The sequence below is a fragment of the Phalacrocorax aristotelis genome, unplaced genomic scaffold (genome assembly GCF_949628215.1).
Source record: "Phalacrocorax aristotelis unplaced genomic scaffold, bGulAri2.1 scaffold_60, whole genome shotgun sequence".
In the NCBI taxonomy this organism is placed as follows: domain Eukaryota; kingdom Metazoa; phylum Chordata; class Aves; order Suliformes; family Phalacrocoracidae; genus Phalacrocorax; species Phalacrocorax aristotelis.
Window position 1 is genome coordinate 16,856 of NW_027441340.1, and position 286,509 is coordinate 303,364.

Here is a 286,509-nt window from a genome sequence, read left to right on the forward strand (position 1 = left end):
CGATCCACGCCCGAAGCTTGCGACGCCAAAAGAGAAGCGCCCGACGGGCGCCGAGCCCACGACTAGGGCCTCGCCGGGCCCTACTAACGCTGCCGAGGCACCTGCCTGGCTCCTAAAGAACAAAGACAGCAACCGAGACCCGAGGAAGGTCGGAGACACCCAACACGAAACACACACACTGCACAATAACGCACACAGCCTGGAACCGCCCTGCCCGGCACACGTTCCCGTCACATTGAAGAGGAACCCGCTCCTTTTCCCTGCTCTCAAAGGGGACCGCTTCCCGGACAGCCCGCTCCGCTGCACCATCCTTAAAACCCCTGCCTCCCCCAACCCCTTCCCCAGCACCGTTGCCTCAACTTAGCTTTCAAGGGGCCGAGAGTCTCAGTCCAACCACCCTTCAGAAGAACAAGCGCACGGTCAGCCCACTGCATCGGTCCTCCACGGGCCAGGTGCCTTTTCATCACCTAAACAAAAACAACAACAATACACACACAGCAGCCCTGTCAGCCGGCATCCCATCACTCCACAAGGACCCACCCCCGCAACGCCCCCCACCTCACGCGCGCCCGGCTGCTCCGTGCCCGTTCCGGACGAGGACGAACGCCATCCCCTGCGGCCCCTAGAGATACCACAGGGCACACAAAGTTACCGTCGCTCCGCCAAAAAAGGAAGAACGAACCACACCAGCCCCGCGCCCCTCCCCTCTGCGACCCAGCTCACCTCAAACGCGCGTCCAGGCCCAAAGGCAGCCGGCGCACAACCTGCAAAACCAGAGACAAACGCTTCAACTGAGTGGCCGTACGACACCTTGCTCTCAAACAGCCGCCTGGCCTTCAAGCCCCTCACCTCTCGGACCTCTCGTCGGCACGCGGCGTCTCCCCTCCGAAGCCTGCGTGCGGCACCTGCAAGAACCCAAGCAAAAAAGGACCCGCTCGGGTGCTGCGGGAGTCTCAGGATACCCGCACAAACACCCCCCCGCCACCCCCCATCTCAGACATCTCAGACACGCACCTTTTCCTCGACAGCTCACCTGCCCGGCCTCCATCAGATCCGGTTGCCGTCTTGAGGCTCGCCCGCCACCTGCAAGAGCCAAACGCACGTTGCTCGCAACCACCTGCAACGCGACCCCTCAGGACGAATCGCTACGCTTCAGCCCACCCGTCACCGCTCACCCTGTGCCTGGGCACCCCTCCGGTGCCCAGATCCCGCTCGGCTCCTCGCATGCGTCCACAAAGAAAAATTACCACAACGGGCTCATAGAGCCAACAGCCACATCGTCCCTCCAGATCCACCGCACACCAACTCACCTGCTTACAGCGCCGTCCTCCATCGCCCTGCACGACTCCTCCCTCGGCACCTGCCAAACCGATGCCAAACACGTCACCTGCATGCACAGCGACAGCTGAACCACGACGCAGGTCTCGATCGCACGTAGGAACACCCCTCGAGAGCCCAACTAGGGCGGCTCTTCAACATGAGCACAATACATCAAACAGTAAGCCCAGCACACAGACAAGCCAGAACACCCTTGACACGCTACCCGCTCAGCTAAGGCTCTAGCTCCCTCCCCCAGACACCTACGGTTGTTCCCTGGGGGCCCACAAAACCCAACAGGAATTACTTCCCTCACCCACCGACAACAGCCAGTCGATCCAAGACGGCTGCAAAATTCCTTCCCCCCCACCCCCGCCACAGCCTGGGCGCATCCCTAGATGCCAGCACCACCCGCCTTGCCCTGACTCTACATCCCCGGGCAGGGCGGCTCCAAGACAAACACAGAACAACGCTACACAGAACGCTACAGGCCACGCGCCCCGAAGGATGAGAGGCAGCTCTCGGAGAGAACGACGACACCCAGACGGAAACCCCCCGTCCGGCAAGACCGCCTGCGGGACCCCGACGGTGACGTCGGCAGGCCCTACGGCAACGCCAGAGCACGCCGACAGCTTCGCGGCCCGTGACAAGAGCTTCCTCTCACAACCGAGACGACGGACGTGCAAGCAGCCCAGCCTCAAGACCTAACCGCCTAAGGATGCAAGGAAGAAACGCCAGTCCCAAAAAACTCACAGCGACAGAGCGGCGCTGCTCACGCAGCCGGGAACGACGCCGCCCAAGACGACCGTCCGAGACGCCAAAACGATCCACGCCCGAAGCTTGCGACGCCAAAAGAGAAGCGCCCGACGGGCGCCGAGCCCACGACTAGGGCCTCGCCGGGCCCTACTAACGCTGCCGAGGCACCTGCCTGGCTCCTAAAGAACAAAGACAGCAACCGAGACCCGAGGAAGGTCGGAGACACCCAACACGAAACACACACACTGCACAATAACGCACACAGCCTGGAACCGCCCTGCCCGGCACACGTTCCCGTCACATTGAAGAGGAACCCGCTCCTTTTCCCTGCTCTCAAAGGGGACCGCTTCCCGGACAGCCCGCTCCGCTGCACCATCCTTAAAACCCCTGCCTCCCCCAACCCCTTCCCCAGCACCGTTGCCTCAACTTAGCTTTCAAGGGGCCGAGAGTCTCAGTCCACCCATCCTTCAGAAGAACAAGCGCACGGTCAGCCCACTGCATCGGTCCTCCACGGGCCAGGTGCCTTTTCATCACCTAAACAAAAACAACAACAATACACACACAGCAGCCCTGTCAGCCGGCATCCCATCACTCCACAAGGACCCACCCCCGCAACGCCCCCCACCTCACGCGCGCCCGGCTGCTCCGTGCCCGTTCCGGACGAGGACGAACGCCATCCCCTGCGGCCCCTAGAGATACCACAGGGCACACAAAGTTACCGTCGCTCCGCCAAAAAAGGAAGAACGAACCACACCAGCCCCGCGCCCCTCCCCTCTGCGACCCAGCTCACCTCAAACGCGCGTCCAGGCCCAAAGGCAGCCGGCGCACAACCTGCAAAACCAGAGACAAACGCTTCAACTGAGTGGCCGTACGACACCTTGCTCTCAAACAGCCGCCTGGCCTTCAAGCCCCTCACCTCTCGGACCTCTCGTCGGCACGCGGCGTCTCCCCTCCGAAGCCTGCGTGCGGCACCTGCAAGAACCCAAGCAAAAAAGGACCCGCTCGGGTGCTGCGGGAGTCTCAGGATACCCGCACAAACACCCCCCCGCCACCCCCCATCTCAGACATCTCAGACACGCACCTTTTCCTCGACAGCTCACCTGCCCGGCCTCCATCAGATCCGGTTGCCGTCTTGAGGCTCGCCCGCCACCTGCAAGAGCCAAACGCACGTTGCTCGCAACCACCTGCAACGCGACCCCTCAGGACGAATCGCTACGCTTCAGCCCACCCGTCACCGCTCACCCTGTGCCTGGGCACCCCTCCGGTGCCCAGATCCCGCTCGGCTCCTCGCATGCGTCCACAAAGAAAAATTACCACAACGGGCTCATAGAGCCAACAGCCACATCTTCCCTCCAGATCCACCGCACACCAACTCACCTGCTTACAGCGCCGTCCTCCATCGCCCTGCACGACTCCTCCCTCGGCACCTGCCAAACCGATGCCAAACACGTCACCTGCATGCACAGCGACAGCTGAACCACGACGCAGGTCTCGATCGCACGTAGGAACACCCCTCGAGAGCCCAACTAGGGCGGCTCTTCAACATGAGCACAATACATCAAACAGTAAGCCCAGCACACAGACAAGCCAGAACACCCTTGACACGCTACCCGCTCAGCTAAGGCTCTAGCTCCCTCCCCCAGACACCTACGGTTGTTCCCTGGGGGCCCACAAAACCCAACAGGAATTACTTCCCTCACCCACCGACAACAGCCAGTCGATCCAAGACGGCTGCAAAATTCCTTCCCCCCCACCCCCGCCACAGCCTGGGCGCATCCCTAGATGCCAGCACCACCCGCCTTGCCCTGACTCTACATCCCCGGGCAGGGCGGCTCCAAGACAAACACAGAACAACGCTACACAGAACGCTACAGGCCACGCGCCCCGAAGGATGAGAGGCAGCTCTCGGAGAGAACGACGACACCCAGACGGAAACCCCCCGTCCGGCAAGACCGCCTGCGGGACCCCGACGGTGACGTCGGCAGGCCCTACGGCAACGCCAGAGCACGCCGACAGCTTCGCGGCCCGTGACAAGAGCTTCCTCTCACAACCGAGACGACGGACGTGCAAGCAGCCCAGCTTCAAGACCTAACCGCCTAAGGATGCAAGGAAGAAACGCCAGTCCCAAAAAACTCACAGCGACAGAGCGGCGCTGCTCACGCAGCCGGGAACGACGCCGCCCAAGACGACCGTCCGAGACGCCAAAACGATCCACGCCCGAAGCTTGCGACGCCAAAAGAGAAGCGCCCGACGGGCGCCGAGCCCACGACTAGGGCCTCGCCGGGCCCTGCTAACGCTGCCGAGGCACCTGCCTGGCTCCTAAAGAACAAAGACAGCAACCGAGACCCGAGGAAGGTCGGAGACACCCAACACGAAACACACACACTGCACAATAACGCACACAGCCTGGAACCGCCCTGCCCGGCACACGTTCCCGTCACATTGAAGAGGAACCCGCTCCTTTTCCCTGCTCTCAAAGGGGACCGCTTCCCGGACAGCCCGCTCCGCTGCACCATCCTTAAAACCCCTGCCTCCCCCAACCCCTTCCCCAGCACCGTTGCCTCAACTTAGCTTTCAAGGGGCCGAGAGTCTCAGTCCACCCATCCTTCAGAAGAACAAGCGCACGGTCAGCCCACTGCACCGGTCCTCCACGGGCCAGGTGCCTTTTCATCACCTAAACAAAAACAACAACAATACACACACAGCAGCCCTGTCAGCCGGCATCCCATCACTCCACAAGGACCCACCCCCGCAACGCCCCCCACCTCACGCGCGCCCGGCTGCTCCGCTCACCCGGCTGCTCCGTGCCCGTTCCGGACGAGGACGAACGCCATCCCCTGCGGCCCCTAGAGATACCACAGGGCACACAAAGTTACCGTCGCTCCGCCAAAAAAGGAAGAACGAACCACACCAGCCCCGCGCCCCTCCCCTCTGCGACCCAGCTCACCTCAAACGCGCATCCAGGCCCAAAGGCAGCCGGCGCACAACCTGCAAAACCAGAGACAAACGCTTCAACTGAGTGGCCGTACGACACCTTGCTCTCAAACAGCCGCCTGGCCTTCAAGCCCCTCACCTCTCGGACCTCTCGTCGGCACGCGGCGTCTCCCCTCCGAAGCCTGCGTGCGGCACCTGCAAGAACCCAAGCAAAAAAGGACCCGCTCGGGTGCTGCGGGAGTCTCAGGATACCCGCACAAACACCCCCCCCCCACCCCAGACATCTCAGACACGCACCTTTTCCTCGACAGCTCACCTGCCCGGCCTCCATCAGATCCGGTTGCCGTCTTGAGGCTCGCCCGCCACCTGCAAGAGCCAAACGCACGTTGCTCGCAACCACCTGCAACGCGACCCCTCAGGACGAATCGCTACGCTTCAGCCCACCCGTCACCGCTCACCCTGTGCCTGGGCACCCCTCCGGTGCCCAGATCCCGCTCGGCTCCTCGCATGCGTCCACAAAGAAAAATTACCACAACGGGCTCATAGAGCCAACAGCCACATCTTCCCTCCAGATCCACCGCACACCAACTCACCTGCTTACAGCGCCGTCCTCCATCGCCCTGCACGACTCCTCCCTCGGCACCTGCCAAACCGATGCCAAACACGTCACCTGCATGCACAGCGACAGCTGAACCACGACGCAGGTCTCGATCGCACGTAGGAACACCCCTCGAGAGCCCAACTAGGGCGGCTCTTCAACATGAGCACAATACATCAAACAGTAAGCCCAGCACACAGACAAGCCAGAACACCCTTGACACGCTACCCGCTCAGCTAAGGCTCTAGCTCCCTCCCCCAGACACCTACGGTTGTTCCCTGGGGGCCCACAAAACCCAACAGGAATTACTTCCCTCACCCACCGACAACAGCCAGTCGATCCAAGACGGCTGCAAAATTCCTTCCCCCCCACCCCCGCCACAGCCTGGGCGCATCCCTAGATGCCAGCACCACCCGCCTTGCCCTGACTCTACATCCCCGGGCAGGGCGGCTCCAAGACAAACACAGAACAACGCTACACAGAACGCTACAGGCCACGCGCCCCGAAGGATGAGAGGCAGCTCTCGGAGAGAACGACGACACCCAGACGGAAACCCCCCGTCCGGTAAGACCGCCTGCGGGACCCCGACGGTGACGTCGGCAGGCCCTACGGCAACGCCAGAGCACGCCGACAGCTTCGCGGCCCGTGACAAGAGCTTCCTCTCACAACCGAGACGACGGACGTGCAAGCAGCCCAGCTTCAAGACCTAACCGCCTAAGGATGCAAGGAAGAAACGCCAGTCCCAAAAAACTCACAGCGACAGAGCGGCGCTGCTCACGCAGCCGGGAACGACGCCGCCCAAGACGACCGTCCGAGACGCCAAAACGATCCACGCCCGAAGCTTGCGACGCCAAAAGAGAAGCGCCCGACGGGCGCCGAGCCCACGACTAGGGCCTCGCCGGGCCCTGCTAACGCTGCCGAGGCACCTGCCTGGCTCCTAAAGAACAAAGACAGCAACCGAGACCCGAGGAAGGTCGGAGACACCCAACACGAAACACACACACTGCACAATAACGCACACAGCCTGGAACCGCCCTGCCCGGCACACGTTCCCGTCACATTGAAGAGGAACCCGCTCCTTTTCCCTGCTCTCAAAGGGGACCGCTTCCCGGACAGCCCGCTCCGCTGCACCATCCTTAAAACCCCTGCCTCCCCCAACCCCTTCCCCAGCACCGTTGCCTCAACTTAGCTTTCAAGGGGCCGAGAGTCTCAGTCCACCCATCCTTCAGAAGAACAAGCGCACCGTCAGCCCACTGCATCGGTCCTCCACGGGCCAGGTGCCTTTTCATCACCTAAACAAAAACAACAACAATACACACACAGCAGCCCTGTCAGCCGGCATCCCATCACTCCACAAGGACCCACCCCCGCAACGCCCCCCACCTCACGCGCGCCCGGCTGCTCCGCTCACCCGGCTGCTCCGTGCCCGTTCCGGACGAGGACGAACGCCATCCCCTGCGGCCCCTAGAGATACCACAGGGCACACAAAGTTACCGTCGCTCCGCCAAAAAAGGAAGAACGAACCACACCAGCCCCGCGCCCCTCCCCTCTGCGACCCAGCTCACCTCAAACGCGCATCCAGGCCCAAAGGCAGCCGGCGCACAACCTGCAAAACCAGAGACAAACGCTTCAACTGAGTGGCCGTACGACACCTTGCTCTCTAACAGCCGCCTGGCCTTCAAGCCCCTCACCTCTCGGACCTCTCGTCGGCACGCGGCGTCTCCCCTCCGAAGCCTGCGTGCGGCACCTGCAAGAACCCAAGCAAAAAAGGACCCGCTCGGGTGCTGCGGGAGTCTCAGGATACCCGCACAAACACCCCCCCCCCACCCCCCATCTCAGACATCTCAGACACGCACCTTTTCCTCGACAGCTCACCTGCCCGGCCTCCATCAGATCCGGTTGCCGTCTTGAGGCTCGCCCGCCACCTGCAAGAGCCAAACGCACGTTGCTCGCAACCACCTGCAACGCGACCCCTCAGGACGAATCGCTACGCTTCAGCCCACCCGTCACCGCTCACCCTGTGCCTGGGCACCCCTCCGGTGCCCAGATCCCGCTCGGCTCCTCGCATGCGTCCACAAAGAAAAATTACCACAACGGGCTCATAGAGCCAACAGCCACATCTTCCCTCCAGATCCACCGCACACCAACTCACCTGCTTACAGCGCCGTCCTCCATCACCCTGCACGACTCCTCCCTCGGCACCTGCCAAACCGATGCCAAACACGTCACCTGCATGCACAGCGACAGCTGAACCACGACGCAGGTCTCGATCGCACGTAGGAACACCCCTCGAGAGCCCAACTAGGGCGGCTCTTCAACATGAGCACAATACATCAAACAGTAAGCCCAGCACACAGACAAGCCAGAACACCCTTGACACGCTACCCGCTCAGCTAAGGCTCTAGCTCCCTCCCCCAGACACCTACGGTTGTTCCCTGGGGGCCCACAAAACCCAACAGGAATTACTTCCCTCACCCACCGACAACAGCCAGTCGATCCAAGACGGCTGCAAAATTCCTTCCCCCCCACCCCCGCCACAGCCTGGGCGCATCCCTAGATGCCAGCACCACCCGCCTTGCCCTGACTCTACATCCCCGGGCAGGGCGGCTCCAAGACAAACACAGAACAACGCTACACAGAACGCTACAGGCCACGCGCCCCGAAGGATGAGAGGCAGCTCTCGGAGAGAACGACGACACCCAGACGGAAACCCCCCGTCCGGCAAGACCGCCTGCGGGACCCCGACGGTGACGTCGGCAGGCCCTACGGCAACGCCAGAGCACGCCGACAGCTTCGCGGCCCGTGACAAGAGCTTCCTCTCACAACCGAGACGACGGACGTGCAAGCAGCCCAGCTTCAAGACCTAACCGCCTAAGGATGCAAGGAAGAAACGCCAGTCCCAAAAAACTCACAGCGACAGAGCGGCGCTGCTCACGCAGCCGGGAACGACGCCGCCCAAGACGACCGTCCGAGACGCCAAAACGATCCACGCCCGAAGCTTGCGACGCCAAAAGAGAAGCGCCCGACGGGCGCCGAGCCCACGACTAGGGCCTCGCCGGGCCCTACTAACGCTGCCGAGGCACCTGCCTGGCTCCTAAAGAACAAAGACAGCAACCGAGACCCGAGGAAGGTCGGAGACACCCAACACGAAACACACACACTGCACAATAACGCACACAGCCTGGAACCGCCCTGCCCGGCACACGTTCCCGTCACATTGAAGAGGAACCCGCTCCTTTTCCCTGCTCTCACAGGGGACCGCTTCCCGGACAGCCCGCTCCGCTGCACCATCCTTAAAACCCCTGCCTCCCCCAACCCCTTCCCCAGCACCGTTGCCTCAACTTAGCTTTCAAGGGGCCGAGAGTCTCAGTCCACCCATCCTTCAGAAGAACAAGCGCACCGTCAGCCCACTGCATCGGTCCTCCACGGGCCAGGTGCCTTTTCATCACCTAAACAAAAACAACAACAATACACACACAGCAGCCCTGTCAGCCGGCATCCCATCACTCCACAAGGACCCACCCCCGCAACGCCCCCCACCTCACGCGCGCCCGGCTGCTCCGCTCACCCGGCTGCTCCGTGCCCGTTCCGGACGAGGACGAACGCCATCCCCTGCGGCCCCTAGAGATACCACAGGGCACACAAAGTTACCGTCGCTCCGCCAAAAAAGGAAGAACGAACCACACCAGCCCCGCGCCCCTCCCCTCTGCGACCCAGCTCACCTCAAACGCGCATCCAGGCCCAAAGGCAGCCGGCGCACAACCTGCAAAACCAGAGACAAACGCTTCAACTGAGTGGCCGTACGACACCTTGCTCTCAAACAGCCGCCTGGCCTTCAAGCCCCTCACCTCTCGGACCTCTCGTCGGCACGTGGCGTCTCCCCTCCGAAGCCTGCGTGCGGCACCTGCAAGAACCCAAGCAAAAAAGGACCCGCTCGGGTGCTGCGGGAGTCTCAGGATACCCGCACAAACACCCCCCCCCCACCCCCCATCTCAGACATCTCAGACACGCACCTTTTCCTCGACAGCTCACCTGCCCGGCCTCCATCAGATCCGGTTGCCGTCTTGAGGCTCGCCCGCCACCTGCAAGAGCCAAACGCACGTTGCTCGCAACCACCTGCAACGCGACCCCTCAGGACGAATCGCTACGCTTCAGCCCACCCGTCACCGCTCACCCTGTGCCTGGGCACCCCTCCGGTGCCCAGATCCCGCTCGGCTCCTCGCATGCGTCCACAAAGAAAAATTACCACAACGGGCTCATAGAGCCAACAGCCACATCTTCCCTCCAGATCCACCGCACACCAACTCACCTGCTTACAGCGCCGTCCTCCATCGCCCTGCACGACTCCTCCCTCGGCACCTGCCAAACCGATGCCAAACACGTCACCTGCATGCACAGCGACAGCTGAACCACGACGCAGGTCTCGATCGCACGTAGGAACACCCCTCGAGAGCCCAACTAGGGCGGCTCTTCAACATGAGCACAATACATCAAACAGTAAGCCCAGCACACAGACAAGCCAGAACACCCTTGACACGCTACCCGCTCAGCTAAGGCTCTAGCTCCCTCCCCCAGACACCTACGGTTGTTCCCTGGGGGCCCACAAAACCCAACAGGAATTACTTCCCTCACCCACCGACAACAGCCAGTCGATCCAAGACGGCTGCAAAATTCCTTCCCCCCCACCCCCGCCACAGCCTGGGCGCATCCCTAGATGCCAGCACCACCCGCCTTGCCCTGACTCTACATCCCCGGGCAGGGCGGCTCCAAGACAAACACAGAACAACGCTACACAGAACGCTACAGGCCACGCGCCCCGAAGGATGAGAGGCAGCTCTCGGAGAGAACGACGACACCCAGACGGAAACCCCCCGTCCGGCAAGACCGCCTGCGGGACCCCGACGGTGACGTCGGCAGGCCCTACGGCAACGCCAGAGCACGCCGACAGCTTCGCGGCCCGTGACAAGAGCTTCCTCTCACAACCGAGACGACGGACGTGCAAGCAGCCCAGCTTCAAGACCTAACCGCCTAAGGATGCAAGGAAGAAACGCCAGTCCCAAAAAACTCACAGCGACAGAGCGGCGCTGCTCACGCAGCCGGGAACGACGCCGCCCAAGACGACCGTCCGAGACGCCAAAACGATCCACGCCCGAAGCTTGCGACGCCAAAAGAGAAGCGCCCGACGGGCGCCGAGCCCACGACTAGGGCCTCGCCGGGCCCTACTAACGCTGCCGAGGCACCTGCCTGGCTCCTAAAGAACAAAGAGAGCAACCGAGACCCGAGGAAGGTCGGAGACACCCAACACGAAACACACACACTGCACAATAACGCACACAGCCTGGAACCGCCCTGCCCGGCACACGTTCCCGTCACATTGAAGAGGAACCCGCTCCTTTTCCCTGCTCTCACAGGGGACCGCTTCCCGGACAGCCCGCTCCGCTGCACCATCCTTAAAACCCCTGCCTCCCCCAACCCCTTCCCCAGCACCGTTGCCTCAACTTAGCTTTCAAGGGGCCGAGAGTCTCAGTCCACCCATCCTTCAGAAGAACAAGCGCACGGTCAGCCCACTGCATCGGTCCTCCACGGGCCAGGTGCCTTTTCATCACCTAAACAAAAACAACAACAATACACACACAGCAGCCCTGTCAGCCGGCATCCCATCACTCCACAAGGACCCACCCCCGCAACGCCCCCCACCTCACGCGCGCCCGGCTGCTCCGTGCCCGTTCCGGACGAGGACGAACGCCATCCCCTGCGGCCCCTAGAGATACCACAGGGCACACAAAGTTACCGTCGCTCCGCCAAAAAAGGAAGAACGAACCACACCAGCCCCGCGCCCCTCCCCTCTGCGACCCAGCTCACCTCAAACGCGCGTCCAGGCCCAAAGGCAGCCGGCGCACAACCTGCAAAACCAGAGACAAACGCTTCAACTGAGTGGCCGTACGACACCTTGCTCTCAAACAGCCGCCTGGCCTTCAAGCCCCTCACCTCTCGGACCTCTCGTCGGCACGCGGCGTCTCCCCTCCGAAGCCTGCGTGCGGCACCTGCAAGAACCCAAGCAAAAAAGGACCCGCTCGGGTGCTGCGGGAGTCTCAGGATACCCGCACAAACACCCCCCCCCCCATCTCAGACACGCACCTTTTCCTCGACAGCTCACCTGCCTGGCCTCCATCAGATCCGGTTGCGGTCTTGAGGCTCGCCCGCCACCTGCAAGAGCCAAACGCACGTTGCTCGCAACCACCTGCGACGCGACCCCTCAGGACGAATCGCTACGCTTCAGCCCACCCGTCACCGCTCACCCTGTGCCTGGGCACCCCTCCGGTGCCCAGATCCCGCTCGGCTCCTCGCATGCGTCCACAAAGAAAAATTACCACAACGGGCTCATAGAGCCAACAGCCACATCTTCCCTCCAGATCCACCGCACACCAACTCACCTGCTTACAGCGCCGTCCTCCATCACCCTGCACGACTCCTCCCTCGGCACCTGCCAAACCGATGCCAAACACGTCACCTGCATGCACAGCGACAGCTGAACCACGACGCAGGTCTCGATCGCACGTAGGAACACCCCTCGAGAGCCCAACTAGGGCGGCTCTTCAACATGAGCACAATACATCAAACAGTAAGCCCAGCACACAGACAAGCCAGAACACCCTTGACACGCTACCCGCTCAGCTAAGGCTCTAGCTCCCTCCCCCAGACACCTACGGTTGTTCCCTGGGGGCCCACAAAACCCAACAGGAATTACTTCCCTCACCCACCGACAACAGCCAGTCGATCCAAGACGGCTGCAAAATTCCTTCCCCCCCACCCCCGCCACAGCCTGGGCGCATCCCTAGATGCCAGCACCACCCGCCTTGCCCTGACTCTACATCCCCGGGCAGGGCGGCTCCAAGACAAACACAGAACAACGCTACACAGAACGCTACAGGCCACGCGCCCCGAAGGATGAGAGGCAGCTCTCGGAGAGAACGACGACACCCAGACGGAAACCCCCCGTCCGGCAAGACCGCCTGCGGGACCCCGACGGTGACGTCGGCAGGCCCTACGGCAACGCCAGAGCACGCCGACAGCTTCGCGGCCCGTGACAAGAGCTTCCTCTCACAACCGAGACGACGGACGTGCAAGCAGCCCAGCTTCAAGACCTAACCGCCTAAGGATGCAAGGAAGAAACGCCAGTCCCAAAAAACTCACAGCGACAGAGCGGCGCTGCTCACGCAGCCGGGAACGACGCCGCCCAAGACGACCGTCCGAGACGCCAAAACGATCCACGCCCGAAGCTTGCGACGCCAAAAGAGAAGCGCCCGACGGGCGCCGAGCCCACGACTAGGGCCTCGCCGGGCCCTACTAACGCTGCCGAGGCACCTGCCTGGCTCCTAAAGAACAAAGACAGCAACCGAGACCCGAGGAAGGTCGGAGACACCCAACACGAAACACACACACTGCACAATAACGCACACAGCCTGGAACCGCCCTGCCCGGCACACGTTCCCGTCACATTGAAGAGGAACCCGCTCCTTTTCCCTGCTCTCAAAGGGGACCGCTTCCCGGACAGCCCGCTCCGCTGCACCATCCTTAAAACCCCTGCCTCCCCCAACCCCTTCCCCAGCACCGTTGCCTCAACTTAGCTTTCAAGGGGCCGAGAGTCTCAGTCCACCCATCCTTCAGAAGAACAAGCGCACGGTCAGCCCACTGCATCGGTCCTCCACGGGCCAGGTGCCTTTTCATCACCTAAACAAAAACAACAACAATACACACACAGCAGCCCTGTCAGCCGGCATCCCATCACTCCACAAGGACCCACCCCCGCAACGCCCCCCACCTCACGCGCGCCCGGCTGCTCCGTGCCCCTTCCGGACGAGGACGAACGCCATCCCCTGCGGCCCCTAGAGATACCACAGGGCACACAAAGTTACCGTCGCTCCGCCAAAAAAGGAAGAACGAACCACACCAGCCCCGCGCCCCTCCCCTCTGCGACCCAGCTCACCTCAAACGCGCGTCCAGGCCCAAAGGCAGCCGGCGCACAACCTGCAAAACCAGAGACAAACGCTTCAACTGAGTGGCCGTACGACACCTTGCTCTCAAACAGCCGCCTGGCCTTCAAGCCCCTCACCTCTCGGACCTCTCGTCGGCACGTGGCGTCTCCCCTCCGAAGCCTGCGTGCGGCACCTGCAAGAACCCAAGCAAAAAAGGACCCGCTCGGGTGCTGCGGGAGTCTCAGGATACCCGCACAAACACCCCCCCGCCACCCCCCATCTCAGACATCTCAGACACGCACCTTTTCCTCGACAGCTCACCTGCCCGGCCTCCATCAGATCCGGTTGCCGTCTTGAGGCTCGCCCGCCACCTGCAAGAGCCAAACGCACGTTGCTCGCAACCACCTGCAATGCGACCCCTCAGGACGAATCGCTACGCTTCAGCCCACCCGTCACCGCTCACCCTGTGCCTGGGCACCCCTCCGGTGCCCAGATCCCGCTCGGCTCCTCGCATGCGTCCACAAAGAAAAATTACCACAACGGGCTCATAGAGCCAACAGCCACATCTTCCCTCCAGATCCACCGCACACCAACTCACCTGCTTACAGCGCCGTCCTCCATCGCCCTGCACGACTCCTCCCTCGGCACCTGCCAAACCGATGCCAAACACGTCACCTGCATGCACAGCGACAGCTGAACCACGACGCAGGTCTCGATCGCACGTAGGAACACCCCTCGAGAGCCCAACTAGGGCGGCTCTTCAACATGAGCACAATACATCAAACAGTAAGCCCAGCACACAGACAAGCCAGAACACCCTTGACACGCTACCCGCTCAGCTAAGGCTCTAGCTCCCTCCCCCAGACACCTACGGTTGTTCCCTGGGGGCCCACAAAACCCAACAGGAATTACTTCCCTCACCCACCGACAACAGCCAGTCGATCCAAGACGGCTGCAAAATTCCTTCCCCCCCACCCCCGCCACAGCCTGGGCGCATCCCTAGATGCCAGCACCACCCGCCTTGCCCTGACTCTACATCCCCGGGCAGGGCGGCTCCAAGACAAACACAGAACAACGCTACACAGAACGCTACAGGCCACGCGCCCCGAAGGATGAGAGGCAGCTCTCGGAGAGAACGACGACACCCAGACGGAAACCCCCCGTCCGGCAAGACCGCCTGCGGGACCCCGACGGTGACGTCGGCAGGCCCTACGGCAACGCCAGAGCACGCCGACAGCTTCGCGGCCCGTGACAAGAGCTTCCTCTCACAACCGAGACGACGGACGTGCAAGCAGCCCAGCTTCAAGACCTAACCGCCTAAGGATGCAAGGAAGAAACGCCAGTCCCAAAAAACTCACAGCGACAGAGCGGCGCTGCTCACGCAGCCGGGAACGACGCCGCCCAAGACGACCGTCCGAGACGCCAAAACGATCCACGCCCGAAGCTTGCGACGCCAAAAGAGAAGCGCCCGACGGGCGCCGAGCCCACGACTAGGGCCTCGCCGGGCCCTGCTAACGCTGCCGAGGCACCTGCCTGGCTCCTAAAGAACAAAGACAGCAACCGAGACCCGAGGAAGGTCGGAGACACCCAACACGAAACACACACACTGCACAATAACGCACACAGCCTGGAACCGCCCTGCCCGGCACACGTTCCCGTCACATTGAAGAGGAACCCGCTCCTTTTCCCTGCTCTCAAAGGGGACCGCTTCCCGGACAGCCCGCTCCGCTGCACCATCCTTAAAACCCCTCCCTCCCCCAACCCCTTCCCCAGCACCGTTGCCTCAACTTAGCTTTCAAGGGGCCAAGAGTCTCAGTCCACCCATCCTTCAGAAGAACAAGCGCACGGTCAGCCCACTGCATCGGTCCTCCACGGGCCAGGTGCCTTTTCATCACCTAAACAAAAACAACAACAATACACACACAGCAGCCCTGTCAGCCGGCATCCCATCACTCCACAAGGACCCACCCCCGCAACGCCCCCCACCTCACGCGCGCCCGGCTGCTCCGTGCCCGTTCCGGACGAGGACGAACGCCATCCCCTGCGGCCCCTAGAGATACCACAGGGCACACAAAGTTACCGTCGCTCCGCCAAAAAAGGAAGAACGAACCACACCAGCCCCGCGCCCCTCCCCTCTGCGACCCAGCTCACCTCAAACGCGCGTCCAGGCCCAAAGGCAGCCGGCGCACAACCTGCAAAACCAGAGACAAACGCTTCAACTGAGTGGCCGTACGACACCTTGCTCTCAAACAGCCGCCTGGCCTTCAAGCCCCTCACCTCTCGGACCTCTCGTCGGCACGCGGCGTCTCCCCTCCGAAGCCTGCGTGCGGCACCTGCAAGAACCCAAGCAAAAAAGGACCCGCTCGGGTGCTGCGGGAGTCTCAGGATACCCGCACAAACACCCCCCCGCCACCCCCCATCTCAGACATCTCAGACACGCACCTTTTCCTCGACAGCTCACCTGCCCGGCCTCCATCAGATCCGGTTGCCGTCTTGAGGCTCGCCCGCCACCTGCAAGAGCCAAACGCACGTTGCTCGCAACCACCTGCAACGCGACCCCTCAGGACGAATCGCTACGCTTCAGCCCACCCGTCACCGCTCACCCTGTGCCTGGGCACCCCTCCGGTGCCCAGATCCCGCTCGGCTCCTCGCATGCGTCCACAAAGAAAAATTACCACAACGGGCTCATAGAGCCAACAGCCACATCTTCCCTCCAGATACACCGCACACCAACTCACCTGCTTACAGCGCCGTCCTCCATCACCCTGCACGACTCCTCCCTCGGCACCTGCCAAACCGATGCCAAACACGTCACCTGCATGCACAGCGACAGCTGAACCACGACGCAGGTCTCGATCGCACGTAGGAACACCCCTCGAGAGCCCAACTAGGGCGGCTCTTCAACATGAGCACAATACATCAAACAGTAAGCCCAGCACACAGACAAGCCAGAACACCCTTGACACGCTACCCGCTCAGCTAAGGCTCTAGCTCCCTCCCCCAGACACCTACGGTTGTTCCCTGGGGGCCCACAAAACCCAACAGGAATTACTTCCCTCACCCACCGACAACAGCCAGTCGATCCAAGACGGCTGCAAAATTCCTTCCCCCCCACCCCCGCCACAGCCTGGGCGCATCCCTAGATGCCAGCACCACCCGCCTTGCCCTGACTCTACATCCCCGGGCAGGGCGGCTCCAAGACAAACACAGAACAACGCTACACAGAACGCTACAGGCCACGCGCCCCGAAGGATGAGAGGCAGCTCTCGGAGAGAACGACGACACCCAGACGGAAACCCCCCGTCCGGCAAGACCGCCTGCGGGACCCCGACGGTGACGTCGGCAGGCCCTACGGCAACGCCAGAGCACGCCGACAGCTTCGCGGCCCGTGACAAGAGCTTCCTCTCACAACCGAGACGACGGACGTGCAAGCAGCCCAGCTTCAAGACCTAACCGCCTAAGGATGCAAGGAAGAAACGCCAGTCCCAAAAAACTCACAGCGACAGAGCGGCGCTGCTCACGCAGCCGGGAACGACGCCGCCCAAGACGACCGTCCGAGACGCCAAAACGATCCACGCCCAAAGCTTGCGACGCCAAAAGAGAAGCGCCCGACGGGCGCCGAGCCCACGACTAGGGCCTCGCCGGGCCCTACTAACGCTGCCGAGGCACCTGCCTGGCTCCTAAAGAACAAAGAGAGCAACCGAGACCCGAGGAAGGTCGGAGACACCCAACACGAAACACACACACTGCACAATAACGCACACAGCCTGGAACCGCCCTGCCCGGCACACGTTCCCGTCACATTGAAGAGGAACCCGCTCCTTTTCCCTGCTCTCACAGGGGACCGCTTCCCGGACAGCCCGCTCCGCTGCACCATCCTTAAAACCCCTGCCTCCCCCAACCCCTTCCCCAGCACCGTTGCCTCAACTTAGCTTTCAAGGGGCCGAGAGTCTCAGTCCACCCATCCTTCAGAAGAACAAGCGCACGGTCAGCCCACTGCATCGGTCCTCCACGGGCCAGGTGCCTTTTCATCACCTAAACAAAAACAACAACAATACACACACAGCAGCCCTGTCAGCCGGCATCCCATCACTCCACAAGGACCCACCCCCGCAACGCCCCCCACCTCACGCGCGCCCGGCTGCTCCGCTCACCCGGCTGCTCCGTGCCCGTTCCGGACGAGGACGAACGCCATCCCCTGCGGCCCCTAGAGATACCACAGGGCACACAAAGTTACCGTCGCTCCGCCAAAAAAGGAAGAACGAACCACACCAGCCCCGCGCCCCTCCCCTCTGCGACCCAGCTCACCTCAAACGCGCATCCAGGCCCAAAGGCAGCCGGCGCACAACCTGCAAAACCAGAGACAAACGCTTCAACTGAGTGGCCGTACGACACCTTGCTCTCAAACAGCCGCCTGGCCTTCAAGCCCCTCACCTCTCGGACCTCTCGTCGGCACGCGGCGTCTCCCCTCCGAAGCCTGCGTGCGGCACCTGCAAGAACCCAAGCAAAAAAGGACCCGCTCGGGTGCTGCGGGAGTCTCAGGATACCCGCACAAACACCCCCCCCCCACCCCAGACATCTCAGACACGCACCTTTTCCTCGACAGCTCACCTGCCCGGCCTCCATCAGATCCGGTTGCCGTCTTGAGGCTCGCCCGCCACCTGCAAGAGCCAAACGCACGTTGCTCGCAACCACCTGCAACGCGACCCCTCAGGACGAATCGCTACGCTTCAGCCCACCCGTCACCGCTCACCCTGTGCCTGGGCACCCCTCCGGTGCCCAGATCCCGCTCGGCTCCTCGCATGCGTCCACAAAGAAAAATTACCACAACGGGCTCATAGAGCCAACAGCCACATCTTCCCTCCAGATACACCGCACACCAACTCACCTGCTTACAGCGCCGTCCTCCATCACCCTGCACGACTCCTCCCTCGGCACCTGCCAAACCGATGCCAAACACGTCACCTGCATGCACAGCGACAGCTGAACCACGACGCAGGTCTCGACCGCACGTAGGAACACCCCTCGAGAGCCCAACTAGGGCGGCTCTTCAACATGAGCACAATACATCAAACAGTAAGCCCAGCACACAGACAAGCCAGAACACCCTTGACACGCTACCCGCTCAGCTAAGGCTCTAGCTCCCTCCCCCAGACACCTACGGTTGTTCCCTGGGGGCCCACAAAACCCAACAGGAATTACTTCCCTCACCCACCGACAACAGCCAGTCGATCCAAGACGGCTGCAAAATTCCTTCCCCCCCACCCCCGCCACAGCCTGGGCGCATCCCTAGATGCCAGCACCACCCGCCTTGCCCTGACTCTACATCCCCGGGCAGGGCGGCTCCAAGACAAACACAGAACAACGCTACACAGAACGCTACAGGCCACGCGCCCCGAAGGATGAGAGGCAGCTCTCGGAGAGAACGACGACACCCAGACGGAAACCCCCCGTCCGGCAAGACCGCCTGCGGGACCCCGACGGTGACGTCGGCAGGCCCTACGGCAACGCCAGAGCACGCCGACAGCTTCGCGGCCCGTGACAAGAGCTTCCTCTCACAACCGAGACGACGGACGTGCAAGCAGCCCAGCTTCAAGACCTAACCGCCTAAGGATGCAAGGAAGAAACGCCAGTCCCAAAAAACTCACAGCGACAGAGCGGCGCTGCTCACGCAGCCGGGAACGACGCCGCCCAAGACGACCGTCCGAGACGCCAAAACGATCCACGCCCGAAGCTTGCGACGCCAAAAGAGAAGCGCCCGACGGGCGCCGAGCCCACGACTAGGGCCTCGCCGGGCCCTACTAACGCTGCCGAGGCACCTGCCTGGCTCCTAAAGAACAAAGACAGCAACCGAGACCCGAGGAAGGTCGGAGACACCCAACACGAAACACACACACTGCACAATAACGCACACAGCCTGGAACCGCCCTGCCCGGCACACGTTCCCGTCACATTGAAGAGGAACCCGCTCCTTTTCCCTGCTCTCAAAGGGGACCGCTTCCCGGACAGCCCGCTCCGCTGCACCATCCTTAAAACCCCTGCCTCCCCCAACCCCTTCCCCAGCACCGTTGCCTCAACTTAGCTTTCAAGGGGCCGAGAGTCTCAGTCCACCCATCCTTCAGAAGAACAAGCGCACGGTCAGCCCACTGCATCGGTCCTCCACGGGCCAGGTGCCTTTTCATCACCTAAACAAAAACAACAACAATACACACACAGCAGCCCTGTCAGCCGGCATCCCATCACTCCACAAGGACCCACCCCCGCAACGCCCCCCACCTCACGCGCGCCCGGCTGCTCCGTGCCCGTTCCGGATGAGGACGAACGCCATCCCCTGCGGCCCCTAGAGATACCACAGGGCACACAAAGTTACCGTCGCTCCGCCAAAAAAGGAAGAACGAACCACACCAGCCCCGCGCCCCTCCCCTCTGCGACCCAGCTCACCTCAAACGCGCGTCCAGGCCCAAAGGCAGCCGGCGCACAACCTGCAAAACCAGAGACAAACGCTTCAACTGAGTGGCCGTACGACACCTTGCTCTCAAACAGCCGCCTGGCCTTCAAGCCCCTCACCTCTCGGACCTCTCGTCGGCACGCGGCGTCTCCCCTCCGAAGCCTGCGTGCGGCACCTGCAAGAACCCAAGCAAAAAAGGACCCGCTCGGGTGCTGCGGGAGTCTCAGGATACCCGCACAAACACCCCCCCGCCACCCCCCATCTCAGACATCTCAGACACGCACCTTTTCCTCGACAGCTCACCTGCCCGGCCTCCATCAGATCCGGTTGCCGTCTTGAGGCTCGCCCGCCACCTGCAAGAGCCAAACGCACGTTGCTCGCAACCACCTGCAACGCGACCCCTCAGGACGAATCGCTACGCTTCAGCCCACCCGTCACCGCTCACCCTGTGCCTGGGCACCCCTCCGGTGCCCAGATCCCGCTCGGCTCCTCGCATGCGTCCACAAAGAAAAATTACCACAACGGGCTCATAGAGCCAACAGCCACATCTTCCCTCCAGATACACCGCACACCAACTCACCTGCTTACAGCGCCGTCCTCCATCGCCCTGCACGACTCCTCCCTCGGCACCTGCCAAACCGATGCCAAACACGTCACCTGCATGCACAGCGACAGCTGAACCACGACGCAGGTCTCGATCGCACGTAGGAACACCCCTCGAGAGCCCAACTAGGGCGGCTCTTCAACATGAGCACAATACATCAAACAGTAAGCCCAGCACACAGACAAGCCAGAACACCCTTGACACGCTACCCGCTCAGCTAAGGCTCTAGCTCCCTCCCCCAGACACCTACGGTTGTTCCCTGGGGGCCCACAAAACCCAACAGGAATTACTTCCCTCACCCACCGACAACAGCCAGTCGATCCAAGACGGCTGCAAAATTCCTTCCCCCCCACCCCCGCCACAGCCTGGGCGCATCCCTAGATGCCAGCACCACCCGCCTTGCCCTGACTCTACATCCCCGGGCAGGGCGGCTCCAAGACAAACACAGAACAACGCTACACAGAACGCTACAGGCCACGCGCCCCGAAGGATGAGAGGCAGCTCTCGGAGAGAACGACGACACCCAGACGGAAACCCCCCGTCCGGCAAGACCGCCTGCGGGACCCCGACGGTGACGTCGGCAGGCCCTACGGCAACGCCAGAGCACGCCGACAGCTTCGCGGCCCGTGACAAGAGCTTCCTCTCACAACCGAGACGACGGACGTGCAAGCAGCCCAGCTTCAAGACCTAACCGCCTAAGGATGCAAGGAAGAAACGCCAGTCCCAAAAAACTCACAGCGACAGAGCGGCGCTGCTCACGCAGCCGGGAACGACGCCGCCCAAGACGACCGTCCGAGACGCCAAAACGATCCACGCCCGAAGCTTGCGACGCCAAAAGAGAAGCGCCCGACGGGCGCCGAGCCCACGACTAGGGCCTCGCCGGGCCCTGCTAACGCTGCCGAGGCACCTGCCTGGCTCCTAAAGAACAAAGACAGCAACCGAGACCCGAGGAAGGTCGGAGACACCCAACACGAAACACACACACTGCACAATAACGCACACAGCCTGGAACCGCCCTGCCCGGCACACGTTCCCGTCACATTGAAGAGGAACCCGCTCCTTTTCCCTGCTCTCAAAGGGGACCGCTTCCCGGACAGCCCGCTCCGCTGCACCATCCTTAAAACCCCTGCCTCCCCCAACCCCTTCCCCAGCACCGTTGCCTCAACTTAGCTTTCAAGGGGCCGAGAGTCTCAGTCCACCCATCCTTCAGAAGAACAAGCGCACGGTCAGCCCACTGCATCGGTCCTCCACGGGCCAGGTGCCTTTTCATCACCTAAACAAAAACAACAACAATACACACACAGCAGCCCTGTCAGCCGGCATCCCATCACTCCACAAGGACCCACCCCCGCAACGCCCCCCACCTCACGCGCGCCCGGCTGCTCCGTGCCCGTTCCGGACGAGGACGAACGCCATCCCCTGCGGCCCCTAGAGATACCACAGGGCACACAAAGTTACCGTCGCTCCGCCAAAAAAGGAAGAACGAACCACACCAGCCCCGCGCCCCTCCCCTCTGCGACCCAGCTCACCTCAAACGCGCGTCCAGGCCCAAAGGCAGCCGGCGCACAACCTGCAAAACCAGAGACAAACGCTTCAACTGAGTGGCCGTACGACACCTTGCTCTCAAACAGCCGCCTGGCCTTCAAGCCCCTCACCTCTCGGACCTCTCGTCGGCACGCGGCGTCTCCCCTCCGAAGCCTGCGTGCGGCACCTGCAAGAACCCAAGCAAAAAAGGACCCGCTCGGGTGCTGCGGGAGTCTCAGGATACCCGCACAAACACCCCCCCGCCACCCCCCATCTCAGACATCTCAGACACGCACCTTTTCCTCGACAGCTCACCTGCCCGGCCTCCATCAGATCCGGTTGCCGTCTTGAGGCTCGCCCGCCACCTGCAAGAGCCAAACGCACGTTGCTCGCAACCACCTGCAACGCGACCCCTCAGGACGAATCGCTACGCTTCAGCCCACCCGTCACCGCTCACCCTGTGCCTGGGCACCCCTCCGGTGCCCAGATCCCGCTCGGCTCCTCGCATGCGTCCACAAAGAAAAATTACCACAACGGGCTCATAGAGCCAACAGCCACATCTTCCCTCCAGATCCACCGCACACCAACTCACCTGCTTACAGCGCCGTCCTCCATCGCCCTGCACGACTCCTCCCTCGGCACCTGCCAAACCGATGCCAAACACGTCACCTGCATGCACAGCGACAGCTGAACCACGACGCAGGTCTCGATCGCACGTAGGAACACCCCTCGAGAGCCCAACTAGGGCGGCTCTTCAACATGAGCACAATACATCAAACAGTAAGCCCAGCACACAGACAAGCCAGAACACCCTTGACACGCTACCCGCTCAGCTAAGGCTCTAGCTCCCTCCCCCAGACACCTACGGTTGTTCCCTGGGGGCCCACAAAACCCAACAGGAATTACTTCCCTCACCCACCGACAACAGCCAGTCGATCCAAGACGGCTGCAAAATTCCTTCCCCCCCACCCCCGCCACAGCCTGGGCGCATCCCTAGATGCCAGCACCACCCGCCTTGCCCTGACTCTACATCCCCGGGCAGGGCGGCTCCAAGACAAACACAGAACAACGCTACACAGAACGCTACAGGCCACGCGCCCCGAAGGATGAGAGGCAGCTCTCGGAGAGAACGACGACACCCAGACGGAAACCCCCCGTCCGGCAAGACCGCCTGCGGGACCCCGACGGTGACGTCGGCAGGCCCTACGGCAACGCCAGAGCACGCCGACAGCTTCGCGGCCCGTGACAAGAGCTTCCTCTCACAACCGAGACGACGGACGTGCAAGCAGCCCAGCCTCAAGACCTAACCGCCTAAGGATGCAAGGAAGAAACGCCAGTCCCAAAAAACTCACAGCGACAGAGCGGCGCTGCTCACGCAGCCGGGAACGACGCCGCCCAAGACGACCGTCCGAGACGCCAAAACGATCCACGCCCGAAGCTTGCGACGCCAAAAGAGAAGCGCCCGACGGGCGCCGAGCCCACGACTAGGGCCTCGCCGGGCCCTACTAACGCTGCCGAGGCACCTGCCTGGCTCCTAAAGAACAAAGACAGCAACCGAGACCCGGGGAAGGTCGGAGACACCCAACACGAAACACACACACTGCACAATAACGCACACAGCCTGGAACCGCCCTGCCCGGCACACGTTCCCGTCACATTGAAGAGGAACCCGCTCCTTTTCCCTGCTCTCAAAGGGGACCGCTTCCCGGACAGCCCGCTCCGCTGCACCATCCTTAAAACCCCTGCCTCCCCCAACCCCTTCCCCAGCACCGTTGCCTCAACTTAGCTTTCAAGGGGCCGAGAGTCTCAGTCCACCCATCCTTCAGAAGAACAAGCGCACGGTCAGCCCACTGCATCGGTCCTCCACGGGCCAGGTGCCTTTTCATCACCTAAACAAAAACAACAACAATACACACACAGCAGCCCTGTCAGCCGGCATCCCATCACTCCACAAGGACCCACCCCCGCAACGCCCCCCACCTCACGCGCGCCCGGCTGCTCCGCTCACCCGGCTGCTCTGTGCCCGTTCCGGACGAGGACGAACGCCATCCCCTGCGGCCCCTAGAGATACCACAGGGCACACAAAGTTACCGTCGCTCCGCCAAAAAAGGAAGAACGAACCACACCAGCCCCGCGCCCCTCCCCTCTGCGACCCAGCTCACCTCAAACGCGCGTCCAGGCCCAAAGGCAGCCGGCGCACAACCTGCAAAACCAGAGACAAACGCTTCAACTGAGTGGCCGTACGACACCTTGCTCTCAAACAGCCGCCTGGCCTTCAAGCCCCTCACCTCTCGGACCTCTCGTCGGCACGCGGCGTCTCCCCTCCGAAGCCTGCGTGCGGCACCTGCAAGAACCCAAGCAAAAAAGGACCCGCTCGGGTGCTGCGGGAGTCTCAGGATACCCGCACAAACACCCCCCCCCCACCCCAGACATCTCAGACACGCACCTTTTCCTCGACAGCTCACCTGCCCGGCCTCCATCAGATCCGGTTGCCGTCTTGAGGCTCGCCCGCCACCTGCAAGAGCCAAACGCACGTTGCTCGCAACCACCTGCGACGCGACCCCTCAGGACGAATCGCTACGCTTCAGCCCACCCGTCACCGCTCACCATAGCCTTCTCTGAAGTCTCATCACCACATTGTGTCTCTCCCGCAAAGCCTACATGGAACGTGCAAAAACTTAAGAAAGAAGATACATGCTACGATATTACCCAGAACAGCAACCTACCCACGCCGAATCCCATTCTCACACATCTTTTCTTTGACAGGTTGCCTGCCCAGCCTCTGTCAGTTCCAGCTGCCACTTTGAGGCTCACCCATTATCTGTAACACACAAGTAACAGAGGTCACTTTTACCTTCGCTATCAACACAACACCTCAGAAAGAACTGCTACTTCAGCACACCAATCACCTAGCTCAACTCCCCTCCTGTGTCCAGCTCACACTTGGCTCATTCCTTACTGCCTTCTAACTCCCCAAAACACACTGCAGAGTCATTCAGCCATCAGTCACATGTTCCTTCTATATACCACACACCGTCCTACCTTCTTACAGGATTTCCTCGGCTTTCCTATGTCACCCTGAACAACTCCTCCTCTGCCTCTGGAAAAAAAGGACATGGTAGAAGTCACCTGGATGCACAGAAATAGCTTAAATGATCCATAGGTCTTGCTCTCATGTAGGAATACCATGTAGAGCCCAACTACCACCTGCCATTAAAGGACATACGTTAACTCAAGCATTACACCCTATACACGTACAAACCTGAAGACCGTTAGCATGTACTCTCAGCTAGCACTCTAGCTGCCAGCTACAGTCATCTTCTTAACATCTACAAAATACTACTAAAGTTACTGACCTTTCCCATTGCTTTTGGCTATTGGCTCTGCACAAGCCTACACAGGGTTTTACAGAAGTCTATTGATATTAACTATACACTTGTATTGCTCTTCTTTTCTTAAAGAAACTGCATATATAAATTCCCATACATAAATGCATACAGAACACTCACCCTAACCCCAACCACATCTTATCAATACCCTTAACAGTTAATGTCAACACCTTCTAGATTACGCAAGAGAGTTTATGAAAATAATTTTGATTCAATAGAGAATTCCAATAATAAAAAGAAACATACTCAAAACTAAAAAGAAAAAAATAACAGAACAACATACTATCAAGCCATCTTACCACACCTGAACCTCCAATGCAGTATTAAATAAGGAAAAACATATAAGTTTAGACACAAATGATCTTTCAAATTTAAATGCCACCAACCCTTATTGAGTTCTAAAAGCCTTACCTCTCACAAGCATCTGCATGTCTTTAAATATCAAAACATACCTATCCAAAAATATTTAAACAGCTCAAAACTTACAATTAAGTACAGGAACACCAAAGCACCCACACTGGAGAAAGCCAGGAGGGAAGGGAGCTCCCTCACCAGAGGCTGTGGCTCATATACCCCGGGCCCTGCCCACCAACCTTCCCACAATCACCTGGGAAAGGGGAGGGGTGAACCACCACAGGGTATAAAGGCAGCTGAAGGAACAGCAGGGAGTTTTCTCAAGTGCTTTATGTTAACAGCATGGAAAAAGACAAAAAGAGTGGTTCTTACTGTAATTGTACTACTATTTGTTTTTCTTCACCTACATGTATTGCATCAGCAATGTGGCCAGGTAAGAAATTAAACTTCATTTTCCTAGGATGTATACAGGGAAAAACCATGTCTTACTAATTTATATAGAAGAGCACCTCCTGGATTATAATAGCACTATTATGACCATTAGTTGTATGTTTTACTTTTCTGTAAAACAGAAGAGTTATACAATTATGGTTCATTTCTAGCAAAACCACACATACTATCTACATACTAGCAGAGCTATAGTCTAGATATGACTGAATGGCAAAGTGAATTAAATCTCTGGTTCAAATGAAATTATTTTCTATAAATCACTGATAATTCAGAGTAATTTTGACACTCTGATTTCCTTAAGAGACTGATAGCAGTCTCAAAAGACAAAAATTTAAAAAGGGAAATACAGGAACGGTATCAAAAGTTATATGAAGTGTCCTAATGAGCATATAAGCAGCTAAATAAAGAATAAAAGGGGAAGTGTAATAAAAACTCATTGAGACATGTGTTGCTAAAAATAGATCCAGGCTATTGATTCTCCAAGAATCTCAAGAGAAGATCAGAGCCACCCGTAGATATTTTTGGGGTACCAGATAGCAAAGAGAAACATACTATAAGACAGAAAACAAATTAATTACTGCGGAGTACAAAGATGGCTTTAGGAAAGGTTCTGGCAGAACAAGAGGCGTTGTCACAGGGATAGGAATAGTTTGTAATGGACCAGAGAAACTAAAGCAGTGGTGAGAATGCAGGAAGCTCAAAAGGGAATTGACCAAACTAACAGATATTCTCGGGGGAGCTGGAACGGGGGGCGGCAAAGAATTGAGGAAAGAAAAAAGTGATCGGGGTAACAGATACCGACTCAGGAATAGAGCTGGAGGGTAAAGAGGAGTGAAAAGTGCCCTTCTGAGCTAGAACAGGGCCCTGGGCTATCTCTATGAGGGGATGTCTCGTGGGAACTCAGCAAATGGAGCAGAGGAGTCCCGAGGGAGCCCAAGACACCAAAGCAGCCTTGGAGCTGGAGCCTGAGGAGAGTCTAGGAAAGGACTGTGACTAGGATAGAAGATGTCCTGAGGAAGGCAGAGAGACAGAAAAGTATTTGGGGATGTGACAATTACATCCAGAGGGCATCTGAGCTCAGTAAACGCAACATGAGAAAGCCAGGGAACAAATAGAGGCACAAACAGAAGGAAGAAAGGACAGAATGACTGCTGTGCGCAGCATATACAGACTCAGAAAATCTTCAGATGGTGAGAGAGGGGTGTGAGTGCCACGGCAAAGCTAAAAGTGCGCAGAATGTGACCTCAAAGGGGCCGGTAGGTGTTGCGGCGCCCTGAGGGGTCCTGGGTGAGGCGCAGAGACAAAAGAATGCTCTGGGAAAGGAGGATACAGTCTGGAGGGGTGTGACCAGATTACAGATCTCCTCAGGAGCTGGGGACCGGCTGGAGGTACCGTAGTCAGCAGACGGTATGCTAAGAGCGCTCCGAGGCACAAGCAAACCCGAAGACTGGGTTCAGAGATAACAAGGGAAGACCAAAGCCTGCTACTGAGCTAAAACAGGGTTGTGGGACGAAAAGGGGCTCTCTGGACACACGGTGACTGGGAGCGGAGGGGTCACAAAAGGCTCGCGGGATAAGAGATTGAAAAGGAGAGTAAATGCTACCAAAATGCTGTGGAGCACAGGGAAGGTCTCGGGAGGCATCCTAGATGGCATAGAAAAGAAAAAGATTGCTCTTTTTTGGGAACAGATGTCTTGGAGAGGTGCGATTGTGACAACAATGTGCTGCTGGGGAACGTCTAAGGCGGTGAGGTAAAAGGCCTATGAGGTAAAAGATGACATTTTAAAAGCTGCGACACTAACAAAAGACAAGAAATTATTCAAGTGTTAATACAGCCAATGGATAACATTAGGCAGAGGAGTTAAAAACTGATAGTAAAGAAATAGGGAAAAACATAGAACACCAAAGGCCAAGTGACTTGGAGATGTAGGGGAAAAAAAAAATCAAGTGCGGGATGTTAGAAAAACAAAGAGAAAAATGAAAAGACGGACAGGAAACTGAAACGGGAGCGGAAAGAAAGTTAAAATGCAGCAGTACTAATGAAAGACAAGAAATAATTCTGAGAAACAGCAAAGGGAATAAAAGTAGACAGAACATTTAGGAAGCAAGAGATTAGGAAAAGGAAGGGCAAAAATAGATAGGGACAGCCATCTAAAAGAGACAGCAAATTTTAAAAGCTGTGACGCTAAGGGAAGAGAAGAAATAATTTTAAAGAGACAGCAAAGGGAGAAAAATTGGCATAGAAAAGGTTTAAAAAGCAAGGGGGATTATGGAACTAAAGATAAAATTTAAAACATAGGGACAGCAAACGGATGAAGAAAACTGGTGAAGTGATGGTGTTAAGGGAAGACATATACTTGAAAGAAAACAGAGCAAAATAAGCACAGGAAACGGGCTAAAGGAAGAAATCTAAAAAGTGTCAGGGATTAGGGAAACCTAGAGCAAACTATTAATAATAGGGATGGAAAATAGAAAAATATTATAACAGCAAAGGTACTGCTACTAAGGACAAGAAATAACTAAAACAAAGACACCAGATAAAATTGTACAAAATTTTAGAGGAAAATACGATTCAAGAAATGAGGGAAAAAATTAAAAATAGCAACGGTCAAGTAAAATGGAAATGTAGAAATTAAGTGGAAAAAGCAAGGTCATTAGTGAAATAGAAGAAATAACTTTTTGAACTTCCAAAGGAATGAGAGTTAACTTATAAATAACATTTAAAAAGGAAGGGCTTGTAGGGAAATAAAAGAAAAAATTAAAACAGAGACTGTAACCTAGAAGGGAGGTAGAAAGGAAATGGAAAAAGCAAGGGCGCTAAAGAGAGATGAGAAATAATTTTGCAAAGACAGCAAAGAGAACTGAGGTTGCTGTAGAAAGAAAGCCTAGCCAGCAGTGCGTATTAGGAAATAAAGACAATCTTATGCAATAAGGACAGTGACCCAAAACAGACGTGAAAAGGAAATGTAAAAAGCGAGAGCGCTATGAAAAATAATTGAGAAGTAACACCGGCGAACGAGACAAAAGTAGGAAAGTTTAAAAGCCGAGGGATTAAGAGACAATAACAACTAAAAAATAGTAATAGAAATAAAACACAGACATAAAATTTTAAAAGCGATGGTGCTAAGGAAAGAGCTGAAAATGAACAAATGACCACAGTAAAGGTGATAATAGTACACAAAAAGAACACGATAAACGCAAGGGTGGTTAGGGTACCACTGGAAAAAAATTAAAAGGGATTGAATAAGGAGTTCATCTATCTCAAAGGGGGAAAAGCATTCTTCCTTGGGAATTTGCAGGGCTCGGGGAGGCGGCTTTAAGGGAGACTTGGAGGGGAAGGGATATAGCCAGGCTCGCTAAAGAAGAGCCTAGGGGCGGCGTGCCGAGCTCGAGGGTGAAATCAATATCCCACCTTGAGCAGGTCTACCCCAATGCACACAGCATAGATGCCGTAAGGCAGGAGATAGAAGCTGTTGTGCAGCGGGATAGCTTTGATTTTCTTGCCATCGCAGACATCGCAGAATCATAGAACATTCTGGGTCGGAAGGGACCCACGAGGATTAGAGTCCAACTCCTTTCCCTGCACAGGACAGCCCCAAATTCACCCCATGCCTCTGATGGTGTTGCCCTAGTGCTACTTGATTATTGTCAGGCTTGGCGCTGTGCCTGCTTCCCTGGGGAGCCTGTTCCGTGGCCCTCTGAGTGAAAAAACTTTTCCTAATACCCACCCTAAACCTCCCCTGGACCATCCTCCTGCTGTTCCCTCAGGTCCTATTGTTGGTCACCGGAGAAAAATGATCGGCGCCTGTGCCTCCTCCACCCCTTGTGAGGAAGCTGCAGACTGAGATGAGGTCTCCCTGTCTCTAGGCTTAATAAACCAAGTGACTTTAGCTGCTCCTAGTACGGTTTCTCACCAGATGCGGTGGGATGCCTCGTACAATTCGAGTGCTGCGATGGATGGCTCTAATCTCTTACGAAGGGTTAGGCAAGGAAGGAGATGTGGTGGGGTGGCTCTGTACGTTAGGTAGTGTTTTGGTTGTAGAGAGCTCAATGATTGGGAGGATGAGGTTGACGGCTTATGGTTAAGGATGAGGGGAAAGGCCAACGAGGCAGCTATCCAGCTGGGGGTCTGCTGTAGACCACCTGACTGCAATGAAGAAGTAGCTGAAGAATTCTACAGGCAGCTGGCAGAACTCTCCCAGTTGCTACCCCTTATTCTCATGGGGCACTTGAACTTACCAGATGTCTGCTGGAAAGAAAACGCAGCAGAGGAAACTGTCTAGGAGGTTCATGGAGCACGTGGAAGGTAACTTCCTGATGCAGCTGGTAAATGAGCCTACTGGGGAGGTGCCTCGACTGACCTGCTCTTTAGAAACAGAAGGACCGGTGGGAGATGTGGGGGTTGGAAGCCATTTTGCACCTAGCAACTGCACCCTGATAGAATTCCTGATGCCTGGCAAAATAAGGAAGGGGGGGCTGGCAAAATATATACTGTGGACTTGCGGAGGGCAGGCTTTGGACTCTTTGGGACACTGGTTGAAAGGGTTCCTTGGGATGAAGTCCTGAAGGGCTAAGGGGTCCTGGAAGGCTGGACGTTGAAGAAGGAAATCTGGAAGGTGCAGAACCAGGTTGTCCCTGTGTGCAGTAAGACAAACGGGCAGGAAGATGACAGGCCTGGCTGAACAGAGAGCTTTTGTGGTGGCTCGGGGGGGCAGGGAAAGGAGAGTTTACTGCTTTTGAAGAATGGGTAGGCAAGTCAGGAACAGAACACAGAGCTTGTTATGCAAACCAGGAAGGCAAAAGCCCAGCTAGAACTCAACTGGCCACTGTTATTAGAGATGACAAAACATGCTTTTACATATATGCTAACAGAAAGAGAGCCAAAGAGACTCTCCAGCCTCTACTGGGGGCCGGGGTGGGGAATGCTGCCACTGAGGACTAGACTGAGGTACTTGAGGCCTTCTTGGCCTCAGTCTCTAGTAGACTGGCTGTTTATCACCAGGGTAGTAATGGTTCACCTTCAGTGCGCTCACCAGGCATGTACAGGATGACCAGGGGATCAGGCCCAGACACCGCAGGTTCTGCCTGACCAACCCAGTCTTCTTCTATGACCAGGTGACCCACCTAGTGGATGAGGGAAGGGCCGTGGATGTTATCTACCTGTACTTCAGTAAAGCCTTTGACACTGTCTCCCACAGCATTCTCCTGGAGAAGCTGGTGGTTCCTAGCTTGGACAGGTGTACTCCTTGAGTACAAAACTAGCTGGATGGCTGAGCCCAAAGAGTAGTGGTGACAGAGGTTAAACCAAATTTGTGGCTGGTCATGAGCGCTGTTCCCCAGGGGTCAACTTTAGGACTAGTCTTGTTCCATGTCTATATCAATGCTCTGAATGAGGGGACAGTGTGCCTTCAGTAAGTTTGCAGATGATACCAAGTTGGGCGGGAGTGTTCATCTGCTCGAGGGTAGGAAGGCTCTGCAGAGGGATCTGGACAGGCTGGACCCATGGCCTGACGTCAACTCTATGAGAATTAACAAGGCTGAGTGCCGGGTCCTGTGCTCGGGTCACAACGACCCCATGCAATGCTACAGGCTTGGGGAAGAGCGACTGGAAAACTGTGCGGCAGAGAAGGACCCGGGGGTGCCGGTTGACAGCCGGCTGAACGTGAGGCGGCGGTCTGCCTGGGTTGGCAAGGAGGCCAATGGGGTCCTGCCTTGTATCAGAAATAGCGTGGCCAGCAGGAGTAGGGAAGTGATCGTACCCCTGACTTGGCACTGGTGAGGCCGCACCTTGAGTATTGTGTTCCCTTTCTGGCCCTTCAGGACAAAAAGGACATTGAGTAGTTGGAGTATGTCCAGAGAAGGGCAACAAAGCTTGGGGAAGGGTCTGGAAAACAAGTCTTATGAAGAGCGGCTGAGGGAACTGGGGTTGTTTAAGTCTGCAGAAGAGGAGGCTCAGAGGAGGTTGTAGTAAACTGGGTGTAGGTTCCTTTTCCCAACGAGCTAGCGATTGGACAAGAGGAAATGGTGTCGAGTTCCATCAGGGAATGATCAGAGAGGGTATTAGGAAAAATTTCTTTACCCAAAGAGTCGTCAGGTATTGGAACAGGCTGTCCAGAGAGGTGGGGCAGTTGCCCTCCGTGGAGGCGTTCAAAAGATGCGTATACGTGGCGCTGTAGGAGGCACCGTAGTGTTGGGTTGATGATTGGACTCAATGATACCACAGGCCTTTTCCAACCTTATTAACTCTATTAAAAAAAAAGTCACCTTGATAAAATATTTTAAAAGCAATGGGGTGCATGAGCAACAAATAACCCTTAAAATTAGGGATTGGCAGCTTCGTAAAACTAAACCTAGAAAGAGAATTTTAAAAGCAATGGAGTAAGGGTCAGACAGGAAAAAGTAAGAAATAGGGACCGCAAACTAAATCAATGAAGACAAACAAAATTGGAAAAGTGATTTAGTTGAGGACAGGCAGGAAGAAACAAACGTGGACGCGGAACTGAACGTAGACAGACAGCGCAAATGTAAAAATCAACGGGGTTCTGGCCATGTGGGTAGAAGTTAAATATCAAGAGAGGGAGACAGATAGATGGCCACAGAGAAAGGATGTAGGAAGAGCAAGCCGGGGCAGAGCAGAGTCAGTCACTGAAATGGAGATAGGTCGCTGGGTAGAGGCAGACCTAGAAATGCAATTTTTACAAGTAATAGGGAAGAAAAAAATAGCAGGAGTGGAGCCAGAAAAGGAGAGGTATAGAAAGGACACATAGAAGGCGATGGGGTGCAGGGCAGTGTTGGCAGAAGACCAAAAAGCTTTGGTGAGCTGTGCAGCCTGAGAAGGAGACAGAGGCAGGGACAGGCAAGGAGGCAGACAGACACTGGGAAAAGCATAGCAGGGATAGGCCCAGATGCATGGGAGGAGCTGTGCGACTCACTGCAGCTCCTGTTGTGGGCAGGACACCTTCACAGCCCTGAGGTTTCTCTCTCTCCCTCTGCCCCTTCCCCCTCCACAGTGCTGGCTGCCCAAACCATGCCCCTCCCGGAGCAGGAGGCGGGTGCCCCGAGACTCCTCTCCGACCGTGTTTCCTGGACACACGGGGGCCAACGCACATAGCCAACAGAGCTGCTGATATCCTGTTACCTTGTGCTGGCGGCGTGCTCTGGCCGGGATGGATCCTTCCTTGCTCAACGACACGCTGTTCCTTGCTGGAGGCACCTGCCTGTGGAACACCCTTCCTTTCACTCCTCAGCCAGCTCCTGCAGGCAGGAGTGTCCAGGCAGCCCTCTCCCCAGCTAGAGCCCCTTGGCACAGCAGGGCCAGCCCTGTCCTCAGACTCACCGGCTGCATCCAACAGCACATCATCTTCTCCCTTGGACCCAGCTGCAGCCACTCACCCCGAAGCCCAGGGGCTGCAAACGCATCTGGGAATGCGCAGGAAGCAGCGAAGCCTTGTCCCTTCACACGCGTCAGATATGGTTGCAGTGAGCTGGCTACCAGGGTCAGCACCCAAAAGCAGTGTGACAGAGGAAAAAGAATAAATAGGGAGGAAGGACAGAGGAAAGAGCTGGAACAAGGCACATGGGAACCAGAAACAAAGAGGTGAAGCGTACAGGGCAGAACTGGCAAAAGAGCAACAACTTTTGGGGCACCAGAGAGGTAGGTGGACCAGAATCGGGGATTTGGGGGTGTATTAGTGCTGTGGCAGCAGCTCTCGCTCTGCAAGCGCAGCCCTGCAGGAGCAAGTCACCAACTGGGAGGATGGGCCCTGACTTGGAGCGGAAAAGGGATAAGGGGCAGCTTTAGAAAGCGCTTTTATAACTTCAGTACGTATGAAGGGGGGGGTTGAGCTTCTGAAACCGTTCTATAAATAGTGTTTTTCTTAGTGTTGTAAAAACCCTATATAGCAGATATTTTAACACTGAAGTATCTACCTAAATATATGTATATTCAGGGAATACATAGATGTTTTATAACTTAGTGTAAACAGATATTATCTATTGTGACTATATCTATATACATCTATAGAATATTTATGCATCTATTTAGACATACCGATCAACACTTTTATCAGAACTTCTATTTAGCTATCTGTTTAAACTTACATATATCATCACTAATTTTACACTTCTCTATTTAGACTGAGATATCTACTTATCTCTATACCTGTTTACACTTATTTTATTATCTTTATTTAGATTACATAGAATATCTAACAGAAGGGTTGGACTAGATGATCCCTGAGAACCTTCCAACCTGTGACCCTGCGGTAGGCTTATTATAGAACACACACTAAATTCAGATAGCTTTATCCAGGCAGACGACTTCTTATATATTTTGAAAACCAATATTAACTTATAAATAAAGAAAAAACTTTATATTTTTTATATTCCAAGTTCTTTGTACTATACAGTAGGTAAAAAGTTTATTTTAAAGTAGAAACATGTACAGGCTCTTAAAATATAAAAAACTTGTATAGACATAATTTTTTTGTGCATTTTAAACTCTATATAGAGGAAGGAATTCAAAATAGAAAAAAAACCCTTTTCCTTTATTGCAATGTCACACACCCATACTTATAGTTTATAATATGTAATAATCCCCCCACGACTCTTTGGGGAGGGACCCCCCATTACACCCCCATCTGTAACAGGTTAGCAGGATTCCTATGCACAAAATTCACCCAACATATGATATTTCAAAAGCACAACAGTATTTATTGCTCTGTTAGAGCCTTGCAGAAGCAGTTACTAGCATATTGTTTTCCCCTCATCGGAGTCTGACCAACCTGACCATGCCCGAGACACCGCCGAGCAGGAGGGTGACCATGAGCAAGGTCATCATGGAGAAGGGAGGTAGGCGTGGCACCTTCAGGGTGTCCCCTGTGGTTCCCAGAGCGTGCTCTGTCTCCCCCCCGCTCTGCTTTGAGACGCCCCTTTTTATACCCTCAGCAGATTCAAGGCAAAAGTACTGCCTAGACGTTGCTGCACGCGTGGCCGGCACATGCAACAAGGCCTGCCGGGTACATGCTCTGCCAGCTAACGGCGGTTCTGGGTTGCAACAACATATTGTGCAATGACATTCCTCCCGCTTCCCCCCTTGGAGGTTGCGTTCTCACAGCTGTGTTCAGCTTGTGATTCTTCCACTGTGGCCCTACACTGACCACCATCTAAAATCCCTCACGCACCATCCCCCCTCACCTGCTGCTCTGCTGCATCATTTCCCCACCCATAGTGACATTAGTGTGCCCCGAGTAACAGGAAGCAAGCATGGGTGGGGACGTATTTACTGAGCATACCGAGATGCTTTCATCAAGATGTTGGAAAAACAAAAATCTAACTATATGTCACCATATTAAAAAAATGGGAGCAGATGAAAATACAAACTGTTGTCAGCCTAAGGCATAGTCTATCAGTTCAGTCAAAGGAGGTTTCTAAGTAAATGAATCAGCTTGAAACACAACATATCCTTTACAGCTTAAGTGAGTAGAACACTTAAAAAACTATTAACAGCTATTTATACTAAAAATCTGACCAAAATGGTACCACACTAAACATTCTTGCTGGTGTTAGAAAAAGCCTCATCCCTTCCTTACGGCACTGCCGCAGGGAGATAACCCTATGAGACTGCAGGGCAATGCTATAGCGTACCAAGAACCTATGCTTACCGATTCACCACCACAGCTACAGCTCTTTCACTGCTGCTGCTGCACATCATGCTTACTCAATGAAGCCCAAAGTGTCAAACCTAAAGGAGTAAAATCAGGGGAACACAGCTGCCCTTCTGAAGGCAGGCTGCTTGGGGTGATGGGGGCAGCTGTGCGTCAGGGCACAGGGCAGCCAGGCAGACCAGATGCCAGTGGCTGACCTGCAAAGGAGTTGTGCACTGCTGAGCCTTGGCCTTCATTGGCTTGTCAGCACCTCGCCTCGCCTCTGCACTGCCAGGACCCTGCTCTGCTCATCCTGCATAAGCACAAGGCTTCAGCGAGCACAGAACAGGAGGCCAGGGTAAGTGAGGGCATGTCACCAAGAAAAAACCCACACAGGAGAAAACCTCATGCAGGAGGCCCATTTCAGTGGAAGGGAGGGCACAGACACATGGAGAGGAAGGGTGGGGGAGGAGACAGACACTGCTGGATGGGGGAATGTCTGGGCAGACACTCCATGGGGAACATGCATGGGGATGACTGACACCAGGGGGCCCCCCAGGATAATCCACAACGGGCAACTCACCTGGGATAACCTGCAGATGATGATCCGCTCCAGATAACTGACCCACTGCGGAGAATCCATTCCAGACAAGCCCCAGAAATGCCCTTCCAAATGCAGGTGTTTCACACCTAGTAATCCCCAAAACAGGATTTTCATAGTTTTTTTTTTTATAGGGTTGGGTTGGTCAATTATTGCTTTGGAGGGTTTTTTTTTTATCTTTGGGTTGTGTTGTTTTCCATTTTGCTGGGTTTCTTGGGGATTTGTGTTTTGAGTCCTTTTTTTTTTAATAATATAAAAATTGGGGGTTTTTTTTCAAAAACATTGTATAAAGTGGGGGGGTTTGTGTTTTTGAACCACAAGAATTGCTGATTTTCAGTTTATGTTTTGTGGATGAGAGTGGCTGGTCCATGGGTTTTCTTCATTTGGAGTTTTTTGTAGGTTTTTTTTTTTGTGGTGTGTGTTTGTTTTGTCACTCCCCAGCCCACCTACCTGATGTGCGGAAAGCGGACTCCACAATCTGTAAGATTGTGAAGTAGGTATGTTTATTCAGTGCTGGGCAGCACGGGGGGTAGTCCCACCAAAGTCATGCGCACCTGTGTGATAGTTTGTCTTCCATTTATATAGTAAAGCATTACAGATACATACAATTTCCCAATACGCCTATAGATATGCATGACCTTTCCCCACGTCGTATTAAAATTAGCCAAAAAAGTAGTTTCCATAAATCTTTCCCAACTGAGCTTGCGCAGTGCCTCCTCGTGGTGGTGATCGGGGGTAGTAAAGATGAAGGCTGCTGGCTCCTCTTCATCACCGCTAGTAACCTTTTGGTTTTGCGCAGACTCAGTTATCTCTTGACACTTGTCCAAACTACTGTTTTACCTGGTTCTTTAGACAATTTTCCATCCTTCTCAGGAATTTGTCCTTCGCAAGTGGATTCCAGGCCTCCTTGCTAATTATTTTACACAGCGGCTAGACAAGCGTTCCGCAACAATTAACTTTCAGCTGGATAAGCATTCAGAGATAGAACAGTTAACTTCTGGTTTTGCATCTTAAGAGCCCCTTCCCCCTTTCATAGCCCCCAGCCATTTTCTTGCTTTCCAGCTGCACAAATCCACCTGGAGTTGACTCTTCCAGTTTGCTTTGGTTCCACCACCCCCCACCACTGCAGACCCAGACTCAAAAGGTTTGGGGTTCTTTTGTACCCTGGCAGCAGCTCCCACTCCGCATATGCGGCCCCATAGGGGAAAATCCCCATTTGGGGGAATCAGGCCCACACTGGGATAGGAAAAGGAGAAGGCGAGAGGGGCAGCATTTGAAAGCACATTTGTGTCTTCAGTTGATGGGGGGAGTTGAGGGGCGTTGTCCAATTTATAAATCCTATGTATAAATAGGGTTTCTTTGCATTTTAAAAACCTTATATAGCATAGACATTTACACTTATGTGTGTACTTACACATCCATATGCTTATGGAATACATATATTTTACACATATCTATTTAGACTATTTACACTTACACAGAATAGCTATTTCCACATACCTGTTTAGACTTACATATCAATACATACATAGAACACCTATTTAGACTAGCTATCTGCTTACTTATACTTTTCTGACACTTGAATCTTTTTCAACTTCTCTATTTAGACATCTACTTAGACTATGTAATACACAGTAAGTGTAGATGCTCGCTCTAGTCAGACTTCCTTCTATTTTGAATTCCTTCATAAATCCTTTTTCTTCATTTTAAACGCCTTTATTTTTTATTTTAAATATATGTAGACAGGCGAGTTACTTTTGTATTTTAAAATCCCGTATCTCAATGTAGAATTCTTTCTATCCTAAAATCCCTTTATACATCTATAAAGTAATAATACTTTTCAATATATATAAAATAAGAGGTTTTCTCTAATTCAGTGCCTCACACCCACGTTTGCTTCTTAAAATATTTTTCTTAATAGCCCCCTGAATTTTCTGGCATTTTTGGGCTGCAACCCCCCTTTTTGAGGGGGGGGAACCCCTAGATGACCCACACACACTGACCTGCTCCTCTGATGCATTATCAGCTCCCCCATTGACACTGGGGTGCCCTGCATGACATCATCACCCGCCCAGGACTCCCCCTATTTTATTATAGTAAGGTTGGACTAGGTGATCCCTGAGGTCCCTTCCAACCTAAGAATCTGTGATTCAACCCCAAGAAGGGCACTAAACAAGGGAATCTGCTCCAACCTGCAGCTCATTAATAGTGTCATTTACAAAGGTACACACACCCACCCCACCCACCCCCCCAAAAAAGGGGAGCTCTGCTAATATCTAAAAGGTGGGGCAGCCCCCCCAGCCCCTGTCCGCAGGCTGGCGGCCACCCCAGAGCGGAGCGGGAGCGTGCCAGAGGACAGTGTCACATCTCTCTCAGGCTCTGCTCGGCCATGCTCCCACTCTGTTACCGCTCTGGGACGGGCTCCCTGGGGCAACAAACAGCCCCGGTCCCTGGGGGCCCCGACTCTCCCCTCCAGGCAGCCCTTGCGGCCGCACCTGCGGGGCACCTGCTGGAGACAGAGCCGGGAGCCTCCAGGCAGAGGGATGGCCCCTTACCTTCACCACGCTTAACGACCAGCAGGCAAACCCGGGCCGGGGGGCATCTCTTGAGCATCACGAGACACTTAGAAGACATCTGAAAAACAGAAATCCCAAACTATATTTCAGCACGTTAATAAAATAGCACAGAAGAAAATGGAGGAGCTCAGTCAGCCTAAGGGATAGGAAGGAAATTGAGCCGCAGCAAGATCCTAGGCAAACAGGTCATCTCAAAACACAACACATCCTTTAAAAGCTAGAGTGATTGAAACACTTGAAAACAGTATTAAGACTAACCGATACCATTTTGAACAGATTCTTCGCGTAACACTGAACGCTCTGGCTGGTGCTGGAAAACGTCTCATCCCTTCCTTACGGCACCGCTGCGGGGAGATAACCCCGTGAGGCTGCGGGGCAAAGTTGTACCGGAACCTCCGCTTACAGATCCACCGCAGCAGCTACAGCCCTCGCCCTGCCGCCGCACGTCTTGCTGCCTGGCTCCACGAAGCCTGAAGTGAAGCGTCAAACTTGAAAGAGTAACGTAAAAAATTAAGAATAAGTCTCAGTAATTCACTTTGTGCTGAGAAGGCGGGCGCGTGTTTACGCACATCCAATATGAGCGTCTAGGCTCTAAAAGCTTTCCATTTTCCTTCTGCGTTCATTTAACTCGCACAGCCGTTCACGCCCGCCATAAGATTATCTATCTCCAAAATACACAGCAGCAACGTGACTGGGGGGTTTTGGCGTGTTACGGAGTCGGGAGGGACGTCCGCCCGGCTGCCCCGCCCAAGAGGTGCTGCTGAACTGCCAGGGAAACGCGCGTTGAAAGCGAGACTGAAATAAAATACTTAAGAGCGCTCCCTCAAAATACCGGCAGGAAACCCCCCCGCCCCCCAACATTCAGTCGCCCCTCATTAAATATTCACAACAAATACCTACCTGCGCTTAAGTACACCTAACAAATCGTACCCTACATCTGCTTGGCAGTTACAGCTGAAACAGCGCAAGTCACGTCGTAAATCAGACACTGTTAGCTTTTTTTAAACTTTCATTTATGACAGAAGAATCGGTGCGTGAAGAGATCCCCGATACGGTTTTACTTTTTTGGGGGAAAAAAATACCACAACAAAAAAAACACGCAAATCAAATCCCCAGTGTTGCAATACACGGGGCTACCAAGAAGGACCGGCAGACCTGCTAATGCGTTCGGCTGTACCGAAGCATACAGGGGAACCGTATTTTTATGGTATCTCGACTGTTACAACTGGGAACCCAAGCACTACCAATGCCATCAACATCTGGAGTATGTGCTGTGCTTGGATCTCCGCAAGGACCATTGATTTTTTTATCTTAAAAAAAAAAAGCAATACTTTGCAAGTCTTGTGCTGATGAGTTCTACTGACAAAGACATTGTCTCTGAGATGCACTCTGATGGCAAGTTCATAGAATGCAACCTCACTGAATAAGAAATATCTCAATTTTATAAAATCTCTTCCTAACAAAAGTCACACTGCGGGGCTTTCAGATGGGCCAGATTATGAATCCTTTCACAACAAGAAACACACCAGCTAACCAGGATATTCTCGCAGTGGCCAGGTGCCTCTTCATCACGTGGAAAAAAAATAAAAAAAAAAAACAAAAAACCCAAAAAACACCAGGGCCAGCAATAAGTATCACACAGGTCAACACAGATCTCTACCAGAGCACCCCCCTCATCAAAACGAACATGCCCATCGGCTCACCTGCTCTGCACAGATTCCAGCATCACACCCCGCTTCCGTCATCGCTTGTGGCACCAAATGTATGAACACACAGTAAACTACCGTTACGCTCGTGAGAAATCACCGCCCCGTGACTTCCTCATTACTACCCAGCTCACTTCTAATGCTCATACGCCGTTCCAAAGACGGCCCACGTGTTACCTACAAAACTGAAGAGCTCGACGACGGACCACAGCATTCTCTGGTCTTAGATGCTGGCCACTGCCCCACCTTCTCAGACCTCTCATAGGCATGCGGCAGCACCGCTCCGAGCCTGCCAGCGGCACCTGCAAAAAGCCAAGCGAAAAGGCACCTCCTGAGATGCTGCCCGATGCCACAGCCTGCCCGCACCAATCCCCGTCTTGCACCCCTTTCCCTCGACAGCCTCCCACCCAGCCTACGTCACTTCCAGGTGCCGTGTTCAGCTCGCCCGCCGTCCGTAACACCCGAACAACGCGCGTTGCTTATAACTTCCCCAGCAACACAACACCTCAGAAGAGCTGCTACTTCAGCCCACCAATCACCTCTCGCCTTGCTCGACTTGCCTCCTTTGCTCATTGCTACGCTACTTCAAACCCGAAACAAAAGACAAACGCAAGGAGCAACGGAGTCATAGAGCCATCGGTCACATCTTCCCTCTATATACACCACGCACCGACTCACCCGCTTACATCGGTCCCCTCAGTTCCCCTCCGTCGCCCTGCACGACTCGTCCCTCGGCATCTCCAAAACCAATACCAAACAAGTCGCCTGGTTGCACAGCAGTACCTTAACGGTTCCTGAAGACCGACTATAACCTGCCATTAAAACAAACATATGACATCAAACATGAAGCCCTACGCACGTACAAGCTTGAACACCCTGCAGAGGTAATCTGCTCAGCTGAACTCTAGCTGCCTCTCCCAGATAGCCACGGTCACGGCCTCCGAGCCCACAAAACGGTCCTCGCCCGCTGAGGAGGGCCACTCAATCTGAGATGACGGTACGACCTTTTCCCCCAACAGCCTTGGCACAGCAACAGATGAACCCTAACCTCTCATCGCTGTGCCACCTACCCGACTCTACACGGCCAACAAGGCGGTCCGAGACAAACTCAAACGCACACACCAATGCTATGAGAAACACTACAAACTGCGCACCTCCGAGACGAGAGAACGCTCTCGGCAAACACAGAGACAACTGGACGGAAGAGCTCGTCCAGCAACAAGACCTGCAGAACCCTGACAGTGACGCAAGGAGGCCCTAACGCGATCCAAAAAGATTAGAAGAGCGTCAGGGCCCGTGACAAGAAGTTCCTCTCAAAACTGAGAGGGAGGAGGCACAAGAAGCCCAGCTACAAGACCTAAGAATGTAAGGATGCAGGAAAGAAATCACGCTCCCTGAAAACAGACAGCGACAGAGCAGAGCTGTTCACGCATCTGGGAACGACGCCGCAGACAACAACTGCCCAGAAACTCCTCAAACATCAGAGCGATCCACGCTTTAAACTGTAACGCAAAAAGAAGCACCCGATGGGCGCCGGCCCCACAATTAGAACCTTGCCAGCCCCTAGGGATAGCGCTGTGCTCCTGAGAGCAAAGAGAACAAAGTCACCAGCCCCATGCGCCCCCTCACTGCGACCCAGCTCGCCTGAAATGCTCCTCAAATAGCCTTCAGTCGCATCTTCCCTTTAATCCTGCACACGGACCCGCCGCCTTAGTGTGCTCTACTCAGCTCTGCTCTGTCACCCTGCACAGCTCCATCTTCATCCTCTGCAAGAACAGCATGATAGAACAAGTCACCTGGACGCACAGCAACAGCTTAACCATTCCACAGGTCTTGCTTCCACGTAGGAATACCATCTAGAGCCCAACTACTGCATGCCATTAAAGGAAATACCTTCAATCAAATGCTAAGCCCCACGCACGTACAAGCTTGAACAGCTGAGAGGTGCCCTCTGCTCAGCTAGCACTCTAGCTGCCTCTCCCAGACAGCTACGGTCATCCCCTCGGCACCCACAAAACGCCCCGGAAATTACCGTCCTCGCCCGCTGCCAACGGCCACTCGCTCCGACGAGGGTTGTACGGGCGTTGCCAAAACAGTCTATGCATATTAACATTAACCATATACTCTTATTGCTATTCTTTCCCCCGCTCTACCATTGCTACACCCCCAGGCGGAGCAGCTCTGACACAGGCATCGACGTGCACGGACCGACACCGCTCACAAATACTACAAGCGAAGCGATCGAGGCACCTAAGAAAACTCTCACCGAGACGACGGACTTCCGGCCCAGAGATGCCACCGGGCGAGAAGATCTATACGGCAGCGAGGAAGAAGCTATAGCATCCGCAGAGAAGTCACGTACCATCATCACCTGCGATGAAACCATATACCCACAACTAGGACGATGCACGAGCGACAAGCCACTCTTAAAGACCTCAGAACGTACAGGTGCAGGGAACAGGTCCCAGAAAAGGGCCCTGCGTATTCAGACTGCTCTTCAGCAGCAGTACTGAGGCCGCCTTAATCACCGCCGCAAAAAGATGACCTTCTATAAAGGTCTAATATTTCAGACACAAGACAAATCTATGCAGTAGACTTAAAATGCGAGAAAGGAAGCTCTCGGTTACCATTATGCCGATGAGCCAGGGCTTGCAAAACCCTCAATATTGCTACCTAGGTGCCTGCTCAGCACGGAGAACAACAGACACATCGAGACCCAAGTACAGTAAGGAACAGACTACAAAATCCACACAACAGCACAAGCACAGGCAGGAACTCCCCTGCCTGGCAGATGCTTCTGTTTTGCAGAAAGGACACCACAACCTCCCTCGGCCCAAACGTGTCCGGTCTCTGAACGGTACCCTCCACTGATTTTACAACCCTTGCCTGCCCCACCTGCGCTTCCCCCAACCGACCGGCCACCTGCACAAAGACAGCATCGGCCCCTCAGCTTCCCTTCCAAATCCGGGGGCTCAAAAGCCATCCTTTAAGAAGGCCACACAGGCTATGTAGGATGGGGCTGTGGTCACACGGATACTCTTCATCTCCAAATGTGCGGTGCCATCACTCAGTGTCACACCACTCAACGCCGGCCACTTCCGCAACAACAGCCTCCTCGGAAGCGCCGTGAACTTCCGCTCCCCCACGCTCTAATGAGGCTGGATGTCGTGGCCGCCGCCACCTACGGTGCCTAGAGAACCAGAGAGACAAGGCGACCCCTGCGCCTGGAAGCGGCCGCCCGCTCACAAACAATTCCACACCTCAAAAATAACAGCTGCTACGGCTCCCTGTTCATTGCTCACCTTGCCCAACGAGCTCGGGGCAGACATCCCGCTTTGCATATAGTTTTGTGAGTCCCTTCATTAACTAGTCACATAGGTGCTCGCACTGCACGACCCCTCCGTTGTCACGTGCTGACCTACCTTCTCACGATGCTCTGTTCGCCCCCTCCCTCCCGTGTCCGGCTCCCTGCCATGCATCTCCACCAACAGCCACATTCCAGACTCATCCTTTCCCCTGCCATGCCAACACGGTTCCCTCACCTCCCGATCCGTGCCTCCCGGGTCAGTGGCCGCGTCAGGCGCCTGCTCACGTACTCGGTCCGTCCCCGATGGCTGGGGAACCGTCACCTTCAATGCTGGGCCCACTTCTGGGGAAATACGGAGAGGCACACAGATATTAGACACTGCTTTCCAAAAGCAAGAGCTCACCACGCAAAACAAACAAATCCTTTTGACTGACTTGTTCGGCAACACAGAGACCCCAAAGGCAGAAATCCCAGACGAGTGACCTCACAGCCTGCCCCGTCACAGCACACGACGCCATCTGCTCGCCTTTGCTGTCACGCCTCACTCAATTGTCCTGCTTAACCCTAGACCTATTACTTGAGCTGCAAGAAAAAGTCAAACCACGCAACACACAAAAATTACAGTTCGTGTCAGATGACTCAAGCACAGGCGGACACCGATAGGGCAAATGCCAAAAGCAATACGGGAAGCAAACGGGCATGGCTGGTGTAGTGACACACACTCCCTTTGTAGGTAACTCACTCCTGAGCGACTCCATGAACAGCTGGGTGGAGAACCTCTCGGCAGACAGCACGCTCGAGTGGCCGCGCTGACACATACGGGGAAGGAGACTGGGCTACCGGAGGCTGCTTGCACACAGAACGCGGCCATTAGCTAACACTTAAACACCCCTTTCCCAACCATCCCCCGGTACCAAGACTTCAAAAACCCCTCCTCTCCTCCTGAACTGTTAGGGAAGGAACCTCACTCCTTCCCGACAGCTCCTGCCCTGTATTTGCACCCCTAAAGCCCCTCTGTCAGCCGCTCCTCGGGAGCCGCCCTTCCCACCTCTGCCCCGCGTTCTGCGAGCACCTCCCACCTTCCGGCTTCCCGCAGACTCTGTGCTCTCTACAGGCCCACAAAATAACGGAAGCCCTGATGCTTATAATCTACGAGGGACCTGCCGCAAGCTGCAGAGGTTCTCGGGACAACGTGGTACTCTGCGGGCGATCGGGAAAGGCGACGAGCAGTTCCGTAACCCGACACACACTATGCATTACGCCCCTGCTGCTTTCTGAAGGAAGGCTAGAGCTCCATATACAGACACGTACAACACGCTCACCCTAACCCCTACCGCAGCATCTCACCATCAGTCCTATTGAGAGATAACGTCAACAACTTGCACAACACACAGGCAAAACCGGTGGAAAAAATATAAGCTTCTACCTTCAGTCAAGTCAAAATTCCTGGAAAACAAGACAAAACAAACAAAAAACCTACCACACACAAAAAAACCCAACAAACCACAAACAAAAAAACCCAGACAAAACCATAACACCCCCACAAAACCAAATAATCCAAAACACACTATTAGACCATCTTGCTACCCCTGAACACCCAACAAAAACTTACTGACCCAAGGGAAAACAAAAGCTCGTACAAGTGTACTTCCTAATATATATCTGCTGCTCAACTTTGACTGCTCCTTAATCTCTTACCTCAACCAGAAACCTCCCCATCTCTGAATGTCAAAACACACCTACCCAAAGAGCTTAGACAGCTCAAAACCTGCAACCAACTCAAGGAACAGTACCAGAGAAGCCCAGGAGCAGAATGAGCCTCCTGAAAAAAGGCTGGGGCTCATCTACCCCAGCGGAATGGCAAAGCAGAACGAAATCTTTTAAGAACCCCTTCTCAAAAAATATCTCTGGTTATAAAGTCAATCATTTATTGTAAAGCCATCAACCATTCGGAGTCACCTCAACGCTCTCTCTCGCTCAGTCCCTTAACAGAACTAGATCAGTCTCAAAGGACAAAAAACACGAAAAGAAACGTGGAAATACACAAGCGTATCGGGAACCGTATGAAGCAGCTAAATTAACACCTCAGTAGCTGGGGCAAAACTAAATTGTAAAGGACAACAAAAAAACACCCCAGGAGACACATGGATAAAAACAGATGAAGGCTCTCTCTTCTCGCAGAAGCTCAAGAAGAGACCTGAGCCAACGGTACACAGCTCTGGGGTATCGGATACCGAAAAGAAACATACTCGAGACAGAAAACAGACTGCTGCGGAGCACAAAGGTGGCTTTGGCAAAGGTTCTGCCGGGACAAGAGTCACAGTTACAGGGAACGGACAGCGGCCGGCAGGGGAAACGCCGTCGGCGTGGAGGGGCCAGCGGGGGAAATGCCGCCCTCAGCTAACGCTGCGCTATCAAGCCTTAAGCGAAAACTGCAGAGTAGTTACAGGAGACGGGCATAAGATGGATGCTGAATATCACTTGATGGTCACAAAATCTCATGGGGATGGGCACCACGTAGCCTCACGGACACCCCTTAGACCCAAACGCTTAACGAAAGACGCTTCTTGCCAAAACACAAGCTCGACGAGGAAAAGCCAAAGCTGATGCGGGGGCAACTACTAAAATCTCAGTACGTGAGCAGGCATTACTTAAGATGGTGCGGTGGTTCTGCCGGGTCCGTCCAACCTGAGCAACGGGTTCTAACGCCTGTCCAGCAGCGTCCATGATCTCTCTCACGGCCTCCCACATCATAGACACCTCCCCTGCCCGGGACCGCGTTTTCCATGTCCCACCCCTCCCCATCCCCGCAATGAAAATCAAACACAACAAATACGCACTCTACTTCATCTTCTTGGCCTCCAAAAGAAGCTTCCTTCCACTGCTGAGCGTCGACACCGACATCCTCATGCTGTTCCTCAAAAGCAGGCTGGCCCTCGGGTGCCCGTACTGCCAAAGGAAGAGAAAATGATTATGCTCTTATAATGAGCTCCATCATCCTCTCCTTCTTCAGGAAATCGAATCCCGATCACTACATACCAGAAGTTTGTGCAGGAGATGTCCGAGGCCAGCCCCGTAAATGAAGCACTCTGTGACCCTGCTTTCTCTTTTGGCCACAGCACCCGCCACCGGGGAGCCCCAAACCCCTTTGTGACTCCCTAGGAAAACCAGATACAACTAGTTCAAAACATCTGGCAGGAGAGAGATGACCGACAAACACGTATAGCCCACCTCAAACCAGCTAGAGAGCTGACTTCCTCCCCCACTAAACTCTCGTCTTCGACAAATACACCAAACAGAACAATGTTTACGCTGAACAGAACAAAACCCTTACCCCTCTGACACTCTGAAAAGGATTTGTGCACCCACAAAATATATATATTCATGCTATCGACCCACGTGCCACGCTTCCTCAGGGTCAGCCCCGCAAAGACAGGAGAACACCCGATGCTCTCTCCACAGATACCCCGATACTCCGCTCCCTTCTTCGCCGCTCCTGTCACGGGAAAATGCTGGGAATAAAAAAAAGGTTCAGAGAAGCAAAACAATAAACAATAGGGAGAGGGACCAGTGCAAAGGAATAGAGAGAGGAAGAGACGAACAGGAAGGACAGACAACCCCATCCTGAGCACAGCCTCTGGGAGAGGGAAAGAGGAAACAGCAACCGTTATTACCGCAGATCGACCCAGACCAAAGCCTCTCCTTCCGCAGGGGCTTCTGGACACACCGCTCCTTCCCCGCGCTACTGCCAAGGGCCCCTGCACTGAGGGGGAATCCACTGCAGGCAGAGAGAGGCGGAGAAAGGAAAAGTAGCCACAGGCTACAGGACAGAGAGAGGGAGGACTGAAAAGACGGGGAGGCAGGGAGCCACTCAGAGCGAGACGGAGAAAGAAGGTGCGGGGGGGGTGCAAAAAAAAATAATTTTGCAGCAGGTAAGGAAAGAGAGGGGGCCGGGGGAGAGACAGGGAGGGCCCAGGACGTACAAGAGAGGCAACGGGGCCCCACTGGCCCAGGACTCACCGCGACTCTCGCTCTCAGCGCTGCTGGCACAATTTAGCCGTTCACATGCTTCTTTCCCCTCCTCTCCTCCCTGCCTCTTCTGCAGCTCCAGACTCTAGGCCGACCTCCACCTGAAGAGAACACGGGGGTGTCTTACAGCTCTTACGAGATGAGGCTTCCTAGGCACGTAGCCTAGCTCGCTCGTGCACTACACGCCCGTACCGAACTGCGGGTTCCAACTGTGGGAAGAAGGGGGAGTCCTTGGGGGCTACGGCATTTCTCTTCCTAAGTAACCGTTACACATGACAGAGCCCTGCTTTCCCAGAAACAGCTCAACACCTGCCCGCCGAAAAGGAGGAGCGAATTAATTCCTTGCTTTGCTTCCACGCACAGCTTTTGCTTTACCTATTAAACCGTCTTGATCTCAACCCATGATTTTTCTCACTTTTACCCTTCCAGCTCTCTCCCCCAGCCCACTGAGGGTGGAGCGAGCAAGCAGCTCCCTGGTGCAGAGTTGCCAGCTGAGGCTAAGCCACGGCACGCGCTTGTCCCGGTTTGGCAGGGAACGGACCGTCCGTCGCCTGGCTCCTGGGGCGACGGGCTGCTGGGCAGAGGGGGAGGCCACCAAAGGTGAGGAGCAGGGCACAGGACAGTAGGAGGAGAGAAGAGCAGCATCCGGCTGGACGGGGGCGGGGGAGGCGTGTGTGCGTGTAGTGAGAAGGCACGAGGCAGGGAACAGGACGGCCAGAGGAGGACAGGGAGCCTGACGGAGGTGGAGATAAAAGCAGCAGAGAGAGGGGAAGAGCAGGGCACAGACCAACAAAGAAGGATGAGGAGCAGGCTGGAGACGCACAAAGAACCTGGGGCAGGCAGCACGACAGCGAGGGAGGAAAGAAGAACAGGGGCAGGAAGCTGGACCGAGCGAGATGGAGACAGACAAGATAAGCGACAAGAACAGGGCAGAAAGGGAAGAATGAAGCCACGGGGACAGGGAGCCGAGACGGCCAACGACGGAGGGAAGGGGCCGGGGAGGGAACACCACAAAACAAACCATGGGGCTACGTGGTACAGAGCATGAGAAGGCAGAGAATTAACAATTAGGGACAGGGAGCCAGAAAAACAACAAAAAAAAACCAAAACAAAGGGAGATGGAGAGCAAAAGGAATCGCAATGCGTACAGAGAGAAGAGAGAAACAATTCTAAAAGAGGGTCACGGGGAAGCCAGAGACAGCAAGATGGAGAAAGGACAGAAGCTACAGGCTACAGGGCAGAGAGGGAAGAATTAATGAATAGACGCAGAGAGCTGGGCAGAAAGAGGTGGAGAAAGGCTGAAGATCACACGGCCAACAGGGAAGAGAGAAGAGAGGGAGGAATTTTAAAAACAGGGGCAAGAAGCCAGAGAGAGGGAGAGAGAGGCAACAATAAATGGGGACAAGCCACAGGGCAGCGAGGAGGGAATCGATGAATAAGAACAGCAGACCAAAGAGAACACAATGTAGAATGGAAAAAAGGAACAGCGGCCTACAGGGAAGGAGGAATTAAAGATCAGGCACTGGGAGGCAGACAGAGACACATGAAGAAACAAGTGGGAAAAAAAAAAAAAAAACAACAACGGCAACGGGCTACAAAGACAGACAGAGAGGGAAGAAATAAAACATCGCAGCAAGGAGCTGGACAGAGAGAGATGAGGACAAACAAATAGCACGGGTCTACGTGACAGAGAACGTGGAATTAGAACACAGAGAGAGGGAGCCGGACAGAGAGAGAGGCCGAGAGAAAAACCTAGACGGGCTACAGCGGGCAGAGGCAGGGATTAAAACCTAGGGACAGGGAGCTGGACAGAGAGAGACGGAGGTCACAGGGAACAGCGGTGGCTGCAGGAAGAACAGGAATTCACAAATAGGGAAAGGGAGCTCGACAGAGAAGAACTCAGAAAGGCAAGAACAGTAGCAGGGTGCAGAGCAGAGCAGACGAATGAAAAAGCGCGGGGGGAGCGTTGAGGCAGACAGAGAGAGATTAAGAAAAAAGTCACGGGCTACGTGGCAAAGCAGGAGGAATTCAGAAACGGGGATGGCAACCAAGGGAGAGTGAGCTGGTGAAGGACAACGGGCATTCCAAGTGAGGGACGGGGAGCTGGGAAAAGCGAGGCAGAGAAAAACAGAATCACAGAGAGAATCACACAAAGCCAAAAAAGAAGAAACTGAACAACAGGAACAGGTGTAACCAAAGCGATGAAATCAGCCAACCAGAGACGGTGTTCCATTACGGGAACATGGAGCGTACGAATCAGCGCACCTGTTGATCTGCATTTTAGTCCCTAGGCGATCGTTAACGTCAGCAGAACAACAGACAACGTGCTTCTGTCAGAAAAGGACGACAAAACGCGGTTTCGTGGAGCGGACTGAGAGAACTAGCCAAGACTGCCAAGATTAACAGCCAAGAAGGTAAAAGGCAATTCTGGCAGGGGGAGATCGCGACCACCGACTCATGGACCACCACCGAGCCTGCGCAGCGATTTACATACGGAACGAGCAAGTTTGTACCGATCAGCAGACAGGACAATAATGAATACGTATGAATACGTAAAATTTTGATCTACAAATTGAACGGGAAAGGTGCGTGAGGTACGCACGCCAGGAGGAGCGATCCCCCGTGCATCCGGCGCCGTGAATAAAGAATGCCTGCTCTTTAATACTAAATTGGTCTTGAGGAGTTGTTTCCGATTTTACCGCGTTTTTCGGTAACACAGGGAGTCAGACCGAGAGAGCCAGAGAAAGACAAAAATACCGACAGGCTACAGGACAGAGCAGGAGGAGTAAAAAAATAAAAACGGAGCCAGAGCCAGGCAGAGAGAGGCAGAGAAAGAACAAGTAGCCACAGGCTACAGGACAGAGAGAGGGAGGACTGAAAAGACGGGGAGGCAGGGAGCCACTCAGAGCGAGACGGAGAAAGAAGGTGCGGGGGGGGCGCAAAAAAAAAATAATTTTGCAGCAGGTAAGGAAAGAGAGGGGGCCGGGGGAGAGACAGGGAGGGCCCAGGACGTACAAGAGAGGCAACGGGGCCCCACTGGCCCAGGACTCACCGCGACTCTCGCTCTCAGCGCTGCTGGCACAATTTAGCCGTTCACATGCTTCTTTCCCCTCCTCTCCTCCCTGCCTCTTCTGCAGCTCCAGACTCTAGGCCGACCTCCACCTGAAGAGAACACGGGGGTGTCTTACAGCTCTTACGAGATGAGGCTTCCTAGGCACGTAGCCTAGCTCGCTCGTGCACTACACGCCCGTACCGAACTGCGGGTTCCAACTGTGGGAAGAAGGGGGAGTCCTTGGGGGCTACGGCATTTCTCTTCCTAAGTAACCGTTACACATGACAGAGCCCTGCTTTCCCAGAAACAGCTCAACACCTGCCCGCCGAAAAGGAGGAGCGAATTAATTCCTTGCTTTGCTTCCACGCACAGCTTTTGCTTTACCTATTAAACCGTCTTGATCTCAACCCATGATTTTTCTCACTTTTACCCTTCCAGCTCTCTCCCCCAGCCCACTGAGGGTGGAGCGAGCAAGCAGCTCCCTGGTGCAGAGTTGCCAGCTGAGGCTAAGCCACGGCACGCGCTTGTCCCGGTTTGGCAGGGAACGGACCGTCCGTCGCCTGGCTCCTGGGGCGACGGGCTGCTGGGCAGAGGGGGAGGCCACCAAAGGTGAGGAGCAGGGCACAGGACAGTAGGAGGAGAGAAGAGCAGCATCCGGCTGGACGGGGGCGGGGAGGGGCGTGTGTGCGTGTAGTGAGAAGGCACGAGGCAGGGAACAGGACGGCCAGAGGAGGACAGGGAGCCTGACGGAGGTGGAGATAAAAGCAGCAGAGAGAGGGGAAGAGCAGGACACAGACCAACAAAGAAGGATGAGGAGCAGGCTGGAGACGCACAAAGAACCTGGGGCAGGCAGCACGACAGCGAGGGAGGAAAGAAGAACAGGGGCAGGAAGCTGGACCGAGCGAGATGGAGACAGACAAGATAAGCGACAAGAACAGGGCAGAAAGGGAAGAATGAAGCCACGGGGACAGGGAGCCGAGACGGCCAACGACGGAGGGAAGGGGCCGGGGAGGGAACACCACAAAACAAACCATGGGGCTACGTAGTACAGAGCATGAGAAGGCAGAGAATTAACAATTAGGGACAGGGAGCCAGAAAAACAACAAAAAAAAAACCAAAACAAAGGGAGATGGAGAGCAAAAGGAATCGCAATGCGCACAGAGAGAAGAGAGAAACAATTCTAAAAGAGGGTCACGGGGAAGCCAGAGACAGCAAGATGGAGAAAGGACAGAAGCTACAGGCTACAGGGCAGAGAGGGAAGAATTAATGAATAGACGCAGAGAGCTGGGCAGAAAGAGGTGGAGAAAGGCTGAAGATCACACGGCCAACAGGGAAGAGAGAAGAGAGGGAGGAATTTTAAAAACAGTGGCAAGAAGCCAGAGAGAGGGAGAGAGAGGCAACAATAAATGGGGACAAGCCACAGGGCAGCGAGGAGGGAATCGATGAATAAGAACAGCAGACCAAAGAGAACACAATGTAGAATGGAAAAAAGGAACAGCGGCCTACAGGGAAGGAGGAATTAAAGATCAGGCACTGGGAGGCAGACAGAGACACATGAAGAAACAAGTGGGGAAAAAAAAAAAAAAACAACAACGGCAACGGGCTACAAAGACAGACAGAGAGGGAAGAAATAAAACATCGCAGCAAGGAGCTGGACAGAGAGAGATGAGGACAAACAAATAGCACGGGTCTACGTGACAGAGAACGTGGAATTAGAACACAGAGAGAGGGAGCCGGACAGAGAGAGAGGCCGAGAGAAAAACCTAGACGGGCTACAGCGGGCAGAGGCAGGGATTAAAACCTAGGGACAGGGAGCTGGACAGAGAGAGACGGAGGTCACAGGGAACAGCGGTGGCTGCAGGAAGAACAGGAATTCACAAATAGGGAAAGGGAGCTCGACAGAGAAGAACTCAGAAAGGCAAGAACAGTAGCAGGGTGCAGAGCAGAGCAGACGAATGAAAAAGCGCGGGGGGAGCGTTGAGGCAGACAGAGAGAGATTAAGAAAAAAGTCACGGGCTACGTGGCAAAGCAGGAGGAATTCAGAAACGGGGATGGCAACCAAGGGAGAGTGAGCTGGTGAAGGACAACGGGCATTCCAAGTGAGGGACGGGGAGCTGGGAAAAGCGAGGCAGAGAAAAACAGAATCACAGAGAGAATCACACAAAGCCAAAAAAGAAGAAACTGAACAACAGGAACAGGTGTAACCAAAGCGATGAAATCAGCCAACCAGAGACGGTGTTCCATTACGGGAACATGGAGCGTACGAATCAGCGCACCTGTTGATCTGCATTTTAGTCCCTAGGCGATCGTTAACATCAGCAGAACAACAGACAACGTGCTTCTGTCAGAAAAGGACGACAAAACGCGGTTTCGTGGAGCGGACTGAGAGAACTAGCCAAGACTGCCAAGATTAACAGCCAAGAAGGTAAAAGGCAATTCTGGCAGGGGGAGATCGCGACCACCGACTCACGGACCACCACCGAGCCTGCGCAGCGATTTACATACGGAACGAGCAAGTTTGTACCGATCAGCAGACAGGACAATAATGAATACGTATGAATACGTAAAATTTTGATCTACAAATTGAACGGGAAAGGTGCGTGAGGTACGCACGCCAGGAGGAGCGATCCCCCGTGCATCCGGCGCCGTGAATAAAGAATGCCTGCTCTTTAATACTAAATTGGTCTTGAGGAGTTGTTTCCCATTTTACCGCGTTTTTCGGTAACACAGGGAGTCAGACCAAGAGGGCCAGAGAAAGACAAAAATACCGACAGGCTACAGGACAGAGCAGGAGGAATAAAAAAACGGAGCCAGAGCCAGGCAGAGAGAGGCGGAGATAGAAAAAGGAGCCACAGGCTACAGGACAGAGAGAGGGAGGACTGAAAAAGACGGGGAGGCAGGGAGCCACTCAGAGCGAGATGGAGAAAGAAGGTGCGGGGGGGGCGCAAAAAAAAAAATAAAATTTTGCAGCAGGTAAGGAAAGAGAGGGGGCCGGGGGAGAGACAGGGAGGGCCCAGGACGCACAAGAGAGGCAACGGGGCCCCACTGGCCCAGGACTCACCGCGACTCTCGCTCTCAGCGCTGCTGGCACAATTTAGCCGTTCACATGCTTCTTTCCCCTCCTCTCCTCCCTGCCTCTTCTGCAGCTCCAGACTCTAGGCCGACCTCCACCTAAAGAGGATACGTGGGTGTCTCACCGCTCTTACGAGATGAGGCTTCCTCGGCACGTAGCCTAGCTCGCTCGTGCCCTACACGCCCGTACCCAACTCCGGGTTACGCGTACGGACCCTGCGGTGCACGTTGGTGGCCTGGCCCGCTGCGGACTATGAAGGGGGATCCTTCCTCCCTCACCTGCAGGGACAGGCTCTCTCTTGCCTGCAGCAGGAAGGCAGCTGGCAGCCAGAGCGCCTTCAGTTTCTTCTGCTTTACCTTTCGTTGGTGTCTCCAGCTTCAGCCGAGGCAGCTCCTGTCCACAGCCGGGAAGGGCTCTGTGTGTCCCTTTTCGCCCCGGCGCCGCGAGGATGGCAAAGCCGGGCAGAGAGAAGCCACGCAAGCCTGAGACGGCCGCAGTCGACGGCATCCCCGGGGGAAAGACAGACAACCACGTCCTCAGCACGGTCTCTGGGAGAGGGAAAGAAGAAACAGCGACCGTCATTACCGTCGATCGACCCTGACCAAAGCCCCTCCTTGCGCAGGGGCTTCCGGACACACCGCCCCTTGCCCGCACTACTGCTACGGGCCCCTGCGCCGAGGGGGAATCCAGTGCGCTTGAGGGTCGGCTCGCTGCCTTCACGACAGGGCCTGGGGGCGGCCAAGGGCTACGCGGCACGCTTCAGGGGAGGTGCCGGGGCTGGGGGCAGGCGCACGGGGCAAGGGGGGGCCAGGGGAGGCTGAGCAGGAGCTCCGGCGAGCCGGGGAGGCGGCCATCATCTGCGCCCTGGGCAGGGGGAAAAGGTCCTCCTCCTTTCCCTCTTCCCTTCTGTCAGCTCCCGGGGAACTCACCGCTTCTCGGGGAGCGGCCGCACCCGGAAGCCCCCAGAAATCAACACGAATCCAACCCCAAAAATACACCGCGCCTACCGTACGCGGCACGGCCGCCCGGCACCCGAGCGCCGGAAGACCGCGCCTCCCGCCACGCCCCGGCGAACCACGTGACAGCGCCGGCAGCCACTGCGCCTGGACTACACCTCCCGGCATGCTCTGCGCCACAACACGGCCGCCCGGCAGCCGCGCGCCGCAAGGACTACACCTCCCGGCATGCTCTGCGCCACAACACTGCCGCCCGGCAGCCGCGCGCCGCAAGGACTACACCTCCCGGCACGCTCTGCGCCACAACACGGCCGCACGGCCAGCCGGCAGGCGCACCACCACAGCTCCCGGCACGCCGCCAGCCCGCCCTCCCCGCTCTCGGACCCTGCGGGCCACCGTCCCGGCCGCCGATGCACCCGGAAGCCCCACCGAGCCCTCAGCACAGCCTCGCTCTCCCCACCGCCCGCTCCGACCCGGCGCTGCCCCGCCGCAGCCCTCCTCGGGGCTTGACCCGGGACGCAGCGCTCCACCACCCAGCCCCCGCTCACCTCCTCCCTCGCTACAGTCGCAGCCCGCTGACGCTCGGCCACAGCTCCGCTCCGCCCTCGGCTCACACTGGCCCCCCGGAGCCGGGCACCACCCCTTTTCCAGGGAGGAGCCGGCACCGTCAGCCCCACCGCCCGCACCTGGGGCTCCTCCATCCAGACCCCGCCATCAGCTGAGGCGCAGCAGCAACGGGGGGCCCCCTCCCCTCACCCCCACAGTGCACCACCTCCTCCCCTGGGCTCCATCACAGCCCCTTGCCCCACGCAAAGGCAGCGCAAACGCAGCCCTGAGGGCAAAGGAGAGGGCAGGTGTTTGTGCAGGCGCGCACGTAACAAGTCCCAGGAGCCATTCGTGGGTCAGGGTCCCCAACGCTCCCCCTGCCCCAAGGCCACCTCGGCCGCCGTTGCCGCAGCCGCACGGAGCTGGTGTTGGCTGGGATAGTGCTCATTTTCTCCACAGTAGCTAGGAATGGATACGTTTTGGATTTATGCTCAAAACACCGTTAATAATGTAGAGATGTTTTGGTTCTTGCTGAGCACTGCTTCCACAGTCAGGGCCTCTTCTGGTTCTCTCAGTGCCCCACCAGCAAGTAGGCTGGGAGAGGACACAGCTGGGAAAGCTTTCCCAGCTAACTGACCAAAGGGATATTCCATACCATTTGACATCATGCTCAGCACACGCAGCTGGGGGAAGAAGGGGGAGTCCTTGGGGGGGGGGCGGGGAGGGAGGGCGGGGGCTACGGCATTTCTCTCCCTAAGTAACCATTACACATGACAGAGCCCTGCTTTCCCAGAAACAGCTCAACACCTGCCCGCCGAAAAGGAGGAGCGAATTAATTCCTTGCTTTGCTTCCACGCACAGCTTTTGCTTTACCTATTAAACAGCCTTGATCTCAACCCATGATTTTTCTCACTCTTACCCTTCCAGCTCTCTCCCCCAGCCCACTGAGGGTGGAGTGAGCAAGCAGCTCCCTGGTGCAGAATAGCCAGCTGGGGCTAAGCCACGGCACGCGCTTGTCCCGGTTTGGCAGGGAACGGACCGTCCGTCGCCTGGCTCCTGGGGCGACGGGCTGCTGGGCAGAGGGGGAGGCCACCAAAGGTGAGGAGCAGGGCACGGGACAGTAGGAAGAGAGAAGAGAAGAGCGGCATCCGGCTGGACGGGGCGGGGGGGACGTGTGTGCGTGTAGTGAGAAGGCACGAGGCAGGGAACAGGACGGCCAGAGAAGGACAGGGAGCCTGACGGAGGTGGAGATAAAAGCAGCAGAGAGAGGGGAAGAGAGGCAGCAGAAAGAGGGAAGAGCAGGACACAGACCAACAAAGAAGGAAGAGGAGCAGGCTGGAGACGCACAAAGAACCTGGGGCAGGCAGCACGACAGCGAGGGAGGAAAGAAGAATAGGGGCAGGAAGCTGGACCGAGCGCGATGGAGAAAGACAAGATAAGCGACAAGAACAGGGCAGAAAGGGAAGAATGAAGCCACGGGGACAGGGAGCCGAGACAGCCAACGACAGAGGGAAGGGGCCGGGGAGGGAACACCACAAAACAAACCACGGGGCTACGTGGTACAGAGCATGAGAAGGCAGAGAATTAACAATTAGGGACAGGGAGCCAGAAAAACAACAACAAAACAACACCCAAAACAAAGGGAGATGGGGAGCAAAAGGAATCGCAATGCGTACAGAAAGAAGAGAGAAACAATTCTAAAAGAGGGTCACGGGGAAGCCAGAGACAGCAAGATGGAGAAAGGACAAAAGCTACAGGCTACAGGGCAGAGAGGGAAGAATTAATGGATAGACACAGAGAGCTGGGCAGAAAGAGGTGGAGAAAGGCTGACGATCACACGGCCAACAGGGAAGAGAGAAGAGAGGGAGGAATTTTAAAAACAGGGGCAAGAAGCCAGAGAGAGGGAAAGAGAGGCAACACTAAAATGGGGACAAGCCACAGGGCGGCGAGGAGGGAACTGATGAATAAGAACAGGAGACCAAAGAGAACACAACGTAGAATGGAAAAAAGGAACAGCGGCCCAACAGGGAAGGAGGAATTAAAGATCAGGCACTGGGAGGCAGACAGAGACAAACGAAGAAACAAGTGGGAAAAAAAAAAACAAAAACCAAAAACACAACAACAGCAACGGGCTACAAAGACAGAGAGAGAGGGAAGAAAGAAAACATAGCAGCAAGGAGCTGGACAGAGAGAGATGAGGACAAACAAATAGCACGGGTCTACGTGACAGAGAACGTGGAATTAGAACACAGAGAGAGGGAGCCGGACAGAGAGAGAGGCCGAGAGAAACATCTAGACGGGCTACAGCGGGCAGAGGCAGGAATTAAAACCTAGGGACAGGGAGCTGGACAGAGAGAGACGGAGATCACAGGGAACAGCGGCGGGTGCAGGAAGAACAGGAATTCATGAACAGGGAAAGGGAGCTGGACAGAGAAGAACTCAGAAAGGCAAGAACAGTAGCAGGGTACAGAGCAGACGAATGAAAAAGCGCGGGGGGAGCGTTGAGGCAGACAGAGAGATTAAGAAAAAAGCCACGGGCTACGTGGCAAAGCAGGAGGAATTCAGAAACGGGGATGGCAACCAAGGGAGAGTGAGCTGCTGAAGGATAACGGGCATTCAAAGTGAGGGACGGGGAGCTGGGAAAAGCGAGGCAGAGAAAAACAGAATCACAGAGAGAATCACACAAAGCCAAAAAAGAAGAAACTGAACAACAGGAACAGGTGTAACCAAAGCGATGAAATCAACCAACCAGAGACGGTGTTCCATTACGGGAACATGGAGCGTACGAATCGGTGTGTCTGTCGATCTGCATTTTAGTCCCTAGGCGATCGTTAACGTCAGCAGAACAACAGACAACGTGCTTCTGTCAGAAAAGGACGACAAAACGCGGTTTCGTGGAGCGGACTGAGAAAACTAGCCAAGAAGGTAAAAAGGTAATTCCGGCAGGGGGAGATCACGACCACCGACTCACAGACCACCACCGACCCAAGTAATACCACCTACTCAGAAGAGAACAACGGAAGAGGACAACCGAGCCTGCGCAGCGATTTACATACGGAACGAGCAAGTTTGTACCGATCAGCAGACAGGGCAATAATGAATATATATGAATACGTAAAATTTTGATCTACAAATTGTACGGGAAAGGTGTGTGAGGTACGCACGCCAGGAGGAGCGATCCCCCGTGCATCTGGCGCCGTGAATAAAGAATGCCTGCTCTTTAATACTAAATTGGTCTTGAGGAGTCGTTTGCGATTTTACCGCGTTTTTCGGTAACACAGGGAGTCAGACCAAGAGGGCCAGAGAAAGACAAAATACCGACAGGCTACAGGACAGAGCAGGAGGAATAAAAAAACGGAGCCAGAGCCAGGCAGAGAGAGGCGGAGATAGAAAAAGGAGCCACAGGCTACAGGACAGAGAGAGGGAGGACTGAAAAAGACGGGGAGGCAGGGAGCCACTCAGAGCGAGACGGAGAAAGAAGGTGCGGGGGGGGCCCAAAAGAAAAAATAAAATTTTGCAGCAGGTAAGGAAAGAGAGGGGGCCGGGGGAGAGACAGGGAGGGCCCAGGACGCACAAGAGAGGCAACGGGGCCCCACTGGCCCAGGACTCACCGCGACTCTCGCTCTCAGCGCTGCTGGCACAATTTAGCCGTTCACATGCTTCTTTCCCCTTCTCTCCTCCCTGCCTCTTCTGCAGCTCCAGACTCTAGGCCGTCCTCCACCTGAAGAGAACACATGGGTGTCTTACAGCTCTTACGAGATGAGGCTTCCTCGGCACGTAGCCTAGCTCGCTCGTGCTGGAGCTGGGAGCAGGCGCACTGGGCAAGGGGGGCCAGGGGAGGCTGAGGGGGAGCTCTGGTGAGCTGGAGAGTCGGCCATCTTCTGCACCCTGGGCAGGGGGAAAAGGTCATCATCCTCCTCCTCCTTTCCCTCTTCCCTTCTATCAGCTCCCGAGTAACTCCTAGGGCTGCCCTCTCCCACTCGCCTTTAGCATACCAGAAGCCTGCCTCGGCGGGTCGTTTGAAGCTTCCCATCCCACCAGCCCCAGTAGTGCAGGCACACAAGGAGACACCCCTGCACCCACCAAAGGCGCTCGCTCACCTCGCCGGCAGCCCTAGGCCTCACCCGACACAGGGAATCGTGTCCGACACACCACCACGCTGCAGCAGGAGCGGAGGAGGCCTTTCCTTACCAGGAAGCAGCAACGAGCACGGCGGCATTACCTCGCAGGCACCGCAGCATCGCAGGGCTGTTACCTGCGGAGAGAGCAATGGGGATCACAGGGACGCCACCGCGCGTGCGCGGCTCCCGGGCTCAGTACCCAATTCTGGTCGCTGGGCAGCAGCATTATCTGAATTACTCTTCTCGATTAATACCATCCAGAAACCATAACTTGGCTGCATCCACAGAGCTTCTATTCCTCTGCACCTTTCCCCCTCGCAGCCCCAGCAGCACCATTCATTGCCTCTGCACCAAACAGCAAAGCGTCTCGAGCATTTGTCCTTTCCTCTCGACCGCTTAAAAACGTCTGGTGCTTGCTACTGTCCATGCCACTGCCCCCCGCATGCCCGAGGGAGGAGAAGCAGCACAGCAAACCTGGGGAACAAGGTTGGGTTCCCCACCCCCGCAGAATAAGCCCCAGGAACTGCTGGTAGGCATGTGGCATCAGGGTTGTGATAGGGTTTTGTTTTGGTTTTCTTTTTTTCCCCGCCTTCTTTACATAATGTAATAATTGGGGTTGCTTTTCCAAACTACTGAGTTCTGTGGGGACTTTTTGTGCTTTTACCCTACAAAAAATGGTCATTTTCACTTTCGGTTTTGTGCATGAGAGTGGTTGGTGGGTGCTTTTAGGTGGTTGTTCCTTCCCCACCACCACCCTTTTTTTCCTTTCCAGCTGCACAAATCCAGCTGGAGTTGGCTTTCCCAGAAGCCCCAAGTTGTTTTCTTTCCACCAGAATTCTTTCTGTTTTTTCACCCCCCATTGCAGACCCAGAGTAAGGGGTTTGAGGTATTTTTGTGCCCAGGCAGCAGCTCCCAGGCTGCATAAGCAGCCCCACAGGGGGAAGTCCCCGTTTGAGGGAATCGGCCCCAAATTGGGATGGGAAAGTGAAGAGAAGGAGAAAAAACCCTGAATAACCTGAAAAAGAACACCTACTCCAGCCCACCAAGCACCGGTCACCTTGCCTGACTCACCTCCAGGGCCCAGATCACGCTCGGCTCATCGCTTAGCACCCTCGGATCACAAAAAAAAAAAAGAGTAAAACCCATAATGGAGCCCTATAGCCATCAGTCACATCTTCCCTCCAGTACTACACAGACTCACCTTCTTACAGCGCTCCCCTGGGCCCTCCTCCGTTGCCCTGCACGACTCATCCATCTGCACCTGGAAAAACAGCGTTACTGAACAAGTCACCTGGAGGCACAGCAACAGCTTAACCATTCCACAGCTCTTGTGCCCACGTAGGAATACCGTCTAGAGCCCAACTACAGCCTGCCGTTAAAGGAAATGCATTAAATCAAACGTTAAGCCCTCGCACGTGCAAGCCGGAACAGCAAAAACACCGCACGCTCGCGCACCCAGGGCGCAGCCCGACGGAGGTCCACGCGCACCTCGCCGGTTTGATGCAGAGCCACCCAGCATCCCTGCGAGCACAGCTGCAGGCGCAACAGCAGTTTCACCTACACCCTTCTCGGCGCGCAGCGCTTCTGAAGCTTTAAACTGAAAGCCCTACCTTGACGCTTGGCCACACTAGAAGCGAGCCGTAGCTAGAACTCCACAGAAACACAGCAACACAAATTGCGCACCCACAGCGGCGACAGCTTCGCAGCTATTTAGACCTGGAACAACAGAGAAAAGTAAAACAGCTTCATCACCCGCACAGGAAAAGCGGCAGACGGAGACAAAGGGTCAGCATTCATAGCCCTTACAGAACACAGGCGTTCTCTCTCCTTCCATTCCTAAACCCATCTCTTAGGTCTAAATATCGCAGCCCTGCTGTGGCAATAGCGAGAGCAGGGAACAAGAGCCCTGCCGCCGGCCGTTTGTGCGGCAGGACACAAAAACAGAGGGACATGTTTTGCCACGCACAACCCTGAATCTCCTGAAAATTTATGTTTACTAAAAATAGCCATTGGGAACATATTCCCAAAAACATTCGGCAATGAAACTTTTATGTGTTTGACACCCGCACATTTTTTGGGAACTTGCTATTTGCTTCCTGGTTTTGCTGGTCTTCCCTCAGAAGTTCTACCTGCAGCCAAGTTATTCATTCCTACCCGCCCGACCGGTTCAAGCATTCACCTTCCTGGTATTACCAGCACATTGACACAGGCGAGCAACTTAACTGCTCTTCTAAAACTATCCAAATGACAATTACAGCCCTGAAAGAGGAGTGGAAGAGAAGAAAAGGAGAGATCAGGCAGCAAAAGTGCTCTGCAGGCTGCTGCCGGCCAACACTGCACTCTTTTGTTAAAGCCACCCCGCCCCCCCAAACGCAAACAAAAACACCCCATGACTGTGGAATGCGTTTTTTTTCTTTTCAGTAGTCCTTTTGGAGCTCATCCCTGTCTCAGCATCTTGTCTTGTCAGAGCATGAAGTGCAGATGATCTGTATCCCGATGACATTTGCATGGGATGAATACATTTTCAGAAATAGACCCGATCCGTGAGACTCCTGTCACCTTTGTGGTTTTAACAATCGTAACTCAATTTTATTGACTGACACACTTATGAGAAAACTAATTAACTTTGAAACTTAGCCTCTCCTCGGGGAAAAAACATGTTAGACACCAAGTGAAACCGATTCAGAGCTCCGAACCACGATGGAGCCGACAGAGCTGTTGTGACTTAGTTTGTATGATTAATTAATTGGTTAATAACTATTCTAAGCAGCGCAGAAAGAGCAGCTGGACCCAAAGAGGGTGCGCTGCGCTGGATCCAAAAAGCACCCTTCCTCCAGAGACCCGCCTCAGGTGGCGAGTTCGCTCTGGTGCATGCCGGCCTCCCGAACTTCGGGGTCCGATGTGACCGGACCCCCACCTCCGGGGAGGGTCCTCGTACCCTGCCCAACCCCTGCTTTCCCCTGCAGCCCCCAATGCCCCCACCCCCCAGCCTGCACAAGCAGCCAAACCGGCTGCTGCTTTTGGCCCCCAAACCAGCTCACTTTGGGACCGGTTCTGAGCCAAAAAGCCCAGCTGCTGAGCCTGTTCTCAAGTCCCAAAAATGCAGCACTTGACCTCTGCTCCTCAGCCCAAAACCACACGACTTAGTCCCCTCGCTCAGGCCCTCAAAACGCACGACTCGATCTGTTTCAGGGCCCCGGCATCAGCCACAGGAGCCTGCTCTCAAGGCCCAGGAACAGAAGAGCTGTGCTCTCCCCGTTCAGGGACCAAACCAGCTGAGCCTGGCTGCGTCCCGGCCCCCTCCGCAGTCCCCACGGGCAACGCTCAGGGGCGCGGAGAGCGCAGCCACCCCACAGCCCTGCACCCCCACGACCCACGCGCGCACTGTCGGGGAGGCCTTGGGAACTGAACTGCGCGGGCCCGGCCCCGCACCCCGGCGGGGCAGCCCAGCGCCGGCCCGGCAGCGCTTTCTTCCTGCTCTCGCAGGCCGCGTTTCCCCGGCAGCGCCGGGCCCGCACCCCAACCCCACAGGGGGCCGGGCCCAGCCCGCCTCCAGCAAACCGCGGCGGCAGCAGCCAGGGTCCTTGCCTGCCTCGCGGGCAAGGGGGGACCCGCCCGGCACCACAGGAGCCCCCGCCGGGGTCGCCGCCGCCGCCCGACCCCGACGAGGAGCAGCCGAGAGCCGGGTGGGGCTGCCCCTACTTCCCCACGGCCGGGCACGGGCTCGGCCCCAAAACACAACCACCGACCCACGAAAGCGCTCGGCCCGGGGCCACTGCTGCCCGCAACCCCCCCCCGGGGACTCCGCGGACCGGGAGACCCCACAGCCGAAACCCGCCGACCCACAGCGCGCCCGGCCACGCGGCTCCTCACCTGCCCCCCGGCGCGGCTCCGGCTGCCCCACGGCCCGGCACGGAGCCGAACCCGGCCACCGGACCATCCGCCGCCCCCCCAACGCTCCGGGACGGTTCTCGTCCCTTTTCGCTCTGACGCCTCGAGCCGAGCCGGCCCCGCTCCTCCGAGCTACCGGCGGTGCCCGCTCGGCTGCTCGGGGCCAGGCCCTGTTCTCGCCCAGCCGCGAGAAGCCGCTCCGGGGTCTCCTCGGTGCGTCCAGCCCCGTGCCGTGCCGGAGCGGGGAGAGCCGGGTACGAGCGCGGAGCCCTGGGGCAGGGGTTGCCCCAGTGCCGCCGACTGTGTGGGGGGGTGTCGTCCCCCCCCGCCCCACGCGGGGGGCGCACACACGGTACACCCGCGGGGCAGGGGCATCCCCGGGGAGCCGTGCAGCCGGGCTGCGCCGTAGGAGGGAAGGGTGATGTCGGTTTCCCATTTTCCCCGCAGCCTGATCCTCCCCCTCCCCCGTACTGAGTCGCCCCCCCCCCCGCCCACCCCTTCCCGCGCGTTACAGCCCGCGAAAAAGCTTTTAACAACCCGATCAACAACACTCCCTTTATCCCTCTTCCAGCAGCAGCAGCGAGAGATTAAGCCAACTGCAGCACAGAGGAAGAAGGCAAGGAGAGCCTTTTCAAGCAAGGGCAGGACAAAAATGCACGGCGTGGACAGGCACAGGAGAGGCTGCATTATCTGGAAAGCACAACACCTCCCCAACGGCAGAAAATAAGGAACGAATCGTTTCCAAGGAGCTGCAGCAGACGAATCACCTTTTTCTTTATTGCTCTCCTGCCCTTTGTTATCCAAAGCGATAGGCTTCACCACCGGGCAGAAAATATCTGCCTAGATTTACACGGACAACCAGAAACAATCAAGCCACCCAGGAAAAAGTTCACAGCAGAGGTATAACACATCAGCAGCTAAAACATTTGTTACGCAGGCACAACTAGGCACTAAACAAAGGCTTTCCAACACTGGAGGTCTAGAACAGGTAGACATTAGCACAGAAGCACAAGGGGCTCTGTCACCCTGCACAAATCTCCCCGTGCCTACACACGCACACGTTCAGAAGTTATTTATCAGAAAACGCCCAACTGAGCCATTTGCCACAGTCACCAGACTCACGACGTGATAACACGACATGACACACGAGGTGGGCTCAGAGCTTTAAGGCAAAAATACCTCCCCCGCCCCCCACCCGAGATCTTTCAGGCTCCAGACCTGCCATCTCCCCGCACCAAACCTACCCGGCCAAAGGGTTTCAGGTGGCCCAAAACACAGTACACAGAAAATAGACGGGGAAAGCCCTACATTGTGCAAAAGCGAACGATGCCCGACCAGGGCTTCTCTGCGGGGCCCGGGCCCGGCACGGAGCCGCCCCCCCCCCACCGCGGGGTCGGGCCCGGGCCCGGGCCCGGCACGGAGCCGCCCCCCCCCACCGCGGGGTCGGGCCCGGGCCCGGGCCCGGCACGGAGCCGCCCCCCCCCACCGCGGGGTCGGGCCCGGGCCCGGGCCCGGCACGGAGCCGCCCCCCCCCACCGCGGGGTCGGGCCCGGGCCCGGGCCCGGCACGGAGCCGCCCCCCCCCACCGCGGGGTCGGGCCCGGGCCCGGGCCCGGCACGGAGCCGCCCCACCCCCGGCCCGGGCCCGGGCCCGGCACGGAGCCGCCCCACCCCCGGCCCGGGCCCGGGCCCGGCACGGAGCCGCCCCACCCCCGGCCCGGGCCCGGGCCCGGCACGGAGCCGCCCCACCCCCGGCCCGGGCCCGGGCCCGGCACGGAGCCGCCCCACCCCCGGCCCGGGCCCGGGCCCGGCACGGAGCCGCCCCACCCCCGGCCCGGGCCCGGGCCCGGCACGGAGCCGCCCCACCCCCGGCCCGGGCCCGGGCCCGGCACGGAGCCGCCCCACCCCCCACCCCGGCCCGGGCCCGGGCCCGGCACGGAGCCTCCCCACCCCCCACCCCGGCCCGGGCCCGGCACGGAGCCGCCCCCCCCCCCCCCACCCCGGAGCGGCCCGGGCCCGGCACGGAGCCGCCCCCCCCCCCCCCACCCCGGCCCGGAGCGGCCCGGGCCCGGCACGGAGCCGCCCCCCCCCCCCCACCCCGGCCCGGAGCGGCCCGGGCCCGGCACGGAGCCGCCCCCCCCCCCCCACCCCGGCCCGGAGCGGCCCGGGCCCGGCACGGAGCCGCCCCCCCCCCCACCCCGGCCCGGGGTCGGGCCCGGCACGGAGCCGCCCCACCCCCCACCCCGGCCCGGGGTCGGGCCCGGCACGGAGCCGCCCCACCCGCCACCCCCGGCCCGGGGTCGGGCCCGGGGTCGGGCCCGGCACGGAGCCGCCCCACCCCCCGGCCCGGGGTCGGGCCCGGGGTCGGGCCCGGCACGGAGCCGCCCCACCCCCCGGCCCGGGGTCGGGCCCGGGGTCGGGCCCGGCACGGAGCCGCCCCACCCCCCGGCCCGGGGTCGGGCCCGGGGTCGGGCCCGGCACGGAGCCGCCCCACCCCCCGGCCCGGGGTCGGGCCCGGGGTCGGGCCCGGCACGGAGCCGCCCCACCCCCCGGCCCGGGGTCGGGCCCGGGGTCGGGCCCGGCACGGAGCCGCCCCACCCCCCGGCCCGGGGTCGGGCCCGGGGTCGGGCCCGGCACGGAGCCGCCCCACCCCCCGGCCCGGGGTCGGGCCCGGGGTCGGGCCCGGCACGGAGCCGCCCCCCCCCCCCGGCCCGGGGTCGGGCCCGGGGTCGGGCCCGGCACGGAGCCGCCCCCCCCCCCCGGCCCGGGGTCGGGCCCGGGGTCGGGCCCGGCACGGAGCCGCCCCCCCCCCCGGCCCGGGGTCGGGCCCGGGGTCGGGCCCGGCACGGAGCCGCCCCCCCCCCCCGGCCCGGCCCGGCCCCGGGGTCGGGGGGGCCCGGCCCGGCCCCGGGGTCGGGGGGGCCCGGCCCGGCCCCGGGGTCGGGGGGGCCCGGCACGGAGCCGCCCCCCCCCCGGCCCGGCCCGGGCCCGGGGTCGGGGGGGCCCGGCACGGAGCCGCCCCACCCCCGGCCCGGGCCCGGGCCCGGCACGGAGCCGCCCCACCCCCGGCCCGGGCCCGGGCCCGGCACGGAGCCGCCCCACCCCCGGCCCGGGCCCGGGCCCGGCACGGAGCCGCCCCACCCCCGGCCCGGGCCCGGGCCCGGCACGGAGCCGCCCCACCCCCGGCCCGGGCCCGGGGTCGGGCCCGGCACGGAGCCGCCCCACCCCCGGCCCGGGCCCGGGGTCGGGCCCGGCACGGAGCCGCCCCACCCCCGGCCCGGGCCCGGGGTCGGGCCCGGCACGGAGCCGCCCCACCCCCGGCCCGGGCCCGGGGTCGGGCCCGGCACGGAGCCGCCCCCCCCCACCCCGGCCCGGGGTCGGGCCCGGCACGGAGCCTCCACCGCTGCCCGAACTCACTCACCAGCGCTCTCCGGCCCCTGGCCACGGCCGCGCTGCTCTCCCAGGCGGCTGCCGCAGGCGAGGGTCGGGCGCTGCCAGGCCTCCAGGAGTCCTGAGGAGCTGGCGGCCACCGCAGGGGATGGCTGCCTGCGGTCGGACTGCCGCGGTGCTCCCCGCCCAGCTCCGAGCAGTCTCCGCCGGCCACGGGCTTCCCACGCCGGGCCGCAGAGGGGCCCCGGCACCGCAAAGAGACACCTCGCGGCGCAGCCGCCCCACGCACCGCTCCCACCTCCGCTCCGCCGCGCTGCGCCACCGGAAGCCGGAGCCCCGCGGGGCGGCCCTTAGAGGGCGGCCGGAAGGACCGGCCCCCACCGGCCCCGCCCCCGCGCCGGACCGCCCCCGCGCCCAGCCGTTGAGCGCCAGCGCCCCCTGCTGGCCGGGCCGCGCTCAGCTCGCGAGGGCGCCGTGGGCCGGGCGGGGGGGGACGCGCCGGCTCGGGGCCAGCTCCTTTCGGGGCGAGCGAGCGAGCGGGAAACCCCTGCGGGCCCCGGTCACGGCCGGGCAGAGCCGCGCGCCCTCCGAGAGCTGCTGAACGGGGCTGCCGCTCGTGACACATACCGAGCCGTCCGCGACGGGAGCGGGCAGAGGAGGAAGGGGCCGGCGGCCGCGGGGCCCTGGCCGCAGGCACGGCGGGGGGGGGGGGGGCTGGGGCCCGTGGGGCCGCCCTGCTGGGTCACTGCCCTGCGCCGCACCGCGCTGGGGGCTGGGGCCCGACCGGCGCCGGGGGACCGGGGGCAGCCACGAGCAGAGGGCCTGAGCTTAGCCACGGCCAGCAGAACACCCCGAAGCGTGAGACGCTGCAAGGCCAAGGTGGTCCTTGGCAATGGGGGCGCCTGGGCTCGGCCTCCGCCTTACCCGTCCTGGGTCTGCGTGGCGTTCCAGGGGAATGGTGTTTTCCTTGTGCGGAAGGTGGGCTGGCCGTTCGGCCGTGCCCCGGCCGTTACCGATCCTGCCAAAGGCGCTCGCACGCTCTGGCCCATTACTGCTGCGGTGCCGCGCTGTAGCAGAAAGAAGAGGTGTTGTGTTATCTCACAAAAAGCCTCCTATGGTCAGTTGAAGAAATAACCTCTTTCCGTGGCACTGACTCTTTTCGTACAGTCCATAGCCGGCTTTCGGCTTTTGTCTTTACAGCATTCAGTTTGCTTTCTGCCAAGCTTTCTACCTGCTGTGAAACATTTGGATGGTTTTTTCTTTTTGGTTTTTTTTCCCCCTACTTGCTCCACAACTCCCACACCAACCACCCAGCGCGGCTCGCCTTTCAGCCCCCAGACCGAGGAGCCTTGCCCTGGGACGGCCCTTACATGTCAGCAGAGTTGTTCCAGCTCTCACCCTGTCCCTACCCAGCTGAGGACGTCTGTGTCCGTGGGAGGCACCCAGAAACTCCCCCTGCTGCGTGGCAGTCCCCTGCCCCGTCAGAGAAAACTGCGGCAATATCGGCTAAGTTTAAAAGCGTCGGCAGGAGGTGCAGAATACGTAAATAAAGCGGCGGTTGGCTGCCGGGTATGGGTGCAATATAAATACATTTTGTTTATAGGCCTTCGTGCCTATTCAGCGTTGAACGGCACCGCAGCCCACCCAGCCCGGGGCTCGGAGAAGGGTCTCTCCAAGGGCACAACCTAAGGCAGCGCAGGAAGCCCAGCTGCCACGCTCCTAGTCGCTACGGGACGCTCGCTTACAGTTACACTAACGAGGGTACGGATGAGGCTGGAACTAGCAGAAATGCTGACTCTTCTGGCCTTTTATTTGTGGAAGGTACAGCGCGCGAGCCTCGGCGGCTCACAGGAGAAGCGTGCAGTGCTGCCTGACTCTCATTCTCAGCTCACGTACTACTGCCAAAGCTCCTGCCCTGTGCTGTGCCAGATGCCGGCTGGCGTGAGCGCCTGGGCTCCTGAGGGACCCCCTTGTCCTGAGAGCCAGAGGTACTCACTTCCCTTTGCATGAGGCCTGTAGGAGATATACCCTGCAATTTTAAAAATCTGTATCAAACGTGGCAGACTCAAAAGAGGGCATTTTTAAAAAGGCAGGTTTGTTTTCTTTGTTAACTTTACGATCTACAGCCTAGCAAAGAGCTCCCTTTCAGTGTCAGTCGCTTGGCTTTCTCCCCTACTGACGAGGTCCCAGCCTCCCGGTGAGATCTCGCTGGAGATATTCTGAGTTTCCCTCGAGTACGTGGCTGCCCTGGCCCGAGGCCAGCGAAGAAGCTGACTTTGCCCGTGCCTGAATCAGCAACACGTCCAGCAGGCGACTTGCAGCGCCCAGGGAACCCTCGTAAAGAGGTTTGGGGGTGGGGCGCGCCACATCTGCGGCATCGGCCGTGGGAAAGGACCGGCGCAGTAAAACAGGTGGGTGAAACCGCGGTCCGCGCCAATACGTGCTGCTGCCTGGGGCATCGCTTTGCTGCGGGTCAAGTCAGATGCTCTCTGTAAGAGCGAGTCAGGGTAAAGGCAGCAGCAGATTTCTTTTCTGCTCATTTTAACAAAGGCTGGACGGAGCCCATAGAGGAAGGCACTACGCGTCTTGCTGGGTTTGTTTCCCTGCCTTCTCGTAAGCTGTCGCGGAAACTTGCACGAGGAAAGCCTGTGCAAGCTGATGATGACAGCCACACACGGTTGAAGAGGGAGCAGATGGTGAGAGCAGAGGTACGCGCTCAGGCTGTGCGCTGGAAGCTAATGCTAATGCTGCAAAATAAAGAGTGGATTTTCTTTTTTGGGTTTAGGTGAGCGCTAAACATGACATGTGCGTATGCGCGTGTGTCTCTCGCAGGTTTTTGTCATACACCCCACCCTCCCACCCCAAAAAAACAACCCACACATGCCACGCGTTAAACAGTGGTTTTCCATTGTACTTAGACGTGCTTACATAGGTGTGTTGGTTTGTTACTTTTTTTAATGCAGAAACAGCAATACGATAGATTTAATACAGCTAGCAGTTAGACGGGTGTAGCTTTAGAGCGTCGGCTGTTTACAAAGCAACTGCACACCTTCTTTAACTCACAGTTTAAACAAATGAACTTGCAGTGCATCACACGTGCTTTGTACAGTCACGTTCCACACGGCAGGTCAGATGCTTCACCCTGCCTTGTCCTTGTTCCCCCGACTCCGACGGGACCGCCGAGGCCATCCTGGGGACAGCGCCGCTTTCTAGCAGCTGGGTTGCTTGCCTGGACGCCCCACAGACAAACAATCATTTCCCCACTGAACCTCTTCTCAAATATTTTCCTACCCCTGCAGGCCCCACGTCCTTTGGTTCATATTTCCTTTTTTCCGGGCTTTATGCACAGGACCGATGATTTCCAGAAATAGAAACAGAGGCTGATTCAGTCCAGGCTAAACATTCTCTGACCTAAACCAAACTGCCTTCGAAGAGATAGCTGTACTGTGGGCACCACCTCGGGAACAGAAGTTGCCCTGTCATAAAAAAAAAAAAAAAAAAAAGAAGGAAAACAAGGCATTTCAGGCTGAGGAGGCTGAACGGTGTGCTGGGGGCGGTGGGGAGTTGGAAAGAAACAGTTCAGACGATCAGAGCGAGCTTAGCGTTGCAAAGCGTGCCATTATTTTTAATTTGGCAGTCAGAAGAAAATAGATTCCGACACTGATTTCCTGTGTGCTGCGGGAGTTCTCGCCTCAGCATTCCTGTGCACCATTTTACTTTTGTGTCCCGTCTGCTTTGCTTTTGCGCTGTAGCTCTCCGGTTCTAGCTACGCTTCCCACCACCCCCGTTACTCTTTGACAAGCCCAGCTCTCACTGTGCTTCCCTTCCCGTATGCGCGTGCAGGGAAAAGCCCGCGCGTCTGCCACTACAGGACACGCTCTGGGAGGCAGGAGAGATGACGACGCTCCCTGACAGAGGACACAGCTGAGGGGCGGTCCGCCGGGGCTGGGGAGATGGCAGCACCTTCCCTCAGCTGCCCCATCCGAGCACGGGTGCAGGTGAGCACTGAGGAGAGACAAGCAGGCAGGAGCCGCAGAGCGAGAGAGAAAATAAAATTCACGGGTGGGTGCTACTTACGTCTCATTTTTAGCGCAAGGGATGAATTCTCAGCACATTCTTGGAGCTGCCCCTTTGGGACTCATGGAGAAGAGGGAGGTTGGCCACGCGGTGCAGCCCAGCTCTGCTTCCCCTAAATGGTTTTACTGTTCAGGTGTTGCCCTAATCTGGCCGGTACCCCTGCAAAGAGTTTGGGATTTCTGCTGCCTCTCCGGGCCAGCCGCAGACCCTGACTTCATCGCAGCGAATGACCCTGCACTCCTCAGAGCGGTTGCCGAGTCACATCCCGCTGCCTTCCCTGCAGAACTGGAGACCCTTTTTCAGCCCTTGCCCCCTCTTCTCTCAGCTCGTTGCCCATCCCTTTTTCAGGGCCAGCACCGATCCCGCCTCCAGCTCGCCCTGTCTCCACCTGCGAGCGCCCAACAGGAGCTAAATGTCTCCTCAAGGACGCACGGAAGAGACGCGCAGGCAACCCAGCACAGACCCCCTGCAAACATCTTCTTTCCATTTTCTTTCCTCTCCTGACACGAAGAGATGACTTAGGAAAAGCGTACTGCTCGCATTTCACCTGCACTGCTTCTACTTTCACTTTCGCTCTCCTTGGCAGTAATTAATAGCGGTGGTTGGGGAGGGCTGGGGCATTCCCCCAAAGCGGCTGCAGTTACATCCGGGCGGTTGTGGCACTCCATTAGCTTTGTCATTTTAAATCTAAATCTTCTGGAATTGTTAGTTCTCGTCAGGAATCACCCGCACCTGCAAATTTTCTTAATGCCTACGCTTGAACCCAGCCACTGTTTAACAGCTCACCTTTATTTCTGTTCATTTAAGAATCTAAAGCTTCGTTTACTGCTTGGGTTGGAAGCAGGAGCTGTCGCTGCCTCTGAACTTTCTAACAGCCCTGTTACAATTTCAGTATTACCCACTCCCAATTTAGCTTTCCAGTTCAATTTTCATTGTAGATTCTAAAACTGTCCTTATTTTGTTTCTGATCAGGAGTCATTAATGCCTGCAGTTGATGTAATAACGGCTGTATTTAGATTGAGCTATTAATGACTCGCAACTCTATTTATGGCATAAAAAAGGACTGCCTTTATTTTTTTTTTAATTACAGATTAGGAATAATGACTGCCTGGTTTGCTCAGTAATAGGTGCGATTAAATTTAGTCACGACTCCTCCCTAAATAAAATGTATTTATTTGCACTCTAACAATTTAACCTTCCCTTTACTGGTCAGGGGCACCGACAAGTGCCCGTGCGTACCTCCGCTCCCCCTGCGCCGGCTCCCCAGGGAACAGCCTCTTACCCTGACCAGAGCCTGCAGCGGCCCGTTGTCGTCCCAGCTCCTTGCCCTCGAGAAAGCGGCCGCCTGAAGCGGCAGCAGATCCGCTGCTGCCCAAAGGGGACGGAAATGGCGCGGGGTAAATGATAATATGAAATGATAAATGAATGAAATGATCTCACAAGGGGGAAGAAAACCAGCAAAGCAAAAAACAAACCCCAAACAGAACACCATACCACTAAACCGTCTCACCGCCCCCTCAGCGCCCGAAACAACATCCCGGGAGAAAAAAAGCAAAGCAGGCCACAAGGGACCTTTCTAGTACAGATGCTGCCAAAGAGTGCCAAGCTCTGGAATCCTTACCTCAGGCAACGCCTCCGCTTCTCTAAACGCCAGAGCACGCCTGCCCGGGGGGGCTGAGACAGCCCCAAAGCTGCGACCGCCCGAGGGAACACGGGAGCACCGACGGCAGAGAAGCCCAGGGGCAGCAAGAGCTGCCCGAGCCCCGGCTGGGGCTCTTCGACCCCCGGGCCCCGCCCCCGCCCTTCCCACAGCGCCCCGCAAAAGGGGCGGGCCGAGCCCCCCCGAGGGAGGAAGGCTCGCAGGGTGGCAGCAGAGAGCAAAGTGCACCGCACAGCACCAAAGTGGGTGGGTGGGGCCAGGTGGGTCGGACATCAGACGGCCCGCCTGCCCATCGCCGGGGGCAGGGCCCGTTGCTAAGAGCGTGGCGAGGGGTATCAGGACCGCCCTCAACGGGCTATCGCAAGGGGTCAACACCTGTCGCTAGGGGCTGTGCCTACACGGTTCCGGCCCCCACGGTGACGTCACCACGTAGCGTGCGGGGGGTCACTAAGTGGCGTGGAGAAGTGAGCGCGGCAAAATGTCGCTACAGCCCGTGCACGGCTGCTGGCTGCAGTACCGCAGTTTGGTCGCACGGTGGCAGCAGAGAGCTAAAAGGTCGCCACTGCGCATGCGCGGCTGCCCACCTGCGGTACGAGGGTTTGGGCGCTCGGTGGAAGTAGGGGGCAGAAAATAAAGCGCCACCGCGCATACGGAACTGCCTGGCTGCAGTACCGGCATCTGCTTGCACGGTGGGAGCAGCGACCAGAGGAAAACTTCAGCCTGGGGAACGGGCAGCTTCCCGTCTTCAGTACCCGGTTTTGATCGACCGGTGACTGCCGCGATCGGGTAAGGGGCGGGTGGAAATCTCTACCAGGGTAGCGCAGCTCCCGCCTGCAGTCCCGGGGTTCGGTCGCTTGGTGGAAGCAGCGAGCAGAATACAAAGGGTGGCCACTGCGCATGCGCGGCTGCCCACCTGCAGTACCGCGGTTTGGTCGCTCGGTGGCAGCAGAGAGCAAAAAGGCCCACTGCGCATGCGCGGCTGCCCATCTGCAGTACCGCGGTGTGATCGCACGGTGGCACCAGAGAGCAGAAAGAGACGCCACTGCGCATGCGCGCCTGTTCACCTGCAGTACTGCTGTTTGATCGCACGGTGGCAGCAGAGAGCATGAAGAGACGCCAGTGCGCATGCGCGGCTACCCACCTGCAGTACCGCGGTCTGGTCGCACGGTGGCAGCAGAGAGCAAAAGGGCGCCACTGCGCATGCGCAGCCGCCCACCTGCAGTACCGCGGTTTGGTCGCACGGTGGCACCAGAGAGCAAAAAGGCCCACTGCGCATGCGCGGCCGCCCACCTGCAGTACCCGGGTTTGATCGCACGGTGGCAGCAGAGCAAAAAGGCGCCACTGCGCATGCGCGGCTGCCCACCTGCAGTACCGCGGTCTGATCGCACGGTGGCAGCAGAGAGCAGAAAGAGGCGCCACTGCGCATGCGCGGCTGCCCACCTGCAGTACCCGGACTTGATCGCACGGTGGCAGCAGCGACCAGCAGAAAAGGCGCCACAGCGCATGCGCGGCTGCCCACCTGCAGTACCCGGGTTTGATCGCACGGTGGCAGCAGCGAGCAGGAAGAGACGCCATTGCGCATGCGCGGCTGCCCACCTGCACTACGAGGGCTTGGGCGGTCGGTGGAAGCAGGGGCAGAAAGTAAAGCGCCACAGTGCATACGGAACTGCCTGGCTGCAGTACCGGCATCTGCTTGCACGGTGGCAGCAGCGACCAGCGGAAAAACTTCACCGTCGGGAACGGGCGGCTGCCCGTCTGCAGTACCCGGTTTTGATCGCTCGGTGACTGCCGCGAGCAGGGTAGCGCAGCTGGCCCCCGTGCTGTTCCGCGGTTCGGTCGCTCGGTGGCAGCAGCGAGCACAAAAAGGCGCCAGTGCGCATGCGCGGCCGCCCACCTGCAGTACCGCTGTTTGGTCGCACGGTGGCAGCAGAGAGCACAAAAGGCGTCACTGCGCATGCGCGGCCGCCCACCTGCAGTACCGCGGTTTGATCGCTCGGTGGCAGCAGCGAGCACAAAAAGGCGCCACTGCGCATGCGCGGCTGCCCACCTGCACTGCGAGCGTTTGGGCGGTCGGTGGAAGCAGGGGCAGAAAGTAAAGCGCCACTGTGCATACGGAACTGCCTGGCTGCAGTACCGGAATCTGCTTGCACGGTGGCAGCAGCGACCAGCGAAAAAACTTCACCCTCGGGAACGGGCGGCTGCCCGTCTGCAGTACGCGGTTTTGAGCGCTCGGTGACTGCCGCGAGCAGGGTAGCGCAGCTGGCCCCCGCTGTTCCGCGGTTCGGTCGCTCGGTGGCAGCAGCGAGCAGTGACACATCGTCGCCACTGCGCATGCGTCTGTTCCGGGTGCGGTACCGCACTTTGGCCGCACGGTGTCAGCAGGGTCCACCATCGCCACTCCGCATGCGCGATTCCCGGCTGCCGTAGCACAGCACGGCGGCAGCGGCACGACGTCCGTGACTCTTCTCTGGGGCAAGACCCGCGCCGGCTCTGGGTCACGTTCGCCGGGATAACGGAACTGTTACTGCGTGCGCAGAGCTCATGTTTCTCTGCACCTTCCCCACTCCCGCAGCCCCAGCAGTGTCAGTCATTGCCTCCGCACCGCCCACCACCAAAGTGCCTCGAGCATTTTAGTCCTTCCGTCTCGACTGCTTTAAAAATCAGGTGGCCGTTACCGTCCTCCCTCCTGCCCCACTCACCCCCACCCCACGCCCTAGGGAGGAGAAGCAGCACAAACGACCTGGGGAGAAAGGTCCCCTTTCCCACCCCCCACCCCCCCGGAGTGAGCCCCATCAGTTGCTGTAGGCCTGCGGCATCAGGGCTGTGACAGGGAGAGCAGCAAGTCAACAGGTCCTAGAGGGTTAAAGAAGAAAATCAATCAGGGGAACACAGCTGCCCTTCCGAAGGCAGGCTGCCTGGGGTGAGGGGGGCAGCTGTGCGTCAGGGCACGGGGCAGCCAGGCAGACCAGGTGCCAGTGGCTGACCTGCAAAGGACTTGTGCGCTGCTGAGCCTTGGGCTTCGTTGGCTTGGCAGCGCCTCGCCTCGCCTCTGCACTGCCAGCACCCTGCTCTGCTCATCCTGCGTAAGCATAAGGCTTCAGCGAGCACAGAACAGGAGGCCAGGGAGAGGGAGGACGTCACCGGGGAAAAAAGAGTCATGCGGGGGGGCCATGTCAGGGGAAAGCGTTTGGGAGGGCACAGACACACGCAGAGGGAGGGCGGGGGAGGAGGCGGACACCGCTGGACAGGGGCATGTCTGGGCAGACACGCCACGGGGAACATGCATGGGGATGACTGACACCAGGGGGTCCCCCCAGGATAATCCACAACGGGCGACTCACCTGGGCTAACCTGCAGCAGATGATCCGCTCCAGATAACTGACCCGCTCCGGCGAATCCATTCCAGATAAGCCCCAGCAATGCCCCTCAAACTGCCGGTGTTTCACCCCAAATTTTCCCCAGTTTAGGGTTTTCGGTGGGTTTATTTAGTTTTGGTGATTTCCGGTTGGATGGTTTGGCTTTTTTTGTTGTTGTTCGGGTTACTTTGGTTTTGTCCGTTTGGGGTTTTTTTTTTTTTTGCTTTTCCATAAGGTAAAAGTTGGGATTGCTTTTCCAAACGGTTCACTTCCGGGTTTTTTTCACCCTTTCCACAACATTGAAATTGGCGATTTTTTGCTTTTGTGCATGAGAATGGTTAGCAGGGTTCCGCCCCCCCACCCCCGCTTTTTTTACCCCCCTCCTTTCCAACTGCACAAACCCAGCAGGAGTGGGCTTTCCCAAGAGCCCCGAATTGTTTTCTTTCCCCCAAACCTGTTTGGGGTTTTTCACCCCCCATTGCAGACCCAGACTCAGGGGCTTTGGAGTGTGTGTCTGCCCTGGCAGCAGCTCCCAGGCTGCCTACGCAGCCCCAGAGGGGAAAGTCCCCATTTGGGGGAATCGGCCCCAAATCGGGATGGGAGAAGGAGAACGGGGAAGGGGCAGCATTTGAAAGCGCTTTTGTGCCTTCAGTTGATTGGGGGGTGGGCTGTGTGTCTAATTTTTAAATCTTCTCTATAAACATCTCTATCAACGTGGTTTCTTTGCATTTTAAAACCTTACATAGCATAGACATTTGCACTATGTGTCTACTTACACATCCTTACGGAGTACATCTATATTTTATATATACTATCTGTTTTACATTTACATACAACATCTGTTTAGACTTAGCTATTATATTTACACTTACACCTATTTAGGCTATTTACACTTACACAGAATATCTCTTTACACATACCTGTTTAGACTTCCATATTAACACGTACATAAAACAGCTATTTAGGCTAGCTATCTGCTTACTTACCCTTTGACACTTCAATCTTTTTCGACTTCTCTATTTAGACATCTACTTACAGTTATACCTCGGCTTATTTCACTCTATATAACCTCTATTTAGATTACACATCTACTTAGACTATGTAACACACACTAAGCGTAGATGCTCGCTCTAGTCAGACTTTCTTCTGCTTTGAATTCCTTCATCTATCCTTTTCACTTTAAACTCCTTTATTTTTTGATCTAGATATATAGACGGTCGAGTTACTTTTGTGTTTTAAAACCCTGCATCTCGATGCAGAATTTTTGTATCCCGAAATCCGTTATATAATATAGGAGAGATAAGTTCTTATCTCAAAATCCCTTTATGCATCTATAAATTAATATTACACATGTCAATATATATAAGAGGTTTTTGTAATAGCCCCCCTGAATTTTCAGGCATTTTGGGGCTGTAACCCCCCTTTTTGGGGGGGAACCCCTACATGACGCCCCCACTCACCTGTTCCTCTGACGCATTATCAGCTCCCCCAGTGACACCGGGGCACCCCACATGACATCATCACACCCCCCCCACGACTCCCCCAATTTTATTCACCCCCAAGAAGGGCACTAAACAAGGGAACCTGCTCCAACCTGCAGCTCATTACTTTAATAGTGCCATTTACAAAGGTACACGCACACCCCTCCCACACCCCCCAGAAAAGGGGGAGCTCTGCTAAAATCTAAAAGGTGGGGCAGCCCCCCAAACAGCTGCAGCCCCCCCAGCCCCTGTCCGCAGGCTGGCGCCTGCCCCACGGCAGAGCAGGAGCGTGCCAGAGGACGGTGTCACGTCTCTCTCGGGCTCCGCTCGGACATGTTCCCGCACTGGGACGGGCTCCCCGGGGTGACAAACAGCCCCGGTCCCTGGGGGCCCCGACTCTCCCCACCGGGCAGCCCTCGCGGCCGCACCTGCGGGGCACCCGCTGGAGACAGAGCCAGGAGCCTCCAGGCCGAGGGATGGCCCCTTACCTTCACCACGCTTAACGACCGGCAGGCATCTCTTGAGCATCACGAGACACTTAGACGACATCTGAAAAACAGAAATCCCAAACTATATTTCAGCACGTTAATAAAATAGCACAGAAGAAAATGGAGGAGCTCAGTCAGCATAAGGGATAGGAAGGAAATTGAGCCGCAGCAAGATTCCAGGCAAACGGGTCACGTCAAAACACAACACATCCTTTAAAAGCTAGAGTGATTGGAACGCTTGAAAACGGTATTAAGACTAACCGATACCATTTTGAACAGATCCTTCGCGTAACACTGAACGCTCTGGCTGGTGCTGGAAAACGTCTCATCCCTTCCTTACGGCACCGCTGCGGGGAGATAACCCCGTGAGGCTGCGGGGCAAAGTTGTACCGGAACCGGAACCTCCGCTTACAGACCCACCGCAGCAGCTACAGCCCTCGCCCTGCCGCCGCACGTCTTGCTGCCTGGCTCCACGAAGCCTGAAGTGAAGCGTGTCAAACTTGAAAGAGTAACGTAAAAAATTAAGAATAAATCTCAGTAATTCACTTTGTGCTGAGAAGGCGGGCGCGTGTTTACGCACATCCAATATGAGCGTCTAGGCTCTAAAAGCTTTCCATTTTCCTTCTGCGTTCATTCAACTCGCACAGCCGTTCACGCCCGCCATAAGATTATCTATCTCCAAAATACACAGCAGCAACGTGACTGGGGGGTTTTGGCGTGTTACGGAGTCGGGAGGGACGTCCGCCCGGCTGCCCCGCCCAAGAGATGCTGCTGAACTGCCAGGGAAACGCGCGTCGAAAGCGAGACTGAAATAAAGTACTTAAGAGCGCTCCCTCAAAATACCGGCAGGAAACACCCCCCCACAACATTCAGTCGCCCCTCATTAAATATTTACAACAAATACCTACCTGCTTAAGTACACCTAACAAATCGTACCCTACATCTGCTTGGCAGTTACAGCTGAAAGAGCGCAAGTCACGTCGTAAATCAGACGATGTTAGCTTTTTTTTAAACTTTCATTTATGACAGAAGAATCGGTGAGTGAAGAGATCCCCGATACAGTTTTACTTTTTTGAGGGGGGAAAAAAATAATACCACAACAAAAAACCACACAAATCAAATCCCCAGTGTTGCAATACACGGGGCTACCAAGAAGGACCGGCAGACCTGCTAATGCGTTCGGCTGTACCGAAGCATGCAGGCGAACCGCATTTTATGGTATCTCGACTGTTACAACTGAGAACCCAAGCACTACCAATGCCATCAACCTTTGGAGTATGTGCTGTGCTTGGATCTCCGCAAGGACCATGGATTTTTTTGTCTTTAAAAAAAAGCAATACTTTGCAAGTCTTGTGCTGATGAGTTCTGCTGACAAAGACACTGTCTCTAAGATGCACTCTGATGGCAAGTTCATAGAATGCAACCTCACTGAATAAGAAATATCTCAATTCTTCAAAATCTCTTCCTAACAAAAGTCACACTGTGGGGCTTTCAGATGGGTCAGATTATGCATCCTTTCACAACAAGAAACACACCAGCTAACCAGGATATTCTTGCAGTGGCCAGGTGCCTCTTCATCATGTAAAAAAGGAAAAAACCCAGAGCCAGCAATAAGTATCACACAGGTCAACACAGATCTCTTCCAGAGCACCCCCCTCATCAAAACGAACATGCCCATCGGCTCACCTGCTCTGCACAGATTCCAGCATCACACCCCGCTTCCGTCATCGCTTGTGGCACCAAACGTATCAACACACAGTAAACTACCGTTACGCTCGTGAGAAATCACCGCCCCGTGACTTCCTCATTACTACCCAGCTCACTTCTAATGCTCATACGCCGTTCCAAAGACGGCCCACGTGTTACCTACAAAACTGAAGAGCTCGACGACGGACCACAGCATTCTCTGGTCTTAGATGCTGGCCGCTGCCCCACCTTCTCAGACCTCTCATAGGCGTGCGGCAGCAGCACTCCGAGCCTGCCAGCGGCACCTGCAAAAAGCCAAGCGAAAAGGCACCTCCTGAGATGCTGCCCGATGCCACAGCCTGCCCGCACCGATCCCCGTCTCGCACCCCTTTCCCTCGACAGCCTCCCACCCGGCCTACGTCACTTGCAGCTGAACACGGCACCTCGCCCGCCGTCCGTAACACCCAAACGACACGCGTTGCTTATAACTTCACCAGCAACACAACACCTCAGAAAAGAGCTGCTACTTCAGCCCACCAATCACCACTCGCCTTGCTCGACTTGCCTCCTTTGCTCATTGCTACGCTACTTCAAAACCAAAACAAAAGACAAACGCAAGGAGCAATGGAGTCATAGAGGCATCGGTCACATCTTCCCTCTATATACACCACGCACCGACTCACCCGCTTACATCGGTCCCCTCAGTTCCCCTCCGTCGCCCTGCACGACTCGTCCCTCGGCATCTCCAAAACCAATACGAAACAAGTCGCCTGGTTGCACAGCAGTACCTTAACTGTTCCTGAACACCGACTATAACCTGCCATTAAAAACAAACATATGACATCAAACATGAAGCCCTACGCACGTACAAGCTTGAACACCCTGCAGAGGTAATCTGCTCAGCTGAACTCTAGCTGCCTCTCCCAGATAGCCATGGTCACGGCCTCCGAGCCCACAAAACGTCACGGTGATTACGGTCCTTGCCTGCTGAGGAGGGCCACTCCATCCGAGATGACGGTACCACCTTTCCCCCAACAGCCTTAGCACAGCAACAGATGAACCCTAAGCTCTCATCGCTGTGCCACCTACCCGACTCTACACGGCCAGCAAGGCGGCTCCGAGCCAAACTCACAAAACGCACACACCAACGCTATGAGAAACACTACAAACTGCGCGCCTCCAAGACGAGAGAACGCTCTCGGCAAACACAGAGACAACTGGACGGAAGAGCTCGTCCAGCAACAAGACCTGCAGAACCCTGACAGGGATGCAAGGAGGCCCTAACGAGATCCAAAATGATTAGAAGAGCGTCAGGGCCCGTGACAAGAAGTTCCTCTCAAAACTGAGAGGGAGGAGGCACAAGAAGCCCAGCTACAAGACCTAAGAACGTAAGGATGCAGGGAAGAAATCACGCTCCCTGAAAACAGACAGCGACAGAGCAGAGCTGTTCACGCATCTGGGAACGACGCCGCAGACGACAACTGCCCAGAAACTCCTCAAACATCAGAGCGATCCACGCTTTAAACTGTAACGCAAAAAGAAGCACCCGATGGGCGCCGGCCCCACAATTAGAACCTTGCCAGCCCCTAGGGATAGCGCTGTGCTCCTGAGAGCAAAGAGAACAAAGTCACCAGCCCCATGCGCCCCCTCACTGCGACCCAGCTCGCCTGAAATGCTCCTCAAATAGCCTTCGGTCGCATCTTCCCTTTAATCCCGCACACGGACCCGCTGCCTTAGTGTGCTCTACTCAGCTCTGCTCCATCACCCTGCACAGCTCCATCTTCATCCTCTGCAAGAACAGCATGATAGAACAAGTCACCTGGACGCACAGCAACAGCTTAACCATTCCACAGGTCTTGCTTCCACGTAGGAATACCATCTAGAGCCCAACTACTGCATGCCATTAAAGGAAATACCTTCAATCAAATGTTAAGCCCCACGCACGTACAAGCTTGAACAGCTGAGAGGTGCCCTCTGCTCAGCTAGCACTCTAGCTGCCTCTCCCAGGCAGCTACGGTCATCCCCTCGGCACCCACAAAACACCCCAGAAATTACCATCCTCGCCCGCTGCCAACGGCCACTCGCTCCGACGAGGGTTGTACGGGCGTTGCCAAAACAGTCTATGCATATTAACATTAACCATATACTCTTATTGCTATTCTTTCCTCCGCTCTACCATTGCTACACCCCCAGGCGGAGCAGCTCTGACACAGGCATCGACATGCACGGACCGACACCGCTCACAAATACTACAAGCGACGCGATCGAGGCACCTAAGAAAACTCTCACCGAGACGACGGACTTCCGGCCCAGAGATGCCACCGGGCGAGAAGATCTATACGGCAGCGAGGAAGAAGCTATAGCATCCGCAGAGAAGTCACCTACCATCATCACCTGCAATAAAACCATATACCCACAACTAGGACGACGTACGAGCGACAAGCCACTCTTAAAGACCTCAGAACGTTCAGGTGCAGGGAACAGGTCCCAGAAAAGGGCTCTGCGTATTCAGACTGCTCCTCAGCAGCAGTATCGAGGCCGCCTTAATCACCGCTGCAAAAAGATGACCTTCTATAAAGGTCTAATATTTCAGACACAAGACAAATCTATGCAGTAGACTTAAAATGCGAGAAAGGAAGCTCTCGGTTACCATTATGCCGATGAGCCAGGGCTTGCAAAACCCTCAATATTGCTACCTAGGTGCCTGCTCAGCACGGAGAACAACAGACACATCGAGACCCGAGTACAGTAAGGAACAAAGACAGACTACAAAATCCACACAACAGCACAAGCACAGGCAGGAACTCCCCTGCCTGGCAGATGCTTCTGTTTTGCAGAAAGGACACCACAACCTCTCTCGGCCCAAACGTGTCCGGTCTCTGAACGGTACCCTCCGCTGATTTTACAACCCCTGCCTGCCCCACCTGCGCTTCCCCCAACCGACCGGCCACCCGCACAAAGACCGCATCGGCCCCTCAGCTTCCCTTCCAAATCTGGGGGCTCAAAAGCCATCCTTTAAAAAGGCCACACAGGCTACGTAGGATGGGGCTGCGGTCACACGGATACTCTTCATCTCCAAACGTGCGGTGCCATCACTCAGCATCGCACCACTCAACGCCGGCCACTTCCGCAACAACAGCCTCCTCGGAAGCGCCGTGAACTTCCGCTCCCCCACGCTCTAATGAGGCTGGATGTCGTGGCCGCCGCCACCTACGGTGCCTAGAGAACCAGAGAGACAAGGCGACCCCTGCGCCTGGAAGCGGCCGCCCGCTCACAAACAATTCCACACCTCAAAAATAACAGCTGCTACGGCTCCCTGTTCATCGCTCACCTTGCCCAACGAGCTCGGGGCAGACATCCCGCTTTGCATATAGTTTTGTGAGTCCCTTCATTAACTAGTCACATAGGTGCTCACACTGCACGACCCCTCCGTTGTCACGTGCTGACCTACCTTCTCACGATGCTCTGTTCGCCCCCTCCCTTCCGTGTCCGGCTCCCTACCACGCATCTGCACCAACAGCCACATTCCAGACTCATCCTTTCCCCTACCGTGCCAACACGGCTCCGCTCACCTCCCAATCCGTGCCTCCCGGGTCAGTGGCCACGTCAGGTGCCTGCTCGCATTCTCGGTCCGTCCCCGATGGCTGGGGAACCGTCACCTTCAATGCTGGGCCCACTTCTGGGGAAATACGGAGAGGCACACAGATATCAGACACTGCTTTCCAAAAGCAAGAGCTCACCACGCAAAACAAACAAATCCTTTTGACCGACTTGTTCGGCAACACAGAGACCCCAAAGGCAGAAATCCCAGACGAGTGACCTCACAGCCCGCCCCGTCACAGCACACGACGCCATCTGCTCGCCTTTGCCGTCACGCCTCGCTCGACTGTCCTGCTTAACCCTCGACCTGTTACTTAAACTGCAAGAAAAAGTCAAACCACGCAACACACAAAAATCACAGTTCGTGTCAGATGACTCAAGCACAGGCGGACACCGATAGGGCAAATGCCAAAAGCAATACGGGAAGCAAACGGGCGTGGCTGGTGTAGCGACACACTCTCCTTTTGTAGGTAACTCACTCCTGAGCGACTCCATGAACAGCCGCGTGGAGAACCTCTCGGCAGACAGCACGCTCGAGTGGCCGTGCTGACACATACGGGGAAGGAGACTGGGCTACCGGAGGCTGCTTGCACACAGAACACGACCATTAGCTAACACTTAAACACCCCTTTCCCAACCATTCCGCGGTACCAAGACTTCAAAAACCCCTCCTCTCCTCCTGAACTGTCAGGGAAGGAACCTCACTCCTTCCCGACAGCTCCTGCCCTGTATTTGCACCCCTAAAGCCCCTCTGTCAGCCGCTCCTCGGGAGCCGCCCTTCCCACCTCTGCCCCGCGTTCTGCGAGCACCTCCCACCTTCCGGCTTCCCGCAGACTCCGTGCTCTCTACAGGCCCACAAAATAACAGAAGCCCTGATGCTTATAATCTACGAGGGACCTGCCGCAAGCTGCAAAGGTTCTCGGGACAACGTGGTACTCTGCGGGCGATCGGGAAAGGCGACGAGCAGTCCCGTACACCGACACACACTATGCGTTACGTCCCTGCTGCTTTCTGAAGGAAGGCTAGAGCTCCATATACAGATGTGTACAACACACTCACCCTAACCCCTACCGCAGCATCTCACCATCAGTCCTATTGAGAGATAACGTCAACAACTTGCACAACACAGGCAAAACTGGTGGAAAAAATATAAGGTTCTACCTTCAGTCAAGTCAAAATTCCTGGAAAACAAGACAAAACAAACAAAAAACCTACCACACACAAAAAAACCCAGACAAAACCATAACACCCCCACAAAACCAAATAATCCAAAACACACTATTAGACCATCTTGCTACCCCTGAACACCCAACAAAAACTTACTGACCCAAGGGAAAACAAAAGCTCGTACAAGTGTACTTCCTAATATATATCTGCTGCTCAACTTTGACTGCTCCTTAATCTCTTACCTCAACCAGAAACCTCCCCATCTCTGAATGTCAAAACACACCTACCCAAAGAGCTTAGACAGCTCAAAACCTGCAACCAACTCAAGGAACAGTACCAGAGAAGCCCAGGAGCAGAATGAGCCTCCTGAAAAAAGGCTGGGGCTCATCTACCCCAGCGGAATGGCAAAGCAGAACGAAATCTTTTAAGAACCCCTTCTCAAAAAATATCTCTGGTTATAAAGTCAATCATTTATTGTAAAGCCATCAACCATTCGGAGTCACCTCAACGCTCTCTCTCGCTCAGTCCCTTAACAGAACTAGATCAGTCTCAAAGGACAAAAAACACGAAAAGAAACGTGGAAATACACAAGCGTATCGGGAACCGTATGAAGCAGCTAAATTAACACCTCAGTAGCTGGGGCAAAACTAAATTGTAAAGGACAACAAAAAAACACCCCAGGAGACACATGGATAAAAACAGATGAAGGCTCTCTCTTCTCGCAGAAGCTCAAGAAGAGACCTGAGCCAACGGTACACAGCTCTGGGGTATCGGATACCGAAAAGAAACATACTCGAGACAGAAAACAGACTGCTGCGGAGCACAAAGGTGGCTTTGGCAAAGGTTCTGCCGGGACAAGAGTCACAGTTACAGGGAACGGACAGCGGCCGGCAGGGGAAACGCCGTCGGCGTGGAGGGGCCAGCGGGGGAAATGCCGCCCTCAGCTAACGCTGCGCTATCAAGCCTTAAGCGAAAACTGCAGAGTAGTTACAGGAGACGGGCATAAGATGGATGCTGAATATCACTTGATGGTCACAAAATCTCATGGGGATGGGCACCACGTAGCCTCACGGACACCCCTTAGACCCAAACGCTTAACGAAAGACGCTTCTTGCCAAAACACAAGCTCGACGAGGAAAAGCCAAAGCTGATGCGGGGGCAACTACTAAAATCTCAGTACGTGAGCAGGCATTACTTAAGATGGTGCGGTGGTTCTGCCGGGTCCGTCCAACCTGAGCAACGGGTTCTAACGCCTGTCCAGCAGCGTCCATGATCTCTCTCACGGCCTCCCACATCATAGACACCTCCCCTGCCCGGGACCGCGTTTTCCATGTCCCACCCCTCCCCATCCCCGCAATGAAAATCAAACACAACAAATACGCACTCTACTTCATCTTCTTGGCCTCCAAAAGAAGCTTCCTTCCACTGCTGAGCGTCGACACCGACATCCTCATGCTGTTCCTCAAAAGCAGGCTGGCCCTCGGGTGCCCGTACTGCCAAAGGAAGAGAAAATGATTATGCTCTTATAATGAGCTCCATCATCCTCTCCTTCTTCAGGAAATCGAATCCCGATCACTACATACCAGAAGTTTGTGCAGGAGATGTCCGAGGCCAGCCCCGTAAATGAAGCACTCTGTGACCCTGCTTTCTCTTTTGGCCACAGCACCCGCCACCGGGGAGCCCCAAACCCCTTTGTGACTCCCTAGGAAAACCAGATACAACTAGTTCAAAACATCTGGCAGGAGAGAGATGACCGACAAACACGTATAGCCCACCTCAAACCAGCTAGAGAGCTGACTTCCTCCCCCACTAAACTCTCGTCTTCGACAAATACACCAAACAGAACAATGTTTACGCTGAACAGAACAAAACCCTTACCCCTCTGACACTCTGAAAAGGATTTGTGCACCCACAAAATATATATATCCATGCTATCGACCCACGTGCCACGCTTCCTCAGGGTCAGCCCCGCAAAGACAGGAGAACACCCGATGCTCTCTCCACAGATACCCCGATACTCCGCTCCCTTCTTCGCCGCTCCTGTCACGGGAAAATGCTGGGAATAAAAAAAAGGTTCAGAGAAGCAAAACAATAAACAATAGGGAGAGGGACCAGTGCAAAGGAATAGAGAGAGGAAGAGACGAACAGGAAGGACAGACAACCCCATCCTGAGCACAGCCTCTGGGAGAGGGAAAGAGGAAACAGCAACCGTTATTACCGCAGATCGACCCAGACCAAAGCCTCTCCTTCCGCAGGGGCTTCTGGACACAGCGCTCCTTCCCCGCGCTACTGCCAAGGGCCCCTGCACTGAGGGGGAATCCACTGCAGGCAGAGAGAGGCAGAGAAAGAACAAGTAGCCACAGGCTACAGGACAGAGAGAGGGAGGACTGAAAAGACGGGGAGGCAGGGAGCCACTCAGAGCGAGACGGAGAAAGAAGGTGCGGGGGGGGTGCAAAAAAAAAATAATTTTGCAGCAGGTAAGGAAAGAGAGGGGGCCGGGGGAGAGACAGGGAGGGCCCAGGACGTACAAGAGAGGCAACGGGGCCCCACTGGCCCAGGACTCACCGCGACTCTCGCTCTCAGCGCTGCTGGCACAATTTAGCCGTTCACATGCTTCTTTCCCCTCCTCTCCTCCCTGCCTCTTCTGCAGCTCCAGACTCTAGGCCGACCTCCACCTGAAGAGAACACGGGGGTGTCTTACAGCTCTTACGAGATGAGGCTTCCTAGGCACGTAGCCTAGCTCGCTCGTGCACTACACGCCCGTACCGAACTGCGGGTTCCAACTGTGGGAAGAAGGGGGAGTCCTTGGGGGCTACGGCATTTCTCTTCCTAAGTAACCGTTACACATGACAGAGCCCTGCTTTCCCAGAAACAGCTCAACACCTGCCCGCCGAAAAGGAGGAGCGAATTAATTCCTTGCTTTGCTTCCACGCACAGCTTTTGCTTTACCTATTAAACCGTCTTGATCTCAACCCATGATTTTTCTCACTTTTACCCTTCCAGCTCTCTCCCCCAGCCCACTGAGGGTGGAGCGAGCAAGCAGCTCCCTGGTGCAGAGTTGCCAGCTGAGGCTAAGCCACGGCACGCGCTTGTCCCGGTTTGGCAGGGAACGGACCGTCCGTCGCCTGGCTCCTGGGGCGACGGGCTGCTGGGCAGAGGGGGAGGCCACCAAAGGTGAGGAGCAGGGCACAGGACAGTAGGAGGAGAGAAGAGCAGCATCCGGCTGGACGGGGGCGGGGGGGGCGTGTGTGCGTGTAGTGAGAAGGCACGAGGCAGGGAACAGGACGGCCAGAGGAGGACAGGGAGCCTGACGGAGGTGGAGATAAAAGCAGCAGAGAGAGGGGAAGAGCAGGGCACAGACCAACAAAGAAGGATGAGGAGCAGGCTGGAGACGCACAAAGAACCTGGGGCAGGCAGCACGACAGCGAGGGAGGAAAGAAGAACAGGGGCAGGAAGCTGGACCGAGCGAGATGGAGACAGACAAGATAAGCGACAAGAACAGGGCAGAAAGGGAAGAATGAAGCCACGGGGACAGGGAGCCGAGACGGCCAACGACGGAGGGAAGGGGCCGGGGAGGGAACACCACAAAACAAACCATGGGGCTACGTGGTACAGAGCATGAGAAGGCAGAGAATTAACAATTAGGGACAGGGAGCCAGAAAAACAACAAAAAAAAAACCAAAACAAAGGGAGATGGAGAGCAAAAGGAATCGCAATGCGTACAGAGAGAAGAGAGAAACAATTCTAAAAGAGGGTCACGGGGAAGCCAGAGACAGCAAGATGGAGAAAGGACAGAAGCTACAGGCTACAGGGCAGAGAGGGAAGAATTAATGAATAGACGCAGAGAGCTGGGCAGAAAGAGGTGGAGAAAGGCTGAAGATCACACGGCCAACAGGGAAGAGAGAAGAGAGGGAGGAATTTTAAAAACAGGGGCAAGAAGCCAGAGAGAGGGAGAGAGAGGCAACAATAAATGGGGACAAGCCACAGGGCAGCGAGGAGGGAATCGATGAATAAGAACAGCAGACCAAAGAGAACACAACGTAGAATGGAAAAAAGGAACAGCGGCCTACAGGGAAGGAGGAATTAAAGATCAGGCACTGGGAGGCAGACAGAGACACATGAAGAAACAAGTGGGGAAAAAAAAAAAAAACCAACAACGGCAACGGGCTACAAAGACAGACAGAGAGGGAAGAAATAAAACATCGCAGCAAGGAGCTGGACAGAGAGAGATGAGGACAAACAAATAGCACGGGTCTACGTGACAGAGAACGTGGAATTAGAACACAGAGAGAGGGAGCCGGACAGAGAGAGAGGCCGAGAGAAAAACCTAGACGGGCTACAGCGGGCAGAGGCAGGGATTAAAACCTAGGGACAGGGAGCTGGACAGAGAGAGACGGAGGTCACAGGGAACAGCGGTGGCTGCAGGAAGAACAGGAATCCACAAATAGGGAAAGGGAGCTCGACAGAGAAGAACTCAGAAAGGCAAGAACAGTAGCAGGGTGCAGAGCAGAGCAGACGAATGAAAAAGCGCGGGGGGAGCGTTGAGGCAGACAGAGAGAGATTAAGAAAAAAGTCACGGGCTACGTGGCAAAGCAGGAGGAATTCAGAAACGGGGATGGCAACCAAGGGAGAGTGAGCTGGTGAAGGACAACGGGCATTCCAAGTGAGGGACGGGGAGCTGGGAAAAGCGAGGCAGAGAAAAACAGAATCACAGAGAGAATCACACAAAGCCAAAAAAGAAGAAACTGAACAACAGGAACAGGTGTAACCAAAGCGATGAAATCAGCCAACCAGAGACGGTGTTCCATTACGGGAACATGGAGCGTACGAATCAGCGCACCTGTTGATCTGCATTTTAGTCCCTAGGCGATCGTTAACGTCAGCAGAACAACAGACAACGTGCTTCTGTCAGAAAAGGACGACAAAACGCGGTTTCGTGGAGCGGACTGAGAGAACTAGCCAAGACTGCCAAGATTAACAGCCAAGAAGGTAAAAGGCAATTCTGGCAGGGGGAGATCGCGACCACCGACTCACGGACCACCACCGAGCCTGCGCAGCGATTTACATACGGAACGAGCAAGTTTGTACCGATCAGCAGACAGGACAATAATGAATACGTATGAATACGTAAAATTTTGATCTACAAATTGAACGGGAAAGGTGCGTGAGGTACGCACGCCAGGAGGAGCGATCCCCCGTGCATCCGGCGCCGTGAATAAAGAATGCCTGCTCTTTAATACTAAATTGGTCTTGAGGAGTTGTTTCCGATTTTACCGCGTTTTTCGGTAACACAGGGAGTCAGACCGAGAGAGCCAGAGAAAGACAAAAATACCGACAGGCTACAGGACAGAGCAGGAGGAGTAAAAAAATAAAAACGGAGCCAGAGCCAGGCAGAGAGAGGCAGAGAAAGAACAAGTAGCCACAGGCTACAGGACAGAGAGAGGGAGGACTGAAAAGACGGGGAGGCAGGGAGCCACTCAGAGCGAGACGGAGAAAGAAGGTGCGGGGGGGGCGCAAAAAAAAAATAATTTTGCAGCAGGTAAGGAAAGAGAGGGGGCCGGGGGAGAGACAGGGAGGGCCCAGGACGTACAAGAGAGGCAACGGGGCCCCACTGGCCCAGGACTCACCGCGACTCTCGCTCTCAGCGCTGCTGGCACAATTTAGCCGTTCACATGCTTCTTTCCCCTCCTCTCCTCCCTGCCTCTTCTGCAGCTCCAGACTCTAGGCCGACCTCCACCTGAAGAGAACACGGGGGTGTCTTACAGCTCTTACGAGATGAGGCTTCCTAGGCACGTAGCCTAGCTCGCTCGTGCACTACACGCCCGTACCGAACTGCGGGTTCCAACTGTGGGAAGAAGGGGGAGTCCTTGGGGGCTACGGCATTTCTCTTCCTAACTAACCGTTACACATGACAGAGCCCTGCTTTCCCAGAAACAGCTCAACACCTGCCCGCCGAAAAGGAGGAGCGAATTAATTCCTTGCTTTGCTTCCACGCACAGCTTTTGCTTTACCTATTAAACCGTCTTGATCTCAACCCATGATTTTTCTCACTTTTACCCTTCCAGCTCTCTCCCCCAGCCCACTGAGGGTGGAGCGAGCAAGCAGCTCCCTGGTGCAGAGTTGCCAGCTGAGGCTAAGCCACGGCACGCGCTTGTCCCGGTTTGGCAGGGAACGGACCGTCCGTCGCCTGGCTCCTGGAGCGACGGGCTGCTGGGCAGAGGGGGAGGCCACCAAAGGTGAGGAGCAGGGCACAGGACAGTAGGAGGAGAGAAGAGCAGCATCCGGCTGGACGGGGGCGGGGGGGGCGTGTGTGCGTGTAGTGAGAAGGCACGAGGCAGGGAACAGGACGGCCAGAGGAGGACAGGGAGCCTGACGGAGGTGGAGATAAAAGCAGCAGAGAGAGGGGAAGAGCAGGACACAGACCAACAAAGAAGGATGAGGAGCAGGCTGGAGACGCACAAAGAACCTGGGGCAGGCAGCACGACAGCGAGGGAGGAAAGAAGAACAAGTGCAGGAAGCTGGACCGAGCGAGATGGAGACAGACAAGATAAGCGACAAGAACAGGGCAGAAAGGGAAGAATGAAGCCACGGGGACAGGGAGCCGAGACGGCCAACGACGGAGGGAAGGGGCCGGGGAGGGAACACCACAAAACAAACCATGGGGCTACGTGGTACAGAGCATGAGAAGGCAGAGAATTAACAATTAGGGACAGGGAGCCAGAAAAACAACAAAAAAAAAACCAAAACAAAGGGAGATGGAGAGCAAAAGGAATCGCAATGCGTACAGAGAGAAGAGAGAAACAATTCTAAAAGAGGGTCACGGGGAAGCCAGAGACAGCAAGATGGAGAAAGGACAGAAGCTACAGGCTACAGGGCAGAGAGGGAAGAATTAATGAATAGACGCAGAGAGCTGGGCAGAAAGAGGTGGAGAAAGGCTGAAGATCACACGGCCAACAGGGAAGAGAGAAGAGAGGGAAGAATTTTAAAAACAGGGGCAAGAAGCCAGAGAGAGGGAGAGAGAGGCAACAATAAATGGGGACAAGCCACAGGGCAGCGAGGAGGGAATCGATGAATAAGAACAGCAGACCAAAGAGAACACAACGTAGAATGGAAAAAAGGAACAGCGGCCTACAGGGAAGGAGGAATTAAAGATCAGGCACTGGGAGGCAGACAGAGACACATGAAGAAACAAGTGGGGAAAAAAAAAAAAAACCAACAACGGCAACGGGCTACAAAGACAGACAGAGAGGGAAGAAATAAAACATCGCAGCAAGGAGCTGGACAGAGAGAGATGAGGACAAACAAATAGCACGGGTCTACGTGACAGAGAACGTGGAATTAGAACACAGAGAGAGGGAGCCGGACAGAGAGAGAGGCCGAGAGAAAAACCTAGACGGGCTACAGCGGGCAGAGGCAGGGATTAAAACCTAGGGACAGGGAGCTGGACAGAGAGAGACGGAGGTCACAGGGAACAGCGGTGGCTGCAGGAAGAACAGGAATTCACAAATAGGGAAAGGGAGCTCGACAGAGAAGAACTCAGAAAGGCAAGAACAGTAGCAGGGTGCAGAGCAGAGCAGACGAATGAAAAAGCGCGGGGGGAGCGTTGAGGCAGACAGAGAGAGATTAAGAAAAAAGTCACGGGCTACGTGGCAAAGCAGGAGGAATTCAGAAACGAGGATGGGAACCAAGGGAGAGTGAGCTGGTGAAGGACAACGGGCATTCCAAGTGAGGGACGGGGAGCTGGGAAAAGCGAGGCAGAGAAAAACAGAATCACAGAGAGAATCACACAAAGCCAAAAAAGAAGAAACTGAACAACAGGAACAGGTGTAACCAAAGCGATGAAATCAGCCAACCAGAGACGGTGTTCCATTACGGGAACATGGAGCGTACGAATCAGCGCACCTGTTGATCTGCATTTTAGTCCCTAGGCGATCGTTAACGTCAGCAGAACAACAGACAACGTGCTTCTGTCAGAAAAGGACGACAAAACGCGGTTTCGTGGAGCGGACTGAGAGAACTAGCCAAGACTGCCAAGATTAACAGCCAAGAAGGTAAAAGGCAATTCTGGCAGGGGGAGATCGCGACCACCGACTCACGGACCACCACCGAGCCTGCGCAGCGATTTACATACGGAACGAGCAAGTTTGTACCGATCAGCAGACAGGACAATAATGAATACGTATGAATACGTAAAATTTTGATCTACAAATTGAACGGGAAAGGTGCGTGAGGTACGCACGCCAGGAGGAGCGATCCCCCGTGCATCCGGCGCCGTGAATAAAGAATGCCTGCTCTTTAATACTAAATTGGCGTTGAGGAGTTGTTTCCGATTTTACCGCGTTTTTCGGTAACACAGGGAGTCAGACCGAGAGAGCCAGAGAAAGACAAAAATACCGACAGGCTACAGGACAGAGCAGGAGGAGTAAAAACATAAAAACGGAGCCGGAGCCAGGCAGAGAGAGGCGGAGAAAGAACAAGTAGCCACAGGCTACAGGACAGAGAGAGGGAGGACTGAAAAGACGGGGAGGCAGGGAGCCACTCAGAGCGAGACGGAGAAAGAAGGTGCGGGGGGGGCGCAAAAAAAAAATAATTTTGCAGCAGGTAAGGAAAGAGAGGGGGCCGGGGGAGAGACAGGGAGGGCCCAGGACGTACAAGAGAGGCAACGGGGCCCCACTGGCCCAGGACTCACCGCGACTCTCGCTCTCAGCGCTGCTGGCACAATTTAGCCGTTCACATGCTTCTTTCCCCTCCTCTCCTCCCTGCCTCTTCTGCAGCTCCAGACTCTAGGCCGACCTCCACCTGAAGAGAACACGGGGGTGTCTTACAGCTCTTACGAGATGAGGCTTCCTAGGCACGTAGCCTAGCTCGCTCGTGCACTACACGCCCGTACCGAACTGCGGGTTCCAACTGTGGGAAGAAGGGGGAGTCCTTGGGGGCTACGGCATTTCTCTTCCTAACTAACCGTTACACATGACAGAGCCCTGCTTTCCCAGAAACAGCTCAACACCTGCCCGCCGAAAAGGAGGAGCGAATTAATTCCTTGCTTTGCTTCCACGCACAGCTTTTGCTTTACCTATTAAACCGTCTTGATCTCAACCCATGATTTTTCTCACTTTTACCCTTCCAGCTCTCTCCCCCAGCCCACTGAGGGTGGAGCGAGCAAGCAGCTCCCTGGTGCAGAGTTGCCAGGTGAGGCTAAGCCACGGCACGCGCTTGTCCCGGTTTGGCAGGGAACGGACCGTCCGTCGCCTGGCTCCTGGAGCGACGGGCTGCTGGGCAGAGGGGGAGGCCACCAAAGGTGAGGAGCAGGGCACAGGACAGTAGGAGGAGAGAAGAGCAGCATCCGGCTGGACGGGGGCGGGGGGGGCGTGTGTGCGTGTAGTGAGAAGGCACGAGGCAGGGAACAGGATGGCCAGAGGAGGACAGGGAGCCTGACGGAGGTGGAGATAAAAGCAGCAGAGAGAGGGGAAGAGCAGGACACAGACCAACAAAGAAGGATGAGGAGCAGGCTGGAGACGCACAAAGAACCTGGGGCAGGCAGCACGACAGCGAGGGAGGAAAGAAGAACAGGGGCAGGAAGCTGGACCGAGCGAGATGGAGACAGACAAGATAAGCGACAAGAACAGGGCAGAAAGGGAAGAATGAAGCCACGGGGACAGGGAGCCGAGACAGCCAACGACGGAGGGAAGGGGCCGGGGAGGGAACACCACAAAACAAACCATGGGGCTACGTGGTACAGAGCATGAGAAGGCAGAGAATTAACAATTAGGGACAGGGAGCCAGAAAAACAACAAAAAAAACACCAAAACAAAGGGAGATGGAGAGCAAAAGGAATCGCAATGCGTACAGAGAGAAGAGAGAAACAATTCTAAAAGAGGGTCACGGGGAAGCCAGAGACAGCAAGATGGAGAAAGGACAGAAGCTACAGGCTACAGGGCAGAGAGGGAAGAATTAATGAATAGACGCAGAGAGCTGGGCAGAAAGAGGTGGAGAAAGGCTGAAGATCACACGGCCAACAGGGAAGAGAGAAGAGAGGGAGGAATTTTAAAAACAGGGGCAAGAAGCCAGAGAGAGGGAGAGAGAGGCAACAATAAATGGGGACAAGCCACAGGGCAGCGAGGAGGGAATCGATGAATAAGAACAGCAGACCAAAGAGAACACAACGTAGAATGGAAAAAAGGAACAGCGGCCTACAGGGAAGGAGGAATTAAAGATCAGGCACTGGGAGGCAGACAGAGACACATGAAGAAACAAGTGGGGAAAAAAAAAAAAAACCAACAACGGCAACGGGCTACAAAGACAGACAGAGAGGGAAGAAATAAAACATCGCAGCAAGGAGCTGGACAGAGAGAGATGAGGACAAACAAATAGCACGGGTCTACGTGACAGAGAACGTGGAATTAGAACACAGAGAGAGGGAGCCGGACAGAGAGAGAGGCCGAGAGAAAAACCTAGACGGGCTACAGCGGGCAGAGGCAGGGATTAAAACCTAGGGACAGGGAGCTGGACAGAGAGAGACGGAGGTCACAGGGAACAGCGGTGGCTGCAGGAAGAACAGGAATCCACAAATAGGGAAAGGGAGCTCGACAGAGAAGAACTCAGAAAGGCAAGAACAGTAGCAGGGTACAGAGCAGAGCAGACGAATGAAAAAGCGCGGGGGGAGCGTTGAGGCAGACAGAGAGAGATTAAGAAAAAAGTCACGGGCTACGTGGCAAAGCAGGAGGAATTCAGAAACGGGGATGGCAACCAAGGGAGAGTGAGCTGGTGAAGGACAACGGGCATTCCAAGTGAGGGACGGGGAGCTGGGAAAAGCGAGGCAGAGAAAAACAGAATCACAGAGAGAATCACACAAAGCCAAAAAAGAAGAAACTGAACAACAGGAACAGGTGTAACCAAAGCGATGAAATCAGCCAACCAGAGACGGTGTTCCATTACGGGAACATGGAGCGTACGAATCAGCGCACCTGTTGATCTGCATTTTAGTCCCTAGGCGATCGTTAACGTCAGCAGAACAACAGACAACGTGCTTCTGTCAGAAAAGGACGACAAAACGCGGTTTCGTGGAGCGGACTGAGAGAACTAGCCAAGACTGCCAAGATTAACAGCCAAGAAGGTAAAAGGCAATTCTGGCAGGGGGAGATCGCGACCACCGACTCACGGACCACCACCGAGCCTGCGCAGCGATTTACATACGGAACGAGCAAGTTTGTACCGATCAGCAGACAGGACAATAATGAATACGTATGAATACGTAAAATTTTGATCTACAAATTGAACGGGAAAGGTGCGTGAGGTACGCACGCCAGGAGGAGCGATCCCCCGTGCATCCGGCGCCGTGAATAAAGAATGCCTGCTCTTTAATACTAAATTGGTCTTGAGGAGTTGTTTCCGATTTTACCGCGTTTTTCGGTAACACAGGGAGTCAGACCGAGAGAGCCAGAGAAAGACAAAAATACCGACAGGCTACAGGACAGAGCAGGAGGAGTAAAAAAATAAAAACGGAGCCAGAGCCAGGCAGAGAGAGGCGGAGAAAGAACAAGTAGCCACAGGCTACAGGACAGAGAGAGGGAGGACTGAAAAGACGGGGAGGCAGGGAGCCACTCAGAGCGAGACGGAGAAAGAAGGTGCGGGGGGGGGCGCAAAAAAAAAATAATTTTGCAGCAGGTAAGGAAAGAGAGGGGGCCGGGGGAGAGACAGGGAGGGCCCAGGACGTACAAGAGAGGCAACGGGGCCCCACTGGCCCAGGACTCACCGCGACTCTCGCTCTCAGCGCTGCTGGCACAATTTAGCCGTTCACATGCTTCTTTCCCCTCCTCTCCTCCCTGCCTCTTCTGCAGCTCCAGACTCTAGGCCGACCTCCACCTGAAGAGAACACGGGGGTGTCTTACAGCTCTTACGAGATGAGGCTTCCTAGGCACGTAGCCTAGCTCGCTCGTGCACTACACGCCCGTACCGAACTGCGGGTTCCAACTGTGGGAAGAAGGGGGAGTCCTTGGGGGCTACGGCATTTCTCTTCCTAACTAACCGTTACACATGACAGAGCCCTGCTTTCCCAGAAACAGCTCAACACCTGCCCGCCGAAAAGGAGGAGCGAATTAATTCCTTGCTTTGCTTCCACGCACAGCTTTTGCTTTACCTATTAAACCGTCTTGATCTCAACCCATGATTTTTCTCACTTTTACCCTTCCAGCTCTCTCCCCCAGCCCACTGAGGGTGGAGCGAGCAAGCAGCTCCCTGGTGCAGAGTTGCCAGCTGAGGCTAAGCCACGGCACGCGCTTGTCCCGGTTTGGCAGGGAACGGACCGTCCGTCGCCTGGCTCCTGGGGCGACGGGCTGCTGGGCAGAGGGGGAGGCCACCAAAGGTGAGGAGCAGGGCACAGGACAGTAGGAGGAGAGAAGAGCAGCATCCGGCTGGACGGGGGCGGGGGGGGGCGTGTGTGCGTGTAGTGAGAAGGCACGAGGCAGGGAACAGGACGGCCAGAGGAGGACAGGGAGCCTGACGGAGGTGGAGATAAAAGCAGCAGAGAGAGGGGAAGAGCAGGACACAGACCAACAAAGAAGGATGAGGAGCAGGCTGGAGACGCACAAAGAACCTGGGGCAGGCAGCACGACAGCGAGGGAGGAAAGAAGAACAAGTGCAGGAAGCTGGACCGAGCGAGATGGAGACAGACAAGATAAGCGACAAGAACAGGGCAGAAAGGGAAGAATGAAGCCACGGGGACAGGGAGCCGAGACGGCCAACGACGGAGGGAAGGGGCCGGGGAGGGAACACCACAAAACAAACCATGGGGCTACGTGGTACAGAGCATGAGAAGGCAGAGAATTAACAATTAGGGACAGGGAGCCAGAAAAACAACAAAAAAAACACCAAAACAAAGGGAGATGGAGAGCAAAAGGAATCGCAATGCGTACAGAGAGAAGAGAGAAACAATTCTAAAAGAGGGTCACGGGGAAGCCAGAGACAGCAAGATGGAGAAAGGACAGAAGCTACAGGCTACAGGGCAGAGAGGGAAGAATTAATGAATAGACGCAGAGAGCTGGGCAGAAAGAGGTGGAGAAAGGCTGAAGATCACACGGCCAACAGGGAAGAGAGAAGAGAGGGAGGAATTTTAAAAACAGGGGCAAGAAGCCAGAGAGAGGGAGAGAGAGGCAACAATAAATGGGGACAAGCCACAGGGCAGCGAGGAGGGAATCGATGAATAAGAACAGCAGACCAAAGAGAACACAACGTAGAATGGAAAAAAGGAACAGCGGCCTACAGGGAAGGAGGAATTAAAGATCAGGCACTGGGAGGCAGACAGAGACACATGAAGAAACAAGTGGGGAAAAAAAAAAAAAACCAACAACGGCAACGGGCTACAAAGACAGACAGAGAGGGAAGAAATAAAACATCGCAGCAAGGAGCTGGACAGAGAGAGATGAGGACAAACAAATAGCACGGGTCTACGTGACAGAGAACGTGGAATTAGAACACAGAGAGAGGGAGCCGGACAGAGAGAGAGGCCGAGAGAAAAACCTAGACGGGCTACAGCGGGCAGAGGCAGGGATTAAAACCTAGGGACAGGGAGCTGGACAGAGAGAGACGGAGGTCACAGGGAACAGCGGTGGCTGCAGGAAGAACAGGAATCCACAAATAGGGAAAGGGAGCTCGACAGAGAAGAACTCAGAAAGGCAAGAACAGTAGCAGGGTACAGAGCAGAGCAGACGAATGAAAAAGCGCGGGGGGAGCGTTGAGGCAGACAGAGAGAGATTAAGAAAAAAGTCACGGGCTACGTGGCAAAGCAGGAGGAATTCAGAAACGGGGATGGCAACCAAGGGAGAGTGAGCTGGTGAAGGACAACGGGCATTCCAAGTGAGGGACGGGGAGCTGGGAAAAGCGAGGCAGAGAAAAACAGAATCACAGAGAGAATCACACAAAGCCAAAAAAGAAGAAACTGAACAACAGGAACAGGTGTAACCAAAGCGATGAAATCAGCCAACCAGAGACGGTGTTCCATTACGGGAACATGGAGCGTACGAATCAGCGCACCTGTTGATCTGCATTTTAGTCCCTAGGCGATCGTTAACGTCAGCAGAACAACAGACAACGTGCTTCTGTCAGAAAAGGACGACAAAACGCGGTTTCGTGGAGCGGACTGAGAGAACTAGCCAAGACTGCCAAGATTAACAGCCAAGAAGGTAAAAGGACAATCAGTAGACAGGACAATAATGAATGTGTATGAATACCTAAAATTTTGATCTACAAATTGAACGGGAAAGGTGCGTGAGGTACGCACGCCAGGAGGAGCGATCCCCCGTGCGTCTGGCGCCGTGAATAAACAACGCCTGCTCTTTAATACTAAATTGGCGTTGAGGAGTTGTTTCCGATTTTACCGCGTTTTTCGGTAACACAGGGAGTCAGACCAAGAGGGCCAGAGAAAGACAAAATACCGACAGGCTACAGGACAGAGCAGGAGGAATAAAAAAATAAAAACGGAGCCAGAGCCAGGCAGAGAGAGGCGGAGAAAGAACAAGTAGCCACAGGCTACAGGACAGAGAGAGGGAGGACTGAAAAGACGGGGAGGCAGGGAGCCACTCAGAGCGAGATGGAGAAAGAAGGTGCGGGGGGGGCCCAAAAGAAAAAAAAAATTTTTACAGCAGGTAAGGAAAGAGAGGGGGCCAGGGGAGAGACAGGGAGGGCCCAGGACGCACAAGAGAGGCAACGGGGCCCCACTGGCCCAGGACTCACCGCGACTCTCGCTCTCAGCGCTGCTGGCACAATTTAGCCGTTCACATGCTTCTTTCCCCTCCTCTCCTCCCTGCCTCTTCTGCAGCTCCAGACTCTAGGCCGACCTCCACCTAAAGAGAACACGTGGGTGTCTTACCGCTCTTACGAGATGAGGCTTCCTAGGCACGTAGCCTAGCTCGCTCGTGCCCTACACGCCCGTACCCAACTCCGGGTTACCACGTACGGACCCTGCGGTGCACGTTGGTGGCCTGGCCCGGCCCGCTGCGGGCTATGAAGGGGGATCCTTCCTCCCTCACCTGCAGGGACAGGCTCTCTCTTGCCTGCAGCAGGAAGGCAGCTGGCAGCCAGAGCGCCTTCAGTTTCTTCTGCTTTACCTTTCGTTGGCGTCTCCAGCTTCAGCCGAGGCAGCTCCTGTCCACAGCCGGGAAGGGCTCTGTGTGTCCCTTTTCGCCCCGGCGCCGCGAGGATGGCAAAGCCGGGCAGAGAGAAGCCACGCAAGCCTGAGACGGCCGCAGTCGACGGCGTCCCCGGGGGAAGGACAGACAACCACGTCCTCAGCACGGTCTCTGGGAGAGGGAAAGAAGAAACAGCGACCGTCATTACCGTCGATCGACCCTGACCAAAGCCTCTCCTTGCGCAGGGGCTTCCGGACACAGCGCCCCTTCCCCGCGCTACTGCTAAGGGCCCCTGCGCCGAGGGGGAATCCAGTGCGCTTGAGGGCCGGCTCGCTGCCTTCACGACAGGGCCTGGGGGCGGCCAAGGGCTACGCGGCACGCTTCAGGGGAGGTGCCGGGGCTGGGGGCAGGCGCACGGGGCAAGGGGGGGCCAGGGGAGGCTGAGCGGGAGCTCCGGCGAGCCGGGGAGGCGGCCATCATCTGCGCCCTGGGCAGGGGGAAAAGGTCCTCCTCCTTTCCCTCTTCCCTTCTGTCAGCTCCCGGGGAACTCACCGCTTCTCGGGGAGCGGCCGCACCCGGAAGCCCCCAGAAATCAACACGAATCCAACCCCAAAAATACACCGCGCCTACCGTACGCGGCACGGCCGCCCGGCACCCGAGCGCCGGAAGACCGCGCCTCCCGCCACGCCCCGGCGAGCCACGTGACAGCGCCGGCAGCCACTGCGCCAGGACTACACCTCCCGGCATGCTCTGCGCCACAACACTGCCGCCCGGCAGCCGCGCGCCGCAAGGACTACACCTCCCGGCATGCTCTGCGCCACAACACGGCCGCACGGCCAGCCGGCAGGCGCACCACCACAGCTCCCGGCACGCCGCCAGCCCGCCCTCCCCGCTCTCGGACCCTGCGGGCCACCGTCCCGGCCGCCGATGCACCCGGAAGCCCCACCGAGCCCTCAGCACAGCCTCGCTCTCCCCACCGCCCGCTCCGACCCGGCGCTGCCCCGCCGCAGCCCTCCTCGGGGCTTGACCCGGGACGCAGCGCTCCACCACCCAGCCCCCGCTCACCTCCTCCCTCGCTACAGTCGCAGCCCGCTGACGCTCGGCCACAGCTCCGCTCCGCCCTCGGCTCACACTGGCCCCCCGGAGCCGGGCACCACCCCTTTTCCAGGGAGGAGCCGGCACCGTCAGCCCCACCGCCCGCACCTGGGGCTCCTCCATCCAGACCCCGCCATCAGCTGAGGCGCAGCAGCAACGGGGGGCGCCCTCCCCTCACCCCCACAGTGCACCACCTCCTCCCCTGGGCTCCATCACAGCCCCTTGCCCCACGCAAAGGCAGCGCAAACGCAGCCCTGAGGGCAAACGAGAGGGCAGGTGTTTGTGCAGGCGCGCACGTAACAAGTCCCAGGAGCCATTCGTGGGTCAGGGTCCCCAACGCTCCCCCCCTGCCCCAAGGCCACCTCGGCCGCCGTTGCCGCAGCCGCACGGAGCTGGTGTTGGCTGCGATAGTGCTCATTTTCTCCACAGTAGCTAGGAAGGGATACGTTTTGGATTTATGCTCAAAACACCGTTAATAATGTAGAGATGTTTTGGTTCTTGCTGAGCACTGCTTCCACAGTCAGGGCCTCTTCTGGTTCTCTCAGTGCCCCACCAGCAGGTAGGCTGGGAGAGGACACAGCTGGGAAAGCTTTCCCAGCTAACTGACCAAAGGGATATTCCATACCATTTGACATCATGCTCAGCACACGCAGCTGGGGGAAGAAGGGGGAGTCCTTGGGGGGGGGGGCGGGGAGGGAGGGCGGGGGCTACGGCATTTCTCTCCCTAAGTAACCATTACACATGACAGAGCCCTGCTTTCCCAGAAACAGCTCAACACCTGCCCGCCGAAAAGAAGGAGCGAATTAATTCCTTGCTTTGCTTCCACGCACAGCTTTTGCTTTACCTATTAAACAGCCTTGATCTCAACCCATGATTTTTCTCACTCTTACCCTTCCAGCTCTCTCCCCCAGCCCACTGAGGGTGGAGTGAGCAAGCAGCTCCCTGGTGCAGAATAGCCAGCTGGGGCTAAGCCACGGCACGCGCTTGTCCCGGTTTGGCAGGGAACGGACCGTCCGTCGCCTGGCTCCTGGGGCGACGGGCTGCTGGGCAGAGGGGGAGGCCACCAAAGGTGAGGAGCAGGGCACGGGACAGTAGGAAGAGAGAAGAGAAGAGCGGCATCCGGCTGGACGGGGCGGGGGGGACGTGTGTGCGTGTAGTGAGAAGGCACGAGGCAGGGAACAGGACGGCCAGAGAAGGACAGGGAGCCTGACGGAGGTGGAGATAAAAGCAGCAGAGAGAGGGGAAGAGAGGCAGCAGAAAGAGGGAAGAGCAGGACACAGACCAACAAAGAAGGAAGAGGAGCAGGCTGGAGACGCACAAAGAACCTGGGGCAGGCAGCACGACAGCGAGGGAGGAAAGAAGAACAGGGGCAGGAAGCTGGACCGAGCGAGATGGAGACAGACAAGATAAGCGACAAGAACAGGGCAGAAAGGGAAGAATGAAGCCACGGGGACAGGGAGCCGAGACAGCCAACGACAGAGGGAAGGGGCCGGGGAGGGAACACCACAAAACAAACCACGGGGCTACGTGGTACAGAGCACGAGAAGGCAGAGAATTAAGAATTAGGGACAGGGAGCCAGAAAAACAACAACAAAACAACACCCAAAACAAAGGGAGATGGGGAGCAAAAGGAATCGCAATGCGTACAGAAAGAAGAGAGAAACAATTCTAAAAGAGGGTCACGGGGAAGCCAGAGACAGCAAGATGGAGAAAGGACAAAAGCTACAGGCTACAGGGCAGAGAGGGAAGAATTAATGGATAGACACAGAGAGCTGGGCAGAAAGAGGTGGAGAAAGGCTGACGATCACACGGCCAACAGGGAAGAGAGAAGAGAGGGAGGAATTTTAAAAACAGGGGCAAGAAGCCAGAGAGAGGGAGAGAGAGGCAACAATAAATGGGGACAAGCCACAGGGCAGCGAGGAGGGAACCGATGAATAAGAACAGCAGACCAAAGAGAACACAACATAGAATGGAAAAAAGGAACAGCGGCCCAACAGGGAAGGAGGAATTAAAGATCAGGCACTGGGAGGCAGACAGAGACAAACGAAGAAACAAGTGGGAAAAAAAAAAAAACCAAAAACACAACAACAGCAACGGGCTACAAAGACAGAGAGAGAGGGAAGAAAGAAAACATAGCAGCAAGGAGCTGGACAGAGAGAGATGAGGACAAACAAATAGCACGGGTCTACGTGACAGAGAACGTGGAATTAGAACACAGAGAGAGGGAGCCGGACAGAGAGAGAGGCCGAGAGAAACATCTAGACAGGCTACAGTGGGCAGAGGCAGGGATTAAAACCTAGGGACAGGGAGCTGGACAGAGAGAGACGGAGGTCACAGGGAACAGCGGCGGGTGCAGGAAGAACAGGAATTCATGAACAGGGAAAGGGAGCTGGACAGAGAAGAACTCAGAAAGGCAAGAACAGTAGCAGGGTACAGAGCAGACGAATTAAAAAGCGCGGCGGGAGCATTGAGGCAGACAGAGAGATTAAGAAAAAAGTCACGGGCTACGTGGCAAAGCAGGAGGAATTCAGAAACGGGGATGGCAACCAAGGGAGAGTGAGCTGCTGAAGGATAACGGGCATTCAAAGTGAGGGACGGGGAGCTGGGAAAAGCGAGGCAGAGAAAAACAGAATCACAGAGAGAATCACACAAAGCCAAAAAAGAAGAAACTGAACAACAGGAACAGGTGTAACCAAAGCGATGAAATCAACCAACCAGAGACGGTGTTCCATTACGGGAACGTGGAGCGTACGAATCGGTGTGTCTGTCGATCTGCATTTTAGTCCCTAGGCGATCGTTAATGTCAACAGAACAACAGACAACGTGCTTCTGTCAGAAAAGGATGACAAAACGCGCTTTCGTGGAGCTGACTGAGCAAACTAGCCAAGACCGCCAAGATTAAGAGCCAAGAAGGCAAAAGGCAATTCTGGCAGGGGGAGATCGCGACCACCGACTCACGGACCACCACCGAGCCTGCGCAGTAATTTACATACGGAACGAGCAAGTTTGTACCGATCAGTAGACAGGGCAATAATGACTATGTATCAATACCTAAAATTTTGATCTACAAATTGAACGGGAAAGGTGCGTGAGGTACGCACGCCAGGAGGAGCGATCCCCCGTGCGTCTGGCGCTGTGAATAAAGAATGCCTGCTCTTTAATACTAAATTGGTCTTGAGGAGTTGTTTCCGATTTTACCGCGTTTTTCGGTAACACAGGGAGTCAGACCGAGAGAGCCAGAGAAAGACAAAAATACCGACAGGCTACAGGACAGAGCAGGAGGAGTAAAAAAATAAAAACGGAGCCAGAGCCAGGCAGAGAGAGGCGGAGAAAGAACAAGTAGCCACAGGCTACAGGACAGAGAGAGGGAGGACTGAAAAGACGGGGAGGCAGGGAGCCACTCAGAGCGAGACGGAGAAAGAAGGTGCGGGGGGGGCGCAAAAAAAAAAATAATTTTGCAGCAGGTAAGGAAAGAGAGGGGGCCGGGGGAGAGACAGGGAGGGCCCAGGACGTACAAGAGAGGCAACGGGGCCCCACTGGCCCAGGACTCACCGCGACTCTCGCTCTCAGCGCTGCTGGCACAATTTAGCCGTTCACATGCTTCTTTCCCCTCCTCTCCTCCCTGCCTCTTCTGCAGCTCCAGACTCTAGGCCGACCTCCACCTGAAGAGAACACGGGGGTGTCTTACAGCTCTTACGAGATGAGGCTTCCTAGGCACGTAGCCTAGCTCGCTCGTGCACTACACGCCCGTACCGAACTGCGGGTTCCAACTGTGGGAAGAAGGGGGAGTCCTTGGGGGCTACGGCATTTCTCTTCCTAACTAACCGTTACACATGACAGAGCCCTGCTTTCCCAGAAACAGCTCAACACCTGCCCGCCGAAAAGAAGGAGCGAATTAATTCCTTGCTTTGCTTCCACGCACAGCTTTTGCTTTACCTATTAAACCGTCTTGATCTCAACCCATGATTTTTCTCACTTTTACCCTTCCAGCTCTCTCCCCCAGCCCACTGAGGGTGGAGCGAGCAAGCAGCTCCCTGGTGCAGAGTTGCCAGCTGAGGCTAAGCCACGGCACGCGCTTGTCCCGGTTTGGCAGGGAACGGACCGTCCGTCGCCTGGCTCCTGGAGCGACGGGCTGCTGGGCAGAGGGGGAGGCCACCAAAGGTGAGGAGCAGGGCACAGGACAGTAGGAGGAGAGAAGAGCAGCATCCGGCTGGACGGGGGCGGGGGGGGCGTGTGTGCGTGTAGTGAGAAGGCACGAGGCAGGGAACAGGACGGCCAGAGGAGGACAGGGAGCCTGACGGAGGTGGAGATAAAAGCAGCAGAGAGAGGGGAAGAGCAGGACACAGACCAACAAAGAAGGATGAGGAGCAGGCTGGAGACGCACAAAGAACCTGGGGCAGGCAGCACGACAGCGAGGGAGGAAAGAAGAACAGGGGCAGGAAGCTGGACCGAGCGAGATGGAGACAGACAAGATAAGCGACAAGAACAGGGCAGAAAGGGAAGAATGAAGCCACGGGGACAGGGAGCCGAGACGGCCAGCGACGGAGGGAAGGGGCCGGGGAGGGAACACCACAAAACAAACCATGGGGCTACGTGGTACAGAGCATGAGAAGGCAGAGAATTAACAATTAGGGACAGGGAGCCAGAAAAACAACAAAAAAAACACCAAAACAAAGGGAGATGGAGAGCAAAAGGAATCGCAATGCGTACAGAGAGAAGAGAGAAACAATTCTAAAAGAGGGTCACGGGGAAGCCAGAGACAGCAAGATGGAGAAAGGACAGAAGCTACAGGCTACAGGGCAGAGAGGGAAGAATTAATGAATAGACGCAGAGAGCTGGGCAGAAAGAGGTGGAGAAAGGCTGAAGATCACACGGCCAACAGGGAAGAGAGAAGAGAGGGAGGAATTTTAAAAACAGGGGCAAGAAGCCAGAGAGAGGGAGAGAGAGGCAACAATAAATGGGGACAAGCCACAGGGCAGCGAGGAGGGAATCGATGAATAAGAACAGCAGACCAAAGAGAACACAATGTAGAATGGAAAAAAGGAACAGCGGCCTACAGGGAAGGAGGAATTAAAGATCAGGCACTGGGAGGCAGACAGAGACACATGAAGAAACAAGTGGGAAAAAAAAAAAAAACAACAACGGCAACGGGCTACAAAGACAGACAGAGAGGGAAGAAATAAAACATCGCAGCAAGGAGCTGGACAGAGAGAGATGAGGACAAACAAATAGCACGGGTCTACGTGACAGAGAACGTGGAATTAGAACACAGAGAGAGGGAGCCGGACAGAGAGAGAGGCCGAGAGAAAAACCTAGACGGGCTACAGCGGGCAGAGGCAGGGATTAAAACCTAGGGACAGGGAGCTGGACAGAGAGAGACGGAGGTCACAGGGAACAGCGGTGGCTGCAGGAAGAACAGGAATTCACAAATAGGGAAAGGGAGCTCGACAGAGAAGAACTCAGAAAGGCAAGAACAGTAGCAGGGTGCAGAGCAGAGCAGACGAATGAAAAAGCGCGGGGGGAGCGTTGAGGCAGACAGAGAGAGATTAAGAAAAAAGTCACGGGCTACGTGGCAAAGCAGGAGGAATTCAGAAACGGGGATGGCAACCAAGGGAGAGTGAGCTGGTGAAGGACAACGGGCATTCCAAGTGAGGGACGGGGAGCTGGGAAAAGCGAGGCAGAGAAAAACAGAATCACAGAGAGAATCACACAAAGCCAAAAAAGAAGAAACTGAACAACAGGAACAGGTGTAACCAAAGCGATGAAATCAGCCAACCAGAGACGGTGTTCCATTACGGGAACATGGAGCGTACGAATCAGCGCACCTGTTGATCTGCATTTTAGTCCCTAGGCGATCGTTAACGTCAGCAGAACAACAGACAACGTGCTTCTGTCAGAAAAGGATGACAAAACGCGGTTTCGTGGAGCGGACTGAGAAAACTAGCCAAGACTGCCAAGATTAACAGCCAAGAAGGTAAAAGGACAATCAGTAGACAGGACAATAATGAATGTGTATGAATACCTAAAATTTTGATCTACAAATTGAACGGGAAAGGTGCGTGAGGTACGCACGCCAGGAGGAGCGATCCCCCGTGCGTCTGGCGCCGTGAATAAACAACGCCTGCTCTTTAATACTAAATTGGCGTTGAGGAGTTGTTTCCGATTTTACCGCGTTTTTCGGTAACACAGGGAGTCAGACCAAGAGGGCCAGAGAAAGACAAAATACCGACAGGCTACAGGACAGAGCAGGAGGAATAAAAAAATAAAAACGGAGCCAGAGCCAGGCAGAGAGAGGCGGAGAAAGAACAAGTAGCCACAGGCTACAGGACAGAGAGAGGGAGGACTGAAAAGACGGGGAGGCAGGGAGCCACTCAGAGCGAGATGGAGAAAGAAGGTGCGGGGGGGGCCCAAAAGAAAAAAAAAAAATTTTTACAGCAGGTAAGGAAAGAGAGGGGGCCAGGGGAGAGACAGGGAGGGCCCAGGACGTACAAGAGAGGCAACGGGGCCCCACTGGCCCAGGACTCACCGCGACTCTCGCTCTCAGCGCTGCTGGCACAATTTAGCCGTTCACATGCTTCTTTCCCCTCCTCTCCTCCCTGCCTCTTCTGCAGCTCCAGACTCTAGGCCGACCTCCACCTAAAGAGAACACGTGGGTGTCTTACCGCTCTTACGAGATGAGGCTTCCTCGGCACGTAGCCTAGCTCGCTCGTGCCCTACACGCCCGTACCCAACTCCGGGTTACCACGTACGGACCCTGCGGTGCACGTTGGTGGCCTGGCCCGGCCCGCTGCGGGCTATGAAGGGGGATCCTTCCTCCCTCACCTGCAGGGACAGGCTCTCTCTTGCCTGCAGCAGGAAGGCAGCTGGCAGCCAGAGCGCCTTCAGTTTCTTCTGCTTTACCTTTCGTTGGCGTCTCCAGCTTCAGCCGAGGCAGCTCCTGTCCACAGCCGGGAAGGGCTCTGTGTGTCCCTTTTCGCCCCGGCGCCGCGAGGATGGCAAAGCCGGGCAGAGAGAAGCCACGCAAGCCTGAGACGGCCGCAGTCGACGGCGTCCCCGGGGGAAGGACAGACAACCACGTCCTCAGCACGGTCTCTGGGAGAGGGAAAGAAGAAACAGCGACCGTCATTACCGTCGATCGACCCTGACCAAAGCCTCTCCTTGCGCAGGGGCTTCCGGACACAGCGCCCCTTCCCCGCGCTACTGCTAAGGGCCCCTGCGCCGAGGGGGAATCCAGTGCGCTTGAGGGCCGGCTCGCTGCCTTCACGACAGGGCCTGGGGGCGGCCAAGGGCTACGCGGCACGCTTCAGGGGAGGTGCCGGGGCTGGGGGCAGGCGCACGGGGCAAGGGGGGGCCAGGGGAGGCTGAGCGGGAGCTCCGGCGAGCCGGGGAGGCGGCCATCATCTGCGCCCTGGGCAGGGGGAAAAGGTCCTCCTCCTTTCCCTCTTCCCTTCTGTCAGCTCCCGGGGAACTCACCGCTTCTCGGGGAGCGGCCGCACCCGGAAGCCCCCAGAAATCAACACGAATCCAACCCCAAAAATACACCGCGCCTACCGTACGCGGCACGGCCGCCCGGCACCCGAGCGCCGGAAGACCGCGCCTCCCGCCACGCCCCGGCGAGCCACGTGACAGCGCCGGCAGCCACTGCGCCAGGACTACACCTCCCGGCATGCTCTGCGCCACAACACTGCCGCCCGGCAGCCGCGCGCCGCAAGGACTACACCTCCCGGCATGCTCTGCGCCACAACACGGCCGCACGGCCAGCCGGCAGGCGCACCACCACAGCTCCCGGCACGCCGCCAGCCCGCCCTCCCCGCTCTCGGACCCTGCGGGCCACCGTCCCGGCCGCCGATGCACCCGGAAGCCCCACCGAGCCCTCAGCACAGCCTCGCTCTCCCCACCGCCCGCTCCGACCCGGCGCTGCCCCGCCGCAGCCCTCCTCGGGGCTTGACCCGGGACGCAGCGCTCCACCACCCAGCCCCCGCTCACCTCCTCCCTCGCTACAGTCGCAGCCCGCTGACGCTCGGCCACAGCTCCGCTCCGCCCTCGGCTCACACTGGCCCCCCGGAGCCGGGCACCACCCCTTTTCCAGGGAGGAGCCGGCACCGTCAGCCCCACCGCCCGCACCTGGGGCTCCTCCATCCAGACCCCGCCATCAGCTGAGGCGCAGCAGCAACGGGGGGCGCCCTCCCCTCACCCCCACAGTGCACCACCTCCTCCCCTGGGCTCCATCACAGCCCCTTGCCCCACGCAAAGGCAGCGCAAACGCAGCCCTGAGGGCAAACGAGAGGGCAGGTGTTTGTGCAGGCGCGCACGTAACAAGTCCCAGGAGCCATTCGTGGGTCAGGGTCCCCAACGCTCCCCCCCTGCCCCAAGGCCACCTCGGCCGCCGTTGCCGCAGCCACACGGAGCTGGTGTTGGCTGCGATAGTGCTCATTTTCTCCACAGTAGCTAGGAAGGGATACGTTTTGGATTTATGCTCAAAACACCGTTAATAATGTAGAGATGTTTTGGTTCTTGCTGAGCACTGCTTCCACAGTCAGGGCCTCTTCTGGTTCTCTCAGTGCCCCACCAGCAGGTAGGCTGGGAGAGGACACAGCTGGGAAAGCTTTCCCAGCTAACTGACCAAAGGGATATTCCATACCATTTGACATCATGCTCAGCACACGCAGCTGGGGGAAGAAGGGGGAGTCCTTGGGGGGGGGGCGGGGAGGGAGGGCGGGGGCTACGGCATTTCTCTCCCTAAGTAACCGTTACACATGACAGAGCCCTGCTTTCCCAGAGGTGGCTCAACACCTGCCCGCCGAAAAGAAGGAGCGAATTAATTCCTTGCTTTGCTTCCACGCACAGCTTTTGCTTTACCTATTAAACAGCCTTGATCTCAACCCATGATTTTTCTCACTCTTACCCTTCCAGCTCTCTCCCCCAGCCCACTGAGGGTGGAGTGAGCAAGCAGCTCCCTGGTGCAGAATAGCCAGCTGGGGCTAAGCCACGGCACGCGCTTGTCCCGGTTTGGCAGGGAACGGACCGTCCGTCGCCTGGCTCCTGGGGCGACGGGCTGCTGGGCAGAGGGGGAGGCCACCAAAGGTGAGGAGCAGGGCACGGGACAGTAGGAAGAGAGAAGAGAAGAGCGGCATCCGGCTGGACGGGGCGGGGGGGACGTGTGTGCGTGTAGTGAGAAGGCACGAGGCAGGGAACAGGACGGCCAGAGAAGGACAGGGAGCCTGACGGAGGTGGAGATAAAAGCAGCAGAGAGAGGGGAAGAGAGGCAGCAGAAAGAGGGAAGAGCAGGACACAGACCAACAAAGAAGGAAGAGGAGCAGGCTGGAGACGCACAAAGAACCTGGGGCAGGCAGCACGACAGCGAGGGAGGAAAGAAGAATAGGGGCAGGAAGCTGGACCGAGCGCGATGGAGAAAGACAAGATAAGCGACAAGAACAGGGCAGAAAGGGAAGAATGAAGCCACGGGGACAGGGAGCCGAGTCAGCCAACGACAGAGGGAAGGGGCCGGGGAGGGAACACCACAAAACAAACCACGGGGCTACGTGGTACAGAGCACGAGAAGGCAGAGAATTAAGAATTAGGGACAGGGAGCCAGAAAAACAACAACAAAACAACACCCAAAACAAAGGGAGATGGGGAGCAAAAGGAATCGCAATGCGTACAGAAAGAAGAGAGAAACAATTCTAAAAGAGGGTCACGGGGAAGCCAGAGACAGCAAGATGGAGAAAGGACAAAAGCTACAGGCTACAGGGCAGAGAGGGAAGAATTAATGGATAGACACAGAGAGCTGGGCAGAAAGAGGTGGAGAAAGGCTGACGATCACACGGCCAACAGGGAAGAGAGAAGAGAGGGAGGAATTTTAAAAACAGGGGCAAGAAGCCAGAGAGAGGGAGAGAGAGGCAACAATAAATGGGGACAAGCCACAGGGCAGCGAGGAGGGAACCGATGAATAAGAACAGCAGACCAAAGAGAACACAACATAGAATGGAAAAAAGGAACAGCGGCCCAACAGGGAAGGAGGAATTAAAGATCAGGCACTGGGAGGCAGACAGAGACAAACGAAGAAACAAGTGGGAAAAAAAAAAAAACCAAAAACACAACAACAGCAACGGGCTACAAAGACAGAGAGAGAGGGAAGAAAGAAAACATAGCAGCAAGGAGCTGGACAGAGAGAGATGAGGACAAACAAATAGCACGGGTCTACGTGACAGAGAACGTGGAATTAGAACACAGAGAGAGGGAGCCGGACAGAGAGAGAGGCCGAGAGAAACATCTAGACAGGCTACAGTGGGCAGAGGCAGGGATTAAAACCTAGGGACAGGGAGCTGGACAGAGAGAGACGGAGGTCACAGGGAACAGCGGCGGGTGCAGGAAGAACAGGAATCCACAAATAGGGAAAGGGAGCTCGACAGAGAAGAACTCAGAAAGGCAAGAACAGTAGCAGGGTGCAGAGCAGAGCAGACGAATGAAAAAGCGCGGGGGGAGCGTTGAGGCAGACAGAGAGAGATTAAGAAAAAAGTCACGGGCTACGTGGCAAAGCAGGAGGAATTCAGAAACGGGGATGGCAACCAAGGGAGAGTGAGCTGGTGAAGGACAACGGGCATTCCAAGTGAGGGACGGGGAGCTGGGAAAAGCGAGGCAGAGAAAAACAGAATCACAGAGAGAATCACACAAAGCCAAAAAAGAAGAAACTGAACAACAGGAACAGGTGTAACCAAAGCGATGAAATCAGCCAACCAGAGACGGTGTTCCATTACGGGAACATGGAGCGTACGAATCAGCGCACCTGTTGATCTGCATTTTAGTCCCTAGGCGATCGTTAACGTCAGCAGAACAACAGACAACGTGCTTCTGTCAGAAAAGGATGACAAAACGCGGTTTCGTGGAGCGGACTGAGAAAACTAGCCAAGACTGCCAAGATTAACAGCCAAGAAGGTAAAAGGACAATCAGTAGACAGGACAATAATGAATGTGTATGAATACCTAAAATTTTGATCTACAAATTGAACGGGAAAGGTGCGTGAGGTACGCACGCCAGGAGGAGCGATCCCCCGTGCGTCTGGCGCCGTGAATAAACAACGCCTGCTCTTTAATACTAAATTGGCGTTGAGGAGTTGTTTCCGATTTTACCGCGTTTTTCGGTAACACAGGGAGTCAGACCAAGAGGGCCAGAGAAAGACAAAATACCGACAGGCTACAGGACAGAGCAGGAGGAATAAAAAAATAAAAACGGAGCCAGAGCCAGGCAGAGAGAGGCGGAGAAAGAACAAGTAGCCACAGGCTACAGGACAGAGAGAGGGAGGACTGAAAAGACGGGGAGGCAGGGAGCCACTCAGAGCGAGATGGAGAAAGAAGGTGCGGGGGGGGCCCAAAAGAAAAAAAAAAAATTTTTACAGCAGGTAAGGAAAGAGAGGGGGCCAGGGGAGAGACAGGGAGGGCCCAGGACGCACAAGAGAGGCAACGGGGCCCCACTGGCCCAGGACTCACCGCGACTCTCGCTCTCAGCGCTGCTGGCACAATTTAGCCGTTCACATGCTTCTTTCCCCTCCTCTCCTCCCTGCCTCTTCTGCAGCTCCAGACTCTAGGCCGACCTCCACCTAAAGAGAACACGTGGGTGTCTTACCGCTCTTACGAGATGAGGCTTCCTCGGCACGTAGCCTAGCTCGCTCGTGCCCTACACGCCCGTACCCAACTCCGGGTTACCACGTACGGACCCTGCGGTGCACGTTGGTGGCCTGGCCCGGCCCGCTGCGGGCTATGAAGGGGGATCCTTCCTCCCTCACCTGCAGGGACAGGCTCTCTCTTGCCTGCAGCAGGAAGGCAGCTGGCAGCCAGAGCGCCTTCAGTTTCTTCTGCTTTACCTTTCGTTGGCGTCTCCAGCTTCAGCCGAGGCAGCTCCTGTCCACAGCCGGGAAGGGCTCTGTGTGTCCCTTTTCGCCCCGGCGCCGCGAGGATGGCAAAGCCGGGCAGAGAGAAGCCACGCAAGCCTGAGACGGCCGCAGTCGACGGCGTCCCCGGGGGAAGGACAGACAACCACGTCCTCAGCACGGTCTCTGGGAGAGGGAAAGAAGAAACAGCGACCGTCATTACCGTCGATCGACCCTGACCAAAGCCTCTCCTTGCGCAGGGGCTTCCGGACACAGCGCCCCTTCCCCGCGCTACTGCTAAGGGCCCCTGCGCCGAGGGGGAATCCAGTGCGCTTGAGGGCCGGCTCGCTGCCTTCACGACAGGGCCTGGGGGCGGCCAAGGGCTACGCGGCACGCTTCAGGGGAGGTGCCGGGGCTGGGGGCAGGCGCACGGGGCAAGGGGGGGCCAGGGGAGGCTGAGCGGGAGCTCCGGCGAGCCGGGGAGGCGGCCATCATCTGCGCCCTGGGCAGGGGGAAAAGGTCCTCCTCCTTTCCCTCTTCCCTTCTGTCAGCTCCCGGGGAACTCACCGCTTCTCGGGGAGCGGCCGCACCCGGAAGCCCCCAGAAATCAACACGAATCCAACCCCAAAAATACACCGCGCCTACCGTACGCGGCACGGCCGCCCGGCACCCGAGCGCCGGAAGACCGCGCCTCCCGCCACGCCCCGGCGAGCCACGTGACAGCGCCGGCAGCCACTGCGCCAGGACTACACCTCCCGGCATGCTCTGCGCCACAACACTGCCGCCCGGCAGCCGCGCGCCGCAAGGACTACACCTCCCGGCATGCTCTGCGCCACAACACGGCCGCACGGCCAGCCGGCAGGCGCACCACCACAGCTCCCGGCACGCCGCCAGCCCGCCCTCCCCGCTCTCGGACCCTGCGGGCCACCGTCCCGGCCGCCGATGCACCCGGAAGCCCCACCGAGCCCTCAGCACAGCCTCGCTCTCCCCACCGCCCGCTCCGACCCGGCGCTGCCCCGCCCGCAGCCCTCCTCGGGGCTTGACCCGGGACGCAGCGCTCCACCACCCAGCCCCCGCTCACCTCCTCCCTCGCTACAGTCGCAGCCCGCTGACGCTCGGCCACAGCTCCGCTCCGCCCTCGGCTCACACTGGCCCCCCGGAGCCGGGCACCACCCCTTTTCCAGGGAGGAGCCGGCACCGTCAGCCCCACCGCCCGCACCTGGGGCTCCTCCATCCAGACCCCGCCATCAGCTGAGGCGCAGCAGCAACGGGGGGCGCCCTCCCCTCACCCCCACAGTGCACCACCTCCTCCCCTGGGCTCCATCACAGCCCCTTGCCCCACGCAAAGGCAGCGCAAACGCAGCCCTGAGGGCAAAGGAGAGGGCAGGTGTTTGTGCAGGCGCGCACGTAACAAGTCCCAGGAGCCATTCGTGGGTCAGGGTCCTCAACGCTCCCCCCCTGCCCCAAGGCCACCTCGGCCGCCGTTGCCGCAGCCGCACGGAGCTGGTGTTGGCTGCGATAGTGCTCATTTTCTCCACAGTAGCTAGGAAGGGATACGTTTTGGATTTATGCTCAAAACACCGTTAATAATGTAGAGATGTTTTGGTTCTTGCTGAGCACTGCTTCCACAGTCAGGGCCTCTTCTGGTTCTCTCAGTGCCCCACCAGCAGGTAGGCTGGGAGAGGACACAGCTGGGAAAGCTTTCCCAGCTAACTGACCAAAGGGATATTCCATACCATTTGACATCATGCTCAGCACACGCAGCTGGGGGAAGAAGGGGGAGTCCTTGGGGGGGGGGCGGGGAGGGAGGGCGGGGGCTACGGCATTTCTCTCCCTAAGTAACCGTTACACATGACAGAGCCCTGCTTTCCCAGAGGTGGCTCAACACCTGCCCGCCGAAAAGAAGGAGCGAATTAATTCCTTGCTTTGCTTCCACGCACAGCTTTTGCTTTACCTATTAAACAGCCTTGATCTCAACCCATGATTTTTCTCACTCTTACCCTTCCAGCTCTCTCCCCCAGCCCACTGAGGGTGGAGTGAGCAAGCAGCTCCCTGGTGCAGAATAGCCAGCTGGGGCTAAGCCACGGCACGCGCTTGTCCCGGTTTGGCAGGGAACGGACCGTCCGTCGCCTGGCTCCTGGGGCGACGGGCTGCTGGGCAGAGGGGGAGGCCACCAAAGGTGAGGAGCAGGGCACGGGACAGTAGGAAGAGAGAAGAGAAGAGCGGCATCCGGCTGGACGGGGCGGGGGGGACGTGTGTGCGTGTAGTGAGAAGGCACGAGGCAGGGAACAGGACGGCCAGAGAAGGACAGGGAGCCTGACGGAGGTGGAGATAAAAGCAGCAGAGAGAGGGGAAGAGAGGCAGCAGAAAGAGGGAAGAGCAGGACACAGACCAACAAAGAAGGAAGAGGAGCAGGCTGGAGACGCACAAAGAACCTGGGGCAGGCAGCACGACAGCGAGGGAGGAAAGAAGAATAGGGGCAGGAAGCTGGACCGAGCGCGATGGAGAAAGACAAGATAAGCGACAAGAACAGGGCAGAAAGGGAAGAATGAAGCCACGGGGACAGGGAGCCGAGACAGCCAACGACAGAGGGAAGGGGCCGGGGAGGGAACACCACAAAACAAACCACGGGGCTACGTGGTACAGAGCACGAGAAGGCAGAGAATTAAGAATTAGGGACAGGGAGCCAGAAAAACAACAACAAAACAACACCCAAAACAAAGGGAGATGGAGAGCAAAAGGAATCGCAATGCGTACAGAAAGAAGAGAGAAACAATTCTAAAAGAGGGTCACGGGGAAGCCAGAGACAGCAAGATGGAGAAAGGACAAAAGCTACAGGCTACAGGGCAGAGAGGGAAGAATTAATGGATAGACACAGAGAGCTGGGCAGAAAGAGGTGGAGAAAGGCTGACAATCACACGGCCAACAGGGAAGAGAGAAGAGAGGGAGGAATTTTAAAAACAGGGGCAAGAAGCCAGAGAGAGGGAGAGAGAGGCAACAATAAATGGGGACAAGCCACAGGGCAGCGAGGAGGGAACCGATGAATAAGAACAGCAGACCAAAGAGAACACAACATAGAATGGAAAAAAGGAACAGCGGCCCAACAGGGAAGGAGGAATTAAAGATCAGGCACTGGGAGGCAGACAGAGACAAACGAAGAAACAAGTGGGAAAAAAAAAAAACCAAAAACACAACAACAGCAACGGGCTACAAAGACAGAGAGAGAGGGAAGAAAGAAAACATAGCAGCAAGGAGCTGGACAGAGAGAGATGAGGACAAACAAATAGCACGGGTCTACGTGACAGAGAACGTGGAATTAGAACACAGAGAGAGGGAGCCGGACAGAGAGAGAGGCCGAGAGAAACATCTAGACAGGCTACAGTGGGCAGAGGCAGGGATTAAAACCTAGGGACAGGGAGCTGGACAGAGAGAGACGGAGGTCACAGGGAACAGCGGCGGGTGCAGGAAGAACAGGAATTCATGAACAGGGAAAGGGAGCTCGACAGAGAAGAACTCAGAAAGGCAAGAACAGTAGCAGGGTACAGAGCAGACGAATTAAAAAGCGCGGCGGGAGCATTGAGGCAGACAGAGAGATTAAGAAAAAAGTCACGGGCTACGTGGCAAAGCAGGAGGAATTCAGAAACGGGGATGGCAACCAAGGGAGAGTGAGCTGCTGAAGGATAACGGGCATTCAAAGTGAGGGACGGGGAGCTGGGAAAAGCGAGGCAGAGAAAAACAGAATCACAGAGAGAATCACACAAAGCCAAAAAAGAAGAAACTGAACAACAGGAACAGGTGTAACCAAAGCGATGAAATCAACCAACCAGAGACGGTGTTCCATTACGGGAACGTGGAGCGTACGAATCGGTGTGTCTGTCGATCTGCATTTTAGTCCCTAGGCGATCGTTAATGTCAACAGAACAACAGACAACGTGCTTCTGTCAGAAAAGGATGACAAAACGCGCTTTCGTGGAGCTGACTGAGCAAACTAGCCAAGACCGCCAAGATTAAGAGCCAAGAAGGCAAAAGGCAATTCTGGCAGGGGGAGATCGCGACCACCGACTCACGGACCACCACCGAGCCTGCGCAGTAATTTACATACGGAACGAGCAAGTTTGTACCGATCAGTAGACAGGGCAATAATGACTATGTATCAATACCTAAAATTTTGATCTACAAATTGAACGGGAAAGGTGCGTGAGGTACGCACGCCAGGAGGAGCGATCCCCCGTGCGTCTGGCGCTGTGAATAAAGAATGCCTGCTCTTTAATACTAAATTGGTCTTGAGGAGTTGTTTCCGATTTTACCGCGTTTTTCGGTAACACAGGGAGTCAGACCGAGAGAGCCAGAGAAAGACAAAAATACCGACAGGCTACAGGACAGAGCAGGAGGAGTAAAAAAATAAAAACGGAGCCAGAGCCAGGCAGAGAGAGGCGGAGAAAGAACAAGGAGCCACAGGCTACAGGACAGAGAGAGGGAGGACTGAAAAGACGGGGAGGCAGGGAGCCACTCAGAGCGAGACGGAGAAAGAAGGTGCGGGGGGGGCGCAAAAAAAAAATAATTTTGCAGCAGGTAAGGAAAGAGAGGGGGCCGGGGGAGAGACAGGGAGGGCCCAGGACGTACAAGAGAGGCAACGGGGCCCCACTGGCCCAGGACTCACCGCGACTCTCGCTCTCAGCGCTGCTGGCACAATTTAGCCGTTCACATGCTTCTTTCCCCTCCTCTCCTCCCTGCCTCTTCTGCAGCTCCAGACTCTAGGCCGACCTCCACCTGAAGAGAACACGGGGGTGTCTTACAGCTCTTACGAGATGAGGCTTCCTAGGCACGTAGCCTAGCTCGCTCGTGCACTACACGCCCGTACCGAACTGCGGGTTCCAACTGTGGGAAGAAGGGGGAGTCCTTGGGGGCTACGGCATTTCTCTTCCTAACTAACCGTTACACATGACAGAGCCCTGCTTTCCCAGAAACAGCTCAACACCTGCCCGCCGAAAAGAAGGAGCGAATTAATTCCTTGCTTTGCTTCCACGCACAGCTTTTGCTTTACCTATTAAACCGTCTTGATCTCAACCCATGATTTTTCTCACTTTTACCCTTCCAGCTCTCTCCCCCAGCCCACTGAGGGTGGAGCGAGCAAGCAGCTCCCTGGTGCAGAGTTGCCAGGTGAGGCTAAGCCACGGCACGCGCTTGTCCCGGTTTGGCAGGGAACGGACCGTCCGTCGCCTGGCTCCTGGAGCGACGGGCTGCTGGGCAGAGGGGGAGGCCACCAAAGGTGAGGAGCAGGGCACAGGACAGTAGGAGGAGAGAAGAGCAGCATCCGGCTGGACGGGGGCGGGGGGGGCGTGTGTGCGTGTAGTGAGAAGGCACGAGGCAGGGAACAGGACGGCCAGAGGAGGACAGGGAGCCTGACGGAGGTGGAGATAAAAGCAGCAGAGAGAGGGGAAGAGCAGGACACAGACCAACAAAGAAGGATGAGGAGCAGGCTGGAGACGCACAAAGAACCTGGGGCAGGCAGCACGACAGCGAGGGAGGAAAGAAGAACAGGGGCAGGAAGCTGGACCGAGCGAGATGGAGACAGACAAGATAAGCGACAAGAACAGGGCAGAAAGGGAAGAATGAAGCCACGGGGACAGGGAGCCGAGACGGCCAGCGACGGAGGGAAGGGGCCGGGGAGGGAACACCACAAAACAAACCATGGGGCTACGTGGTACAGAGCATGAGAAGGCAGAGAATTAACAATTAGGGACAGGGAGCCAGAAAAACAACAAAAAAAACACCAAAACAAAGGGAGATGGAGAGCAAAAGGAATCGCAATGCGTACAGAGAGAAGAGAGAAACAATTCTAAAAGAGGGTCACGGGGAAGCCAGAGACAGCAAGATGGAGAAAGGACAGAAGCTACAGGCTACAGGGCAGAGAGGGAAGAATTAATGAATAGACGCAGAGAGCTGGGCAGAAAGAGGTGGAGAAAGGCTGAAGATCACACGGCCAACAGGGAAGAGAGAAGAGAGGGAGGAATTTTAAAAACAGGGGCAAGAAGCCAGAGAGAGGGAGAGAGAGGCAACAATAAATGGGGACAAGCCACAGGGCAGCGAGGAGGGAATCGATGAATAAGAACAGCAGACCAAAGAGAACACAATGTAGAATGGAAAAAAGGAACAGCGGCCTACAGGGAAGGAGGAATTAAAGATCAGGCACTGGGAGGCAGACAGAGACACATGAAGAAACAAGTGGGAAAAAAAAAAAAAAACAACAACGGCAACGGGCTACAAAGACAGACAGAGAGGGAAGAAATAAAACATCGCAGCAAGGAGCTGGACAGAGAGAGATGAGGACAAACAAATAGCACGGGTCTACGTGACAGAGAACGTGGAATTAGAACACAGAGAGAGGGAGCCGGACAGAGAGAGAGGCCGAGAGAAAAACCTAGACGGGCTACAGCGGGCAGAGGCAGGGATTAAAACCTAGGGACAGGGAGCTGGACAGAGAGAGACGGAGGTCACAGGGAACAGCGGCGGGTGCAGGAAGAACAGGAATCCACAAATAGGGAAAGGGAGCTCGACAGAGAAGAACTCAGAAAGGCAAGAACAGTAGCAGGGTGCAGAGCAGAGCAGACGAATGAAAAAGCGCGGGGGGAGCGTTGAGGCAGACAGAGAGAGATTAAGAAAAAAGTCACGGGCTACGTGGCAAAGCAGGAGGAATTCAGAAACGGGGATGGCAACCAAGGGAGAGTGAGCTGGTGAAGGACAACGGGCATTCCAAGTGAGGGACGGGGAGCTGGGAAAAGCGAGGCAGAGAAAAACAGAATCACAGAGAGAATCACACAAAGCCAAAAAAGAAGAAACTGAACAACAGGAACAGGTGTAACCAAAGCGATGAAATCAGCCAACCAGAGACGGTGTTCCATTACGGGAACATGGAGCGTACGAATCAGCGCACCTGTTGATCTGCATTTTAGTCCCTAGGCGATCGTTAACGTCAGCAGAACAACAGACAACGTGCTTCTGTCAGAAAAGGATGACAAAACGCGGTTTCGTGGAGCGGACTGAGAAAACTAGCCAAGACTGCCAAGATTAACAGCCAAGAAGGTAAAAGGACAATCAGTAGACAGGACAATAATGAATGTGTATGAATACCTAAAATTTTGATCTACAAATTGAACGGGAAAGGTGCGTGAGGTACGCACGCCAGGAGGAGCGATCCCCCGTGCGTCTGGCGCCGTGAATAAACAACGCCTGCTCTTTAATACTAAATTGGCGTTGAGGAGTTGTTTCCGATTTTACCGCGTTTTTCGGTAACACAGGGAGTCAGACCAAGAGGGCCAGAGAAAGACAAAATACCGACAGGCTACAGGACAGAGCAGGAGGAATAAAAAAATAAAAACGGAGCCAGAGCCAGGCAGAGAGAGGCGGAGAAAGAACAAGTAGCCACAGGCTACAGGACAGAGAGAGGGAGGACTGAAAAGACGGGGAGGCAGGGAGCCACTCAGAGCGAGATGGAGAAAGAAGGTGCGGGGGGGGCCCAAAAGAAAAAAAAAAAATTTTTACAGCAGGTAAGGAAAGAGAGGGGGCCAGGGGAGAGACAGGGAGGGCCCAGGACGCACAAGAGAGGCAACGGGGCCCCACTGGCCCAGGACTCACCGCGACTCTCGCTCTCAGCGCTGCTGGCACAATTTAGCCGTTCACATGCTTCTTTCCCCTCCTCTCCTCCCTGCCTCTTCTGCAGCTCCAGACTCTAGGCCGACCTCCACCTAAAGAGAACACGTGGGTGTCTTACCGCTCTTACGAGATGAGGCTTCCTCGGCACGTAGCCTAGCTCGCTCGTGCCCTACACGCCCGTACCCAACTCCGGGTTACCACGTACGGACCCTGCGGTGCACGTTGGTGGCCTGGCCCGGCCCGCTGCGGGCTATGAAGGGGGATCCTTCCTCCCTCACCTGCAGGGACAGGCTCTCTCTTGCCTGCAGCAGGAAGGCAGCTGGCAGCCAGAGCGCCTTCAGTTTCTTCTGCTTTACCTTTCGTTGGCGTCTCCAGCTTCAGCCGAGGCAGCTCCTGTCCACAGCCGGGAAGGGCTCTGTGTGTCCCTTTTCGCCCCGGCGCCGCGAGGATGGCAAAGCCGGGCAGAGAGAAGCCACGCAAGCCTGAGACGGCCGCAGTCGACGGCGTCCCCGGGGGAAGGACAGACAACCACGTCCTCAGCACGGTCTCTGGGAGAGGGAAAGAAGAAACAGCGACCGTCATTACCGTCGATCGACCCTGACCAAAGCCTCTCCTTGCGCAGGGGCTTCCGGACACAGCGCCCCTTCCCCGCGCTACTGCTAAGGGCCCCTGCGCCGAGGGGGAATCCAGTGCGCTTGAGGGCCGGCTCGCTGCCTTCACGACAGGGCCTGGGGGCGGCCAAGGGCTACGCGGCACGCTTCAGGGGAGGTGCCGGGGCTGGGGGCAGGCGCACGGGGCAAGGGGGGGCCAGGGGAGGCTGAGCGGGAGCTCCGGCGAGCCGGGGAGGCGGCCATCATCTGCGCCCTGGGCAGGGGGAAAAGGTCCTCCTCCTTTCCCTCTTCCCTTCTGTCAGCTCCCGGGGAACTCACCGCTTCTCGGGGAGCGGCCGCACCCGGAAGCCCCCAGAAATCAACACGAATCCAACCCCAAAAATACACCGCGCCTACCGTACGCGGCACGGCCGCCCGGCACCCGAGCGCCGGAAGACCGCGCCTCCCGCCACGCCCCGGCGAGCCACGTGACAGCGCCGGCAGCCACTGCGCCAGGACTACACCTCCCGGCATGCTCTGCGCCACAACACTGCCGCCCGGCAGCCGCGCGCCGCAAGGACTACACCTCCCGGCATGCTCTGCGCCACAACACGGCCGCACGGCCAGCCGGCAGGCGCACCACCACAGCTCCCGGCACGCCGCCAGCCCGCCCTCCCCGCTCTCGGACCCTGCGGGCCACCGTCCCGGCCGCCGATGCACCCGGAAGCCCCACCGAGCCCTCAGCACAGCCTCGCTCTCCCCACCGCCCGCTCCGACCCGGCGCTGCCCCGCCGCAGCCCTCCTCGGGGCTTGACCCGGGACGCAGCGCTCCACCACCCAGCCCCCGCTCACCTCCTCCCTCGCTACAGTCGCAGCCCGCTGACGCTCGGCCACAGCTCCGCTCCGCCCTCGGCTCACACTGGCCCCCCGGAGCCGGGCACCACCCCTTTTCCAGGGAGGAGCCGGCACCGTCAGCCCCACCGCCCGCACCTGGGGCTCCTCCATCCAGACCCCGCCATCAGCTGAGGCGCAGCAGCAACGGGGGGCGCCCTCCCCTCACCCCCACAGTGCACCACCTCCTCCCCTGGGCTCCATCACAGCCCCTTGCCCCACGCAAAGGCAGCGCAAACGCAGCCCTGAGGGCAAACGAGAGGGCAGGTGTTTGTGCAGGCGCGCACGTAACAAGTCCCAGGAGCCATTCGTGGGTCAGGGTCCCCAACGCTCCCCCCCTGCCCCAAGGCCACCTCGGCCGCCGTTGCCGCAGCCACACGGAGCTGGTGTTGGCTGCGATAGTGCTCATTTTCTCCACAGTAGCTAGGAAGGGATACGTTTTGGATTTATGCTCAAAACACCGTTAATAATGTAGAGATGTTTTGGTTCTTGCTGAGCACTGCTTCCACAGTCAGGGCCTCTTCTGGTTCTCTCAGTGCCCCACCAGCAGGTAGGCTGGGAGAGGACACAGCTGGGAAAGCTTTCCCAGCTAACTGACCAAAGGGATATTCCATACCATTTGACATCATGCTCAGCACACGCAGCTGGGGGAAGAAGGGGGAGTCCTTGGGGGGGGGGCGGGGAGGGAGGGCGGGGGCTACGGCATTTCTCTCCCTAAGTAACCGTTACACATGACAGAGCCCTGCTTTCCCAGAGGTGGCTCAACACCTGCCCGCCGAAAAGAAGGAGCGAATTAATTCCTTGCTTTGCTTCCACGCACAGCTTTTGCTTTACCTATTAAACAGCCTTGATCTCAACCCATGATTTTTCTCACTCTTACCCTTCCAGCTCTCTCCCCCAGCCCACTGAGGGTGGAGTGAGCAAGCAGCTCCCTGGTGCAGAATAGCCAGCTGGGGCTAAGCCACGGCACGCGCTTGTCCCGGTTTGGCAGGGAACGGACCGTCCGTCGCCTGGCTCCTGGGGCGACGGGCTGCTGGGCAGAGGGGGAGGCCACCAAAGGTGAGGAGCAGGGCACGGGACAGTAGGAAGAGAGAAGAGAAGAGCGGCATCCGGCTGGACGGGGCGGGGGGGACGTGTGTGCGTGTAGTGAGAAGGCACGAGGCAGGGAACAGGACGGCCAGAGAAGGACAGGGAGCCTGACGGAGGTGGAGATAAAAGCAGCAGAGAGAGGGGAAGAGAGGCAGCAGAAAGAGGGAAGAGCAGGACACAGACCAACAAAGAAGGAAGAGGAGCAGGCTGGAGACGCACAAAGAACCTGGGGCAGGCAGCACGACAGCGAGGGAGGAAAGAAGAATAGGGGCAGGAAGCTGGACCGAGCGCGATGGAGAAAGACAAGATAAGCGACAAGAACAGGGCAGAAAGGGAAGAATGAAGCCACGGGGACAGGGAGCCGAGTCAGCCAACGACAGAGGGAAGGGGCCGGGGAGGGAACACCACAAAACAAACCACGGGGCTACGTGGTACAGAGCACGAGAAGGCAGAGAATTAAGAATTAGGGACAGGGAGCCAGAAAAACAACAACAAAACAACACCCAAAACAAAGGGAGATGGGGAGCAAAAGGAATCGCAATGCGTACAGAAAGAAGAGAGAAACAATTCTAAAAGAGGGTCACGGGGAAGCCAGAGACAGCAAGATGGAGAAAGGACAAAAGCTACAGGCTACAGGGCAGAGAGGGAAGAATTAATGGATAGACACAGAGAGCTGGGCAGAAAGAGGTGGAGAAAGGCTGACGATCACACGGCCAACAGGGAAGAGAGAAGAGAGGGAGGAATTTTAAAAACAGGGGCAAGAAGCCAGAGAGAGGGAGAGAGAGGCAACAATAAATGGGGACAAGCCACAGGGCAGCGAGGAGGGAACCGATGAATAAGAACAGCAGACCAAAGAGAACACAACATAGAATGGAAAAAAGGAACAGCGGCCCAACAGGGAAGGAGGAATTAAAGATCAGGCACTGGGAGGCAGACAGAGACAAACGAAGAAACAAGTGGGAAAAAAAAAAAACCAAAAACACAACAACAGCAACGGGCTACAAAGACAGAGAGAGAGGGAAGAAAGAAAACATAGCAGCAAGGAGCTGGACAGAGAGAGATGAGGACAAACAAATAGCACGGGTCTACGTGACAGAGAACGTGGAATTAGAACACAGAGAGAGGGAGCCGGACAGAGAGAGAGGCCGAGAGAAACATCTAGACAGGCTACAGTGGGCAGAGGCAGGGATTAAAACCTAGGGACAGGGAGCTGGACAGAGAGAGACGGAGGTCACAGGGAACAGCGGCGGGTGCAGGAAGAACAGGAATCCACAAATAGGGAAAGGGAGCTCGACAGAGAAGAACTCAGAAAGGCAAGAACAGTAGCAGGGTACAGAGCAGACGAATTAAAAAGCGCGGCGGGAGCATTGAGGCAGACAGAGAGATTAAGAAAAAAGTCACGGGCTACGTGGCAAAGCAGGAGGAATTCAGAAACGGGGATGGCAACCAAGGGAGAGTGAGCTGCTGAAGGATAACGGGCATTCAAAGTGAGGGACGGGGAGCTGGGAAAAGCGAGGCAGAGAAAAACAGAATCACAGAGAGAATCACACAAAGCCAAAAAAGAAGAAACTGAACAACAGGAACAGGTGTAACCAAAGCGATGAAATCAACCAACCAGAGACGGTGTTCCATTACGGGAACGTGGAGCGTACGAATCGGTGTGTCTGTCGATCTGCATTTTAGTCCCTAGGCGATCGTTAATGTCAACAGAACAACAGACAACGTGCTTCTGTCAGAAAAGGATGACAAAACGCGCTTTCGTGGAGCTGACTGAGCAAACTAGCCAAGACCGCCAAGATTAAGAGCCAAGAAGGCAAAAGGCAATTCTGGCAGGGGGAGATCGCGACCACCGACTCACGGACCACCACCGAGCCTGCGCAGTAATTTACATACGGAACGAGCAAGTTTGTACCGATCAGTAGACAGGGCAATAATGACTATGTATCAATACCTAAAATTTTGATCTACAAATTGAACGGGAAAGGTGCGTGAGGTACGCACGCCAGGAGGAGCGATCCCCCGTGCGTCTGGCGCTGTGAATAAAGAATGCCTGCTCTTTAATACTAAATTGGTCTTGAGGAGTTGTTTCCGATTTTACCGCGTTTTTCGGTAACACAGGGAGTCAGACCGAGAGAGCCAGAGAAAGACAAAAATACCGACAGGCTACAGGACAGAGCAGGAGGAGTAAAAAAATAAAAACGGAGCCAGAGCCAGGCAGAGAGAGGCGGAGAAAGAACAAGGAGCCACAGGCTACAGGACAGAGAGAGGGAGGACTGAAAAGACGGGGAGGCAGGGAGCCACTCAGAGCGAGACGGAGAAAGAAGGTGCGGGGGGGGCGCAAAAAAAAAATAATTTTGCAGCAGGTAAGGAAAGAGAGGGGGCCGGGGGAGAGACAGGGAGGGCCCAGGACGTACAAGAGAGGCAACGGGGCCCCACTGGCCCAGGACTCACCGCGACTCTCGCTCTCAGCGCTGCTGGCACAATTTAGCCGTTCACATGCTTCTTTCCCCTCCTCTCCTCCCTGCCTCTTCTGCAGCTCCAGACTCTAGGCCGACCTCCACCTGAAGAGAACACGGGGGTGTCTTACAGCTCTTACGAGATGAGGCTTCCTAGGCACGTAGCCTAGCTCGCTCGTGCACTACACGCCCGTACCGAACTGCGGGTTCCAACTGTGGGAAGAAGGGGGAGTCCTTGGGGGCTACGGCATTTCTCTTCCTAACTAACCGTTACACATGACAGAGCCCTGCTTTCCCAGAAACAGCTCAACACCTGCCCGCCGAAAAGAAGGAGCGAATTAATTCCTTGCTTTGCTTCCACGCACAGCTTTTGCTTTACCTATTAAACAGCCTTGATCTCAACCCATGATTTTTCTCACTTTTACCCTTCCAGCTCTCTCCCCCAGCCCACTGAGGGTGGAGCGAGCAAGCAGCTCCCTGGTGCAGAGTTGCCAGCTGAGGCTAAGCCACGGCACGCGCTTGTCCCGGTTTGGCAGGGAACGGACCGTCCGTCGCCTGGCTCCTGGAGCGACGGGCTGCTGGGCAGAGGGGGAGGCCACCAAAGGTGAGGAGCAGGGCACAGGACAGTAGGAGGAGAGAAGAGCAGCATCCGGCTGGACGGGGGCGGGGGGGGCGTGTGTGCGTGTAGTGAGAAGGCACGAGGCAGGGAACAGGACGGCCAGAGGAGGACAGGGAGCCTGACGGAGGTGGAGATAAAAGCAGCAGAGAGAGGGGAAGAGCAGGACACAGACCAACAAAGAAGGATGAGGAGCAGGCTGGAGACGCACAAAGAACCTGGGGCAGGCAGCACGACAGCGAGGGAGGAAAGAAGAACAGGGGCAGGAAGCTGGACCGAGCGAGATGGAGACAGACAAGATAAGCGACAAGAACAGGGCAGAAAGGGAAGAATGAAGCCACGGGGACAGGGAGCCGAGACGGCCAGCGACGGAGGGAAGGGGCCGGGGAGGGAACACCACAAAACAAACCATGGGGCTACGTGGTACAGAGCATGAGAAGGCAGAGAATTAACAATTAGGGACAGGGAGCCAGAAAAACAACAAAAAAAACACCAAAACAAAGGGAGATGGAGAGCAAAAGGAATCGCAATGCGTACAGAGAGAAGAGAGAAACAATTCTAAAAGAGGGTCACGGGGAAGCCAGAGACAGCAAGATGGAGAAAGGACAGAAGCTACAGGCTACAGGGCAGAGAGGGAAGAATTAATGAATAGACGCAGAGAGCTGGGCAGAAAGAGGTGGAGAAAGGCTGAAGATCACACGGCCAACAGGGAAGAGAGAAGAGAGGGAGGAATTTTAAAAACAGGGGCAAGAAGCCAGAGAGAGGGAGAGAGAGGCAACAATAAATGGGGACAAGCCACAGGGCAGCGAGGAGGGAATCGATGAATAAGAACAGCAGACCAAAGAGAACACAATGTAGAATGGAAAAAAGGAACAGCGGCCTACAGGGAAGGAGGAATTAAAGATCAGGCACTGGGAGGCAGACAGAGACAAACGAAGAAACAAGTGGGAAAAAAAAAAAAACCAAAAACAACAGCAACGGGCTACAAAGACAGACAGAGAGGGAAGAAATAAAACATCGCAGCAAGGAGCTGGACAGAGAGAGATGAGGACAAACAAATAGCACGGGTCTACGTGACAGAGAACGTGGAATTAGAACACAGAGAGAGGGAGCCGGACAGAGAGAGAGGCCGAGAGAAAAACCTAGACGGGCTACAGCGGGCAGAGGCAGGGATTAAAACCTAGGGACAGGGAGCTGGACAGAGAGAGACGGAGGTCACAGGGAACAGCGGTGGCTGCAGGAAGAACAGGAATTCACAAATAGGGAAAGGGAGCTCGACAGAGAAGAACTCAGAAAGGCAAGAACAGTAGCAGGGTGCAGAGCAGAGCAGACGAATGAAAAAGCGCGGGGGGAGCGTTGAGGCAGACAGAGAGAGATTAAGAAAAAAGTCACGGGCTACGTGGCAAAGCAGGAGGAATTCAGAAACGGGGATGGCAACCAAGGGAGAGTGAGCTGGTGAAGGACAACGGGCATTCCAAGTGAGGGACGGGGAGCTGGGAAAAGCGAGGCAGAGAAAAACAGAATCACAGAGAGAATCACACAAAGCCAAAAAAGAAGAAACTGAACAACAGGAACAGGTGTAACCAAAGCGATGAAATCAGCCAACCAGAGACGGTGTTCCATTACGGGAACATGGAGCGTACGAATCAGCGCACCTGTTGATCTGCATTTTAGTCCCTAGGCGATCGTTAACGTCAGCAGAACAACAGACAACGTGCTTCTGTCAGAAAAGGATGACAAAACGCGGTTTCGTGGAGCGGACTGAGAAAACTAGCCAAGACTGCCAAGATTAACAGCCAAGAAGGTAAAAGGACAATCAGTAGACAGGACAATAATGAATGTGTATGAATACCTAAAATTTTGATCTACAAATTGAACGGGAAAGGTGCGTGAGGTACGCACGCCAGGAGGAGCGATCCCCCGTGCGTCTGGCGCCGTGAATAAACAACGCCTGCTCTTTAATACTAAATTGGCGTTGAGGAGTTGTTTCCGATTTTACCGCGTTTTTCGGTAACACAGGGAGTCAGACCAAGAGGGCCAGAGAAAGACAAAATACCGACAGGCTACAGGACAGAGCAGGAGGAATAAAAAAATAAAAACGGAGCCAGAGCCAGGCAGAGAGAGGCGGAGAAAGAACAAGTAGCCACAGGCTACAGGACAGAGAGAGGGAGGACTGAAAAGACGGGGAGGCAGGGAGCCACTCAGAGCGAGATGGAGAAAGAAGGTGCGGGGGGGGCCCAAAAGAAAAAAAAAAAATTTTTACAGCAGGTAAGGAAAGAGAGGGGGCCAGGGGAGAGACAGGGAGGGCCCAGGACGCACAAGAGAGGCAACGGGGCCCCACTGGCCCAGGACTCACCGCGACTCTCGCTCTCAGCGCTGCTGGCACAATTTAGCCGTTCACATGCTTCTTTCCCCTCCTCTCCTCCCTGCCTCTTCTGCAGCTCCAGACTCTAGGCCGACCTCCACCTAAAGAGAACACGTGGGTGTCTTACCGCTCTTACGAGATGAGGCTTCCTCGGCACGTAGCCTAGCTCGCTCGTGCCCTACACGCCCGTACCCAACTCCGGGTTACCACGTACGGACCCTGCGGTGCACGTTGGTGGCCTGGCCCGGCCCGCTGCGGGCTATGAAGGGGGATCCTTCCTCCCTCACCTGCAGGGACAGGCTCTCTCTTGCCTGCAGCAGGAAGGCAGCTGGCAGCCAGAGCGCCTTCAGTTTCTTCTGCTTTACCTTTCGTTGGCGTCTCCAGCTTCAGCCGAGGCAGCTCCTGTCCACAGCCGGGAAGGGCTCTGTGTGTCCCTTTTCGCCCCGGCGCCGCGAGGATGGCAAAGCCGGGCAGAGAGAAGCCACGCAAGCCTGAGACGGCCGCAGTCGACGGCGTCCCCGGGGGAAGGACAGACAACCACGTCCTCAGCACGGTCTCTGGGAGAGGGAAAGAAGAAACAGCGACCGTCATTACCGTCGATCGACCCTGACCAAAGCCTCTCCTTGCGCAGGGGCTTCCGGACACAGCGCCCCTTCCCCGCGCTACTGCTAAGGGCCCCTGCGCCGAGGGGGAATCCAGTGCGCTTGAGGGCCGGCTCGCTGCCTTCACGACAGGGCCTGGGGGCGGCCAAGGGCTACGCGGCACGCTTCAGGGGAGGTGCCGGGGCTGGGGGCAGGCGCACGGGGCAAGGGGGGGGCCAGGGGAGGCTGAGCGGGAGCTCCGGCGAGCCGGGGAGGCGGCCATCATCTGCGCCCTGGGCAGGGGGAAAAGGTCCTCCTCCTTTCCCTCTTCCCTTCTGTCAGCTCCCGGGGAACTCACCGCTTCTCGGGGAGCGGCCGCACCCGGAAGCCCCCAGAAATCAACACGAATCCAACCCCAAAAATACACCGCGCCTACCGTACGCGGCACGGCCGCCCGGCACCCGAGCGCCGGAAGACCGCGCCTCCCGCCACGCCCCGGCGAGCCACGTGACAGCGCCGGCAGCCACTGCGCCAGGACTACACCTCCCGGCATGCTCTGCGCCACAACACTGCCGCCCGGCAGCCGCGCGCCGCAAGGACTACACCTCCCGGCATGCTCTGCGCCACAACACGGCCGCACGGCCAGCCGGCAGGCGCACCACCACAGCTCCCGGCACGCCGCCAGCCCGCCCTCCCCGCTCTCGGACCCTGCGGGCCACCGTCCCGGCCGCCGATGCACCCGGAAGCCCCACCGAGCCCTCAGCACAGCCTCGCTCTCCCCACCGCCCGCTCCGACCCGGCGCTGCCCCGCCGCAGCCCTCCTCGGGGCTTGACCCGGGACGCAGCGCTCCACCACCCAGCCCCCGCTCACCTCCTCCCTCGCTACAGTCGCAGCCCGCTGACGCTCGGCCACAGCTCCGCTCCGCCCTCGGCTCACACTGGCCCCCCGGAGCCGGGCACCACCCCTTTTCCAGGGAGGAGCCGGCACCGTCAGCCCCACCGCCCGCACCTGGGGCTCCTCCATCCAGACCCCGCCATCAGCTGAGGCGCAGCAGCAACGGGGGGCGCCCTCCCCTCACCCCCACAGTGCACCACCTCCTCCCCTGGGCTCCATCACAGCCCCTTGCCCCACGCAAAGGCAGCGCAAACGCAGCCCTGAGGGCAAAGGAGAGGGCAGGTGTTTGTGCAGGCGCGCACGTAACAAGTCCCAGGAGCCATTCGTGGGTCAGGGTCCCCAACGCTCCCCCCCTGCCCCAAGGCCACCTCGGCCGCCGTTGCCGCAGCCGCACGGAGCTGGTGTTGGCTGCGATAGTGCTCATTTTCTCCACAGTAGCTAGGAAGGGATACGTTTTGGATTTATGCTCAAAACACCGTTAATAATGTAGAGATGTTTTGGTTCTTGCTGAGCACTGCTTCCACAGTCAGGGCCTCTTCTGGTTCTCTCAGTGCCCCACCAGCAGGTAGGCTGGGAGAGGACACAGCTGGGAAAGCTTTCCCAGCTAACTGACCAAAGGGATATTCCATACCATTTGACATCATGCTCAGCACACGCAGCTGGGGGAAGAAGGGGGAGTCCTTGGGGGGGGGGGCGGGGAGGGAGGGCGGGGGCTACGGCATTTCTCTCCCTAAGTAACCGTTACACATGACAGAGCCCTGCTTTCCCAGAGGTGGCTCAACACCTGCCCGCCGAAAAGAAGGAGCGAATTAATTCCTTGCTTTGCTTCCACGCACAGCTTTTGCTTTACCTATTAAACAGCCTTGATCTCAACCCATGATTTTTCTCACTCTTACCCTTCCAGCTCTCTCCCCCAGCCCACTGAGGGTGGAGTGAGCAAGCAGCTCCCTGGTGCAGAATAGCCAGCTGGGGCTAAGCCACGGCACGCGCTTGTCCCGGTTTGGCAGGGAACGGACCGTCCGTCGCCTGGCTCCTGGGGCGACGGGCTGCTGGGCAGAGGGGGAGGCCACCAAAGGTGAGGAGCAGGGCACGGGACAGTAGGAAGAGAGAAGAGAAGAGCGGCATCCGGCTGGACGGGGCGGGGGGGGACGTGTGTGCGTGTAGTGAGAAGGCACGAGGCAGGGAACAGGACGGCCAGAGAAGGACAGGGAGCCTGACGGAGGTGGAGATAAAAGCAGCAGAGAGAGGGGAAGAGAGGCAGCAGAAAGAGGGAAGAGCAGGACACAGACCAACAAAGAAGGAAGAGGAGCAGGCTGGAGACGCACAAAGAACCTGGGGCAGGCAGCACGACAGCGAGGGAGGAAAGAAGAATAGGGGCAGGAAGCTGGACCGAGCGCGATGGAAAAGACAAGATAAGCGACAAGAACAGGGCAGAAAGGGAAGAATGAAGCCACGGGGACAGGGAGCCGAGACAGCCAACGACAGAGGGAAGGGGCCGGGGAGGGAACACCACAAAACAAACCACGGGGCTACGTGGTACAGAGCACGAGAAGGCAGAGAATTAAGAATTAGGGACAGGGAGCCAGAAAAACAACAACAAAACAACACCCAAAACAAAGGGAGATGGGGAGCAAAAGGAATCGCAATGCGTACAGAAAGAAGAGAGAAACAATTCTAAAAGAGGGTCACGGGGAAGCCAGAGACAGCAAGATGGAGAAAGGACAAAAGCTACAGGCTACAGGGCAGAGAGGGAAGAATTAATGGATAGACACAGAGAGCTGGGCAGAAAGAGGTGGAGAAAGGCTGACGATCACACGGCCAACAGGGAAGAGAGAAGAGAGGGAGGAATTTTAAAAACAGGGGCAAGAAGCCAGAGAGAGGGAGAGAGAGGCAACAATAAATGGGGACAAGCCACAGGGCAGCGAGGAGGGAACCGATGAATAAGAACAGCAGACCAAAGAGAACACAACATAGAATGGAAAAAAGGAACAGCGGCCCAACAGGGAAGGAGGAATTAAAGATCAGGCACTGGGAGGCAGACAGAGACAAACGAAGAAACAAGTGGGAAAAAAAAAAAACCAAAAACACAACAACAGCAACGGGCTACAAAGACAAAGATAGAGGGAAGAAAGAAAACATAGCAGCAAGGAGCTGGACAGAGAGAGATGAGGACAAACAAATAGCACGGGTCTACGTGACAGAGAACGTGGAATTAGAACACAGAGAGAGGGAGCCGGACAGAGAGAGAGGCCGAGAGAAACATCTAGACAGGCTACAGTGGGCAGAGGCAGGGATTAAAACCTAGGGACAGGGAGCTGGACAGAGAGAGACGGAGGTCACAGGGAACAGCGGCGGGTGCAGGAAGAACAGGAATCCACAAATAGGGAAAGGGAGCTCGACAGAGAAGAACTCAGAAAGGCAAGAACAGTAGCAGGGTACAGAGCAGACGAATTAAAAAGCGCGGCGGGAGCATTGAGGCAGACAGAGAGATTAAGAAAAAAGTCACGGGCTACGTGGCAAAGCAGGAGGAATTCAGAAACGGGGATGGCAACCAAGGGAGAGTGAGCTGCTGAAGGATAACGGGCATTCAAAGTGAGGGACGGGGAGCTGGGAAAGCGAGGCAGAGAAAAACAGAATCACAGAGAGAATCACACAAAGCCAAAAAAGAAGAAACTGAACAACAGGAACAGGTGTAACCAAAGCGATGAAATCAACCAACCAGAGACGGTGTTCCATTACGGGAACGTGGAGCGTACGAATCGGTGTGTCTGTCGATCTGCATTTTAGTCCCTAGGCGATCGTTAATGTCAACAGAACAACAGACAACGTGCTTCTGTCAGAAAAGGATGACAAAACGCGCTTTCGTGGAGCTGACTGAGCAAACTAGCCAAGACCGCCAAGATTAAGAGCCAAGAAGGCAAAAGGCAATTCTGGCAGGGGGAGATCGCGACCACCGACTCACGGACCACCACCGAGCCTGCGCAGTAATTTACATACGGAACGAGCAAGTTTGTACCGATCAGTAGACAGGGCAATAATGACTATGTATCAATACCTAAAATTTTGATCTACAAATTGAACGGGAAAGGTGCGTGAGGTACGCACGCCAGGAGGAGCGATCCCCCGTGCGTCTGGCGCTGTGAATAAAGAATGCCTGCTCTTTAATACTAAATTGGTCTTGAGGAGTTGTTTCCGATTTTACCGCGTTTTTCGGTAACACAGGGAGTCAGACCGAGAGAGCCAGAGAAAGACAAAAATACCGACAGGCTACAGGACAGAGCAGGAGGAGTAAAAAAATAAAAACGGAGCCAGAGCCAGGCAGAGAGAGGCGGAGAAAGAACAAGTAGCCACAGGCTACAGGACAGAGAGAGGGAGGACTGAAAAGACGGGGAGGCAGGGAGCCACTCAGAGCGAGACGGAGAAAGAAGGTGCGGGGGGGGCGCAAAAAAAAAATAATTTTGCAGCAGGTAAGGAAAGAGAGGGGGCCGGGGGAGAGACAGGGAGGGCCCAGGACGTACAAGAGAGGCAACGGGGCCCCACTGGCCCAGGACTCACCGCGACTCTCGCTCTCAGCGCTGCTGGCACAATTTAGCCGTTCACATGCTTCTTTCCCCTCCTCTCCTCCCTGCCTCTTCTGCAGCTCCAGACTCTAGGCCGACCTCCACCTGAAGAGAACACGGGGGTGTCTTACAGCTCTTACGAGATGAGGCTTCCTAGGCACGTAGCCTAGCTCGCTCGTGCACTACACGCCCGTACCGAACTGCGGGTTCCAACTGTGGGAAGAAGGGGGAGTCCTTGGGGGCTACGGCATTTCTCTTCCTAACTAACCGTTACACATGACAGAGCCCTGCTTTCCCAGAAACAGCTCAACACCTGCCCGCCGAAAAGAAGGAGCGAATTAATTCCTTGCTTTGCTTCCACGCACAGCTTTTGCTTTACCTATTAAACCGTCTTGATCTCAACCCATGATTTTTCTCACTTTTACCCTTCCAGCTCTCTCCCCCAGCCCACTGAGGGTGGAGCGAGCAAGCAGCTCCCTGGTGCAGAGTTGCCAGGTGAGGCTAAGCCACGGCACGCGCTTGTCCCGGTTTGGCAGGGAACGGACCGTCCGTCGCCTGGCTCCTGGAGCGACGGGCTGCTGGGCAGAGGGGGAGGCCACCAAAGGTGAGGAGCAGGGCACAGGACAGTAGGAGGAGAGAAGAGCAGCATCCGGCTGGACGGGGGCGGGGGGGGCGTGTGTGCGTGTAGTGAGAAGGCACGAGGCAGGGAACAGGACGGCCAGAGGAGGACAGGGAGCCTGACGGAGGTGGAGATAAAAGCAGCAGAGAGAGGGGAAGAGCAGGACACAGACCAACAAAGAAGGATGAGGAGCAGGCTGGAGACGCACAAAGAACCTGGGGCAGGCAGCACGACAGCGAGGGAGGAAAGAAGAACAGGGGCAGGAAGCTGGACCGAGCGAGATGGAGACAGACAAGATAAGCGACAAGAACAGGGCAGAAAGGGAAGAATGAAGCCACGGGGACAGGGAGCCGAGACGGCCAGCGACGGAGGGAAGGGGCCGGGGAGGGAACACCACAAAACAAACCATGGGGCTACGTGGTACAGAGCATGAGAAGGCAGAGAATTAACAATTAGGGACAGGGAGCCAGAAAAACAACAAAAAAAACACCAAAACAAAGGGAGATGGAGAGCAAAAGGAATCGCAATGCGTACAGAGAGAAGAGAGAAACAATTCTAAAAGAGGGTCACGGGGAAGCCAGAGACAGCAAGATGGAGAAAGGACAGAAGCTACAGGCTACAGGGCAGAGAGGGAAGAATTAATGAATAGACGCAGAGAGCTGGGCAGAAAGAGGTGGAGAAAGGCTGAAGATCACACGGCCAACAGGGAAGAGAGAAGAGAGGGAGGAATTTTAAAAACAGGGGCAAGAAGCCAGAGAGAGGGAGAGAGAGGCAACAATAAATGGGGACAAGCCACAGGGCAGCGAGGAGGGAATCGATGAATAAGAACAGCAGACCAAAGAGAACACAATGTAGAATGGAAAAAAGGAACAGCGGCCTACAGGGAAGGAGGAATTAAAGATCAGGCACTGGGAGGCAGACAGAGACACATGAAGAAACAAGTGGGAAAAAAAAAAAAAACAACAACGGCAACGGGCTACAAAGACAGACAGAGAGGGAAGAAATAAAACATCGCAGCAAGGAGCTGGACAGAGAGAGATGAGGACAAACAAATAGCACGGGTCTACGTGACAGAGAACGTGGAATTAGAACACAGAGAGAGGGAGCCGGACAGAGAGAGAGGCCGAGAGAAAAACCTAGACGGGCTACAGCGGGCAGAGGCAGGGATTAAAACCTAGGGACAGGGAGCTGGACAGAGAGAGACGGAGGTCACAGGGAACAGCGATGGCTGCAGGAAGAACAGGAATCCACAAATAGGGAAAGGGAGCTCGACAGAGAAGAACTCAGAAAGGCAAGAACAGTAGCAGGGTGCAGAGCAGAGCAGACGAATGAAAAAGCGCGGGGGGAGCGTTGAGGCAGACAGAGAGAGATTAAGAAAAAAGTCACGGGCTACGTGGCAAAGCAGGAGGAATTCAGAAACGGGGATGGCAACCAAGGGAGAGTGAGCTGGTGAAGGACAACGGGCATTCCAAGTGAGGGACGGGGAGCTGGGAAAAGCGAGGCAGAGAAAAACAGAATCACAGAGAGAATCACACAAAGCCAAAAAAGAAGAAACTGAACAACAGGAACAGGTGTAACCAAAGCGATGAAATCAGCCAACCAGAGACGGTGTTCCATTACGGGAACATGGAGCGTACGAATCAGCGCACCTGTTGATCTGCATTTTAGTCCCTAGGCGATCGTTAACGTCAGCAGAACAACAGACAACGTGCTTCTGTCAGAAAAGGATGACAAAACGCGGTTTCGTGGAGCGGACTGAGAAAACTAGCCAAGACTGCCAAGATTAACAGCCAAGAAGGTAAAAGGACAATCAGTAGACAGGACAATAATGAATGTGTATGAATACCTAAAATTTTGATCTACAAATTGAACGGGAAAGGTGCGTGAGGTACGCACGCCAGGAGGAGCGATCCCCCGTGCGTCTGGCGCCGTGAATAAACAACGCCTGCTCTTTAATACTAAATTGGCGTTGAGGAGTTGTTTCCGATTTTACCGCGTTTTTCGGTAACACAGGGAGTCAGACCAAGAGGGCCAGAGAAAGACAAAATACCGACAGGCTACAGGACAGAGCAGGAGGAATAAAAAAATAAAAACGGAGCCAGAGCCAGGCAGAGAGAGGCGGAGAAAGAACAAGTAGCCACAGGCTACAGGACAGAGAGAGGGAGGACTGAAAAGACGGGGAGGCAGGGAGCCACTCAGAGCGAGATGGAGAAAGAAGGTGCGGGGGGGGCCCAAAAGAAAAAAAAAAAATTTTTACAGCAGGTAAGGAAAGAGAGGGGGCCAGGGGAGAGACAGGGAGGGCCCAGGACGCACAAGAGAGGCAACGGGGCCCCACTGGCCCAGGACTCACCGCGACTCTCGCTCTCAGCGCTGCTGGCACAATTTAGCCGTTCACATGCTTCTTTCCCCTCCTCTCCTCCCTGCCTCTTCTGCAGCTCCAGACTCTAGGCCGACCTCCACCTAAAGAGAACACGTGGGTGTCTTACCGCTCTTACGAGATGAGGCTTCCTCGGCACGTAGCCTAGCTCGCTCGTGCCCTACACGCCCGTACCCAACTCCGGGTTACCACGTACGGACCCTGCGGTGCACGTTGGTGGCCTGGCCCGGCCCGCTGCGGGCTATGAAGGGGGATCCTTCCTCCCTCACCTGCAGGGACAGGCTCTCTCTTGCCTGCAGCAGGAAGGCAGCTGGCAGCCAGAGCGCCTTCAGTTTCTTCTGCTTTACCTTTCGTTGGCGTCTCCAGCTTCAGCCGAGGCAGCTCCTGTCCACAGCCGGGAAGGGCTCTGTGTGTCCCTTTTCGCCCCGGCGCCGCGAGGATGGCAAAGCCGGGCAGAGAGAAGCCACGCAAGCCTGAGACGGCCGCAGTCGACGGCGTCCCCGGGGGAAGGACAGACAACCACGTCCTCAGCACGGTCTCTGGGAGAGGGAAAGAAGAAACAGCGACCGTCATTACCGTCGATCGACCCTGACCAAAGCCTCTCCTTGCGCAGGGGCTTCCGGACACAGCGCCCCTTCCCCGCGCTACTGCTAAGGGCCCCTGCGCCGAGGGGGAATCCAGTGCGCTTGAGGGCCGGCTCGCTGCCTTCACGACAGGGCCTGGGGGCGGCCAAGGGCTACGCGGCACGCTTCAGGGGAGGTGCCGGGGCTGGGGGCAGGCGCACGGGGCAAGGGGGGGCCAGGGGAGGCTGAGCGGGAGCTCCGGCGAGCCGGGGAGGCGGCCATCATCTGCGCCCTGGGCAGGGGGAAAAGGTCCTCCTCCTTTCCCTCTTCCCTTCTGTCAGCTCCCGGGGAACTCACCGCTTCTCGGGGAGCGGCCGCACCCGGAAGCCCCCAGAAATCAACACGAATCCAACCCCAAAAATACACCGCGCCTACCGTACGCGGCACGGCCGCCCGGCACCCGAGCGCCGGAAGACCGCGCCTCCCGCCACGCCCCGGCGAGCCACGTGACAGCGCCGGCAGCCACTGCGCCAGGACTACACCTCCCGGCATGCTCTGCGCCACAACACTGCCGCCCGGCAGCCGCGCGCCGCAAGGACTACACCTCCCGGCATGCTCTGCGCCACAACATGGCCGCACGGCCAGCCGGCAGGCGCACCACCACAGCTCCCGGCACGCCGCCAGCCCGCCCTCCCCGCTCTCGGACCCTGCGGGCCACCGTCCCGGCCGCCGATGCACCCGGAAGCCCCACCGAGCCCTCAGCACAGCCTCGCTCTCCCCACCGCCCGCTCCGACCCGGCGCTGCCCCGCCGCAGCCCTCCTCGGGGCTTGACCCGGGACGCAGCGCTCCACCACCCAGCCCCCGCTCACCTCCTCCCTCGCTACAGTCGCAGCCCGCTGACGCTCGGCCACAGCTCCGCTCCGCCCTCGGCTCACACTGGCCCCCCGGAGCCGGGCACCACCCCTTTTCCAGGGAGGAGCCGGCACCGTCAGCCCCACCGCCCGCACCTGGGGCTCCTCCATCCAGACCCCGCCATCAGCTGAGGCGCAGCAGCAACGGGGGGCGCCCTCCCCTCACCCCCACAGTGCACCACCTCCTCCCCTGGGCTCCATCACAGCCCCTTGCCCCACGCAAAGGCAGCGCAAACGCAGCCCTGAGGGCAAAGGAGAGGGCAGGTGTTTGTGCAGGCGCGCACGTAACAAGTCCCAGGAGCCATTCGTGGGTCAGGGTCCCCAACGCTCCCCCCCTGCCCCAAGGCCACCTCGGCCGCCGTTGCCGCAGCCGCACGGAGCTGGTGTTGGCTGCGATAGTGCTCATTTTCTCCACAGTAGCTAGGAATGGATACGTTTTGGATTTATGCTCAAAACACCGTTAATAATGTAGAGATGTTTTGGTTCTTGCTGAGCACTGCTTCCACAGTCAGGGCCTCTTCTGGTTCTCTCAGTGCCCCACCAGCAGGTAGGCTGGGAGAGGACACAGCTGGGAAAGCTTTCCCAGCTAACTGACCAAAGGGATATTCCATACCATTTGACATCATGCTCAGCACACGCAGCTGGGGGAAGAAGGGGGAGTCCTTGGGGGGGGGGCGGGGAGGGAGGGCGGGGGCTACGGCATTTCTCTCCCTAAGTAACCGTTACACATGACAGAGCCCTGCTTTCCCAGAGGTGGCTCAACACCTGCCCGCCGAAAAGAAGGAGCGAATTAATTCCTTGCTTTGCTTCCACGCACAGCTTTTGCTTTACCTATTAAACAGCCTTGATCTCAACCCATGATTTTTCTCACTCTTACCCTTCCAGCTCTCTCCCCCAGCCCACTGAGGGTGGAGTGAGCAAGCAGCTCCCTGGTGCAGAATAGCCAGCTGGGGCTAAGCCACGGCACGCGCTTGTCCCGGTTTGGCAGGGAACGGACCGTCCGTCGCCTGGCTCCTGGGGCGACGGGCTGCTGGGCAGAGGGGGAGGCCACCAAAGGTGAGGAGCAGGGCACGGGACAGTAGGAAGAGAGAAGAGAAGAGCGGCATCCGGCTGGACGGGGCGGGGGGGACGTGTGTGCGTGTAGTGAGAAGGCACGAGGCAGGGAACAGGACGGCCAGAGAAGGACAGGGAGCCTGACGGAGGTGGAGATAAAAGCAGCAGAGAGAGGGGAAGAGAGGCAGCAGAAAGAGGGAAGAGCAGGACACAGACCAACAAAGAAGGAAGAGGAGCAGGCTGGAGACGCACAAAGAACCTGGGGCAGGCAGCACGACAGCGAGGGAGGAAAGAAGAATAGGGGCAGGAAGCTGGACCGAGCGCGATGGAGAAAGACAAGATAAGCGACAAGAACAGGGCAGAAAGGGAAGAATGAAGCCACGGGGACAGGGAGCCGAGACAGCCAACGACAGAGGGAAGGGGCCGGGGAGGGAACACCACAAAACAAACCACGGGGCTACGTGGTACAGAGCACGAGAAGGCAGAGAATTAAGAATTAGGGACAGGGAGCCAGAAAAACAACAACAAAACAACACCCAAAACAAAGGGAGATGGGGAGCAAAAGGAATCGCAATGCGTACAGAAAGAAGAGAGAAACAATTCTAAAAGAGGGTCACGGGGAAGCCAGAGACAGCAAGATGGAGAAAGGACAAAAGCTACAGGCTACAGGGCAGAGAGGGAAGAATTAATGGATAGACACAGAGAGCTGGGCAGAAAGAGGTGGAGAAAGGCTGACGATCACACGGCCAACAGGGAAGAGAGAAGAGAGGGAGGAATTTTAAAAACAGGGGCAAGAAGCCAGAGAGAGGGAGAGAGAGGCAACAATAAATGGGGACAAGCCACAGGGCAGCGAGGAGGGAACCGATGAATAAGAACAGCAGACCAAAGAGAACACAACATAGAATGGAAAAAAGGAACAGCGGCCCAACAGGGAAGGAGGAATTAAAGATCAGGCACTGGGAGGCAGACAGAGACAAACGAAGAAACAAGTGGGAAAAAAAAAAAACCAAAAACACAACAACAGCAACGGGCTACAAAGACAGAGAGAGAGGGAAGAAAGAAAACATAGCAGCAAGGAGCTGGACAGAGAGAGATGAGGACAAACAAATAGCACGGGTCTACGTGACAGAGAACGTGGAATTAGAACACAGAGAGAGGGAGCCGGACAGAGAGAGAGGCCGAGAGAAACATCTAGACAGGCTACAGTGGGCAGAGGCAGGGATTAAAACCTAGGGACAGGGAGCTGGACAGAGAGAGACGGAGGTCACAGGGAACAGCGGCGGGTGCAGGAAGAACAGGAATTCATGAACAGGGAAAGGGAGCTCGACAGAGAAGAACTCAGAAAGGCAAGAACAGTAGCAGGGTACAGAGCAGACGAATTAAAAAGCGCGGCGGGAGCATTGAGGCAGACAGAGAGATTAAGAAAAAAGTCACGGGCTACGTGGCAAAGCAGGAGGAATTCAGAAACGGGGATGGCAACCAAGGGAGAGTGAGCTGCTGAAGGATAACGGGCATTCAAAGTGAGGGACGGGGAGCTGGGAAAAGCGAGGCAGAGAAAAACAGAATCACAGAGAGAATCACACAAAGCCAAAAAAGAAGAAACTGAACAACAGGAACAGGTGTAACCAAAGCGATGAAATCAACCAACCAGAGACGGTGTTCCATTACGGGAACGTGGAGCGTACGAATCGGTGTGTCTGTCTATCTGCATTTTAGTCCCTAGGCGATCGTTAATGTCAACAGAACAACAGACAACGTGCTTCTGTCAGAAAAGGATGACAAAACGCGCTTTCGTGGAGCTGACTGAGCAAACTAGCCAAGACCGCCAAGATTAAGAGCCAAGAAGGCAAAAGGCAATTCTGGCAGGGGGAGATCGCGACCACCGACTCACGGACCACCACCGAGCCTGCGCAGTAATTTACATACGGAACGAGCAAGTTTGTACCGATCAGTAGACAGGGCAATAATGACTATGTATCAATACCTAAAATTTTGATCTACAAATTGAACGGGAAAGGTGCGTGAGGTACGCACGCCAGGAGGAGCGATCCCCCGTGCGTCTGGCGCTGTGAATAAAGAATGCCTGCTCTTTAATACTAAATTGGTCTTGAGGAGTTGTTTCCGATTTTACCGCGTTTTTCGGTAACACAGGGAGTCAGACCGAGAGAGCCAGAGAAAGACAAAAATACCGACAGGCTACAGGACAGAGCAGGAGGAATAAAAAAATAAAAACGGAGCCAGAGCCAGGCAGAGAGAGGCGGAGAAAGAACAAGGAGCCACAGGCTACAGGACAGAGAGAGGGAGGACTGAAAAGACGGGGAGGCAGGGAGCCACTCAGAGCGAGACGGAGAAAGAAGGTGCGGGGGGGGCGCAAAAAAAAAATAATTTTGCAGCAGGTAAGGAAAGAGAGGGGGCCGGGGGAGAGACAGGGAGGGCCCAGGACGTACAAGAGAGGCAACGGGGCCCCACTGGCCCAGGACTCACCGCGACTCTCGCTCTCAGCGCTGCTGGCACAATTTAGCCGTTCACATGCTTCTTTCCCCTCCTCTCCTCCCTGCCTCTTCTGCAGCTCCAGACTCTAGGCCGACCTCCACCTGAAGAGAACACGGGGGTGTCTTACAGCTCTTACGAGATGAGGCTTCCTAGGCACGTAGCCTAGCTCGCTCGTGCACTACACGCCCGTACCGAACTGCGGGTTCCAACTGTGGGAAGAAGGGGGAGTCCTTGGGGGCTACGGCATTTCTCTTCCTAACTAACCGTTACACATGACAGAGCCCTGCTTTCCCAGAAACAGCTCAACACCTGCCCGCCGAAAAGAAGGAGCGAATTAATTCCTTGCTTTGCTTCCACGCACAGCTTTTGCTTTACCTATTAAACCGTCTTGATCTCAACCCATGATTTTTCTCACTTTTACCCTTCCAGCTCTCTCCCCCAGCCCACTGAGGGTGGAGCGAGCAAGCAGCTCCCTGGTGCAGAGTTGCCAGGTGAGGCTAAGCCACGGCACGCGCTTGTCCCGGTTTGGCAGGGAACGGACCGTCCGTCGCCTGGCTCCTGGAGCGACGGGCTGCTGGGCAGAGGGGGAGGCCACCAAAGGTGAGGAGCAGGGCACAGGACAGTAGGAGGAGAGAAGAGCAGCATCCGGCTGGACGGGGGCGGGGGGGGCGTGTGTGCGTGTAGTGAGAAGGCACGAGGCAGGGAACAGGACGGCCAGAGGAGGACAGGGAGCCTGACGGAGGTGGAGATAAAAGCAGCAGAGAGAGGGGAAGAGCAGGACACAGACCAACAAAGAAGGATGAGGAGCAGGCTGGAGACGCACAAAGAACCTGGGGCAGGCAGCACGACAGCGAGGGAGGAAAGAAGAACAGGGGCAGGAAGCTGGACCGAGCGAGATGGAGACAGACAAGATAAGCGACAAGAACAGGGCAGAAAGGGAAGAATGAAGCCACGGGGACAGGGAGCCGAGACGGCCAGCGACGGAGGGAAGGGGCCGGGGAGGGAACACCACAAAACAAACCATGGGGCTACGTGGTACAGAGCATGAGAAGGCAGAGAATTAACAATTAGGGACAGGGAGCCAGAAAAACAACAAAAAAAACACCAAAACAAAGGGAGATGGAGAGCAAAAGGAATCGCAATGCGTACAGAGAGAAGAGAGAAACAATTCTAAAAGAGGGTCACGGGGAAGCCAGAGACAGCAAGATGGAGAAAGGACAGAAGCTACAGGCTACAGGGCAGAGAGGGAAGAATTAATGAATAGACGCAGAGAGCTGGGCAGAAAGAGGTGGAGAAAGGCTGAAGATCACACGGCCAACAGGGAAGAGAGAAGAGAGGGAGGAATTTTAAAAACAGGGGCAAGAAGCCAGAGAGAGGGAGAGAGAGGCAACAATAAATGGGGACAAGCCACAGGGCAGCGAGGAGGGAATCGATGAATAAGAACAGCAGACCAAAGAGAACACAATGTAGAATGGAAAAAAGGAACAGCGGCCTACAGGGAAGGAGGAATTAAAGATCAGGCACTGGGAGGCAGACAGAGACACATGAAGAAACAAGTGGGAAAAAAAAAAAAAAACAACAACGGCAACGGGCTACAAAGACAGACAGAGAGGGAAGAAATAAAACATCGCAGCAAGGAGCTGGACAGAGAGAGATGAGGACAAACAAATAGCACGGGTCTACGTGACAGAGAACGTGGAATTAGAACACAGAGAGAGGGAGCCGGACAGAGAGAGAGGCCGAGAGAAAAACCTAGACGGGCTACAGCGGGCAGAGGCAGGGATTAAAACCTAGGGACAGGGAGCTGGACAGAGAGAGACGGAGGTCACAGGGAACAGCGGCGGGTGCAGGAAGAACAGGAATCCACAAATAGGGAAAGGGAGCTCGACAGAGAAGAACTCAGAAAGGCAAGAACAGTAGCAGGGTGCAGAGCAGAGCAGACGAATGAAAAAGCGCGGGGGGAGCGTTGAGGCAGACAGAGAGAGATTAAGAAAAAAGTCACGGGCTACGTGGCAAAGCAGGAGGAATTCAGAAACGGGGATGGCAACCAAGGGAGAGTGAGCTGGTGAAGGACAACGGGCATTCCAAGTGAGGGACGGGGAGCTGGGAAAAGCGAGGCAGAGAAAAACAGAATCACAGAGAGAATCACACAAAGCCAAAAAAGAAGAAACTGAACAACAGGAACAGGTGTAACCAAAGCGATGAAATCAGCCAACCAGAGACGGTGTTCCATTACGGGAACATGGAGCGTACGAATCAGCGCACCTGTTGATCTGCATTTTAGTCCCTAGGCGATCGTTAACGTCAGCAGAACAACAGACAACGTGCTTCTGTCAGAAAAGGATGACAAAACGCGGTTTCGTGGAGCGGACTGAGAAAACTAGCCAAGACTGCCAAGATTAACAGCCAAGAAGGTAAAAGGACAATCAGTAGACAGGACAATAATGAATGTGTATGAATACCTAAAATTTTGATCTACAAATTGAACGGGAAAGGTGCGTGAGGTACGCACGCCAGGAGGAGCGATCCCCCGTGCGTCTGGCGCCGTGAATAAACAACGCCTGCTCTTTAATACTAAATTGGCGTTGAGGAGTTGTTTCCGATTTTACCGCGTTTTTCGGTAACACAGGGAGTCAGACCAAGAGGGCCAGAGAAAGACAAAATACCGACAGGCTACAGGACAGAGCAGGAGGAATAAAAAAATAAAAACGGAGCCAGAGCCAGGCAGAGAGAGGCGGAGAAAGAACAAGTAGCCACAGGCTACAGGACAGAGAGAGGGAGGACTGAAAAGACGGGGAGGCAGGGAGCCACTCAGAGCGAGATGGAGAAAGAAGGTGCGGGGGGGGCCCAAAAGAAAAAAAAAAAATTTTTACAGCAGGTAAGGAAAGAGAGGGGGCCAGGGGAGAGACAGGGAGGGCCCAGGACGCACAAGAGAGGCAACGGGGCCCCACTGGCCCAGGACTCACCGCGACTCTCGCTCTCAGCGCTGCTGGCACAATTTAGCCGTTCACATGCTTCTTTCCCCTCCTCTCCTCCCTGCCTCTTCTGCAGCTCCAGACTCTAGGCCGACCTCCACCTAAAGAGAACACGTGGGTGTCTTACCGCTCTTACGAGATGAGGCTTCCTCGGCACGTAGCCTAGCTCGCTCGTGCCCTACACGCCCGTACCCAACTCCGGGTTACCACGTACGGACCCTGCGGTGCACGTTGGTGGCCTGGCCCGGCCTGCTGCGGGCTATGAAGGGGGATCCTTCCTCCCTCACCTGCAGGGACAGGCTCTCTCTTGCCTGCAGCAGGAAGGCAGCTGGCAGCCAGAGCGCCTTCAGTTTCTTCTGCTTTACCTTTCGTTGGCGTCTCCAGCTTCAGCCGAGGCAGCTCCTGTCCACAGCCGGGAAGGGCTCTGTGTGTCCCTTTTCGCCCCGGCGCCGCGAGGATGGCAAAGCCGGGCAGAGAGAAGCCACGCAAGCCTGAGACGGCCGCAGTCGACGGCGTCCCCGGGGGAAGGACAGACAACCACGTCCTCAGCACGGTCTCTGGGAGAGGGAAAGAAGAAACAGCGACCGTCATTACCGTCGATCGACCCTGACCAAAGCCTCTCCTTGCGCAGGGGCTTCCGGACACAGCGCCCCTTCCCCGCGCTACTGCTAAGGGCCCCTGCGCCGAGGGGGAATCCAGTGCGCTTGAGGGCCGGCTCGCTGCCTTCACGACAGGGCCTGGGGGCGGCCAAGGGCTACGCGGCACGCTTCAGGGGAGGTGCCGGGGCTGGGGGCAGGCGCACGGGGCAAGGGGGGGCCAGGGGAGGCTGAGCGGGAGCTCCGGCGAGCCGGGGAGGCGGCCATCATCTGCGCCCTGGGCAGGGGGAAAAGGTCCTCCTCCTTTCCCTCTTCCCTTCTGTCAGCTCCCGGGGAACTCACCGCTTCTCGGGGAGCGGCCGCACCCGGAAGCCCCCAGAAATCAACACGAATCCAACCCCAAAAATACACCGCGCCTACCGTACGCGGCACGGCCGCCCGGCACCCGAGCGCCGGAAGACCGCGCCTCCCGCCACGCCCGGCGAGCCACGTGACAGCGCCGGCAGCCACTGCGCCAGGACTACACCTCCCGGCACGCTCTGCGCCACAACACTGCCGCCCGGCAGCCGCGCGCCGCAAGGACTACACCTCCCGGCATGCTCTGCGCCACAACACGGCCGCACGGCCAGCCGGCAGGCGCACCACCACAGCTCCCGGCACGCCGCCAGCCCGCCCTCCCCGCTCTCGGACCCTGCGGGCCACCGTCCCGGCCGCCGATGCACCCGGAAGCCCCACCGAGCCCTCAGCACAGCCTCGCTCTCCCCACCGCCCGCTCCGACCCGGCGCTGCCCCGCCGCAGCCCTCCTCGGGGCTTGACCCGGGACGCAGCGCTCCACCACCCAGCCCCCGCTCACCTCCTCCCTCGCTACAGTCGCAGCCCGCTGACGCTCGGCCACAGCTCCGCTCCGCCCTCGGCTCACACTGGCCCCCCGGAGCCGGGCACCACCCCTTTTCCAGGGAGGAGCCGGCACCGTCAGCCCCACCGCCCGCACCTGGGGCTCCTCCATCCAGACCCCGCCATCAGCTGAGGCGCAGCAGCAACGGGGGGCGCCCTCCCCTCACCCCCACAGTGCACCACCTCCTCCCCTGGGCTCCATCACAGCCCCTTGCCCCACGCAAAGGCAGCGCAAACGCAGCCCTGAGGGCAAAGGAGAGGGCAGGTGTTTGTGCAGGCGCGCACGTAACAAGTCCCAGGAGCCATTCGTGGGTCAGGGTCCCCAACGCTCCCCCCCTGCCCCAAGGCCACCTCGGCCGCCGTTGCCGCAGCCACACGGAGCTGGTGTTGGCTGCGATAGTGCTCATTTTCTCCACAGTAGCTAGGAAGGGATACGTTTTGGATTTATGCTCAAAACACCGTTAATAATGTAGAGATGTTTTGGTTCTTGCTGAGCACTGCTTCCACAGTCAGGGCCTCTTCTGGTTCTCTCAGTGCCCCACCAGCAGGTAGGCTGGGAGAGGACACAGCTGGGAAAGCTTTCCCAGCTAACTGACCAAAGGGATATTCCATACCATTTGACATCATGCTCAGCACACGCAGCTGGGGGAAGAAGGGGGAGTCCTTGGGGGGGGGGCGGGGAGGGAGGGCGGGGGCTACGGCATTTCTCTCCCTAAGTAACCGTTACACATGACAGAGCCCTGCTTTCCCAGAGGTGGCTCAACACCTGCCCGCCGAAAAGGAGGAGCGAATTAATTCCTTGCTTTGCTTCCACGCACAGCTTTTGCTTTACCTATTAAACCGCCTTGATCTCAACCCATGATTTTTCTCACTCTTACCCTTCCAGCTCTCTCCCCCAGCCCACTGAGGGTGGAGTGAGCAAGCAGCTCCCTGGTGCAGAATAGCCAGCTGGGGCTAAGCCACAGCACGCGCTTGTCCCGGTTTGGCAGGGAACGGACCGTCCGTCGCCTGGCTCCTGGGGCGACGGGCTGCTGGGCAGAGGGGGAGGCCACCAAAGGTGAGGAGCAGGGCACGGGACAGTAGGAAGAGAGAAGAGAAGAGCGGCATCCGGCTGGACGGGGCGGGGGGGACGTGTGTGCGTGTAGTGAGAAGGCACGAGGCAGGGAACAGGACGGCCAGAGAAGGACAGGGAGCCTGACGGAGGTGGAGATAAAAGCAGCAGAGAGAGGGGAAGAGAGGCAGCAGAAAGAGGGAAGAGCAGGACACAGACCAACAAAGAAGGAAGAGGAGCAGGCTGGAGACGCACAAAGAACCTGGGGCAGGCAGCACGACAGCGAGGGAGGAAAGAAGAATAGGGGCAGGAAGCTGGACCGAGCGCGATGGAGAAAGACAAGATAAGCGACAAGAACAGGGCAGAAAGGGAAGAATGAAGCCACGGGGACAGGGAGCCGAGACAGCCAACGACAGAGGGAAGGGGCCGGGGAGGGAACACCACAAAACAAACCACGGGGCTACGTGGTACAGAGCACGAGAAGGCAGAGAATTAAGAATTAGGGACAGGGAGCCAGAAAAACAACAACAAAACAACACCCAAAACAAAGGGAGATGGGGAGCAAAAGGAATCGCAATGCGTACAGAAAGAAGAGAGAAACAATTCTAAAAGAGGGTCACGGGGAAGCCAGAGACAGCAAGATGGAGAAAGGACAAAAGCTACAGGCTACAGGGCAGAGAGGGAAGAATTAATGGATAGACACAGAGAGCTGGGCAGAAAGAGGTGGAGAAAGGCTGACGATCACACGGCCAACAGGGAAGAGAGAAGAGAGGGAGGAATTTTAAAAACAGGGGCAAGAAGCCAGAGAGAGGGAGAGAGAGGCAACAATAAATGGGGACAAGCCACAGGGCAGCGAGGAGGGAACCGATGAATAAGAACAGCAGACCAAAGAGAACACAACATAGAATGGAAAAAAGGAACAGCGGCCCAACAGGGAAGGAGGAATTAAAGATCAGGCACTGGGAGGCAGACAGAGACAAACGAAGAAACAAGTGGGAAAAAAAAAAAAACCAAAAACACAACAACAGCAACGGGCTACAAAGACAGAGAGAGAGGGAAGAAAGAAAACATAGCAGCAAGGAGCTGGACAGAGAGAGATGAGGACAAACAAATAGCACGGGTCTACGTGACAGAGAACGTGGAATTAGAACACAGAGAGAGGGAGCCGGACAGAGAGAGAGGCCGAGAGAAACATCTAGACAGGCTACAGTGGGCAGAGGCAGGGATTAAAACCTAGGGACAGGGAGCTGGACAGAGAGAGACGGAGGTCACAGGGAACAGCGGCGGGTGCAGGAAGAACAGGAATTCATGAACAGGGAAAGGGAGCTGGACAGAGAAGAACTCAGAAAGGCAAGAACAGTAGCAGGGTACAGAGCAGACGAATTAAAAAGCGCGGCGGGAGCATTGAGGCAGACAGAGAGATTAAGAAAAAAGTCACGGGCTACGTGGCAAAGCAGGAGGAATTCAGAAACGGGGATGGCAACCAAGGGAGAGTGAGCTGCTGAAGGATAACGGGCATTCAAAGTGAGGGACGGGGAGCTGGGAAAAGCGAGGCAGAGAAAAACAGAATCACAGAGAGAATCACACAAAGCCAAAAAAGAAGAAACTGAACAACAGGAACAGGTGTAACCAAAGCGATGAAATCAACCAACCAGAGACGGTGTTCCATTACGGGAACGTGGAGCGTACGAATCGGTGTGTCTGTCGATCTGCATTTTAGTCCCTAGGCGATCGTTAATGTCAACAGAACAACAGACAACGTGCTTCTGTCAGAAAAGGATGACAAAACGCGCTTTCGTGGAGCTGACTGAGCAAACTAGCCAAGACCGCCAAGATTAAGAGCCAAGAAGGCAAAAGGCAATTCTGGCAGGGGGAGATCGCGACCACCGACTCACGGACCACCACCGAGCCTGCGCAGTAATTTACATACGGAACGAGCAAGTTTGTACCGATCAGTAGACAGGGCAATAATGACTATGTATCAATACCTAAAATTTTGATCTACAAATTGAACGGGAAAGGGCGTGCGTACCTCACGCACGCCAGGAGGAGCGATCCCCCGTGCGTCTGGCGCTGTGAATAAAGAATGCCTGCTCTTTAATACTAAATTGGTCTTGAGGAGTTGTTTCCGATTTTACCGCGTTTTTCGGTAACACAGGGAGTCAGACCGAGAGAGCCAGAGAAAGACAAAAATACCGACAGGCTACAGGACAGAGCAGGAGGAGTAAAAAAATAAAAACGGAGCCAGAGCCAGGCAGAGAGAGGCGGAGAAAGAACAAGTAGCCACAGGCTACAGGACAGAGAGAGGGAGGACTGAAAAGACGGGGAGGCAGGGAGCCACTCAGAGCGAGACGGAGAAAGAAGGTGCGGGGGGGGCGCAAAAAAAAAATAATTTTGCAGCAGGTAAGGAAAGAGAGGGGGCCGGGGGAGAGACAGGGAGGGCCCAGGACGTACAAGAGAGGCAACGGGGCCCCACTGGCCCAGGACTCACCGCGACTCTCGCTCTCAGCGCTGCTGGCACAATTTAGCCGTTCACATGCTTCTTTCCCCTCCTCTCCTCCCTGCCTCTTCTGCAGCTCCAGACTCTAGGCCGACCTCCACCTGAAGAGAACACGGGGGTGTCTTACAGCTCTTACGAGATGAGGCTTCCTAGGCACGTAGCCTAGCTCGCTCGTGCACTACACGCCCGTACCGAACTGCGGGTTCCAACTGTGGGAAGAAGGGGGAGTCCTTGGGGGCTACGGCATTTCTCTTCCTAACTAACCGTTACACATGACAGAGCCCTGCTTTCCCAGAAACAGCTCAACACCTGCCCGCCGAAAAGAAGGAGCGAATTAATTCCTTGCTTTGCTTCCACGCACAGCTTTTGCTTTACCTATTAAACCGTCTTGATCTCAACCCATGATTTTTCTCACTTTTACCCTTCCAGCTCTCTCCCCCAGCCCACTGAGGGTGGAGCGAGCAAGCAGCTCCCTGGTGCAGAGTTGCCAGCTGAGGCTAAGCCACGGCACGCGCTTGTCCCGGTTTGGCAGGGAACGGACCGTCCGTCGCCTGGCTCCTGGAGCGACGGGCTGCTGGGCAGAGGGGGAGGCCACCAAAGGTGAGGAGCAGGGCACAGGACAGTAGGAGGAGAGAAGAGCAGCATCCGGCTGGACGGGGGCGGGGGGGGCGTGTGTGCGTGTAGTGAGAAGGCACGAGGCAGGGAACAGGACGGCCAGAGGAGGACAGGGAGCCTGACGGAGGTGGAGATAAAAGCAGCAGAGAGAGGGGAAGAGCAGGACACAGACCAACAAAGAAGGATGAGGAGCAGGCTGGAGACGCACAAAGAACCTGGGGCAGGCAGCACGACAGCGAGGGAGGAAAGAAGAACAGGGGCAGGAAGCTGGACCGAGCGAGATGGAGACAGACAAGATAAGCGACAAGAACAGGGCAGAAAGGGAAGAATGAAGCCACGGGGACAGGGAGCCGAGACGGCCAGCGACGGAGGGAAGGGGCCGGGGAGGGAACACCACAAAACAAACCATGGGGCTACGTGGTACAGAGCATGAGAAGGCAGAGAATTAACAATTAGGGACAGGGAGCCAGAAAAACAACAAAAAAAACACCAAAACAAAGGGAGATGGAGAGCAAAAGGAATCGCAATGCGTACAGAGAGAAGAGAGAAACAATTCTAAAAGAGGGTCACGGGGAAGCCAGAGACAGCAAGATGGAGAAAGGACAGAAGCTACAGGCTACAGGGCAGAGAGGGAAGAATTAATGAATAGACGCAGAGAGCTGGGCAGAAAGAGGTGGAGAAAGGCTGAAGATCACACGGCCAACAGGGAAGAGAGAAGAGAGGGAGGAATTTTAAAAACAGGGGCAAGAAGCCAGAGAGAGGGAGAGAGAGGCAACAATAAATGGGGACAAGCCACAGGGCAGCGAGGAGGGAATCGATGAATAAGAACAGCAGACCAAAGAGAACACAATGTAGAATGGAAAAAAGGAACAGCGGCCTACAGGGAAGGAGGAATTAAAGATCAGGCACTGGGAGGCAGACAGAGACACATGAAGAAACAAGTGGGAAAAAAAAAAAAAAACAACAACGGCAACGGGCTACAAAGACAGACAGAGAGGGAAGAAATAAAACATCGCAGCAAGGAGCTGGACAGAGAGAGATGAGGACAAACAAATAGCACGGGTCTACGTGACAGAGAACGTGGAATTAGAACACAGAGAGAGGGAGCCGGACAGAGAGAGAGGCCGAGAGAAAAACCTAGACGGGCTACAGCGGGCAGAGGCAGGGATTAAAACCTAGGGACAGGGAGCTGGACAGAGAGAGACGGAGGTCACAGGGAACAGCGATGGCTGCAGGAAGAACAGGAATCCACAAATAGGGAAAGGGAGCTCGACAGAGAAGAACTCAGAAAGGCAAGAACAGTAGCAGGGTGCAGAGCAGAGCAGACGAATGAAAAAGCGCGGGGGGAGCGTTGAGGCAGACAGAGAGAGATTAAGAAAAAAGTCACGGGCTACGTGGCAAAGCAGGAGGAATTCAGAAACGGGGATGGCAACCAAGGGAGAGTGAGCTGGTGAAGGACAACGGGCATTCCAAGTGAGGGACGGGGAGCTGGGAAAAGCGAGGCAGAGAAAAACAGAATCACAGAGAGAATCACACAAAGCCAAAAAAGAAGAAACTGAACAACAGGAACAGGTGTAACCAAAGCGATGAAATCAGCCAACCAGAGACGGTGTTCCATTACGGGAACATGGAGCGTACGAATCAGCGCACCTGTTGATCTGCATTTTAGTCCCTAGGCGATCGTTAACGTCAGCAGAACAACAGACAACGTGCTTCTGTCAGAAAAGGATGACAAAACGCGGTTTCGTGGAGCGGACTGAGAAAACTAGCCAAGACTGCCAAGATTAACAGCCAAGAAGGTAAAAGGACAATCAGTAGACAGGACAATAATGAATGTGTATGAATACCTAAAATTTTGATCTACAAATTGAACGGGAAAGGTGCGTGAGGTACGCACGCCAGGAGGAGCGATCCCCCGTGCGTCTGGCGCCGTGAATAAACAACGCCTGCTCTTTAATACTAAATTGGCGTTGAGGAGTTGTTTCCGATTTTACCGCGTTTTTCGGTAACACAGGGAGTCAGACCAAGAGGGCCAGAGAAAGACAAAATACCGACAGGCTACAGGACAGAGCAGGAGGAATAAAAAAATAAAAACGGAGCCAGAGCCAGGCAGAGAGAGGCGGAGAAAGAACAAGTAGCCACAGGCTACAGGACAGAGAGAGGGAGGACTGAAAAGACGGGGAGGCAGGGAGCCACTCAGAGCGAGATGGAGAAAGAAGGTGCGGGGGGGGCCCAAAAGAAAAAAAAAAATTTTTACAGCAGGTAAGGAAAGAGAGGGGGCCAGGGGAGAGACAGGGAGGGCCCAGGACGCACAAGAGAGGCAACGGGGCCCCACTGGCCCAGGACTCACCGCGACTCTCGCTCTCAGCGCTGCTGGCACAATTTAGCCGTTCACATGCTTCTTTCCCCTCCTCTCCTCCCTGCCTCTTCTGCAGCTCCAGACTCTAGGCCGACCTCCACCTGAAGAGAACACGTGGGTGTCTTACCGCTCTTACGAGATGAGGCTTCCTCGGCACGTAGCCTAGCTCGCTCGTGCCCTACACGCCCGTACCCAACTCCGGGTTACCACGTACGGACCCTGCGGTGCACGTTGGTGGCCTGGCCCGCTGCGGACTATGAAGGGGGATCCTTCCTCCCTCACCTGCAGGGACAGGCTCTCTCTTGCCTGCAGCAGGAAGGCAGCTGGCAGCCAGAGCGCCTTCAGTTTCTTCTGCTTTACCTTTCGTTGGTGTCTCCAGCTTCAGCCGAGGCAGCTCCTGTCCACAGCCGGGAAGGGCTCTGTGTGTCCCTTTTCGCCCCGGCGCCGCGAGGATGGCAAAGCCGGGCAGAGAGAAGCCACGCAAGCCTGAGACGGCCGCAGTCGACGGCATCCCCGGGGGAAAGACAGACAACCACGTCCTCAGCACGGTCTCTGGGAGAGGGAAAGAAGAAACAGCGACCGTCATTACCGTCAATCGACCCTGACCAAAGCCCCTCCTTGCGCAGGGGCTTCCGGACACACCGCCCCTTGCCCGCACTACTGCTACGGGCCCCTGCGCCGAGGGGGAATCCAGTGCGCTTGAGGGCCGGCTCGCTGCCTTCACGACAGGGCCTGGGGGCGGCCAAGGGCTACGCGGCACGCTTCAGGGGAGGTGCCGGGGCTGGGGGCAGGCGCACGGGGCAAGGGGGGGCCAGGGGAGGCTGAGCGGGAGCTCCGGCGAGCCGGGGAGGCGGCCATCATCTGCGCCCTGGGCAGGGGGAAAAGGTCCTCCTCCTTTCCCTCTTCCCTTCTGTCAGCTCCCGGGGAACTCACCGCTTCTCGGGGAGCGGCCGCACCCGGAAGCCCCCAGAAATCAACACGAATCCAACCCCAAAAATACACCGCGCCTACCATACGCGGCACGGCCGCCCGGCACCCGAGCGCCGGAAGACCGCGCCTCCCGCCACGCCCCGGCGAGCCACGTGACAGCGCCGGCAGCCACTGCGCCAGGACTACACCTCCCGGCATGCTCTGCGCCACAACACTGCCGCCCGGCAGCCGCGCGCCGCAAGGACTACACCTCCCGGCATGCTCTGCGCCACAACACGGCCGCACGGCCAGCCGGCAGGCGCACCACCACAGCTCCCGGCACGCCGCCAGCCCGCCCTCCCCGCTCTCGGACCCTGCGGGCCACCGTCCCGGCCGCCGATGCACCCGGAAGCCCCACCGAGCCCTCAGCACAGCCTCGCTCTCCCCACCGCCCGCTCCGACCCGGCGCTGCCCCGCCGCAGCCCTCCTCGGGGCTTGACCCGGGACGCAGCGCTCCACCACCCAGCCCCCGCTCACCTCCTCCCTCGCTACAGTCGCAGCCCGCTGACGCTCGGCCACAGCTCCGCTCCGCCCTCGGCTCACACTGGCCCCCCGGAGCCGGGCACCACCCCTTTTCCAGGGAGGAGCCGGCACCGTCAGCCCCACCGCCCGCACCTGGGGCTCCTCCATCCAGACCCCGCCATCAGCTGAGGCGCAGCAGCAACGGGGGGCGCCCTCCCCTCACCCCCACAGTGCACCACCTCCTCCCCTGGGCTCCATCACAGCCCCTTGCCCCACGCAAAGGCAGCGCAAACGCAGCCCTGAGGGCAAAGGAGAGGGCAGGTGTTTGTGCAGGCGCGCACGTAACAAGTCCCAGGAGCCATTCGTGGGTCAGGGTCCCCAACGCTCCCCCCCTGCCCCAAGGCCACCTCGGCCGCCGTTGCCGCAGCCACACGGAGCTGGTGTTGGCTGCGATAGTGCTCATTTTCTCCACAGTAGCTAGGAAGGGATACGTTTTGGATTTATGCTCAAAACACCGTTAATAATGTAGAGATGTTTTGGTTCTTGCTGAGCACTGCTTCCACAGTCAGGGCCTCTTCTGGTTCTCTCAGTGCCCCACCAGCAGGTAGGCTGGGAGAGGACACAGCTGGGAAAGCTTTCCCAGCTAACTGACCAAAGGGATATTCCATACCATTTGACATCATGCTCAGCACACGCAGCTGGGGGAAGAAGGGGGAGTCCTTGGGGGGGGGGCGGGGAGGGAGGGCGGGGGCTACGGCATTTCTCTCCCTAAGTAACCGTTACACATGACAGAGCCCTGCTTTCCCAGAGGTGGCTCAACACCTGCCCGCCGAAAAGGAGGAGCGAATTAATTCCTTGCTTTGCTTCCACGCACAGCTTTTGCTTTACCTATTAAACCGCCTTGATCTCAACCCATGATTTTTCTCACTCTTACCCTTCCAGCTCTCTCCCCCAGCCCACTGAGGGTGGAGTGAGCAAGCAGCTCCCTGGTGCAGAATAGCCAGCTGGGGCTAAGCCACGGCACGCGCTTGTCCCGGTTTGGCAGGGAACGGACCGTCCGTCGCCTGGCTCCTGGGGCGACGGGCTGCTGGGCAGAGGGGGAGGCCACCAAAGGTGAGGAGCAGGGCACGGGACAGTAGGAAGAGAGAAGAGAAGAGCGGCATCCGGCTGGACGGGGCGGGGGGGACGTGTGTGCGTGTAGTGAGAAGGCACGAGGCAGGGAACAGGACGGCCAGAGAAGGACAGGGAGCCTGACGGAGGTGGAGATAAAAGCAGCAGAGAGAGGGGAAGAGAGGCAGCAGAAAGAGGGAAGAGCAGGACACAGACCAACAAAGAAGGAAGAGGAGCAGGCTGGAGACGCACAAAGAACCTGGGGCAGGCAGCACGACAGCGAGGGAGGAAAGAAGAATAGGGGCAGGAAGCTGGACCGAGCGCGATGGAGAAAGACAAGATAAGCGACAAGAACAGGGCAGAAAGGGAAGAATGAAGCCACGGGGACAGGGAGCCGAGACAGCCAACGACAGAGGGAAGGGGCCGGGGAGGGAACACCACAAAACAAACCACGGGGCTACGTGGTACAGAGCACGAGAAGGCAGAGAATTAAGAATTAGGGACAGGGAGCCAGAAAAACAACAACAAAACAACACCCAAAACAAAGGGAGATGGGGAGCAAAAGGAATCGCAATGCGTACAGAAAGAAGAGAGAAACAATTCTAAAAGAGGGTCACGGGGAAGCCAGAGACAGCAAGATGGAGAAAGGACAAAAGCTACAGGCTACAGGGCAGAGAGGGAAGAATTAATGGATAGACACAGAGAGCTGGGCAGAAAGAGGTGGAGAAAGGCTGACGATCACACGGCCAACAGGGAAGAGAGAAGAGAGGGAGGAATTTTAAAAACAGGGGCAAGAAGCCAGAGAGAGGGAGAGAGAGGCAACAATAAATGGGGACAAGCCACAGGGCAGCGAGGAGGGAACCGATGAATAAGAACAGCAGACCAAAGAGAACACAACATAGAATGGAAAAAAGGAACAGCGGCCCAACAGGGAAGGAGGAATTAAAGATCAGGCACTGGGAGGCAGACAGAGACAAACGAAGAAACAAGTGGGAAAAAAAAAAAAAACCAAAAACACAACAACAGCAACGGGCTACAAAGACAGAGAGAGAGGGAAGAAATAAAACATAGCAGCAAGGAGCTGGACAGAGAGAGATGAGGACAAACAAATAGCACGGGTCTACATGACAGAGAACGTGGAATTAGAACACAGAGAGAGGGAGCCGGACAGAGAGAGAGGCCGAGAGAAACATCTAGACAGGCTACAGTGGGCAGAGGCAGGGATTAAAACCTAGGGACAGGGAGCTGGACAGAGAGAGACGGAGGTCACAGGGAACAGCGGCGGGTGCAGGAAGAACAGGAATTCATGAACAGGGAAAGGGAGCTCGACAGAGAAGAACTCAGAAAGGCAAGAACAGTAGCAGGGTACAGAGCAGACGAATTAAAAAGCGCGGCGGGAGCATTGAGGCAGACAGAGAGATTAAGAAAAAAGTCACGGGCTACGTGGCAAAGCAGGAGGAATTCAGAAACGGGGATGGCAACCAAGGGAGAGTGAGCTGCTGAAGGATAACGGGCATTCAAAGTGAGGGACGGGGAGCTGGGAAAAGCGAGGCAGAGAAAAACAGAATCACAGAGAGAATCACACAAAGCCAAAAAAGAAGAAACTGAACAACAGGAACAGGTGTAACCAAAGCGATGAAATCAACCAACCAGAGACGGTGTTCCATTACGGGAACGTGGAGCGTACGAATCGGTGTGTCTGTCGATCTGCATTTTAGTCCCTAGGCGATCGTTAATGTCAACAGAACAACAGACAACGTGCTTCTGTCAGAAAAGGATGACAAAACGCGCTTTCGTGGAGCTGACTGAGCAAACTAGCCAAGACCGCCAAGATTAAGAGCCAAGAAGGCAAAAGGCAATTCTGGCAGGGGGAGATCGCGACCACCGACTCACGGACCACCACCGAGCCTGCGCAGTAATTTACATACGGAACGAGCAAGTTTGTACCGATCAGTAGACAGGGCAATAATGACTATGTATCAATACCTAAAATTTTGATCTACAAATTGAACGGGAAAGGTGCGTGAGGTACGCACGCCAGGAGGAGCGATCCCCCGTGCGTCTGGCGCTGTGAATAAAGAATGCCTGCTCTTTAATACTAAATTGGTCTTGAGGAGTTGTTTCCGATTTTACCGCGTTTTTCGGTAACACAGGGAGTCAGACCGAGAGAGCCAGAGAAAGACAAAAATACCGACAGGCTACAGGACAGAGCAGGAGGAGTAAAAAAATAAAAACGGAGCCAGAGCCAGGCAGAGAGAGGCGGAGAAAGAACAAGTAGCCACAGGCTACAGGACAGAGAGAGGGAGGACTGAAAAGACGGGGAGGCAGGGAGCCACTCAGAGCGAGACGGAGAAAGAAGGTGCGGGGGGGGCGCAAAAAAAAAATAATTTTGCAGCAGGTAAGGAAAGAGAGGGGGCCGGGGGAGAGACAGGGAGGGCCCAGGACGTACAAGAGAGGCAACGGGGCCCCACTGGCCCAGGACTCACCGCGACTCTCGCTCTCAGCGCTGCTGGCACAATTTAGCCGTTCACATGCTTCTTTCCCCTCCTCTCCTCCCTGCCTCTTCTGCAGCTCCAGACTCTAGGCCGACCTCCACCTAAAGAGAACACGTGGGTGTCTTACCGCTCTTACGAGATGAGGCTTCCTCGGCACGTAGCCTAGCTCGCTCGTGCCCTACACGCCCGTACCCAACTCCGGGTTACCACGTACGGACCCTGCGGTGCACGTTGGTGGCCTGGCCCGGCCCGCTGCGGGCTATGAAGGGGGATCCTTCCTCCCTCACCTGCAGGGACAGGCTCTCTCTTGCCTGCAGCAGGAAGGCAGCTGGCAGCCAGAGCGCCTTCAGTTTCTTCTGCTTTACCTTTCGTTGGCGTCTCCAGCTTCAGCCGAGGCAGCTCCTGTCCACAGCCGGGAAGGGCTCTGTGTGTCCCTTTTCGCCCCGGCGCCGCGAGGATGGCAAAGCCGGGCAGAGAGAAGCCACGCAAGCCTGAGACGGCCGCAGTCGACGGCGTCCCCGGGGGAAGGACAGACAACCACGTCCTCAGCACGGTCTCTGGGAGAGGGAAAGAAGAAACAGCGACCGTCATTACCGTCGATCGACCCTGACCAAAGCCTCTCCTTGCGCAGGGGCTTCCGGACACAGCGCCCCTTCCCCGCGCTACTGCTAAGGGCCCCTGCGCCGAGGGGGAATCCAGTGCGCTTGAGGGCCGGCTCGCTGCCTTCACGACAGGGCCTGGGGGCGGCCAAGGGCTACGCGGCACGCTTCAGGGGAGGTGCCGGGGCTGGGGGCAGGCGCACGGGGCAAGGGGGGGCCAGGGGAGGCTGAGCGGGAGCTCCGGCGAGCCGGGGAGGCGGCCATCATCTGCGCCCTGGGCAGGGGGAAAAGGTCCTCCTCCTTTCCCTCTTCCCTTCTGTCAGCTCCCGGGGAACTCACCGCTTCTCGGGGAGCGGCCGCACCCGGAAGCCCCCAGAAATCAACACGAATCCAACCCCAAAAATACACCGCGCCTACCGTACGCGGCACGGCCGCCCGGCACCCGAGCGCCGGAAGACCGCGCCTCCCGCCACGCCCGGCGAGCCACGTGACAGCGCCGGCAGCCACTGCGCCAGGACTACACCTCCCGGCACGCTCTGCGCCACAACACTGCCGCCCGGCAGCCGCGCGCCGCAAGGACTACACCTCCCGGCATGCTCTGCGCCACAACACGGCCGCACGGCCAGCCGGCAGGCGCACCACCACAGCTCCCGGCACGCCGCCAGCCCGCCCTCCCCGCTCTCGGACCCTGCGGGCCACCGTCCCGGCCGCCGATGCACCCGGAAGCCCCACCGAGCCCTCAGCACAGCCTCGCTCTCCCCACCGCCCGCTCCGACCCGGCGCTGCCCCGCCGCAGCCCTCCTCGGGGCTTGACCCGGGACGCAGCGCTCCACCACCCAGCCCCCGCTCACCTCCTCCCTCGCTACAGTCGCAGCCCGCTGACGCTCGGCCACAGCTCCGCTCCGCCCTCGGCTCACACTGGCCCCCCGGAGCCGGGCACCACCCCTTTTCCAGGGAGGAGCCGGCACCGTCAGCCCCACCGCCCGCACCTGGGGCTCCTCCATCCAGACCCCGCCATCAGCTGAGGCGCAGCAGCAACGGGGGGCGCCCTCCCCTCACCCCCACAGTGCACCACCTCCTCCCCTGGGCTCCATCACAGCCCCTTGCCCCACGCAAAGGCAGCGCAAACGCAGCCCTGAGGGCAAAGGAGAGGGCAGGTGTTTGTGCAGGCGCGCACGTAACAAGTCCCAGGAGCCATTCGTGGGTCAGGGTCCCCAACGCTCCCCCCCTGCCCCAAGGCCACCTCGGCCGCCGTTGCCGCAGCCACACGGAGCTGGTGTTGGCTGCGATAGTGCTCATTTTCTCCACAGTAGCTAGGAAGGGATACGTTTTGGATTTATGCTCAAAACACCGTTAATAATGTAGAGATGTTTTGGTTCTTGCTGAGCACTGCTTCCACAGTCAGGGCCTCTTCTGGTTCTCTCAGTGCCCCACCAGCAGGTAGGCTGGGAGAGGACACAGCTGGGAAAGCTTTCCCAGCTAACTGACCAAAGGGATATTCCATACCATTTGACATCATGCTCAGCACACGCAGCTGGGGGAAGAAGGGGGAGTCCTTGGGGGGGGGGCGGGGAGGGAGGGCGGGGGCTACGGCATTTCTCTCCCTAAGTAACCGTTACACATGACAGAGCCCTGCTTTCCCAGAGGTGGCTCAACACCTGCCCGCCGAAAAGGAGGAGCGAATTAATTCCTTGCTTTGCTTCCACGCACAGCTTTTGCTTTACCTATTAAACCGCCTTGATCTCAACCCATGATTTTTCTCACTCTTACCCTTCCAGCTCTCTCCCCCAGCCCACTGAGGGTGGAGTGAGCAAGCAGCTCCCTGGTGCAGAATAGCCAGCTGGGGCTAAGCCACAGCACGCGCTTGTCCCGGTTTGGCAGGGAACGGACCGTCCGTCGCCTGGCTCCTGGGGCGACGGGCTGCTGGGCAGAGGGGGAGGCCACCAAAGGTGAGGAGCAGGGCACGGGACAGTAGGAAGAGAGAAGAGAAGAGCGGCATCCGGCTGGACGGGGCGGGGGGGACGTGTGTGCGTGTAGTGAGAAGGCACGAGGCAGGGAACAGGACGGCCAGAGAAGGACAGGGAGCCTGACGGAGGTGGAGATAAAAGCAGCAGAGAGAGGGGAAGAGAGGCAGCAGAAAGAGGGAAGAGCAGGACACAGACCAACAAAGAAGGAAGAGGAGCAGGCTGGAGACGCACAAAGAACCTGGGGCAGGCAGCACGACAGCGAGGGAGGAAAGAAGAATAGGGGCAGGAAGCTGGACCGAGCGCGATGGAGAAAGACAAGATAAGCGACAAGAACAGGGCAGAAAGGGAAGAATGAAGCCACGGGGACAGGGAGCCGAGACAGCCAACGACAGAGGGAAGGGGCCGGGGAGGGAACACCACAAAACAAACCACGGGGCTACGTGGTACAGAGCACGAGAAGGCAGAGAATTAAGAATTAGGGACAGGGAGCCAGAAAAACAACAACAAAACAACACCCAAAACAAAGGGAGATGGGGAGCAAAAGGAATCGCAATGCGTACAGAAAGAAGAGAGAAACAATTCTAAAAGAGGGTCACGGGGAAGCCAGAGACAGCAAGATGGAGAAAGGACAAAAGCTACAGGCTACAGGGCAGAGAGGGAAGAATTAATGGATAGACACAGAGAGCTGGGCAGAAAGAGGTGGAGAAAGGCTGACGATCACACGGCCAACAGGGAAGAGAGAAGAGAGGGAGGAATTTTAAAAACAGGGGCAAGAAGCCAGAGAGAGGGAGAGAGAGGCAACAATAAATGGGGACAAGCCACAGGGCAGCGAGGAGGGAACCGATGAATAAGAACAGCAGACCAAAGAGAACACAACATAGAATGGAAAAAAGGAACAGCGGCCCAACAGGGAAGGAGGAATTAAAGATCAGGCACTGGGAGGCAGACAGAGACAAACGAAGAAACAAGTGGGAAAAAAAAAAAAACCAAAAACACAACAACAGCAACGGGCTACAAAGACAGAGAGAGAGGGAAGAAAGAAAACATAGCAGCAAGGAGCTGGACAGAGAGAGATGAGGACAAACAAATAGCACGGGTCTACGTGACAGAGAACGTGGAATTAGAACACAGAGAGAGGGAGCCGGACAGAGAGAGAGGCCGAGAGAAACATCTAGACAGGCTACAGTGGGCAGAGGCAGGGATTAAAACCTAGGGACAGGGAGCTGGACAGAGAGAGACGGAGGTCACAGGGAACAGCGGCGGGTGCAGGAAGAACAGGAATTCATGAACAGGGAAAGGGAGCTGGACAGAGAAGAACTCAGAAAGGCAAGAACAGTAGCAGGGTACAGAGCAGACGAATTAAAAAGCGCGGCGGGAGCATTGAGGCAGACAGAGAGATTAAGAAAAAAGTCACGGGCTACGTGGCAAAGCAGGAGGAATTCAGAAACGGGGATGGCAACCAAGGGAGAGTGAGCTGCTGAAGGATAACGGGCATTCAAAGTGAGGGACGGGGAGCTGGGAAAAGCGAGGCAGAGAAAAACAGAATCACAGAGAGAATCACACAAAGCCAAAAAAGAAGAAACTGAACAACAGGAACAGGTGTAACCAAAGCGATGAAATCAACCAACCAGAGACGGTGTTCCATTACGGGAACGTGGAGCGTACGAATCGGTGTGTCTGTCGATCTGCATTTTAGTCCCTAGGCGATCGTTAATGTCAACAGAACAACAGACAACGTGCTTCTGTCAGAAAAGGATGACAAAACGCGCTTTCGTGGAGCTGACTGAGCAAACTAGCCAAGACCGCCAAGATTAAGAGCCAAGAAGGCAAAAGGCAATTCTGGCAGGGGGAGATCGCGACCACCGACTCACGGACCACCACCGAGCCTGCGCAGTAATTTACATACGGAACGAGCAAGTTTGTACCGATCAGTAGACAGGGCAATAATGACTATGTATCAATACCTAAAATTTTGATCTACAAATTGAACGGGAAAGGGCGTGCGTACCTCACGCACGCCAGGAGGAGCGATCCCCCGTGCGTCTGGCGCTGTGAATAAAGAATGCCTGCTCTTTAATACTAAATTGGTCTTGAGGAGTTGTTTCCGATTTTACCGCGTTTTTCGGTAACACAGGGAGTCAGACCGAGAGAGCCAGAGAAAGACAAAAATACCGACAGGCTACAGGACAGAGCAGGAGGAGTAAAAAAATAAAAACGGAGCCAGAGCCAGGCAGAGAGAGGCGGAGAAAGAACAAGTAGCCACAGGCTACAGGACAGAGAGAGGGAGGACTGAAAAGACGGGGAGGCAGGGAGCCACTCAGAGCGAGACGGAGAAAGAAGGTGCGGGGGGGGCGCAAAAAAAAAATAATTTTGCAGCAGGTAAGGAAAGAGAGGGGGCCGGGGGAGAGACAGGGAGGGCCCAGGACGTACAAGAGAGGCAACGGGGCCCCACTGGCCCAGGACTCACCGCGACTCTCGCTCTCAGCGCTGCTGGCACAATTTAGCCGTTCACATGCTTCTTTCCCCTCCTCTCCTCCCTGCCTCTTCTGCAGCTCCAGACTCTAGGCCGACCTCCACCTGAAGAGAACACGGGGGTGTCTTACAGCTCTTACGAGATGAGGCTTCCTAGGCACGTAGCCTAGCTCGCTCGTGCACTACACGCCCGTACCGAACTGCGGGTTCCAACTGTGGGAAGAAGGGGGAGTCCTTGGGGGCTACGGCATTTCTCTTCCTAACTAACCGTTACACATGACAGAGCCCTGCTTTCCCAGAAACAGCTCAACACCTGCCCGCCGAAAAGAAGGAGCGAATTAATTCCTTGCTTTGCTTCCACGCACAGCTTTTGCTTTACCTATTAAACCGTCTTGATCTCAACCCATGATTTTTCTCACTTTTACCCTTCCAGCTCTCTCCCCCAGCCCACTGAGGGTGGAGCGAGCAAGCAGCTCCCTGGTGCAGAGTTGCCAGCTGAGGCTAAGCCACGGCACGCGCTTGTCCCGGTTTGGCAGGGAACGGACCGTCCGTCGCCTGGCTCCTGGAGCGACGGGCTGCTGGGCAGAGGGGGAGGCCACCAAAGGTGAGGAGCAGGGCACAGGACAGTAGGAGGAGAGAAGAGCAGCATCCGGCTGGACGGGGGCGGGGGGGGCGTGTGTGCGTGTAGTGAGAAGGCACGAGGCAGGGAACAGGACGGCCAGAGGAGGACAGGGAGCCTGACGGAGGTGGAGATAAAAGCAGCAGAGAGAGGGGAAGAGCAGGACACAGACCAACAAAGAAGGATGAGGAGCAGGCTGGAGACGCACAAAGAACCTGGGGCAGGCAGCACGACAGCGAGGGAGGAAAGAAGAACAGGGGCAGGAAGCTGGACCGAGCGAGATGGAGACAGACAAGATAAGCGACAAGAACAGGGCAGAAAGGGAAGAATGAAGCCACGGGGACAGGGAGCCGAGACGGCCAGCGACGGAGGGAAGGGGCCGGGGAGGGAACACCACAAAACAAACCATGGGGCTACGTGGTACAGAGCATGAGAAGGCAGAGAATTAACAATTAGGGACAGGGAGCCAGAAAAACAACAAAAAAAACACCAAAACAAAGGGAGATGGAGAGCAAAAGGAATCGCAATGCGTACAGAGAGAAGAGAGAAACAATTCTAAAAGAGGGTCACGGGGAAGCCAGAGACAGCAAGATGGAGAAAGGACAGAAGCTACAGGCTACAGGGCAGAGAGGGAAGAATTAATGAATAGACGCAGAGAGCTGGGCAGAAAGAGGTGGAGAAAGGCTGAAGATCACACGGCCAACAGGGAAGAGAGAAGAGAGGGAGGAATTTTAAAAACAGGGGCAAGAAGCCAGAGAGAGGGAGAGAGAGGCAACAATAAATGGGGACAAGCCACAGGGCAGCGAGGAGGGAATCGATGAATAAGAACAGCAGACCAAAGAGAACACAATGTAGAATGGAAAAAAGGAACAGCGGCCTACAGGGAAGGAGGAATTAAAGATCAGGCACTGGGAGGCAGACAGAGACACATGAAGAAACAAGTGGGAAAAAAAAAAAAAAACAACAACGGCAACGGGCTACAAAGACAGACAGAGAGGGAAGAAATAAAACATCGCAGCAAGGAGCTGGACAGAGAGAGATGAGGACAAACAAATAGCACGGGTCTACGTGACAGAGAACGTGGAATTAGAACACAGAGAGAGGGAGCCGGACAGAGAGAGAGGCCGAGAGAAAAACCTAGACGGGCTACAGCGGGCAGAGGCAGGGATTAAAACCTAGGGACAGGGAGCTGGACAGAGAGAGACGGAGGTCACAGGGAACAGCGATGGCTGCAGGAAGAACAGGAATCCACAAATAGGGAAAGGGAGCTCGACAGAGAAGAACTCAGAAAGGCAAGAACAGTAGCAGGGTGCAGAGCAGAGCAGACGAATGAAAAAGCGCGGGGGGAGCGTTGAGGCAGACAGAGAGAGATTAAGAAAAAAGTCACGGGCTACGTGGCAAAGCAGGAGGAATTCAGAAACGGGGATGGCAACCAAGGGAGAGTGAGCTGGTGAAGGACAACGGGCATTCCAAGTGAGGGACGGGGAGCTGGGAAAAGCGAGGCAGAGAAAAACAGAATCACAGAGAGAATCACACAAAGCCAAAAAAGAAGAAACTGAACAACAGGAACAGGTGTAACCAAAGCGATGAAATCAGCCAACCAGAGACGGTGTTCCATTACGGGAACATGGAGCGTACGAATCAGCGCACCTGTTGATCTGCATTTTAGTCCCTAGGCGATCGTTAACGTCAGCAGAACAACAGACAACGTGCTTCTGTCAGAAAAGGATGACAAAACGCGGTTTCGTGGAGCGGACTGAGAAAACTAGCCAAGACTGCCAAGATTAACAGCCAAGAAGGTAAAAGGACAATCAGTAGACAGGACAATAATGAATGTGTATGAATACCTAAAATTTTGATCTACAAATTGAACGGGAAAGGTGCGTGAGGTACGCACGCCAGGAGGAGCGATCCCCCGTGCGTCTGGCGCCGTGAATAAACAACGCCTGCTCTTTAATACTAAATTGGCGTTGAGGAGTTGTTTCCGATTTTACCGCGTTTTTCGGTAACACAGGGAGTCAGACCAAGAGGGCCAGAGAAAGACAAAATACCGACAGGCTACAGGACAGAGCAGGAGGAATAAAAAAATAAAAACGGAGCCAGAGCCAGGCAGAGAGAGGCGGAGAAAGAACAAGTAGCCACAGGCTACAGGACAGAGAGAGGGAGGACTGAAAAGACGGGGAGGCAGGGAGCCACTCAGAGCGAGATGGAGAAAGAAGGTGCGGGGGGGGCCCAAAAGAAAAAAAAAAATTTTTACAGCAGGTAAGGAAAGAGAGGGGGCCAGGGGAGAGACAGGGAGGGCCCAGGACGCACAAGAGAGGCAACGGGGCCCCACTGGCCCAGGACTCACCGCGACTCTCGCTCTCAGCGCTGCTGGCACAATTTAGCCGTTCACATGCTTCTTTCCCCTCCTCTCCTCCCTGCCTCTTCTGCAGCTCCAGACTCTAGGCCGACCTCCACCTGAAGAGAACACGTGGGTGTCTTACCGCTCTTACGAGATGAGGCTTCCTCGGCACGTAGCCTAGCTCGCTCGTGCCCTACACGCCCGTACCCAACTCCGGGTTACCACGTACGGACCCTGCGGTGCACGTTGGTGGCCTGGCCCGCTGCGGACTATGAAGGGGGATCCTTCCTCCCTCACCTGCAGGGACAGGCTCTCTCTTGCCTGCAGCAGGAAGGCAGCTGGCAGCCAGAGCGCCTTCAGTTTCTTCTGCTTTACCTTTCGTTGGTGTCTCCAGCTTCAGCCGAGGCAGCTCCTGTCCACAGCCGGGAAGGGCTCTGTGTGTCCCTTTTCGCCCCGGCGCCGCGAGGATGGCAAAGCCGGGCAGAGAGAAGCCACGCAAGCCTGAGACGGCCGCAGTCGACGGCATCCCCGGGGGAAAGACAGACAACCACGTCCTCAGCACGGTCTCTGGGAGAGGGAAAGAAGAAACAGCGACCGTCATTACCGTCAATCGACCCTGACCAAAGCCCCTCCTTGCGCAGGGGCTTCCGGACACACCGCCCCTTGCCCGCACTACTGCTACGGGCCCCTGCGCCGAGGGGGAATCCAGTGCGCTTGAGGGCCGGCTCGCTGCCTTCACGACAGGGCCTGGGGGCGGCCAAGGGCTACGCGGCACGCTTCAGGGGAGGTGCCGGGGCTGGGGGCAGGCGCACGGGGCAAGGGGGGGCCAGGGGAGGCTGAGCGGGAGCTCCGGCGAGCCGGGGAGGCGGCCATCATCTGCGCCCTGGGCAGGGGGAAAAGGTCCTCCTCCTTTCCCTCTTCCCTTCTGTCAGCTCCCGGGGAACTCACCGCTTCTCGGGGAGCGGCCGCACCCGGAAGCCCCCAGAAATCAACACGAATCCAACCCCAAAAATACACCGCGCCTACCATACGCGGCACGGCCGCCCGGCACCCGAGCGCCGGAAGACCGCGCCTCCCGCCACGCCCCGGCGAGCCACGTGACAGCGCCGGCAGCCACTGCGCCAGGACTACACCTCCCGGCATGCTCTGCGCCACAACACTGCCGCCCGGCAGCCGCGCGCCGCAAGGACTACACCTCCCGGCATGCTCTGCGCCACAACACGGCCGCACGGCCAGCCGGCAGGCGCACCACCACAGCTCCCGGCACGCCGCCAGCCCGCCCTCCCCGCTCTCGGACCCTGCGGGCCACCGTCCCGGCCGCCGATGCACCCGGAAGCCCCACCGAGCCCTCAGCACAGCCTCGCTCTCCCCACCGCCCGCTCCGACCCGGCGCTGCCCCGCCGCAGCCCTCCTCGGGGCTTGACCCGGGACGCAGCGCTCCACCACCCAGCCCCCGCTCACCTCCTCCCTCGCTACAGTCGCAGCCCGCTGACGCTCGGCCACAGCTCCGCTCCGCCCTCGGCTCACACTGGCCCCCCGGAGCCGGGCACCACCCCTTTTCCAGGGAGGAGCCGGCACCGTCAGCCCCACCGCCCGCACCTGGGGCTCCTCCATCCAGACCCCGCCATCAGCTGAGGCGCAGCAGCAACGGGGGGCGCCCTCCCCTCACCCCCACAGTGCACCACCTCCTCCCCTGGGCTCCATCACAGCCCCTTGCCCCACGCAAAGGCAGCGCAAACGCAGCCCTGAGGGCAAAGGAGAGGGCAGGTGTTTGTGCAGGCGCGCACGTAACAAGTCCCAGGAGCCATTCGTGGGTCAGGGTCCCCAACGCTCCCCCCCTGCCCCAAGGCCACCTCGGCCGCCGTTGCCGCAGCCACACGGAGCTGGTGTTGGCTGCGATAGTGCTCATTTTCTCCACAGTAGCTAGGAAGGGATACGTTTTGGATTTATGCTCAAAACACCGTTAATAATGTAGAGATGTTTTGGTTCTTGCTGAGCACTGCTTCCACAGTCAGGGCCTCTTCTGGTTCTCTCAGTGCCCCACCAGCAGGTAGGCTGGGAGAGGACACAGCTGGGAAAGCTTTCCCAGCTAACTGACCAAAGGGATATTCCATACCATTTGACATCATGCTCAGCACACGCAGCTGGGGGAAGAAGGGGGAGTCCTTGGGGGGGGGGCGGGGAGGGAGGGCGGGGGCTACGGCATTTCTCTCCCTAAGTAACCGTTACACATGACAGAGCCCTGCTTTCCCAGAGGTGGCTCAACACCTGCCCGCCGAAAAGGAGGAGCGAATTAATTCCTTGCTTTGCTTCCACGCACAGCTTTTGCTTTACCTATTAAACCGCCTTGATCTCAACCCATGATTTTTCTCACTCTTACCCTTCCAGCTCTCTCCCCCAGCCCACTGAGGGTGGAGTGAGCAAGCAGCTCCCTGGTGCAGAATAGCCAGCTGGGGCTAAGCCACGGCACGCGCTTGTCCCGGTTTGGCAGGGAACGGACCGTCCGTCGCCTGGCTCCTGGGGCGACGGGCTGCTGGGCAGAGGGGGAGGCCACCAAAGGTGAGGAGCAGGGCACGGGACAGTAGGAAGAGAGAAGAGAAGAGCGGCATCCGGCTGGACGGGGCGGGGGGGACGTGTGTGCGTGTAGTGAGAAGGCACGAGGCAGGGAACAGGACGGCCAGAGAAGGACAGGGAGCCTGACGGAGGTGGAGATAAAAGCAGCAGAGAGAGGGGAAGAGAGGCAGCAGAAAGAGGGAAGAGCAGGACACAGACCAACAAAGAAGGAAGAGGAGCAGGCTGGAGACGCACAAAGAACCTGGGGCAGGCAGCACGACAGCGAGGGAGGAAAGAAGAATAGGGGCAGGAAGCTGGACCGAGCGCGATGGAGAAAGACAAGATAAGCGACAAGAACAGGGCAGAAAGGGAAGAATGAAGCCACGGGGACAGGGAGCCGAGACAGCCAACGACAGAGGGAAGGGGCCGGGGAGGGAACACCACAAAACAAACCACGGGGCTACGTGGTACAGAGCACGAGAAGGCAGAGAATTAAGAATTAGGGACAGGGAGCCAGAAAAACAACAACAAAACAACACCCAAAACAAAGGGAGATGGGGAGCAAAAGGAATCGCAATGCGTACAGAAAGAAGAGAGAAACAATTCTAAAAGAGGGTCACGGGGAAGCCAGAGACAGCAAGATGGAGAAAGGACAAAAGCTACAGGCTACAGGGCAGAGAGGGAAGAATTAATGGATAGACACAGAGAGCTGGGCAGAAAGAGGTGGAGAAAGGCTGACGATCACACGGCCAACAGGGAAGAGAGAAGAGAGGGAGGAATTTTAAAAACAGGGGCAAGAAGCCAGAGAGAGGGAGAGAGAGGCAACAATAAATGGGGACAAGCCACAGGGCAGCGAGGAGGGAACCGATGAATAAGAACAGCAGACCAAAGAGAACACAACATAGAATGGAAAAAAGGAACAGCGGCCCAACAGGGAAGGAGGAATTAAAGATCAGGCACTGGGAGGCAGACAGAGACAAACGAAGAAACAAGTGGGAAAAAAAAAAAAAACCAAAAACACAACAACAGCAACGGGCTACAAAGACAGAGAGAGAGGGAAGAAATAAAACATAGCAGCAAGGAGCTGGACAGAGAGAGATGAGGACAAACAAATAGCACGGGTCTACATGACAGAGAACGTGGAATTAGAACACAGAGAGAGGGAGCCGGACAGAGAGAGAGGCCGAGAGAAACATCTAGACAGGCTACAGTGGGCAGAGGCAGGGATTAAAACCTAGGGACAGGGAGCTGGACAGAGAGAGACGGAGGTCACAGGGAACAGCGGCGGGTGCAGGAAGAACAGGAATTCATGAACAGGGAAAGGGAGCTCGACAGAGAAGAACTCAGAAAGGCAAGAACAGTAGCAGGGTACAGAGCAGACGAATTAAAAAGCGCGGCGGGAGCATTGAGGCAGACAGAGAGATTAAGAAAAAAGTCACGGGCTACGTGGCAAAGCAGGAGGAATTCAGAAACGGGGATGGCAACCAAGGGAGAGTGAGCTGCTGAAGGATAACGGGCATTCAAAGTGAGGGACGGGGAGCTGGGAAAAGCGAGGCAGAGAAAAACAGAATCACAGAGAGAATCACACAAAGCCAAAAAAGAAGAAACTGAACAACAGGAACAGGTGTAACCAAAGCGATGAAATCAACCAACCAGAGACGGTGTTCCATTACGGGAACGTGGAGCGTACGAATCGGTGTGTCTGTCGATCTGCATTTTAGTCCCTAGGCGATCGTTAATGTCAACAGAACAACAGACAACGTGCTTCTGTCAGAAAAGGATGACAAAACGCGCTTTCGTGGAGCTGACTGAGCAAACTAGCCAAGACCGCCAAGATTAAGAGCCAAGAAGGCAAAAGGCAATTCTGGCAGGGGGAGATCGCGACCACCGACTCACGGACCACCACCGAGCCTGCGCAGTAATTTACATACGGAACGAGCAAGTTTGTACCGATCAGTAGACAGGGCAATAATGACTATGTATCAATACCTAAAATTTTGATCTACAAATTGAACGGGAAAGGTGCGTGAGGTACGCACGCCAGGAGGAGCGATCCCCCGTGCGTCTGGCGCTGTGAATAAAGAATGCCTGCTCTTTAATACTAAATTGGTCTTGAGGAGTTGTTTCCGATTTTACCGCGTTTTTCGGTAACACAGGGAGTCAGACCGAGAGAGCCAGAGAAAGACAAAAATACCGACAGGCTACAGGACAGAGCAGGAGGAGTAAAAAAATAAAAACGGAGCCAGAGCCAGGCAGAGAGAGGCGGAGAAAGAACAAGTAGCCACAGGCTACAGGACAGAGAGAGGGAGGACTGAAAAGACGGGGAGGCAGGGAGCCACTCAGAGCGAGACGGAGAAAGAAGGTGCGGGGGGGGCGCAAAAAAAAAATAATTTTGCAGCAGGTAAGGAAAGAGAGGGGGCCGGGGGAGAGACAGGGAGGGCCCAGGACGTACAAGAGAGGCAACGGGGCCCCACTGGCCCAGGACTCACCGCGACTCTCGCTCTCAGCGCTGCTGGCACAATTTAGCCGTTCACATGCTTCTTTCCCCTCCTCTCCTCCCTGCCTCTTCTGCAGCTCCAGACTCTAGGCCGACCTCCACCTGAAGAGAACACGGGGGTGTCTTACAGCTCTTACGAGATGAGGCTTCCTAGGCACGTAGCCTAGCTCGCTCGTGCACTACACGCCCGTACCGAACTGCGGGTTCCAACTGTGGGAAGAAGGGGGAGTCCTTGGGGGCTACGGCATTTCTCTTCCTAACTAACCGTTACACATGACAGAGCCCTGCTTTCCCAGAAACAGCTCAACACCTGCCCGCCGAAAAGAAGGAGCGAATTAATTCCTTGCTTTGCTTCCACGCACAGCTTTTGCTTTACCTATTAAACCGTCTTGATCTCAACCCATGATTTTTCTCACTTTTACCCTTCCAGCTCTCTCCCCCAGCCCACTGAGGGTGGAGCGAGCAAGCAGCTCCCTGGTGCAGAGTTGCCAGGTGAGGCTAAGCCACGGCACGCGCTTGTCCCGGTTTGGCAGGGAACGGACCGTCCGTCGCCTGGCTCCTGGAGCGACGGGCTGCTGGGCAGAGGGGGAGGCCACCAAAGGTGAGGAGCAGGGCACAGGACAGTAGGAGGAGAGAAGAGCAGCATCCGGCTGGACGGGGGCGGGGGGGGCGTGTGTGCGTGTAGTGAGAAGGCACGAGGCAGGGAACAGGACGGCCAGAGGAGGACAGGGAGCCTGACGGAGGTGGAGATAAAAGCAGCAGAGAGAGGGGAAGAGCAGGACACAGACCAACAAAGAAGGATGAGGAGCAGGCTGGAGACGCACAAAGAACCTGGGGCAGGCAGCACGACAGCGAGGGAGGAAAGAAGAACAGGGGCAGGAAGCTGGACCGAGCGAGATGGAGACAGACAAGATAAGCGACAAGAACAGGGCAGAAAGGGAAGAATGAAGCCACGGGGACAGGGAGCCGAGACGGCCAGCGACGGAGGGAAGGGGCCGGGGAGGGAACACCACAAAACAAACCATGGGGCTACGTGGTACAGAGCATGAGAAGGCAGAGAATTAACAATTAGGGACAGGGAGCCAGAAAAACAACAAAAAAAACACCAAAACAAAGGGAGATGGAGAGCAAAAGGAATCGCAATGCGTACAGAGAGAAGAGAGAAACAATTCTAAAAGAGGGTCACGGGGAAGCCAGAGACAGCAAGATGGAGAAAGGACAGAAGCTACAGGCTACAGGGCAGAGAGGGAAGAATTAATGAATAGACGCAGAGAGCTGGGCAGAAAGAGGTGGAGAAAGGCTGAAGATCACACGGCCAACAGGGAAGAGAGAAGAGAGGGAGGAATTTTAAAAACAGGGGCAAGAAGCCAGAGAGAGGGAGAGAGAGGCAACAATAAATGGGGACAAGCCACAGGGCAGCGAGGAGGGAATCGATGAATAAGAACAGCAGACCAAAGAGAACACAATGTAGAATGGAAAAAAGGAACAGCGGCCTACAGGGAAGGAGGAATTAAAGATCAGGCACTGGGAGGCAGACAGAGACACATGAAGAAACAAGTGGGAAAAAAAAAAAAAACAACAACGGCAACGGGCTACAAAGACAGACAGAGAGGGAAGAAATAAAACATCGCAGCAAGGAGCTGGACAGAGAGAGATGAGGACAAACAAATAGCACGGGTCTACGTGACAGAGAACGTGGAATTAGAACACAGAGAGAGGGAGCCGGACAGAGAGAGAGGCCGAGAGAAAAACCTAGACGGGCTACAGCGGGCAGAGGCAGGGATTAAAACCTAGGGACAGGGAGCTGGACAGAGAGAGACGGAGGTCACAGGGAACAGCGGCGGGTGCAGGAAGAACAGGAATCCACAAATAGGGAAAGGGAGCTCGACAGAGAAGAACTCAGAAAGGCAAGAACAGTAGCAGGGTGCAGAGCAGAGCAGACGAATGAAAAAGCGCGGGGGGAGCGTTGAGGCAGACAGAGAGAGATTAAGAAAAAAGTCACGGGCTACGTGGCAAAGCAGGAGGAATTCAGAAACGGGGATGGCAACCAAGGGAGAGTGAGCTGGTGAAGGACAACGGGCATTCCAAGTGAGGGACGGGGAGCTGGGAAAAGCGAGGCAGAGAAAAACAGAATCACAGAGAGAATCACACAAAGCCAAAAAAGAAGAAACTGAACAACAGGAACAGGTGTAACCAAAGCGATGAAATCAGCCAACCAGAGACGGTGTTCCATTACGGGAACATGGAGCGTACGAATCAGCGCACCTGTTGATCTGCATTTTAGTCCCTAGGCGATCGTTAACGTCAGCAGAACAACAGACAACGTGCTTCTGTCAGAAAAGGATGACAAAACGCGGTTTCGTGGAGCGGACTGAGAAAACTAGCCAAGACTGCCAAGATTAACAGCCAAGAAGGTAAAAGGACAATCAGTAGACAGGACAATAATGAATGTGTATGAATACCTAAAATTTTGATCTACAAATTGAACGGGAAAGGTGCGTGAGGTACGCACGCCAGGAGGAGCGATCCCCCGTGCGTCTGGCGCCGTGAATAAACAACGCCTGCTCTTTAATACTAAATTGGCGTTGAGGAGTTGTTTCCGATTTTACCGCGTTTTTCGGTAACACAGGGAGTCAGACCAAGAGGGCCAGAGAAAGACAAAATACCGACAGGCTACAGGACAGAGCAGGAGGAATAAAAAAATAAAAACGGAGCCAGAGCCAGGCAGAGAGAGGCGGAGAAAGAACAAGTAGCCACAGGCTACAGGACAGAGAGAGGGAGGACTGAAAAGACGGGGAGGCAGGGAGCCACTCAGAGCGAGATGGAGAAAGAAGGTGCGGGGGGGGCCCAAAAGAAAAAAAAAAATTTTTACAGCAGGTAAGGAAAGAGAGGGGGCCAGGGGAGAGACAGGGAGGGCCCAGGACGCACAAGAGAGGCAACGGGGCCCCACTGGCCCAGGACTCACCGCGACTCTCGCTCTCAGCGCTGCTGGCACAATTTAGCCGTTCACATGCTTCTTTCCCCTCCTCTCCTCCCTGCCTCTTCTGCAGCTCCAGACTCTAGGCCGACCTCCACCTAAAGAGAACACGTGGGTGTCTTACCGCTCTTACGAGATGAGGCTTCCTCGGCACGTAGCCTAGCTCGCTCGTGCCCTACACGCCCGTACCCAACTCCGGGTTACCACGTACGGACCCTGCGGTGCACGTTGGTGGCCTGGCCCGCTGCGGACTATGAAGGGGGATCCTTCCTCCCTCACCTGCAGGGACAGGCTCTCTCTTGCCTGCAGCAGGAAGGCAGCTGGCAGCCAGAGCGCCTTCAGTTTCTTCTGCTTTACCTTTCGTTGGTGTCTCCAGCTTCAGCCGAGGCAGCTCCTGTCCACAGCCGGGAAGGGCTCTGTGTGTCCCTTTTCGCCCCGGCGCCGCGAGGATGGCAAAGCCGGGCAGAGAGAAGCCACGCAAGCCTGAGACGGCCGCAGTCGACGGCATCCCCGGGGGAAAGACAGACAACCACGTCCTCAGCACGGTCTCTGGGAGAGGGAAAGAAGAAACAGCGACCGTCATTACCGTCAATCGACCCTGACCAAAGCCCCTCCTTGCGCAGGGGCTTCCGGACACACCGCCCCTTGCCCGCACTACTGCTACGGGCCCCTGCGCCGAGGGGGAATCCAGTGCGCTTGAGGGCCGGCTCGCTGCCTTCACGACAGGGCCTGGGGGCGGCCAAGGGCTACGCGGCACGCTTCAGGGGAGGTGCCGGGGCTGGGGGCAGGCGCACGGGGCAAGGGGGGGCCAGGGGAGGCTGAGCGGGAGCTCCGGCGAGCCGGGGAGGCGGCCATCATCTGCGCCCTGGGCAGGGGGAAAAGGTCCTCCTCCTTTCCCTCTTCCCTTCTGTCAGCTCCCGGGGAACTCACCGCTTCTCGGGGAGCGGCCGCACCCGGAAGCCCCCAGAAATCAACACGAATCCAACCCCAAAAATACACCGCGCCTACCGTACGCGGCACGGCCGCCCGGCACCCGAGCGCCGGAAGACCGCGCCTCCCGCCACGCCCCGGCGAGCCACGTGACAGCGCCGGCAGCCACTGCGCCAGGACTACACCTCCCGGCATGCTCTGCGCCACAACACTGCCGCCCGGCAGCCGCGCGCCGCAAGGACTACACCTCCCGGCATGCTCTGCGCCACAACACGGCCGCACGGCCAGCCGGCAGGCGCACCACCACAGCTCCCGGCACGCCGCCAGCCCGCCCTCCCCGCTCTCGGACCCTGCGGGCCACCGTCCCGGCCGCCGATGCACCCGGAAGCCCCACCGAGCCCTCAGCACAGCCTCGCTCTCCCCACCGCCCGCTCCGACCCGGCGCTGCCCCGCCGCAGCCCTCCTCGGGGCTTGACCCGGGACGCAGCGCTCCACCACCCAGCCCCCGCTCACCTCCTCCCTCGCTACAGTCGCAGCCCGCTGACGCTCGGCCACAGCTCCGCTCCGCCCTCGGCTCACACTGGCCCCCCGGAGCCGGGCACCACCCCTTTTCCAGGGAGGAGCCGGCACCGTCAGCCCCACCGCCCGCACCTGGGGCTCCTCCATCCAGACCCCGCCATCAGCTGAGGCGCAGCAGCAACGGGGGGCGCCCTCCCCTCACCCCCACAGTGCACCACCTCCTCCCCTGGGCTCCATCACAGCCCCTTGCCCCACGCAAAGGCAGCGCAAACGCAGCCCTGAGGGCAAACGAGAGGGCAGGTGTTTGTGCAGGCGCGCACGTAACAAGTCCCAGGAGCCATTCGTGGGTCAGGGTCCCCAACGCTCCCCCCCTGCCCCAAGGCCACCTCGGCCGCCGTTGCCGCAGCCACACGGAGCTGGTGTTGGCTGCGATAGTGCTCATTTTCTCCACAGTAGCTAGGAAGGGATACGTTTTGGATTTATGCTCAAAACACCGTTAATAATGTAGAGATGTTTTGGTTCTTGCTGAGCACTGCTTCCACAGTCAGGGCCTCTTCTGGTTCTCTCAGTGCCCCACCAGCAGGTAGGCTGGGAGAGGACACAGCTGGGAAAGCTTTCCCAGCTAACTGACCAAAGGGATATTCCATACCATTTGACATCATGCTCAGCACACGCAGCTGGGGGAAGAAGGGGGAGTCCTTGGGGGGGGGGGCGGGGAGGGAGGGCGGGGGCTACGGCATTTCTCTCCCTAAGTAACCGTTACACATGACAGAGCCCTGCTTTCCCAGAGGTGGCTCAACACCTGCCCGCCGAAAAGAAGGAGCGAATTAATTCCTTGCTTTGCTTCCACGCACAGCTTTTGCTTTACCTATTAAACAGCCTTGATCTCAACCCATGATTTTTCTCACTCTTACCCTTCCAGCTCTCTCCCCCAGCCCACTGAGGGTGGAGTGAGCAAGCAGCTCCCTGGTGCAGAATAGCCAGCTGGGGCTAAGCCACGGCACGCGCTTGTCCCGGTTTGGCAGGGAACGGACCGTCCGTCGCCTGGCTCCTGGGGCGACGGGCTGCTGGGCAGAGGGGGAGGCCACCAAAGGTGAGGAGCAGGGCACGGGACAGTAGGAAGAGAGAAGAGAAGAGCGGCATCCGGCTGGACGGGGCGGGGGGGACGTGTGTGCGTGTAGTGAGAAGGCACGAGGCAGGGAACAGGACGGCCAGAGAAGGACAGGGAGCCTGACGGAGGTGGAGATAAAAGCAGCAGAGAGAGGGGAAGAGAGGCAGCAGAAAGAGGGAAGAGCAGGACACAGACCAACAAAGAAGGAAGAGGAGCAGGCTGGAGACGCACAAAGAACCTGGGGCAGGCAGCACGACAGCGAGGGAGGAAAGAAGAATAGGGGCAGGAAGCTGGACCGAGCGCGATGGAGAAAGACAAGATAAGCGACAAGAACAGGGCAGAAAGGGAAGAATGAAGCCACGGGGACAGGGAGCCGAGACAGCCAACGACAGAGGGAAGGGGCCGGGGAGGGAACACCACAAAACAAACCACGGGGCTACGTGGTACAGAGCACGAGAAGGCAGAGAATTAAGAATTAGGGACAGGGAGCCAGAAAAACAACAACAAAACAACACCCAAAACAAAGGGAGATGGGGAGCAAAAGGAATCGCAATGCGTACAGAAAGAAGAGAGAAACAATTCTAAAAGAGGGTCACGGGGAAGCCAGAGACAGCAAGATGGAGAAAGGACAAAAGCTACAGGCTACAGGGCAGAGAGGGAAGAATTAATGGATAGACACAGAGAGCTGGGCAGAAAGAGGTGGAGAAAGGCTGACGATCACACGGCCAACAGGGAAGAGAGAAGAGAGGGAGGAATTTTAAAAACAGGGGCAAGAAGCCAGAGAGAGGGAGAGAGAGGCAACAATAAATGGGGACAAGCCACAGGGCAGCGAGGAGGGAACCGATGAATAAGAACAGCAGACCAAAGAGAACACAACATAGAATGGAAAAAAGGAACAGCGGCCCAACAGGGAAGGAGGAATTAAAGATCAGGCACTGGGAGGCAGACAGAGACAAACGAAGAAACAAGTGGGAAAAAAAAAAAAACCAAAAACACAACAACAGCAACGGGCTACAAAGACAGAGAGAGAGGGAAGAAAGAAAACATAGCAGCAAGGAGCTGGACAGAGAGAGATGAGGACAAACAAATAGCACGGGTCTACGTGACAGAGAACGTGGAATTAGAACACAGAGAGAGGGAGCCGGACAGAGAGAGAGGCCGAGAGAAACATCTAGACAGGCTACAGTGGGCAGAGGCAGGGATTAAAACCTAGGGACAGGGAGCTGGACAGAGAGAGACGGAGGTCACAGGGAACAGCGGCGGGTGCAGGAAGAACAGGAATTCATGAACAGGGAAAGGGAGCTGGACAGAGAAGAACTCAGAAAGGCAAGAACAGTAGCAGGGTACAGAGCAGACGAATTAAAAAGCGCGGCGGGAGTATTGAGGCAGACAGAGAGATTAAGAAAAAAGTCACGGGCTACGTGGCAAAGCAGGAGGAATTCAGAAACGGGGATGGCAACCAAGGGAGAGTGAGCTGCTGAAGGATAACGGGCATTCAAAGTGAGGGACGGGGAGCTGGGAAAAGCGAGGCAGAGAAAAACAGAATCACAGAGAGAATCACACAAAGCCAAAAAAGAAGAAACTGAACAACAGGAACAGGTGTAACCAAAGCGATGAAATCAACCAACCAGAGACGGTGTTCCATTACGGGAACGTGGAGCGTACGAATCGGTGTGTCTGTCGATCTGCATTTTAGTCCCTAGGCGATCGTTAATGTCAACAGAACAACAGACAACGTGCTTCTGTCAGAAAAGGATGACAAAACGCGCTTTCGTGGAGCTGACTGAGCAAACTAGCCAAGACCGCCAAGATTAAGAGCCAAGAAGGCAAAAGGCAATTCTGGCAGGGGGAGATCGCGACCACCGACTCACGGACCACCACCGAGCCTGCGCAGTAATTTACATACGGAACGAGCAAGTTTGTACCGATCAGTAGACAGGGCAATAATGACTATGTATCAATACCTAAAATTTTGATCTACAAATTGTACGGGAAAGGTGCGTGAGGTACGCACGCCAGGAGGAGCGATCCCCCGTGCGTCTGGCGCTGTGAATAAAGAATGCCTGCTCTTTAATACTAGATTTGTGTTGAATAGATATTTCTGATTTTACCGCGTTTTTCGGTAACAGTTTTGGCACCCCAGATGGGACCCTGCTTTTGAATCTCGACGGATCCGCGGGACCGTGGGACCTGCAGCCAGCCCCAAGGAATTCTCGGGGAGAGCTTCCGATCCCCAGGCCAGAGAATTCTGAGCAAGATCCCTTGGACTGAAGTAAACAAGGCATTCTTTTAAGAAGAAACTTAGGTAGAATAATACGTGGGGTTAGCTTCCCACATAGGATAGGATAGTGGGTTTGAGTCCCACGGGCCTGCCCGTAAGGCGCGGCAAAAGCCACGCAGGGTTGGGGCCAAGAGGTACCTCGGTTGGTAAGTCTCTGCTAGGCGAAAGCCTGTGGAGCGGGACCCGAGGGTAGGGGGGTCTTCAACAGGGGGTTGAAGTCTCCAGGGATATCTAGCAGGGCGCTACAGATCCCAGTGGCGGATTTCCAGTGAGACCTCTAACGGGGGTTGGAGTCCCTCTGACTACTATTTGCGATAGCGCACAATCACAACTGCTAGTTGACTGGGAGATGGGAGCATTTCTGAGTAAGAAACCTATCCCACAGAGAACACCTTTGGGATGTATTTTGAAGCACTGGAAAGACATCGGGGGTGATGACCTACTAACTCGGAAACCATTAATTGAATATTGCAATCATTGGTGGCCAACGTATCAATTGGAAGGTGGGCACAAATGGCCAGAACATGAGACATTGCAATATCGTACCATCTTGCAATTAATGTTGTTTTGTAAAAAGGGAAGGCAAATGGGAAGAAGTGGCATATGTTGATTTGTTCTTTACACTGTGGAATCACCCAGCGTGGCAGAAACAGCGTGAGATACGTCCACAGGATTCTACGGCAATGTTTTTGGAGAGAGGAAAATGTGGTGAGAACTTGAAGTGTTGCTCTACTTGTGATACTGGATACTTCACTTGATGGAACTGACAAGAAAATAGTATTGAATACAGCCAGAAGGCAGGTGCAGGGAGCACATGCTAACAGGAATTTACAGAGAACAATTAATAAGAATTTTCCATCTACAAATCCCGAGTGGGACCCGAATCAGCCAGGACCCAGGGGAATGTTGACTAGATGTCAGAGAGAGATTTTATTTGGAGTAAGACATGCAATGCCAAAAGCAATAAATGCGTCAAAATTTATGAAGCGAGACAAGAATTAAAGGAGTCCCCTTCAGCCTTTATGGAAAGACTGAAGGTGACTGCCAGAAAATATACTCATTTGAACGCAGAAAAAACAGAAAAAGCAATTCAGTTGGTCTCTATATTCATAAGACAATCAGCCCCAGATAGTGGGGGGGGGAGAAGAAACCTTCAGAAGCTAGAAGAACCTGAATCCAGAGATCTGGGTTAAATGCTTGAAGTAGCTTGGCATGAAGGAGACCAGGGGAATCAACCCTAGCTGAACACCTGGTTACACTGAAGCTACGGAATGAAGAAATAGAATTTTTGGTAGATACGGGAGCCACTTCTTTGGTATTGAATACACGTAAAGAGAAATTTAATCATAAATCCGTAGGTGTTGTTAGTGCGACAGGGCAAAGAAAAATTAGCCCCTCTCAGAGCCATTAAAGTTTAAATTGGAGAAGCAATGGGCAACTCACCAGTTTCTGTATATGCCTGAATGTCCACTGCCTCTGTTATGATGAGATCTATTAAGTAAATTAGATGCTCAAGTAACTTTTAAAGATGGAGAGATTAAATTACTAATACCAGAATCAAAAGCCACAGAGGCGAGAGCGTTTATGTTACAGGATTCCTCCAGGGAGGAACAGGTTCCCGAAGAAGTGGAAAACGTAGTAATTCCTTTGGTTTGAGCGAGCGGAGCTCCGGAGCGATCTAAGTGGGCAGAGCCGGTAAAAGTAACCTTAAAGCCTGGAGCCAAGCCGGTAAGACAAAAACAATACCCTATTAAGCGAGAGGCTCAAGAAGGATTAGAGAAGTTAATTATAAAATTTTTCAGAATATGAGCTTTTAGTGGAATGTGAATCAGAATATAGTACTCCTGTGTCGCCAGTAAAGAAATCTAGAGGCAAGGAGTATTAGCTAGTTCACCATTTAAGGGCTATATATCAGGTGGCCCAAGACATACATCCGGTAGTAGCTAATCCATACACTTTACTGACCTCTTTTAAAGGAGGAGCATAAATGGTTTACTGTACTAGATTTGAAGGATGCCTTCTTTTGCATACCTCCAGGCATAAAAAGTCAAAGCCTATTTGCTTTGGAATGGGAAAGCCCCACCACAGAATGAAAGACACAGCTAACATGGACCGTACTTACACAAGGATTTAAAATTAGTCCTACGATATTTGGGACTCAGCTGGCAAGAAAAAAATTAGAAATATAGAAATGTATAGAAAAAACAGAACCCAGGGAGAGGCATATTGTTACAGAATGCAGGTGACATTCTGATAGTGGCAGAAAGTAAAGAATAATGTTTTGAAATTTTTAAATTTTCTGGGCCAAGGAAGATGCAGAGTTTCCAGAAACAAAACCCAAATAGGAGAAGCAGCAGCCATTTATTTAGGATTTGAAATATCTCAAAGACAAAGACAATTAGAAAGTGAAAAGAAAGAAACTATTTGTCAAATTCCCAAACCTAGCGGCCCGAAGGAATTGAGAGCTTTTCTGAAAACAGTGAAATGGCGTCAGCTCTGGATTCTGAACTACAGACTCTATGTAAAACCATTATATGAGGCATTGAAAGAATCAAAGGATAAATATTTAACCCGGACGCCCGAATGCCAAACGGCATTCAAAGAACTGAAAAGAGCCTCGATGATGGCCCCTGCATTAGGCCTACCTGATTTCGCTAAACCTTTTGAGTTGTTTGTCCATGAAAGACAACATTTAGCCCTTGGAGTGCTGACACAGCGACTGGGAACCTGGAAGAGACCTGTGGGCTACTTCTCCAAACAACTCGACCACGCGAGTAAAAGACGGCCTAGGTGTTTACGGGCAGTAGCAACAACAGCGCTGCCAATCCAGGAAGCCCCAAAGTTAACAATGGGACAGAAGATGACAGTATATGTCCCGCACATAGCGGTGACTGTTTTAGGACAAAAGGGGGGTCGTTGGCTATCCCTTAGCAGAATGTTGAAATATCAAGTTGTTCTGTTAGAACAAGACGATGTGGAATCGAAGACTACTGCTATACTGAATCCTGCTACGTTTTTAACAACAGAAAACCTTACGGACAATTTCGAACACGATCGCTTGCTAACTATTGAACAAGTCTATTCCAGCAGACCAGACCTGAGACACAAACCTCTGGGAAAATCCTGATCTGGAGTTGTTTACAGATGGAAGAAGCTCTGGGCGAGAAGAGAAGCGAATGGCCGGATATGCTGTCGTTATCGCCGCCGAGGGAACGGAGTCAGGGGTGCTGCCTGCAAACACCTCAGCACAGAAAGCAGCATTGGTAGCATTGAAGCGAGCTCTGCGAATGGCAGAAGGACAAAGGATAAATATCTAGACTGATTCCAAACATGCATTTGGTGTGATCCACGATCATGGAGCTATTGGGAAGGAGAAAGGACTGCCATCAGCCCAAAAATCATCGATACAGCATAAAGACGACACTCTCCAACTTCCGGAAGATGTGCAGAAACCAAAAGAAGTGGCGGTAAAGCGTTGCAAAGCTCATCAATTCGGCCAGACGGCTGTAAACATAAGCAAACGATTGACAGATAAAGCTGCAAAGAGGACTGCAGAGCAAGGTATCCTTGCGCTAGTACCAGTAAAACAGATCAGAATTCCAAAGTTGAAACCGAGATATAATAAATTGGATGAGCAATTAGCACAACAATTGGAAACATCACGAAACACAGAGAGGTGGTAGATAACACCAGAAAAACAAGTAATAATAATAACAACCCCACAAGTTATGACAGAACTTGAAAAGAAAAGCATGAGCAAACACATTGGGGTGTAGATGCTACGGTTTTGAGTTTAAAAACATCTGTAGCGTGTGTAGGCATGACAAGAATAGTTAAACCCATAGTAGCTAAGTGTCCAATCTGTCCTAGAAATAATCCCCTGAACCAAAGGAAACCACCTTTAGGAGTAACAAAACAAAAAATTCTCCCGGAAATTATTAGCAAATTAAGTTCTCTGAGTTACCCAGACAAAATAGATAGAGCAGTATTTCTTAGTGCTGATTGACAAATTTTCTAGATGGCCAGAAGCTTTCTCGTGCTGCACCAACAAAGCTAGAGTGGTAGTTAAAACGTTGCTGAAAGAAATAATACCAAGATTTAGAGTGCCAATGGGAATGTCCTCTGATAGAGCACCACATTTTTTTGCAGAGGTAGTTCAACAAATTAATAAAATTTTGCGTAGAAAATGGGACCTGCATACACCCTGGAGACCACAATCAAGTGAAAACTTTGAGAAGATGAACCAAACACTGAACTGACATAGTGGAATATTATTGATCTAGGATGGAAGTATTGAGAAAATTATTATTTCAGAACTTCCATACGGGGGAAATGTAACCAAAGCGATGAAATCAACCAACCAGAGACAGTGTTCCATTACGGGAACATGGAGCGTACGAATCAGCGCATCCGTTGATCTGCATTTTAGTCCCTAGGCGATCGTTAATGCGAACAGAACAGACGATGTGCTTCTGTCAGAAAAGGATGACAAAACGCGGTTTCGTGGAGTGGACTGAGAAAACTAGCCAAGAAGGTAAAAAGGTAATTCCTTTACGCAGGGGGAGATCGCGACCACCGACTCACAGACCACCACCAACCCAAGTAATACCACCTACTCAGAAGAGAACAACGGAAGAGGACAACCGAGCCTGCGCAGCGATTTACATACGGAACGAGCAAGTTTGTACCGATCAGTAGACAGGACAATAATGAATATATATGAATACGTAAAATTTTGATCTACAAATTGTACGGGAAAGGTGTGTGAGGTACGCACGCCAGGAGGAGCGATCCCCCGTGCATCTGGCGCCGTGAATAAAGAATGCCTGCTCTTTAATACTAAATTGGCGTTGAGGAGTCGTTTCCGATTTTACCGCGTTTTTCGGTAACACAGGGAGTCAGACCAAGAGGGCCAGAGAAAGACAAAATACCGACAGGCTACAGGACAGAGCAGGAGGAATAAAAAAACGGAGCCAGAGCCAGGCAGAGAGAGGCGGAGATAGAAAAAGGAGCCACAGGCTACAGGACAGAGAGAGGGAGGACTGAAAAAGACGGGGAGGCAGGGAGCCACTCAGAGCGAGATGGAGAAAGAAGGTGCGGGGGGGGGCGCAAAAAAAAAAATAAAATTTTGCAGCAGGTAAGGAAAGAGAGGGGGCCGGGGGAGAGACAGGGAGGGCCCAGGACGCACAAGAGAGGCAACGGGGCCCCACTGGCCCAGGACTCACCGCGACTCTCGCTCTCAGCGCTGCTGGCACAATTTAGCCGTTCACATGCTTCTTTCCCCTCCTCTCCTCCCTGCCTCTTCTGCAGCTCCAGACTCTAGGCCGACCTCCACCTAAAGAGGATACGTGGGTGTCTCACCGCTCTTACGAGATGAGGCTTTCTCGGCACGTAGCCTAGCTCGCTCGTGCCCTACACGCCCGTACCCAACTCCGGGTTATGCGTACGGACCCTGCGGTGCACGTTGGTGGCCTGGCCCGCTGCGGACTATGAAGGGGGATCCTTCCTCCCTCACCTGCAGGGACAGGCTCTCTCTTGCCTGCAGCAGGAAGGCAGCTGGCAGCCAGAGCGCCTTCAGTTTCTTCTGCTTTACCTTTCGTTGGTGTCTCCAGCTTCAGCCGAGGCAGCTCCTGTCCACAGCCGGGAAGGGCTCTGTGTGTCCCTTTTCGCCCCGGCGCCGCGAGGATGGCAAAGCCGGGCAGAGAGAAGCCACGCAAGCCTGAGACGGCCGCAGTCGACGGCATCCCCGGGGGAAAGACAGACAACCACGTCCTCAGCACGGTCTCTGGGAGAGGGAAAGAAGAAACAGCGACCGTCATTACCGTCAATCGACCCTGACCAAAGCCCCTCCTTGCGCAGGGGCTTCCGGACACACCGCCCCTTGCCCGCACTACTGCTACGGGCCCCTGCGCCGAGGGGGAATCCAGTGCGCTTGAGGGCCGGCTCGCTGCCTTCACGACAGGGCCTGGGGGCGGCCAAGGGCTACGCGGCACGCTTCAGGGGAGGTGCCGGGGCTGGGGGCAGGCGCACGGGGCAAGGGGGGGCCAGGGGAGGCTGAGCGGGAGCTCCGGCGAGCCGGGGAGGCGGCCATCATCTGCGCCCTGGGCAGGGGGAAAAGGTCCTCCTCCTTTCCCTCTTCCCTTCTGTCAGCTCCCGGGGAACTCACCGCTTCTCGGGGAGCGGCCGCACCCGGAAGCCCCCAGAAATCAACACGAATCCAACCCCAAAAATACACCGCGCCTACCGTACGCGGCACGGCCGCCCGGCACCCGAGCGCCGGAAGACCGCGCCTCCCGCCACGCCCCGGCGAACCACGTGACAGGGCCGGCAGCCACTGCGCCTGGACTACACCTCCCGGCATGCTCTGCGCCACAACACGGCCGCCCGGCAGCCGCGCGCCGCAAGGACTACACCTCCCGGCATGCTCTGCGCCACAACACGGCCGCCCGGCAGCCGCGCGCCGCAAGGACTACACCTCCCGGCACGCTCTGCGCCACAACACGGCCGCCCGGCAGCCGCGCGCCGCAAGGACTACACCTCCCGGCACGCTCTGCGCCACAACACGGCCGCACGGCCAGCCGGCAGGCGCACCACCACAGCTCCCGGCACGCCGCCAGCCCGCCCTCCCCGCTCTCGGACCCTGCGGGCCACCGTCCCGGCCGCCGATGCACCCGGAAGCCCCACCGAGCCCTCAGCACAGCCTCGCTCTCCCCACCGCCCGCTCCGACCCGGCGCTGCCCCGCCGCAGCCCTCCTCGGGGCTTGACCCGGGACGCAGCGCTCCACCACCCAGCGCCCGCTCACCTCCTCCCTCGCTACAGTCGCAGCCCGCTGACGCTCGGCCACAGCTCCGCTCCGCCCTCGGCTCACACTGGCCCCCCGGAGCCGGGCACCACCCCTTTTCCAGGGAGGAGCCGGCACCGTCAGCCCCACCGCCCGCACCTGGGGCTCCTCCATCCAGACCCCGCCATCAGCTGAGGCGCAGCAGCAACGGGGGGCGCCCTCCCCTCACCCCCACAGTGCACCACCTCCTCCCCTGGGCTCCATCACAGCCCCTTGCCCCACGCAAAGGCAGCGCAAACGCAGCCCTGAGGGCAAACGAGAGGGCAGGTGTTTGTGCAGGCGCGCACGTAACAAGTCCCAGGAGCCATTCGTGGGTCAGGGTCCCCAACGCTCCCCCTGCCCCAAGGCCACCTCGGCCGCCGTTGCCGCAGCCGCACGGAGCTGGTGTTGGCTGGGATAGTGCTCATTTTCTCCACAGTAGCTAGGAATGGATACGTTTTGGATTTATGCTCAAAACACCGTTAATAATGTAGAGATGTTTTGGTTCTTGCTGAGCACTGCTTCCACAGTCAGGGCCTCTTCTGGTTCTCTCAGTGCCCCACCAGCAAGTAGGCTGGGAGAGGACACAGCTGGGAAAGCTTTCCCAGCTAACTGACCAAAGGGATATTCCATACCATTTGACATCATGCTCAGCACACGCAGCTGGGGGAAGAAGGGGGAGTCCTTGGGGGGGGGGGGGGGGGGGGGGGGAGGGCAGGGGCTACGGCATTTCTCTCCCTAAGTAACCGTTACACATGACAGAGCCCTGCTTTCCCAGAGGTGGCTCAACACCTGCCCGCCGAAAAGGAGGAGCGAATTAATTCCTTGCTTTGCTTCCACGCACAGCTTTTGCTTTACCTATTAAACAGCCTTGATCTCAACCCATGATTTTTCTCACTCTTACCCTTCCAGCTCTCTCCCCCAGCCCACTGAGGGTGGAGTGAGCAAGCAGCTCCCTGGTGCAGAATAGCCAGCTGGGGCTAAGCCACGGCACGCGCTTGTCCCGGTTTGGCAGGGAACGGACCGTCCGTCGCCTGGCTCCTGGGGCGACGGGCTGCTGGGCAGAGGGGGAGGCCACCAAAGGTGAGGAGCAGGGCACGGGACAGTAGGAAGAGAGAAGAGAAGAGCGGCATCCGGCTGGACGGGGCGGGGGGGACGTGTGTGCGTGTAGTGAGAAGGCACGAGGCAGGGAACAGGACGGCCAGAGAAGGACAGGGAGCCTGACGGAGGTGGAGATAAAAGCAGCAGAGAGAGGGGAAGAGAGGCAGCAGAAAGAGGGAAGAGCAGGACACAGACCAACAAAGAAGGAAGAGGAGCAGGCTGGAGACGCACAAAGAACCTGGGGCAGGCAGCACGACAGCGAGGGAGGAAAGAAGAATAGGGGCAGGAAGCTGGACCGAGCGCGATGGAGAAAGACAAGATAAGCGACAAGAACAGGGCAGAAAGGGAAGAATGAAGCCACGGGGACAGGGAGCCGAGACAGCCAACGACAGAGGGAAGGGGCCGGGGAGGGAACACCACAAAACAAACCACGGGGCTACGTGGTACAGAGCACGAGAAGGCAGAGAATTAAGAATTAGGGACAGGGAGCCAGAAAAACAACAACAAAACAACACCCAAAACAAAGGGAGATGGGGAGCAAAAGGAATCGCAATGCGTACAGAAAGAAGAGAGAAACAATTCTAAAAGAGGGTCACGGGGAAGCCAGAGACAGCAAGATGGAGAAAGGACAAAAGCTACAGGCTACAGGGCAGAGAGGGAAGAATTAATGGATAGACACAGAGAGCTGGGCAGAAAGAGGTGGAGAAAGGCTGACGATCACACGGCCAACAGGGAAGAGAGAAGAGAGGGAGGAATTTTAAAAACAGGGGCAAGAAGCCAGAGAGAGGGAGAGAGAGGCAACAATAAATGGGGACAAGCCACAGGGCAGCGAGGAGGGAACCGATGAATAAGAACAGCAGACCAAAGAGAACACAACATAGAATGGAAAAAAGGAACAGCGGCCCAACAGGGAAGGAGGAATTAAAGATCAGGCACTGGGAGGCAGACAGAGACAAACGAAGAAACAAGTGGGAAAAAAAAAAAAACCAAAAACACAACAACAGCAACGGGCTACAAAGACAGAGAGAGAGGGAAGAAAGAAAACATAGCAGCAAGGAGCTGGACAGAGAGAGATGAGGACAAACAAATAGCACGGGTCTACGTGACAGAGAACGTGGAATTAGAACACAGAGAGAGGGAGCCGGACAGAGAGAGAGGCCGAGAGAAACATCTAGACAGGCTACAGTGGGCAGAGGCAGGGATTAAAACCTAGGGACAGGGAGCTGGACAGAGAGAGACGGAGGTCACAGGGAACAGCGGCGGGTGCAGGAAGAACAGGAATTCATGAACAGGGAAAGGGAGCTGGACAGAGAAGAACTCAGAAAGGCAAGAACAGTAGCAGGGTACAGAGCAGACGAATTAAAAAGCGCGGCGGGAGCATTGAGGCAGACAGAGAGATTAAGAAAAAAGTCACGGGCTACGTGGCAAAGCAGGAGGAATTCAGAAACGGGGATGGCAACCAAGGGAGAGTGAGCTGCTGAAGGATAACGGGCATTCAAAGTGAGGGACGGGGAGCTGGGAAAAGCGAGGCAGAGAAAAACAGAATCACAGAGAGAATCACACAAAGCCAAAAAAGAAGAAACTGAACAACAGGAACAGGTGTAACCAAAGCGATGAAATCAACCAACCAGAGACGGTGTTCCATTACGGGAACATGGAGCGTACGAATCAGCGCACCTGTCGATCTGCATTTTAGTCCCTAGGCGATCGTTAACGTCAGCAGAACAACAGACAACGTGCTTCTGTCAGAAAAGGACGACAAAACGCGGTTTCGTGGAGCTGACTGAGAAAACTAGCCAAGAAGGTAAAAAGGTAATTCCGGCAGGGGGAGATCACGACCACCGACTCACAGACCACCACCGACCCAAGTAATACCACCTACTCAGAAGAGAACAACGGAAGAGGACAACCGAGCCTGCGCAGCGATTTACATACGGAACGAGCAAGTTTGTACCGATCAGCAGACAGGGCAATAATGAATATATATGAATACGTAAAATTTTGATCTACAAATTGTACGGGAAAGGTGTGTGAGGTACGCACGCCAGGAGGAGCGATCCCCCGTGCATCTGGCGCCGTGAATAAAGAATGCCTGCTCTTTAATACTAAATTGGTCTTGAGGAGTCGTTTCCGATTTTACCGCGTTTTTCGGTAACACAGGGAGTCAGACCGAGAGAGCCAGAGAAAGACAAAAATACCGACAGGCTACAGGACAGAGCAGGAGGAATAAAAAAACGGAGCCAGAGCCAGGCAGAGAGAGGCGGAGATAGAAAAAGGAGCCACAGGCTACAGGACAGAGAGAGGGAGGACTGAAAAAGACGGGGAGGCAGGGAGCCACTCAGAGCGAGATGGAGAAAGAAGGTGCGGGGGGGGCCCAAAAGAAAAAATAAAATTTTGCAGCAGGTAAGGAAAGAGAGGGGGCCGGGGGAGAGACAGGGAGGGCCCAGGACGCACAAGAGAGGCAACGGGGCCCCACTGGCCCAGGACTCACCGCGACTCTCGCTCTCAGCGCTGCTGGCACAATTTAGCCGTTCACATGCTTCTTTCCCCTCCTCTCCTCCCTGCCTCTTCTGCAGCTCCAGACTCTAGGCCGACCTCCACCTGAAGAGAACACATGGGTGTCTTACAGCTCTTACGAGATGAGGCTTCCTCGGCACGTAGCCTAGCTCGCTCGTGCTGGAGCTGGGAGCAGGCGCACTGGGCAAGGGGGGCCAGGGGAGGCTGAGGGGGAGCTCTGGTGAGCTGGAGAGTCGGCCATCTTCTGCACCCTGGGCAGGGGGAAAAGGTCATCATCCTCCTCCTCCTTTCCCTCTTCCCTTCTATCAGCTCCCGAGTAACTCCTAGGGCTGCCCTCACCCACTCGCCTTTAGCATACCAGAAGCCTGCCTCGGCGGGTCGTTTGAAGCTTCCCATCCCACCAGCCCCAGTAGTGCAGGCACACAAGGAGACACCCCTGCACCCACCAAAGGCGCTCGCTCACCTCGCCGGCAGCCCTAGGCCTCACCCGACACAGGGAATCGTGTCCGACACACCACCACGCTGCAGCAGGAGCGGAGGAGGCCTTTCCTTACCAGGAAGCAGCAACGAGCACGGCGGCATTACCTCGCAGGCACCGCAGCATCGCAGGGCTGTTACCTGCGGAGAGAGCAATGGGGATCACAGGGACGCCACCGCGCGTGCGCGGCTCCCGGGCTCAGTACCCAATTCTGGTCGCTGGGCAGCAGCATTATCTGAATTACTCTTCTCGATTAATACCATCCAGAAACCATAACTTGGCTGCATCCACAGAGCTTCTATTCCTCTGCACCTTTCCCCCTCGCAGCCCCAGCAGCACCATTCATTGCCTCTGCACCAAACAGCAAAGCGTCTCGAGCATTTGTCCTTTCCTCTCGACCGCTTAAAAACGTCTGGTGCTTGCTACTGTCCATGCCACTGCCCCCCGCATGCCCGAGGGAGGAGAAGCAGCACAGCAAACCTGGGGAACAAGGTTGGGTTCCCCACCCCCGCAGAATAAGCCCCAGGAACTGCTGGTAGGCATGTGGCATCAGGGTTGTGATAGGGTTTTGTTTTGGTTTTCTTTTTTTCCCCGCCTTCTTTACATAATGTAATAATTGGGGTTGCTTTTCCAAACTACTGAGTTCTGTGGGGACTTTTTGTGCTTTTACCCTACAAAAAATGGTCATTTTCACTTTCGGTTTTGTGCATGAGAATGGTTGGTGGGTGCTTTTAGGTGGTTGTTCCTTCCCCACCACCACCCTTTTTTTCCTTTCCAGCTGCACAAATCCAGCTGGAGTTGGCTTTCCCAGAAGCCCCAAGTTGTTTTCTTTCCACCAGAATTCTTTCTGTTTTTTCACCCCCCATTGCAGACCCAGAGTAAGGGGTTTGAGGTATTTTTGTGCCCAGGCAGCAGCTCCCAGGCTGCATAAGCAGCCCCACAGGGGGAAGTCCCCGTTTGAGGGAATCGGCCCCAAATTGGGATGGGAAAGTGAAGAGAAGGAGAAAAAACCCTGAATAACCTGAAAAAGAACACCTACTCCAGCCCACCAAGCACCGGTCACCTTGCCTGACTCACCTCCAGGGCCCAGATCACGCTCGGCTCATCGCTTAGCACCCTCGGATCACAAAAAAAAAAAAGAGTAAAACCCATAATGGAGCCCTATAGCCATCAGTCACATCTTCCCTCCAGTACTACACAGACTCACCTTCTTACAGCGCTCCCCTGGGCCCTCCTCCGTTGCCCTGCACGACTCATCCATCTGCACCTGGAAAAACAGCGTTACTGAACAAGTCACCTGGAGGCACAGCAACAGCTTAACCATTCCACAGCTCTTGTGCCCACGTAGGAATACCGTCTAGAGCCCAACTACAGCCTGCCGTTAAAGGAAATGCATTAAATCAAACGTTAAGCCCTCGCACGTGCAAGCCGGAACAGCAAAAACACCGCACGCTCGCGCACCCAGGGCGCAGCCCGACGGAGGTCCACGCGCACCTCGCCGGTTTGATGCAGAGCCACCCAGCATCCCTGCGAGCACAGCTGCAGGCGCAACAGCAGTTTCACCTACACCCATCTCGGCGCGCAGCGCTTCTGAAGCTTTAAACTGAAAGCCCTACCTTGACGCTTGGCCACACTAGAAGCGAGTCATAGCTAGAACTCCACAGAAACACAGCAACACAAATTGCGCACCCACAGCGGCGACAGCTTCGCAGCTATTTAGACCTGGAACAACAGAGAAAAGTAAAACAGCTTCATCACCCGCACAGGAAAAGCGGCAGACGGAGGCAAAGGGTCAGCATTCATAGCCCTTACAGAACACAGGCGTTCTCTCTCCTTCCATTCCTAAACCCATCTCTTAGGTCTAAATATCGCAGCCCTGCTGTGGCAATAGCGAGAGCAGGGAACAAGAGCCCTGCCGCCGGCCGTTTGTGCGGCAGGACACAAAAACAGAGGGACATGTTTTGCCACGCACAACCCTGAATCTCCTGAAAATTTATGTTTACTAAAAATAGCCATTGGGAACATATTCCCAAAAACATTCGGCAATGAAACTTTTATGTGTTTGACACCCGCACATTTTTTGGGAACTTGCTATTTGCTTCCTGGTTTTGCTGGTCTTCCCTCAGAAGTTCTACCTGCAGCCAAGTTATTCATTCCTACCCGCCCGACCGGTTCAAGCATTCACCTTCCTGGTATTACCAGCACATTGACACAGGCGAGCAACTTAACTGCTCTTCTAAAACTATCCAAATGACAATTACAGCCCTGAAAGAGGAGTGGAAGAGAAGAAAAGGAGAGATCAGGCAGCAAAAGTGCTCTGCAGGCTGCTGCCGGCCAACACTGCACTCTTTTGTTAAAGCCACCCCGCCCCCCCAAACGCAAACAAAAACACCCCATGACTGTGGAATGCGTTTTTTTTCTTTTCAGTAGTCCTTTTGGAGCTCATCCCTGTCTCAGCATCTTGTCTTGTCAGAGCATGAAGTGCAGATGATCTGTATCCCGATGACATTTGCATGGGATGAATACATTTTCAGAAATAGACCCGATCCGTGAGACTCCTGTCACCTTTGTGGTTTTAACAATCGTAACTCAATTTTATTGACTGACACACTTATGAGAAAACTAATTAACTTTGAAACTTAGCCTCTCCTCGGGGAAAAAACATGTTAGACACCAAGTGAAACCGATTCAGAGCTCCGAACCACGATGGAGCCGACAGAGCTGTTGTGACTTAGTTTGTATGATTAATTAATTGGTTAATAACTATTCTAAGCAGCGCAGAAAGAGCAGCTGGACCCAAAGAGGGTGCGCTGCGCTGGATCCAAAAAGCACCCTTCCTCCAGAGACCCGCCTCAGGTGGCGAGTTCGCTCTGGTGCATGCCGGCCTCCCGAACTTCGGGGTCCGATGTGACCGGACCCCCACCTCCGGGGAGGGTCCTCGTACCCTGCCCAACCCCTGCTTTCCCCTGCAGCCCCCAATGCCCCCACCCCCCAGCCTGCACAAGCAGCCAAACCGGCTGCTGCTTTTGGCCCCCAAACCAGCTCACTTTGGGACCGGTTCTGAGCCAAAAAGCCCAGCTGCTGAGCCTGTTCTCAAGTCCCAAAAATGCAGCACTTGACCTCTGCTCCTCAGCCCAAAACCACACGACTTAGTCCCCTCGCTCAGGCCCTCAAAACGCACGACTCGATCTGTTTCAGGGCCCCGGCATCAGCCACAGGAGCCTGCTCTCAAGGCCCAGGAACAGAAGAGCTGTGCTCTCCCCGTTCAGGGACCAAACCAGCTGAGCCTGGCTGCGTCCCGGCCCCCTCCGCAGTCCCCACGGGCAACGCTCAGGGCCGCGGAGAGCGCAGCCACCCCACAGCCCTGCACCCCCACGACCCACGCGCGCACTGTCGGGGAGGCCTTGGGAACTGAACTGCGCGGGCCCGGCCCCGCACCCCGGCGGGGCAGCCCAGCGCCGGCCCGGCAGCGCTTTCTTCCTGCTCTCGCAGGCCGCGTTTCCCCGGCAGCGCCGGGCCCGCACCCCAACCCCACAGGGGGCCGGGCCCAGCCCGCCTCCAGCAAACCGCGGCGGCAGCAGCCAGGGTCCTTGCCTGCCTCGCGGGCAAGGGGGGACCCGCCCGGCACCACAGGAGCCCCCGCCGGGGTCGCCGCCGCCGCCCGACCCCGACGAGGAGCAGCCGAGAGCCGGGTGGGGCTGCCCCTACTTCCCCACGGCCGGGCACGGGCTCGGCCCCAAAACACAACCACCGACCCACGAAAGCGCTCGGCCCGGGGCCACTGCTGCCCGCAACCCCCCCCCGGGGACTCCGCGGACCGGGAGACCCCACAGCCGAAACCCGCCGACCCACAGCGCGCCCGGCCACGCGGCTCCTCACCTGCCCCCCGGCGCGGCTCCGGCTGCCCCACGGCCCGGCACGGAGCCGAACCCGGCCACCGGACCATCCGCCGCCCCCCCAACGCTCCGGGACGGTTCTCGTCCCTTTTCGCTCTGACGCCTCGAGCCGAGCCGGCCCCGCTCCTCCGAGCTACCGGCGGTGCCCGCTCGGCTGCTCGGGGCCAGGCCCTGTTCTCGCCCAGCCGCGAGAAGCCGCTCCGGGGTCTCCTCGGTGCGTCCAGCCCCGTGCCGTGCCGGAGCGGGGAGAGCCGGGTACGAGCGCGGAGCCCTGGGGCAGGGGTTGCCCCAGTGCCGCCGACTGTGTGGGGGGGTGTCGTCCCCCCCCGCCCCACGCGGGGGGCGCACACACGGTACACCCGCGGGGCAGGGGCATCCCCGGGGAGCCGTGCAGCCGGGCTGCGCCGTAGGAGGGAAGGGTGATGTCGGTTTCCCATTTTCCCCGCAGCCTGATCCTCCCCCTCCCCCGTACTGAGTCGCCCCCCCCCCCGCCCACCCCTTCCCGCGCGTTACAGCCCGCGAAAAAGCTTTTAACAACCCGATCAACAACACTCCCTTTATCCCTCTTCCAGCAGCAGCAGCGAGAGATTAAGCCAACTGCAGCACAGAGGAAGAAGGCAAGGAGAGCCTTTTCAAGCAAGGGCAGGACAAAAATGCACGGCGTGGACAGGCACAGGAGAGGCTGCATTATCTGGAAAGCACAACACCTCCCCAACGGCAGAAAATAAGGAACGAATCGTTTCCAAGGAGCTGCAGCAGACGAATCACCTTTTTCTTTATTGCTCTCCTGCCCTTTGTTATCCAAAGCGATAGGCTTCACCACCGGGCAGAAAATATCTGCCTAGATTTACACGGACAACCAGAAACAATCAAGCCACCCAGGAAAAAGTTCACAGCAGAGGTATAACACATCAGCAGCTAAAACATTTGTTACGCAGGCACAACTAGGCACTAAACAAAGGCTTTCCAACACTGGAGGTCTAGAACAGGTAGACATTAGCACAGAAGCACAAGGGGCTCTGTCACCCTGCACAAATCTCCCCGTGCCTACACACGCACACGTTCAGAAGTTATTTATCAGAAAACGCCCAACTGAGCCATTTGCCACAGTCACCAGACTCACGACGTGATAACACGACATGACACACGAGGTGGGCTCAGAGCTTTAAGGCAAAAATACCTCCCCCGCCCCCCACCCGAGATCTTTCAGGCTCCAGACCTGCCATCTCCCCGCACCAAACCTACCCGGCCAAAGGGTTTCAGGTGGCCCAAAACACAGTACACAGAAAATAGACGGGGAAAGCCCTACATTGTGCAAAAGCGAACGATGCCCGACCAGGGCTTCTCTGCGGGGCCCGGGCCCGGCACGGAGCCGCCCCACCCCCGGCCCGGGCCCGGGCCCGGGCCCGGCACGGAGCCGCCCCACCCCCGGCCCGGGCCCGGCACGGAGCCGCCCCACCCCCGGCCCGGGCCCGGGCCCGGGCCCGGCACGGAGCCGCCCCACCCCCGGCCCGGGCCCGGGCCCGGGCCCGGCACGGAGCCGCCCCACCCCCGGCCCGGGCCCGGGCCCGGGCCCGGCACGGAGCCGCCCCACCCCCGGCCCGGGCCCGGGCCCGGGCCCGGCACGGAGCCGCCCCACCCCCGGCCCGGGCCCGGGCCCGGCACGGAGCCGCCCCACCCCCGGCCCGGGCCCGGGCCCGGGCCCGGCACGGAGCCGCCCCACCCCCGGCCCGGGCCCGGGCCCGGCACGGAGCCGCCCCACCCCCGGCCCGGGCCCGGGCCCGGGCCCGGCACGGAGCCGCCCCACCCCCGGCCCGGGCCCGGGCCCGGCACGGAGCCGCCCCACCCCCGGCCCGGGCCCGGGCCCGGGCCCGGCACGGAGCCGCCCCACCCCCGGCCCGGGCCCGGGGGGGCCCGGCACGGAGCCGCCCCACCCCCGGCCCGGGCCCGGGGGGGCCCGGCACGGAGCCGCCCCACCCCCCCCCCACCCCGGCCCGGAGCGGCCCGGGCCCGGCACGGAGCCGCCCCCCCCCCCACCCCGGCCCGGAGCGGCCCGGGCCCGGCACGGAGCCGTCCCCCCCCCCCACCCCGGCCCGGAGCGGCCCGGGCCCGGCACGGAGCCGCCCCACCCCCCACCCCGGCCCGGGGTCGGGCCCGGCACGGAGCCGCCCCACCCCCCACCCCGGCCCGGGCCCGGGGTCGGGGGGGCCCGGCACGGAGCCGCCCCCCCCCCGGCCCGGCCCGGGCCCGGGGTCGGGGGGGCCCGGCACGGAGCCGCCCCCCCCCACCCCGGGCCCGGGGTCGGGCCCGGCATGGAGCCGCCCCCCCCCACCCCGGGCCCGGGGTCGGGCCCGGCACGGAGCCTCCACCGCTGCCCGAACTCACTCACCAGCGCTCTCCGGCCCCTGGCCACGGCCGCGCTGCTCTCCCAGGCGGCTGCCGCAGGCGAGGGTCGGGCGCTGCCAGGCCTCCAGGAGTCCTGAGGAGCTGGCGGCCACCGCAGGGGATGGCTGCCTGCGGTCGGACTGCCGCGGTGCTCCCCGCCCAGCTCCGAGCAGTCTCCGCCGGCCACGGGCTTCCCACGCCGGGCCGCAGAGGGGCCCCGGCACCGCAAAGAGACACCTCGCGGCGCAGCCGCCCCACGCACCGCTCCCACCTCCGCTCCGCCGCGCTGCGCCACCGGAAGCCGGAGCCCCGCGGGGCGGCCCTTAGAGGGCGGCCGGAAGGACCGGCCCCCACCGGCCCCTCCCCCGCCTCGGACCGCCCCCGCCCCCAGCCGTTGAGCGCCATCGCCCCCTGCTGGCCGGGCCGCGCTCAGCTCGCGAGGGCGCCGTGGGCCGGGCGGGGGGGGACGCGCCGGCTCGGGGCCAGCTCCTTTCGGGGCGAGCGAGCGAGCGGGAAACCCCTGCGGGCCCCGGTCACGGCCGGGCAGAGCCGCGCGCCCTCCGAGAGCTGCTCAACGGGGCTGCCCCTCGTGACACATACCGAGCCGTCCGCGACGGGAGCGGGCAGAGGAGGAAGGGGCCGGCGGCCGCGGGGCCCTGGCCGCAGGCACGGCGGGGGGTGGGGGGCTGGGGCCCGTGGGGCCGCCCTGCTGGGTCACTGCCCTGCGCCGCACCGCGCTGGGGGCTGGGGCCCGACCGGCGCCGGGGGACCGGGGGCAGCCACGAGCAGAGGGCCTGAGCTTAGCCACGGCCAGCAGAACACCCCGAAGCGTGAGACGCTGCAAGGCCAAGGTGGTCCTTGGCAATGGGGGCGCCTGGGCTCGGCCTCCGCCTTACCCGTCCTGGGTCTGCGTGGCGTTCCAGGGGAATGGTGTTTTCCTTGTGCGGAAGGTGGGCTGGCCGTTCGGCCGTGCCCCGGCCGTTACCGATCCTGCCAAAGGCGCTCGCACGCTCTGGCCCATTACTGCTGCGGTGCCGCGCTGTAGCAGAAAGAAGAGGTGTTGTGTTATCTCACAAAAAGCCTCCTATGGTCAGTTGAAGAAATAACCTCTTTCCGTGGCACTGACTCTTTTCGTACAGTCCATAGCCGGCTTTCGGCTTTTGTCTTTACAGCATTCAGTTTGCTTTCTGCCAAGCTTTCTACCTGCTGTGAAACATTTGGATGGTTTTTTCTTTTTGGTTTTTTTTCCCCCTACTTGCTCCACAACTCCCACACCAACCACCCAGCGCGGCTCGCCTTTCAGCCCCCAGACCGAGGAGCCTTGCCCTGGGACGGCCCTTACATGTCAGCAGAGTTGTTCCAGCTCTCACCCTGTCCCTACCCAGCTGAGGACGTCTGTGTCCGTGGGAGGCACCCAGAAACTCCCCCTGCTGCGTGGCAGTCCCCTGCCCCGTCAGAGAAAACTGCGGCAATATCGGCTAAGTTTAAAAGCGTCGGCAGGAGGTGCAGAATACGTAAATAAAGCGGCGGTTGGCTGCCGGGTATGGGTGCAATATAAATACATTTTGTTTATAGGCCTTCGTGCCTATTCAGCGTTGAACGGCACCGCAGCCCACCCAGCCCGGGGCTCGGAGAAGGGTCTCTCCAAGGGCACAACCTAAGGCAGCGCAGGAAGCCCAGCTGCCACGCTCCTAGTCGCTACGGGACGCTCGCTTACAGTTACACTAACGAGGGTACGGATGAGGCTGGAACTAGCAGAAATGCTGACTCTTCTGGCCTTTTATTTGTGGAAGGTACAGCGCGCGAGCCTCGGCGGCTCACAGGAGAAGCGTGCAGTGCTGCCTGACTCTCATTCTCAGCTCACGTACTACTGCCAAAGCTCCTGCCCTGTGCTGTGCCAGATGCCGGCTGGCGTGAGCGCCTGGGCTCCTGAGGGACCCCCTTGTCCTGAGAGCCAGAGGTACTCACTTCCCTTTGCATGAGGCCTGTAGGAGATATACCCTGCAATTTTAAAAATCTGTATCAAACGTGGCAGACTCAAAAGAGGGCATTTTTAAAAAGGCAGGTTTGTTTTCTTTGTTAACTTTACGATCTACAGCCTAGCAAAGAGCTCCCTTTCAGTGTCAGTCGCTTGGCTTTCTCCCCTACTGACGAGGTCCCAGCCTCCCGGTGAGATCTCGCTGGAGATATTCTGAGTTTCCCTCGAGTACGTGGCTGCCCTGGCCCGAGGCCAGCGAAGAAGCTGACTTTGCCCGTGCCTGAATCAGCAACACGTCCAGCAGGCGACTTGCAGAGCCCAGGGAACCCTCGTAAAGAGGTTTGGGGGTGGGGCGCGCCACATCTGCGGCATCGGCCGTGGGAAAGGACCGGCGCAGTAAAACAGGTGGGTGAAACCGCGGTCCGCGCCAATACGTGCTGCTGCCTGGGGCATCGCTTTGCTGCGGGTCAAGTCAGATGCTCTCTGTAAGAGCGAGTCAGGGTAAAGGCAGCAGCAGATTTCTTTTCTGCTCATTTTAACAAAGGCTGGACGGAGCCCATAGAGGAAGGCACTACGCGTCTTGCTGGGTTTGTTTCCCTGCCTTCTCGTAAGCTGTCGCGGAAACTTGCACGAGGAAAGCCTGTGCAAGCTGATGATGACAGCCACACACGGTTGAAGAGGGAGCAGATGGTGAGAGCAGAGGTACGCGCTCAGGCTGTGCGCTGGAAGCTAATGCTAATGCTGCAAAATAAAGAGTGGATTTTCTTTTTTGGGTTTAGGTGAGCGCTAAACATGACATGTGCGTATGCGCGTGTGTCTCTCGCAGGTTTTTGTCATACACCCCACCCTCCCACCCCAAAAAAACAACCCACACATGCCACGCGTTAAACAGTGGTTTTCCATTGTACTTAGACGTGCTTACATAGGTGTGTTGGTTTGTTACTTTTTTTAATGCAGAAACAGCAATACGATAGATTTAATACAGCTAGCAGTTAGACGGGTGTAGCTTTAGAGCGTCGGCTGTTTACAAAGCAACTGCACACCTTCTTTAACTCACAGTTTAAACAAATGAACTTGCAGTGCATCACACGTGCTTTGTACAGTCACGTTCCACACGGCAGGTCAGATGCTTCACCCTGCCTTGTCCTTGTTCCCCCGACTCCGACGGGACCGCCGAGGCCATCCTGGGGACAGCGCCGCTTTCTAGCAGCTGGGTTGCTTGCCTGGACGCCCCACAGACAAACAATCATTTCCCCACTGAACCTCTTCTCAAATATTTTCCTACCCCTGCAGGCCCCACGTCCTTTGGTTCATATTTCCTTTTTTCCGGGCTTTATGCACAGGACCGATGATTTCCAGAAATAGAAACAGAGGCTGATTCAGTCCAGGCTAAACATTCTCTGACCTAAACCAAACTGCCTTCGAAGAGATAGCTGTACTGTGGGCACCACCTCGGGAACAGAAGTTGCCCTGTCATAAAAAAAAAAAAAAAAAAAAGAAGGAAAACAAGGCATTTCAGGCTGAGGAGGCTGAACGGTGTGCTGGGGGCGGTGGGGAGTTGGAAAGAAACAGTTCAGACGATCAGAGCGAGCTTAGCGTTGCAAAGCGTGCCATTATTTTTAATTTGGCAGTCAGAAGAAAATAGATTCCGACACTGATTTCCTGTGTGCTGCGGGAGTTCTCGCCTCAGCATTCCTGTGCACCATTTTACTTTTGTGTCCCGTCTGCTTTGCTTTTGCGCTGTAGCTCTCCGGTTCTAGCTACGCTTCCCACCACCCCCGTTACTCTTTGACAAGCCCAGCTCTCACTGTGCTTCCCTTCCCGTATGCGCGTGCAGGGAAAAGCCCGCGCGTCTGCCACTACAGGACACGCTCTGGGAGGCAGGAGAGATGACGACGCTCCCTGACAGAGGACACAGCTGAGGGGCGGTCCGCCGGGGCTGGGGAGATGGCAGCACCTTCCCTCAGCTGCCCCATCCGAGCACGGGTGCAGGTGAGCACTGAGGAGAGACAAGCAGGCAGGAGCCGCAGAGCGAGAGAGAAAATAAAATTCACGGGTGGGTGCTACTTACGTCTCATTTTTAGCGCAAGGGATGAATTCTCAGCACATTCTTGGAGCTGCCCCTTTGGGACTCATGGAGAAGAGGGAGGTTGGCCACGCGGTGCAGCCCAGCTCTGCTTCCCCTAAATGGTTTTACTGTTCAGGTGTTGCCCTAATCTGGCCGGTACCCCTGCAAAGAGTTTGGGATTTCTGCTGCCTCTCCGGGCCAGCCGCAGACCCTGACTTCATCGCAGCGAATGACCCTGCACTCCTCAGAGCGGTTGCCGAGTCACATCCCGCTGCCTTCCCTGCAGAACTGGAGACCCTTTTTCAGCCCTTGCCCCCTCTTCTCTCAGCTCGTTGCCCATCCCTTTTTCAGGGCCAGCACCGATCCCGCCTCCAGCTCGCCCTGTCTCCACCTGCGAGCGCCCAACAGGAGCTAAATGTCTCCTCAAGGACGCACGGAAGAGACGCGCAGGCAACCCAGCACAGACCCCCTGCAAACATCTTCTTTCCATTTTCTTTCCTCTCCTGACACGAAGAGATGACTTAGGAAAAGCGTACTGCTCGCATTTCACCTGCACTGCTTCTACTTTCACTTTCGCTCTCCTTGGCAGTAATTAATAGCGGTGGTTGGGGAGGGCTGGGGCATTCCCCCAAAGCGGCTGCAGTTACATCCGGGCGGTTGTGGCACTCCATTAGCTTTGTCATTTTAAATCTAAATCTTCTGGAATTGTTAGTTCTCGTCAGGAATCACCCGCACCTGCAAATTTTCTTAATGCCTACGCTTGAACCCAGCCACTGTTTAACAGCTCACCTTTATTTCTGTTCATTTAAGAATCTAAAGCTTCGTTTACTGCTTGGGTTGGAAGCAGGAGCTGTCGCTGCCTCTGAACTTTCTAACAGCCCTGTTACAATTTCAGTATTACCCACTCCCAATTTAGCTTTCCAGTTCAATTTTCATTGTAGATTCTAAAACTGTCCTTATTTTGTTTCTGATCAGGAGTCATTAATGCCTGCAGTTGATGTAATAACGGCTGTATTTAGATTGAGCTATTAATGACTCGCAACTCTATTTATGGCATAAAAAAGGACTGCCTTTATTTTTTTTTTAATTACAGATTAGGAATAATGACTGCCTGGTTTGCTCAGTAATAGGTGCGATTAAATTTAGTCACGACTCCTCCCTAAATAAAATGTATTTATTTGCACTCTAACAATTTAACCTTCCCTTTACTGGTCAGGGGCACCGACAAGTGCCCGTGCGTACCTCCGCTCCCCCTGCGCCGGCTCCCCAGGGAACAGCCTCTTACCCTGACCAGAGCCTGCAGCGGCCCGTTGTCGTCCCAGCTCCTTGCCCTCGAGAAAGCGGCCGCCTGAAGCGGCAGCAGATCCGCTGCTGCCCAAAGGGGACGGAAATGGCGCGGGGTAAATGATAATATGAAATGATAAATGAATGAAATGATCTCACAAGGGGGAAGAAAACCAGCAAAGCAAAAAACAAACCCCAAACAGAACACCATACCACTAAACCGTCTCACCGCCCCCTCAGCGCCCGAAACAACATCCCGGGAGAAAAAAAGCAAAGCAGGCCACAAGGGACCTTTCTAGTACAGATGCTGCCAAAGAGTGCCAAGCTCTGGAATCCTTACCTCAGGCAACGCCTCCGCTTCTCTAAACGCCAGAGCACGCCTGCCCGGGGGGGCTGAGACAGCCCCAAAGCTGCGACCGCCCGAGGGAACACGGGAGCACCGACGGCAGAGAAGCCCAGGGGCAGCAAGAGCTGCCCGAGCCCCGGCTGGGGCTCTTCGACCCCCGGGCCCCGCCCCCGCCCTTCCCACAGCGCCCCGCAAAAGGGGCGGGCCGAGCCCCCCCGAGGGAGGAAGGCTCGCAGGGTGGCAGCAGAGAGCAAAGTGCACCGCACAGCACCAAAGTGGGTGGGTGGGGCCAGGTGGGTCGGACATCAGACGGCCCGCCTGCCCATCGCCGGGGGCAGGGCCCGTTGCTAAGAGCGTGGCGAGGGGTATCAGGACCGCCCTCAACGGGCTATCGCAAGGGGTCAACACCTGTCGCTAGGGGCTGTGCCTACACGGTTCCGGCCCCCACGGTGACGTCACCACGTAGCGTGCGGGGGTCACTAAGTGGCGTGGAGAAGTGAGCGCGGCAAAATGTCGCTACAGCCCGTGCACGGCTGCTGGCTGCAGTACCGCAGTTTGGTCGCACGGTGGCAGCAGAGAGCTAAAAGGTCGCCACTGCGCATGCGCGGCTGCCCACCTGCGGTACGAGGGTTTGGGCGCTCGGTGGAAGTAGGGGGCAGAAAATAAAGCGCCACCGCGCATACGGAACTGCCTGGCTGCAGTACCGGCATCTGCTTGCACGGTGGGAGCAGCGACCAGAGGAAAACTTCAGCCTGGGGAACGGGCAGCTTCCCGTCTGCAGTACCCGGTTTTGATCGACCGGTGACTGCCGCGATCGGGTAAGGGGCGGGTGGAAATCTCTACCAGGGTAGCGCAGCTCCCGCCTGCAGTCCCGGGGTTCGGTCGCTTGGTGGAAGCAGCGAGCAGAATACAAAGGGTGGCCACTGCGCATGCGCGGCTGCCCACCTGCAGTACCGCGGTCTGATCGCACGGTGGCAGCAGAGAGCAGAAAAGACGCCACTGCGCATGCGCGGCTGCCCACCTGCAGTACCGCGGTTTGGTCGCTCGGTGGCAGCAGAGAGCAAAAAGGCCCACTGCGCATGCGCGGCTGCCCATCTGCAGTACCGCGGTCTGATCGCACGGTGGCAGCAGAGAGCAGAAAGAGGCGCCACTGCGCATGCGCGCCTGTCCACCTGCAGTACTGCTGTTTGATCGCACGGTGGCAGCAGAGAGCATGAAGAGACGCCAGTGCGCATGCGCGGCTGCCCACCTGCAGTACCGCGGTCTGGTCGCACGGTGGCAGCAGAGAGCAAAAGGGCGCCACTGCGCATGCGCAGCCGCCCACCTGCAGTACCGCGGTTTGGTCGCACGGTGGCAGCAGAGCAAAAAGGCGCCACTGCGCATGCGCGGCTGCCCACCTGCAGTACCGCGGTCTGATCGCACGGTGGCAGCAGAGAGCAGAAAGAGGCGCCACTGCGCATGCGCGGCTGCCCACCTGCAGTACCCGGGCTTGATCGCACGGTGGCAGCAGCGACCAGCAGAAAAGGCGCCACAGCGCATGCGCGGCTGCCCACCTGCAGTACCGCGGTCTGATCGCACGGTGGCAGCAGCGAGCAGGAAGAGACGCCATTGCGCATGCGCGGCTGCCCACCTGCACTACGAGGGCTTGGGCGGTCGGTGGAAGCAGGGGCAGAAAGTAAAGCGCCACTGTGCATACAGAACTGCCTGGCTGCAGTACCGGCATCTGCTTGCACGGTGGCAGCAGCGACCAGCGGAAAAACTTCACCGTCGGGAACGGGCGGCTGCCCGTCTGCAGTGGCCGGTTTTGATCGCTCGGTGACTGCCGCGAGCAGGGTAGCGCAGCTCCCCCCCGTGCTGTTCCGCGGTTCGGTCGCTCGGTGGCAGCAGCGAGCACAAAAAGGCGCCAGTGCGCATGCGCGGCCGCCCACCTGCAGTACCGCTGTTTGGTCGCACGGTGGCAGCAGAGAGCAAAAAGGCGCCACTGCGCATGCGCGGCTGCTCACCTGCAGTACCGCGGTCTGATCGCACGGTGGCAGCAGAGAGCAGAAAGAGGCGCCACTGCGCATGCGCGGCTGCCCACCTGCAGTACCGCGGTCTGATCGCACGGTGGCAGCAGAGAGCAGAAAAGACGCCACTGCGCATGCGTGGCTGCCCACCTGCACTGCGAGCGTTTGGGCGGTCGGTGGAAGCAGGGGCAGAAAGTAAAGCGCCACTGTGCATACGGAACTGCCTGGCTGCAGTACCGGAATCTGCTTGCACGGTGGCAGCAGCGACCAGCGGAAAAACTTCACCCTCGGGAACGGGCGGCTGCCCGTCTGCAGTGGCCGGTTTTGATCGCTCGGTGACTGCCGCGAGCAGGGTAGCGCAGCTCCCCCCGTGCTGTTCCGCGGTTCGGTCGCTCGGTGGCAGCAGCGAGCACAAAAAGGCGCCAGTGCGCATGCGCGGCCGCCCACCTGCAGTACCGCTGTTTGGTCGCACGGTGGCAGCAGAGAGCACAAAAGGCGCCACTGCGCATGCGCGGCCGCCCACCTGCAGTACCGCGGTTTGATCGCTCGGTGGCAGCAGCGAGCACAAAAAGGCGCCACTGCGCATGCGCGGCTGCCCACCTGCACTGCGAGCGTTTGGGCGGTCGGTGGAAGCAGGGGCAGAAAGTAAAGCGCCACTGTGCATACGGAACTGCCTGGCTGCAGTACCGGAATCTGCTTGCACGGTGGCAGCAGCGACCAGCGAAAAAACTTCACCCTCGGGAACGGGCGGCTGCCCGTCTGCAGTACCCGGTTTTGAGCGCTCGGTGACTGCCGCGAGCAGGGTAGCGCAGCTGGCCCCCGCTGTTCCGCGGTTCGGTCGCTCGGTGGCAGCAGCGAGCAGTGACACATCGTCGCCACTGCGCATGCGTCTGTTCCGGGTGCGGTACCGCACTTTGGCCGCACGGTGTCAGCAGGGTCCACCATCGCCACTCCGCATGCGCGATTCCCGGCTGCCGTAGCACAGCACGGCCGCAGCGGCACGACGTCCGTGACTCTTCTCTGGGGCAAGACCCGCGCCGGCTCTGGGTCACGTTCGCCGGGATAACGGAACTGTTACTGCGTGCGCAGAGCTCATGTTTCTCTGCACCTTCCCCACTCCCGCAGCCCCAGCAGTGTCAGTCATTGCCTCCGCACCGCCCACCACCAAAGTGCCTCGAGCATTTTAGTCCTTCCGTCTCGACTGCTTTAAAAATCAGGTGGCCGTTACCGTCCTCCCTCCTGCCCCACTCACCCCCACCCCACGCCCTAGGGAGGAGAAGCAGCACAAACGACCTGGGGAGAAAGGACCCCTTTCCCACCCCCCACCCCCCCGGAGTGAGCCCCATCAGTTGCTGTAGGCCTGCGGCATCAGGGCTGTGACAGGGAGAGCAGCAAGTCAACAGGTCCTAGAGGGTTAAAGAAGAAAATCAATCAGGGGAACACAGCTGCCCTTCCGAAGGCAGGCTGCCTGGGGTGAGGGGGGCAGCTGTGCGTCAGGGCACGGGGCAGCCAGGCAGACCAGGTGCCAGTGGCTGACCTGCAAAGGACTTGTGCACTGCTGAGCCTTGGGCTTCGTTGGCTTGGCAGCGCCTCGCCTCTGCACTGCCAGCACCCTGCTCTGCTCATCCTGCGTAAGCATAAGGCTTCAGCGAGCACAGAACAGGAGGCCAGGGAGAGGGAGGACGTCACCGGGGAAAAAAGAGTCATGCGGGGGGGCCATGTCAGGGGAAAGCGTTTGGGAGGGCACAGACACACGCAGAGGGAGGGCGGGGGAGGAGGCGGACACCGCTGGACAGGGGCATGTCTGGGCAGACACGCCACGGGGAACATGCATGGGGATGACTGACACCAGGGGGTCCCCCCAGGATAATCCACAACGGGCGACTCACCTGGGCTAACCTGCAGCAGATGATCCGCTCCAGATAACTGACCCGCTCCGGCGAATCCATTCCAGATAAGCCCCAGCAATGCCCCTCAAACTGCCGGTGTTTCACCCCAAATTTTCCCCAGTTTAGGGTTTTCGGTGGGTTTATTTAGTTTTGGTGATTTCCGGTTGGATGGTTTGGCTTTTTTTGTTGTTGTTCGGGTTACTTTGGTTTTGTCCGTTTGGGGTTTTTTTTTTTTTTGCTTTTCCATAAGGTAAAAGTTGGGATTGCTTTTCCAAACGGTTCACTTCCGGGTTTTTTTCACCCTTTCCACAACATTGAAATTGGCGATTTTTTGCTTTTGTGCATGAGAATGGTTAGCAGGGTTCCGCCCCCCCACCCCCGCTTTTTTTACCCCCCTCCTTTCCAACTGCACAAACCCAGCAGGAGTGGGCTTTCCCAAGAGCCCCGAATTGTTTTCTTTCCCCCAAACCTGTTTGGGGTTTTTCACCCCCCACTGCAGACCCAGACTCAGGGGCTTTGGAGTGTGTGTCTGCCCTGGCAGCAGCTCCCAGGCTGCCTACGCAGCCCCAGAGGGGAAAGTCCCCATTTGGGGGAATCGGCCCCAAATCGGGATGGGAGAAGGAGAACGGGGAAGGGGCAGCATTTGAAAGCGCTTTTGTGCCTTCAGTTGATTGGGGGGTGGGCTGTGTGTCTAATTTTTAAATCTTCTCTATAAACATCTCTATCAACGTGGTTTCTTTGCATTTTAAAACCTTACATAGCATAGACATTTGCACTATGTGTCTACTTACACATCCTTACGGAGTACATCTATATTTTATATATACTATCTGTTTTACATTTACATACAACATCTGTTTAGACTTAGCTATTATATTTACACTTACACCTATTTAGGCTATTTACACTTACACAGAATATCTCTTTACACATACCTGTTTAGACTTCCATATTAACACGTACATAAAACAGCTATTTAGGCTAGCTATCTGCTTACTTACCCTTTGACACTTCAATCTTTTTCGACTTCTCTATTTAGACATCTACTTACAGTTATACCTCGGCTTATTTCACTCTATATAACCTCTATTTAGATTACACATCTACTTAGACTATGTAACACACACTAAGCGTAGATGCTCGCTCTAGTCAGACTTTCTTCTGCTTTGAATTCCTTCATCTATCCTTTTCACTTTAAACTCCTTTATTTTTTGATCTAGATATATAGACGGTCGAGTTACTTTTGTGTTTTAAAACCCTGCATCTCGATGCAGAATTTTTGTATCCCGAAATCCGTTATATAATATAGGAGAGATAAGTTCTTATCTCAAAATCCCTTTATGCATCTATAAATTAATATTACACATGTCAATATATATAAGAGGTTTTTGTAATAGCCCCCCTGAATTTTCAGGCATTTTGGGGCTGTAACCCCCCTTTTTGGGGGGGAACCCCTACATGACGCCCCCACTCACCTGTTCCTCTGACGCATTATCAGCTCCCCCAGTGACACCGGGGCACCCCACATGACATCATCACACCCCCCCCACGACTCCCCCAATTTTATTCACCCCCAAGAAGGGCACTAAACAAGGGAACCTGCTCCAACCTGCAGCTCATTACTTTAATAGTGCCATTTACAAAGGTACACGCACACCCCTCCCACACCCCCCAGAAAAGGGGGAGCTCTGCTAAAATCTAAAAGGTGGGGCAGCCCCCCAAACAGCTGCAGCCCCCCCAGCCCCTGTCCGCAGGCTGGCGCCTGCCCCACGGCAGAGCAGGAGCGTGCCAGAGGACGGTGTCACGTCTCTCTCGGGCTCCGCTCGGACATGTTCCCGCACTGGGACGGGCTCCCCGGGGTGACAAACAGCCCCGGTCCCTGGGGGCCCCGACTCTCCCCACCGGGCAGCCCTCGCGGCCGCACCTGCGGGGCACCCGCTGGAGACAGAGCCAGGAGCCTCCAGGCCGAGGGATGGCCCCTTACCTTCACCACGCTTAACGACCGGCAGGCATCTCTTGAGCATCACGAGACACTTAGACGACATCTGAAAAACAGAAATCCCAAACTATATTTCAGCACGTTAATAAAATAGCACAGAAGAAAATGGAGGAGCTCAGTCAGCATAAGGGGTAGGAAGGAAATTGAGCCGCAGCAAGATTCCAGGCAAACGGGTCACGTCAAAACACAACACATCCTTTAAAAGCTAGAGTGACTGGAACGCTTGAAAACGGTATTAAGACTAACCGATACCATTTTGAACAGATCCTTCGCGTAACACTGAACGCTCTGGCTGGTGCTGGAAAACGTCTCATCCCTTCCTTACGGCACCGCTGCGGGGAGATAACCCCGTGAGGCTGCGGGGCAAAGTTGTACCGGAACCGGAACCTCCGCTTACAGACCCACCGCAGCAGCTACAGCCCTCGCCCTGCCGCCGCACGTCTTGCTGCCTGGCTCCACGAAGCCTGAAGTGAAGCGTGTCAAACTTGAAAGAGTAACGTAAAAAATTAAGAATAAATCTCAGTAATTCACTTTGTGCTGAGAAGGCGGGCGCGTGTTTACGCACATCCAATATGAGCGTCTAGGCTCTAAAAGCTTTCCATTTTCCTTCTGCGTTCATTCAACTCGCACAGCCGTTCACGCCCGCCATAAGATTATCTATCTCCAAAATACACAGCAGCAACGTGACTGGGGGGTTTTGGCGTGTTACGGAGTCGGGAGGGACGTCCGCCCGGCTGCCCCGCCCAAGAGATGCTGCTGAACTGCCAGGGAAACGCGCGTCGAAAGCGAGACTGAAATAAAGTACTTAAGAGCGCTCCCTCAAAATACCGGCAGGAAACACCCCCCCACAACATTCAGTCGCCCCTCATTAAATATTTACAACAAATACCTACCTGCTTAAGTACACCTAACAAATCGTACCCTACATCTGCTTGGCAGTTACAGCTGAAAGAACGCAAGTCACGTCGTAAATCAGACGATGTTAGCTTTTTTTTAAACTTTCATTTATGACAGAAGAATCGGTGAGTGAAGAGATCCCCGATACAGTTTTACTTTTTTGGGGGGGGAAAAAAATAATACCACAACAAAAAACCACACAAATCAAATCCCCAGTGTTGCAATACACGGGGCTACCAAGAAGGACCGGCAGACCTGCTAATGCGTTCGGCTGTACCGAAGCATGCAGGCGAACCGCATTTTATGGTATCTCGACTGTTACAACTGAGAACCCAAGCACTACCAATGCCATCAACCTTTGGAGTATGTGCTGTGCTTGGATCTCCGCAAGGACCATGGATTTTTTTGTCTTTAAAAAAAAGCAATACTTTGCAAGTCTTGTGCTGATGAGTTCTGCTGACAAAGACACTGTCTCTAAGATGCACTCTGATGGCAAGTTCATAGAATGCAACCTCACTGAATAAGAAATATCTCAATTCTTCAAAATCTCTTCCTAACAAAAGTCACACTGTGGGGCTTTCAGATGGGTCAGATTATGCATCCTTTCACAACAAGAAACACACCAGCTAACCAGGATATTCTTGCAGTGGCCAGGTGCCTCTTCATCATGTAAAAAAGGAAAAAACCTAGAGCCAGCAATAAGTATCACACAGGTCAACACAGATCTCTTCCAGAGCACCCCCCTCATCAAAACGAACATGCCCATCGGCTCACCTGCTCTGCACAGATTCCAGCATCACACCCCGCTTCCGTCATCGCTTGTGGCACCAAACGTATCAACACACAGTAAACTACCGTTACGCTCGTGAGAAATCACCGCCCCGTGACTTCCTCATTACTACCCAGCTCACTTCTAATGCTCATACGCCGTTCCAAAGACGGCCCACGTGTTACCTACAAAACTGAAGAGCTCGACGACGGACCACAGCATTCTCTGGTCTTAGATGCTGGCCGCTGCCCCACCTTCTCAGACCTCTCATAGGCGTGCGGCAGCAGCACTCCGAGCCTGCCAGCGGCACCTGCAAAAAGCCAAGCGAAAAGGCACCTCCTGAGATGCTGCCCGATGCCACAGCCTGCCCGCACCGATCCCCGTCTCGCACCCCTTTCCCTCGACAGCCTCCCACCCGGCCTACGTCACTTGCAGCTGAACACGGCACCTCGCCCGCCGTCCGTAACACCCAAACGACACGCGTTGCTTATAACTTCACCAGCAACACAACACCTCAGAAAAGAGCTGCTACTTCAGCCCACCAATCACCACTCGCCTTGCTCGACTTGCCTCCTTTGCTCATTGCTACGCTACTTCAAAACCAAAACAAAAGACAAACGCAAGGAGCAATGGAGTCATAGAGGCATCGGTCACATCTTCCCTCTATATACACCACGCACCGACTCACCCGCTTACATCGGTCCCCTCAGTTCCCCTCCGTCGCCCTGCACGACTCGTCCCTCGGCATCTCCAAAACCAATACGAAACAAGTCGCCTGGTTGCACAGCAGTACCTTAACTGTTCCTGAACACCGACTATAACCTGCCATTAAAAACAAACATATGACATCAAACATGAAGCCCTACGCACGTACAAGCTTGAACACCCTGCAGAGGTAATCTGCTCAGCTGAACTCTAGCTGCCTCTCCCAGATAGCCATGGTCACGGCCTCCGAGCCCACAAAACGTCACGGTGATTACGGTCCTTGCCTGCTGAGGAGGGCCACTCCATCCGAGATGACGGTACCACCTTTCCCCCAACAGCCTTAGCACAGCAACAGATGAACCCTAAGCTCTCATCGCTGTGCCACCTACCCGACTCTACACGGCCAGCAAGGCGGCTCCGAGCCAAACTCACAAAACGCACACACCAACGCTATGAGAAACACTACAAACTGCGCGCCTCCAAGACGAGAGAACGCTCTCGGCAAACACAGAGACAACTGGACGGAAGAGCTCGTCCAGCAACAAGACCTGCAGAACCCTGACAGGGATGCAAGGAGGCCCTAACGAGATCCAAAATGATTAGAAGAGCGTCAGGGCCCGTGACAAGAAGTTCCTCTCAAAACTGAGAGGGAGGAGGCACAAGAAGCCCAGCTACAAGACCTAAGAACGTAAGGATGCAGGGAAGAAATCACGCTCCCTGAAAACAGACAGCGACAGAGCAGAGCTGTTCACGCATCTGGGAACGACGCCGCAGACGACAACTGCCCAGAAACTCCTCAAACATCAGAGCGATCCACGCTTTAAACTGTAACGCAAAAAGAAGCACCCGATGGGCGCCAGCCCCACAATTAGAACCTTGCCAGCCCCTAGGGATAGCGCTGTGCTCCTGAGAGCAAAGAGAACAAAGTCACCAGCCCCATGCGCCCCCTCACTGCGACCCAGCTCGCCTGAAATGCTCCTCAAATAGCCTTCGGTCGCATCTTCCCTTTAATCCCGCACACGGACCCGCTGCCTTAGTGTGCTCTACTCAGCTCTGCTCCATCACCCTGCACAGCTCCATCTTCATCCTCTGCAAGAACAGCATGATAGAACAAGTCACCTGGACGCACAGCAACAGCTTAACCATTCCACAGGTCTTGCTTCCACGTAGGAATACCATCTAGAGCCCAACTACTGCATGCCATTAAAGGAAATACCTTCAATCAAATGTTAAGCCCCACGCACGTACAAGCTTGAACAGCTGAGAGGTGCCCTCTGCTCAGCTAGCACTCTAGCTGCCTCTCCCAGGCAGCTACGGTCATCCCCTCGGCACCCACAAAACACCCCAGAAATTACCATCCTCGCCCGCTGCCAACGGCCACTTGCTCCGACGAGGGTTGTACGGGCGTTGCCAAAACAGTCTATGCATATTAACATTAACCATATACTCTTATTGCTATTCTTTCCTCCGCTCTACCATTGCTACACCCCCAGGCGGAGCAGCTCTGACACAGGCATCGACATGCATGGACCGACACCGCTCACAAATACTACAAGCGACGCGATCGAGGCACCTAAGAAAACTCTCACCGAGACGACGGACTTCCGGCCCAGAGATGCCACCGGGCGAGAAGATCTATACGGCAGCGAGGAAGAAGCTATAGCATCCGCAGAGAAGTCACCTACCATCATCACCTGCAATAAAACCATATACCCACAACTAGGACGACGTACGAGCGACAAGCCACTCTTAAAGACCTCAGAACGTTCAGGTGCAGGGAACAGGTCCCAGAAAAGGGCCCTGCGTATTCAGACTGCTCCTCAGCAGCAGTATCGAGGCCGCCTTAATCACCGCTGCAAAAAGATGACCTTCTATAAAGGTCTAATATTTCAGACACAAGACAAATCTATGCAGTAGACTTAAAATGCGAGAAAGGAAGCTCTCGGTTACCATTATGCCGATGAGCCAGGGCTTGCAAAACCCTCAATATTGCTACCTAGGTGCCTGCTCAGCACGGAGAACAACAGACACATCGAGACCCGAGTACAGTAAGGAACAAAGACAGACTACAAAATCCACACAACAGCACAAGCACAGGCAGGAACTCCCCTGCCTGGCAGATGCTTCTGTTTTGCAGAAAGGACACCACAACCTCTCTCGGCCCAAACATGTCCGGTCTCTGAACGGTACCCTCCGCTGATTTTACAACCCCTGCCTGCCCCACCTGCGCTTCCCCCAACCGACCGGCCACCCGCACAAAGACCGCATCGGCCCCTCAGCTTCCCTTCCAAATCTGGGGGCTCAAAAGCCATCCTTTAAAAAGGCCACACAGGCTACGTAGGATGGGGCTGCGGTCACACGGATACTCTTCATCTCCAAACGTGCGGTGCCATCACTCAGCATCGCACCACTCAACGCCGGCCACTTCCGCAACAACAGCCTCCTCGGAAGCGCCGTGAACTTCCGCTCCCCCACGCTCTAATGAGGCTGGATGTCGTGGCCGCCGCCACCTACGGTGCCTAGAGAACCAGAGAGACAAGGCGACCCCTGCGCCTGGAAGCGGCCGCCCGCTCACAAACAATTCCACACCTCAAAAATAACAGCTGCTACGGCTCCCTGTTCATCGCTCACCTTGCCCAACGAGCTCGGGGCAGACATCCCGCTTTGCATATAGTTTTGTGAGTCCCTTCATTAACTAGTCACATAGGTGCTCACACTGCACGACCCCTCCGTTGTCACGTGCTGACCTACCTTCTCACGATGCTCTGTTCGCCCCCTCCCTTCCGTGTCCGGCTCCCTACCGCGCATCTGCACCAACAGCCACATTCCAGACTCATCCTTTCCCCTACCGTGCCAACACGGCTCCGCTCACCTCCCAATCCGTGCCTCCCGGGTCAGTGGCCACGTCAGGTGCCTGCTCGCATTCTCGGTCCGTCCCCGATGGCTGGGGAACCGTCACCTTCAATGCCGGGCCCACTTCTGGGGAAATACGGAGAGGCACACAGATGTTGGACACTGCTTTCCAAAAGCAAGAGCTCACCACGCAAAACAAACTAACAAATCCTTTTGACCGACTTGTTCGGCAACACAGAGACCCCAAAGGCAGAAATCCCAGACGAGTGACCTCACAGCCCGCCCCGTCACAGCACACGACGCCATCTGCTCGCCTTTGCCGTCACGCCTCGCTCGACTGTCCTGCTTAACCCTCGACCTGTTACTTAAACTACAAGAAAAAGTCAAACCACGCAACACACAAAAATCACAGTTCGTGTCAGATGACTCAAGCACAGGCAGACACCGATAGGGCAAATGCCAAAAGCAATACGGGAAGCAAACAGGCGTGGCTGGTGTAGCGACACACTCTCCCTTTGTAGGTAACTCACTCCTGAGCGACTCCACGAACAGCCGCGTGGAGAACCTCTCGGCAGACAGCACGCTCGAGTGGCCGTGCTGACACATACGGGGAAGGAGACTGGGCTACCGGAGGCTGCTTGCACACAGAACACGACCATTAGCTAACACTTAAACACCCCTTTCCCAACCATTCCCCGGTACCAAGACTTCAAAAACCCCTCCTCTCCTCCTGAACTGTCAGGGAAGGAACCTCACTCCTTCCCGACAGCTCCTGCCCTGTATTTGCACCCCTAAAGCCCCTCTGTCAGCCGCTCCTCGGGAGCCGCCCTTCCCACCTCTGCCCCGCGTTCTGCGAGCACCTCCCACCTTCCGGCTTCCCGCAGACTCCGTGCTCTCTACAGGCCCACAAAATAACAGAAGCCCTGATGCTTATAATCTACAAGGGACCTGCCACAAGCTGCAAAGGTTCTCGGGACAACGTGGTACTCTGCGGGCGATCGGGAAAGGCGACGAGCAGTCCCGTACACCGACACACACTATGCGTTACGTCCCTGCTGCTTTCTGAAGGAAGGCTAGAGCTCCATATACAGATGTGTACAACACACTCACCCTAACCCCTACCGCAGCATCTCACCATCAGTCCTATTGAGAGATAACGTCAACAACTTGCACAACACAGGCAAAACTGGTGGAAAAAATATAAGGTTCTACCTTCAGTCAAGTCAAAATTCCTGGAAAACAAGACAAAACAAACAAAAAACCTACCACACACAAAAAAACCCAACAAACCACAAACAAAAAAACCCAGACAAAACCATAACACCCCCACAAAACCAAATAATCCAAAACACACTATTAGACCATCTTGCTACCCCTGAACACCCAACAAAAACTTACTGACCCAAGGGAAAACAAAAGCTCGTACAAGTGTACTTCCTAATATATATCTGCTGCTCAACTTTGACTGCTCCTTAATCTCTTACCTCAACCAGAAACCTCCCCATCTCTGAATGTCAAAACACACCTACCCAAAGAGCTTAGACAGCTCAAAACCTGCAACCAACTCAAGGAACAGTACCAGAGAAGCCCAGGAGCAGAATGAGCCTCCTGAAAAAAGGCTGGGGCTCATCTACCCCAGCGGAATGGCAAAGCAGAACGAAATCTTTTAAGAACCCCTTCTCAAAAAATATCTCTGGTTATAAAGTAAATCATTTATTGTAAAGCCATCAACCATTCGGAGTCACCTCAACGCTCTCTCTCGCTCAGTCCCTTAACAGAACTAGATCAGTCTCAAAGGACAAAAAACACGAAAAGAAACGTGGAAATACACAAGCGTATCGGGAACCGTATGAAGCAGCTAAATTAACACCTCAGTAGCTGGGGCAAAACTAAATTGTAAAGGACAACAAAAAAACACCCCAGGAGACACATGGATAAAAACAGATGAAGGCTCTCTCTTCTCGCAGAAGCTCAAGAAGAGACCTGAGCCAACGGTACACAGCTCTGGGGTATCGGATACCGAAAAGAAACATACTCGAGACAGAAAACAGACTGCTGCGGAGCACAAAGGTGGCTTTGGCAAAGGTTCTGCCGGGACAAGAGTCACAGTTACAGGGAACGGACAGCGGCCGGCAGGGGAAACGCCGTCGGCGTGGAGGGGCCAGCGGGGGAAATGCCGCCCTCAGCTAACGCTGCGCTATCAAGCCTTAAGCGAAAACTGCAGAGTAGTTACAGGAGACGGGCATAAGATGGATGCTGAATATCACTTGATGGTCACAAAATCTCATGGGGATGGGCACCACGTAGCCTCACGGACACCCCTTAGACCCAAACGCTTAACGAAAGACGCTTCTTGCCAAAACACAAGCTCGACGAGGAAAAGCCAAAGCTGATGCGGGGGCAACTACTAAAATCTCAGTACGTGAGCAGGCATTACTTAAGATGGTGCGGTGGTTCTGCTGGGTCCGTCCAACCTGAGCAACGGGTTCTAACGCCTGTCCAGCAGCGTCCATGATCTCTCTCACGGCCTCCCACATCAGAAACCTCCCCTGCCCAGGACCGCGTTTTGCATGTTCCACCCCTCCCCATCCCCGCAATGAAAATCAAACACAACAAATAAGCAGTCTACTTCATCTTCTTGGCCTCCAAAAGAAGCTTCCTTCCTCTGCTGAGCGTCGACACCAACATCCTCGTGCCGTTCCTCAAAAGCAAGCTGGTCCTCGGGTGCCCGTACTGCCAAAAGAAGACAAAACGATTATGCTCTTATAACGAGCTCCATCATCCTCTCCTCCTTCAGGAAATCGAGTCCCGATCGCTACATACCAGAAGTTTGTGCAGTAGATGGCCGAGGCCAGCCCCGTAAATGAAGCACTCTGTGACCCTGCTTTCTCTTTTGGCCACAGCACCCGCCACTGGGGAGCCCCAAACCCCTTCGTGACTCCCTACGAAAACCAGATACAACTAGTTCAAAACATCTGGCAGGTGAGAGATGACCAACAAACACGTACAGCCCACCTTACCCTCAAACCAGCCAGAGAGCTGACTTCCTCCCCCACTGAACTCTCATCTTCGACAAATTCACCAAACAGAACAATGTTTACACTGAACAGAACAAAACCCTTACCCTCTGACACTCTGAAACGGGTTTGTGCACCCACAAAATATATATATTCATGCTACCGACCCACGTACCACACTTCCTCAGGGTCAGCCCCACAAAGACAGGAGAACGCCCAATGCTCTCTCCATGGATACCCCGATGCTCCGCTCCCTTCTTTGCTGCTCCTGTCACGGGAAAACGCTGGGAATAAAAAAAGGTTCAGAGAAGCAAAACAATAAACAATAGGGAGAGGGACCAGTGCAAAGGAATAGAGAGAGGAAGAGACGAACAGGAAGGACAGACAACCCCATCCTGAGCACAGCCTCTGGGAGAGGGAAAGAGGAAACAGCAACCGTTATTACCGCAGATCAACCCTGACCAAAGCCTCCTTCCACAGGGGCTTCTGGACACACCGCTCCTTCCCCGCGCTACTGCTACGGGCCCCTGCGCCGAGGGGGAATCCAGTGCAGGCAGAGAGAGGCAGAGAAAAGTAGCCACAGGCTACAGGACAGAGAGAGAGGGAGGACTGAAAAGACGGGGAGGCAGGGAGCCACTCAGAGCAAGATGGAGAAAGAAGGTGCGGGGGGCGCAAAAAAAAAAAAAAAAGAAACAAAAAAAAATTTTGCAGCAGGTAAGGAAAGAGAGGGGGCCAGGGGAGAGACAGGGAGGGCCCAGGACGCACAAGAGAGGCAACGGGGCCCCAGTGGCCCAGGACTCACCGCGACTCTCGCTCTCAGCGCTGCTGGCACAATTTAGCCGTTCACATGCTTCTTTCCCCTCCTCTCCTCCCTGCCTCTTCTGCAGCTCCAGACTCTAGGCCGACCTCCACCTAAAGAGGATACGTGGGTGTCTTACCGCTCTTACGAGATGAGGCTTCCTCGGCACGTAGCCTAGCTCGCTCGTGCCCTACACGCCCGTACCCAACTCCGGGTTACGCGTACGGACCCTGCGGTGCACGTTGGTGGCCTGTCCCGCTGCGGACTATGAAGGGGGATCCTTCCTCCCTCACCTGCAGGGACAGGCTCTCTCTTGCCTGCAGCAGGAAGGCAGCTGGCAGCCAGAGCGCCTTCAGTTTCTTCTGCTTTACCTTTCGTTGGCGTCTCCAGCTTCAGCCGAGGCAGCTCCTGTCCACAGCCGGGAAGGGCTCTGTGTGTCCCTTTTCGCCCCGGCGCCGCGAGGATGGCAAAGCCGGGCAGAGAGAAGCCACGCAAGCCTGAGACGGCCGCAGTCGACGGCGTCCCCGGGGGAAGGACAGACAACCACGTCCTCAGCACGGTCTCTGGGAGAGGGAAAGAAGAAACAGCGACCGTCATTACCGTCGATCGACCCTGACCAAAGCCCCTCCTTGCGCAGGGGCTTCCGGACACACCGTCCCTTGCCCGCGCTACTGCTACGGGCCCCTGCGCCGAGGGGGAATCCAGTGCGCTTGAGGGACGGCTTGCTGCCTTCACGACAGGGCCTGGGGGCGGCCAAGGGCTACGCAGCACGCTTCAGGGGAGGTGCCGGGGCTGGGGGCAGGCGCACGGGGCAAGGGGGGGCCAGGGGAGGCTGAGCGGGAGCTCCGGCGAGCTGGGGAGGCGGCCATCATCTGCGCCCTGGGCACGGGGAAAAGGTCCTCCTCCTTTCCCTCTTCCCTTCTGTCAGCTCCCGGGGAACTCACCGCTTCTCGGGGAGCGGCCGCACCCGGAAGCCCCCAGAAATCAACACGAATCCAACCCCAAAAATACACTGCGCCTACCGTACGCGGCACGGCCGCCCGGCACCCGAGCGCCGGAAGACCGCGCCTCCCGCCACGCCCCGGCGAACCACGTGACAGGGCCGGCAGCCACTGCGCCTGGACTACACCTCCCGGCATGCTCTGCGCCACAACACGGCCGCCCGGCAGCCGCGCGCCGCAAGGACTACACCTCCCGGCACGCTCTGCGCCACAACACGGCCGCCCGGCAGCCGCGCGCCGCAAGGACTACACCTCCCGGCATGCTCTGCGCCACAACACGGCCGCACGGCAGCCGCGCGCCGCAAGGACTACACCTCCCGGCATGCTCTGCGCCACAACACGGCCGCACGGCCAGCCTCCAGGCGCACCACCACAGCTCCCGGCACGCCGCCAGCCCGCCCTCCCCGCTCTCGGACCCTGCGGGCCACCGTCCCGGCCGCCGATGCACCCGGAAGCCCCACCGAGCCCTCAGCACAGCCTCGCTCTCCCCACCGCCCGCTCCGACCCGGCGCTGCCCCGCCGCAGCCCTCCTCGGGGCTTGACCCGGGACGCAGCGCTCCACCACCCAGCCCCCGCTCACCTCCTCCCTCGCTACAGTCGCAGCCCGCTGACGCTCGGCCACAGCTCCGCTCCGCTCCGCCCTCGGCTCACACTGGCCCCCCGGAGCCGGGCACCACCCCTTTTCCAGGGAGGAGCCGGCACCGTCAGCCCCACCGCCCGCACCTGGGGCTCCTCCATCCAGACCCCACCATCAGCTGAGGCGCAGCAGCAACGGGGGGCCCCCTCCCCTCACCCCCACAGTGCACCACCTCCTCCCCTGGGCTCCATCACAGCCCCTTGCCCCACGCAAAGGCAGCGCAAACGCAGCCCTGAGGGCAAACGAGAGGGCAGGTGTTTGTGCAGGCGCGCACGTAACAAGTCCCAGGAGCCATTCGTGGGTCAGGGTCCCCAACGCTCCCCCCCTGCCCCAAGGCCACCTCGGCCGCCGTTGCCGCAGCCGCACGGAGCTGGTGTTGGCTGCGATAGTGCTCATTTTCTCCACAGTAGCTAGGAAGGGATACGTTTTGGATTTATGCTCAAAACACCGTTAATAATGTAGAGATGTTTTGGTTCTTGCTGAGCACTGCTTCCACAGTCAGGGCCTCTTCTGGTTCTCTCAGTGCCCCACCAGCAGGTAGGCTGGGAGAGGACACAGCTGGGAAAGCTTTCCCAGTTAACTGACCAAAGGGATATTCCATACCATTTGACATCATGCTCAGCACACGCAGCTGGGGGAAGAAGGGGGAGTCCTTGGGGGGGGGGGGGGGGGAAGGGAGGGCGGGGGCTACGGCATTTCTCTTCCTAACTAACCGTTACACATGACAGAGCCCTGCTTTCCCAGAGGTGGCTCAACACCTGCCCGCCGAAAAGGAGGAGCGAATTAATTCCTTGCTTTGCTTCCACGCACAGCTTTTGCTTTACCTATTAAACAGCCTTGATCTCAACCCATGATTTTTCTCACTCTTACCCTTCCAGCTCTCTCCCCCAGCCCACTGAGGGTGGAGTGAGCAAGCAGCTCCCTGGTGCAGAATAGCCAGCTGGGGCTAAGCCACGGCACGCGCTTGTCCCGGTTTGGCAGGGAACGGACCGTCCGTCGCCTGGCTCCTGGGGCGACGGGCTGCTGGGCAGAGGGGGAGGCCACCAAAGGTGAGGAGCAGGGCACGGGACAGTAGGAAGAGAGAAGAGAAGAGCGGCATCCGGCTGGACGGGGCGGGGGGGACGTGTGTGCGTGTAGTGAGAAGGCACGAGGCAGGGAACAGGACGGCCAGAGAAGGACAGGGAGCCTGACGGAGGTGGAGATAAAAGCAGCAGAGAGAGGGGAAGAGAGGCAGCAGAAAGAGGGAAGAGCAGGACACAGACCAACAAAGAAGGAAGAGGAGCAGGCTGGAGACGCACAAAGAACCTGGGGCAGGCAGCACGACAGCGAGGGAGGAAAGAAGAATAGGGGCAGGAAGCTGGACCGAGCGCGATGGAGAAAGACAAGATAAGCGACAAGAACAGGGCAGAAAGGGAAGAATGAAGCCACGGGGACAGGGAGCCGAGACAGCCAACGACAGAGGGAAGGGGCCGGGGAGGGAACACCACAAAACAAACCACGGGGCTACGTGGTACAGAGCACGAGAAGGCAGAGAATTAAGAATTAGGGACAGGGAGCCAGAAAAACAACAACAAAACAACACCCAAAACAAAGGGAGATGGGGAGCAAAAGGAATCGCAATGCGTACAGAAAGAAGAGAGAAACAATTCTAAAACAGGGTCACGGGGAAGCCAGAGACAGCAAGATGGAGAAAGGACAAAAGCTACAGGCTACAGGGCAGAGAGGGAAGAATTAATGGATAGACACAGAGAGCTGGGCAGAAAGAGGTGGAGAAAGGCTGACGATCACACGGCCAACAGGGAAGAGAGAAGAGAGGGAGGAATTTTAAAAACAGGGGCAAGAAGCCAGAGAGAGGGAAAGAGAGGCAACACTAAAATGGGGACAAGCCACAGGGCGGCGAGGAGGGAACCGATGAATAAGAACAGGAGACCAAAGAGAACACAACGTAGAATGGAAAAAAGGAACAGCGGCCCAACAGGGAAGGAGGAATTAAAGATCAGGCACTGGGAGGCAGACAGAGACAAACGAAGAAACAAGTGGGAAAAAAAAAAACAAAAACCAAAAACACAACAACAGCAATGGGCTACAAAGACAGAGAGAGAGGGAAGAAATAAAACATAGCAGCAAGGAGCTGCACAGAGAGAGATGAGGACAAACAAATAGCACGGGTCTACGTGACAGAGAACGTGGAATTAGAACACAGAGAGAGGGAGCCGGACAGAGAGAGAGGCCGAGAGAAACATCTAGACGGGCTACAGCGGGCAGAGGCAGGGATTAAAACCTAGGGACAGGGAGCTGGACAGAGAGAGATGGAGGTCACAGGGAACAGCGGTGGCTGCAGGAAGAACAGGAATTCATGAGCAGGGAAAGGGAGCTGGACAGAGAAGAACTCAGAAAGGCAAGAACAGTAGCAGGGTACAGAGCAGACGAATTAAAAAGCGCGGGGGGAGCGTTGAGGCAGACAGAGAGATTAAGAAAAAAGCCACGGGCTACGTGGCAAAGCAGGAGGAATTCAGAAACGGGGATGGCAACCAAGGGAGAGTGAGCTGCTGAAGGATAACGGGCATTCAAAGTGAGGGACGGGGAGCTGGGAAAAGCGAGGCAGAGAAAAACAGAATCACAGAGAGAATCAAACAAAGCCAAAAAAGAAGAAACTGAACAACAGGAACAGGTGTAACCAAAGCGATGAAATCAACCAACCAGAGACGGTGTTCCATTACGGGAACATGGAGCGTACGAATCGGTGTGTCTGTCGATCTGCATTTTAGTCCCTAGGCGATCGTTAATGTCAACAGAACAACAGACAACGTGCTTCTGTCAGAAAAGGATGACAAAACGCGCTTTCGTGGAGCGGACTGAGAAAACTAGCCAAGAAGGTAAAAAGGTAATTCCGGCAGGGGGAGATCACGACCACCGACTCACAGACCACCACCAACCCAAGTAATACCACCTACTCAGAAGAGAACAACGGAAGAGGACAACCGAGCCTGCGCAGCGATTTACATACGGAACGAGCAAGTTTGTACCGATCAGCAGACAGGGCAATAATGAATATATATGAATACGTAAAATTTTGATCTACAAATTGTACGGGAAAGGTGCGTGAGGTACGCACGCCAGGAGGAGCGATCCCCCGTGCATCCGGCGCCGCGAATAAAGAATGCCTGCTCTTTAATACTAAATTGGCGTTGAGGAGTCTTTTCCGATTTTACCGCGTTTTTCGGTAACACAGGGAGTCAGACCAAGAGGGCCAGAGAAAGACAAAACACCGACAGGCTACAGGACAGAGCAGGAGGAATAAAAAAACGGAGCCAGAGCCAGGCAGAGAGAGGCGGAGATAGAAAAAGGAGCCACAGGCTACAGGACAGAGAAAGGGAGGACTGAAAAAGACGGGGAGGCAGGGAGCCACTCAGAGCGAGATGGAGAAAGAAGGTGCGGGGGGGGCCCAAAAGAAAAAATAAAATTTTGCAGCAGGTAAGGAAAGAGAGGGGGCCGGGGGAGAGACAGGGAGGGCCCAGGACGCACAAGAGAGGCAACGGGGCCCCAGTGGCCCAGGACTCACCGCGACTCTCGCTCTCAGCGCTGCTGGCACAATTTAGCCGTTCAGATGCTTCTTTCCCCTTCTCTCCTCCCTGCCTCTTCTGCAGCTCCAGACTCTAGGCCGTCCTCCACCTGAAGAGAACACATGGGTGTCTTACAGCTCTTACGAGATGAGGCTTCCTCGGCACGTAGCCTAGCTCGCTCGTGCTGGAGCTGGGAGCAGGCGCACTGGGCAAGGGGGGCCAGGGGAGGCTGAGGGGGAGCTCTGGTGAGCTGGAGAGTCGGCCATCTTCTGCACCCTGGGCAGGGGGAAAAGGTCATCATCCTCCTCCTCCTTTCCCTCTTCCCTTCTATCAGCTCCCGAGTAACTCCTAGGGCTGCCCTCACCCACTCGCCTTTAGCATACCAGAAGCCTGCCTCGGCGGGTCGTTTGAAGCTTCCCATCCCACCAGCCCCAGTAGTGCAGGCACACAAGGAGACACCCCTGCACCCACCAAAGGCGCTCGCTCACCTCGCCGGCAGCCCTAGGCCTCACCCGACACAGGGAATCGTGTCCGACACACCACCACGCTGCAGCAGGAGCGGAGGAGGCCTTTCCTTACCAGGAAGCAGCAACGAGCACGGCGGCATCACCTCGCAGGCACCGCAGCATCGCAGGGCTGTTACCTGCGGAGAGAGCAATGGGGATCACAGGGACGCCACCGCGCGTGCGCGGCTCCCGGGCTCAGTACCCAATTCTGGTCGCTGGGCAGCAGCATTATCTGAATTACTCTTCTCGATTAATACCATCCAGAAACCATAACTTGGCTGCATCCACAGAGCTTCTATTCCTCTGCACCTTTCCCCCTCGCAGCCCCAGCAGCACCATTCATTGCCTCTGCACCAAACAGCAAAGCGTCTCGAGCATTTGTCCTTTCCTCTCGACCGCTTAAAAACGTCTGGTGCTTGCTACTGTCCATGCCACTGCCCCCCGCATGCCCGAGGGAGGAGAAGCAGCACAGCAAACCTGGGGAACAAGGTTGGGTTCCCCACCCCCGCAGAATAAGCCCCAGGAACTGCTGGTAGGCATGTGGCATCAGGGTTGTGATAGGGTTTTGTTTTGGTTTTCTTTTTTTCCCCGCCTTCTTTACATAATGTAATAATTGGGGTTGCTTTTCCAAACTACTGAGTTCTGTGGGGACTTTTTGTGCTTTTACCCTACAAAAAATGGTCATTTTCACTTTCGGTTTTGTGCATGAGAATGGTTGGTAGGTGCTTTTAGGTGGTTGTTCCTTCCCCACCACCACCCTTTTTTTCCTTTCCAGCTGCACAAATCCAGCTGGAGTTGGCTTTCCCAGAAGCCCCAAGTTGTTTTCTTTCCACCAGAATTCTTTCTGTTTTTTCACCCCCCATTGCAGACCCAGAGTAAGGGGTTTGAGGTATTTTTGTGCCCAGGCAGCAGCTCCCAGGCTGCATAAGCAGCCCCACAGGGGGAAGTCCCCGTTTGAGGGAATCGGCCCCAAATTGGGATGGGAAAGTGAAGAGAAGGAGAAAAAACCCTGAATAACCTGAAAAAGAACACCTACTCCAGCCCACCAAGCACCGGTCACCTTGCCTGACTCACCTCCAGGGCCCAGATCATGCTCGGCTCATCGCTTAGCACCCTCGGATCACAAAAAAAAAAAAAAGAGTAAAACCCATAATGGAGCCCTATAGCCATCAGTCACATCTTCCCTCCAGTACTACACAGACTCACCTTCTTACAGCGCTCCCCTGGGCCCTCCTCCGTTGCCCTGCACGACTCATCCATCTGCACCTGGAAAAACAGCGTTACTGAACAAGTCACCTGGAGGCACAGCAACAGCTTAACCATTCCACAGCTCTTGTGCCCACGTAGGAATACCGTCTAGAGCCCAACTACAGCCTGCCGTTAAAGGAAATGCATTAAATCAAACGTTAAGCCCTCGCACGTGCAAGCCGGAACAGCAAAAACACGGCACGCTCACGCACCCAGGGCGCAGCCCGACGGAGGTCCACGCGCACCTCGCCGGTTTGATGCGGAGCCACCCAGCATCCCTGCGAGCACAGCTGCAGGCGCAACAGCAGTTTCACCTACACCCATCTCGGCGCGCAGCGCTTCTGAAGCTTTAAACTGAAAGCCCTACCTTGACGCTTGGCCACACTAGAAGCGAGCCGTAGCTAGAACTCCACAGAAACACAGCAACACAAATTGCGCACCCACAGCGGCGACAGCTTCGCAGCTATTTAGACCTGGAACAACAGAGAAAAGTAAAACAGCTTCATCACCCGCACAGGAAAAGCGGCAGACGGAGACAAAGGGTCAGCATTCATAGCCCTTACAGAACACAGGCGTTCTCTCTCCTTCCATTCCTAAACCCATCTCTTAGGTCTAAATATCGCAGCCCTGCTGTGGCAATAGCGAGAGCAGGGAACAAGAGCCCTGCCGCCGGCCGTTTGTGCGGCAGGACACAAAAACAGAGGGACATGTTTTGCCACGCACAACCCTGAATCTCCTGAAAATTTATGTTTACTAAAAATAGCCATTGGGAACATATTCCCAAAAACATTCGGCAATAAAACTTTTGTGTTTGACACCCGCACATTTTTTGGGAACTTGCTATTTGCTTCCTGGTTTTGCTGGTCTTCCCTCAGAAGTTCTACCTGCAGCCAAGTTATTCATTCCTACCCGCCCGACCGGTTCAAGCATTCACCTTCCTGGTATTACCAGCACATTGAGACACAGGCGAGCAACTTAACTGCTCTTCTAAAACTATCCAAATGACAATTACAGCCCTGAAAGAGGAGTGGAAGAGAAGAAAAGGAGAGATCAGGCAGCAAAAGTGCTCTGCAGGCTGCTGCCGGCCAACACTGCACTCTTTTGTTAAAGCCACCCCGCCCCCCCAAACGCAAACAAAAAAACCCCATGACTGTGGAATGCGTTTTTTTTCTTTTCAGCAGTCCTTTTGGAGCTCATCCCTGTCTCAGCATCTTGTCTTGTCAGAGCATGAAGTGCAGATGATCTGTATCCCGATGACATTTGCATGGGATGAATACATTTTCAGAAATAGACCCGATCCGTGAGACTCCTGTCACCTTTGTGGTTTTAACAATCGTAACTCAATTTTATTGACTGACACACTTATGAGAAAACTAATTAACTTTGAAACTTAGCCTCTCCTCGGGGAAAAAACATGTTAGACACCAAGTGAAACCGATTCAGAGCTCCGAACCATGATGGAGCCGACAGAGCTGTTGTGACTTAGTTTGTATGATTAATTAATTGGTTAATAACTATTCTAAGCAGCGCAGAAAGAAGAGCTGGACCCAAAGAGGGTGCGCTGCGCTGGATCCAAAAAGCACCCTTCCTCCAGAGACCCGCCTCAGGTGGCGAGTTCGCTCTGGTGCATGCCGGCCTCCCGAACTTCGGGGTCCGATGTGACCGGACCCCCACCTCCGGGGAGGGTCCTCGTACCCTGCCCAACCCCTGCTTTCCCCTGCAGCCCCCAATGCCCCCACCCCCCAGCCTGCACAAGCAGCCAAACCGGCTGCTGCTTTTGGCCCCCAAACCAGCTCACTTTGGGACCGGTTCTGAGCCAAAAAGCCCAGCTGCTGAGCCTGTTCTCAAGTCCCAAAAATGCAGCACTTGACCTCTGCTCCTCAGCCCAAAACCACACGACTTAGTCCCCTCGCTCAGGCCCTCAAAACGCACGACTCGATCTGTTTCAGGGCCCCGGCATCAGCCACAGGAGCCTGCTCTCAAGGCCCAGGAACAGAAGAGCTGTGCTCTCCCCGTTCAGGGACCAAACCAGCTGAGCCTGGCTGCGTCCCGGCCCCCTCCGCAGTCCCCACGGGCAACGCTCAGGGGCGCGGAGAGCGCAGCCACCCCGCAGCCCTGCACCCCCACGGCCCACGCGCGCACTGTCGGGGAGGCCTTGGGAACTGAACTGCGCGGGCCCGGCCCCGCACCCCGGCGGGGCAGCCCAGCGCCGGCCCGGCAGCGCTTTCTTCCTGCTCTCGCAGGCCGCGTTTCCCCGGCAGCGCCGGGCCCGCACCCCAACCCCACAGGGGGCCGGGCCCAGCCCGCCTCCAGCAAACCGCGGCGGCAGCAGCCAGGGTCCTTGCCTGCCTCGCGGGCAAGGGGGGACCCGCCCGGCACCACAGGAGCCCCCGCCGGGGTCGCCGCCGCCGCCCGACCCCGACGAGGAGCAGCCGAGAGCCGGGTGGGGCTGCCCCTACTTCCCCACGGCCGGGCACGGGCTCGGCCCCAAAACACAACCACCGACCCACGAAAGCGCTCGGCCCGGGGCCACTGCTGCCCGCAACCCCCCCCCGGGGACTCCGCGGACCGGGAGACCCCACAGCCGAAACCCGCCGACCCACAGCGCGCCCGGCCACGCGGCTCCTCACCTGCCCCCCGGCGCGGCTCCAGCTGCCCCACGGCCCGGCACGGAGCCGAACCCGGCCACCGGACCATCCGCCGCCCCCCCAACGCTCCGGGACGGTTCTCGTCCCTTTTCGCTCTGACGCCTCGAGCCGAGCCGGCCCCGCTCCTCCGAGCTACCGGCGGTGCCCGCTCGGCTGCTCGGGGCCAGGCCCTGTTCTCGCCCAGCCGCGAGAAGCCGCCCCGGGGTCTCCTCGGTGCGTCCAGCCCCGTGCCGTGCCGGAGCGGGGAGAGCCGGGTACGAGCGCGGAGCCCTGGGGCAGGGGTTGCCCCAGTGACGCCGACTGTGTGGGGGGGTGTCGTCCCCCCCCGCCCCACGCGGGGGGCGCACACACGGTACACCCGCGGGGCAGGGGCATCCCCGGGGAGCCGTGCAGCCGGGCTGCGCCGTAGGAGGGAAGGGTGATGTCGGTTTCCCATTTTCCCCGCAGCCTGATCCTCCCCCTCCCCCGTACTGAGTCGCCCCCCCCCCGCCCACCCCTTCCCGCGCGTTACAGCCCGCGAAAAAGCTTTTAACAACCCGATCGACAACACTCCCTTTATCCCTCTTCCAGCAGCAGCAGCGAGAGATTAAGCCAACTGCAGCACAGAGGAAGAAGGCAAGGAGAGCCTTTTCAAGCAAGGGCAGGACAAAAATGCACGGCGTGGACAGGCACAGGAGAGGCTGCATTATCTGGAAAGCACAACACGTCCCCTACGGCAGAAAATAAGGAACGAATCGTTTCCAAGGAGCTGCAGCAGACGAATCACCTTTTTCTTTATTGCTCTCCTGCCCTTTGTTATCCAAAGCGATAGGCTTCACCACCGGGCAGAAAATATCTGCCTAGATTTACACGGACAACCAGAAACAATCAAGCCACCCAGGAAAAAGTTCACAGCAGAGGTATAACACATCAGCAGCTAAAACATTTGTTACGCAGGCACAACTAGGCACTAAACAAAGGCTTTCCAACACTGGAGGTCTAGAACAGGTAGACATTAGCACAGAAGCACAAAGGGCTCTGTCACCCTGCACAAATCTCCCCGTGCCTACACACGCACACGTTCAGAAGTTATTTATCAGAAAACGCCCAACTGAGCCATTTGCCACAGTCACCAGACTCACGACGTGATAACACGACATGACACACGAGGTGGGCTCAGAGTTTTAAGGCAAAAATACCTCCCCCGCCCCCCACCCGAGATCTTTCAGGCTCCAGACCTGCCATCTCCCCGCACCAAACCTACCCGGCCAAAGGGTTTCAGGTGGCCCAAAACACAGTACACAGAAAATAGACGGGGAAAGCCCTACATTGTGCAAAAGCGAACGATGCCCGACCAGGGCTTCTCTGCGGGGCCCGGGCCCGGCAGGGAGCCGCCGCCCCCCCCACCCCGGCCCGGGCCCGGGCCCGGCAGGGAGCCGCCGCCCCCCCCACCCCGGCCCGGGCCCGGGCCCGGCAGGGAGCCGCCGCCCCCCCCACCCCGGCCCGGGCCCGGCACGGAGCCGCCGCCCCCCCCACCCCGGCCCGGGCCCGGCACGGAGCCGCCGCCCCCCCCCACCCCGGCCCGGGCCCGGGCCCGGCACGGAGCCGCCGCCCCCCCCACCCCGGCCCGGGCCCGGGCCCGGCACGGAGCCGCCCCCCCCCCCCACCCCGGCCCGGGCCCGGGCCCGGCACGGAGCCGCCCCCCCCCCCCACCCCGGCCCGGGGTCGGGCCCGGCACGGAGCCGCCCCCCCCCCCCACCCCGGCCCGGGGTCGGGCCCGGCACGGAGCCGCCCCCCCCCCCCACCCCGGCCCGGAGCGGCCCGGGGTCGGGCCCGGCACGGAGCCGCCCCCCCCCCCCACCCCGGCCCGGGGTCGGGCCCGGCACGGAGCCGCCCCCCCCCCCCACCCCGGCCCGGGGTCGGGCCCGGCACGGAGCCGCCCCCCCCCCCCACCCCGGCCCGGGGTCGGGCCCGGCACGGAGCCGCCCCCCCCCCCCACCCCGGCCCGGGGTCGGGCCCGGCACGGAGCCGCCCCCCCCCCCCCACCCCGGCCCGGGGTCGGGCCCGGCACGGAGCCGCCCCCCCCCCCACCCCGGCCCGGGGTCGGGCCCGGCACGGAGCCGCCCCCCCCCCCACCCCGGCCCGGAGCGGCCCGGGGTCGGGCCCGGCACGGAGCCGCCCCCCCCCCCCACCCCGGCCCGGAGCGGCCCGGGGTCGGGCCCGGCACGGAGCCGCCCCCCCCCCCACCCCGGCCCGGAGCGGCCCGGGGTCGGGCCCGGCACGGAGCCGCCCCCCCCCCCCACCCCGGCCCGGAGCGGCCCGGGGTCGGGCCCGGCACGGAGCCGCCCCCCCCCCCCACCCCGGCCCGGAGCGGCCCGGGGTCGGGCCCGGCACGGAGCCGCCCCCCCCCACCCCGGCGTCGGGCCCGGGGTCGGGCCCGGCACGGAGCCGCCCCCCCCCACCCCGGCGTCGGGCCCGGGGTCGGGCCCGGCACGGAGCCGCCCCCCCCCCACCCCGGCGTCGGGCCCGGGGTCGGGCCCGGCACGGAGCCGCCCCCCCCCCACCCCGGCGTCGGGCCCGGCACGGAGCCGCCCCCCCCCCCACCCCGGCCCGGGGTGGGGTCGGGCCCGGCACGGAGCCGCCCCCCCCCCACCCCGGCCCGGGGTGGGGTCGGGCCCGGCACGGAGCCGCCCCCCCCCCACCCCGGCCCGGGGTCGGGCCCGGCACGGAGCCTCCACCGCTGCCCGAACTCACTCACCAGCGCTCTCCGGCCCCTGGCCACGGCCGCGCTGCTCTCCCAGGCGGCTGCCGCAGGCGAGGGTCGGGCGCTGCCAGGCCTCCAGGAGTCCTGAGGAGCTGGCGGCCACCGCAGGGGATGGCTGCCTGCGGTCGGACTGCCGCGGTGCTCCCCGCCCAGCTCCGAGCAGTCTCCGCCGGCCACGGGCTTCCCACGCCGGGCCGCAGAGGGGCCCCGGCACCGCAAAGAGACACCTCGCGGCGCAGCCGCCCCACGCACCGCTCCCACCTCCGCTCCGCCGCGCTGCGCCACCGGAAGCCGGAGCCCCGCGGGGCGGCCCTTAGAGGGCGGCCGGAAGGACCGGCCCCCACCGGCCCCGCCCCCGCGCCGGACCGCCCCCGCGCCCAGCCGTTGAGCGCCAGCGCCCCCTGCTGGCCGGGCCGCGCTCAGCTCGCGAGGGCGCCGTGGGCCGGGCGGGGGGGGACGCGCCGGCTCGGGGCCAGCTCCTTTCGGGGCGAGCGAGCGAGCGGGAAACCCCTGCGGGCCCCGGTCACGGCCGGGCAGAGCCGCGCGCCCTCCGAGAGCTGCTCAACGGGGCTGCCGCTCGTGACACATACCGAGCCGTCCGCGACGGGAGCGGGCAGAGGAGGAAGGGGCCGGCGGCCGCGGGGCCCTGGCCGCAGGCACGGCGGGGGGGGGGGGGCTGGGGCCCGTGGGGCCGCCCTGCTGGGTCACTGCCCTGCGCCGCACCGCGCTGGGGGCTGGGGCCCGACCGGCGCCGGGGGACCGGGGGCAGCCACGAGCAGAGGGCCTGAGCTTAGCCACGGCCAGCAGAACACCCCGAAGCGTGAGACGCTGCAAGGCCAAGGTGGTCCTTGGCAATGGGGGCGCCTGGGCTCGGCCTCCGCCTTACCCGTCCTGGGTCTGCGTGGCGTTCCAGGGGAATGGTGTTTTCCTTGTGCGGAAGGTGGGCTGGCCGTTCGGCCGTGCCCCGGCCGTTACCGATCCTGCCAAAGGCGCTCGCACGCTCTGGCCCATTACTGCTGCGGTGCCGCGCTGTAGCAGAAAGAAGAGGTGTTGTGTTATCTCACAAAAAGCCTCCTATGGTCAGTTGAAGAAATAACCTCTTTCCGTGGCACTGACTCTTTTCGTACAGTCCATAGCCGGCTTTCGGCTTTTGTCTTTACAGCATTCAGTTTGCTTTCTGCCAAGCTTTCTACCTGCTGTGAAACATTTGGATGGTTTTTTCTTTTTGGTTTTTTTTCCCCCTACTTGCTCCACAACTCCCACACCAACCACCCAGCGCGGCTCGCCTTTCAGCCCCCAGACCGAGGAGCCTTGCCCTGGGACGGCCCTTACATGTCAGCAGAGTTGTTCCAGCTCTCACCCTGTCCCTACCCAGCTGAGGACGTCTGTGTCCGTGGGAGGCACCCAGAAACTCCCCCTGCTGCGTGGCAGTCCCCTGCCCCGTCAGAGAAAACTGCGGCAATATCGGCTAAGTTTAAAAGCGTCGGCAGGAGGTGCAGAATACGTAAATAAAGCGGCGGTTGGCTGCCGGGTATGGGTGCAATATAAATACATTTTGTTTATAGGCCTTCGTGCCTATTCAGTGTTGAACGGCACCGCAGCCCACCCAGCCCGGGGCTCGGAGAAGGGTCTCTCCAAGGGCACAACCTAAGGCAGCGCAGGAAGCCCAGCTGCCACGCTCCTAGTCGCTACGGGACGCTCGCTTACAGTTACACTAACGAGGGTACGGATGAGGCTGGAACTAGCAGAAATGCTGACTCTTCTGGCCTTTTATTTGTGGAAGGTACAGCGCGCGAGCCTCGGCGGCTCACAGGAGAAGCGTGCAGTGCTGCCTGACTCTCATTCTCAGCTCACGTACTACTGCCAAAGCTCCTGCCCTGTGCTGTGCCAGATGCCGGCTGGCGTGAGCGCCTGGGCTCCTGAGGGACCCCCTTGTCCTGAGAGCCAGAGGTACTCACTTCCCTTTGCATGAGGCCTGTAGGAGATATACCCTGCAATTTTAAAAATCTGTATCAAACGTGGCAGACTCAAAAGAGGGCATTTTTAAAAAGGCAGGTTTGTTTTCTTTGTTAACTTTACGATCTACAGCCTAGCAAAGAGCTCCCTTTCAGTGTCAGTCGCTTGGCTTTCTCCCCTACTGACGAGGTCCCAGCCTCCCGGTGAGATCTCGCTGGAGATATTCTGAGTTTCCCTCGAGTACGTGGCTGCCCTGGCCCGAGGCCAGCGAAGAAGCTGACTTTGCCCGTGCCTGAATCAGCAACACGTCCAGCAGGCGACTTGCAGAGCCCAGGGAACCCTCGTAAAGAGGTTTGGGGGTGGGGCGCGCCACATCTGCGGCATCGGCCGTGGGAAAGGACCGGCGCAGTAAAACAGGTGGGTGAAACCGCGGTCCGCGCCAATACGTGCTGCTGCCTGGGGCATCGCTTTGCTGCGGGTCAAGTCAGATGCTCTCTGTAAGAGCGAGTCAGGGTAAAGGCAGCAGCAGATTTCTTTTCTGCTCATTTTAACAAAGGCTGGACGGAGCCCATAGAGGAAGGCACTACGCGTCTTGCTGGGTTTGTTTCCCTGCCTTCTCGTAAGCTGTCGCGGAAACTTGCACGAGGAAAGCCTGTGCAAGCTGATGATGACAGCCACACACGGTTGAAGAGGGAGCAGATGGTGAGAGCAGAGGTACGCGCTCAGGCTGTGCGCTGGAAGCTAATGCTAATGCTGCAAAATAAAGAGTGGATTTTCTTTTTTGGGTTTAGGTGAGCGCTAAACATGACATGTGCGTATGCGCGTGTGTCTCTCGCAGGTTTTTGTCATACACCCCACCCTCCCACCCCAAAAAAACAACCCACACATGCCACGCGTTAAACAGTGGTTTTCCATTGTACTTAGACGTGCTTACATAGGTGTGTTGGTTTGTTACTTTTTTTAATGCAGAAACAGCAATACGATAGATTTAATACAGCTAGCAGTTAGACGGGTGTAGCTTTAGAGCGTCGGCTGTTTACAAAGCAACTGCACACCTTCTTTAACTCACAGTTTAAACAAATGAACTTGCAGTGCATCACACGTGCTTTGTACAGTCACGTTCCACACGGCAGGTCAGATGCTTCACCCTGCCTTGTCCTTGTTCCCCCGACTCCGACGGGACCGCCGAGGCCATCCTGGGGACAGCGCCGCTTTCTAGCAGCTGGGTTGCTTGCCTGGACGCCCCACAGACAAACAATCATTTCCCCACTGAACCTCTTCTCAAATATTTTCCTACCCCTGCAGGCCCCACGTCCTTTGGTTCATATTTCCTTTTTTCCGGGCTTTATGCACAGGACCGATGATTTCCAGAAATAGAAACAGAGGCTGATTCAGTCCAGGCTAAACATTCTCTGACCTAAACCAAACTGCCTTCGAAGAGATAGCTGTACTGTGGGCACCACCTCGGGAACAGAAGTTGCCCTGTCATAAAAAAAAAAAAAAAAAAAAGAAGGAAAACAAGGCATTTCAGGCTGAGGAGGCTGAACGGTGTGCTGGGGGCGGTGGGGAGTTGGAAAGAAACAGTTCAGACGATCAGAGCGAGCTTAGCGTTGCAAAGCGTGCCATTATTTTTAATTTGGCAGTCAGAAGAAAATAGATTCCGACACTGATTTCCTGTGTGCTGCGGGAGTTCTCGCCTCAGCATTCCTGTGCACCATTTTACTTTTGTGTCCCGTCTGCTTTGCTTTTGCGCTGTAGCTCTCCGGTTCTAGCTACGCTTCCCACCACCCCCGTTACTCTTTGACAAGCCCAGCTCTCACTGTGCTTCCCTTCCCGTATGCGCGTGCAGGGAAAAGCCCGCGCGTCTGCCACTACAGGACACGCTCTGGGAGGCAGGAGAGATGACGACGCTCCCTGACAGAGGACACAGCTGAGGGGCGGTCCGCCGGGGCTGGGGAGATGGCAGCACCTTCCCTCAGCTGCCCCATCCGAGCACGGGTGCAGGTGAGCACTGAGGAGAGACAAGCAGGCAGGAGCCGCAGAGCGAGAGAGAAAATAAAATTCACGGGTGGGTGCTACTTACGTCTCATTTTTAGCGCAAGGGATGAATTCTCAGCACATTCTTGGAGCTGCCCCTTTGGGACTCATGGAGAAGAGGGAGGTTGGCCACGCGGTGCAGCCCAGCTCTGCTTCCCCTAAATGGTTTTACTGTTCAGGTGTTGCCCTAATCTGGCCGGTACCCCTGCAAAGAGTTTGGGATTTCTGCTGCCTCTCCGGGCCAGCCGCAGACCCTGACTTCATCGCAGCGAATGACCCTGCACTCCTCAGAGCGGTTGCCGAGTCACATCCCGCTGCCTTCCCTGCAGAACTGGAGACCCTTTTTCAGCCCTTGCCCCCTCTTCTCTCAGCTCGTTGCCCATCCCTTTTTCAGGGCCAGCACCGATCCCGCCTCCAGCTCGCCCTGTCTCCACCTGCGAGCGCCCAACAGGAGCTAAATGTCTCCTCAAGGACGCACGGAAGAGACGCGCAGGCAACCCAGCACAGACCCCCTGCAAACATCTTCTTTCCATTTTCTTTCCTCTCCTGACACGAAGAGATGACTTAGGAAAAGCGTACTGCTCGCATTTCACCTGCACTGCTTCTACTTTCACTTTCGCTCTCCTTGGCAGTAATTAATAGCGGTGGTTGGGGAGGGCTGGGGCATTCCCCCAAAGCGGCTGCAGTTACATCCGGGCGGTTGTGGCACTCCATTAGCTTTGTCATTTTAAATCTAAATCTTCTGGAATTGTTAGTTCTCGTCAGGAATCACCCGCACCTGCAAATTTTCTTAATGCCTACGCTTGAACCCAGCCACTGTTTAACAGCTCACCTTTATTTCTGTTCATTTAAGAATCTAAAGCTTCGTTTACTGCTTGGGTTGGAAGCAGGAGCTGTCGCTGCCTCTGAACTTTCTAACAGCCCTGTTACAATTTCAGTATTACCCACTCCCAATTTAGCTTTCCAGTTCAATTTTCATTGTAGATTCTAAAACTGTCCTTATTTTGTTTCTGATCAGGAGTCATTAATGCCTGCAGTTGATGTAATAACGGCTGTATTTAGATTGAGCTATTAATGACTCGCAACTCTATTTATGGCATAAAAAAGGACTGCCTTTATTTTTTTTTTAATTACAGATTAGGAATAATGACTGCCTGGTTTGCTCAGTAATAGGTGCGATTAAATTTAGTCACGACTCCTCCCTAAATAAAATGTATTTATTTGCACTCTAACAATTTAACCTTCCCTTTACTGGTCAGGGGCACCGACAAGTGCCCGTGCGTACCTCCGCTCCCCCTGCGCCGGCTCCCCAGGGAACAGCCTCTTACCCTGACCAGAGCCTGCAGCGGCCCGTTGTCGTCCCAGCTCCTTGCCCTCGAGAAAGCGGCCGCCTGAAGCGGCAGCAGATCCGCTGCTGCCCAAAGGGGACGGAAATGGCGCGGGGTAAATGATAATATGAAATGATAAATGAATGAAATGATCTCACAAGGGGGAAGAAAACCAGCAAAGCAAAAAACAAACCCCAAACAGAACACCATACCACTAAACCGTCTCACCGCCCCCTCAGCGCCCGAAACAACATCCCGGGAGAAAAAAAGCAAAGCAGGCCACAAGGGACCTTTCTAGTACAGATGCTGCCAAAGAGTGCCAAGCTCTGGAATCCTTACCTCAGGCAACGCCTCCGCTTCTCTAAACGCCAGAGCACGCCTGCCCGGGGGGGCTGAGACAGCCCCAAAGCTGCGACCGCCCGAGGGAACACGGGAGCACCGACGGCAGAGAAGCCCAGGGGCAGCAAGAGCTGCCCGAGCCCCGGCTGGGGCTCTTCGACCCCCGGGCCCCGCCCCCGCCCTTCCCACAGCGCCCCGCAAAAGGGGCGGGCCGAGCCCCCCCGAGGGAGGAAGGCTCGCAGGGTGGCAGCAGAGAGCAAAGTGCACCGCACAGCACCAAAGTGGGTGGGTGGGGCCAGGTGGGTCGGACATCAGACGGCCCGCCTGCCCATCGCCGGGGGCAGGGCCCGTTGCTAAGAGCGTGGCGAGGGGTATCAGGACCGCCCTCAACGGGCTATCGCAAGGGGTCAACACCTGTCGCTAGGGGCTGTGCCTACACGGTTCCGGCCCCCACGGTGACGTCACCACGTAGCGTGCGGGGGGTCACTAAGTGGCGTGGAGAAGTGAGCGCGGCAAAATGTCGCTACAGCCCGTGCACGGCTGCTGGCTGCAGTACCGCAGTTTGGTCGCACGGTGGCAGCAGAGAGCTAAAAGGTCGCCACTGCGCATGCGCGGCTGCCCACCTGCGGTACGAGGGTTTGGGCGCTCGGTGGAAGTAGGGGGCAGAAAATAAAGCGCCACCGCGCATACGGAACTGCCTGGCTGCAGTACCGGCATCTGCTTGCACGGTGGGAGCAGCGACCAGAGGAAAACTTCAGCCTGGGGAACGGGCAGCTTCCCGTCTGCAGTACCCGGTTTTGATCGACCGGTGACTGCCGCGATCGGGTAAGGGGCGGGTGGAAATCTCTACCAGGGTAGCGCAGCTCCCGCCTGCAGTCCCGGGGTTCGGTCGCTTGGTGGAAGCAGCGAGCAGAATACAAAGGGTGGCCACTGCGCATGCGCGGCTGCCCACCTGCAGTACCGCGGTCTGATCGCACGGTGGCAGCAGAGAGCAGAAAAGACGCCACTGCGCATGCGCGGCTGCCCACCTGCAGTACCGCGGTTTGGTCGCTCGGTGGCAGCAAGAGAGCAAAAAGGCCCACTGCGCATGCGCGGCTGCCCATCTGCAGTACCGCGGTCTGATCGCACGGTGGCACCAGAGAGCAGAAAGAGACGCCACTGCGCAAGCGCGCCTGTCCACCTGCAGTACTGCTGTTTGATCGCACGGTGGCAGCAGAGAGCAGAAAGAGACGCCACTGCGCATGCGCGCCTGTCCACCTGCAGTACTGCTGTTTGATCGCACGGTGGCAGCAGAGAGCATGAAGAGACGCCAGTGCGCATGCGCGGATACCCACCTGCAGTACCCGGGTTTGATCGCACGGTGGCAGCAGAGCAAAAAGGCGCCACTGCGCATGCGCGGCTGCCCACCTGCAGTACCGCGGTCTGATCGCACGGTGGCAGCAGAGAGCAGAAAGAGGCGCCACTGCGCATGCGCGGCTGCCCACCTGCAGTACCCGGGCTTGATCGCACGGTGGCAGCAGCGACCAGCAGAAAAGGCGCCACAGCGCATGCGCGGCTGCCCACCTGCAGTACCCGGGTTTGATCGCACGGTGGCAGCAGAGAGCAGAAAAGGCGCCACTGCGCATGCGCGGCTGCCCACCTGCAGTACCGCGGCCTGATCGCACGGTGGCAGCAGCGAGCAGGAAGAGACGCCATTGCGCATGCGCGGCTGCCCACCTGCACTACGAGGGCTTGGGCGGTCGGTGGAAGCAGGGGCAGAAAGTAAAGCGCCACAGTGCATACAGAACTGCCTGGCTGCAGTACCGGCATCTGCTTGCACGGTGGCAGCAGCGACCAGCGGAAAAACTTCACCGTCGGGAACGGGCGGCTGCCCGTCTGCAGTACCCGGTTTTGATCGCTCGGTGACTGCCGCGAGCAGGGTAGCGCAGCTCCCCCCCGTGCTGTTCCGCGGTTCGGTCGCTCGGTGGCAGCAGCGAGCACAAAAAGGCGCCAGTGCGCATGCGCGGCTGCCCACCTGCAGTACCCCGGTCTGGTCGCACGGTGGTAGCAGAGAGCACAAAGGCGCCACTGCGCATGCGCGGCCGCCCACATGCAGTACCGCGGTTTGATCGCAAGGTGGCAGCAGCGAGCACAAAAAGGCGCCACTGCGCATGCGCGCCTGCCCACCTGCAGTACCGCGGTCTGATCGCACGGTGGCAGCAGAGAGAAGAAAAGGCGCCACTGCGCATGCGCGGCTGCCCACCTGCAGTACCGCGGTCTGATCGCACGGTGGCAGCAGAGAGCAGAAAGAGGCGCCACTGCGCATGCGCGGCTGCCCACCTGCAGTACCGCGGTCTGATCGCACGGTGGCAGCAGAGAGCAGAAAAGACGCCACTGCGCATGCGCGGCTGCCCACCTGCACTGCGAGCGTTTGGGCGGTCGGTGGAAGCAGGGGCAGAAAGTAAAGCGCCGCCGTGCATACGGAACTGCCTGGCTGCAGTACCGGAATCTGCTTGCACGGTGGCAGCAGCGACCAGCGGAAAAACTTCACCCTCGGGAACGGGCGGCTGCCCGTCTGCAGTGGCCGGTTTTGATCGCTCGGTGACTGCCGCGATCGGGTAAGGGGCGGGTGGAAATCTCTACCAGGGTAGCGCAGCTCCCGCCTGCAGTCCCGGGGTTCGGTCGCTTGGTGGAAGCAGCGAGCAGAATACAAAGGGTGGCCACTGCGCATGCGCGGCTGCCCACCTGCAGTACCGCGGTCTGATCGCACGGTGGCAGCAGAGAGCAGAAAAGACGCCACTGCGCATGCGCGGCTGCCCACCTGCAGTACCGCGGTTTGGTCGCTCGGTGGCAGCAGAGAGCAAAAAGGCCCACTGCGCATGCGCGGCTGCCCATCTGCAGTACCGCGGTCTGATCGCACGGTGGCAGCAGAGAGCAGAAAGAGGCGCCACTGCGCATGCGCGCCTGTCCACCTGCAGTACTGCTGTTTGATCGCACGGTGGCAGCAGAGAGCATGAAGAGACGCCAGTGCGCATGCGCGGCTGCCCACCTGCAGTACCGCGGTCTGGTCGCACGGTGGCAGCAGAGAGCAAAAGGGCGCCACTGCGCATGCGCAGCCGCCCACCTGCAGTACCGCGGTTTGGTCGCACGGTGGCAGCAGAGCAAAAAGGCGCCACTGCGCATGCGCGGCTGCCCACCTGCAGTACCGCGCTCTGATCGCACGGTGGCAGCAGAGAGCAGAAAGAGGCGCCACTGCGCATGCGCGGCTGCCCACCTGCAGTACCCGGGCTTGATCGCACGGTGGCAGCAGCGACCAGCAGAAAAGGCGCCACAGCGCATGCGCGGCTGCCCACCTGCAGTACCGCGGTCTGATCGCACGGTGGCAGCAGCGAGCAGGAAGAGACGCCATTGCGCATGCGCGGCTGCCCACCTGCACTACGAGGGCTTGGGCGGTCGGTGGAAGCAGGGGCAGAAAGTAAAGCGCCACTGTGCATACAGAACTGCCTGGCTGCAGTACCGGCATCTGCTTGCACGGTGGCAGCAGCGACCAGCGGAAAAACTTCACCGTCGGGAACGGGCGGCTGCCCGTCTGCAGTGGCCGGTTTTGATCGCTCGGTGACTGCCGCGAGCAGGGTAGCGCAGCTCCCCCCCGTGCTGTTCCGCGGTTCGGTCGCTCGGTGGCAGCAGCGAGCACAAAAAGGCGCCAGTGCGCATGCGCGGCCGCCCACCTGCAGTACCGCTGTTTGGTCGCACGGTGGCAGCAGAGAGCAAAAAGGCGCCACTGCGCATGCGCGGCTGCTCACCTGCAGTACCGCGGTCTGATCGCACGGTGGCAGCAGAGAGCAGAAAGAGGCGCCACTGCGCATGCGCGGCTGCCCACCTGCAGTACCGCGGTCTGATCGCACGGTGGCAGCAGAGAGCAGAAAAGACGCCACTGCGCATGCGCGGCTGCCCACCTGCACTGCGAGCGTTTGGGCGGTCGGTGGAAGCAGGGGCAGAAAGTAAAGCGCCACTGTGCATACGGAACTGCCTGGCTGCAGTACCGGAATCTGCTTGCACGGTGGCAGCAGCGACCAGCGGAAAAACTTCACCCTCGGGAACGGGCGGCTGCCCGTCTGCAGTGGCCGGTTTTGATCGCTCGGTGACTGCCGCGAGCAGGGTAGCGCAGCTCCCCCCGTGCTGTTCCGCGGTTCGGTCGCTCGGTGGCAGCAGCGAGCACAAAAAGGCGCCAGTGCGCATGCGCGGCCGCCCACCTGCAGTACCGCTGTTTGGTCGCACGGTGGCAGCAGAGAGCACAAAAGGCGCCACTGCGCATGCGCGGCCGCCCACCTGCAGTACCGCGGTTTGATCGCTCGGTGGCAGCAGCGAGCACAAAAAGGCGCCACTGCGCATGCGCGGCTGCCCACCTGCACTGCGAGCGTTTGGGCGGTCGGTGGAAGCAGGGGCAGAAAGTAAAGCGCCACTGTGCATACGGAACTGCCTGGCTGCAGTACCGGAATCTGCTTGCACGGTGGCAGCAGCGACCAGCGAAAAAACTTCACCCTCGGGAACGGGCGGCTGCCCGTCTGCAGTACCCGGTTTTGAGCGCTCGGTGACTGCCGCGAGCAGGGTAGCGCAGCTGGCCCCCGCTGTTCCGCGGTTCGGTCGCTCGGTGGCAGCAGCGAGCAGTGACACATCGTCGCCACTGCGCATGCGTCTGTTCCGGGTGCGGTACCGCACTTTGGCCGCACGGTGTCAGCAGGGTCCACCATCGCCACTCCGCATGCGCGATTCCCGGCTGCCGTAGCACAGCACGGCCGCAGCGGCACGACGTCCGTGACTCTTCTCTGGGGCAAGACCCGCGCCGGCTCTGGGTCACGTTCGCCGGGATAACGGAACTGTTACTGCGTGCGCAGAGCTCATGTTTCTCTGCACCTTCCCCACTCCCGCAGCCCCAGCAGTGTCAGTCATTGCCTCCGCACCGCCCACCACCAAAGTGCCTCGAGCATTTTAGTCCTTCCGTCTCGACTGCTTTAAAAATCAGGTGGCCGTTACCGTCCTCCCTCCTGCCCCACTCACCCCCACCCCACGCCCTAGGGAGGAGAAGCAGCACAAACGACCTGGGGAGAAAGGTCCCCTTTCCCACCCCCCACCCCCCCGGAGTGAGCCCCATCAGTTGCTGTAGGCCTGCGGCATCAGGGCTGTGACAGGGAGAGCAGCAAGTCAACAGGTCCTAGAGGGTTAAAGAAGAAAATCAATCAGGGGAACACAGCTGCCCTTCCGAAGGCAGGCTGCCTGGGGTGAGGGGGGCAGCTGTGCGTCAGGGCACGGGGCAGCCAGGCAGACCAGGTGCCAGTGGCTGACCTGCAAAGGACTTGTGCGCTGCTGAGCCTTGGGCTTCGTTGGCTTGGCAGCGCCTCGCCTCGCCTCTGCACTGCCAGCACCCTGCTCTGCTCATCCTGCGTAAGCATAAGGCTTCAGCGAGCACAGAACAGGAGGCCAGGGAGAGGGAGGACGTCACCGGGGAAAAAAGAGTCATGCGGGGGGGCCATGTCAGGGGAAAGCGTTTGGGAGGGCACAGACACACGCAGAGGGAGGGCGGGGGAGGAGGCGGACACCGCTGGACAGGGGCATGTCTGGGCAGACACGCCACGGGGAACATGCATGGGGATGACTGACACCAGGGGGTCCCCCCAGGATAATCCACAACGGGCGACTCACCTGGGCTAACCTGCAGCAGATGATCCGCTCCAGATAACTGACCCGCTCCGGCGAATCCATTCCAGATAAGCCCCAGCAATGCCCCTCAAACTGCCGGTGTTTCACCCCAAATTTTCCCCAGTTTAGGGTTTTCGGTGGGTTTATTTAGTTTTGGTGATTTCCGGTTGGATGGTTTGGCTTTTTTTGTTGTTGTTCGGGTTACTTTGGTTTTGTCCGTTTGGGGTTTTTTTTTTTTTTGCTTTTCCATAAGGTAAAAGTTGGGATTGCTTTTCCAAACGGTTCACTTCCGGGTTTTTTTCACCCTTTCCACAACATTGAAATTGGCGATTTTTTGCTTTTGTGCATGAGAATGGTTAGCAGGGTTCCGCCCCCCCACCCCCGCTTTTTTTACCCCCCTCCTTTCCAACTGCACAAACCCAGCAGGAGTGGGCTTTCCCAAGAGCCCCGAATTGTTTTCTTTCCCCCAAACCTGTTTGGGGTTTTTCACCCCCCACTGCAGACCCAGACTCAGGGGCTTTGGAGTGTGTGTCTGCCCTGGCAGCAGCTCCCAGGCTGCCTACGCAGCCCCAGAGGGGAAAGTCCCCATTTGGGGGAATCGGCCCCAAATCGGGATGGGAGAAGGAGAACGGGGAAGGGGCAGCATTTGAAAGCGCTTTTGTGCCTTCAGTTGATTGGGGGGTGGGCTGTGTGTCTAATTTTTAAATCTTCTCTATAAACATCTCTATCAACGTGGTTTCTTTGCATTTTAAAACCTTACATAGCATAGACATTTGCACTATGTGTCTACTTACACATCCTTACGGAGTACATCTATATTTTATATATACTATCTGTTTTACATTTACATACAACATCTGTTTAGACTTAGCTATTATATTTACACTTACACCTATTTAGGCTATTTACACTTACACAGAATATCTCTTTACACATACCTGTTTAGACTTCCATATTAACACGTACATAAAACAGCTATTTAGGCTAGCTATCTGCTTACTTACCCTTTGACACTTCAATCTTTTTCGACTTCTCTATTTAGACATCTACTTACAGTTATACCTCGGCTTATTTCACTCTATATAACCTCTATTTAGATTACACATCTACTTAGACTATGTAACACACACTAAGCGTAGATGCTCGCTCTAGTCAGACTTTCTTCTGCTTTGAATTCCTTCATCTATCCTTTTCACTTTAAACTCCTTTATTTTTTGATCTAGATATATAGACGGTCGAGTTACTTTTGTGTTTTAAAACCCTGCATCTCGATGCAGAATTTTTGTATCCCGAAATCCGTTATATAATATAGGAGAGATAAGTTCTTATCTCAAAATCCCTTTATGCATCTATAAATTAATATTACACATGTCAATATATATAAGAGGTTTTTGTAATAGCCCCCCTGAATTTTCAGGCATTTTGGGGCTGTAACCCCCCTTTTTGGGGGGGAACCCCTACATGACGCCCCCACTCACCTGTTCCTCTGACGCATTATCAGCTCCCCCAGTGACACCGGGGCACCCCACATGACATCATCACACCCCCCCCACGACTCCCCCAATTTTATTCACCCCCAAGAAGGGCACTAAACAAGGGAACCTGCTCCAACCTGCAGCTCATTACTTTAATAGTGCCATTTACAAAGGTACACGCACACCCCTCCCACACCCCCCAGAAAAGGGGGAGCTCTGCTAAAATCTAAAAGGTGGGGCAGCCCCCCAAACAGCTGCAGCCCCCCCAGCCCCTGTCCGCAGGCTGGCGCCTGCCCCACGGCAGAGCAGGAGCGTGCCAGAGGACGGTGTCACGTCTCTCTCGGGCTCCGCTCGGACATGTTCCCGCACTGGGACGGGCTCCCCGGGGTGACAAACAGCCCCGGTCCCTGGGGGCCCCGACTCTCCCCACCGGGCAGCCCTCGCGGCCGCACCTGCGGGGCACCCGCTGGAGACAGAGCCAGGAGCCTCCAGGCCGAGGGATGGCCCCTTACCTTCACCACGCTTAACGACCGGCAGGCATCTCTTGAGCATCACGAGACACTTAGACGACATCTGAAAAACAGAAATCCCAAACTATATTTCAGCACGTTAATAAAATAGCACAGAAGAAAATGGAGGAGCTCAGTCAGCATAAGGGGTAGGAAGGAAATTGAGCCGCAGCAAGATTCCAGGCAAACGGGTCACGTCAAAACACAACACATCCTTTAAAAGCTAGAGTGACTGGAACGCTTGAAAACGGTATTAAGACTAACCGATACCATTTTGAACAGATCCTTCGCGTAACACTGAACGCTCTGGCTGGTGCTGGAAAACGTCTCATCCCTTCCTTACGGCACCGCTGCGGGGAGATAACCCCGTGAGGCTGCGGGGCAAAGTTGTACCGGAACCGGAACCTCCGCTTACAGACCCACCGCAGCAGCTACAGCCCTCGCCCTGCCGCCGCACGTCTTGCTGCCTGGCTCCACGAAGCCTGAAGTGAAGCGTGTCAAACTTGAAAGAGTAACGTAAAAAATTAAGAATAAATCTCAGTAATTCACTTTGTGCTGAGAAGGCGGGCGCGTGTTTACGCACATCCAATATGAGCGTCTAGGCTCTAAAAGCTTTCCATTTTCCTTCTGCGTTCATTCAACTCGCACAGCCGTTCACGCCCGCCATAAGATTATCTATCTCCAAAATACACAGCAGCAACGTGACTGGGGGGTTTTGGCGTGTTACGGAGTCGGGAGGGACGTCCGCCCGGCTGCCCCGCCCAAGAGATGCTGCTGAACTGCCAGGGAAACGCGCGTCGAAAGCGAGACTGAAATAAAGTACTTAAGAGCGCTCCCTCAAAATACCGGCAGGAAACACCCCCCCACAACATTCAGTCGCCCCTCATTAAATATTTACAACAAATACCTACCTGCTTAAGTACACCTAACAAATCGTACCCTACATCTGCTTGGCAGTTACAGCTGAAAGAACGCAAGTCACGTCGTAAATCAGACGATGTTAGCTTTTTTTTAAACTTTCATTTATGACAGAAGAATCGGTGAGTGAAGAGATCCCCGATACAGTTTTACTTTTTTGGGGGGGGAAAAAAATAATACCACAACAAAAAACCACACAAATCAAATCCCCAGTGTTGCAATACACGGGGCTACCAAGAAGGACCGGCAGACCTGCTAATGCGTTCGGCTGTACCGAAGCATGCAGGCGAACCGCATTTTATGGTATCTCGACTGTTACAACTGAGAACCCAAGCACTACCAATGCCATCAACCTTTGGAGTATGTGCTGTGCTTGGATCTCCGCAAGGACCATGGATTTTTTTGTCTTTAAAAAAAAGCAATACTTTGCAAGTCTTGTGCTGATGAGTTCTGCTGACAAAGACACTGTCTCTAAGATGCACTCTGATGGCAAGTTCATAGAATGCAACCTCACTGAATAAGAAATATCTCAATTCTTCAAAATCTCTTCCTAACAAAAGTCACACTGTGGGGCTTTCAGATGGGTCAGATTATGCATCCTTTCACAACAAGAAACACACCAGCTAACCAGGATATTCTTGCAGTGGCCAGGTGCCTCTTCATCATGTAAAAAAGGAAAAAACCTAGAGCCAGCAATAAGTATCACACAGGTCAACACAGACCTCTTCCAGAGCACCCCCCTCATCAAAACGAACATGCCCATCGGCTCACCTGCTCTGCACAGATTCCAGCATCACACCCCGCTTCCGTCATCGCTTGTGGCACCAAACGTATCAACACACAGTAAACTACCGTTACGCTCGTGAGAAATCACCGCCCCGTGACTTCCTCATTACTACCCAGCTCACTTCTAATGCTCATACGCCGTTCCAAAGACGGCCCACGTGTTACCTACAAAACTGAAGAGCTCGACGACGGACCACAGCATTCTCTGGTCTTAGATGCTGGCCGCTGCCCCACCTTCTCAGACCTCTCATAGGCGTGCGGCAGCAGCACTCCGAGCCTGCCAGCGGCACCTGCAAAAAGCCAAGCGAAAAGGCACCTCCTGAGATGCTGCCCGATGCCACAGCCTGCCCGCACCGATCCCCGTCTCGCACCCCTTTCCCTCGACAGCCTCCCACCCGGCCTACGTCACTTGCAGCTGAACACGGCACCTCGCCCGCCGTCCGTAACACCCAAACGACACGCGTTGCTTATAACTTCACCAGCAACACAACACCTCAGAAAAGAGCTGCTACTTCAGCCCACCAATCACCACTCGCCTTGCTCGACTTGCCTCCTTTGCTCATTGCTACGCTACTTCAAAACCAAAACAAAAGACAAACGCAAGGAGCAATGGAGTCATAGAGGCATCGGTCACATCTTCCCTCTATATACACCACGCACCGACTCACCCGCTTACATCGGTCCCCTCAGTTCCCCTCCGTCGCCCTGCACGACTCGTCCCTCGGCATCTCCAAAACCAATACGAAACAAGTCGCCTGGTTGCACAGCAGTACCTTAACTGTTCCTGAACACCGACTATAACCTGCCATTAAAAACAAACATATGACATCAAACATGAAGCCCTACGCACGTACAAGCTTGAACACCCTGCAGAGGTAATCTGCTCAGCTGAACTCTAGCTGCCTCTCCCAGATAGCCATGGTCACGGCCTCCGAGCCCACAAAACGTCACGGTGATTACGGTCCTTGCCTGCTGAGGAGGGCCACTCCATCCGAGATGACGGTACCACCTTTCCCCCAACAGCCTTAGCACAGCAACAGATGAACCCTAAGCTCTCATCGCTGTGCCACCTACCCGACTCTACACGGCCAGCAAGGCGGCTCCGAGCCAAACTCACAAAACGCACACACCAACGCTATGAGAAACACTACAAACTGCGCGCCTCCAAGACGAGAGAACGCTCTCGGCAAACACAGAGACAACTGGACGGAAGAGCTCGTCCAGCAACAAGACCTGCAGAACCCTGACAGGGATGCAAGGAGGCCCTAACGAGATCCAAAATGATTAGAAGAGCGTCAGGGCCCGTGACAAGAAGTTCCTCTCAAAACTGAGAGGGAGGAGGCACAAGAAGCCCAGCTACAAGACCTAAGAACGTAAGGATGCAGGGAAGAAATCACGCTCCCTGAAAACAGACAGCGACAGAGCAGAGCTGTTCACGCATCTGGGAACGACGCCGCAGACGACAACTGCCCAGAAACTCCTCAAACATCAGAGCGATCCACGCTTTAAACTGTAACGCAAAAAGAAGCACCCGATGGGCGCCAGCCCCACAATTAGAACCTTGCCAGCCCCTAGGGATAGCGCTGTGCTCCTGAGAGCAAAGAGAACAAAGTCACCAGCCCCATGCGCCCCCTCACTGCGACCCAGCTCGCCTGAAATGCTCCTCAAATAGCCTTCGGTCGCATCTTCCCTTTAATCCCGCACACGGACCCGCTGCCTTAGTGTGCTCTACTCAGCTCTGCTCCATCACCCTGCACAGCTCCATCTTCATCCTCTGCAAGAACAGCATGATAGAACAAGTCACCTGGACGCACAGCAACAGCTTAACCATTCCACAGGTCTTGCTTCCACGTAGGAATACCATCTAGAGCCCAACTACTGCATGCCATTAAAGGAAATACCTTCAATCAAATGTTAAGCCCCACGCACGTACAAGCTTGAACAGCTGAGAGGTGCCCTCTGCTCAGCTAGCACTCTAGCTGCCTCTCCCAGGCAGCTACGGTCATCCCCTCGGCACCCACAAAACACCCCAGAAATTACCATCCTCGCCCGCTGCCAACGGCCACTTGCTCCGACGAGGGTTGTACGGGCGTTGCCAAAACAGTCTATGCATATTAACATTAACCATATACTCTTATTGCTATTCTTTCCTCCGCTCTACCATTGCTACACCCCCAGGCGGAGCAGCTCTGACACAGGCATCGACATGCATGGACCGACACCGCTCACAAATACTACAAGCGACGCGATCGAGGCACCTAAGAAAACTCTCACCGAGACGACGGACTTCCGGCCCAGAGATGCCACCGGGCGAGAAGATCTATACGGCAGCGAGGAAGAAGCTATAGCATCCGCAGAGAAGTCACCTACCATCATCACCTGCAATAAAACCATATACCCACAACTAGGACGACGTACGAGCGACAAGCCACTCTTAAAGACCTCAGAACGTTCAGGTGCAGGGAACAGGTCCCAGAAAAGGGCCCTGCGTATTCAGACTGCTCCTCAGCAGCAGTATCGAGGCCGCCTTAATCACCGCTGCAAAAAGATGACCTTCTATAAAGGTCTAATATTTCAGACACAAGACAAATCTATGCAGTAGACTTAAAATGCGAGAAAGGAAGCTCTCGGTTACCATTATGCCGATGAGCCAGGGCTTGCAAAACCCTCAATATTGCTACCTAGGTGCCTGCTCAGCACGGAGAACAACAGACACATCGAGACCCGAGTACAGTAAGGAACAAAGACAGACTACAAAATCCACACAACAGCACAAGCACAGGCAGGAACTCCCCTGCCTGGCAGATGCTTCTGTTTTGCAGAAAGGACACCACAACCTCTCTCGGCCCAAACATGTCCGGTCTCTGAACGGTACCCTCCGCTGATTTTACAACCCCTGCCTGCCCCACCTGCGCTTCCCCCAACCGACCGGCCACCCGCACAAAGACCGCATCGGCCCCTCAGCTTCCCTTCCAAATCTGGGGGCTCAAAAGCCATCCTTTAAAAAGGCCACACAGGCTACGTAGGATGGGGCTGCGGTCACACGGATACTCTTCATCTCCAAACGTGCGGTGCCATCACTCAGCATCGCACCACTCAACGCCGGCCACTTCCGCAACAACAGCCTCCTCGGAAGCGCCGTGAACTTCCGCTCCCCCACGCTCTAATGAGGCTGGATGTCGTGGCCGCCGCCACCTACGGTGCCTAGAGAACCAGAGAGACAAGGCGACCCCTGCGCCTGGAAGCGGCCGCCCGCTCACAAACAATTCCACACCTCAAAAATAACAGCTGCTACGGCTCCCTGTTCATCGCTCACCTTGCCCAACGAGCTCGGGGCAGACATCCCGCTTTGCATATAGTTTTGTGAGTCCCTTCATTAACTAGTCACATAGGTGCTCACACTGCACGACCCCTCCGTTGTCACGTGCTGACCTACCTTCTCACGATGCTCTGTTCGCCCCCTCCCTTCCGTGTCCGGCTCCCTACCGCGCATCTGCACCAACAGCCACATTCCAGACTCATCCTTTCCCCTACCGTGCCAACACGGCTCCGCTCACCTCCCAATCCGTGCCTCCCGGGTCAGTGGCCACGTCAGGTGCCTGCTCGCATTCTCGGTCCGTCCCCGATGGCTGGGGAACCGTCACCTTCAATGCCGGGCCCACTTCTGGGGAAATACGGAGAGGCACACAGATGTTGGACACTGCTTTCCAAAAGCAAGAGCTCACCACGCAAAACAAACTAACAAATCCTTTTGACCGACTTGTTCGGCAACACAGAGACCCCAAAGGCAGAAATCCCAGACGAGTGACCTCACAGCCCGCCCCGTCACAGCACACGACGCCATCTGCTCGCCTTTGCCGTCACGCCTCGCTCGACTGTCCTGCTTAACCCTCGACCTGTTACTTAAACTGCAAGAAAAAGTCAAACCACGCAACACACAAAAATCACAGTTCGTGTCAGATGACTCAAGCACAGGCAGACACCGATAGGGCAAATGCCAAAAGCAATACGGGAAGCAAACAGGCGTGGCTGGTGTAGCGACACACTCTCCCTTTGTAGGTAACTCACTCCTGAGCGACTCCACGAACAGCCGCGTGGAGAACCTCTCGGCAGACAGCACGCTCGAGTGGCCGTGCTGACACATACGGGGAAGGAGACTGGGCTACCGGAGGCTGCTTGCACACAGAACACGACCATTAGCTAACACTTAAACACCCCTTTCCCAACCATTCCCCGGTACCAAGACTTCAAAAACCCCTCCTCTCCTCCTGAACTGTCAGGGAAGGAACCTCACTCCTTCCCGACAGCTCCTGCCCTGTATTTGCACCCCTAAAGCCCCTCTGTCAGCCGCTCCTCGGGAGCCGCCCTTCCCACCTCTGCCCCGCGTTCTGCGAGCACCTCCCACCTTCCGGCTTCCCGCAGACTCCGTGCTCTCTACAGGCCCACAAAATAACAGAAGCCCTGATGCTTATAATCTACAAGGGACCTGCCACAAGCTGCAAAGGTTCTCGGGACAACGTGGTACTCTGCGGGCGATCGGGAAAGGCGACGAGCAGTCCCGTACACCGACACACACTATGCGTTACGTCCCTGCTGCTTTCTGAAGGAAGGCTAGAGCTCCATATACAGATGTGTACAACACACTCACCCTAACCCCTACCGCAGCATCTCACCATCAGTCCTATTGAGAGATAACGTCAACAACTTGCACAACACAGGCAAAACTGGTGGAAAAAATATAAGGTTCTACCTTCAGTCAAGTCAAAATTCCTGGAAAACAAGACAAAACAAACAAAAAACCTACCACACACAAAAAAACCCAACAAACCACAAACAAAAAAACCCAGACAAAACCATAACACCCCCACAAAACCAAATAATCCAAAACACACTATTAGACCATCTTGCTACCCCTGAACACCCAACAAAAACTTACTGACCCAAGGGAAAACAAAAGCTCGTACAAGTGTACTTCCTAATATATATCTGCTGCTCAACTTTGACTGCTCCTTAATCTCTTACCTCAACCAGAAACCTCCCCATCTCTGAATGTCAAAACACACCTACCCAAAGAGCTTAGACAGCTCAAAACCTGCAACCAACTCAAGGAACAGTACCAGAGAAGCCCAGGAGCAGAATGAGCCTCCTGAAAAAAGGCTGGGGCTCATCTACCCCAGCGGAATGGCAAAGCAGAACGAAATCTTTTAAGAACCCCTTCTCAAAAAATATCTCTGGTTATAAAGTAAATCATTTATTGTAAAGCCATCAACCATTCGGAGTCACCTCAACGCTCTCTCTCGCTCAGTCCCTTAACAGAACTAGATCAGTCTCAAAGGACAAAAAACACGAAAAGAAACGTGGAAATACACAAGCGTATCGGGAACCGTATGAAGCAGCTAAATTAACACCTCAGTAGCTGGGGCAAAACTAAATTGTAAAGGACAACAAAAAAACACCCCAGGAGACACATGGATAAAAACAGATGAAGGCTCTCTCTTCTCGCAGAAGCTCAAGAAGAGACCTGAGCCAACGGTACACAGCTCTGGGGTATCGGATACCGAAAAGAAACATACTCGAGACAGAAAACAGACTGCTGCGGAGCACAAAGGTGGCTTTGGCAAAGGTTCTGCCGGGACAAGAGTCACAGTTACAGGGAACGGACAGCGGCCGGCAGGGGAAACGCCGTCGGCGTGGAGGGGCCAGCGGGGGAAATGCCGCCCTCAGCTAACGCTGCGCTATCAAGCCTTAAGCGAAAACTGCAGAGTAGTTACAGGAGACGGGCATAAGATGGATGCTGAATATCACTTGATGGTCACAAAATCTCATGGGGATGGGCACCACGTAGCCTCACGGACACCCCTTAGACCCAAACGCTTAACGAAAGACGCTTCTTGCCAAAACACAAGCTCGACGAGGAAAAGCCAAAGCTGATGCGGGGGCAACTACTAAAATCTCAGTACGTGAGCAGGCATTACTTAAGATGGTGCGGTGGTTCTGCTGGGTCCGTCCAACCTGAGCAACGGGTTCTAACGCCTGTCCAGCAGCGTCCATGATCTCTCTCACGGCCTCCCACATCAGAAACCTCCCCTGCCCAGGACCGCGTTTTGCATGTTCCACCCCTCCCCATCCCCGCAATGAAAATCAAACACAACAAATAAGCAGTCTACTTCATCTTCTTGGCCTCCAAAAGAAGCTTCCTTCCTCTGCTGAGCGTCGACACCAACATCCTCGTGCCGTTCCTCAAAAGCAAGCTGGTCCTCGGGTGCCCGTACTGCCAAAAGAAGACAAAACGATTATGCTCTTATAACGAGCTCCATCATCCTCTCCTCCTTCAGGAAATCGAGTCCCGATCGCTACATACCAGAAGTTTGTGCAGTAGATGGCCGAGGCCAGCCCCGTAAATGAAGCACTCTGTGACCCTGCTTTCTCTTTTGGCCACAGCACCCGCCACTGGGGAGCCCCAAACCCCTTCGTGACTCCCTACGAAAACCAGATACAACTAGTTCAAAACATCTGGCAGGTGAGAGATGACCAACAAACACGTACAGCCCACCTTACCCTCAAACCAGCCAGAGAGCTGACTTCCTCCCCCACTGAACTCTCATCTTCGACAAATTCACCAAACAGAACAATGTTTACACTGAACAGAACAAAACCCTTACCCTCTGACACTCTGAAACGGGTTTGTGCACCCACAAAATATATATATTCATGCTACCGACCCACGTACCACACTTCCTCAGGGTCAGCCCCACAAAGACAGGAGAACGCCCAATGCTCTCTCCATGGATACCCCGATGCTCCGCTCCCTTCTTTGCTGCTCCTGTCACGGGAAAACGCTGGGAATAAAAAAAGGTTCAGAGAAGCAAAACAATAAACAATAGGGAGAGGGACCAGTGCAAAGGAATAGAGAGAGGAAGAGACGAACAGGAAGGACAGACAACCCCATCCTGAGCACAGCCTCTGGGAGAGGGAAAGAGGAAACAGCAACCGTTATTACCGCAGATCAACCCTGACCAAAGCCTCCTTCCACAGGGGCTTCTGGACACACCGCTCCTTCCCCGCGCTACTGCTACGGGCCCCTGCGCCGAGGGGGAATCCAGTGCAGGCAGAGAGAGGCAGAGAAAAGTAGCCACAGGCTACAGGACAGAGAGAGAGGGAGGACTGAAAAGACGGGGAGGCAGGGAGCCACTCAGAGCAAGATGGAGAAAGAAGGTGCGGGGGGCGCAAAAAAAAAAAAAAAAAGAAACAAAAAAAAATTTTGCAGCAGGTAAGGAAAGAGAGGGGGCCAGGGGAGAGACAGGGAGGGCCCAGGACGCACAAGAGAGGCAACGGGGCCCCAGTGGCCCAGGACTCACCGCGACTCTCGCTCTCAGCGCTGCTGGCACAATTTAGCCGTTCACATGCTTCTTTCCCCTCCTCTCCTCCCTGCCTCTTCTGCAGCTCCAGACTCTAGGCCGACCTCCACCTAAAGAGGATACGTGGGTGTCTTACCGCTCTTACGAGATGAGGCTTCCTCGGCACGTAGCCTAGCTCGCTCGTGCCCTACACGCCCGTACCCAACTCCGGGTTACGCGTACGGACCCTGCGGTGCACGTTGGTGGCCTGTCCCGCTGCGGACTATGAAGGGGGATCCTTCCTCCCTCACCTGCAGGGACAGGCTCTCTCTTGCCTGCAGCAGGAAGGCAGCTGGCAGCCAGAGCGCCTTCAGTTTCTTCTGCTTTACCTTTCGTTGGCGTCTCCAGCTTCAGCCGAGGCAGCTCCTGTCCACAGCCGGGAAGGGCTCTGTGTGTCCCTTTTCGCCCCGGCGCCGCGAGGATGGCAAAGCCGGGCAGAGAGAAGCCACGCAAGCCTGAGACGGCCGCAGTCGACGGCGTCCCCGGGGGAAGGACAGACAACCACGTCCTCAGCACGGTCTCTGGGAGAGGGAAAGAAGAAACAGCGACCGTCATTACCGTCGATCGACCCTGACCAAAGCCCCTCCTTGCGCAGGGGCTTCCGGACACACCGTCCCTTGCCCGCGCTACTGCTACGGGCCCCTGCGCCGAGGGGGAATCCAGTGCGCTTGAGGGACGGCTTGCTGCCTTCACGACAGGGCCTGGGGGCGGCCAAGGGCTACGCAGCACGCTTCAGGGGAGGTGCCGGGGCTGGGGGCAGGCGCACGGGGCAAGGGGGGGCCAGGGGAGGCTGAGCGGGAGCTCCGGCGAGCTGGGGAGGCGGCCATCATCTGCGCCCTGGGCACGGGGAAAAGGTCCTCCTCCTTTCCCTCTTCCCTTCTGTCAGCTCCCGGGGAACTCACCGCTTCTCGGGGAGCGGCCGCACCCGGAAGCCCCCAGAAATCAACACGAATCCAACCCCAAAAATACACCGCGCCTACCGTACGCGGCACGGCCGCCCGGCACCCGAGCGCCGGAAGACCGCGCCTCCCGCCACGCCCCGGCGAACCACGTGACAGGGCCGGCAGCCACTGCGCCTGGACTACACCTCCCGGCATGCTCTGCGCCACAACACGGCCGCCCGGCAGCCGCGCGCCGCAAGGACTACACCTCCCGGCACGCTCTGCGCCACAACACGGCCGCCCGGCAGCCGCGCGCCGCAAGGACTACACCTCCCGGCATGCTCTGCGCCACAACACGGCCGCACGGCAGCCGCGCGCCGCAAGGACTACACCTCCCGGCATGCTCTGCGCCACAACACGGCCGCACGGCCAGCCTCCAGGCGCACCACCACAGCTCCCGGCACGCCGCCAGCCCGCCCTCCCCGCTCTCGGACCCTGCGGGCCACCGTCCCGGCCGCCGATGCACCCGGAAGCCCCACCGAGCCCTCAGCACAGCCTCGCTCTCCCCACCGCCCGCTCCGACCCGGCGCTGCCCCGCCGCAGCCCTCCTCGGGGCTTGACCCGGGACGCAGCGCTCCACCACCCAGCCCCCGCTCACCTCCTCCCTCGCTACAGTCGCAGCCCGCTGACGCTCGGCCACAGCTCCGCTCCGCTCCGCCCTCGGCTCACACTGGCCCCCCGGAGCCGGGCACCACCCCTTTTCCAGGGAGGAGCCGGCACCGTCAGCCCCACCGCCCGCACCTGGGGCTCCTCCATCCAGACCCCACCATCAGCTGAGGCGCAGCAGCAACGGGGGGCCCCCCTCCCCTCACCCCCACAGTGCACCACCTCCTCCCCTGGGCTCCATCACAGCCCCTTGCCCCACGCAAAGGCAGCGCAAACGCAGCCCTGAGGGCAAACGAGAGGGCAGGTGTTTGTGCAGGCGCGCACGTAACAAGTCCCAGGAGCCATTCGTGGGTCAGGGTCCCCAACGCTCCCCCCCTGCCCCAAGGCCACCTCGGCCGCCGTTGCCGCAGCCGCACGGAGCTGGTGTTGGCTGCGATAGTGCTCATTTTCTCCACAGTAGCTAGGAAGGGATACGTTTTGGATTTATGCTCAAAACACCGTTAATAATGTAGAGATGTTTTGGTTCTTGCTGAGCACTGCTTCCACAGTCAGGGCCTCTTCTGGTTCTCTCAGTGCCCCACCAGCAGGTAGGCTGGGAGAGGACACAGCTGGGAAAGCTTTCCCAGTTAACTGACCAAAGGGATATTCCATACCATTTGACATCATGCTCAGCACACGCAGCTGGGGGAAGAAGGGGGAGTCCTTGGGGGGGGGGGGGGGGGGAAGGGAGGGCGGGGGCTACGGCATTTCTCTTCCTAACTAACCGTTACACATGACAGAGCCCTGCTTTCCCAGAGGTGGCTCAACACCTGCCCGCCGAAAAGGAGGAGCGAATTAATTCCTTGCTTTGCTTCCACGCACAGCTTTTGCTTTACCTATTAAACAGCCTTGATCTCAACCCATGATTTTTCTCACTCTTACCCTTCCAGCTCTCTCCCCCAGCCCACTGAGGGTGGAGTGAGCAAGCAGCTCCCTGGTGCAGAATAGCCAGCTGGGGCTAAGCCACGGCACGCGCTTGTCCCGGTTTGGCAGGGAACGGACCGTCCGTCGCCTGGCTCCTGGGGCGACGGGCTGCTGGGCAGAGGGGGAGGCCACCAAAGGTGAGGAGCAGGGCACGGGACAGTAGGAAGAGAGAAGAGAAGAGCGGCATCCGGCTGGACGGGGCGGGGGGGACGTGTGTGCGTGTAGTGAGAAGGCACGAGGCAGGGAACAGGACGGCCAGAGAAGGACAGGGAGCCTGACGGAGGTGGAGATAAAAGCAGCAGAGAGAGGGGAAGAGAGGCAGCAGAAAGAGGGAAGAGCAGGACACAGACCAACAAAGAAGGAAGAGGAGCAGGCTGGAGACGCACAAAGAACCTGGGGCAGGCAGCACGACAGCGAGGGAGGAAAGAAGAATAGGGGCAGGAAGCTGGACCGAGCGCGATGGAGAAAGACAAGATAAGCGACAAGAACAGGGCAGAAAGGGAAGAATGAAGCCACGGGGACAGGGAGCCGAGACAGCCAACGACAGAGGGAAGGGGCCGGGGAGGGAACACCACAAAACAAACCACGGGGCTACGTGGTACAGAGCACGAGAAGGCAGAGAATTAAGAATTAGGGACAGGGAGCCAGAAAAACAACAACAAAACAACACCCAAAACAAAGGGAGATGGGGAGCAAAAGGAATCGCAATGCGTACAGAAAGAAGAGAGAAACAATTCTAAAACAGGGTCACGGGGAAGCCAGAGACAGCAAGATGGAGAAAGGACAAAAGCTACAGGCTACAGGGCAGAGAGGGAAGAATTAATGGATAGACACAGAGAGCTGGGCAGAAAGAGGTGGAGAAAGGCTGACGATCACACGGCCAACAGGGAAGAGAGAAGAGAGGGAGGAATTTTAAAAACAGGGGCAAGAAGCCAGAGAGAGGGAAAGAGAGGCAACACTAAAATGGGGACAAGCCACAGGGCGGCGAGGAGGGAACCGATGAATAAGAACAGGAGACCAAAGAGAACACAACGTAGAATGGAAAAAAGGAACAGCGGCCCAACAGGGAAGGAGGAATTAAAGATCAGGCACTGGGAGGCAGACAGAGACAAACGAAGAAACAAGTGGGAAAAAAAAAAACAAAAACCAAAAACACAACAACAGCAATGGGCTACAAAGACAGAGAGAGAGGGAAGAAATAAAACATAGCAGCAAGGAGCTGCACAGAGAGAGATGAGGACAAACAAATAGCACGGGTCTACGTGACAGAGAACGTGGAATTAGAACACAGAGAGAGGGAGCCGGACAGAGAGAGAGGCCGAGAGAAACATCTAGACGGGCTACAGCGGGCAGAGGCAGGGATTAAAACCTAGGGACAGGGAGCTGGACAGAGAGAGATGGAGGTCACAGGGAACAGCGGTGGCTGCAGGAAGAACAGGAATTCATGAGCAGGGAAAGGGAGCTGGACAGAGAAGAACTCAGAAAGGCAAGAACAGTAGCAGGGTACAGAGCAGACGAATTAAAAAGCGCGGGGGGAGCGTTGAGGCAGACAGAGAGATTAAGAAAAAAGCCACGGGCTACGTGGCAAAGCAGGAGGAATTCAGAAACGGGGATGGCAACCAAGGGAGAGTGAGCTGCTGAAGGATAACGGGCATTCAAAGTGAGGGACGGGGAGCTGGGAAAAGCGAGGCAGAGAAAAACAGAATCACAGAGAGAATCAAACAAAGCCAAAAAAGAAGAAACTGAACAACAGGAACAGGTGTAACCAAAGCGATGAAATCAACCAACCAGAGACGGTGTTCCATTACGGGAACATGGAGCGTACGAATCGGTGTGTCTGTCGATCTGCATTTTAGTCCCTAGGCGATCGTTAATGTCAACAGAACAACAGACAACGTGCTTCTGTCAGAAAAGGATGACAAAACGCGCTTTCGTGGAGCGGACTGAGAAAACTAGCCAAGAAGGTAAAAAGGTAATTCCGGCAGGGGGAGATCACGACCACCGACTCACAGACCACCACCAACCCAAGTAATACCACCTACTCAGAAGAGAACAACGGAAGAGGACAACCGAGCCTGCGCAGCGATTTACATACGGAACGAGCAAGTTTGTACCGATCAGCAGACAGGGCAATAATGAATATATATGAATACGTAAAATTTTGATCTACAAATTGTACGGGAAAGGTGCGTGAGGTACGCACGCCAGGAGGAGCGATCCCCCGTGCATCCGGCGCCGCGAATAAAGAATGCCTGCTCTTTAATACTAAATTGGCGTTGAGGAGTCTTTTCCGATTTTACCGCGTTTTTCGGTAACACAGGGAGTCAGACCAAGAGGGCCAGAGAAAGACAAAACACCGACAGGCTACAGGACAGAGCAGGAGGAATAAAAAAACGGAGCCAGAGCCAGGCAGAGAGAGGCGGAGATAGAAAAAGGAGCCACAGGCTACAGGACAGAGAAAGGGAGGACTGAAAAAGACGGGGAGGCAGGGAGCCACTCAGAGCGAGATGGAGAAAGAAGGTGCGGGGGGGGCCCAAAAGAAAAAATAAAATTTTGCAGCAGGTAAGGAAAGAGAGGGGGCCGGGGGAGAGACAGGGAGGGCCCAGGACGCACAAGAGAGGCAACGGGGCCCCAGTGGCCCAGGACTCACCGCGACTCTCGCTCTCAGCGCTGCTGGCACAATTTAGCCGTTCAGATGCTTCTTTCCCCTTCTCTCCTCCCTGCCTCTTCTGCAGCTCCAGACTCTAGGCCGTCCTCCACCTGAAGAGAACACATGGGTGTCTTACAGCTCTTACGAGATGAGGCTTCCTCGGCACGTAGCCTAGCTCGCTCGTGCTGGAGCTGGGAGCAGGCGCACTGGGCAAGGGGGGCCAGGGGAGGCTGAGGGGGAGCTCTGGTGAGCTGGAGAGTCGGCCATCTTCTGCACCCTGGGCAGGGGGAAAAGGTCATCATCCTCCTCCTCCTTTCCCTCTTCCCTTCTATCAGCTCCCGAGTAACTCCTAGGGCTGCCCTCACCCACTCGCCTTTAGCATACCAGAAGCCTGCCTCGGCGGGTCGTTTGAAGCTTCCCATCCCACCAGCCCCAGTAGTGCAGGCACACAAGGAGACACCCCTGCACCCACCAAAGGCGCTCGCTCACCTCGCCGGCAGCCCTAGGCCTCACCCGACACAGGGAATCGTGTCCGACACACCACCACGCTGCAGCAGGAGCGGAGGAGGCCTTTCCTTACCAGGAAGCAGCAACGAGCACGGCGGCATCACCTCGCAGGCACCGCAGCATCGCAGGGCTGTTACCTGCGGAGAGAGCAATGGGGATCACAGGGACGCCACCGCGCGTGCGCGGCTCCCGGGCTCAGTACCCAATTCTGGTCGCTGGGCAGCAGCATTATCTGAATTACTCTTCTCGATTAATACCATCCAGAAACCATAACTTGGCTGCATCCACAGAGCTTCTATTCCTCTGCACCTTTCCCCCTCGCAGCCCCAGCAGCACCATTCATTGCCTCTGCACCAAACAGCAAAGCGTCTCGAGCATTTGTCCTTTCCTCTCGACCGCTTAAAAACGTCTGGTGCTTGCTACTGTCCATGCCACTGCCCCCCGCATGCCCGAGGGAGGAGAAGCAGCACAGCAAACCTGGGGAACAAGGTTGGGTTCCCCACCCCCGCAGAATAAGCCCCAGGAACTGCTGGTAGGCATGTGGCATCAGGGTTGTGATAGGGTTTTGTTTTGGTTTTCTTTTTTTCCCCGCCTTCTTTACATAATGTAATAATTGGGGTTGCTTTTCCAAACTACTGAGTTCTGTGGGGACTTTTTGTGCTTTTACCCTACAAAAAATGGTCATTTTCACTTTCGGTTTTGTGCATGAGAATGGTTGGTGGGTGCTTTTAGGTGGTTGTTCCTTCCCCACCACCACCCTTTTTTTCCTTTCCAGCTGCACAAATCCAGCTGGAGTTGGCTTTCCCAGAAGCCCCAAGTTGTTTTCTTTCCACCAGAATTCTTTCTGTTTTTTCACCCCCCATTGCAGACCCAGAGTAAGGGGTTTGAGGTATTTTTGTGCCCAGGCAGCAGCTCCCAGGCTGCATAAGCAGCCCCACAGGGGGAAGTCCCCGTTTGAGGGAATCGGCCCCAAATTGGGATGGGAAAGTGAAGAGAAGGAGAAAAAACCCTGAATAACCTGAAAAAGAACACCTACTCCAGCCCACCAAGCACCGGTCACCTTGCCTGACTCACCTCCAGGGCCCAGATCATGCTCGGCTCATCGCTTAGCACCCTCGGATCACAAAAAAAAAAAAAGAGTAAAACCCATAATGGAGCCCTATAGCCATCAGTCACATCTTCCCTCCAGTACTACACAGACTCACCTTCTTACAGCGCTCCCCTGGGCCCTCCTCCGTTGCCCTGCACGACTCATCCATCTGCACCTGGAAAAACAGCGTTACTGAACAAGTCACCTGGAGGCACAGCAACAGCTTAACCATTCCACAGCTCTTGTGCCCACGTAGGAATACCGTCTAGAGCCCAACTACAGCCTGCCGTTAAAGGAAATGCATTAAATCAAACGTTAAGCCCTCGCACGTGCAAGCCGGAACAGCAAAAACACGGCACGCTCACGCACCCAGGGCGCAGCCCGACGGAGGTCCACGCGCACCTCGCCGGTTTGATGCGGAGCCACCCAGCATCCCTGCGAGCACAGCTGCAGGCGCAACAGCAGTTTCACCTACACCCATCTCGGCGCGCAGCGCTTCTGAAGCTTTAAACTGAAAGCCCTACCTTGACGCTTGGCCACACTAGAAGCGAGCCGTAGCTAGAACTCCACAGAAACACAGCAACACAAATTGCGCACCCACAGCGGCGACAGCTTCGCAGCTATTTAGACCTGGAACAACAGAGAAAAGTAAAACAGCTTCATCACCCGCACAGGAAAAGCGGCAGACGGAGACAAAGGGTCAGCATTCATAGCCCTTACAGAACACAGGCGTTCTCTCTCCTTCCATTCCTAAACCCATCTCTTAGGTCTAAATATCGCAGCCCTGCTGTGGCAATAGCGAGAGCAGGGAACAAGAGCCCTGCCGCCGGCCGTTTGTGCGGCAGGACACAAAAACAGAGGGACATGTTTTGCCACGCACAACCCTGAATCTCCTGAAAATTTATGTTTACTAAAAATAGCCATTGGGAACATATTCCCAAAAACATTCGGCAATAAAACTTTTGTGTTTGACACCCGCACATTTTTTGGGAACTTGCTATTTGCTTCCTGGTTTTGCTGGTCTTCCCTCAGAAGTTCTACCTGCAGCCAAGTTATTCATTCCTACCCGCCCGACCGGTTCAAGCATTCACCTTCCTGGTATTACCAGCACATTGAGACACAGGCGAGCAACTTAACTGCTCTTCTAAAACTATCCAAATGACAATTACAGCCCTGAAAGAGGAGTGGAAGAGAAGAAAAGGAGAGATCAGGCAGCAAAAGTGCTCTGCAGGCTGCTGCCGGCCAACACTGCACTCTTTTGTTAAAGCCACCCCGCCCCCCCAAACGCAAACAAAAAAACCCCATGACTGTGGAATGCGTTTTTTTTCTTTTCAGCAGTCCTTTTGGAGCTCATCCCTGTCTCAGCATCTTGTCTTGTCAGAGCATGAAGTGCAGATGATCTGTATCCCGATGACATTTGCATGGGATGAATACATTTTCAGAAATAGACCCGATCCGTGAGACTCCTGTCACCTTTGTGGTTTTAACAATCGTAACTCAATTTTATTGACTGACACACTTATGAGAAAACTAATTAACTTTGAAACTTAGCCTCTCCTCGGGGAAAAAACATGTTAGACACCAAGTGAAACCGATTCAGAGCTCCGAACCATGATGGAGCCGACAGAGCTGTTGTGACTTAGTTTGTATGATTAATTAATTGGTTAATAACTATTCTAAGCAGCGCAGAAAGAAGAGCTGGACCCAAAGAGGGTGCGCTGCGCTGGATCCAAAAAGCACCCTTCCTCCAGAGACCCGCCTCAGGTGGCGAGTTCGCTCTGGTGCATGCCGGCCTCCCGAACTTCGGGGTCCGATGTGACCGGACCCCCACCTCCGGGGAGGGTCCTCGTACCCTGCCCAACCCCTGCTTTCCCCTGCAGCCCCCAATGCCCCCACCCCCCAGCCTGCACAAGCAGCCAAACCGGCTGCTGCTTTTGGCCCCCAAACCAGCTCACTTTGGGACCGGTTCTGAGCCAAAAAGCCCAGCTGCTGAGCCTGTTCTCAAGTCCCAAAAATGCAGCACTTGACCTCTGCTCCTCAGCCCAAAACCACACGACTTAGTCCCCTCGCTCAGGCCCTCAAAACGCACGACTCGATCTGTTTCAGGGCCCCGGCATCAGCCACAGGAGCCTGCTCTCAAGGCCCAGGAACAGAAGAGCTGTGCTCTCCCCGTTCAGGGACCAAACCAGCTGAGCCTGGCTGCGTCCCGGCCCCCTCCGCAGTCCCCACGGGCAACGCTCAGGGGCGCGGAGAGCGCAGCCACCCCGCAGCCCTGCACCCCCACGGCCCACGCGCGCACTGTCGGGGAGGCCTTGGGAACTGAACTGCGCGGGCCCGGCCCCGCACCCCGGCGGGGCAGCCCAGCGCCGGCCCGGCAGCGCTTTCTTCCTGCTCTCGCAGGCCGCGTTTCCCCGGCAGCGCCGGGCCCGCACCCCAACCCCACAGGGGGCCGGGCCCAGCCCGCCTCCAGCAAACCGCGGCGGCAGCAGCCAGGGTCCTTGCCTGCCTCGCGGGCAAGGGGGGACCCGCCCGGCACCACAGGAGCCCCCGCCGGGGTCGCCGCCGCCGCCCGACCCCGACGAGGAGCAGCCGAGAGCCGGGTGGGGCTGCCCCTACTTCCCCACGGCCGGGCACGGGCTCGGCCCCAAAACACAACCACCGACCCACGAAAGCGCTCGGCCCGGGGCCACTGCTGCCCGCAACCCCCCCCCGGGGACTCCGCGGACCGGGAGACCCCACAGCCGAAACCCGCCGACCCACAGCGCGCCCGGCCACGCGGCTCCTCACCTGCCCCCCGGCGCGGCTCCGGCTGCCCCACGGCCCGGCACGGAGCCGAACCCGGCCACCGGACCATCCGCCGCCCCCCCAACGCTCCGGGACGGTTCTCGTCCCTTTTCGCTCTGACGCCTCGAGCCGAGCCGGCCCCGCTCCTCCGAGCTACCGGCGGTGCCCGCTCGGCTGCTCGGGGCCAGGCCCTGTTCTCGCCCAGCCGCGAGAAGCCGCCCCGGGGTCTCCTCGGTGCGTCCAGCCCCGTGCCGTGCCGGAGCGGGGAGAGCCGGGTACGAGCGCGGAGCCCTGGGGCAGGGGTTGCCCCAGTGACGCCGACTGTGTGGGGGGGTGTCGTCCCCCCCCGCCCCACGCGGGGGGCGCACACACGGTACACCCGCGGGGCAGGGGCATCCCCGGGGAGCCGTGCAGCCGGGCTGCGCCGTAGGAGGGAAGGGTGATGTCGGTTTCCCATTTTCCCCGCAGCCTGATCCTCCCCCTCCCCCGTACTGAGTCGCCCCCCCCCCGCCCACCCCTTCCCGCGCGTTACAGCCCGCGAAAAAGCTTTTAACAACCCGATCGACAACACTCCCTTTATCCCTCTTCCAGCAGCAGCAGCGAGAGATTAAGCCAACTGCAGCACAGAGGAAGAAGGCAAGGAGAGCCTTTTCAAGCAAGGGCAGGACAAAAATGCACGGCGTGGACAGGCACAGGAGAGGCTGCATTATCTGGAAAGCACAACACGTCCCCTACGGCAGAAAATAAGGAACGAATCGTTTCCAAGGAGCTGCAGCAGACGAATCACCTTTTTCTTTATTGCTCTCCTGCCCTTTGTTATCCAAAGCGATAGGCTTCACCACCGGGCAGAAAATATCTGCCTAGATTTACACGGACAACCAGAAACAATCAAGCCACCCAGGAAAAAGTTCACAGCAGAGGTATAACACATCAGCAGCTAAAACATTTGTTACGCAGGCACAACTAGGCACTAAACAAAGGCTTTCCAACACTGGAGGTCTAGAACAGGTAGACATTAGCACAGAAGCACAAAGGGCTCTGTCACCCTGCACAAATCTCCCCGTGCCTACACACGCACACGTTCAGAAGTTATTTATCAGAAAACGCCCAACTGAGCCATTTGCCACAGTCACCAGACTCACGACGTGATAACACGACATGACACACGAGGTGGGCTCAGAGTTTTAAGGCAAAAATACCTCCCCCGCCCCCCACCCGAGATCTTTCAGGCTCCAGACCTGCCATCTCCCCGCACCAAACCTACCCGGCCAAAGGGTTTCAGGTGGCCCAAAACACAGTACACAGAAAATAGACGGGGAAAGCCCTACATTGTGCAAAAGCGAACGATGCCCGACCAGGGCTTCTCTGCGGGGCCCGGGCCCGGCAGGGAGCCGCCGCCCCCCCCACCCCGGCCCGGGCCCGGGCCCGGCAGGGAGCCGCCGCCCCCCCCACCCCGGCCCGGGCCCGGGCCCGGCACGGAGCCGCCGCCCCCCCCCACCCCGGCCCGGGCCCGGCACGGAGCCGCCGCCCCCCCCACCCCGGCCCGGGCCCGGCACGGAGCCGCCGCCCCCCCCACCCCGGCCCGGGCCCGGGCCCGGCACGGAGCCGCCGCCCCCCCCACCCCGGCCCGGGCCCGGGCCCGGCACGGAGCCGCCCCCCCCCCCACCCCGGCCCGGGCCCGGGCCCGGCACGGAGCCGCCCCCCCCCCCCACCCCGGCCCGGGGTCGGGCCCGGCACGGAGCCGCCCCCCCCCCCCACCCCGGCCCGGGGTCGGGCCCGGCACGGAGCCGCCCCCCCCCCCCACCCCGGCCCGGAGCGGCCCGGGGTCGGGCCCGGCACGGAGCCGCCCCCCCCCCCACCCCGGCCCGGGGTCGGGCCCGGCACGGAGCCGCCCCCCCCCCCCCACCCCGGCCCGGGGTCGGGCCCGGCACGGAGCCGCCCCCCCCCCCACCCCCGGCCCGGGGTCGGGCCCGGCACGGAGCCGCCCCCCCCCCCCACCCCGGCCCGGGGTCGGGCCCGGCACGGAGCCGCCCCCCCCCCCACCCCGGCCCGGGGTCGGGCCCGGCACGGAGCCGCCCCCCCCCCCCACCCCGGCCCGGGGTCGGGCCCGGCACGGAGCCGCCCCCCCCCCCACCCCGGCCCGGGGTCGGGCCCGGCACGGAGCCGCCCCCCCCCCCCACCCCGGCCCGGAGCGGCCCGGGGTCGGGCCCGGCACGGAGCCGCCCCCCCCCCCCACCCCGGCCCGGAGCGGCCCGGGGTCGGGCCCGGCACGGAGCCGCCCCCCCCCCCCACCCCGGCCCGGAGCGGCCCGGGGTCGGGCCCGGCACGGAGCCGCCCCCCCCCACCCCGGCGTCGGGCCCGGGGTCGGGCCCGGCACGGAGCCGCCCCCCCCCCACCCCGGCGTCGGGCCCGGGGTCGGGCCCGGCACGGAGCCGCCCCCCCCCACCCCGGCGTCGGGCCCGGGGTCGGGCCCGGCACGGAGCCGCCCCCCCCCCACCCCGGCGTCGGGCCCGGCACGGAGCCGCCCCCCCCCACCCCGGCCCGGGGTGGGGTCGGGCCCGGCACGGAGCCGCCCCCCCCCACCCCGGCCCGGGGTGGGGTCGGGCCCGGCACGGAGCCGCCCCCCCCCACCCCGGCCCGGGGTCGGGCCCGGCACGGAGCCTCCACCGCTGCCCGAACTCACTCACCAGCGCTCTCCGGCCCCTGGCCACGGCCGCGCTGCTCTCCCAGGCGGCTGCCGCAGGCGAGGGTCGGGCGCTGCCAGGCCTCCAGGAGTCCTGAGGAGCTGGCGGCCACCGCAGGGGATGGCTGCCTGCGGTCGGACTGCCGCGGTGCTCCCCGCCCAGCTCCGAGCAGTCTCCGCCGGCCACGGGCTTCCCACGCCGGGCCGCAGAGGGGCCCCGGCACCGCAAAGAGACACCTCGCGGCGCAGCCGCCCCACGCACCGCTCCCACCTCCGCTCCGCCGCGCTGCGCCACCGGAAGCCGGAGCCCCGCGGGGCGGCCCTTAGAGGGCGGCCGGAAGGACCGGCCCCCACCGGCCCCGCCCCCGCGCCGGACCGCCCCCGCGCCCAGCCGTTGAGCGCCAGCGCCCCCTGCTGGCCGGGCCGCGCTCAGCTCGCGAGGGCGCCGTGGGCCGGGCGGGGGGGGACGCGCCGGCTCGGGGCCAGCTCCTTTCGGGGCGAGCGAGCGAGCGGGAAACCCCTGCGGGCCCCGGTCACGGCCGGGCAGAGCCGCGCGCCCTCCGAGAGCTGCTCAACGGGGCTGCCGCTCGTGACACATACCGAGCCGTCCGCGACGGGAGCGGGCAGAGGAGGAAGGGGCCGGCGGCCGCGGGGCCCTGGCCGCAGGCACGGCGGGGGGGGGGGGGGCTGGGGCCCGTGGGGCCGCCCTGCTGGGTCACTGCCCTGCGCCGCACCGCGCTGGGGGCTGGGGCCCGACCGGCGCCGGGGGACCGGGGGCAGCCACGAGCAGAGGGCCTGAGCTTAGCCACGGCCAGCAGAACACCCCGAAGCGTGAGACGCTGCAAGGCCAAGGTGGTCCTTGGCAATGGGGGCGCCTGGGCTCGGCCTCCGCCTTACCCGTCCTGGGTCTGCGTGGCGTTCCAGGGGAATGGTGTTTTCCTTGTGCGGAAGGTGGGCTGGCCGTTCGGCCGTGCCCCGGCCGTTACCGATCCTGCCAAAGGCGCTCGCACGCTCTGGCCCATTACTGCTGCGGTGCCGCGCTGTAGCAGAAAGAAGAGGTGTTGTGTTATCTCACAAAAAGCCTCCTATGGTCAGTTGAAGAAATAACCTCTTTCCGTGGCACTGACTCTTTTCGTACAGTCCATAGCCGGCTTTCGGCTTTTGTCTTTACAGCATTCAGTTTGCTTTCTGCCAAGCTTTCTACCTGCTGTGAAACATTTGGATGGTTTTTTCTTTTTGGTTTTTTTTCCCCCTACTTGCTCCACAACTCCCACACCAACCACCCAGCGCGGCTCGCCTTTCAGCCCCCAGACCGAGGAGCCTTGCCCTGGGACGGCCCTTACATGTCAGCAGAGTTGTTCCAGCTCTCACCCTGTCCCTACCCAGCTGAGGACGTCTGTGTCCGTGGGAGGCACCCAGAAACTCCCCCTGCTGCGTGGCAGTCCCCTGCCCCGTCAGAGAAAACTGCGGCAATATCGGCTAAGTTTAAAAGCGTCGGCAGGAGGTGCAGAATACGTAAATAAAGCGGCGGTTGGCTGCCGGGTATGGGTGCAATATAAATACATTTTGTTTATAGGCCTTCGTGCCTATTCAGTGTTGAACGGCACCGCAGCCCACCCAGCCCGGGGCTCGGAGAAGGGTCTCTCCAAGGGCACAACCTAAGGCAGCGCAGGAAGCCCAGCTGCCACGCTCCTAGTCGCTACGGGACGCTCGCTTACAGTTACACTAACGAGGGTACGGATGAGGCTGGAACTAGCAGAAATGCTGACTCTTCTGGCCTTTTATTTGTGGAAGGTACAGCGCGCGAGCCTCGGCGGCTCACAGGAGAAGCGTGCAGTGCTGCCTGACTCTCATTCTCAGCTCACGTACTACTGCCAAAGCTCCTGCCCTGTGCTGTGCCAGATGCCGGCTGGCGTGAGCGCCTGGGCTCCTGAGGGACCCCCTTGTCCTGAGAGCCAGAGGTACTCACTTCCCTTTGCATGAGGCCTGTAGGAGATATACCCTGCAATTTTAAAAATCTGTATCAAACGTGGCAGACTCAAAAGAGGGCATTTTTAAAAAGGCAGGTTTGTTTTCTTTGTTAACTTTACGATCTACAGCCTAGCAAAGAGCTCCCTTTCAGTGTCAGTCGCTTGGCTTTCTCCCCTACTGACGAGGTCCCAGCCTCCCGGTGAGATCTCGCTGGAGATATTCTGAGTTTCCCTCGAGTACGTGGCTGCCCTGGCCCGAGGCCAGCGAAGAAGCTGACTTTGCCCGTGCCTGAATCAGCAACACGTCCAGCAGGCGACTTGCAGAGCCCAGGGAACCCTCGTAAAGAGGTTTGGGGGTGGGGCGCGCCACATCTGCGGCATCGGCCGTGGGAAAGGACCGGCGCAGTAAAACAGGTGGGTGAAACCGCGGTCCGCGCCAATACGTGCTGCTGCCTGGGGCATCGCTTTGCTGCGGGTCAAGTCAGATGCTCTCTGTAAGAGCGAGTCAGGGTAAAGGCAGCAGCAGATTTCTTTTCTGCTCATTTTAACAAAGGCTGGACGGAGCCCATAGAGGAAGGCACTACGCGTCTTGCTGGGTTTGTTTCCCTGCCTTCTCGTAAGCTGTCGCGGAAACTTGCACGAGGAAAGCCTGTGCAAGCTGATGATGACAGCCACACACGGTTGAAGAGGGAGCAGATGGTGAGAGCAGAGGTACGCGCTCAGGCTGTGCGCTGGAAGCTAATGCTAATGCTGCAAAATAAAGAGTGGATTTTCTTTTTTGGGTTTAGGTGAGCGCTAAACATGACATGTGCGTATGCGCGTGTGTCTCTCGCAGGTTTTTGTCATACACCCCACCCTCCCACCCCAAAAAAACAACCCACACATGCCACGCGTTAAACAGTGGTTTTCCATTGTACTTAGACGTACTTACATAGGTGTGTTGGTTTGTTACTTTTTTTAATGCAGAAACAGCAATACGATAGATTTAATACAGCTAGCAGTTAGACGGGTGTAGCTTTAGAGCGTCGGCTGTTTACAAAGCAACTGCACACCTTCTTTAACTCACAGTTTAAACAAATGAACTTGCAGTGCATCACACGTGCTTTGTACAGTCACGTTCCACACGGCAGGTCAGATGCTTCACCCTGCCTTGTCCTTGTTCCCCCGACTCCGACGGGACCGCCGAGGCCATCCTGGGGACAGCGCCGCTTTCTAGCAGCTGGGTTGCTTGCCTGGACGCCCCACAGACAAACAATCATTTCCCCACTGAACCTCTTCTCAAATATTTTCCTACCCCTGCAGGCCCCACGTCCTTTGGTTCATATTTCCTTTTTTCCGGGCTTTATGCACAGGACCGATGATTTCCAGAAATAGAAACAGAGGCTGATTCAGTCCAGGCTAAACATTCTCTGACCTAAACCAAACTGCCTTCGAAGAGATAGCTGTACTGTGGGCACCACCTCGGGAACAGAAGTTGCCCTGTCATAAAAAAAAAAAAAAAAAAAAGAAGGAAAACAAGGCATTTCAGGCTGAGGAGGCTGAACGGTGTGCTGGGGGCGGTGGGGAGTTGGAAAGAAACAGTTCAGACGATCAGAGCGAGCTTAGCGTTGCAAAGCGTGCCATTATTTTTAATTTGGCAGTCAGAAGAAAATAGATTCCGACACTGATTTCCTGTGTGCTGCGGGAGTTCTCGCCTCAGCATTCCTGTGCACCATTTTACTTTTGTGTCCCGTCTGCTTTGCTTTTGCGCTGTAGCTCTCCGGTTCTAGCTACGCTTCCCACCACCCCCGTTACTCTTTGACAAGCCCAGCTCTCACTGTGCTTCCCTTCCCGTATGCGCGTGCAGGGAAAAGCCCGCGCGTCTGCCACTACAGGACACGCTCTGGGAGGCAGGAGAGATGACGACGCTCCCTGACAGAGGACACAGCTGAGGGGCGGTCCGCCGGGGCTGGGGAGATGGCAGCACCTTCCCTCAGCTGCCCCATCCGAGCACGGGTGCAGGTGAGCACTGAGGAGAGACAAGCAGGCAGGAGCCGCAGAGCGAGAGAGAAAATAAAATTCACGGGTGGGTGCTACTTACGTCTCATTTTTAGCGCAAGGGATGAATTCTCAGCACATTCTTGGAGCTGCCCCTTTGGGACTCATGGAGAAGAGGGAGGTTGGCCACGCGGTGCAGCCCAGCTCTGCTTCCCCTAAATGGTTTTACTGTTCAGGTGTTGCCCTAATCTGGCCGGTACCCCTGCAAAGAGTTTGGGATTTCTGCTGCCTCTCCGGGCCAGCCGCAGACCCTGACTTCATCGCAGCGAATGACCCTGCACTCCTCAGAGCGGTTGCCGAGTCACATCCCGCTGCCTTCCCTGCAGAACTGGAGACCCTTTTTCAGCCCTTGCCCCCTCTTCTCTCAGCTCGTTGCCCATCCCTTTTTCAGGGCCAGCACCGATCCCGCCTCCAGCTCGCCCTGTCTCCACCTGCGAGCGCCCAACAGGAGCTAAATGTCTCCTCAAGGACGCACGGAAGAGACGCGCAGGCAACCCAGCACAGACCCCCTGCAAACATCTTCTTTCCATTTTCTTTCCTCTCCTGACACGAAGAGATGACTTAGGAAAAGCGTACTGCTCGCATTTCACCTGCACTGCTTCTACTTTCACTTTCGCTCTCCTTGGCAGTAATTAATAGCGGTGGTTGGGGAGGGCTGGGGCATTCCCCCAAAGCGGCTGCAGTTACATCCGGGCGGTTGTGGCACTCCATTAGCTTTGTCATTTTAAATCTAAATCTTCTGGAATTGTTAGTTCTCGTCAGGAATCACCCGCACCTGCAAATTTTCTTAATGCCTACGCTTGAACCCAGCCACTGTTTAACAGCTCACCTTTATTTCTGTTCATTTAAGAATCTAAAGCTTCGTTTACTGCTTGGGTTGGAAGCAGGAGCTGTCGCTGCCTCTGAACTTTCTAACAGCCCTGTTACAATTTCAGTATTACCCACTCCCAATTTAGCTTTCCAGTTCAATTTTCATTGTAGATTCTAAAACTGTCCTTATTTTGTTTCTGATCAGGAGTCATTAATGCCTGCAGTTGATGTAATAACGGCTGTATTTAGATTGAGCTATTAATGACTCGCAACTCTATTTATGGCATAAAAAAGGACTGCCTTTATTTTTTTTTTAATTACAGATTAGGAATAATGACTGCCTGGTTTGCTCAGTAATAGGTGCGATTAAATTTAGTCACGACTCCTCCCTAAATAAAATGTATTTATTTGCACTCTAACAATTTAACCTTCCCTTTACTGGTCAGGGGCACCGACAAGTGCCCGTGCGTACCTCCGCTCCCCCTGCGCCGGCTCCCCAGGGAACAGCCTCTTACCCTGACCAGAGCCTGCAGCGGCCCGTTGTCGTCCCAGCTCCTTGCCCTCGAGAAAGCGGCCGCCTGAAGCGGCAGCAGATCCGCTGCTGCCCAAAGGGGACGGAAATGGCGCGGGGTAAATGATAATATGAAATGATAAATGAATGAAATGATCTCACAAGGGGGAAGAAAACCAGCAAAGCAAAAAACAAACCCCAAACAGAACACCATACCACTAAACCGTCTCACCGCCCCCTCAGCGCCCGAAACAACATCCCGGGAGAAAAAAAGCAAAGCAGGCCACAAGGGACCTTTCTAGTACAGATGCTGCCAAAGAGTGCCAAGCTCTGGAATCCTTACCTCAGGCAACGCCTCCGCTTCTCTAAACGCCAGAGCACGCCTGCCCGGGGGGGCTGAGACAGCCCCAAAGCTGCGACCGCCCGAGGGAACACGGGAGCACCGACGGCAGAGAAGCCCAGGGGCAGCAAGAGCTGCCCGAGCCCCGGCTGGGGCTCTTCGACCCCCGGGCCCCGCCCCCGCCCTTCCCACAGCGCCCCGCAAAAGGGGCGGGCCGAGCCCCCCCGAGGGAGGAAGGCTCGCAGGGTGGCAGCAGAGAGCAAAGTGCACCGCACAGCACCAAAGTGGGTGGGTGGGGCCAGGTGGGTCGGACATCAGACGGCCCGCCTGCCCATCGCCGGGGGCAGGGCCCGTTGCTAAGAGCGTGGCGAGGGGTATCAGGACCGCCCTCAACGGGCTATCGCAAGGGGTCAACACCTGTCGCTAGGGGCTGTGCCTACACGGTTCCGGCCCCCACGGTGACGTCACCACGTAGCGTGCGGGGGGTCACTAAGTGGCGTGGAGAAGTGAGCGCGGCAAAATGTCGCTACAGCCCGTGCACGGCTGCTGGCTGCAGTACCGCAGTTTGGTCGCACGGTGGCAGCAGAGAGCTAAAAGGTCGCCACTGCGCATGCGCGGCTGCCCACCTGCGGTACGAGGGTTTGGGCGCTCGGTGGAAGTAGGGGGCAGAAAATAAAGCGCCACCGCGCATACGGAACTGCCTGGCTGCAGTACCGGCATCTGCTTGCACGGTGGGAGCAGCGACCAGAGGAAAACTTCAGCCTGGGGAACGGGCAGCTTCCCGTCTGCAGTACCCGGTTTTGATCGACCGGTGACTGCCGCGATCGGGTAAGGGGCGGGTGGAAATCTCTACCAGGGTAGCGCAGCTCCCGCCTGCAGTCCCGGGGTTCGGTCGCTTGGTGGAAGCAGCGAGCAGAATACAAAGGGTGGCCACTGCGCATGCGCGGCTGCCCACCTGCAGTACCGCGGTCTGATCGCACGGTGGCAGCAGAGAGCAGAAAAGACGCCACTGCGCATGCGCGGCTGCCCACCTGCAGTACCGCGGTTTGGTCGCTCGGTGGCAGCAAGAGAGCAAAAAGGCCCACTGCGCATGCGCGGCTGCCCATCTGCAGTACCGCGGTCTGATCGCACGGTGGCACCAGAGAGCAGAAAGAGACGCCACTGCGCAAGCGCGCCTGTCCACCTGCAGTACTGCTGTTTGATCGCACGGTGGCAGCAGAGAGCAGAAAGAGACGCCACTGCGCATGCGCGCCTGTCCACCTGCAGTACTGCTGTTTGATCGCACGGTGGCAGCAGAGAGCATGAAGAGACGCCAGTGCGCATGCGCGGATACCCACCTGCAGTACCCGGGTTTGATCGCACGGTGGCAGCAGAGCAAAAAGGCGCCACTGCGCATGCGCGGCTGCCCACCTGCAGTACCGCGGTCTGATCGCACGGTGGCAGCAGAGAGCAGAAAGAGGCGCCACTGCGCATGCGCGGCTGCCCACCTGCAGTACCCGGGCTTGATCGCACGGTGGCAGCAGCGACCAGCAGAAAAGGCGCCACAGCGCATGCGCGGCTGCCCACCTGCAGTACCCGGGTTTGATCGCACGGTGGCAGCAGAGAGCAGAAAAGGCGCCACTGCGCATGCGCGGCTGCCCACCTGCAGTACCGCGGCCTGATCGCACGGTGGCAGCAGCGAGCAGGAAGAGACGCCATTGCGCATGCGCGGCTGCCCACCTGCACTACGAGGGCTTGGGCGGTCGGTGGAAGCAGGGGCAGAAAGTAAAGCGCCACAGTGCATACAGAACTGCCTGGCTGCAGTACCGGCATCTGCTTGCACGGTGGCAGCAGCGACCAGCGGAAAAACTTCACCGTCGGGAACGGGCGGCTGCCCGTCTGCAGTACCCGGTTTTGATCGCTCGGTGACTGCCGCGAGCAGGGTAGCGCAGCTCCCCCCCGTGCTGTTCCGCGGTTCGGTCGCTCGGTGGCAGCAGCGAGCACAAAAAGGCGCCAGTGCGCATGCGCGGCTGCCCACCTGCAGTACCCCGGTCTGGTCGCACGGTGGTAGCAGAGAGCACAAAGGCGCCACTGCGCATGCGCGGCCGCCCACATGCAGTACCGCGGTTTGATCGCAAGGTGGCAGCAGCGAGCACAAAAAGGCGCCACTGCGCATGCGCGCCTGCCCACCTGCAGTACCGCGGTCTGATCGCACGGTGGCAGCAGAGAGAAGAAAAGGCGCCACTGCGCATGCGCGGCTGCCCACCTGCAGTACCGCGGTCTGGTCGCACGGTGGCAGCAGAGAGCAGAAAGAGGCGCCACTGCGCATGCGCGGCTGCCCACCTGCAGTACCGCGGTCTGGTCGCACGGTGGCAGCAGAGAGCAGAAAGAGGCGCCACTGCGCATGCGCGGCTGCCCACCTGCAGTACCGCGGTCTGATCGCACGGTGGCAGCAGAGAGCAGAAAAGACGCCACTGCGCATGCGCGGCTGCCCACCTGCACTGCGAGCGTTTGGGCGGTCGGTGGAAGCAGGGGCAGAAAGTAAAGCGCCGCCGTGCATACGGAACTGCCTGGCTGCAGTACCGGAATCTGCTTGCACGGTGGCAGCAGCGACCAGCGGAAAAACTTCACCCTCGGGAACGGGCGGCTGCCCGTCTGCAGTGGCCGGTTTTGATCGCTCGGTGACTGCCGCGATCGGGTAAGGGGCGGGTGGAAATCTCTACCAGGGTAGCGCAGCTCCCGCCTGCAGTCCCGGGGTTCGGTCGCTTGGTGGAAGCAGCGAGCAGAATACAAAGGGTGGCCACTGCGCATGCGCGGCTGCCCACCTGCAGTACCGCGGTCTGATCGCACGGTGGCAGCAGAGAGCAGAAAAGACGCCACTGCGCATGCGCGGCTGCCCACCTGCAGTACCGCGGTTTGGTCGCTCGGTGGCAGCAAGAGAGCAAAAAGGCCCACTGCGCATGCGCGGCTGCCCATCTGCAGTACCGCGGTCTGATCGCACGGTGGCAGCAGAGAGCAGAAAGAGGCGCCACTGCGCATGCGCGCCTGTCCACCTGCAGTACTGCTGTTTGATCGCACGGTGGCAGCAGAGAGCATGAAGAGACGCCAGTGCGCATGCGCGGCTGCCCACCTGCAGTACCGCGGTCTGGTCGCACGGTGGCAGCAGAGAGCATGAAGAGACGCCAGTGCGCATGCGCAGCCGCCCACCTGCAGTACCGCGGTTTGGTCGCACGGTGGCAGCAGAGCAAAAAGGCGCCACTGCGCATGCGCGGCTGCCCACCTGCAGTACCGCGGTCTGATCGCACGGTGGCAGCAGAGAGCAGAAAGAGGCGCCACTGCGCATGCGCGGCTGCCCACCTGCAGTACCCGGGCTTGATCGCACGGTGGCAGCAGCGACCAGCAGAAAAGGCGCCACAGCGCATGCGCGGCTGCCCACCTGCAGTACCGCGGTCTGATCGCACGGTGGCAGCAGCGAGCAGGAAGAGACGCCATTGCGCATGCGCGGCTGCCCACCTGCACTACGAGGGCTTGGGCGGTCGGTGGAAGCAGGGGCAGAAAGTAAAGCGCCACTGTGCATACAGAACTGCCTGGCTGCAGTACCGGCATCTGCTTGCACGGTGGCAGCAGCGACCAGCGGAAAAACTTCACCGTCGGGAACGGGCGGCTGCCCGTCTGCAGTGGCCGGTTTTGATCGCTCGGTGACTGCCGCGAGCAGGGTAGCGCAGCTCCCCCCCGTGCTGTTCCGCGGTTCGGTCGCTCGGTGGCAGCAGCGAGCACAAAAAGGCGCCAGTGCGCATGCGCGGCCGCCCACCTGCAGTACCGCTGTTTGGTCGCACGGTGGCAGCAGAGAGCAAAAAGGCGCCACTGCGCATGCGCGGCTGCTCACCTGCAGTACCGCGGTCTGATCGCACGGTGGCAGCAGAGAGCAGAAAGAGGCGCCACTGCGCATGCGCGGCTGCCCACCTGCAGTACCGCGGTCTGATCGCACGGTGGCAGCAGAGAGCAGAAAAGACGCCACTGCGCATGCGCGGCTGCCCACCTGCACTGCGAGCGTTTGGGCGGTCGGTGGAAGCAGGGGCAGAAAGTAAAGCGCCACTGTGCATACGGAACTGCCTGGCTGCAGTACCGGCATCTGCTTGCACGGTGGCAGCAGCGACCAGCGGAAAAACTTCACCCTCGGGAACGGGCGGCTGCCCGTCTGCAGTGGCCGGTTTTGATCGCTCGGTGACTGCCGCGAGCAGGGTAGCGCAGCTCCCCCCGTGCTGTTCCGCGGTTCGGTCGCTCGGTGGCAGCAGCGAGCACAAAAAGGCGCCAGTGCGCATGCGCGGCCGCCCACCTGCAGTACCGCTGTTTGGTCGCACGGTGGCAGCAGAGAGCACAAAAGGCGCCACTGCGCATGCGCGGCCGCCCACCTGCAGTACCGCGGTTTGATCGCTCGGTGGCAGCAGCGAGCACAAAAAGGCGCCACTGCGCATGCGCGGCTGCCCACCTGCACTGCGAGCGTTTGGGCGGTCGGTGGAAGCAGGGGCAGAAAGTAAAGCGCCACTGTGCATACGGAACTGCCTGGCTGCAGTACCGGAATCTGCTTGCACGGTGGCAGCAGCGACCAGCGAAAAAACTTCACCCTCGGGAACGGGCGGCTGCCCGTCTGCAGTACCCGGTTTTGAGCGCTCGGTGACTGCCGCGAGCAGGGTAGCGCAGCTGGCCCCCGCTGTTCCGCGGTTCGGTCGCTCGGTGGCAGCAGCGAGCAGTGACACATCGTCGCCACTGCGCATGCGTCTGTTCCGGGTGCGGTACCGCACTTTGGCCGCACGGTGTCAGCAGGGTCCACCATCGCCACTCCGCATGCGCGATTCCCGGCTGCCGTAGCACAGCACGGCGGCAGCGGCACGACGTCCGTGACTCTTCTCTGGGGCAAGACCCGCGCCGGCTCTGGGTCACGTTCGCCGGGATAACGGAACTGTTACTGCGTGCGCAGAGCTCATGTTTCTCTGCACCTTCCCCACTCCCGCAGCCCCAGCAGTGTCAGTCATTGCCTCCGCACCGCCCACCACCAAAGTGCCTCGAGCATTTTAGTCCTTCCGTCTCGACTGCTTTAAAAATCAGGTGGCCGTTACCGTCCTCCCTCCTGCCCCACTCACCCCCACCCCACGCCCTAGGGAGGAGAAGCAGCACAAACGACCTGGGGAGAAAGGTCCCCTTTCCCACCCCCCACCCCCCCGGAGTGAGCCCCATCAGTTGCTGTAGGCCTGCGGCATCAGGGCTGTGACAGGGAGAGCAGCAAGTCAACAGGTCCTAGAGGGTTAAAGAAGAAAATCAATCAGGGGAACACAGCTGCCCTTCCGAAGGCAGGCTGCCTGGGGTGAGGGGGGCAGCTGTGCGTCAGGGCACGGGGCAGCCAGGCAGACCAGGTGCCAGTGGCTGACCTGCAAAGGACTTGTGCGCTGCTGAGCCTTGGGCTTCGTTGGCTTGGCAGCGCCTCGCCTCGCCTCTGCACTGCCAGCACCCTGCTCTGCTCATCCTGCGTAAGCATAAGGCTTCAGCGAGCACAGAACAGGAGGCCAGGGAGAGGGAGGACGTCACCGGGGAAAAAAGAGTCATGCGGGGGGGCCATGTCAGGGGAAAGCGTTTGGGAGGGCACAGACACACGCAGAGGGAGGGCGGGGGAGGAGGCGGACACCGCTGGACAGGGGCATGTCTGGGCAGACACGCCACGGGGAACATGCATGGGGATGACTGACACCAGGGGGTCCCCCCAGGATAATCCACAACGGGCGACTCACCTGGGCTAACCTGCAGCAGATGATCCGCTCCAGATAACTGACCCGCTCCGGCGAATCCATTCCAGATAAGCCCCAGCAATGCCCCTCAAACTGCCGGTGTTTCACCCCAAATTTTCCCCAGTTTAGGGTTTTCGGTGGGTTTATTTAGTTTTGGTGATTTCCGGTTGGATGGTTTGGCTTTTTTTGTTGTTGTTCGGGTTACTTTGGTTTTGTCCGTTTGGGGTTTTTTTTTTTTTTGCTTTTCCATAAGGTAAAAGTTGGGATTGCTTTTCCAAACGGTTCACTTCCGGGTTTTTTTCACCCTTTCCACAACATTGAAATTGGCGATTTTTTGCTTTTGTGCATGAGAATGGTTAGCAGGGTTCCGCCCCCCCACCCCCGCTTTTTTTACCCCCCTCCTTTCCAACTGCACAAACCCAGCAGGAGTGGGCTTTCCCAAGAGCCCCGAATTGTTTTCTTTCCCCCAAACCTGTTTGGGGTTTTTCACCCCCCACTGCAGACCCAGACTCAGGGGCTTTGGAGTGTGTGTCTGCCCTGGCAGCAGCTCCCAGGCTGCCTACGCAGCCCCAGAGGGGAAAGTCCCCATTTGGGGGAATCGGCCCCAAATCGGGATGGGAGAAGGAGAACGGGGAAGGGGCAGCATTTGAAAGCGCTTTTGTGCCTTCAGTTGATTGGGGGGTGGGCTGTGTGTCTAATTTTTAAATCTTCTCTATAAACATCTCTATCAACGTGGTTTCTTTGCATTTTAAAACCTTACATAGCATAGACATTTGCACTATGTGTCTACTTACACATCCTTACGGAGTACATCTATATTTTATATATACTATCTGTTTTACATTTACATACAACATCTGTTTAGACTTAGCTATTATATTTACACTTACACCTATTTAGGCTATTTACACTTACACAGAATATCTCTTTACACATACCTGTTTAGACTTCCATATTAACACGTACATAAAACAGCTATTTAGGCTAGCTATCTGCTTACTTACCCTTTGACACTTCAATCTTTTTCGACTTCTCTATTTAGACATCTACTTACAGTTATACCTCGGCTTATTTCACTCTATATAACCTCTATTTAGATTACACATCTACTTAGACTATGTAACACACACTAAGCGTAGATGCTCGCTCTAGTCAGACTTTCTTCTGCTTTGAATTCCTTCATCTATCCTTTTCACTTTAAACTCCTTTATTTTTTGATCTAGATATATAGACGGTCGAGTTACTTTTGTGTTTTAAAACCCTGCATCTCGATGCAGAATTTTTGTATCCCGAAATCCGTTATATAATATAGGAGAGATAAGTTCTTATCTCAAAATCCCTTTATGCATCTATAAATTAATATTACACATGTCAATATATATAAGAGGTTTTTGTAATAGCCCCCCTGAATTTTCAGGCATTTTGGGGCTGTAACCCCCCTTTTTGGGGGGGAACCCCTACATGACGCCCCCACTCACCTGTTCCTCTGACGCATTATCAGCTCCCCCAGTGACACCGGGGCACCCCACATGACATCATCACACCCCCCCCACGACTCCCCCAATTTTATTCACCCCCAAGAAGGGCACTAAACAAGGGAACCTGCTCCAACCTGCAGCTCATTACTTTAATAGTGCCATTTACAAAGGTACACGCACACCCCTCCCACACCCCCCAGAAAAGGGGGAGCTCTGCTAAAATCTAAAAGGTGGGGCAGCCCCCCAAACAGCTGCAGCCCCCCCAGCCCCTGTCCGCAGGCTGGCGCCTGCCCCACGGCAGAGCAGGAGCGTGCCAGAGGACGGTGTCACGTCTCTCTCGGGCTCCGCTCGGACATGTTCCCGCACTGGGACGGGCTCCCCGGGGTGACAAACAGCCCCGGTCCCTGGGGGCCCCGACTCTCCCCACCGGGCAGCCCTCGCGGCCGCACCTGCGGGGCACCCGCTGGAGACAGAGCCAGGAGCCTCCAGGCCGAGGGATGGCCCCTTACCTTCACCACGCTTAACGACCGGCAGGCATCTCTTGAGCATCACGAGACACTTAGACGACATCTGAAAAACAGAAATCCCAAACTATATTTCAGCACGTTAATAAAATAGCACAGAAGAAAATGGAGGAGCTCAGTCAGCATAAGGGGTAGGAAGGAAATTGAGCCGCAGCAAGATTCCAGGCAAACGGGTCACGTCAAAACACAACACATCCTTTAAAAGCTAGAGTGACTGGAACGCTTGAAAACGGTATTAAGACTAACCGATACCATTTTGAACAGATCCTTCGCGTAACACTGAACGCTCTGGCTGGTGCTGGAAAACGTCTCATCCCTTCCTTACGGCACCGCTGCGGGGAGATAACCCCGTGAGGCTGCGGGGCAAAGTTGTACCGGAACCGGAACCTCCGCTTACAGACCCACCGCAGCAGCTACAGCCCTCGCCCTGCCGCCGCACGTCTTGCTGCCTGGCTCCACGAAGCCTGAAGTGAAGCGTGTCAAACTTGAAAGAGTAACGTAAAAAATTAAGAATAAATCTCAGTAATTCACTTTGTGCTGAGAAGGCGGGCGCGTGTTTACGCACATCCAATATGAGCGTCTAGGCTCTAAAAGCTTTCCATTTTCCTTCTGCGTTCATTCAACTCGCACAGCCGTTCACGCCCGCCATAAGATTATCTATCTCCAAAATACACAGCAGCAACGTGACTGGGGGGTTTTGGCGTGTTACGGAGTCGGGAGGGACGTCCGCCCGGCTGCCCCGCCCAAGAGATGCTGCTGAACTGCCAGGGAAACGCGCGTCGAAAGCGAGACTGAAATAAAGTACTTAAGAGCGCTCCCTCAAAATACCGGCAGGAAACACCCCCCCACAACATTCAGTCGCCCCTCATTAAATATTTACAACAAATACCTACCTGCTTAAGTACACCTAACAAATCGTACCCTACATCTGCTTGGCAGTTACAGCTGAAAGAGCGCAAGTCACGTCGTAAATCAGACGATGTTAGCTTTTTTTTAAACTTTCATTTATGACAGAAGAATCGGTGAGTGAAGAGATCCCCGATACAGTTTTACTTTTTTGGGGGGGAAAAAAATACCACAACAAAAAACCACACAATGCGTTCGGCTGTACCGAAGCATGCAGGGGAACTGTATTTTATGGTATCTCGACTGTTACAACTGAGAACCCAAGCACTACCAATGCCATCAACCTTTGGAGTATGTGCCGTGCTTGGATCTCCGCAAGGACCATGGATTTTTTTATCTTTTAAAAAAAGCAATACTTTGCAAGTCTTGTGCTGATGAGTTCTACTGACAAAGACATCGTCTCTAAGATGCACTCTGATGGCAAGTTCATAGAATGCAACCTCACTGAATAAGAAATATCTCAATTCTTCAAAATCTCTTTCTAACCAAAGTCACACCGTGGGGCTTTCAGATGGGTCAGATTATGCATCCTTTCACAACAAGAAACACACCAGCTAACCAGGATATTCTTGCAGTGGCCAGGTGCCTCTTCATCATAAGAAAAAAAACCCAGAGCCAGCAATAAGTATCACACAGGTCAACACAGATCTCTTCCAGAGCACCCCCCTCATCAAAACGAACATGCCCATCGGCTCACCTGCTCTGCACAGATTCCAGCATCACACCCCGCTTCCGTCATCGCTTGTGGCACCAAACGTATCAACACACAGTAAACTACCGTTACGCTCGTGAGAAATCACCGCCCCGTGACTTCCTCATTACTACCCAGCTCACTTCTAATGCTCATACGCCGTTCCAAAGACGGCCCACGTGTTACCTACAAAACTGAAGAGCTCGACGACGGACCACAGCATTCTCTGGTCTTAGATGCTGGCCTCTGCCCCACCTTCTCAGACCTCTCATAGGCGTGCGGCAGCAGCACTCCGAGCCTGCCAGCGGCACCTGCAAAAAGCCAAGCGAAAAGGCACCTCCTGAGATGCTGCCCGATGCCACAGCCTGCCCGCACCGATCCCCGTCTCGCACCCCTTTCCCTCGACAGCCTCCCACCCGGCCTACGTCATTTGCAGCTGAACACGGCACCTCGCCCGCCGTCCGTAACACCCAAACGACACGCGTTGCTTATAACTTCACCAGCAACACAACACCTCAGAAAAGAGCTGCTACTTCAGCCCACCAATCACCACTCGCCTTGCTCGACTTGCCTCCTTTGCTCATTGCTACGCTACTTCAAAACCAAAACAAAAGACAAACGCAAGGAGCAATGGAGTCATAGAGGCATCGGTCACATCTTCCCTCTATATACACCACGCACCGACTCACCCGCTTACATCGGTCCCCTCAGTTCCCCTCCGTCGCCCTGCACGACTCGTCCCTCGGCATCTCCAAAACCAATACGAAACAAGTCGCCTGGTTGCACAGCAGTACCTTAACTGTTCCTGAACACCGACTATAACCTGCCATTAAAAACAAACATATGACATCAAACATGAAGCCCTACGCACGTACAAGCTTGAACACCCTGCAGAGGTAATCTGCTCAGCTGAACTCTAGCTGCCTCTCCCAGATAGCCATGGTCACGGCCTCCGAGCCCACAAAACGTCACGGTGATTACGGTCCTTGCCTGCTGAGGAGGGCCACTCCATCCGAGATGACGGTACCACCTTTCCCCCAACAGCCTTAGCACAGCAACAGATGAACCCTAAGCTCTCATCGCTGTGCCACCTACCCGACTCTACACGGCCAGCAAGGCGGCTCCGAGCCAAACTCACAAAACGCACACACCAACGCTATGAGAAACACTACAAACTGCGCGCCTCCAAGACGAGAGAACGCTCTCGGCAAACACAGAGACAACTGGACGGAAGAGCTCGTCCAGCAACAAGACCTGCAGAACCCTGACAGGGATGCAAGGAGGCCCTAACGAGATCCAAAATGATTAGAAGAGCGTCAGGGCCCGTGACAAGAAGTTCCTCTCAAAACTGAGAGGGAGGAGGCACAAGAAGCCCAGCTACAAGACCTAAGAACGTAAGGATGCAGGGAAGAAATCACGCTCCCTGAAAACAGACAGCGACAGAGCAGAGCTGTTCACGCATCTGGGAACGACGCCGCAGACGACAACTGCCCAGAAACTCCTCAAACATCAGAGCGATCCACGCTTTAAACTGTAACGCAAAAAGAAGCACCCGATGGGCGCCGGCCCCACAATTAGAACCTTGCCAGCCCCTAGGGATAGCGCTGTGCTCCTGAGAGCAAAGAGAACAAAGTCACCAGCCCCATGCGCCCCCTCACTGCGACCCAGCTCGCCTGAAATGCTCCTCAAATAGCCTTCGGTCGCATCTTCCCTTTAATCCCGCACACGGACCCGCTGCCTTAGTGTGCTCTACTCAGCTCTGCTCCATCACCCTGCACAGCTCCATCTTCATCCTCTGCAAGAACAGCATGATAGAACAAGTCACCTGGACGCACAGCAACAGCTTAACCATTCCACAGGTCTTGCTTCCACGTAGGAATACCATCTAGAGCCCAACTACTGCATGCCATTAAAGGAAATACCTTCAATCAAATGTTAAGCCCCACGCACGTACAAGCTTGAACAGCTGAGAGGTGCCCTCTGCTCAGCTAGCACTCTAGCTGCCTCTCCCAGGCAGCTACGGTCATCCCCTCGGCACCCACAAAACACCCCAGAAATTACCATCCTCGCCCGCTGCCAACGGCCACTCGCTCCGACGAGGGTTGTACGGGCGTTGCCAAAACAGTCTATGCATATTAACATTAACCATATACTCTTATTGCTATTCTTTCCTCCGCTCTACCATTGCTACACCCCCAGGCGGAGCAGCTCTGACACAGGCATCGACGTGCACGGACCGACACCGCTCACAAATACTACAAGCGACGCGATCGAGGCACCTAAGAAAACTCTCACCGAGACGACGGACTTCCGGCCCAGAGATGCCACCGGGCGAGAAGATCTATACGGCAGCGAGGAAGAAGCTATAGCATCCGCAGAGAAGTCACGTACCATCATCACCTGCGATGAAACCATATACCCACAACTAGGACGATGCACGAGCGACAAGCCACTCTTAAAGACCTCAGAACGTACAGGTGCAGGGAACAGGTCCCAGAAAAGGGCCCTGCGTATTCAGACTGCTCTTCAGCAGCAGTACTGAGGCCGCCTTAATCACCGCCGCAAAAAGATGACCTTCTATAAAGGTCTAATATTTCAGACACAAGACAAATCTATGCAGTAGACTTAAAATGCGAGAAAGGAAGCTCTCGGTTACCATTATGCCGATGAGCCAGGGCTTGCAAAACCCTCAATATTGCTACCTAGGTGCCTGCTCAGCACGGAGAACAACAGACACATCGAGACCCAAGTACAGTAAGGAACAGACTACAAAATCCACACAACAGCACAAGCACAGGCAGGAACTCCCCTGCCTGGCAGATGCTTCTGTTTTGCAGAAAGGACACCACAACCTCTCTCGGCCCAAATGTGTCCGGTCTCTGAACGGTACCCTCCGCTGATTTTACAACCCCTGCCTGCCCCACCTGCGCTTCCCCCAACCGACCAGCCACCCGCACAAAGACCGCATCGGCCCCTCAGCTTCCCTTCCAAATCTGGGGGCTCAAAAGCCATCCTTTAAAAAGGCCACACAGGCTACGTAGGATGGGGCTGCGGTCACACGGATACTCTTCATCTCCAAACGTGCGGTGCCATCACTCAGCATCGCACCACTCAACGCCGGCCACTTCCGCAACAACAGCCTCCTCGGAAGCGCCGTGAACTTCCGCTCCCCCACGCTCTAATGAGGCTGGATGTCGTGGCCGCCGCCACCTACGGTGCCTAGAGAACCAGAGAGACAAGGCGACCCCTGCGCCTGGAAGCGGCCGCCCGCTCACAAACAATTCCACACCTCAAAAATAACAGCTGCTACGGCTCCCTGTTCATCGCTCACCTTGCCCAACGAGCTCGGGGCAGACATCCCGCTTTGCATATAGTTTTGTGAGTCCCTTCATTAACTAGTCACATAGGTGCTCACACTGCACGACCCCTCCGTTGTCACGTGCTGACCTACCTTCTCACGATGCTCTGTTCGCCCCCTCCCTTCCGTGTCCGGCTCCCTACCGCGCATCTCCACCAACAGCCACATTCCAGACTCATCCTTTCCCCTGCCATGCCAACACGGCTCCGCTCACCTCCCAATCCGTGCCTCCCGGGTCAGTGGCCACGTCAGGTGCCTGCTCGCATTCTCGGTCCGTCCCCGATGGCTGGGGAACCGTCACCTTCAATGCCGGGCCCACTTCTGGGGAAATACGGAGAGGCACACAGATGTTGGACACTGCTTTCCAAAAGCAAGAGCTCACCACGCAAAACAAACTAACAAATCCTTCTGACTGACTTGTTCGGCAACACAGAGACCCCAAAGGCAGAAATCCCAGACGAGTGACCTCACAGCCCGCCCCGTCACAGCACACGACGCCATCTGCTCGCCTTTGCCGTCACGCCTCGCTCGACTGTCCTGCTTAACCCTCGACCTGTTACTTAAACTGCAAGAAAAAGTCAAACCACGCAACACACAAAAATCACAGTTCGTGTCAGATGACTCAAGCACAGGCGGACACTGATAGGCCAAACACCAAAAGCAGTATGGGAAGCAAACAGGCGTGGCTGGTGTAGCGACACACTCTCCCTTTGTAGGTAACTCACTCCTGAGCGACTCCATGAACAGCCGCGTGGAGAACCTCTCGGCAGACAGCACGCTCAAGTGGCCGCGCTGACACAACTTGCACAACGCACAGGCAAAACTGGTGGAAAAAATATAAGGTTCTACCTTCAGCCAAGTCAAAATTCCTGGAAAACAAGACAAAACAAACAAAAAACCTACCACACACAAAAAAACCCAACAAACCACAAACAAAAAAACCCAGACAAAACCATAACACCCCCACAAAACCAAATAATCCAAAACACACTATTAGACCATCTTGCTACCCCTGAACACCCAACACAAACTTACTGACCCAAGGGAAAACAAAAGCTCGTACAAGTGTACTTTCTAATATATATCTGCTGCTCAACTTTGACTGCTCCTTAATCTCTTACCTCAACCAGAAACCTCCCCATCTCTGAATGTCAAAACACACCTACCCAAAGAGCTTAGACAGCTCAAAACCTGCAACCAACTCAAGGAACAGTACCAGAGAAGCCCAGGAGGAGAATGAGCCTCCCGAAAAAAGGCTGGGGCTCATCTACCCCAGCGGAATGGCAAAGCAGAACGAAATCTTTTAAGAACCCCTTCTCAAAAAATATCTCTGGTTATAAAGTAAATCATTTATTGTAAAGCCATCAACCATTCGGAGTCACCTCAACGCTCTCTCTCGCTCAGTCCCTTAACAGAACTAGATCAGTCTCAAAGGACAAAAAACACGAAAAGAAATGTGGAAATACACAAGCGTATCGGGAACCGTATGAAGCAGCTAAATTAACACCTCAGTAGCTGGGGCAAAACTAAATTGTAAAGGACAACAAAAAAACACCCCAGGAGACACATGGATAAAAACAGATGAAGGCTCTCTCTTCTCGCAGAAGCTCAAGAAGAGACCTGAGCCAACGGTACACAGCTCTGGGGTATCGGATACCGAAAAGAAACATACTCGAGACAGAAAACAGACTGCTGTGGAGCACAAAGGTGGCTTTGGCAAAGGTTCTGCCGGGACAAGAGTCACAGTTACAGGGAACGGACAGCGGCCGGCAGGGGAAACGCCGTCGGCGTGGAGGGGCCAGCGGGGGAAATGCCGCCCTCAGCTAACGCTGCGCTATCAAGCCTTAAGCGAAAACTGCAGAGTAGTTACAGGAGACGGGCATAAGATGGATGCTGAATATCACTTGATGGTCACAAAATCTCATGGGGATGGGCACCACGTAGCCTCACGGACACCCCTTAGACCCAAACGCTTAACGAAAGACGCTTCTTGCCAAAATACAAGCTCGACGAGGAAAAGCCAAAGCTGATGCGGGGGCAACTACTAAAATCTCAGTACGTGAGCAGGCATTACTTAAGATGGTGCGGTGGTTCTGCTGGGTTCGTCCAACCTGAGCAACGGGTTCTAACGCCTGTCCAGCAGCGTCCATGATCTCTCTCACGGCCTCCCACGTCAGAAACCTCCCCTGCCCAGGACCGCGTTTTGCGTGTTCCACCCCTCCCCATCCCCGCAATGAAAATCAAACACAACAAATAAGCAGTCTACTTCATCTTCTTGGCCTCCAAAAGAAGCTTCCTTCCTCTGCTGAGCGTCGACACCAACATCCTCGTGCCGTTCCTCAAAAGCAAGCTGGTCCTCGGGTGCCCGTACTGCCAAAAGAAGACAAAACGATTATGCTCTTATAACGAGCTCCATCATCCTCTCCTCCTTCAGGAAATCGAGTCCCGATTGCTACATACCAGAAGTTTGTGCAGTAGATGGCCGAGGCCAGCCCCGTAAATGAAGCACTCTGTGACCCTGCTTTCTCTTTTGGCCAGAGCACCCGCCACTGGGGAGCCCCAAACCCCTTCGTGACTCCCTACGAAAACCAGATACAACTAGTTCAAAACATCTGGCAGGTGAGAGATGACCGACAAACACGTACAGCCCACCTTACCCTCAAACCAGCCAGAGAGCTGACTTCCTCCCCCACTGAACTCTCATCTTCGACAAATTCACCAAACAGAACAATGTTTACACTGAACAGAACAAAACCCTTACCCTCTGACACTCTGAAACGGGTTTGTGCACCCACAAAATATATATATTCATGCTACCGACCCACGTACCACACTTCCTCAGGGTCAGCCCCACAAAGACAGGAGAACGCCCAATGCTCTCTCCATGGATACCCCGATGCTCCGCTCCCTTCTTTGCTGCTCCTGTCACGGGAAAACGCTGGGAATAAAAAAAGGTTCAGAGAAGCAAAACAATAAACAATAGGGAGAGGGACCAGCGCAAAGGAATAGAGAGAGGAAGAGACGAACAGGAAGGACAGACAACCCCATCCTGAGCACAGCCTCTGGGAGAGGGAAAGAGGAAACAGCAACCGTTATTACCGCAGATCAACCCTGACCAAAGCCTCCTTCCACAGGGGCTTCTGGACACACCGCTCCTTCCCCGCGCTACTGCTACGGGCCCCTGCGCCGAGGGGGAATCCAGTGCAGGCAGAGAGAGGCAGAGAAAAGTAGCCACAGGCTACAGGACAGAGAGAGGGAGGACTGAAAAGACGGGGAGGCAGGGAGCCACTCAGAGCAAGATGGAGAAAGAAGGTGCGGGGGGCGCAAAAAAAAAAAAAAAAGAAACAAAAAAAAATTTTGCAGCAGGTAAGGAAAGAGAGGGGGCCAGGGGAGAGACAGGGAGGGCCCAGGACGCACAAGAGAGGCAACGGGGCCCCAGTGGCCCAGGACTCACCGCTACTCTCGCTCTCAGCGCTGCTGGCACAATTTAGCCGTTCACATGCTTCTTTCCCCTCCTCTCCTCCCTGCCTCTTCTGCAGCTCCAGACTCTAGGCCGACCTCCACCTAAAGAGGATACGTGGGTGTCTTACCGCTCTTACGAGATGAGGCTTCCTCGGCACGTAGCCTAGCTCGCTCGTGCCCTACACGCCCGTACCCAACTCCGGGTTACGCGTACGGACCCTGCGGTGCACGTTGGTGGCCTGTCCCGCTGCGGACTATGAAGGGGGATCCTTCCTCCCTCACCTGCAGGGACAGGCTCTCTCTTGCCTGCAGCAGGAAGGCAGCTGGCAGCCAGAGCGCCTTCAGTTTCTTCTGCTTTACCTTTCGTTGGCGTCTCCAGCTTCAGCCGAGGCAGCTCCTGTCCACAGCCGGGAAGGGCTCTGTGTGTCCCTTTTCGCCCCGGCGCCGCGAGGATGGCAAAGCCGGGCAGAGAGAAGCCACGCAAGCCTGAGACGGCCGCAGTCGACGGCGTCCCCGGGGGAAGGACAGACAACCACGTCCTCAGCACGGTCTCTGGGAGAGGGAAAGAAGAAACAGCGACCGTCATTACCGTCCATCGACCCTGACCAAAGCCTCTCCTTGCGCAGGGGCTTCCGGACACACCGCCCCTTGCCCGCGCTACTGCTACGGGCCCCTGCGCCGAGGGGGAATCCAGTGCGCTTGAGGGCCGGCTCGCTGCCTTCACGACAGGGCCTGGGGGCGGCCAAGGGCTACGCAGCACGCTTCAGGGGAGGTGCCGGGGCTGGGGGCAGGCGCACGGGGCAAGGGGGGGCCAGGGGAGGCTGAGCGGGAGCTCCGGCGAGCCGGGGAGGCGGCCATCATCTGCGCCCTGGGCACGGGGAAAAGGTCCTCCTCCTTTCCCTCTTCCCTTCTGTCAGCTCCCGGGGAACTCACCGCTTCTCGGGGAGCGGCCGCACCTGGAAGCCCCCAGAAATCAACACGAATCCAACCCCAAAAATACACCGCGCCGACCGTACGCGGCACGGCCGCCCGGCACCCGAGCGCCGGAAGACCGCGCCTCCCGCCACGCCCCGGCGAACCACGTGACAGGGCCGGCAGCCACTGCGCCAGGACTACACCTCCCGGCATGCTCTGCGCCACAACACGGCCGCCCGGCAGCCGCGCGCCGCAAGGACTACACCTCCCGGCATGCTCTGCGCCACAACACGGCCGCCCGGCAGCCGCGCGCCGCAAGGACTACACCTCCCGGCACGCTCTGCGCCACAACACGGCCGCACGGCCAGCCGGCAGGCGCACCACCACAGCTCCCGGCACGCCGCCAGCCCGCCCTCCCCGCTCTCGGACCCTGCGGGCCACCGTCCCGGCCGCCGATGCACCCGGAAGCCCCACCGAGCCCTCAGCACAGCCTCGCTCTCC

General features: G+C 56.9%; 1 protein-coding gene and 1 long non-coding RNA gene across 10 annotated transcripts; both read right to left on the reverse strand.

Annotated features, from left to right (window-relative positions):
- Positions 1-24,931: 24,931 nt before the first annotated feature.
- Positions 24,932-221,553, reverse strand: LOC142051361 (uncharacterized). Of its 9 annotated transcripts, none has more exons than XR_012658440.1 (6): positions 47,029-47,671; positions 44,419-44,525; positions 41,555-41,688; positions 41,054-41,178; positions 39,429-39,658; positions 39,036-39,228 (listed from the first exon to the last, which is right to left on the reverse strand). XR_012658440.1 is itself a non-coding variant. In XM_075080506.1 (5 exons), exons 1-4 carry the CDS (start codon positions 46,986-46,988, stop codon positions 25,226-25,228), a joined length of 372 nt encoding a protein of 123 aa, XP_074936607.1. In that variant the 5' UTR covers positions 46,989-47,022; the 3' UTR covers positions 24,932-24,978; positions 25,200-25,225. The 9 variants fall into 9 exon arrangements, 2 of the variants coding, with proteins under 2 accessions (XP_074936607.1, XP_074936606.1); XR_012658439.1 differs by lacking the exon at positions 41,555-41,688 and having other exon boundaries at positions 39,041-39,228; positions 47,029-47,132; positions 47,223-47,670; XM_075080506.1 differs by lacking the exons at positions 39,429-39,658; positions 41,054-41,178; positions 41,555-41,688; positions 47,029-47,671 and adding exons at positions 24,932-24,978; positions 25,200-25,257; positions 46,835-47,022 and having other exon boundaries at positions 39,150-39,228.
- Positions 221,554-266,166: 44,613 nt separating this feature from the next.
- On the reverse strand, positions 266,167-269,805 carry LOC142051362 (uncharacterized). The gene is made up of 3 exons (XR_012658445.1): positions 268,580-269,805; positions 267,298-267,456; positions 266,167-266,696 (listed from the first exon to the last, which is right to left on the reverse strand). It is a non-coding gene; the product is annotated as an uncharacterized LOC142051362 (long non-coding RNA).
- Between the last annotated feature and the right edge of the window lie 16,704 nt (positions 269,806-286,509).

Excerpts from the sequence above, each read along its gene's own strand:
- LOC142051361 (XM_075080505.1), bottom strand. The coding sequence starts at position 46,988 with ATGGGGAGGGGTGGGACATGGAAAACGCGGTCCCGGGCAGGGGAGGTG. Across the intron at positions 44,526-46,834 it reads GAACCACCGCACCATCTTAA|AAGTGGGCCCAGCATTGAAG; the intron begins GTAATGCCTGCT and ends GTATTTCCCCAG. Across the intron at positions 41,179-43,142 it reads GCCGGAAGTCCGTCGTCTCG|GTGCCGCTGGCAGGCTCGGA; the intron begins GTGAGAGTTTTC and ends GGCTTTTTGCAG.